At 42.6% G+C, this 288,358-nt stretch overlaps 6 protein-coding genes and 1 long non-coding RNA gene across 14 annotated transcripts; 4 read left to right on the top strand and 3 right to left on the bottom strand.

The window, feature by feature from the left end:
• Positions 1 to 1,632: 1,632 nt before the first annotated feature.
• On the bottom strand, positions 1,633 to 8,489 carry LOC121847197. The gene is made up of 2 exons (XR_006084140.1): positions 7,751 to 8,489; positions 1,633 to 3,983 (listed from the first exon to the last, which is right to left on the bottom strand). It is a non-coding gene; the product is annotated as an uncharacterized LOC121847197 (long non-coding RNA).
• A 42,105-nt stretch (positions 8,490 to 50,594) lies between these two features.
• LOC112258436 (homeobox protein Dlx4a) lies at positions 50,595 to 65,393 on the top strand. Its single transcript, XM_024432799.2, has 3 exons — positions 50,595 to 51,184; positions 54,803 to 54,999; positions 63,472 to 65,393. The coding sequence occupies exons 1-3, from the start codon at positions 50,848 to 50,850 to the stop codon at positions 63,721 to 63,723; spliced, it is 786 nt and encodes a 261-aa protein (XP_024288567.1). The 5' UTR covers positions 50,595 to 50,847; the 3' UTR covers positions 63,724 to 65,393.
• Positions 65,394 to 74,065: 8,672 nt separating this feature from the next.
• LOC112258434 (homeobox protein Dlx3b) lies at positions 74,066 to 81,899 on the bottom strand. Its single transcript, XM_024432798.2, has 3 exons — positions 81,255 to 81,899; positions 76,906 to 77,090; positions 74,066 to 75,381 (listed from the first exon to the last, which is right to left on the bottom strand). The coding sequence occupies exons 1-3, from the start codon at positions 81,580 to 81,582 to the stop codon at positions 75,061 to 75,063; spliced, it is 834 nt and encodes a 277-aa protein (XP_024288566.1). The 5' UTR covers positions 81,583 to 81,899; the 3' UTR covers positions 74,066 to 75,060.
• Positions 81,900 to 88,862: 6,963 nt separating this feature from the next.
• On the bottom strand, positions 88,863 to 106,822 carry LOC112258433 (26S proteasome non-ATPase regulatory subunit 11). Of its 5 annotated transcripts, XM_024432797.2 has the most exons (13): positions 106,675 to 106,819; positions 105,869 to 105,978; positions 97,851 to 97,952; positions 95,199 to 95,395; positions 94,809 to 94,866; positions 94,374 to 94,568; positions 93,803 to 93,947; positions 93,474 to 93,597; positions 93,121 to 93,246; positions 92,358 to 92,393; positions 92,116 to 92,167; positions 91,693 to 91,835; positions 88,863 to 90,602 (listed from the first exon to the last, which is right to left on the bottom strand). In XM_024432797.2, the coding sequence occupies exons 2-12, from the start codon at positions 105,912 to 105,914 to the stop codon at positions 91,693 to 91,695; spliced, it is 1,224 nt and encodes a 407-aa protein (XP_024288565.1). In that variant the 5' UTR covers positions 105,915 to 105,978; positions 106,675 to 106,819; the 3' UTR covers positions 88,863 to 90,602. The 5 variants fall into 5 exon arrangements, 4 of the variants coding, with proteins under 4 accessions (XP_024288565.1, XP_024288564.1, XP_024288563.1 ...); XR_002954752.2 differs by lacking the exons at positions 105,869 to 105,978; positions 106,675 to 106,819 and adding an exon at positions 103,995 to 104,136 and having other exon boundaries at positions 91,641 to 91,835; XM_024432796.2 differs by lacking the exon at positions 105,869 to 105,978 and having other exon boundaries at positions 106,675 to 106,822.
• Positions 106,823 to 118,257: 11,435 nt separating this feature from the next.
• LOC112258432 (cyclin-dependent kinase 5 activator 1) lies at positions 118,258 to 121,880 on the top strand. The gene is made up of 2 exons (XM_024432793.2): positions 118,258 to 119,015; positions 120,154 to 121,880. Exon 2 carries the CDS (start codon positions 120,274 to 120,276, stop codon positions 121,213 to 121,215), a length of 942 nt encoding a protein of 313 aa, XP_024288561.1. The 5' UTR covers positions 118,258 to 119,015; positions 120,154 to 120,273; the 3' UTR covers positions 121,216 to 121,880.
• Positions 121,881 to 125,436: 3,556 nt separating this feature from the next.
• On the top strand, positions 125,437 to 154,074 carry LOC112258431 (vesicle-fusing ATPase). 2 transcript variants are annotated; one of them, XM_042327274.1, is made up of 22 exons: positions 125,437 to 125,697; positions 137,386 to 137,471; positions 143,110 to 143,209; positions 143,445 to 143,484; positions 143,720 to 143,886; positions 144,097 to 144,204; positions 144,520 to 144,595; positions 147,189 to 147,344; positions 147,596 to 147,795; positions 148,460 to 148,625; positions 148,804 to 148,878; positions 149,014 to 149,201; positions 149,393 to 149,488; positions 149,642 to 149,798; positions 150,002 to 150,135; positions 150,531 to 150,597; positions 150,843 to 150,922; positions 151,083 to 151,217; positions 151,348 to 151,461; positions 151,676 to 151,731; positions 152,214 to 152,257; positions 152,958 to 154,074. In XM_042327274.1, the coding sequence occupies exons 1-21, from the start codon at positions 125,686 to 125,688 to the stop codon at positions 152,242 to 152,244; spliced, it is 2,244 nt and encodes a 747-aa protein (XP_042183208.1). In that variant the 5' UTR covers positions 125,437 to 125,685; the 3' UTR covers positions 152,245 to 152,257; positions 152,958 to 154,074. The 2 variants fall into 2 exon arrangements, with proteins under 2 accessions (XP_042183208.1, XP_042183207.1); XM_042327273.1 differs by lacking the exon at positions 152,214 to 152,257 and having other exon boundaries at positions 125,439 to 125,697.
• A 9,531-nt stretch (positions 154,075 to 163,605) lies between these two features.
• Positions 163,606 to 272,789, top strand: LOC112258427 (thyroid hormone receptor alpha). Of its 3 annotated transcripts, XM_024432790.2 has the most exons (11): positions 163,606 to 163,946; positions 223,790 to 224,209; positions 230,145 to 230,293; positions 248,420 to 248,702; positions 254,712 to 254,773; positions 256,890 to 257,011; positions 257,475 to 257,622; positions 257,773 to 257,978; positions 266,952 to 267,098; positions 267,594 to 267,852; positions 268,169 to 272,789. In XM_024432790.2, exons 4-11 carry the CDS (start codon positions 248,647 to 248,649, stop codon positions 268,417 to 268,419), a joined length of 1,251 nt encoding a protein of 416 aa, XP_024288558.1. In that variant the 5' UTR covers positions 163,606 to 163,946; positions 223,790 to 224,209; positions 230,145 to 230,293; positions 248,420 to 248,646; the 3' UTR covers positions 268,420 to 272,789. The 3 variants fall into 3 exon arrangements, with proteins under 3 accessions (XP_024288558.1, XP_024288557.1, XP_042183205.1); XM_024432789.2 differs by lacking the exon at positions 230,145 to 230,293; XM_042327271.1 differs by lacking the exons at positions 163,606 to 163,946; positions 223,790 to 224,209; positions 230,145 to 230,293; positions 248,420 to 248,702 and adding an exon at positions 252,721 to 252,943.
• Positions 272,790 to 288,358: the final 15,569 nt, after the last annotated feature.

The following is a 288,358-nucleotide window of genomic DNA, read 5'->3' as shown; positions in this document are numbered from 1 at the left end:
TTACAGTAAGACTTGCTGCCACTCCAATCTGTCCCCTGCACAACTGGATTAGGGACCATCCCCACATACAAGTTCAATAGGTACAGCCTTCTCACTCATGGGAGCAACAAATATGTTTGCTTACAAGGCATGCCTCAAAATATGTTAATGAGCCATTAACAACAATACCTTGCACCATTGGTGTTCATAAGGTTCGTGGGGTGGAATTACAGTACCATTCAAAATGCAGCAATTATTTGCTCCGACCACAACATTTTCCCACAATGCTTCAGACTTTACAGTATGCTGCAGTAAAAAAAAAATATTTGACTGTTGATAACACCCCAAATTACCCACCTGGAAGTCCACATGCCCCCAAAATTTGAAGGATTTCAAATATTATTTGAACCCAGGTCTGCTGGCTATTGCACCTCCCACCTCTTTTACTTCGTGGGCACCTAGCCACACGCTTCAGTGAATTTGTCCTTTCCATCGCTGTGAAAATGTGTTTTACAGGAATATTCCTTTCATTTAGAAGAACTCTGTTAGCTCTGGTGTGAAGTGGTACTGACTGAGGACTTTAGTGGAACTGTAGCCGAGTTAGCTAAATACTATTTTGGTAATGTTGTCAGAATATTTGTTTTCCTATGGCTGTGTGTGTGTGTGCGTGTGGTGTGTGTGTGTGTGTGCATGTGCGTGTGTAACGAACGGGCCTGGTTCGGGCTCCACGCTCCCTTGCCCACTGATCCCTATCAGGGAAATGGACGGCTGGCGCTTAGTAGCTGGGCTTCCGTGGCAATTACCAGATCCCAGGAGAGGCTCCAAACCTGGCTCCCAAACAAGTCACAGCCTATGTGTTGCACTGAATAAAAACCCAAACGCCCATGTAGGCTAGAAAATTGCCCCTCAAAAAAACTAAAAATTGGACTAGCAATAATCCCCCGCGCAGTGTTGCGTGAGGTATTTGGTTTCCCTGAAATATGTGCTCATCTGACGACTGAAATGGGATACGCTCAGGGTTAAGCCACTGAAACGGCAACCCATGTCAGAAAAATATAATTATCTTTTTTTTTCTTCCTAGCCAAATGAACTGCCAATGATTGGGGGATCAAACCAAAATTTCCCAGTCTAAGAATGTTCAATCCATTTCAGGCTAGGACTAGAGTACAGGCAGCTGGTGCATGAAACAAGTTACATGTTAAAATGTTCAGTGCACCTTGAAAGTCCAAGGAGAAGAAGGAGGAGAGGAAGGAGAAAATGAATGAGAGAAAGAGAAGGAGAAGGAGAAAGAGAGATAGAGAAGGAGAAGGAGAGAAAGAGGAGGAAGAGAAAGAGAAGGAGAAGGAGAAGGAGAAGGAGAGAGAAAGAGAAGGAGAAGGAGAAAGAGAAGGAGAAAATGAAAAAGGAGAAAGGAGAAAGAAAGAAAAGGAGAAAAATGAAAAATGAGAAAGAAAGAAAGAAAGAAAGAAAGAAAGAAAGAAAGAAAGAAAGAAAGAAAGAAAGAAAGAAAGAAAGAAAGAAAGAAAGAAAGAAAGAAAGAAAGAAAGAAAGAAAGAAAGGGAAAAGATCAGTCCCGTATTGGTTTAGCTGAACATAGTGGATGACACCATAAATCATTGTTGATTAATTGCTTGTAGCAGTGTGGTGTGTATATATATATATATATATTTTATTTTAATCTGAGAAATCTTGAAGGAAAGCAAAGCTCAAGGATAAGATAAAAGCATCTGGTAACACTTCACAATAATTGCTGTGAAACCCTGAAGATCTGAGAAGAAATTCCAATGTTTTTTTCCCCTCGTTACTTCTTCTCTGCTTTCCTTGTGTTTGAATGTAACTACATTTATTTTCTTTTATCCCCATTGGTATGTACATTATCAGATCGTCAAGTCTTACTTCACAATTGGTGGCTCCAATGTACAGACGTGTTGAACAACACAAAACTATATGCTTCATGAGGTATTGACTGCACCTAGAAGCTGGATAACCCATCAGTGTGTGACAAATCAGAGATGACAGAGATGACATCAAACTTGAATGCTAAACACACATTCATGCAACAGGGATGACTTACTGTACCCCCATCCAGTATCATGTGTCGCAGACATCTTTAAGGAAGTGGACCACCCTAACTTCAAGTTGAACTTAGGCCGACATCTTTTTTTAAGTCACAGTGCCACCATGCAGGGTGGCAGACTGGGTGGCATCCCCCGCTGCTGGGGTGAGATCGGTGTTGAGCATCCCAGGGTGTGTGTGTGTGTGTGTCTGCTTAGCGCCCACCACCTTCATGGTTGCCAGGGGGAAAATGCCCCCAAAGGAACCAGAAATACTGGGCTGGTACCATCCTGTGGTGGGGTGGGTGTCCCGGGATGGGTGTTCCTGTCTGGTGCCCACCACCTGTCATGGCAGCCAGCGGGCACAACATGCCCTCAAAGGCACCAGACAGACAGACAGACACCCACAGGGCTCTAATTACACAGGCTAATTAACCACATCTCAGCCGCGGAGCCGCCTCCCGCCTCTGCCCTCCTCAGGAAGGGGCACCGCCAACCGGACCACCAGGACCGCCACCAGGCACACCAGGGGACCACTAGGCCATGTGTGCCCCAAGCCCTGTGCGACCTCCGGGGGAAACCACAAGGCAGCATGGGGTAGAGACTGGAGAGAGACGGGAGGGAGGATAAATACAGCTTAGCCTCAGACTGATAGGCATCTCCAGATTGTGGGGGCATGGGAAGATTGTAGAGGAAGAGGGGACAGGGACAAGGTCGCGGACAGGAGATGGTACAGGGCTGGTGAAGGAAAGACGGGCTATAGTAATGTCTGGAATAGAGTGAAAGGAAGGGTATCAAACAAACTGATACTGTTCCATTCATTCTGTTCCAGCCTTTACAATGAGGTGAGATTTAAAAGTGACACCAGCCTCCACTGTTCTCTAACCAGGCACTGTTCCAGAGGAGCACCAGACATTATTTATCCCCCTCTTGTTTAACTTGTTGCCACAGTGACGGAGCTGGGAAAGCAGGATCACCCCGGTGATGCCTCGCTAGTGGCCTGGTTTTCACAGCTGAAGGCCAGAGAGCAAAACACATCACCATGACTCACTTTTAATTGCTGGCACTACTCAGTGTATGATAACACTAAGAGAAGAAACACAACTGAACGATCGAAGGTTGAGTGCTGTTGAGTGCCCCAGACCAGAATATTGGCCATTTTCTGATGATTGAAATTACCAAAAACATCCACGGTTTGCCAGCAGGTGGTCGCTATAACACACTGCGACAGCAGCAAGCAATAGGATGGCCAGCCGCTGCATTTAGCAATTCGTTGTCGCGGTGTGTCCGAAGATTAACAGGCAGCTCTAGTTCTTAACAGGAGCAGCACTCATACCAAAAGGTAATAGGAAATATCCCAACAGTCCACAAATCCCATTGAACATGACTTATCAATGTGATCATTTAACCCTTGTGTGGGGTTCGGATCTATGGGACCCATTTTCAATGTTTATTAAAAGAAAAATGATACAATTAATAATTTTTCAACCTGAGACTAATTGGCCTTGGCTCATTTTCTGTGACGAACATGTAAAATAACACATTTTCATTGAGTGCACCCCCACACATTTCTATTACATATGTGGTGTACGTTATTTTGATATATTGTAAAAAAAAATAAAAAAATAAAAAAGTATTTATCCACACTCTCCCCCAGTCAGGTGGAAATTGGGAGAGGGACACACACACAAAAAAAGTTTTGCATGTGTGGCCCCTAACCACAATCAGTATGGCAAAAGGAATCTTTGCTCATAGGGCCTTGGAAATAATTTTTGCAGAGGAGAAGCTAGTGTGGAAGGAGCGTCTTCCATTTTGAAAGATGAAGAACTTTCCAGAATATGAGGATCATGTCTCTGTCAATTTGGAGTCTGACAGTGAGTTGGAAGAAGAGGATCAGATTGACCCTCCGCCAGCCCCAGGACCAGCCAGTCAGCAATCAGCTAGGGCAGCCTGCAGGAGGAGAAACATGGATGTCAAAAAGAGGAAAATCATTCTGGACTGCCCTAATTTGGAGGGAAGGCATGTTTTTGGAGAGCGATGGAAAGAGATGGACCAAACTCATATACATGTATACTTTGGGGTTCTTATCCTTGCTGGTGTTTTCAGATTTTCAGAGTCCACAGAATCCCTGTGGGATGCAGAAACTGGCAGAGAACTTTTCCGTGCAACATTGTCTCTGGAAAACTTTTTCAGGATTATCCTCTTCGATAACCGAGACACCAGACCAACTCGGCGGCAGGGAGACAAGCTAGCTGAAATCAGGATAGTGTGGGACAGGTGGGTGGACCGCCTTCCCCTGTTTTACAACCCTGGTGTCACGCCCTGGTCGAAGTATTTTGTGTTTATCTTTATTTATTTGGTCAGGCCAGGGTGTGGCATGGGTTTTTGTATGTGGTGTGTATATATGGGGGATTGTAGCTAGTGGGGTGTTCTAGATAAGTCTATGGCTGTCTGAAGTGGTTCTCAATCAGAGGCAGGTGTTTATCATTGTCTCTGATTGGGAACCATATTTAGGCAGCCATATGCTTTGAGTTTGGTGTGGGTGATTGTCCTTAGTGTCTTTGTTCCTGTCGCTGTGTTAGTTGACACAAGTATAGGCTGTTTCGGTTTTCGTTACGTTTATTGTTTTGAAGTGTTTTGTGTGTATTCGTGTTACGTTTGTTTGATTAAACATGGATCGCAATCTACACGCTGCATTTTGGTCCGACTCTCCTTCACCACACCAAGAGAACCGTTACACCTGGGCCCAACGTTGCTGTTCATGAGCAGCTTATGCCATTTAGGGGCCGCTGCCCCTTCAGGCAGTACATACCGTCTAAACCCACAAAATATGGAATCAAGATCTGGGCTGCCTGTGATGTCGCTTCATCATATGCGTTGAACTTGCAAGTGTGTACAGGGAAGACAGAAGGAGGAGCTCTTGACAAGAACCAAGGAATGCAGGTTCTGGACATGTCACTGGGACTCTGTGACCACAACATCACATGCGATAACTTTTTTACTTCGCACAAGCTGAGACAGGATCTCCTCAAGAGGAAGCTGACGATGGTAGGAACAGTACAAAAAAAACAAGCCAGAGCTCCCATCTCAGCTGTTGAATACACGGAACAGGCCTATCAATTCCTCTAAGTTTGTGTTCACGGCCCACACGTACCTAGTGTCCTACGTGCCAAAGAAAGGCAAAAATGTGGTACTCATGAATATTCTTCAACGTCTCGGACACCTCGGTGTACAACGAGTTTGTCATCTGGCTGGCGTTGAACCCAGATTGGAACAGAGGGAAGCACCAGAGGAGACGGCTCTTTCTCGAGGAGCTGGGAAAGGCATTTGCAAGACCTCAAATCCAGAGGAAGCAACATATCCCAAGGACCCCAGCTTCTACAGCCATCGTAAGGAGAATTCAGGAGGAGGAGGATGCTTGTGCCCCATTCGCCCGACCCACAGAACCAACAACTCCGATACTGGAAGTAAGTGTGAGTGATGTTGTTGCATGTATGTGTGTCTGACTAACCTACCTTGGCCTACTGTAACTAAACTCAGCAGAAAAAGGTTCAGCCCTTTTCCAGGACCCTGTCTTTCAAAGATAATTCATAAAAATCCAAATAACTTCACAGATCTTCACTGTAAAGGGTTTAAACACGGTTTCCCATGCTTGTTCAATGAACCATAAACAATTAATGAACATGCACCTGTGGAACGGTCATTAAGACACTAATAGCTTACAGAGGGTAGGCAATTAAGGTCACAGTTATGAAAACTTAGGACACTAAAGAGGCCTTTCTACTGACTCTGAAAAACACCAAAAGAAAGATGCCCAGGATCCCTGCTCATCTGCGTGAACGTACCTTAGGCATGCTGCAAGAAGGCATGAGGACTGCAGATGTCGCCAGGGCAATAAATTGCAATGTCTGTACTGGGAGATGCCTAAGACAGCGCTACAGGCAGACAGGATGGACAGCTGATCGTCCCTGCAGTGGCAGACCACGTGTAACAACACCTGCACAGGATCGGTACATCCGAACATCACACCTGTGGGACAGGTACAGGATGGCAACAACAACTGGCCGAGTTACAACAGGAATGTACAATCCCTCCATTAGTGCTCAGACTATCCGCAATAGACTGAGAGAGGCTGGACAGAGGGGTTGTAGGCCTGTTGTAAGGCAGGTACTCACCAGACATCACCGGCAACAACGTTGCCTATGGGCACAAACCCACCGTCGCTGGACCAGACAGGACAGGCAAAAAGTGCTCTTCACTGACGAGATGCAGTTTTGTCTCACCAGGGGTGATGGTCGGATACACGTTTATCGTCTAAGGAATGAGCATTACACCGAGGACTGTGCTCTGGAGCGGGATCGATTTGGAGGTGGAGGGTCCGTCATGGTCTGGGGCGGTGTGACACAGCATCATTGGACTGAGCTTGTTGTCATTGCAGGCAATCTCAATGCTGTGCGTTACAAGGAAGACATTCTCCTCCCTCATGTGGTACCCTTCCTGCAGGCTCATCCTGAAATGACCCTCCAGCATGACAATGCCACCAGCCATACTGCTCATTCTATGCGTGATTTCCTGCAAGACAGGAATGTCAGTGTTCTGCTATGGCCAGCAAATAGCCCGGATCTCAATCCCACTGAGCATGTCTGGGATCTGTTGGATCGGAGGGTGAGGGCTAGGGCCATTCCCCCCAGAAACGTCCGGGAATTTGCAGGTGCCTGAGTGGAAGAGTGGGGTAACTTCTCACAGCAAAAACTGGCAAATCTGGTGCAGTCCATTAGGAGGAGATGCACTGCAGTACTTTATGCAGCTGGTGGCCACACCAGATACAGACTGTTACTTTTGATTTGGACCCCCCTGATTTGGTTCAGGGACACATTATTCCATTTCTGTTAGTCTGCGTAAATTTTCAGTTTATGTCTCAGTTGATGAATCTTGTTATGGTCATACAAATATGTACACGTTAAGTTTGCTGAAAATAAACGCAGTTGACAATGAGAGGACGTTTCTTTTTTTGCTGAGTTTGTGAGTGACTGAGTGAGATGTTAGTAAAAATTCCTCAACTAAGTATTTTCATCATTCTGGATTGCAGCCGTTAGCAACAAGAAGAAGCACTGCGATGTGTGTGGACCGGAAGACACAGTACACATGCATCAAGTGTAAGAAAAACATTTCAAACACACACACAGTAAAACTCTGTCCCTCATGTGGTGTGTAGACAGGCCTTAATTGGGGCTCATTTATCATTTCCATAACATACTGTACATAAACTTTGTCCTTCCAATTTGTTCATTTCAAAGCAATAAACATCAATAGTGATGAAAACCTTGTTTCATTTATATTTGTTCAAGATAAACATGATTTATTCCACCCATGTCTTGATTATAATGAACAAAAATCACATAAAAAAAAAAATGAACAGCGCTTTTATTGATAAACGTGACATAGCAGAGGTAAATGGCAAACATTAACCATGTATGCCTTCTACATTGCTTGTAGTTGATATAAGTCAAAGTCTAAGTATTAAGTATTTTTACAGTATTTTCTTTTAACCCAATAATGTTGTGGGTCCATCAGACCAGCGAACATTGGGTGAATAACAAAAACATAAACACCACAAGGTTTAAAATGACCTGTAATAGACATGATGGAACCAGGGTCAAAAAGCTACAAAAGACAGCTCAGCTTGAAGAAAAACGAGAAATCAAATTCTCACTCACCTTTTGCCAAGAACGAGCGTCGCGGTCTTCCAGGTTTTACAGCCATTTTAACGACATGGAAGTGTCAGACTTTCCCCGCAGCTCTTTCCACTGGCCTCCGACACACAAGACGAAAACAGACCGCAAACCCCCTCGGCAGACACCTCCGCTGGTCCGACTTCTATTTTCCTCGGTTTGTTGTACTCCTCCCAACAACTGTTGTTGATTTGTCAGTATGATATAGTTGTCCTGCTGTGTATTTATGAGCGTGGCCCTTTGGGCCTAGCTGGATTGGTAACAGGCAGCGTGTAGCGTTTCAGTAGTGTGAGCGAGGTTGGCAAGGTGGCCTAGGTTAGTTACCTCACAAGGTAGCAGTACGAACAAGAATAAATAACAGGAGTCTTCTTCTGGAGTCCTGTGCGGGAGATATCTATCTTAGATATAGATGTTAACTATGGAGGTGTTATTCCCTGCACCACAAAAGAGAAAAATGGTGATGTGCGTTTTAAAATGTAACTTTTGTCAGCCAATCCATCAGAATGGTTACAGCTGGTAGTAGATGATTCCTTAATAGTACCACTATATAGTATATTAGTTTCAATTATGTTTGCCCATCCTGTCAAAGCCAATTGGCCATACCAATTGCAAAGGGAATTTTGCAATTGGTACAGCCAGCAAGAGAGAATCTGTTGAAAAGTAAAGTTAGATCAATGTCTGATCCTCATCATAGTTAACTTCTTCATTGTTTTTCGGTCTAGTGAGTACGAGTGGATCCAGTGGGTTTTCATACCATGATGCTGTGTTAGTGGAGCGTATTGGGTGGGTGGGTGGTCACTATATTTTCAAGCCGTTGACGTATACAACATCTCCTAATGAGGCGCAGTAGCTGAGCGGTTGTTTATTTACGGACGACACGCACCGTTTGAAGGTACTCTTCATGAAATGGTGGTCTTTGAATAAACTGCCATATAGAGCAATGAAAGGTATCCGTTCAATTGAGCATTTTTTACTACTCTATGATATGGGTTTAGTATTTCTGCCCAGTTCTTGATAGATTCTTCCTTCTATCATCTCTATACAAAAGAGATGGAGAATCATTTTGGGGTCCAGGACTAGGTTTAATCTGTGTTTGGGAAGCAGACCCATAATCTCTACCTCAATCGCATTGTGTGTCCTGTTCCCATGGGATTTAGGCTAGTACTCTTTTACTGCTTTGTTTGCAAATCACCCTGAGAATTCAGGCTGTGTGTGTGTGTGTGTGTGTGAGAGAGTGTGCGTGCGTGCGCGTGTGTGCATATGTGCATGCAAGTGTATTAATCTTCATTCTAAAATCCACAGGGGGTCCACTGCCTTCTCAGGTGCCGTCCTCTCCAGGCCGGCGTGTCGGAAGAACTGTGGAGGGAGGGTGGTGAGAAGGTAGGGGGGCTGGGATCTAGTCAGGACTGGGGAGGGAGGGTGGTGAGAAGGTAGGGGGGCTGGGATCTAGTCAGGACTGGGGAGGGAGGTTGGTGAGTAAGTAGCACTCAGGTGGGGGCTGGGGTGTAGTCAGGACTGGAGAGGGAGGGTGGTGAGTAAGTAGGGGGTCTTGGGTGTAGGTTAGACAGGAGAGGGAGAAAGGCAGTGAGGAGGTAGACACTCGGCAGGAGTTGCACGTGGAAAGAGGGATTGGATGTGGCCATTGTTGTCGAGGCGCTTGACAGACAGACATCCCTTCCCTGAGGGAAGAGAGGATGTAGCCTGTGAGAGACTGGGGAGGACAGATCTGTTGGACTAAGTGCGTTCTCTGTGCCGCCTTGGCCTGAGGACAAGCCTAAAAGTGTGTGACAACAACCAGCCTTGTACGCAGCATGAGAGGGAACCTATACAGTGGGAATGCACTGTGCTGGAATGCACCCTTAAAACCCTGGGATCTTAAACACATGACTAAGTAAGAATGTAGAATGTTAGAGGGTCGTTCTTGAATTGTGCTGGCATTTTGGCGTGACATTTCTATTCTTCCGATTCTAAAGAAACTATTAGTGCAGCTTAATGACCATTATGATTACATTGTGCCACTAGTAGGAGTATTAACACCAATGACAGTAACACCAATGACACATTTCAGGGAATTCAGGATGTTCTTAAATGGAGGCCACATATGCTAAGGTCATTAACCCTTTAAAAATGATTTACTGAAGTGATATGATTATTCATTTTGAACACAACGTAATTTCCCTCAATTTAAAGGTATACTCAGAGATTGGACGTAGATGCAAAAAGTGAACAACATAGCGGGTAAATTTCTGCAAAAACTAAGAGCAATGAAGGGCGAGACGCAAGTTCTCCACCATTTTAGTCCCGTGGCTACCACGCTGAGACAGCATGCATTCGCTCATCTCAACATCTGCAGTGCAGCTTGCGACAATGTCACTAGACTGAGTCTACCTTTAAAGGGCAACTGGATGCAAGAAACAACTTCTCTGGTTGAAAATGGCCTATATGGTATTTATATTAGTCAAAAACATATATTCAGTGCCAAAATTGACCAAAACACGTAAAGTACCAGTCAAAAGTTTGGATACACCTACTCATTCAAGGGGTTTTCTTTATTTTGACTATTTTCTACATTGTAGCATAATTGTGAAGACATCAAAACTATGAAATAACACATGAAATCATGTAGTAACCAAAAAAGTGTTAACAATATCAAAATATATTTGAGATTTGAGATTCTTCAAAGTAGCCACCCTTTGCTGTGATGACAGCTTTGCACACTCTTGGCATTCTCTCAACCAGCTTCACCTGGAATGCTTTTCCAACAGTCTTGAAGGAGTTCCCACATATGCTGAGCACTTGTTGGGTGCTTTTCCTTCACTCTGCGGTCCTACTCATCCCAAACCATCTCAATTTGGTTGAGGTCGGGTGATTGAGGAGGCCAGGTCATCTGATGCAACACTCCACCGCTCTCCTTCTTTGTCAAATAGCCCTTACACAGCCTGGAGGGGTGTTGGGTCATTGTCCTGTTGAAAAACAAATGATAGTCCCACTAAGTGCAAACCAGATGGGATGGCGTATTGCTGAAGAATGCTGTGGTAAATCACTGACAGTCTCACCAGCAAAGCACTCCTCCCCCCACCCCCAGTAACCCCACTGACATAACATTTAAGGACACATATTATATTTGTAATAATAGGTATTTTAATAGGTAGGTATTACCTATTAAAATAGGTATTTTGATAGCCCTCTTTGTTTTAATTTGTCTATACAACATATGAAATACTTTTGTTAACTTTCTAGCTTTCAAAATAATATATATGTCTAAATCCACAAAAAAATGTCACTATGCTACTCATCACTACTGGGACAAGCCAATATGCTTGCCCTAAGTAATTTAAACAATCCATAAAAAAAAGTTTTTCAGTTTAAATTACTTTGTGTTTTATCATTGATACACAGTTCAATATAAACAAAAACCTGTATGATGTGTAACTATTTCTAATTTTAAAGTGTATTTCATGATTTCATAGGCAAGGAAAAGGAAAAAAATTCTAATGGAACCGCAATTTAAAAATGACCCCAAAATATCTGCCACATCAGTTACGTTACATGCCAATTTTTTCTTTTGCATGTCCAAATTTGATTCCTTTACTATCAATAAAAATACATTGTATTTTTGACATCCTGTATTACAGCCTAATTAACCCTCAGCTCTCTTCTGCATGCCCATTAATCCTGGGAGAGAGATAAACCTCTCTCTGTAATCCCTAAAGCTGACCTTTTTGCTAACAGTGTTTAACTCAAGTGCCTGTGGTGTGAGCATGGGTTTCTCAGAGTGGGTTTGTGCGAGGGTAGAACTAAACTACAGCCTTAAAGGGGCAATCTGCCATTGCTACATCCATTTTGGGATTTATAAATGAATGATATGTACACATTGATTTTTGGAGAATATAACTTAGAAATGACATATGAGCTCAGTTAAATTGTCACACCCCATCAGAACCCAAAATATAAGATTGTTTTACTCAGTGCATTCGGAAATTACTCAGTCCCCTTAACATTTCCCACCTTATGTTACGTTACAGCCTTTTGTTACATTACAGCCTAAAATTGATTAAATGTAATATATATATATACAATACCTCATGATGGCAAAGCGAAAACAGGTTTTTTGAAATTTTTGCAAATACCTTATTTACATAAGTATTCAGACCCTTCACTATTAGACTCGATGTTGAGCTCCAAATGTATTTGTCACATGCGCTGAATACAACAGGTGCAGACCTTACCGTGAAATGCTTACTTACAACAATGCAGTTCAAGAAATAGAGTTAAGACAATGTTGACTAAATAAACTAAAGTAAAAATGTTTCATAATAAGTAACACAACAAAATAACAATAACGAGGCTATATAGAGGGGGTACTGGTACCAAGTCAATGTGCGGGGTAAAAAAAAAAGGCAAATTTTTTTTTAAAATCGTTTTTGCTTTGTCATTATGGGGTATTGTGTGTAGATTGATGAGGAAATAAAACAATTTAATCCATTTTAGAATAAGGCTGTAACATACCAAAATGTGGAAAAAGTCAAGAGGTCTGAATACTTTCCGATTGCACTGTAAATGTAAACAAACACTATATAGCTTCAAAACGTGGTTAAAACTATAATTTGATGAATGGTCAGACCTTGAAACCATAGGTCTGTCTATGAATTTGAGAGTGGTTACATTTCCAGCCCCATCCCTCGGCTTTTTACAGAAACCTGGGTGAGAAAAAACGCTGTGTTATTGTTTCAACTGCTGATTTCTCCTTTAACTGTTGCAGTAAAAGTAATGAATAATCCAGGTTAGGCAACTGACTCAACCAATTTTGATTCTAGCCCCACGTTCCATTATGTAATTCACATGATGGTGATGAGATGTCATTCAGGTGTTGATAAATCTACATTTCTGACAGCTCATTTATGTTGCAGTCAGCGCTTGTGAATTGCATGCCAATGAATAGGCATCAAACCTGATAGGTCGATTGGTCATTCAAGTTATATTGAGGAGCTCTCTGATTCAGAGGGGTTGGGTTAGATGCAGAAGACACATTTCAGTAGAATGCATTCAGTTGTGCAACTGACTATGTATCCCCCTTTCACTTCCCTTCCCTGTCAGTCACGTTACCTTGGGAGATGATATTGTTTGGAAGTCTGGCTTCAGAGCCTCAACCTACAGGATCTTCAAGATGCAGTCTGGGACTTCTCTCAGTGGCTTTTACACGGATTTAAAGGGTGATTGCTTTCATAAATGCTATGAATTTCCCCTGAAGCTGCTGCCACCACAATATTAATAATTTGAGCGCGTTAGTCAGTACATGGCATATATTGTATACACACACACACACACCACACACAAAGCAAGATTAGTCAGATTGCCATCAGCCCAGGTTTGGGGTCAATTCCACAAATTCAATTCTAATTACATTCTCTCTCCCTGTAAATTCCATTTAATTCAATTCAAATTCCAGGTCAGTCTTTGAAATTAGAGACAATTAAATTCCTCTGAATTCCAATGTTTGGTCAATTCCAATAATGAAATTCCCAATTCAGTATTATCCCCAACAATTCAACAAATTCCAACTTGAATTCCCTCAGGCTTTCAGGCTGATCAAAAGCCTGCCTTAATGAATTGGACCTGAAGTTCCTATCACTGCTTAAAACAATTGTTCTAATGTCTTTTTTTTAAACCATCTTTATTAAGAGCTGCCATTTCATTGTGAGGAACTGCAGTCTTGTTAGATTTGTTTTCTGTTTTGTCTTCTGTTATGGGAGTTGTCCAATTCATTAAGGCACGGATCAGACAGCCTATCTATACTGGAAATATAGGACTACAGGTTGACATGATTAAAAACAAATACTACAGTAAATGTTTGATACTATGGGCATCAATTCCATTAACTGGTAAATATATTGATATTGAATTCCAATTCAATTCCGAAGATTAAATGTTTTTCCAATTGCAATTCAATTCCTATTCTAAAAGTCCAAACAGTCTAATTCCAATTAAATTCCTATTCCATAACTTGAAGATTTTTTTAATATTTTTTTTACATTTAATTCAACGTAAATTCTCTACTTCATGAGTGAATTCAAAAATAGAAATGTCTAATTAAATTGGAATTGACCCCAACCCTGCATCAGGCTATCCTCCAATTGCAAATGCTGATGCTGACATTTTCGACTTGATAATTGGTTGTAGTTATACACATGCTGTGTTCAACCAGTTCGCAAGTTGGAAATGTACAAGTTTCCTAGTTTGATTGAATTTTTATACATTTTATTAAAGATAAATTAACAAGGGTGCTCCAGCTGGTGAAGTCTCCACATACAATTTAAGAAAATAATCAAGGATAACAAAATAAAGCTTAGAAGCTTATTTCCATTGTGGTCCTTTTGGAGGGGGGGGGGATTGTGCAGCAAGATTAGGCAGCAATGGTAGTGGCAACAAACAGTGACAGACAAAATTGTTGTTTGTTTCATAAAATGAGCTAATTAGTTCTGACTAGCACATGAACGCGGCAATAGAGCGGTGTGCAGCAGCATCGACCAATGAAATTAAAGAAACTGAACATCTCAAACCATCCTCAGCCCCATCACAGATCCCGAATTAGATCAATGTTCACCAGCCACAGTCGGTCCAGAACTTTTTTTTAACTTCCTTGATTTACAATTAATTTAAAAACATATATTGTATTTTACAATGAGTATGCATTGTGAGTTGTATTAGACTGGAAATCATGATGTAACTAAAATCCTGATGTAACTGTCTAAATACTATACACCTGTTATTGCCATTTGCCCTGATCAAGTTTGAAGGGGAACAAATGCACCAAATTATTTTTCAATCATCAACATAGAAATGCTACCAACATTTTTTTAACTGAAACTTGATACAAATAATGGAGTCACTCATGAGTCACTGAACAATATTTTGAAAGAGGAAGTAAAGTACTTTAAGAATATGTTCTCATTTCAGTCTCCTCTATCTCCACTAACCGAAGCTAATTGTATGGATTTTTTCCCTATTAATAATGTAAAATTAACATCTGTTCAAAAAGACACATGTGAAGGCCAAATTACAGAGGAGGAACATATTGATGCAATTAAAGCCTTTAAGTCAACTCCAAGGCTGGATGGCATACCAGTGGAAGTATACCAGTCTCTATGGGCGTACCACAGGGTTCAATTCTCGGGACGACTCTGTTCTCTGTATATATCAACGATGTCGCTCTTGCTGTGGGTGATTCCTTGATCCACCTCTATGAAGACGACACCATTCTGTATACATCTGGCCCTTATTTGGGCACTGTGTTAACAAACCTCCAAACGAGCTTCAATACCATCCAACACTCCTTCCGTGGCCTCCAACTGCTCTTAAACGCTAGTATAATTAAATGCATGCTTTTCAACCGATCGCTGCCCGCACCCGCCCGCCTGACTAGCATCACTAATCTGGACGGTTCTGACTTAGGTATTTGTAGTTGTCCACGTATTCTAAATGTCTGGCTGGACTGTAACCTCTCCTTCCAAACTCACATTAAGCATCGCCATTTCAAAATTAAATCTAGAATCGGCTTCCTATTTCGCAACAAAGACTCCCTCACTCACGCTGCCAAACATACCCTTGAAACACTGACTATCCTACCGATCCTTGACTTCGGCGATGTCATTTACAAAATAGCCTCCAAAACTCTACTCAGCAAACTGGATGCAGTCTATCACAGTGCCATCCCTTTTGTCACCAAAGCCCCATATACCACCCACCACTGCGACCTGTATGCTCTCGTCGGCTGGTCCTCGCTACATATTCGTCGCCAGACCCACTGGCTCCAGGTCAGCTATAAGTCTTTGCTAGGTAAAGCTCCACCTTATCTCAGCTCACTGGTCACCATAACAACATCGACCCGTAGCACGCGCTCCAGCAGGTTTATCTCACTGGTCATCCCCAAAGCCAACACCACCATTGGCCGCCTTTCCTTCCAGTTCTCTGCTGCCAATGACTGGAACAAATAGCAAAAATCACTGAAGTTGGAGACTTATGTCTCCCTCACTAACTTTAAGCATCAGCTATCTGAGCAGCTTACCAATCGCTGCAGCTGTACACAGCCCATCTGTAAATAGCCCATCCAACTACCTAACTCATCCTCATATTGTTTTTATTGACTTTTTTTTGCTCTTTTGTATTTCTACTTGCACATCATCATCTGACATCTATCACTCCAGTGTTAATTTGCTATATTGTAATTACTTCGCTACTATGGCCTATTTATTGCCTTAGCTCCTTACTCCATTTGCATACACTGTATATAGATTTTTCTATTGTGTTATTGACTGTACTTTTGTTTATCCCACGTGTAACTCTGTGTTGTTGTTTTTTGTAGCACTGCTTTGCTTTATCTTGATCAGGTCACAGTTGTAAATGAAAACTTGTTCTCAACTGGCCCACCTGGATAAATAAAGGTGATTTTTTTGTTGTTGTTGTTGTAAATAACAAACTTTTTTGATATACTCAGAGGACCATTACTAGAATGTTTTAACTCCCCCTATATAAATGGTAGATTATCGGACACTCAACAATAAAGTCTGATTTCATTATAACTGAAACAGGATCCAAGTGGTATATATAAAGATCCAGTCCATTTAAAAAATCGGAGGCCTCTTATACTTCAGTGTTGTGATGCAAAAATTCTAGCTAAATGCTTAGTGCATATAATTAAAAAGGTTTTGTCAGATAAAGTACGACTGGAGTTTATATATAACTGCCTGGAATATTTCCATTTTGGAGAATCCCTTATAAAATGGGTAAAAGTTATGTATAGTAACCCGAGGTGTAAAATAGTAAATAATGGCTACATCTCAGAAAATATTAAACTGTCAAGAGGAGTAAAACAAGGTTGTCCACTATTGGCATATCTATTTATTATTGCTATCAAAATGTTAGCTGTTAAAATCAGACCCAACAATAAAATTCAAGGAATTAGAAATTCGTGGTTTAAGAACAAAAGTGTCATTGTACGCTGATGATTCATGTTTTCTTTTAAATCCACAATAAGAATCCCTCCACAGCCTCATAGAGGATGTAGATACTTTTTCTAACCTCTCTGGATTAAAACCAAGTGTACTATATTGGATTACGTATTGGATTACAAAATAATTAAACCTTTACAATATCGTGTAGTTAACCAATAAAAGGGTCTGACGGGGATGTGGACATACTCTGTATACATATCCCGAAAGAAAGAAACGATCTCACTCCAATACATTTTTATAGAAAGTTGGCAAAAATAGATGAGATCTTGTTTCCATGGAAAGGAAAATAACTGTCTATTTGGGGAAAAATCACCCTGATTAACTCTTTAGACATATCACAGTTTACCTATTTGCTTATGGTTTTGCCTACACCTAGCAACCTGCTTTTTAAATTTACGAGCAAAACATATTACATTTTAGTTGGAATGGCAAGCAAGACAAAATTAACAGGGCCTATTTATATAATGAATATGAATTTGGAGGGCAGCAATTATTACGTATTAAAGCATTAGACCTCTCACTAAAGGCATCAGTCATAAAAAAGTTATACTTACATTTCAGAACGGTTCTCTAGTAAATTAGTAAGAATGTCTCATCCCATGTTCAAGAATGGTCTTTACATCCACTCACTTTTGGTGATTTGAAAATGAAATCTCCAAAATATCGTACTTTTTAAATTAAAAAAGCCATAGAAGTTGTTTGCAATTTCAGTGGCACGTGGTTTTCAGTGCCACTGAAATTGGCACGATTCCAGTGGCACGATTCCATGGCACATGGTCTATGAATTGACACGCAAAACAACGGCAGATTCAAAACTTTGAATTTTTCAATTAAAATGTGTATACAAAATTCTTGCAACCAATAGAATGTTATATGAATGTGGGATACAATCCTCCCAGCTCTGCAGATTTTGCTGTGAGGAGGCAGTCATTAGTTCATTTATTTAGGTTATTATATGTAGCTCGTTTTTGGTCACAAGTCCAGGAATGTCTGAAGAATTGCAACATTTGCCTAGAGCTAACGCTTGCAGATAGCAATACTGGGTGGTTTGAAAAGTCATAGTCAATCAATCAATAATATAATCATTATTTTAGCAAAAATGTTCATCTTTAATTTACAATCTGTAGAAACTGAGAATAGTAAGGTTCAGTACTTTTGTGAAGCATCACTGCACAGTTGAAAAAGATATGTTAAATAGAAATCCAAAATGGATGGTGTTAAGAGATAGATGGGAGGGGTCGAATGGACCTGAAGGGTGGGACTAAAATGTATATAGGTTCAGAACTTTTATAAAATAGCACAGTTACAAATATATGACAAATAGAAATCAAACTGGATGGACATCAGAAATAAAGGAAGGCCAGGACTAAAAACAAACTAAATATAACTATTGTAAAAAAAGATTGTGTATGTAAAATGCGTATATAATGTATAAGCTGGAAGTAGAAGCCTAAGTGTTATTGTTGATTAGTTTACCCAATTAGGGAGGGGTGGTAGGGTTTGGGGAATAATAAAGGAAGGTATATTGAAAAAAAGTGGATATGTGTATATACAGTATATGTGTGTATATATATATATATATATATATATATATATATATATATATATATATATATATATATATATATATATATATATATATATATGTGTTTATGTGTGTATATATATATATATATATATATATAATGTGTGTTTATGTATGTATGTGTATATATATGAAAGTTTTTTTATATATATATGTGTGTGTGTGGGTATGTGTTTGTATGTATATATATATATATCTATAAATATATATATTTACCCAATAAATATATGGGGGATTGGAGAAATGATGCAGACAATTACATTGATGGAAGCAACAATCTATCCGCAACACTAAAGCTGATCCACCCCCCCAAAAAAAAATTTTTCTTAGGATCCTCCTCTACCGATATGATGCATGCCCTTGGAGAGCATAAAACCTCATCACCAATTATAGTTCAACCAAGCTTTACCAGCCAAGGTGTTATGGTGATGTTGTCTCTGCTCTGTGTCAATTAGTCACCATGACAAGCAATGATTTGTTTAGTGCTTGTGTTAAATGGTGAAAGTGACACCATTCATGGGAAGAGCATCTAAAACCGTCACCAGTCATTGTGTGTTAAATGCTGCTGCCCTTGTGACCCCGTTCCCCTGTTCAGGTGTTCTGGCTGTAGGCTTCATCAAAGGGCTTATACCCTGTGAGTGTGTGTGTGCGTGTGTGTGCGCCTGTACAAGTGTGTCTGTGTGTGTGTGTGGTGGGGTTAGGCTGTGTTAAAATCAGCTCTAGGGAGTTAGTTGGTGAGTTGGGTGGGGGCAGGTTTGGGCCCTGCCTGCCTGGGGATTGGCCAGGTTGGTCGGCTGACTAGACCGACAGACAGATTGTCTCCTGCTCTCTGACGACTACCAAGCCTAGCAACTTCAAAGACAAACAAGTAATTTGGGCTCGACTCATCTTTGAACCTCACCTGATTGAGGCGTTCCCTTACAACCTTCCCCTAACCTCCCCTCCAACTCCCTCCCCCCAACATCCCAGTCTCCTGGGCTGACATCTGGGAGCAGGCACTGGCAAGCCTGGGTTATGCCTGGCGGTTGGTAATGACAAGAGGAGTGGTGGCGGGCAATACCCAACAACCAGGCGGAATCTTGGGAGCTCAAGACCAGTTAACCCTTGAGAACAGACTCATTTTCAGTAGAGGCAGGCACACAACATCAAAACATTTTTCAAACAAAAACAACCGTTTCTTATTGAACAATATGAAGGTCCCCTGTTCAGACCGAGGGCGTCAGACCATTTTGTGTCTACTGAACATGACCCAGGCTGTTCGATTGGCAGTGAGGGATGATGGGAAATTCCCTGTTGCTTTAAAAGCTGAGTGGATACGGACAGCGTGTTGAATATCATTGTGTCATATTTCTTGCTTTTACATAAAGTGCTATGTGAGAACTGACACAAGAGTGGTAGAGTTTGACAACATAGTGGCGTGTAAGGTCACTGAAAGTCACTGCTCAGCTCAGTTTTCTCAAAATTAAGTTTCAGTGCTGTGTGCTCACATTAGATATCCTAACGTTATTCGTCAAAGAAGCAATAATGTTATTGGCTATAGAAGATATCCTAATGTTATTGGTCATAGAAACTCTTCTAATGTTATTGGATCTAGCCGGCCACAAGTATAGACACATTTCTTTAAAAAAAATTCTGCTGTGAATTGCTGACTTTTACGACTGAAACATTTCCTAAAGACTGGAATATGAACATGATTATTTAAATCTGGACCTGATTTCCTTGGTTTAATAATCATATGTGGAGGAGGCAATAATGTTCAGACATACACTACCGGTCAAACGTTTTAGAACACCTACTCATTCAAGGGTTTTCTTTATTTTTACAATTTTCTACATTGTAGAATAATAGTGAAGACATCAAAACTATGAAATAACACATATGGAATCATGTAGTAACCAAAAAAGTGTTTAACAAATCAAAATATATTTGAGATTTGAGATTTTTCAAATAGCCACCCTTTGCCTTGATGACAGCTTTGCACACTCTTGGCATTCTCTCAACCAGCTTCATGAGGTAGTCACCTAGAATGCATTTTAATTAACAGGTGTGCCTGCTTAATAAAAGTGACATTGTGGAATTGATTTCCTTCTTAATGCATTTGACCCAATCAATTGTGTTATGACAAGGTGGGGGGCATACAAAAGATAGCCCTATTTGGTAAAAGACCAAGTCCATGTTCCTAGCATACTCCACCCAGACCAGTTGCTGGCTCCAGGTTGCGGGGTTACTAGAGACGAGACACCTAAGTGTCGTTTCCATGTCTTGATTGGCTCGCTCCGACTGGCCGTTGGATTGGGGATAAAACCTGGAGGAAAGGCTGGCCGACGACCTGATAAAGGTGCAGAACGCCTCCAGAATTGGGACGATAACTGAGGACCCCAATCAGAGACAATGTCAACCGGGAGTCCATGGATTCAGAAGACGTGCTGCACCATGAGCTGGGTTGTTTCCTTGGCTGATGGGAAGAGGGATGAAATGGGCTGCTTTAGAGAACCTATCCACCACCATCAGGATGGTTGTGTTGCCATCTGACGGCGGAAGCCCTGTGACAAAATCCAGGGAAATATGAGACCAGGGGTGATGAGGAACAGGGAGTGGCTGAAGGAGGCTTGCCGCAGAGCCGTATTTTGAGCACACACCATGCACGCGGTGACGAAGCCCGAGATATCAGGAGCCATGGTGGGCCACCAGAAGTGTTGTCGGAGGAAAGCCAGGATATGACGTGCACCAGGATGACATGTAAGCCTGGAGGAGTGAGCCCATTCCAGGACTTGAGGCTGGGCCGAATCAAGGACGAACATCCGGTTAGCTGGGCCCCCCCAGGGTCCTGCTGGGAATGTTGTGCCTTGCGGGCCAGGGCCTCTATACCCCAGACAACCGAAGCCGCCAGACATGAGGCAGGGTGGATGGTCTCAGATTCAAAGGATGTGGCAGCGGAACTGTACAGGCGAGAGAGGGCGTCGGGCTACACATTTTTGGACCCTGGGCGGTAGGAGATGGTGAAATTGAACCTAGTGAATAATAGGGCCCAATGGACTTGCCTGGAATTAAGACGCTTGGAAGTATTCTAAATTCTTACGGTCAGTCCACACCAAAAATGTATGTTCCGCCCCTTCCAGCCAGTGCCTCCACTCCTACAGGGCCATCTTAACCTCCAGGAGTTCCCGGTTCACAAAGTCATAGGTCCTTTCCGCAGAGTTGAGATGATGGGACATGAAGGCACAAGGACAAAGCTTCTGGTCCTAGACGGATCACTGGGAAAGGACGGCCCCTGCTCCCCTGCTCCCACATCGGAAGCGTCAACCTCAACCACAGACTGACAGTTCGGGTCTGAATGGATGAGGATGGGGCAGTAGTAAATCACTGCTTCAAATCCTCAAAAGGCCTGTCTGCTGCTGGGGACCATGTGAACTGTACGTTGCGAGTGGTGAGTGCAGAGAGGGGAGCCGCCCGAGTGCTGTAGCCCTGAATGTAACGGCGGTAGAAATGTACAAACCCCAGAAACAGTTGGGGTTGGGGCCAATCCACCACCGCTCTCACCTTTTCCGGATCTATCTGGACATTCGCTTCAGCGATGACGTATCCCAGAAAGGAGAAAGTGGAGCGGTGAAACTTGAATTTCTCAGCTTTTACAAACAACTAATTCTCCAGGAGGCGCTGAAGGACTTGTCAAACATGGAGAACGTGTCGTACAGGCAGAATGAGAATGAAAACCAGGATGTCGTTGAGGTAGACAAATACAAAATGATTGAACATGTCCCGGAACACATCGTTGACCAGAGCCTGGAATACAGTGGGAGCTTTGGTGAGTCTAAACGGCATGACCAGGTACTCATAGTGTCCACTGGCAGTGTTGAAGGCCATCTTCCACTTGTTTCCTTCACGTATCCGAACAAGGTGGTAGGCATTCCGATGGTCCAGTTTGGAAAAGATGGTAGCCCCATGGAGATGTTCGAAAGCCGAGGAGAGGAGGGCTAGAGGATAACGATTCTTGATCATGATGTCATTGATGCCCCGGTAATCGAATAATCGAATAACCCTGCGCCGGCAGGGGAGGCAGAAGTGTGTTGCTCCCAGCAGCCAGAGAGTCCTTAATGTACTCCTCCATGCCCTTGGTCTCAGGACCAGACAGGGAATATAGCCAGCCTCAAGGCGGTGTGGTGCCCTGGAGGAGATCAATTGCACAATCGTAATGACAATGTGGAGGAAGAGAGGTAGCATGAGCCTGGCTGAAAACCTCCAGGAGGTCATGGTACTCTACGGGAATGGCAGAGAAATCCGAGGCCATACTTAACCCTGGGGGCGGACGTTCCGAGGGAGGCTGCGCCGCCTTCAGGCAATGTGAATGACAGAACGGGCTCCAACAAAGGATTGAACCCGTGGTCCAGTCAATATCAGGGTTGTGCTTCTGGAGCTAAGAAAATCCCAAAATGTTCAGACTCAATGAGGAGAAGCTGTATTGACTCGCTGCCATTTCCAGATACCCACAGATTAATGGGAACTGTGCTGTGCGTGACTCTTCCAATGGAGTGGCCGTCCATTGCCCTGGTGTCCATGGGAACGGAGAGGAGTTGAGTGGGGATACCTAGTTCCGATACGAGGGTAGCGTCCATAAAACTCTCATCAGCCCCAGAGTCAATGAGCACCCGGAGAGACTTAGACTGGTCTCCCCACAGCAATATCACAAAAAAAGGAGTTTGGGTAATGGGAATTAGAGAATTCTCAGTCTGGCTCACCAGTGTACTTGCACCTACTAATGAGTTTGGTCTCTTCACTGGACAGGTGACTAGGTAATGCCCCGCAGCACCACAATACAGACAACTGTTGGATCTTAGCCTGCATGAACGTTCCCTAGGCGATAATCTAACTCTGCCCAGTTGCATAGGTTCCAGTGTATCCGACTCACCCTTCGCCGATGATTCTTGAGGGAACTCGGGTGGCTTCGGATCTTCTCGAAAATTCAGCCTTCGAGGACTTACGGATTCCTTCAGAGGTGAGCAAGCAGCAGTGGATGAACGAGTGTGACCTAGACCAGACCTCCTCTCACTCTTGCGTTCCCGCCAAACTACGGGAGTCTTGATGTAAGGAGTTTTCGGTTCGCCTCTCTCCCGGATACTGGAGAATCAAACACCTTCCTCACCTCTGCCATAAAATCTTCCAGATGACGACAAATGGCAGATTGTTGCTCCCAAAATGCCGTAGCCCAGGAGAGCGCTCTTCCGAAGGGAACGAAGATACTCTGCAGCTCAAAAATTGTACGCTGGGATGATTAGGTTCCAGGATCCCCAAAATATCGCTCCGGAGGAGGTAAGCAGGGTTTTTGGGTAGCCGGGGTAGGCTGTACAAACCCACCACTGGTTGGGGAGCTACTGAGCAACTGGGAGGGCTCTGTGGTGGAATGCTGCCTTTGAGATAACCCACAGAATTGCTCCAGTAACGTCTTGAACCCCTGGTCGTGACGTTCCGTCAGCGAATGGAGCCTTTGAATGGTGGCTCCTTGCTGGGAGACACCATGACGGAGCCGGTCTGTGTCTGCTGGGTCAGTCATGGCCAATTCATACTATAACGATGCAGAGCAAGACCCAGATGCAGATACAGGGGGCAGATGGTTTGAGTCTCTGATATTTATTATAAAACAAGAGGCAGGCAAGATACAAGTCATGGACAGGCAAACGATCATAAACTAGGTCATAGTCCATGTAGTACAGAGTAGCAGGCAGGCTTGAGATCAGGGCAGGCTGAATGGTCAGGCAGACGGGCTCAGACTCAGGGCAGGCAAAGGTCAGAACCAGGAGGACTAGAACAACAGAGAATAGGAAAAAGCAGGAGCACGGGAGAAACACGCTGGTTGACTTGACAAGACAAGACGAACTGGCAACAGACAGACAGAGAACACAAGAATAAATACCTTGGCAATAATGGGGAAAACTGGTGACTCTTGGAGGTGGGTGTAGACAATCACAAAGACAGGTGAAACAGATCAGGGCGTGACACCAACAAGTGCTCAGCATATGTGGGAACTCCTTCAAGACTTCTGGGTGGCAGCATAGCCTAGTGGTTAGAGCGTTGGACTAGTAACCGGAAGGTTGCAAGATAGAATCCCCGAGCTGACAAGGTACAAATCTGTCGTTCTGCCCCTGAACAAGGCAGTTAACCCACTGTTCCTAGGCCGTCATTGAAAATAAGAATTTGTTCTTAACCTCTCTGGGATATGTGGGACGCAGCGTCCCACCTGGCCAAAAGCCAGTGAAAATGCAGAGCGCCAAATTCAAATAAATTACTATAAAAATCTAACTTTCATGAAATCACACATCTAAGATACCAAATTAAAGCTACACTTGTTGTGAATCCAGCCAACATATCAGATTTCAAAAAGGCTTTTCGGCGAAAGCAAACGATGCTATTATCTGAGTGTAGCACCTCCGTAAACAAAGAGAGAAAGCTTATTTCAACCCTGCAGGCGCTACACAAAACGCAGAAATAAAAATATAAATCATGCCTTACCTTTGATGAGCTTCTTTTGTTGGCACTCCAATATGTCCTATAAACATCACAAGTGGTCATTTTGTTCAATTAATTCCGTCAATATATATCCAAAATGTCAATTTATTTGGCACGTTTGATCCAGAAAAACACTTGGTTCCAACTTGCGCAACTACAAAATATCTCAAAAGTTACCTGTAAACTTTGCCAAAACATTTCAAACTACTTTTGTAATACAACTTTAGGTATTTTTTAACGTAAATAATCAATCAAATTGAAGACGGGATGATCTGTGATCAATACAGGAGGAAAACAAACTGTAGCTAGCTTTCTGGTCAGGCACCTCTATCTAACAGTACACTTGAAGTGACCCTCGTTTTGAACAGGGCTACTTCTTCATTACACAAAGGAAAAACCTCACCCAAATTTCTAAAGACTGGTGACATCCAGTGAAAGCGGTAGGAACTGCAAGAAGGTCCCTTAGAAATCTAGATTCCCAATGAAAAACTATTGAAAAGAGAGTGACCTAAGAAAAATTATCTGAATGGTTTGTCCTCGGGGTTTCGCCTGCTAAATATGTTCTGTTATAATCACAGACATGATTCAAACAGTTTTAGAAACTTCAGAGTGATTTCTATCCAAATATACTAATGATATGCATATATCATCTTTTGGGGATGAGTAGCAGGCAGATGAATTTGGGCATGCATTTCATCCGGACGTGAAAATACTGCCCCCTGTCACCAAGAAGTTAACTGACTTGCCGAGTAAAATAAAGGTAAAAAATAATAATACTAATAATAAACTGTTGAAAAAGCATTCCAGGTAAAGCTGGTTGAGAGAATGCCAAGAGTGTACAAAGCTGTCATCAAGGCAAAGGGTGGCTATTTGAAGAATCTCAAATATAAAATATTTTTTGATTTGTTTAACACTTTTTTGGTTACTACATGATTCCATATGTGTTATTTCATAATTGAGATGTCTTCACTATTATTCTACAATGTAGAAAATAGTAAAATAAAGAAAAACCTTGCATGAGTAGGTGTTCTAAAACTTGACCGGTAGTGTTTATTTATTTGCTCTTAAAGGGGCAATCTGCAGTTCAAACAATAATAAACAATAGCAAAGCAAATACCCCACCACTATGTTGGTAAACAACTGGGGGATGTGGTTGGAGAAATTGAACCACTCTCAAAGTCATTGACCAAGCTATGGATGGAAGGAATGACCATCCATGATTTCAACATTCTACTTTTATGTAGTGTTTGTTTCCGATTACATTGTTTACAAACAGTTGAGAAAAACAAGCTTATTGTGGGTTCTGATGCGGTAGGACAGTTAAACTAAGCTCGTTATTTATTAGTTATATTCTTCAAAAATCAATGGGTTTATATAATTTATTTTACATTGGCCCTGAGTGATTGATGACAGCGATTAGTCGTTCTTCATTGGCTGAGCCCAAATACGGAATTCATCATCTCCCACCAGGAACAGAGAGAAGGAAAGAGAGACAGAGAAAGAAAGACAGAAAAAATAGGATCTATCCTCCCTCGCTTTACTCTGTACTGTTGCTTTTGACTGAAAGTCTTTGACTCTGGCTGATTGAGCCAGCAGCATACCACCCTGCATCCCACTGCTGGCTTGCTTCTGAAGCGAAGCAGGGTTGGAGGGCCAGTAGGGTTGGAGGGCCTGTAAGAGGCACTCTTTTCTCTGGTCTAAAAAAATATCCCAATATCCCAGGGCAGTGATTGGGGACATTGCCCTGTGTAGGGTGCTGTCTTTTGGATGGGACGTTAAACGGGTCTCCTGACTCTCTGTGGTCACTAAAGATACCATGGCACTTATTGTTAGAGTAGGGCTGTTAACCCTGGTGTCCTGGCTAAATTCCCAAACTGGCCCTCATACCATCACGGTCACCTAATCATCCCCAGCTTACAATTGGCTCATTCATCCCCCCTCCTCTCCCCTGCAACTATTCCCCAGGTTGTTGCTGTAAATGAGAATGTGTTCTCAGTCAACTTACCTGGTAAAATAAGGGTTAAAACTAAAAAAGGAGTGATTTGTATTTTTTTCTCCTGCTTAAAGTAAAGGGGAGGGACTACCGTTTAGACACAAAAAGAGGGTTGGGGGAAGAAAAAGAGGAAGGACATTTATCATTAGACTCTCTCTGTGTTGGAATAAGTAGGTTACACACACATACACAGACCTCTCCCTGTCCTGTATCTTACACACTGTGTGTATTTTGTCTGTGGACTGTATTGTTATGATTAGCTGCCCAGTAAAGGCAAGGATAGTTTTTTTTCGATGGTTGACAAACATAGGACGTTGTGTGACTGCAGGTTGACGTCATCCCCTACATACTGGGAGAAGTGAACAACACACACGCACACGCACAAACACACACGTTCGCTCAGCTCAGGAATGTTTTCAAGCTCTCCAGACCAATTAGGTCAAAGTGGGTGCGTCCGCACCCTTCAGGCTGCCAAGAGGAGGCTTAGTCCCGATGAGGCGTCCCTTTGCACCCAAATACTCAGAGATTAGCTTTGACAAAAGACTAAGGTGCTTCTCCACACCTGTGCCGTAGGGGAACCTAATCCTTCAGCCTTTACAGCACTCTTAAGATACCTAGTAAACACATAGACACGCACACACACACACACACACACACACACACACACGCACACTCACACACTCACACACACACACACGCACACTCACACACACACACACACAAGCACACACACACAGTCACACGCAAGCACACACACACACACACCACTTTTAACAACCCACACCAGCTAACTGATAATACTACTCGACTGATCAGATCTCTGAGTTTCTCTGTCCGTTCTCCCACCAAACCTCATGTCATCAATCATTTACAGTGCCTTTAGAAAGTATTTACACCCCTTGACATTTTACACATTTTGTAAAATGTCACTGGCCTACATTTTGTCACTGGCCTACACACATTACCCTAAAATGTCAAAGCGGAATAATGTTTTTAGAAAAGTTTGCAAATTAATTAAAACTGGAAAGCTGATATGTTTTGAGTCAATAAGTAGTTAACCCCTATGTTATGGCAAGCCTAAATAACTATGCTTAACAAGTCACATAATAAGTTGTAGGGTCTCTCTCTGTGCAATAATAAGGTTTAACATGATTTTTGAATGACTACCTCGTCTCTGTATCCCATACATACAATCATCTGTAAGGTCCCTCAGTCGAGCAATGAATTTCAAACACAGCTTCGACCCCAAAGACCAGGGAGATTTTCCAATGACTCGCAAAGAAGGGCATCTATTGGTAGTTGGGAGAGAAGAAAAAGCACACAATGAATATACTTTTGAGCATGATGAAGTTATTAATTACACTTTAGATGGTGTATCAATACACCCAGTCACTGCAAAGATACAGACATTCTTCCTTACTCAGTTGGCGGTTGAAGGAAACTCCTCAGGGATTTTACCATGTGGCCAATGTTGACTTTAAAACGTTTACAGAGTTTAATGGCTGTGATAGGAGAAAACTGAGAAGGAATCAACAATATTGTAGTTACTCCACAATACTAACCTCAATGACAGAGTGAAAGAAGGAACCCAATAAAAATATTCAATAATATGCATCCTGTTCGGGATAAGGCACTAACTTTATCTCTTGAATACAAAGTGTTATTATTTGGGCAAATCCAACACAGCACATTACTGTGTACCATTCTTCATATTTTCAAGGATGGTGGTGACTGCATCATGTTATGGGTATGCTTGTCATCGGCAAGGACTAGGGGGTTTTCCTCTAGGAAAAAATCTAGATGAAAACCTGGTTCAGTCTGCTTTCCAACAGAAAAATTCACCTTTCAGCAGGACAATAACCAAAAACACAAGGAAAAATATACGCTGGAGTTGCTTACCAAGATGACACTGAATGTTAGTTACAGTTTTGACTTAAATCGTCTTGAAAATCTATGGATAGACTGAAAAACGGATGTCTAGCAATGATCAACAACCAACTTTACAGAGCTTGAAGAATTTTAGAAAGAATAATGTGCAAATTTTGTGTGCAGGTGTGCATTGCACACATCAATGATGTCGCTCTTGCTGCTGGTGATTCTCTGATCCACCTCTACGCAGACGACACCATTCGGTATACTTTTGGCCCTTCTTTGTGTTAACTAACCTCCAGATGACCTTCAATGCCATACAACTCTCCTTCTGTGGCCTCCAACTTCTCTTAAATGCAAGTCAAATTAAATGCATGCTCTTCAACAGATCGCTGCCCACACCTGCCCGCATCAGTACTCTGGACGTTTCTGACTTAGAATATGTGGCAACTACAAATACCTAGGTGTCTGGTTAGACTGTAGACTGTAAACTCTCCTTCCAGACTCATATTAAGCATCTCCAATCCAAAATTAAATCTAGAATCGGCTTCCTATTTCGCAACAAAGCATCCTTCACTCATGATGCCAAACATAACCTCGTAAAATTGACTATCCTACCAATCCTTGACTTCGGCGATGTCATTTACAAAATAGCCTCCAACACTCTACTCAGCAAATTGGATGCAGTCTATCACAGTGCCATCTGTTATGTCACCAAAGCCCCATATACCATCCACCACTGCGTGAAGCTGGTTGATAGAATGCCAAGAGTGTGCAATGCTGTCATCAAGGCAAAGGGTGGCTACTTTGAAGAATATAAAATCTAAAATATATTTTGATTTGTTTAACATTTTTTGTTTACTACATCATTCCATATGTGTTATTTCATAGTTGTGATGTCTTCACTATTATTCTTTTTAGGTTAACCTTTATTTAACTAGGCAAGTCAGTTAAGAACAAATTCTTATTTATAATGACTGCCTAACCCGGCCGATGCTGGGCCAATTATGCGCCACCCAATGGTGGCGCATAATTGTCCAATCACAGACGGATGTGATAATTGTCCAATCACGGACGGATGTGATTCTGCCTGGATTCGTACCAGGGACTGTAGTGACGCTTCTTGCACCAAGATGTAGTGCATTAGACTACCGCGCCACCCGGGAGCCCCATTCTACAGTACAATGTAGAAAATAGTAAACAATTAAGAAAACCCCTTGAATGAGTAGGTGTGTCCAAACTTTTGACTGGTAGTGCGTTTGTAAATCAAATATTTATTTATTTAATTTTCAATAAATTTGCTAATATCTCTAAAAACTTGTTCACTGTTATTATGGGGTATTATGTGTAGATGGGTGAGAAGAAAAAAAATATTCAATCCATTTCGAATTCAGGCTGTAACACAACTAAATGTGTAATAAGTCAATGGGTATGAAGGGGAATGAATACTTTCATACCCATTGAATACAACTAGGGCCAAGTGTCAAAACAGGAATTGTACTCATGTGAAGGCGACATAACATCAAAGAGAGAGGGTGAAGAGACCAAAGCTGTTTAACGTCATTCACCCTAAGTGACCGAGCCTTGAGGGCCAGTGTAAGAAGCTCTTCTTGCCCGTAACCACAGATCTGGGGTAAGTTTACTTCAGCCCAATGCAAGTCTAAACATCTTGGAGCTAGTATGTGAAACTGACCTTAAATCAGCAAAAGTTGGCAAATTCACCCAAAACATTCTCCATTCGATTTTTAGAAAGACACCGAAACCTAATATTTCCACCAAAAGTCTTGAAAAGATGGTGCCGAAGAACATGGCTGAAGTTTTACATTCTCCCAACCAATCGTGCAATTATGATTTTTCTTCTTAATTTTGTATAACTTATTTTTTTACTTATTATGGACATAATGTTGCTAATTCCATCTCTTATTACTGAAAATACCTTCTGGAAATCAGAAAAGCGATTACTCACTGCAGACTGGAAGAAATTTTTTCTTTGAATGAGTCCGACGAGGAGGATATCCTACATTCACTGGAACAGGTCCAGATCCACGCCTTTTGCGTGAAGAAAGGACACTGGAAAAAAGGATGCAGATCGGGGATCCTTCTGAGAAGCGGGAGGCGAGCGAGTAAACTCCCAATGCCTTCCATTCTCCTTGCTAACGTGCAATCGTTAGAAAATAAAATTGATGACCTACTACTAAGATGATACAACCAATGGGACATTAAAAATGGTAAAATCTTATGTTTCACCGAGACGTGGCTGAATGAAGGTACGGACAATATAGAGCTTGCGGGGTTTTCCATGCACCGGCAGAACAGAGACGCTACCTCTGGTAAGACGGGGAGTGGGGGTGTGTGTCTTTTTGTCAATAACAGCTGGTGCACGATGTCTAATATTAAAGAAGTCTCGAGGTATTGCTCGCCTGAGGTAGAGTACCTTATGATAAGCTGTCAACCACACTATCTACCAAGAGAGTTCTCATTTGTATTATTCGTAGCCATCTATTTACCACCACAAAGCGAAGCTGGCACTAATACCGCTCTCAACCAACTCTATAAGGCCATAAAGCAAAGAAGAAAATGCTCACCCAGAAGTGGCGCTCCAAGTGGCTGGGGCCTTTAATGCAGGCAAACTTAAATCAGTTTTACCAAATTTTTACCAGCATGTCACATTTATAAATAAATAAATGATTACCTTTATTTAACCAGGCAAGTCAGTTAATTAAGAACTAATTCTTTTTTTCAATGATAGCCTAGGAACAGTGGGTTAACTGCCTTGTTCAGGGGCAGAACAACAGATTTCTAACTTGTCAGCTCGGGAATTCGATCTTGCAACCTTTCAGTTACTAGTCCAACGACTTAACCATTAGGCTACCTGCCGCCCCACATGTGCAACCAGGGGGAAAAAATCCTAGACTACCTTTACTCCACACACAGAGATGCATACAAAGCCCTCCTCGCCCTACATTGGGCAAATCTGACCACAATTCTATCCTCCTGATTTCTGCTTCCCAGCAAAAACTAAAGCAGAAAGTACCAGTGTCTCACTCAATATGGAAGTGGTCAGATGACGCGGATGCTACACTACAGGACAGGCTGGAATATGTTCCGGGATTCATGCAATGGCATTGAGGAATACACCACCTCAGTCATCGGCATCATCAATAAGTACATCGATGAAATCATCACCACAGTGACTGTGCGTACATATCCCAACCAGAAACCATGGATTACAGGCAACATCTACATTGAGCTAAAGGCTAAAGCTGCCGCTTTCAAGGAGCAGGAGACTAATCCGGATGCTTATAATAAATCCCGCTATGCCCTCAGATGAACCATCAAACAAGCAAAGCGTCAAAACAGGATTAAGATTTAATCCTACTACACCGGCTCTGACGTTCGTTGGACGTGGCAGGGCTTGAAAACTATTACGGACCACAAAGGGAATCCCAGACGCAAGCTGCACAGTGACGCGAGCCTACCAGATGAGCTAAATACCTTTTGTGCTCACTTCGAGGCAAGCAACACTGAAGCATGTACGAGAGCACCAGCTATTCTGGATGACTGTGTGGTAACGCTCTCGGTAGCCGATGCGGTACCGGAGCACCAAGTCTCTAGGACCAAAAGTCTCCTCAACAGCTTCTACCCCCAAGCCATTAGACTGCTGAACAATTCCTAAAAATCGCCACCAGACTATTTACATTGACCCCCCGCCCCCCTCTTGTACACTGTTCCTACTCGCTGTTTGTTTGTTACCTATGCATAGTCACTTCACCCCCGCCTACATGTACAGATTGCCTCAACTAGCCTGTACCACTGCACACTGACTCGGTACCGGTGCCCTCTGTATATAGCCCTGCTATTGTTATTCTTATTGTGTTACTTTTTATAATTACTTTTTATTTTAGGCTACTTGGTAAATATGTCCTTCTTCTTGACTGTTGGTTAAGGGCTTGTAAGTACGCATTTCATGGTAAAGTTTACACTTGTTGTATTCGGCGCATGTGGCAAATAACATTTTATTTTATTTTATTTGAAAAGTCATGGGCTATACAGTGGGCTCTGAAACCTTTGACAAAGATGAGCAATTGTGACTGTATAAAATATATAATAATAATAATATAAAATATATAATTCAAATACTGAGCTATATTGAATGCCACATTTTTTGGGATATTATATTATTTTATCCTAATACAATTGCTCCAAGAAAGAGATTGTTTTTAATTAGTGTTTTTACGGTACTGTCACATTCTGACCTTAGTTCTGTTGTTATGTCTTTGTTTTAGGTAGGTCAGGGCGTGGGGTGGGTTGTCTATGTTAGTTTTTCTATGTTGTGTTTTCAGTTTGGCCTGGTATGGTTCGCAATCAGAGGCAGGTGTCGTTAGTTGTCTCTGATTGAGAATCATACTTAGGTAGCCTTTTCCCATCTGTGTTTCGTGGGTGATTATTTTCTGTATCTGTGTGTTCCACACGGAACTGTTTCAGTTTTTGTTATTTCACGTTGTCATTTTGTATTTTCCAGTGTTCTATTAAAAGAATCACGAACACGTACCACGCTGCGCATTGGTCCTCCAATCCTTCCTACTACTCCTCGTCAGAGGAGGAAGAAGACCGTTACACTTAGCTTTTTCATTAATGTCTTAATCGAAATTACGGATTGCCTCTTTTCCGCTTATCATTCCCTCATGCCATAGTTTGCGCATCTCAATTGTCAGTAAAAACCACATTTGTTTAAGTAAGTCAGCCATATCAGCTATGTTTTTTAAAAAGGCAGTACATGAAGCTGAATTAACTGTTTCACTGCCAGACAAGGCTCCGCTGATAGCCAGGTGTAGCAGTAGTAAGGATTCACTCCATTGTGCTGAAAAGATAGCTCTGCTGTTGGGACAACCTTATGTGGGCACCGTTTGTCACCGTTATAGTGCAATCAATGTATAGTTTAGCGTTGTGTTGTGTAGTGGCTTTTCTGGCATGCATCTCAATTTTGTTTTGCTTTTGTTTTCCCCACCTTGATTTAGATGTTAAAATTGCCACTGGAATAGTTCCCGTGTTGGATAGACATAGCCAGCAAGCTAATGTAGCATCCCTCTCTGTTTGAGCCAGGTGGTTAAGTACAGTCTTGACCAAATGTTTTGAGAATGACACAAATATACATTTTCACAAAGTCTGCTGCCTCAGTTTGTATGATGGCAATTTGCATATACTCCTGAATGTTTTGAAGAGTGATCAGATGAATTGCAATTAATTGCAAAGTCCCTCTTTGCCATGCAAATTAACTGAATCCCTCCCAAAAACATTTCCACTGAATTTCAGCCCTGCCACAAAAGGACCAGCTGACATCATGTCAGTGATTCTCTCATTAACACAGGTGTGAGTGTTGACGAGGACAAGGCTGGAGATCACTCTGTCATGCTGAATGAGGAGGGTGGTGCTTGGAATCATTGTTCTTCCTCAGTCAACCATGGTTACCTGCTAGGAAACACGTGCGGTCAACATTGCGTTGCACAAAAAGGGCTTCACAGGCAAGGATATTTCTGACAGTAAGATTGCACCTAATAAATCAACCATTTATCGGATCATCAAGAACTTCAAAGAGAGCGGTTCAATTGTTGTGAAGAAGGCTTCAGGGTGCCCAAGAAAGTCCAGCAAGCTCCAAGGTCATCTCCTAAAGTTGATTCACCTGGGGAATTGGGGCACCACCAGTACAGAGCCAGCTCAGGAATGGCAGCAGGCAGGTGTGAGTGCATCTGCATGCACAGTGAAGCGAAGACTTTTGGAGAATGGCCTGGTGTCAAGAAGGGCAGCAAAGAAGCCACTTCTCTCCAGGAAAAAAAACAGGGTGAGACTGATATTCTGCAAAAGGTACAGGGATTGGACTGCTGAGGACTGGGGTAAAGTCATTTTCTCTGATGGATCCCCTTTCCGATTGTTTGGGACATCCGGAAAACAGCTTGACCAGAGAAGAGCTCTACCATCGGTCCTGTGTCATGCCAACAGTAAATAATCCTGAGACCATTCATGTGTGGGGTTGATTCTTCTGCCAAGGGAGTGGGCTCACTCACAATTTTGCCTAAGAACACAGGCATGAATAAAGAATGCTACCAACACATCCTCTCACATCCAACTTCTCTCAACCATCCAGGAACAGTTTGGTGATGAACAATGCCTTTTCCAGCATGATGGAGCACCTTGCAATAAGGCAAAAGTGATAACTAAGTGGCGCGGGTAACAAAACATCAATATTTTGGGTCCATGGCCAGGAAACTCACCAGACCTGAATCCCATTGAGAATCCCATTGTCCCATTGTGGTCAATTCTCAAGAGGCGGGTGGACAAACAAAAACCCACTAATTCTGACAAACTCCAAGCATTGATTATGCAAGAATGGGCTGCCATCAGTCAGGATTTGGCCCAGAAGTTAATTGACAGCATGCCAGGGTGGATTGCAGAGGTCTTGAAAAAGAAGGGTCAACACTGCAAATATTGACTCTTTGCATCAACTTCATATAAGTGTCAATAAAAGCCTTTGATTCTTGTGAAATGCTTGTATTATACTTCAGTATTCCATAGTAACATCTGACAAAAATATCTAAAGACACTGAAGCAGCAAACTTTGTGGGAATTAATATTTGTGTCATTCTCAAAACTTTTGGCCACGACTGTAGACTTCACTAGCTAGCTGCATTTGAAGCTAGCTAAGTAAGTGAAAGTGAAAAGTAATATACTAGGACATATAGCTAGCTCTCTCTCTCTCGCTTATCCTTAATTTAGGAAGAAATTAATTTGTTAATAACTTCTCAACTATTGTCTTTTTCTCTCTTTGAGTCAACTACTCACCACATGTTATGCACTGCAATGCTAGCTAGCTGTAGCGTCTTCTTTCAGTACTAGGGAACACCCCCATCCACATCGATGGAACAGTAGTGGAGAGGGTAGCAAGTTTTAAGTTCCTCGGCATACACATCACAGACAAACTGAATTGGTCCACTCACACAGACAGCATCGTGAGGAAGGCGCAGCAGCGCCTCTTCAACCTCAGGAGGCTGAAGAAATTCGGCTTGTCACCAAAAGCACTCACAAACTTCTACAGATGCACAATCGAGAGCATCCTGGCGGGCTGTATCACCGCCTGGTATGGCAACTGCACCGCCCTCAACCGTAAGGCTCTCCAGAGGGTAGTGAGGTCTGCACAACGCATCACCGGGGGCAAACTACCTGCCCTCCAGGACACCTACACCACCCGATGCTACAGGAAGGCCATAAAGATCATCAAGGACATCAACCACCGAGCCACTGCCTGTTCACCCCGCTGTCATCCAGAAGGCGAGGTCAGTACAGGTGCATCAAAGCTGGGACCGAGAGACTGAAAAACAGCTTCTATCTCAAGGCCATCAGACTGTTAAACAGCCACCACTAACATTGAGTGGCTACTGCCAACACACTGTCAATGACACTGACTCTACTCCAGCCACTTTAATCATGGGAATTGATGGGAAATGATGTAAATATATCACTAGCCACTTTAAACAATGCTACCTTATATAATGTTACTTACCCTACATTGTTCATCTCATATGCATACGTTGATACTGTACTCTATATCATCGACTGCATCCTTATGTAATACATGTATCACTAGCCACTTTAACTATGCCACTTGGTTTACATACTTATCTCATATGTATATACTGTACTCGATATCATCTACTGTATCTTGCCTATGCTGCTCTGTACCATCACTCATTCATATATCCTTATGTACATATTCTTTATCCCCTTACACTGTGTATAAGACAGTAGTTTTTTTGGAATTGTTAGTTAGATTACTTGCTCGTTATTACTGCATTGTCGGAACTAGAAGCACAAGCATTTCGCTACACTCGCATTAACATCTGCTAACCATGTGTATGTGACAAATAAAATTTGATTTGATTTTGATTTGATTTGATTTGATTAATTCTCTGAACCTTTAATTGGTGGACAACATGGAAGGGGGTGAGAACCATGAGCCGCCTAGGTTATGTTTTGAAGTCAATGTACCCATAGGAGGACAGAAGCTAGCTGTCTTACAGCTACACCATGGTGCTAACCTACAGAGTTCTGCTGAGGCTAGTGTAGATCTTCATTGCAAGACAGTATGTTTTAATCAATTATTTGGTGACATTAATATATTTGGTCTAGTTTTTTCTTAAATTAACTGAGGAGGATGGTCCTACCCTTCCTCCTCTGAGGAGCCTCCACTGGTGGTGTAACTGTTGCCAAATAATGACATTAACATATTGTTAAAAATGTGGCAGTAGGGTGACTCTTCTAGCAGGTCTCAAACCCAGGCCACTAGAACCAATGACAAACACCCTAACCATTGTGCCAATAAGGGATATCTCTAAGGCATGTGCTTATTGGGCCAGTATAGTTAGGCCCTGTACAGAAGAAACCCTAACCCCTCCTCCATAGGCACTTGTGTAGATCTGAAAATTGATAGGTGTAGGCAATAGGATGAACGCACTCTATAGTACTGTACATCTCAGCTCTGTTAGAAGTACACTCAAGAAAATATTTTATTGATCATAGTGATTCAGGAGTATCATTAAAACAGGTTACTATTCCACCAACATTTTGTTTTGTGTATGTTTGGTGGGACATTGGTGGAATATTCTCCTACCCCACAGAAAACTGGACACAAGAATGTTTTTGCCACATTCCCAGCATACGTGTCTAGAACATTAATATTTTATGTTCTGAGAACATGGCAACCATGTTCTGTGTATGTTGTGTGGGACGTTGTTGCAATGTTTTCCTAACCCACAGAAAACTGGAGACAAATGTTTTTGCAAACATTCCCATGAAACATGTCTAGAACATTAATATCTTAAGTTCTGAGAACATGGTACCCATGGTACCCAAATTACATTTGACATTAAAGGAATGTTCTCTTGGAAACATTAGTTAATGACCTAATGAGACTATTAAGGGAAAGTTGTGGGAACGTTTGCTTTCGAGTAGGATTATCATTTGGCCGACACTAATTGTGGGTGTTTGACATTGATTAAGGACTGTTAAGGACTGGGGCAAGGCCAGCAGGAGATTTACAGAATCTGTGAGGGTGACCTCAGGTTACTTAGAAGTTAGTTAGAGTGTAGCTAGGTCATATGACTAAGAAGAGTTGGTGTCACACCCTGATCTGTTTCACCTGTCTTTGTGCTTGCCTCCACCCCCCTCCAGGTGTCACCCATCTTCCCCATTATCCCCAGTGTATTTATACATGTGTTCTCTGTTTGTCTGTTGCCAGTTTGTTTTGTCTGTCAAGCCTACCAGTGTTTTTCCCCTTGCGCCTGTCTTTTTTCTATAGTTCCTGTTTTCTCAGTTTTGCCTGCCTGCCCTGACCCTGAGCCTGCCTGCCATTCTGTACCTTGTCACACCGCCCTGGATTATTGACCTCTGCCTGCCCTGACCCTGAGACTGCCTGCAGTTGTCACGTTCTGACCTTAGTTCTTTTGTTATGTCTTTGTTTTAGTATGGTCAGGGTGTGATTTGGCTGGGTAGTCTATGTTATTTTTTCTATGTTGTTGTTTTGTGTTTGGCCTGGTATGGTATGGTTCTCAATCAGAGGCAGGTGTCGTTCGTTGTCTCTGATTGAGAATCATACTTAGGTAGCCTTTTCCCTCCTGTGTTTTGTGGGTGATTGTTTTCTGTAATGTGCATGTCACCTTACAGAACTGTTACGTTTCGTTCTCCTTTGTTATTTTGTTTAGTGTTTTCTGTTTAATAAATATAATGATGAACACTTACCACGCTGCGCTTTGGTCCTCACCTCATTCCAACGACGAGCGTTACAGCAGTTCTGTACCTTTTGACTCTGATCTGGATTACTGACCTCTGCCTGCCCTTGACCTGTTGTTTTGCCTGCCCTCTGTTCTAGTAATAAACTTTTGTTACTTCGACATGGTCTGCATCTGGGTCTTCCATAAAATGTGATAGTTGGTTGTGAGGGACATAGCATAGCTCCACACACGTATACATTTAAAGACGATCCCTGGGCTATTGATGGATAGTAAAAGGGTTGCAGAGGAAGTGGAGCGGAAAGGGTTGCAGAGGAAGTGGAGCGGAAAGGGTTGCAGAGGAAGTGGTGCACAAAGCCCAATATCTTACGGTCAATCCCCAGCCACCATAAGCGATCACAAACAGCAAGTTTTACTGTCCTATGGTGCCTCTTGTTTGCCTAATAGAGATGTTGGGATTAGTGCACAGTTTCCCAGACCAATGCATGAGTCACCCCAGCATGAGAGCTCATTCTTCATTTCAGGGCTGGCCAGCCATGGTTGTTAGTAAAATAAATGCATATTAGAGCAATTCACGCCAGCAATTTCCAGATAGTCCTAGTCAGTATTAGATAGAATGCTGCGGACCTGTGGGGAAAACAACCTTTGGTTATTTCAGTTACCCCATTGGCTAACATTAAATAATTTTACCTTTTTTCGAACACAATTTTCTTGTTGTCTGCCTGTTTTAGTCAATTACGAAACTACATTTAAGTACAACATGTCTAAAGATTACTTTTCAACATTGCCTGCTCCAGGGCATTGTCACTACTTAGAAAAACAAACTATTGTCAAGCTTCCCCAGCAGCTTTTTGACATGTTTTGTTCTTTCTTTATGACTCAAAATTGACAATGAAGTTGGCTGTTTTAAAATGGGGGTCGATAGAAAGTAATAATTGTTTACCACAATTTGTGAGCGTGGTCAAGGGGAATTCCTTATTATGTTGATATTGACTCTGGGTATGGCATTTTGGCTGTTGAATGGCCTTCTGACATGTGACAGTCCAGTTCCAGGGTTTCTCTGTCTCTAGTAACTTCCCGAGGGGAGGACTGATGGTGGAGTGGGCATATCGAGGACAGTTCTGGGAGATTTAGGATTGCATTGACATTGGTGAGGTGCAATTCCTATGACGTGAAGAAGGCCAACTAAATTGATGGCATTTCTTGTCAATGAGCAACAGGTTGGGTTGGTTCATACTAGCCTTATGCGCTTGTCATGTATGGTTGCATCCTTCCCATACACCTTAATGTCACCAAATCAACATATAAGGCAACTCCATTGCAGACAGCCAGAATAGTGGACATGATTTCTCTGTAAGAAGCAATGTGCCAGCTCAACCCGAACAGGAGCTCAGAAGATCCCAATGTGCTTCACAAATGCAGTGAGCCAGCGAAAGTGTGTGTTGGATTCAAGCAGCCGTATTGGACAAGCAATGAATCAAAGTTTACTTCTAAATGATAAGGAGGTGACATAAGATTCCAATCTTGGATGCACAGTTATACCACAGTGGGGAAAAGCTGTAGAGATATGGAGTGGATTTGAGAGTCCAGGGTTGGATTCTCTTTCCTCTCGTTGGAGCCTCCCAGTTGCCTCATTGATCCTCAGAGAGGCTTGTGACTTGGTGTTGCCATGACAAACAGCCTACTTCCTTTTCCTAATCCAGACAAAGGTCTTTGAGTGTATATGCTGGGCATATTGGATTCCTAACATAGTTGAAGTACACAAAAATTGTCTTGAGTACAGGTCATACAGTACAGGTACATAAATCTTAAAAATGTCTCTCATTAAAACGTGCTCATAAACAGGTGATTAAACCACTATTAAACGGTATGGTGGCAGCCATATTTAATTTTGGACGCTATATTGGATTTGGAGAAAAGTCTAGGGGGGCCCCCTAATGTAATTGCAAGAATAGGGGCTGAACATATAACATTCACAGAGGAACTTTTGGCTGGAAAGAATGACAGTTTTCGGTCTCAGCCTACTTGCCTTAGAGGCAATTACAATAGCCACAACATCAAAAAACATGTGCAGGCCTAATTGTATGCATTTTGTCAGGCAGGACCATACAGCACTGAATGAGAGCAAATTTGACTTGAACTGTTGTCTATTGAACAGCTACCAAAAAGTGAAGTTCACATTCATCATACATTTGAATTGTTGATATTCTCAGCATATTGTATCTGTGTGTTTACAGGTCTATATTTCCAAGATGCATTCATATGTCCTAATGCTGTTTGTTTGTGTATGTAGGGCAGATAACCGTCTACGTGTATTCCACATTTTTAGCAATATCTGAGCTTGAATTTTGGGTTAGATGTGGCCCACCCCTCTAGCCAGGCATTACTCTGCACTTTGGTAGCTTTTTTTTGATAGTTTGATAAAAAGCCTGTTGGTTATGCTGTTTAGATGTGATGACATGTATGCCATTTTTTGGCTCTCGCCATGCATTATTCTGCACTTTTTGAGTTTAGGTTGTGTGTCACCATATCTATACATTTAAACACTTTTGCGATAAAATATTTTTACACAACCATCCATTTCATATCTGAGAGACCTTAGAGATATGCTTTGTTATACCTCTGCTAGTATCTCTCTCTTTTTGAGGATTGGACACTTGTCTAGCCTAACGAAGGACTCTCTCATTCTGGAACTCTTAAAACTCTTATAAGCAGCTGGTTTCTGCTGTGGGAAAATCCCATGCTACTGATGCCTTCATTCAGGCTTCTGCTGTTTTGGTGAAAGTAATGTCTCCCCATTTCTGTCGCTTCCTAATGGAACTATCCTGAATAGCCTAACATATAACTGTTGCTGAAGTAATGCATCTGGCCTTGTATATTTCAGTGTTGTTGTAACCAACACTCAGACAGACAAACAGACATTTTTCAACCATTTAGAATTTTTCACAATTATAAATAAAGGTTCAATAAATACATACATTTCCTATGCAGTTAACGGATAAAAAAGTATTGGGTCGGGAGGCGGTGCATGAGTCCTCTGTAATGACAGGTGGTAACCGTGTATCTGGTGGAGTAAAGTACTTACGTAAAAATACTTTAAAGTACTACTTAAGCAGTTTTTGGAGTATGTGTACTTTACTTTACTATTTATATTTTTGACAACTTTTATATTTACTTCACTAAATTCCTAAAGAAACGTATGCACTTTTTACTCCAATACATTTTCCCTGACACCCAAAAGTACTCGTTACATTTTGAATGCTTAGCATGACAGAAAATGGTCCAATTCGCACACTTATCAAGAGAACATCCCTGGTAATCTACTGCCTCTGATTTGGTGGACTCACTAAACACAAATGCTTTGTTTGTAAATGATGTCTGAGTGTTGGAGTGTGACCCTGGCCATACATAAACTAAAAAAAAACTAAAAATTGTACCGTCTGGTATGCTTAATATAAGGAATTTTTAATTATTCGTACTTTTGATACTTAAGTATATTTGAAACCGAATACTTTTAGACTTTTACTCAAGTAGCATTTCACTGTGTGACGTTCACTTTTACTCGAGTCATTTTCGTATCTTTACTTTTACTCAAGTATGACAATTTAGTACTTTTTCCACCACTGATGTCTTCTGTGAAGCTTTAGGTTTAAGTTCAGACAATGGTCAAGGTTATGGGGAGGAGAGCGGAGATAAACATAAATTAACAATAGTGAATTGTATTGTCCTTTCAATATATTCTATTCTGATAGCGAAAGCCTTGTCTTTTGCCTAATAAAATGAACAATATCGAGACAACTGTTCAGCCAAGGCTAGATAGGATAATATTTTTTCGTCATAAAAACTATTGTTCTTTAAATTTGTGTAGTCCTAACAGTCACCCTGACTCAACCAATAAAATAATTTATTTCGTTAAAAGCCTTTCTAATATATATTCAGAAGGGTAACAACGAACGTCATCCGCAATCCATCAACATAAAATAAGACAAAATATGTCATAATACAACAGGCTACACATGACAATTCGTGCGAATTGCCTACATCTTAGAAATAATCAAATCAATAGTCTTGCATAAATAGCATACTGCTGAATTAATAAATTATCCTATTGACCTCTTCGAAATTATATGGTCGGCATTGCCAAGTTTGATGAAATGGCACTATTTCTACAGGCCACATAAGCCCATTTAACTTATCTTTTCGATTCAGCTGCATGCACTTCATTTAGGAAACGACCCAAAAATGTAATTATAAACAACGATTTTGTTTTTATAATATCCGTAAATTCTAAACATGGACCTCAAATTTAATTTGATATTCGTGTCAGAATGTTTCTGTTTGTTGAGGCAAATAGGTAGTTTGACCATGGTTAGGAAAGGTTTATAGCTACGCGAAATCGTGAATGCGTCTGTTATTAATAATCAGAATGAGCAACGTCTAATTTCTTGTCCACTATTTTACAAAAATGTTTACTGGACATGTATACTTGTATTTACAGATATTAAATGTTGATTAATATGTGCAAAATTTGTAATTTGCATAAGCCTATACAATACAATGCCTAAACTAAATAAAAACCATCATTATTTACAGAACACATGGGCTATCTTTTGATTTTCCTCTGTAGGCATACTTCAAATGTGGGCAACCTATATACTACTTTACAGCGACCTGCAATGATTTCATTTGATCAAAATCTGATCTGAGAAAATACTAAAAGGTAGCCTACCCACTGTCCACATACTTCAACTCAACGTCTATTCCACGTTGGTTCAACATCATTTCATTGAAATGAGGTGGTAACAACTCTGATTCAACCAGTGTGTGCACAGTGGGTAGGCTAATGTGCTCACTCTCAGATTATTCCTCAATAAGTATGGGTGCTGTATCCCGATGAATAAAGTCCACAATGAATGAGATGGACAGACAGCACACCAAAAGCATGGCTTAAATAGGCAAATCCATAGATTATTGAAGACTAATTGTTGGTGCCTGTGGTGTGATGCATGCTCCTCAGTCACTCTCACTGATGCACACACACTTTTGATGTTCTTATTTTGCCCACATGATCTGTTGGCATGAGGTTTAAAAAACACACACAACAAAAAAATGTTTATGCAGAGTAGAAACTGCATGAGAAAAAAATGTATATTTGTGGTCCCTACAGGTGTAGCCATCATAAGACATAATCTGTCCCAGGGGGCCTCATTCTGTAACACTATTGTGGTCATGGCCAGGCTGTGGCTGATTACTCTATATGGCACAAGTATTAGTCTCATGTTACATTTGCCTTGGTAGAGAGGAGCCCCGAGGAGCTCCAATGTTTCATCTATTTTATTCAACTTCATTATCAATTGCGTCAAACAAAGCTTATAATTGGCCACTTGTGGCTAAACCATGTTGGAGATCACACATTTTAAAACAGCGATTAATTCCATCCCAGAATAGACCTGAGATTGGGTCAAAACCTTAAACCGAACGGAAATGATATCCAGGTCTAAATTTATAATGCAATGTAATCCAACCTCTTTCTCTCAGACTGACTCCAATTGTGTATGAAGACTGTATACTGTAAAGTGTAGCGCTTTCTTTGCAACATATGTGCTCCGGACACACACACACACACACACACACACACACACACACACACACACACACACACACACACACACACACACACACACACACACACACACACACACACACACACACACACACACACACACACACACACACACACACGTGGGAGGGGAGACGCCAAGCAGTCTGGGCTGAGTTGAGAAGTATTGTTATTAACTTTTTTCCCCCAGTGTGAATAAAAGCCACAGTAAGGGCACATCCCTGCTCCATGGCTGCAGGGCCTGGCTTTGTTCTCCTCCATAATGCACACATAATTACAGTCTTAAAGAGAGGCTGAGCCTCCCTTGCTCGCTCTCTCTCATCTGTCCCTCACCTTGCACAGCTATGACAAGCGTCCACAACTCCACCTAGCTACCTATGCATACCCCAAAACAATTGCTTGGTGCCATGTCACCAGTTTGGTAACCCTGCTATCACTGGATTCCCAGCAACGTCCATCCCTCCATCATTAGAACATTTTTCCTTTTCATCCCTCAATCTGTAGCCTTTCATTGGACATACAGTACCAGTCAAAAGTTTGGACACACGTACTCATTCAAGGGATTTTCTTTATTTTTACTATTTTCTACATTGTATAATAATAGTGAAGACATCAAAACTATGAAATAACACACATGGAATCATGTAGTAACCAAAAAAAAGTGTTAAACAAATAAAAATATATTTGACATTCTTCAAAGTTGCCACCCGTTGCCTTGATGACAGCTTTGCACACACTTGGCATTCTCTCAACCAGCTGCATTAGGTATTCACCTGGAATGCATTTCAATTAACAGGTGTGCCTTGTTAAAAGTTAATTTGTGGAATTGCTTTACTTCTTTATGTGTTTGAGCCAATCAGTTGTGTTGTGACAAGGTAGGGGTAGTATACAGAGGATAGCTTTATTTGGTAAAAGACCGAATCCATATTATGGCAAGAACAGCTCAAATAAGCAAATAGAAACAACAGTCCATCATTATTTTAAGTCATGAAGGTCAGTCAATCCGGGAACATTTCAAGAACTTTTACATTTTCTTCAAGTGCAGTCGTAAAAACCATCAAGCCCTATGATGAAACTGGCTCTCTTGAGGACCGTCACAAGAAAGGAAGACCCAGAGTTATCTCTGCTGCAGAGGATAAGTTCATTAGAGTTACCAGCTTCAGAAATTGCAGCCCAAATAAATACTTCACAGAGTTCAAGTAACAGAGATATTTCAACATCAACTGTTCAGAGGAGACTACATGAATCAGGACTTCATGGTTGAATTGCTGTAAAGAAACCACTATGAAAGGATATCAATAATAAGAAGAGACTTGCTTGGGCCAAGAAACGGGCAATGGACATAAGACCGGTGGAAATCTGTCCTTTGGTCTGATGAGTCCAAATTTGAGATTTTTGGTTCCAGCCAGCATGTTTTTGTGAGACGCAGAGTAGGTGAACAGATTATCTTTGCATGTGTGGTTCCCACCGTGAAGCATGGATGTGGAGGTGTGATAGTGTGCATGTGCTTTACTGTTGACATTACCAGTGATTTAATTAGAATTAAAGGAACAATTAACCAGCATGGCTACTACAGCATTCTGCATCAATATCCCATCCCATCTGGTTTGCACTTAGTGGGACTATCATTTGCTTTACAACAGGACAATGACCCAACACAACTCCAGGTTGTGTAAGGGCTATTTGACCAAGGAGAGTGATGGAGTGGTGTACCAGATGGCCTCCACAATCACCCAACCTCAACCCAGTTGAGATAGTTTGGGATGATTTGCACCGCATAGTGAAGGAAAAGCAGCCAACAGGTGCTCAGCATATGTGGGAACTCCTACAAGATTGTTGGAAAAGCATTAAAGGTGAAGCTGGTTAAGAGAATGCCAGGAGTGTCCAAAGCTGTCATCAAGGCAAAGGGTGGCTACTTTGAAGAACTTAAAATATAAAATACATTTGAATTTGTTTAACACTTTTTTGGTTACTACATGATTCCATATGTGTTATTTCATAGTGTTGATGTCTTCACTATTATTATACAATGTAGAAAATAGTAAAAACTTGATTGAGTAAGTGTGTCCAAACTACTTTTGACTGGTACTGTACCTCTCAATTTAATCTCACTCTCATCAATTCCTCCAATCCTCATCACTACCTCTGTTAGGTAATTGAACTAACTGTAAATCGTTCTGGATTAGAGCGTCTGCTAAATGACTGAAATGTAAATCCATATAGGAAAGAACAGTTTTCATACTGTTGAGTTGAGGAACATTGGTAGTATCTTTCATCCCTGAGTCAAGGAGATTTGTGCATCATCAGCAACATTCGAATAGAGATATTATATACCAGCTAATGACATGACCCTGGGGGAACAGCTAAACAGAAAATAGGCCTAGAACTGAACCCTGTGGGACACTACAGTCTTGAATCTACAACCTGAACTCTACTTACAAGTCAGTGGTTTGCCTGTCAACCAAAGAGTGATATCTATTCCATGCTCTTAGGTTGTACAAGACACCTTTAATACATTTAGTTTGTTACCCTGTGGCAAATTACATTCTAACTTTCACAATGCCAGTGAATAGCATATGCTGTTAAATTCTTGAGGTTGTGCATGGTGATTGATGACCTGTGGTTGATGTATACTGTGCCACACGGAGACAAGTGGGGTGGTATGCTAATTCAGAGCCATGGCCTTACAGAATCTGTGGAGGCCATGCCAAACAAAATAAGAATACTGTTTTAATGAGTAGATATGAAGACAGCTTTGTGACAAAATGTCAGTGTAGATTCAGTCTATCCCCAATGGCCTTAAGTTTGAGGCTGATGAACAGACTGACACACAAGATGTGTCACAATGTGTGAACCCATGATTTCAACTCAAACTCATAGGAGACTAATATATCATGACTCAAGACATTTCTATTTTATATTGTGCATCTATCCATGCTAGACTTCAAGATTAGCATGATGTGGTGATGGAAATGTTACTAAGGGGGGGTTCAAGGTTTAGGGGTGACATACACATCAACACATTGAACCCCCCAAAATGACATTTTACAGCCAAACATTGTATTATAAATTTGACAAGAATTACTACGTATTTTTTCAACGCTATTGACAAGGTGAGCATGGTCCCAGTGTAGTTCAATTAACCTTCCGGCCCGTCTTGGATAAGAACCCAAGAGCTGGCAACATAGAGGTAAAATGACATGGTTCATGCGAGGGGGAGGGCGTTCCGGACGATTACAGAGGTGAAATCAGAGCGCCGAAGAATGTTGGCGCGAGATGAAAGCGCAGGAATCTATCATTCTCGACACGTCATTCTTTTGGCGTAATAAGAAGGGTCATTCGGCAGAAGACAACAAACACGTACTTCTAAAGTCGAGAGAGACAATACTGTGTTTTTTCTTGGCACTCAGCACAGGGATAAAAGTACAGTGTGAATGTCTCAATGGAACCTGTTACGTTTTACCTTCAGAAGATAAATATGTATGTTCAGACTGTAATTATTTTCAGTAGGCTATATAGACCTAGCTTTTTTTTGCAATAGCCTATACAAAGACTGCATCCCAACTGATAGAATCAATTAGCCTAAATTTGGCCTATGCAATTTACAACAGGACATCGTGTCTATAGACCAAACATATTCTTGATTTGTGCAGTAATCCAAGTAAACACTAAAGGACAGTACTTTAAGGTCTAAAACTTCATAAAAGCTGTTTAAATATTCTACTGATAATGGAAGGGATTTTGTCGATTTAAAGTTACAACAAGACATGCACTCTACAGGTCTAAATTCTACTTGGGGACTGCACAGTGCATTCTTGCTGAATATTCCAAGATCGAGTTGGCGCTGTGGCTCCCTTCAAAAGACAGCGACAGGCGTTCAAAGAGCAAGATTAACAACAGGGTAGGGCGAACTGCCGCCGGCAAATAATAAAATACCCTTGTTGTTCATATTTTTTCTTTATTTGCACTAAATTGACACGTTTGGGGATTGTAAAACTGTATGTAGCCTATCGAGTTATGCTTTCCCTTGGGTTCCAATTCTAATATAGGCTACAAATGGACATTTGGTGAAACTAAATGTGAAAACGTGTTGGCTCATTGCATGGTAACGTGGTTGCATTGTTGGCCCCTTGCCAGCCAAGTGGAAATTTTGATTTGTTTTCACTTCAAAGTGTTTTAGTTCGTTGCTTTTTTTCTGTTGTGTGACTTAATTTAACCTCTGTAATTATTTTGCCATCACGCACCTTAAGCCTACACTGCATTTGTATCCTCCTAAAACAGGTAGGCACCTGACGTGTTATCATACAATACTGTTGTTGCCTTTTTGCATTTTCAAAACTTGATGATTGTGTTACACAAATATGAATATGGTGAACCAAGTAATATGCCGACATTTGGCTAGATGTTCTTTACCATTCGGCCATCAGATTTGTCACCAATGCTCCAATGCACCAATGTGCCAATGCACCAATGTGCCACCAGGACACATCACTGCACTCTATACTCCTCTGTAAACTGGTAATCTCTATATACCCGTCGCAAGACCCACTGGTTGATGCTTATTTAACCCTCAGGCTTCACTCCCCCCTATCTGAGATATCTACCGCAGCCCTCATATTCCACATACAACACCCGTTCTGCCAGTCACATTCTGTTAATTGTCCCCAAAGCACACACATCCCTGGGTCACTCGTCTTTTTGAGTTCGCTGCAGCTAGCGACTGGGACGAGCTGCAACAAACGCTCAAACTGGACAGTTTTATCTCAATCTCTTAATTCAAAGACTCAATCACGGACACTCTTACTGACAGATGAGGCTGCTTTGCGTGATGTATTGTTGTCTCTACCTTCTTGCCCTTTGTGCTGTTGTCTGTGCCCAATAATGTTTGTACCATGTTTTGTGCTGCTACCATGTTGTGTTGCTACCAAGTTGTTGTCATGTTAAGTTGCTTCCATGCTGTGTTGTCATGTGTTGCTGCCATGCTATGTTGTCTTCGGTCTATCTTTATGTAGTGTTGTGTTGTCTCTCTTGTCGTGATGTGTGTTTGTCCTATATAACTTTTTAAATGTATTTTCTTAATACCAGCCCTGTCCCCGCAGGAGGCCTTTTGTAAATAAGAATTTGTTCTGACTTGCCAAGTTAATAATTTTTTTATTAAAAACAAAAATGAAATACAATTCGTTATAGAATAAATGTTTTCAATATTATTTGAAATAAATATAAGCCATTATTATGGGATAGGCCAATTTAATTCCACCGAATAGCAGGCGTTGGAACATGATTACATGGCCTACTATATGAGGATGAATGTTTCACCATAACGACAACAGTATTATTTTTGTTTTAGTATTACTGTGTAGACTAGTGTGTAGACCTAATAGTTAGGCTATCATAATTATTCAGGGAGTCTCAGTCCTGAAACGTTATCTTCCGCGCGTTGCTCAATTGTTACCAAAGTGGCATCGGCTAGAGCTCTGGCATAGGCTCTATGCCTACAGGTTAACAGCAACCTGTGACATTTAGACTTGTGACTGAATTACATAAAGTGACGACTCTAAATGTGCCATTTAGGCCTAATGATTTCGAGCGTCTTCGGCGCCACATCTGTCATGCGCTGGGCCCGGGCCGGCGTGCATTCAAGTTGATATTTATTGTCACCCATCTGTCTGCAACCTACAGACATAGATTACACATGACCGACTATGTAATGGTTTGCAGTTGAATGTGAACGTCTTCTTTCATCACGGACAAGATTGATAGCTAGGGGCAGCCTCCCCTCCTTCTCCAGAAACTATCAGTAATTACAACTCGTCCTCTCACCAAGTAGAAAGTCCTAAAGAAGAGTTTCCCATTTGTTGCATTTTTTTTTGGGGGGGTGCATGTGTGTGCGTGCGTGTTCTGTTTTATCTTGATGCATCTGAGCGTTTTGATAAAGTCAAATTTACAACAGTATAATAGCCACTATGTTGGGCTTCTGTGCCCTCGCTTGAATCTAGTCATGCGTAGGTTAAATCACGCATTTGCGCCAGATGGAAATGTAATGTATGTCTTGTAATGTAGCTATGTGTATCACGTATTAATTAGGCCTGTGTACATATATAATAATTGATTATCCTATGGCATAACTTGTGCGCAAAAGATTTGTCCTCACGTAAAAACATCACTGGCAAGTTGTCAAGTTTGTTGACCATCTTTGCAAACGCTAAAAGGCTACATAACAAAATCTAAACATGCTTGACATTAAATTAGCCTAGTTAATATCTGTTACAGTAGGCCTATCTTCTCATTTAGCATAAATGGTTTCCAAATTCTGCTGCATTGACATGTCACTGCTGCCCAAACTGGAAGACCGACTACATGTAGCTTGTATTAATCAAGTTAAATATGGTTTGGCCTCGAGGCAGGATGACATGATTAGCCACCGCAACCAATGAGCAGGCGCGCTTGTGTATGCCAAGCGAGGTAGCAACAAGTCTAAACCATATGCACAAAGTGATCTGAGAAACAGTGCAGGTTTTCCTGTTCTCTTTTTAGAGACGATAAAATAAAGGGACTGCGTAATTTAGAATTTGGAGACAAACGGAAGGATTTAGGAAATAACCTATTCGCTTCGTGCTATTAGTATTGGTTTTGTTTTTTTAGGTAGCATAACTTGCCTACTCAGTGGATATGCATCGGTCCCATCTGTAGCACTCTATGGTGCCCTTAACTGCGCCTCGAGTTTATGGACCCCCGCTCAATGATGACTATGAGTTCATTGTCGGACAGTCTGGTTGCTTCTGATCCCTCCAAATCGGCATTTCTGGAGTTCGGACACGGCTATCCCGGCCACCAGCAGCACTCCCCCAGCTTGTCCCACAACCACTATCCAGTGCACGGCTTGCATCCCGTCGGACCCTCGCAGCACGATAGTCCCTTTTCTTCGAGTGCGTCATCTTATGGCCGCCCGCTAGCCTATCCTTACCACAGCACCGTAAGCGCACACCACCCAAGTGCCTACCTGCCATACCAGCACAGTAGCCACAACAACGGTCTGGGACACACGAGAATAGAGGAAACAGGTACGTTTTTAAAAACATCCGTGTTGACATTTTGGAGTTAGTTCAATGTTTGTTGCCATTTTCAAAATGTGGTTACAGTGACGAAGGCTATACGAACGCGATTGACTTCTAAAATTAGAATCGGGCACTTATATAGCCTACCTAAACCCAATCATAAACCTGCAAATAAACCACTAATGAAATATAGGGAATTCCTAACATATAGCAAGCAGCATTACGCAAACAGTGCTCGGACCTAAAGGTGTTATCAATAAATAGGATGTTCCCATGTCACATATGTAGTCTATAACACCTGAGCACGATTGAATATAATACATATTTTTAACGTTCAATAGTTGACAGGCTACTGAACCTCGAGATGTATGCACGGATAAAGCAAGGTACTGTTGTCGTCTCAAATTGATATGAGAATCTATTTTCATACGATTTCACAATACCTAGGGCTATATGTAGCCTATTTCGCCATTGCAATTATTAGTCTAATCCGATATTAGGACGGATGATTAGACCTAAGGCTAGACTACTTACTACTGGTCAATTTGCATTTATATTATTGGGCCGCGAGACAGGTAGGTTGATTAGCACAGTAATTAGCCTAGCTTACTCTCTATGATGATACACATGCAGCCGACATGGGAGGGAAAAAAACCGAGCCACTTTACATTTTGTCCTGTGGTCTCCCACAAAGCACAGGGTCCAGACAAAACATGTAATCTGAAAACCATTTGTCTTTGATGACGTTATTGCTTTTGTGATCCTACATTACTTCATTGATATTTTAGCATACAGATACCCGCATAGGACTACACGAAAGAGCCACATCGTTATACCTCGTAATTTTGATTAAAACGTAAAACAAAATGCATACAGTATTAATTCCACGTAGCCTACTGTCAATGACCAAAATAACCCGGTCTCTAGGTTTTTACTTAAAATCAAATTGTTTATAATGGCTAGTCCTATTTGGAGTGTGAATCTGTTTGGGACTAAAAGCTCGAAGACATTCAGATAGGAATACCAACCAATAGGCCTACTCCTCTCCCCCAAAAAATGCAATTATGATGAGTGAGTTCGCTTAGGGGTTTAGCAGTCTATTTATATTTACACAACATCAAAAACCTGATGATCGGCAGGGAATGTCATCCATCTATCGTTGACTGACTGTGATATCTCCACTGCACGGTTGGCAATTGCCAAGTTTATCAACTCTCTCCAGACATTGAAAAGTAAAACTTTTCACCCGCGTATTAGGAAAGGGTTTGTGTGGCTATCTTACAGGCATTTCGTGTGATGGGCATGTTGGAAAGTCAAGAAGTATTTAAGGCCCTTGATAATATAAACATTGCAGTACTCTTGAGCATTAACAGATTCATTATGTTATTCTTAGTTCTCATTAAAAACCGGTCTTAGCTCTGAACAATGTATTATTATTATTATGATAATATAACCATGAAATTATGATTTTAATTCCTACCAATAACAAGATAATGGCCTAATAATAATAACGGAAACAATAGCAACAAATGTTATATCATCAATGATGACCATTTGTATGTTGCAATTATTTTTGGAACGCTATTAGCAGGCCAATATTAGTTTTAGTGGTTTTAAAGGTGCTATTTTTTTTTTTTTCGCATTGTAATTTCAGAAAATGTCCATAATATATCTGTCGCTAATAGTGGAATAATATTGTTTCACAGCATTACTTATGTTGTGATTGTCTGTGATATTCACCTATTGATTTCTCACCTGGAGTGGCATCTGTTGTCAAACTGAAATATATTTTCAAGAACAAAAAATACAGTTTTACAGCTGTTTGAAGCTGGTGGACCAAAACAAAATAACAGTTTCTGCACAGTCACACAGCAAATTGGCCAGTGTTACCTATAGTGTTGATTTTTCAGTATAACATTTCTAGTGTTGATTCAGGTGTTAAATCAACACTCATTGGTGTAAAAGTGTTGGAGTTAATAACCACTGTTAAACCAAAACCACACCCATCAGTGTTATATTTCCCAGCATGCTGTATTGCAGGTAGATTTTTTTTAGAATAGTTTGTTTTAATATCTATGTGTTTGCATGTACATTGATTGATGAATTAATCTTATGCTACTGAAATATAAATACAACATTCCAAAACGAATCAAATCTGTTACTTGGACTTTTTTCACCAGTTACTGAAATGGTTGTTCCAGTTTATATGGTTTAGGTAGTCTTATATCTTCTTCTACCTGACCTAGCAGTCATCATTCTAAATGCAGGTTGCGGGTTAATAAAAAAAAAAAATGATGGCTATCCCCACTCTGGTTCGATTACAATAGGAATTACACATCACTTTGCAAGCCATTATAAAGTGACTCGCAGGCCTGCAAACCACGAGTTTCAGGCCACTGTAATAAGGCAAAATTAAGCCCCCAAAATAAGTCCTTATTAAATACTTGTATTTAGTTGAAGAATGACATTTGAATCATATTCGCTTCGGATCTTCTTTGGTGAAGGCCACAGAACAAAAACAAAAAGACTGCAACAACAACCATGTCTCTGTCACTAACAAATACAGTTGTTAATTTTTCACTGAAAAGTGTGGGCCTGTATAGACACTAGACCAGTGTTGATTTAACACTGGAGAATTGGCTGTGCAGTAGCATATGATGTAAGGCCTATGAGTTTGTTTATTATTCGCTATTTGAATGGCAGGCTTAGAATAGAAAAGGGACAATCAAGATTCAACATTTCCAGTGCAACTTATTTAACTCAACAATACAATACAACTTTATTTCCCATTAGTTACAGCAAACAGCAGAAATATGTCTTCTGCTCATTCTCAACTGCCCCAGACAGCACAAATCACACATACAGTTGAGACAAGCACCGGACAAATCACACATACAGTTGAGACGAGTACCGGGTCACCCCTGTATGTTGTGGGGTTAAGGGCCTTGTTCAAGGGCCCAAGCCACTCAACAATAGGGAAATGTCTTAAGGATGTGAACCCAGCAGCACTCCACTTGCCAGATACATTTTTCCAACGCCTGGCCCGGGATTCAAACCGGCCGTCTTTCGGCCACAGGTCCAACTCCCTTAGCCGCTGGACTACCTACCACCTACCGAAATTCTCTGCAATTATTGTTCAACTTAGCAAATCAAATCTAAATCTTATGCCCCTGTAAAACAAAAAGTAAAGTAGATGAAAGATCAATCTCCTAACGCTATTACACTGGTTGTATTATAAGGATGGATTCATACAGTGTCATGTTACTATGAACACCTTGTGGGGCCTAACGCAGCTGTTTCCCTAAGCACTAGTTGGTATGTGCAATCTTCATAACAATGGGGATAATGGGGAGCACTATGCAGTCATTATATTCCTCATGCTCAATGACCTCTTTTGCAACATGAGGTAGAAAAGAAAAGTTGAGCTCTTGCCCTTTGAGGGCAAATTAAATGGCTTAAATTAAACATGTATTATTCAGTAAATGTATGATTATTATGATGATCATTATTATTATTATTGATGGTGTTGTTGTTAATATTGTTATTATTTTTCCAACATTTCTGACCTCAATTGGACTTCCCAGTGAAATGAAATACAACTTTTTCTTCTTCATCCCTTTGAAGAGCTTGAGAAGCCGACCACGGTGATCGAGAATGGAGAAATTCGACTGAACGGAAAAGGGAAGAAGATCCGAAAACCTCGGACCATCTACTCAAGCTTACAACTGCAGGCGCTCAACCAGAGATTCCAGCAAACCCAATACCTCGCGCTCCCTGAGCGTGCCGATTTGGCGGCAAAATTGGGACTAACTCAAACACAGGTACATATTTCTCTATTTTGGGCCCATTTTAATAGTCTATTTCAGTTATTTTTACTGATATAATTGTTCAATAAGGTGTTTATTACAAGAGACTCTTCAACACAACAATTTTGGTGGAAGTATTTTTTTATTTTTATGTGGTCTGTATAGGTCTCAATAGTTTGACTGGAATACATGTGCACGCATTACGCAAAGGGTTCACAAAGTGAACAATTCCTATAGCCTCTTGTTTACTTGAGTCGGGCAACATGTCCCTCTTTTGTAAGCGTCTCATCTCACAAGGTGGTGAGAAGTTTAGTCAAAATGCTGTGCGTACCCATTCTCAAAGGCACACCTATTCTTTGCATCTGGGCTACAACACTATATGCATAAGTGCCATGTTAGATACTGTTAATAAAGGCCAAATGTCTCATCAAAAATGACACTGGAGCCTAATGTTATGGAGGTATGTAAATTTAAGGCTTTGAGAATTCCCACTCAAAGTAGTTGAAGTGTTGACGCTTTCGATGCTTTATTATTTAGCAAAGAGGAGAAAACACTGGAACATTAGGTTCCGAGGTCAAATCAAATCCATTTTTATTTGTCACATGCGCTTGAATACAACAGGTGTAGTAGACCTTACAGTGAAATACTTACTTACAAGCCATTAACCAACAATGCAGTTTTAAGAAGATCCCATAAAAAAAGTAAGAGATAAGAATAACAAATAATTAAAGAGCAGCAGTAAATAACTATAACTATAGCAGGGCTATATACAGGGGGTAGCGGTACAGAGTCAATGTGTCAATGTGCGGGGGTATTAACTTGCTTTAGTGTGATGTCCTGCCATGTTCATGGAGGTGTTAGTCAACTCTAACGGCCTGTAACTGATATTGTTTCCCCTCATCAGTGTGTGGCACACACACTTTCATGAATATTTGAATGCAACATGAATGCCCTTGGCTTCAGCTGGCATGGCAGTTCCCTGTTGGCAGGGAGGCGAGGCAGCAGAAGAGCAGGGTGTATCACCGTCCTGTATTACTTGTCTTACTACTGTGTTATCCATCTCCTACTATTACTTACTTACTCATCTGGGCCTGTATTCACTATGGGCCGGTTTCCTGGACACATGTTAAGCGTTGTCCTGGACTAAAAGAAAAAATAGTTTCAATGGTGATTCTCAATTGAGCATGCTTTTTAGTCCAGGTCTAGGCTTACTGGCCCGAGTCTCAGAGTAGGAGTGCTGATCTAGGATACATTTAGCCTTTTAGATCATAATAAATACGATTATGGACAGGGGGGGAACCTGATTCTAGATCAGCACTCCTGTACTCTGAGACGCTTAATAATGAATACGGGCCCTGAGCTCAGTGGTCTCCTTTAGCCTATATAGCTCTTGCTTCAGTATTAAGGCCTCAGTCTCTCAGCCAATGGGTTCCTTTTGCAACTAACTCCTCGCTTCTCACCAATCTCTGTCTGGCAAGGGAAGAAGAAGGGAGAGGGGTGGAACGACCGCAGCCATTTTGTCTGTCAGTAGGAATAGAGGAAGAGAGCTTAGCGAGTTATCGCGCCACGTTTTATATAAATATTGTGAGTCCCATGAAGTTTTGGGGTTCCCAAAACGAGAGAAAAATAACTGCAGAGAAAGTACAGACTTTGGTAGGACTATGTCATTTTTTATTTGGGAGAGCTTATTGCTTTCAGCCAGGTAATCATTCTATATTTCTTTAAATCTAGAGATCTCCCTCACTACGTTTGCCTGGGGACTTAAAAAAAGACATACTGGCGAATCCAAAAGGGAATATGTACTCTCAATGCTGCTATACATCAATTGGAGTATAGTTTTTGGCGTATGGACGGATATGAAATGCATTCATTGATCCTCTGTGGTAAGAGACCATTCTGAACCTGTAGAGGCCGTGATGCGCTGTTAAGAGAGGAGGGCCTTAGTAATCCCATGTAAGTGTTACACGACAGATATCTGAGAAAGCGTCAACAGGGGACTTTCTGCAAGATGAGCCCTTTATACATATGACATCAGCAGCTGACATCTTTGTAACTGAGGGTGTCAGATAACTAATGTCCTCCAGAGCCTTTTCAAGTGGATGGCATTACACTGTGGCTTTTTGTTTTTGTGGAGCTAATTTCTGCTGGGTTATGCCAGATGTGCTATTACATTAATTGGTTTAATGTGCAATCCTTAAATGGATGAAATCACCCTCAACTATAGAGTTTACTGACATATAGAACTACAGTATTGTGACCTTCCCATTCACAGACACTTGTCTTTACGGTTTCAAAGACATATAGAACTACAGTATTGTGACCCTCCCCTTCACAGACACTTGACTTTACGGTTTCAAAGACATATAGAACTACAGTATTGTGACCCTCCCATTCACAGACACTTGACTTTACGGTTTCAAAGACATATAGAACTACAGTATTGTGACCCTCCCATTCACAGACACTTGACTTTACGGTTTCAAAGACATATAGAACTACAGTATTGTGACCCTCCCATTCACAGACACTTGACTTTACGGTTTCAAAGACATATAGAACTACAGTATTGTGACCCTCCCATTCACAGACACTTGACTTTACAGTTTCAAAGACATATAGAACTACAGTATTGTGAACTACCCTTCACAGACACTTGACTTTACGGTTTCAAAGACATATAGAACTACAGTATTGTGACCCTCCCATTCACAGACACTTGACTTTACGGTTTCAACGACATATAGATCACATCAAGCCAGGAATTTTTTTCTTGAAAACAATACTTTTCCAAATATAGTTGGAGAGATTATTGTGTATACATGCATCTGAATGTTGCATCAATTTAGAGACATGATATTTCTAGTATATAAAGGACACCTTTATACACTGAGTATACAAAACATTAAGAAAACCTGTTCTGTGTATCAAGAATGGTCCACCACCCAAAGGACATACAGCAAACTTGACACTGAGGAAAGCATTGGTGTCAACATAGGCCAACGTCCCTGTCGAATGCTTTCGACACCTTGTAGAGTCCATGCCCCGACGAATTGAGGCTGTTCTGAGGGCAAAAGGAGGGCAATTCAATATTAGGAAGGGGTTCTTAATGTTTGGTATACTCAGTGTATGTATATGCTAAATATGAAGAAGCACTTCTCGGAACCTCTCTGATATTATGTTACCTGGGCAGAAGCAGGAATTATTGATTAGGGAGCTATTGATAAGGTCATATTGATAAGGTCATATTGATAAGGTCATATTGATGAGGGTCATATTGATAAGGGTCATATTGATACGGGTCATATTGATAAGGGAGCTAAGTATAGATAATTGGGATCGAACATTGCTTTGTTGGAATCACTCGTGTCTTCTGGCCTTCTATGAGCAGCAACCACCTGGCAGATTAGACAGATTAGACCTTTTTGCACCAGAAACACTGACCACCGCTCGCCAGTCACCACACATTTAACTAAGGGGAGTGGTTTCCCCAAGTTGTACGGTACACACACTGAGATTTAGTTAGATATGTGGGACAGGATTTTCTGGCGTGATTTCTTGAACTACCTAGTTACCAAACATTTCAGACTGAAAGCTCTTGTCAGCGTCAGTGTTGCTGTTGAAATCTAAAACCAATACTTCCAATTATCATAGGAACAGCTACTTACATTAGCATGCTGTTGATTGACGTTAGGGTGAAATTCATTCATACTTAAAGTTCAATCCAATTCGGCATTAAAGGGGTAATCAGCAATCGCTATATCACTTTTGGATTTATAAATTCATGATATGTACCTATTGATTCTTCAAGAATATAACTCATAAATTCTTCATGAACTTAGTTAAACAGTCATACCCCATAAGAACCCAAAATATAAGCTTGTTTTACTCCAATGGTTGTAAACAAAGTAAATGTAACTAACACTATTTAGCCTCAGAACATGGTTCAAATGTTGATATCATGATTGGTCAATCTTTGCGCCCATTGCACTGTCTATGAATTTGATAGAGGTTGCATTTCTCCAGCCCCATCCTTCAGCTTTTCAACAAAACGGGTGGGGAAATCACTTTGTTATAGTTTCAACAGCTAATTTAAGGATGTCCCCCTTTTGAATATCAGTGTTTTTGGTTCTTGTGTTTTTTTTTCTTCTTCTATTATTACATTATTATTGACTATTCCATTGTTGGGTTTTGAGTTTGCAAGTGAGGCGTTTCACTGTACTTGTGCATGTGACATTAAGACTTGAAAGACAATATTAGCATTCTGTCATTGAAAATGATTTATGTGAGACTTGGTTTTTGTGACATCTGCATGAACTGTTAATTCCCTTGCTGGCATTGAATGTGACTCACAATTATTATTAATATACCCATTTGAACACTTCTAGGTGTGCCCACATTATTATGTTTAGGCCTATGGGAGTTTATGGGAGTGAAATATGTTGGTTATTCACCATGGCCCTACTCTTTTTTTTCATGTTCATCAGAACTGAGCATGTGTAGGCTAAAGGCAGAGAAAACAACGTAAAAGTTAGCAGAGTTGTGGACTTCAGTTACATGACTTGGACTACTCGAGTCACATGACTTGAACTACTCGAGTCACATAACTTGGAGTCGAGTCTGACTTGAGTCACAAATTTGATGGCTTGAGACTTGACTTGAAAGAAAATTAAATAACTTGAGACTTGACTTGGACTTGGAGCCTCAAGACTCGGGACTAGACTTTGACTTGAGACTGATGACTTGAAATTATCTGGACAGGTTTTGTAATGTTTTGCCACTCACTTTGTGGCACAGATTCTACGTGGATTACGCTACATGTAGCCAGAGAAAATAGCCGCAGCATCGCCCTTGCAAAAAAAAACTGCAAAAGATTGGCTAGTGAAACGCACACTCGGCACTCTGATTGGACTAGAAAACTGTCAATCAACACAGGCAAGGTGTGCAAGCGAACAGATTGATGATTTGATGTACAGCTATAGGATCGGGTGCAGTGCAAACGTGAAATTGTACGAAGAGAGGATTGAAATCAGGCCAGCAGGCAGTAGGGAACCCCAGCAATCACTGGGGAAGCCAACCCCCCCAACTTGAAAAACATGTTGACTCACCCTACTTGTAAAGAAACGCCAATGCCATCCTCCTCTCTTTCATGTTGAGGGAACAGTCTATTGTCCTAGGCTACCTGGCTAAAATGCATGCTCGCTAGCCTAACACCCATTCATGGGCATCGTTAGCTAGTTAACATTAGCCTTCTACATCTAGCTACATATTGAATTTTCATCCTCTCAGGCCAGGGGCACAACAATGTATGAATTAATGGTCGGATCAGAATCGACCATTATAATGATTGGCCAGTACGGAGAATTAAGTAAAACCACAAGTCCAAATCCATATCTCCATCCATAGCTAATTTAGGAAAGGGACCATTTTAGCTAGCCGGCCACCGAAGGACAACAACACAACAATTCAAGTTTTTCTGTCAATGACATATGCTCTCAATGGGATTTGATAGCTGTCTTCCCTTGACACTTTCTTTTGGTGCGCCAGGACCATTCACAGTTGAACTCGCTCAGTTTAGCTCACCGCTGATTGGCCAGATGCTCACTGGCTTCCCTTGCCTTCAATGCTGCGGGCGGCAACAATGTCATACTCGTTTGGACCAGACAGACATCAGATAGATGGCCTACATGTAAGAGAGACAGAGGGGTGCTGTTTCGCTTGCTCGGATGCTTTCCCCCTCGAGATACATTCAGCCTCTTGCCAATTGGGTAGGCTAATTGTATGGTCCTGGGGGCTAAGTGTTTATATTAGGTAGGCCTACTCCTGTTAGACAGATTTGATTTGTTTCTCAAGGGGTGTCTATTCAGATAGGACAGGTTAAGCCTGATACAGAGGCTATTTCTTTTGGGCTGTTGCCTGTGTATATTTGATAAATCTACTTGTATATTTTATACGATATGGCACTTTCACCATTGGATCACCAAGACCTAATAAATCTACACTCTGAGCACATCAACCTGCCATGCCATCAGCTGATTTCATGCCCTTACCACAGCTACAAGGTCCATATTTTACAATTACATATGCTAATAAAAATATGTTGTAGACAAAATAATGAAAAAAGCTGTCTGGTAGCCTCAATAAATAGACAAAGATTTGTAGTTGAACAGGTTGTGGCATGTATATATATATTTTACTTGACTTTAAAACTTGTGACTCATCTCGACTTGTTTTGGTCTTAGAATGCCCGACTTGGACTCGAGTCTTGACCACATTCTACTTGGGACTTGACTTGAGACTCAAACATTATGACTTGAGACTTGCTTGTGACTCGTATAGTAGTGACTTGGTCCCATCTCTGAAAGTTAGTGAAAACCTGCAGGTCCCCCTTAATAATAGTGCATTTGGAAAGTATTCAGATCCCTTGACTTTTTCCACATTTTGTTACGTTACAGCCTTATTCTAAAATGGATTCAATTGTTTTTCCCCTCTCATGAATCTACACACAGTACCCCATAATGACAAAGCAAAAACAGGTTTTTAGAAATTTTGCAAATGTATTCCAAATATCACATTTTCATAAGTATTCAGACCCTTTACTCAGTACTTTTTGAAGCACCTTTGGCAGTGATTACAGCCTTGAGTATTCTTGTGTATACGCTACAAGCTTGGCGCACCTGTATTTGGGCATTTTCTCCCATTCTTCTATGCAGATCCTCTCAAGATCTGTCAGCTATTTTCAGGTCTCTCCAGAGATTTTCGATTAGGTTCAATCCGGGCTCTGGCTGGACCACTCAAAGACATTCAGAGACTTGCCCCGAAGCCACTCCTGCGTTGTCTTGGCTGTGTGCTTAGGGTCATTGTCCTGTTGGAAGGTGAACCACCGTCCCAGTCTGAGGTCCTGAACGCTCTGGAGCAGATTTTCATCAGGGATCTCTCTGTACTTTGCTCCGTTCATGTTTCCCTTGATCCTGACTAGTCTCCCAGTCCCTGCCACATGATGCTGCTACCTCCATGCTGGTGGTGGTGCCAGGTTTTCTCCAGATGTGACGCTTGGCATTCAGGCCAAAGAGTTTAATCTTGGTTTAATCAGACCAGAGAATCTTGTTTCTCATGGTCTGAGAGATCTTTAGGTGTCTTTTGAAAAATTCCAAGCAGGCTGTCATATGTGTTTTACTAAGGAATTGCTTCCATCTGGCCACTCTACCATAAAGGCCTGATTGGTGGAGTGCTGCAGAGATGGTTGTCCTTCTGGAAGGTTCTCTCATCTCCACAGAGGAACTCTGGAGCTCTGTCAGAGTGACCGTCGGGTTCTTGGTCACCTCCCTGACGAAGGCCCTTCTCCCCAGATTGCTCAGTGTGGCCATGCGACCAGCTCTAGGAAGAGTCTTGGTGGTTCCAAACTTCCATTTAACATTGATGGAGGTCACTGTGTTCTGAGACTTTCAATGCTGCAGACATTTTCTTGTACCCTTCCCCAGATCTGTGCCTTGACACAATCCAGTCTTGGAGCTCTACTGACAATTACTTCGACCTCATGGCTTGGTTTTTGCTCTGACATGCATTGTCAACTGTGGGACCTTATGTAGACAGGTGTGTGTCTTTCCAAATTATTATGGGGTGTCGTGTATAGATTGATGAGGAAAAAAACAATTCAAACAATTTTAGAATAAGGCTGTAAAGTAACAACATGTGGAAAAGGGAAGGGGCCTGAATACTTTCCGAATGAACTGTAAATGTAATTAATTCAAGACATCACAACAACAATAATTCTGTCATCAGCGTGTTTGGGGTGACACTCTTGGGCAGATCTCTTATTTTGGTCCATTTACGAGCCTTTGTGAAATGTGGGCTATCTGAGCCGCGTTTTCCACTCATCTCCACAATCAATTGTAATTCATAATTAGATTTTACTAGAGCTGCTTTTACCACGCTGTGGGTGTTGCGGTTACATAAACGTCTCAACAGGCTCTCTCCATATCAAAATATCTCTGTAAATTCCCTGTATTGTTCGTATAATGGGGAAAAGCCTGCAATGAAGGAATGCCAAACGTATTGCTTGAGTGATCTGTAGTGGGGTTTACAATTAATTCTCCTGGCAACCTGAACCCACCCACCAGCTTTATTTTGACTTTCTTGTGAATGTTCTGTTTTTAGTCCAACGTATTGTTCTCATATGGAAAATATTTGTGTTATTCCTTGGCGCTAACAATGCAGTCATATAGCCTACAGTTATAATTTTAATAATTTAACGCTCAATTTGCCAGCATGCTGGCAACAGGCAAAGGTGCATAACAATATTATCCAAAAACAATTATATTGACAATAACAACAATGAGGCCATGGATATTATAATTTATTATTATTATTATTATTATAGTGAGTACTGAGTAGACTAATAGTAATAATAATAGCTTATCAATGATGGTAACGATTACAATAATAGCCTAATTGCAGGCTTAATATACTAAATTGTATTTATTGTTGCAGGTTAAGATATGGTTCCAGAACAAACGCTCCAAGTACAAGAAGATCATGAAGCATGGCACGGGCGGACCGGAGGGAGAGCATCTGCACGCTGGGTCATCCGGGTCTCCGTGTTCCCCGGGGATGCCGCCACTTTGGGACGTTTCCATGGCAAATAAGGGGACGCCTGCGCACTCCGGTGGATACATGAACAATTTCGGACACTGGTACCCAAGCCATCACCAGGAATCTACGCCGAGAACTCAAATGATGTGATAGGATATGGGACAATGGAATGGAATTCTGTACGCTCTCCTCTTGTACATGAACCGCGTAGCCTATCCCTTTTAAATATAGCTCCAAGCCCCAGCTATCACATTAGAGACTTTTCAGTTTTTGAAATGGCCGTTTAAAGGTCTTTTGTTTGGATTTCATCCGAGGTTTTGCCTTACAATTTATTGGACAAATGACTACATGGATTTTGCTTGGAGGCCTATGTGGATCTGTATTTTGTATGCAGTTCAGTTCCAAATAAATCCTCAGTGGTCAACTATGCACTGCAATAATATCTATTTTTACGAAATGAGTTTGAGCATGCCTATGAAAATGCCTAAGCCCGTCCCCATGAGTTACAAAGCAATCTAAGTTAAATTCAAACGTTTACATTTCACCTGATAAGTAATAATTATAAACTCGTGCATTACTGAAATTATGTCTTTGCATCAAATATTTCAACCACACATACACACACACATATTAGATATATATATATATAAATATGTGTGTGTGTGTGATTTAAATATTTGATGCAAAGACATAATTTCGGTTAGGCATGAGTTTATAATTATTACTATTATTAATATTATTATTATTAGTAGTAGTAGTAGTAGTAGTAGGCTATTATTATTATTATTATTAAAGTTAATATCAAAATATGCCAAAAGTGTAAAAAAAAAGGGACTTCTACGCCGCAATAATAAAACTAACATCTCACATAAGAAAGGGTCATGTATTTTACCCTAAAACATCTGGAAAAGCAATAGAGGGTACTATTTTAACATTGACAATGATTTTATAAAATGGCCATGTCAATTAAAGGTAATTTGGGACGTAGCTTGTTAAATAAAGCTTTCATTCCAACAGTATAATTACCAGCAATTTGCAGGCAACAAAATATCCCTCTCCAAAACTGAAAGTCCAAAGGAACTAATAGGAAAAGGACAAGGAGCATCCATCGGCTGTTGCGGCTCTACAAGGCAACGGAATCGTCATTAACCGAAATGACTTGCAGGTGTAAGCTAATTGTAGCCTATCAGCAGTCTGACACAAATAGCTGAAAAACGAGAGGCAAAAGACATGACAGCGCTCGAGTCAAAACCAACTGTGGAGATTTAAAAAAAAGTTTAGGACTAACTATTGAGCACAGAGGTGGCACCACAGGTACAGAGTGGTGTGGCGAAAAAAACAATTATGGGGCCGGTAGTTTTTCTTGATCTGGTAACCTAACCACGTAAAGTGCAATGCCTTATGCGGTAGGACATGATTCATCTCTTGTAAAAAAAAGAAAAAAAAGTTTAATATGGGCAGTGATGGAAATGTTTAATATGGGCTGTGATGGAAATGTTTAATATGGGCTGTGATGGAAATGTTTAATATGGGCTGTGATGGGACCAGAGTTTTTTAATCAGGTCACATGGGTTAGAATAAAAAAAAAACTGGGAAAAGTCCTGGCTTTGGGGAGGATGAAAACCCAGTCAAACTGCAGCAACATTGTACGTGTTCATATCTGAATTGTATTTTAAAGGACTAGTGGGGGTCCTATACACGTACACAGAGAAAGCAACATGATTGGACAATAAAACACAAGGAGCTTTCCTTATGCTGATTTGCATCGTGTAGTCCTACCCTATGCAACTGTAGGCCTAATAAAACATTTACTCACAGTCTGTCAGCTATTGTGTTTATTGATTCATTCCAGTTAATCATTTTGGACAGAAAAAGCTTAATTGCCTAGTCAGCCCAAGTTTGAATTATAAACCAAATTTGATCCATTCTGATTTTCTCACAAACAAATGGGTTATAAGTAAGCATACACAACGTTACAGCTTAATTTACTCAGGCCAGAAGGACAGGGCGCATAGAAGGCTAGACTTTGCAGCTGCTAGCCTACAGTTGATTAGACTGAAATATTGTCTCGCTTCCACGCAATACATGTAAGGTCGCTAATGTTTAGGTGTATAGGCTGCTACATTTATGTAATAGCCTTTGCTTGTGTCTGTAGGGAGTATTGTGTTATCATGCTTGCTAAATAAATACCAGAGGAAAGTGAAGAGCGCGCCTTGATCTTTGTCCAGCGGGTGCGACGTGTTATTTCCGTGAATCTGATTTGGTCAAAACATCAAAGAGCCTGCTGCAGCACTCGGTTGCGAAGGACAGAAATTGTGCGTAAATGGACAAATGTGGCAAATCGGTCCAAGTAACAGCTCTTAGCCCCTCTTTATAAAGCTTTCCGTCGATATATTTTATTAAACTAAATCAAAAGTGGTGTGAATTGAAAAGTGGTGTGGAACTTTTTTTATATATCCCGGCCATTGTCAATGTGCGGTTGGATTATTTTCCACAAGTGGACACTCAGGGCTAAATATGCTAACAAAATCATATTGTGTTGACCACAATGTTACCACTACGACCTACCTTGGTCTGAAGGTAGGCTAGGCTTTTGCACATGCTACCGGAGTTATCGTTTGCATCTATAGTTCCAAGTGGGAAATTTCACTTGAAGGCAGTAGTGGTGCGTGGGTAAAATCACTTGGGAAGCCAGGGAAAAAGCCACATTACAACCTATGTGTTTTGATAATTGCGTTGTTTTCTGTATAACCTATCAGTTAATTCATATGCATTACGACCGTGAAACATAGGCCTGAAGGCCGAGACAATAAGAAGACACAGTGGCAGAATAAATTCAACTACACCTTTATTTAATCAGAAAACCGGAGAGCAACCTCTGTCTAAATACGCGAAGTCCATAAAGCATATTGCATGTAACGAACAGTTATGACCTACAGCATGGAAAAGCAAGTTAATGTTTCCAACATTTTCAGACCACTAAACAACTACTGATTTACAATGAACGAAAAGATTAATGCAACATGCAACATTTTCAAAGATTTCACTGAGTTACAGTTCATATAAGGAAATCAGTGAATTTAAATATATTTATTAGGCCCTAATCTATGCATTTCACTTGACTAGGAATACAGATATACATCTGTTGGTCACAGATACCCAGAAAAGGTAGGGGCATGGATCAGACACATCTCCTTCGCATAGAGTTGATCAGGCTGTTGATCGTGGCCTGTGCGAAGTTGCTGGATATTGTTGGGAACTGAAACACACTGTTGTATACTTTGATCCAGAGCATCCTAAACATGATCAATGGGTGACATGTCTGGTATGTATGAAGGTCATGGAAGAACTCTGACATTTTCAGCTTCCAGGAATTGTGTACAGATCCTTGCGACATGGGGCTGTGCATTATCATGCTGAAACATGAGGTGATGGCGGCAGATGAATGGCAAGAGCATTCAAATTGACATTGATAAAATGCTATTGTGTTTGTTGTCCTTAGCTTATACCTGCCCGTACCATAACCCTACTGCTACCGTGGGGCACTCTGTTCACAACCTTGACATCAGCAAAACGCTGATATGACACCATACACGTAGTCTGTGTTTGTGAGGCCGGTTGGACATACTGCCAAATTCTCTAAAATGACGTTAGAGGCGGCTTGTGGTAGAGAAATGAATGTTCAATTATCTGCCAACAGCTCTGGTGGACATTCCTGCAGTCAGCATGCCAATTGCATGCTCCCTCAAAACTTTAGACATCTGTAGCATTGTGTTGTGTGACAAAACTGCACATTTTAGAGTGACCTTTTATTTTCCCCAGCACAAGGTGCAGCTGTGTAATAATCATGCTGTTTAATCAGCTTCTTGATATGCCACACATGTCAGGTGCATGAATTATCTTGGCAAAGGAGAAATGCTCACGAACAGGGATGTAAACAAATTTGTGCACAACATTTTAAAGAAATAAACTTTTAGTGCTTATGGAACATTTCTGGGATCTTTTATTTCAGCTCATGAAACATGGGACCAACACTTTACATGTTGCATTTATTTTTTTGTTCAGTATAGAACCACGGAGAGTTACCGCAATTCACAAAGAAAACAACTGCCTCCACTATTCCAGCAGAATTTCATCTTCAACATCATCAAATCACCTATGCTTAGACTTATACAGTGACTAAAAACTAAACAATACCAAAAACAATTTAGTCCAATCAACGTCAGCTAAATATGATGTGGGTGTCCGTGTTTCTGATTTCTGTGTGCGTGTGCGTGCAAGTTCATGCAAGTAGACAAAACATATTGACTCACCCTACTTGTAGAGAAACTCCAATGCCATCCTCCTCTCTTTCATGTTGACGAAACAGACTATCACTCTGTCATACAGTACACGCTTTTGTTTTTAGTTTTCTTAAGTTTCCTGGCTAAAATACATGCTCGCTAGCCTAAATTCCTTTCATGGGCAATGTTAGCAAGTTAACATTAGCCTTTCTCATCTAGCTACATATTGAACTTCCATCCTCTCAGGCCAGGGGCATAACAAAGTATGAATTAATGGTCGAATCAAAATCACCGTTATAATGATTGGCCAGTATGGAGAATTAAGTAAAACCACAAGTCCAAATCCCTATCTCCATCCATGGCTAATTTAGGAAAGGGACAATTTTAGCTAGCTGGCCAATGGAGGACAACAACACAACGAGATGCAACAATTCAAGTTGTTTCTGTCAATGACGCATGCTCTCGATGTGATGATGGGAGTGACACCAAATCCAAACTTGCTTCCCTTGAGACTTTTTTTGTTTGTTGGTCTGCCAGAACCATTCACAGTTGAGCTCACTCAGTTTAGCTCAACGCTGATTGGCTATTATTTTATACTTTTTTTTATCAAAGAGGCCAAATGCTTGCTGGCTTTTTTTGCATTCAATGCTATGGTCGGCAACAATGTCATCCTCTTTTGGACCAGTCAGCCTCAAATAGATGGCCTACACATACAGAGACAGAGGGGCACTGTTTCGCATGCTCGGATGCTTCCACCAAATTGAATTGAAGGAAAATTATGAGAGAGACAGAGAGACGAAAGATACATTATTTTCTATGTTTTTACTTTTTTTCCTGTTTTTTTGTTGTTGGGGGAAGCCTTGCTTCCCTTGGCATCCATGAATACTGCTTGAACAACTCACCAAGTTGAAATTACAAGTGGAAAACTTTTTGTTATCCGAGTTGCGACGTTTCACCACTGACCTTTTACCTTTTCAACCAAAAGATGACAAATCTGTTTTTGACAATTACAACATTATCAATAAGGAAAACACAGCTAGTTTGACCATTATGTCAATATTAAGCACATTAGCTAACTTTGTTATATAAGCAATGTTAGCTAGCTTATCAAGTTCAAATCTTATTGGATGAAGAATTGTTACGACTTCAATGGCACGTGAACACATTCATGTGGACTTAGCTACCACTTCCCAGTGTACCATTTCCCACGAGCACATAAAGCAACCCTTTGTCCATAATCGGTAGACAGTTTAGGCCTATATTAATTCTGCGTCATTTACCGAGCAGTGCACAAGAAAGAAACCTATTCAAACCATTTTTTAAGAATTTATCCCCCCTTCCCAAATCAATCATAGGTGCTAATGTTGTGTCCTCGTTTTGCATGCACATGCTTACATTACTTCCTGTCTGTTGCAGCCAATCATTGGTGGCAGCATGACATGCCAATTTTACAGGGCTCATTAGCTAATGGTGGGGATACCTAGTCAGCTGCACAACTGAATGCATTCAACCGAAATGTGTCTTCCACATTTAACCCAACCCCTCACAATCAACATCCACATTATCAGCACCTGGGGAGTAGTTCTCGGGGGTTAACTGCCTTTCTCAAGGGCAGAACAACAGACTTTTCCACCTTGCCTCCTCGGGGATTTGAACCAGCAACCTTTCAGTTACTGGCCCAATGTTCTTAACCGCTACAGATACAGGTGTGTGAACCACAGACAGGCGTGCAGCAAAGCGGCAAAAAATTATGTCTTAATTTTTTGGGAGATTTCTACGATTATGGCTAGACCTATACCTTCCGACCTGGGAAAAGTGTCCTAAACAGGTAAGCCTACACCACAGATACAGTCATTTCAGCATGACTTATCTCAACCTTGTCTATAATTAAAACCTAACCTTAGGTGCAATACATCCCCGTCTACGATTAGTAGCACCCCAAGCAAATGGCAGAAAAGTGTCCCTGCTGCAAACATCAACACTGAGAATAAATATTCCAGGGCCAGTGAAAAGCCCACAGCTGTCTCTCATGCCTCTTCCATCCCATCTTTGTTTGTGTTTTTTTTCCCCCATATGAAAATGACAGTGGTGAGTGATGTTTGTGGTAGGAGTGAAACCATATCCCTTCCCTGCCTTGAGAGGCAGTATGACGTCTGCAAGCTGGGATGCTGTCCTCCTCAGCTGTGCTTCTCAGTTCTCGCCCAACCACCCAATCCACCTCCAGATAACCCCCGCACCCCATCCATAGGTTTGCTTGTGAGAATATGAGTGGGAATATGGATTCTTGTTTGACTAGATATGGACCGTGGCTGAACCTACTGCACTGAGAATACAAAACATTAAGGACACCTGCTCTTTCCATGACATATAGACTGACCAGGTGAATCCAGGTGAAAGCTATGATCTCTTATTTATGTCACTTGTTAATAAATCCACTTCAATCAGTGTAGATGAAGGGGAGGAGACAGGTTATTGAAGGATTTTTAGCCTTGAGACAATTGAGACATGGATCGTGTATGTGTGCCATTCAGAGGGTGAATGGGCAAGACAATAGATTTAAGTGCCTTTGAACGGGGTATGGTAGTAGGTGCCAGGCGTACCAGTTTGTGTCAAGAACTGCAACGCTGCTGGGCTTTTCACACTCAACAGTTTCCCATGTTTATCAAGAAAGGTCCACCACCCAAAGGTCACCCAGACAACTTTACACAACTGTGGGAAGCATTGGAGTCAACATGGGCCAGCATCCCTGTGTGACGCTTTCAACACCTTGTAGAGTCCACGCCCCGACGAATTGAGGCTGTTCTGAGAGAAAAAGGGGGTGCAACTCAATATTAGGAAGGTGTTCCTAATGTTTGGTAAACTTTGTTTGTTTTTCAAGTGTGGTTGATTCTGATCAATCATGTCCAACTTCGCTAACGATTCAGTTACCATGACAATGTTGAATGTGCTAAGTTGTTTGGTGGGCTAAAATCTCAATGCTACCCCCTCAGCCCACACACCAGACATATAATCAACTCCTATCTCCTAAGGCTTAAGGCGTCCAGACAGCCTGCTGAGTGAGGCATGAGAGACCAGAGGCCCACACACAGAGCCAGGGGGCACTCCTCCTGCTAACTACAACATTTATATTGTTTGTCCCATAGAGTCATAAGATAAACTTCACAGAACTTGACCGTTTCAAGCTTCCATAGCTTCCCATCAACTCAAATAAGACATGATTGTGTTTTCATGTTTATTACTGCAGAATGATGCCACTTGTTAGTGAGAGTAAGGGGTTTCTTTGTGTCTCTGTCTTTGCGTTTTGAATTCTAACAAAGATATTTTGAGCTACTACTTTCAAATCCAATATCCCAGATATCTAAACGTGCTTGCCATAGGACGACACCTCCTCACTACATATTTTTGGACCGGAGGAGGAGAAGGAGAAGATAGGAAAAGAAAATGAATACGTTTCAAATCAGACCAGCAGGGGCTGTTATTAAGGAACCTGTTATAGATGGGGTATGAAAGGGTTTCCATGCTCTGTGCTCCGTCCTCCAGGCCAGTACAGCAGCCTCTACCTATAGATGTAAGATCTTAATTTGGTCACACAACTTGTAATCTATTTGAGGTTGAAAAAGGCTTCGGAAGTTTATAATTTTCACTTTGAAATGTCAAGACTTGATTTTCCCGTACAACAAAATGTTTTTCCACGCTACAAAAATGTCTATAAATTATAATCCACATTTCCTGCAGGATTATTTTTCTGCTGTAGCAAACTGGCTCAATTTAAGAGCCTACATCTGTAGGATCCCCTTCCCATGATGTCCTGTTGTCCCTCTATCCATCCCTGATGACACATTCTGTCACTCTATAGCTCTGCAAACAGACCAGCCAGGTAAACTGTTGGTACTCTTGGTCGGTATGCGAGCGCCTGAAGCAAGCAAGGATTCTGGGAGATGGACAGTTATTTCGTCACAGTCTCCTTTCCCTTCCAACTGTCTCTCTCCCATTCCTTAACTGAGTCTCTCTCTCTCTCTCTCTCTCTCTCAGTAGTGTGCTATTAAAATCCAGAGACTCCAGTGTGTCTGCCCGCCTGTCACCTCCCACAGCTTCTTCACACGCAGGCTGGCAGCTCTTCCCAAATCCAGGGCATGTTCACCTCACTGACTCAGACAGACAGGCAAACGGTCTGCCTCACACACTTAATTAACCCATGAGCCACCAAATATAGTTGGTCCTTCCTTAACAACTTTAACTACAGTTGTTTCTATCGCGTTAGTGCCTTTTTTACAAGTATGTGGTACATTTTAACAACTGTTATTCTCCTCACGTGTGAAAAGGTGGTGTGAACTCTAAATTATGTGAACTCTAAATGAAATACATGTGAACGTGTGGTTTTGCATGTGAACAACTGACCTCGTGTGTCTCTCAGCTCAATGTGAAAACAGCTATTTCACATGAGTTTGTTTGTAAGGGAAGTAATGAAATGGTATGGGGGTTTTAAGGTAAGTGGTACACTGTTCAGCTAAAATAGTGTAAATATCTTTAATCAACATGATTACATTTGACATGATCCCTTAGTACTGACTTTTAAAAACTCACAACCTCTGGATTTAGGGTACGCTGATCTTTCTGCTGTGCCAGAAAGTCTGTAGCATTCTCAGAAGTCCCCTACAGATTCATGACCTATAATACATGCACTTAGCAAAATAGTGTCATCTGCACTGCTAGTTTAGTCATCAGTTCATCTGACTATTCTCTCATGATTGATTTAAATGACTTATTTCAGTAATTTGAAGGTTTTCTGTATAGTTGTCTAATGTTGGTGAGACATATTATTCTGTTTCAATGTTACTCCTGAATAACTAGGATAAATATAATCACTTTTTTGTGTGTATTTGTAACATTGCTGAGCTTTACTTTGAAGTCCAGTGTAGGAATACAGATGAAATCAGTCATTGACATGGTGATGTAGCAGGAAGATCTGAATGCTATGAACCAAGAGGTTGTGAGTTCAAATCCCACGTCAGGACATGTTGAATAATTATTGTATAAATAAACATACACAATGTAATCATGTGTGTCTAATATATCAGTTGAAAACACTGCGACATCCTAACAACACATTTTTGTTTGCAGGGAATAACCTGTGAAAAATATCCAGTGTTCCAAAACCACATGGTTTCACATTATTTCACAAATTTCAGATGTGAAATAAAATGCGCAAAATGTGAAATCATGTGATTTTCTATGTGAAATCATGTCATTTTCCCATAAGCGAGTACTGTAATATATGCCATTTACGCAGCAGACACGGTCCACACATTTTGGTATGTGACCCTGGTGAGAATCCAACACACAATTCTGGTGTTGCTAGTGCCATACTTTTATGAACTGAGCCACATACAGGACCACTACAATATATAAGTACAATACTGCAAAATACAATACATGATTACCATACAGGCGGAAGATGTATGATTACCATCCCCGTGAGCGTACCACCCTCCTTCAGGCCATGGAGGAGGCATAAAATGATTTCAATCCAGACCTATTTAGACCAAAAGGTTTTTCCCAAGGTACATGAACAATGAAGATATTTACTGCCATTTCGATCAAAACCTATGGCCAAATGCTCAAGACAGGCTTGATTGAAAACTAGTGCCTGCTAAAGATTGTTTCTTTAATTTCTTTAATTAGATTTTATTGTGAAAGATGTCTTCAATGATCAGACCTTTGATCGCACATTGGTGGCACAGTGGTATAAGGTACTGTGCCACCAGAGACTCTGGGTTTGAGCCCAGGCTCTGTCGCAGCCGGCCGCGACCGGGAGGTCCACGGGGAGACGCACAATTGGCCTAGCGTCGCCTGGGTTAGGGAGGGTTTGGCTGGTAGGGATATCCTTGTCTCATCTCGCACTAGCGACTCCTGTGGCGGGCCGGGCGCAGTGCATGCTGACCAGGTTGCTAGGTGTACGGTGTTTCCCCTGACACATTGGTGCGGCTGGCTTCCGGGTTGGATGCGCGCTGTGTTAAGAAGCAGTGCGGCTTGGTTGGGTTGTGTTTCGGAGGACGCGTGGCTCTCGACCTTCGTCTCTCCCGAGCCCGGACAGGAGTTGTAGCGATGAGACAAGACAGTAACCACTAACAATTGGGGAGAAAAAGGGGGTAAAAAAAGAAGTGACGTCAGTACAGTACTGAAGGACAATATTGAAACATGTACAATCATTATATTTCACAGTAAACTTTATTCCATTTTGTCCTTACAACTGTTTCAATGGATCATTTGTATAAAGAAGTTTATGGAAACAAGATTTGAATGTTATCTCAAGGGTCATTTACACTTTTGTGTGTGCGTGTGTGTGTGTGTGTGTGTGTGTGTGTGTGCGTGTGTGTGTGTGTGTGTGCGTAAATATGACATAATTTGAAATGGTGTAAATAGAATTAATAAAAACAAAAACTTTATTATTCACTCCAAAGACTACCTATAAAATGTGTTTTTCTCAGGCACAAAACTGTCACATTGACTTTCTACTAACAGATCAATAGAGTATAAAATAGGCTACATTATAAATAACCTGAGTTTATGGCTTTTACCAAAAAATCGATTGCAAACGCAAAGAGTACCAAATACACATTTCTTTCCCCATGTTTCCCCCAGATGTTTTGTTTTGAACCATTGTGAAATAAAATGTTGAATTGAGCCTTGATGACATCCATATAAATGCCACAAATGGCAAGTATAAATAACAAATGTATGAAAATGGTACACGCTTACTTCTGTGTATCTGTGAGTGTTTCATATTGTGAAGAAACAAATGGCGTTGAATGCACTGACGGTATATATTTGCATAGCTGTAGATCAAAGAATCTGAAAGGACCTCAGTGGGCCACCGTAAAGTAAAGTACCACCAAATAGGCTGCCATTCTATCCATTCTCATATCAAATCTCTCCAACAGATTGAAATGAGCCACTGATAACATTAGCATCTCATCACTCTATCTAAACAGAATATGGACTTGGATGTGTGCGTTCTTTTTGTATACAATTTGTATACAATTTGTATACAACAGAGACAACAAGTCCTTGTGCATGTTTCCCAAATTGTCCGTGAAGTTCAGCCCTCTTTATTGGCACACAAATCCCATCACAGCCCTCTAGGCTTTATTTCCAATGAGCCGCCATGTTGTTAACACACAGTTTGTAACCGGTACATTTTGTGTTAGTACACCGCCTCCATATTCTTAGGTGGTGTTGTGTGCTGATGAACCAGTCCTGAGTGCTGTGAGCGTGACTGTGAGGTCTGTTGATACCAGTGATGAGTGTAGTTCTCCACATAACACAGAGTGGAGCCGAGGGAGGGCTGGGGAGCCTGCTCTCTAGTGGCGGGGTCTGTGGGTACAATACGGTCCCAAATGGCCGGGGACAGGGGTGAATTGCAGGACATAGAGTCACTGGCTCCTGGGCTGTTGTCCAGTAGAACTTCTCCGTTCATGTACAGCTTCTTGAATTTGGAACGGCGATTCTGGAACCAGATCTTGACCTGGAAGAAAAAATATTTGAGCTACAGGTTTATATAGAAGGTCGGGATGTTTGTACCAGAAAATGTGAAGGTATGGGTTAAAAATGTATTATCTAGCGAAGGGTTGTAATTTCATATTGACACCCTAGGCCTTATTAGAATAGAATATAGCTAATTATGTTGCATTGAAATTTGGAATCCAGATGCAAACTTAGATCAATTAATGAAGCTATCAATTATCAGATATGAAAACGACAGGAAGAGGTTAATAACTCCGGTGGTTTGACATATAATATAAACAATAACGCTTTTTTTTATCGCTTTGGTACTATTTTTACAAGTATTTGGTGAATTGTAAGATACATGTTTCCAAACTGTCCTTTGAATGTAGTATGCTACAGTCTGTACATTACAGTACATTACACTGTTTTACATTAGGCTATACACCTGCACTACCCATTCAAATTGATGGAACATCAAATTTCCATCATTTCTATCCCACGTGGGATCAAAGGCGTGATCATTGAAGACATCTTTCGCAATGTAATCAAATTAAAGAAACATACATTTTAGCAGGCACTAGTTTGCATTAAGCCTGTCTTGAGCATTTGGCCATAGATTCTCATCGAATTTGCTGTAAATATCCTCATTGTTCATGCACCTGGGGGAAAACATTTTGTCATGGCAAACTTCATTTTGGATACATATGTATTGTGTAGGGGATGCATTTCTTTCTTGTTTTGGACTTTCTGGATTATGTGTGTATTGGTATTGTATTACTGCACTGTAGGAGCTAGAAACACAAGCATTTCGCTGCACCTGCTGTAACATTTGCTCATCTGTGTACGCGACCGATTAACTTTGATTTGTTACATACAGAACATCTCTGATCAGATTTGTATTTTTTTACTTACTGTGAAGTAAAATCATAATAGTCATCATCATAGCAGTACATTCGAGTTTATATCATATCTTTTTTATGTTTCTACTTTACAGACATACTTTTTCATTATGCAATTCTCAAAATCTGTTGTAGACAAACACGTTTACGTGTACCATCTATAGGTTTACCAAACGTTTAAGTGATCATCAATTAAGAACAGTCGGATGAAGTAATAGTAACAAGTCTTGTGAGTATTACATTGTGAAAGGCAATTACTTTACATGAACATGTTTCGCAATGTGAAATATGTCTTTCTAGATGAAACACTGATTCAGTTTGGTGAAAAAGTGACTGTATGATTTTGTGTGTTGTACTAAGTCAGTTGAACATGTGCTTAGAGTTTTAAAACAACTGCCTTTTTGTTGATCTGTTTTGAGTTTTCTACTAAGAGTTGTGCAAATGTACCACATACTTGTGAATGTAAGAAACGATAAAGAATCTATAACATCTCAGATGATTCATTAGATGTAGAATTACAGTATGCAAAAAGATGCCAGTGTAGTTCATGGTTTTATTAGACAAATGAACATAAATCATAGAGATACAAATCTCTCAACAGCGTGTCATAACAGTGGTATGTGTGGGCCTGTTGGCTTCCTCACCTGTGTTTGTGTCACGTCGAGTTGAGCCGCTAGTTCGGTTCTCTCAGGAAGAGACAAATACTGAGTTCCCTGGAAGCGATGTTGCAACGCAGCGAGCTGGTAACTAGAATATATGGTGCGAGGTTTTCTGATTTTTCTAGGCTTTCCGTTGACCATTCTCACCTCAGGCTCTGGTTCCTCTTTCACTGAAAAATGACAGAGCATTAGTAGGCTAAAGGACTGGAGAGGCTCATACATTTACACTAGGCCTACAGAGGGCTTCAACAGTAGGCTATAGGCCTATGCCTACAGAAATAAAATATTATGATAACAGATTAATGAAAACTATTATGATAAAATATGAATGATGATGTATTTCATTAGTCAACATCAATTAAAAAAAATATAATTCTGTCTTACATTTTTTTTTTTACCAGTTCTGAAATATGCTCTACTCCATAGCATAAACAGGGTTTGGTGCACAAAATGTCTTTATCCAAGAGATTTCAATGCCCCTCACATTATTATGGGATATGCCCATTAATGAGACAGGATGATTGATGCATTGAGTATATAGGCTGTTGGGGTGTTTTCACATGCAGTGATCAAGTCAAAACTCTAAGTCAGGCTATTGAGCCATAAAGCAATGTGTGCCAGACTGGCATGATGTGACACCTGATGTTGATGCGCTTGGCTTCGGGCCAGTTCGAAGATAAATATTATTTCTGGATAAAACGATAAATGGTATGTTATAGGGCCTAGATCCCTAAACATTGTTAACAACACTACAATTACCATTGACAACACAAACACAATAGCAGTTCTCTCTCAAATGTGAAGGTTTCAGCTGCTTTGCAAAACCAATTTTGGATAAAATAAGGAAACGTTTTGCATTTACAGAATAGGCTGCATTTTAATTTGCATTCTAGGCCATATGAACAATTTATATTATTTAAGAGCTTAATAGCATAGTGTGTTATTGCAAAAAGATCAAAGTAGGCTAGGCCTAATGGGTCATTTGAATTGTATGAGATAATGCACTATTCCCTGGGAGCTCATCTTAAAGGCCACGAACAGTCAAAATCATGTTGTTCGTGAAATTGGATGATATTTGGATGAAACCAGATCAAAGTATGATCACCAATGTATGAAATGTATGACTGTTGCTTCCACTTTGATAAAGTTTTATCATAAGGTTATTGGTCCCCTCCCCGTGTCAAACACTTGGATTCAGGAGGCGGGATTATTAAAACTAGGTCTTCATCTGTGTCTGGTGTTAGCTAGCTACTGGTTAGCTAGGTCCTAATTTGTGTCTGGTGTTAGCTAGCTACGGGTTAGCTAGGTCTTCATCTGTGTCTGGTGTTAGCTAGCTACTGGTTAGCTAGGTCCTCATCTGTGTCTGGTGTTAGCTAGCTACTGGTTAGCTAGGTCCTCATCTGTGTCTGGTGTTAGCTAGCTACTGGTTAGCTAGGTCCTCATCTGTGTCTGGTGTTAGCTAGCTACTGGTTAGCTAGATCTTTATCTGTGTCTGGTGTTAGCTAGCTACTGGTTAGCTAGGTCTTCATCTGTGTCTGGTGTTAGCTGGCTACTGGTTAGCTAGGTCTTCATCTGTGTCTGGTGTTAGCTAGCTACGGGTTAGTTAGGTCTTCATCTGTGTCTGGTGTTAGCTAGCTACTGGTTAGCTAGATCTTCATCTGTGTCTGGTGTTAGCTAGCCACTGGTTAGCTAGGTCTTCATCTGTGTTTGGTGTTAGCTAGCTACTGGTTAGCTAGGTCTTCATCTGTGTCTGGTGTTAGCTGGCTACTGGTTAGTTAGGTCTTCATCTGTGTCTGGTGTTAGCTAGCTACTGGTTAGCTAGATCTTCATCTGTGTCTGGTGTTAGCTAGCTACTGGTTAGCTAGGTCTTCATCTGTGTCTGGTGTTAGCTGGCTACTGGTTAGTTAGGTCTTCAACCAGCATGGAACAAAAGGTGGGGAAAAGGGTTCAATACTCTGACGAAGTTGTCAAATCAACACATCACAAGAGACATGCCAAACGGGAGATGTATAAAACATTTGACATTATTGATGCAATTTCAATGTTGTTTGAGATGCTTTAGTGAACCACCAAATTAGCTTGAGAGGATTTTACTGCAACACTGCTCACTGAAACCAAGTTGCTTGACATAAGCGTTTCAAAGAGCTGTCAGTCAAGAGGTCATGAATATTAGCTCCCGCTCACTCAAGCCTGTCTTTTCAAACTTCCTGCTGGTTAGCCACCAGCGCAAAAAAAAAATGTTTCTCATATTCTGAGCATTTCTATTCAAAACGAATATTATGGGTGATATTTTATTAACTCAAAAGGCTATTTTACATAGGAATCAGAATGACTGTTTGGAACCTTTCAGAATTTTGACGAAAATACAAATGAGGTAGGCTTTAGCTGATTTTATTTTAATTAAAAGTTGTCACATATCACATGTTGGCTTTGCAGCCTAGAATGCAGAATAGCAAAAAATATATTCTTGACATACTGTCTACAGGCCTAGTCCTACTCAATTTGTATAGTATATCCATAAGGATTTTAAAAAAAATAACATGTGAAACATGTAAAAGAAACACGTGATAACATGAAAGTACACGTGAAATCATCTCAGCACATATGAAAACATCTCAAATGAAATAAATGTGACAACATGGGGATGCAAAATTTCAACACTTTATACCATGAAACTACATGTGACAACATTTGAACATTTTTCCAAATAAGGATTCCGGATTTAAAATCGCCATACCATTTCATTACTTCCCTTACAAAAAAGCATGTGACATTTACAGTTTCACATGTGAAATAGCTGAAATAGCTGAGGTCAGATGTTCAAATGTATTCAATTTAGAGTTCACATGTTAACACCCCCTTTATACATGTGAGGAGGATAATGTTTTCACTTCACATATGAATTGCAGATTCAGATGTGAGAAATGTACATACATTTTGGACTTTAATGATCAATTAATGAGCAATTATCGATATATGCCCATTGATACTTGAATAATACAACTTATAAATGCCTCACAAGCTTAGATCAACTGCCCTACCGCAGCAGAACCCAAAATGCAAGCTTGTTTTACTCCAATGTTTGTAAACAATGTAAATGTAAACAAACACTGTATAGCCTCAAAACATAATGTAAACTATAATTGTGACATATCATGGATCAATTGCTCTGTCTATGAATTTGAGAATGGTTACATTTCTCCAGGCCCATCTCTCAGCTTTTTACCAAAACAAAGGCGGGATGCCCACTTTATTATTGTTTCAATTAAGGATTCTAGCTTTAATGTAAGGCAAACATTGTTGAGATAAAATGTGTAATAAAAAAAGTGCATAAATCTTTAATCAATATGGTTATTTTGATCACTTAGTACTGACTTTTCAACATGACCCAACCTGGGATTTGAACTCACAACCTCTGGATTTGGGTTGTGCTGCTCTTTCTGCTGCGCCACAAAGTCTAAAAGACTGCCCATTTGCACTGCTATTTTAGTCATCAGTTAATCTGACTATTCTCTCATTATTGATTTAGTTGACTTATCTCAGCATTTTAAGGGTTTTCTGTATAGTTGTCTAAAGTCAGTGTGGCATAAAATTCTGTTTTAATGTTACTCCTGAATCACTATGACAGATATAATCGCTTTTCTTGAGTGTATTATACAAAACTGAGATTTATTTTGAAGTCCAGTGTAGGAATAGTGGTGAAATCAGTCATTGACACAGACATGGTGGCATAGCAGGAAGTGTTGAGTGCCATGAACCAAGGTTGTGAGTTCAAATCCCACATGAGGACATGTTGAATAATAATTACTGTATAAATAAACATACACAATGTAATCATGTATGTAAATTACTGTATCTGCTGAGTGGAAAAACACTGTGTATAGTTTGTGACTTTCTGAGGACATCCTAATTTCAATTGCAGGGCATCATCTAAAGAAATATCATCACATGTAAAGTGTTCCAAAACCATGTGATTTGACATGTGAAATTTTTACATGTGTAATCATGTTTTTTTTCCATAAAGGTAGGCCAAATTTAGTTGATAAATTACTCCAAATCAAAAGTACGCTAACTTACACTATTTTCAAAAACGTTTAACACCCAAGACATCCAACAACCAAATTAATTCCTAACACCAATTAGGCTGACCAAATGTAAATTCGATTTATAGAATTTTAAGTAGGCACATTTAAATTCTGTGGCATAAACGTTGGTCCTCGTTGTCAATAAGCCTTTTGGATAGTTGATTTAACATCGGCCACGTGTCAAAATAGTAATAAACATAACTTCGAGATTCACCAAAAATGGCAACGTGCCTCATGCGTAAATCTTACCGGTATCTTGGAGATGTGACTGTATGTCCCGGGTATAATGAGGGTATTGCGTATGAGGATACGGGTTTTCCGATTTGGCAATGTAGGCCCCATGGAGATTGTAGTGGTGATGATACGAGTATGGCTTCATTGGTTGCAAGCAGGACTGACCGTGGCTGGGGTAGTAGTCGTGGTGGCTGTGCGTCGTCTGGCCGCTGTAGAACCCCATGTCCATGGGAGAGGACTTTGGCAGTATCGGCAAATCATTGGCGCCCGGGTGACAGCTCACTGTGGAGTGGAGATCAGACGACAGGCTCGATGCCGCCTTCTCAGAAGTAGTTCCATTCATCCTGCACGGCCCTCCTTCACCCCCCCTAATAAAAACCTCCAGAAATAGAGGAGACTCGTAAGAAAGGCCCTAGTAAGTTGAAATTCAAGTTTGAAAAGTAAACATCAACTCCCCAAAATAAAACCAAAACAATAGGCCTATTGTGAAGCGTTGAACTCTTCAGAGTGTATCCAAAGTCCCTCTGCGAGACTGCACTGCACTGTGAAGGCACCCAACCCAACTGAACTCAAAATTACAGAGAGCGAGGGGAGTGAATGCTTCATTCCCAGTTTACCCTGAGGGCTAAACTGTGTCGCCAGCCAGGCTACACTCCTCTCGCCACGAAAACCTCCAGAACCTCCCCCGGCCTGAACCACAGTCCCACAACATTTCTGAAAGTAGAAGAGACATTTTCTGCTGGATGTGTTTATTAGGCAGTTAAGAATACAGTTAAGAAAAAATTCACAGATTATGCAATCTCTATTGCACTCCACACTGCCCTTTCCCACCTGGACCAAAGGAACACCTATGTGAGAATGCTGTTCATTGACTACAGCTCAGCTTTCAACACCATAGAGCCCTCAAAGCTCATCACTAAGCTAAGGACCCTGGGACTAAACACTTCCCTCTGCACCTGGATCCTGGACTTCCTGACGGGCCGCCCCCAGGTGTTAAGGATAGGTAACCCTTAACCCGTTTACTCCATGTGTAACTCTGTGTTGTCTGTTCACACTGCTATGCTTTATCTTGGCCAGGTCGCAGTTGCAAATGAGAACTTGTTCTCAACTAGCCTACCTGGTAAAATAAAGGTGAAATAAAAATCAATTAAAAAAACAACATATCTGCCACACTGATCCTCAACATGGGACCCCTCAGGGGTATGTGCTCAGTCCCCTCCTGTACTCCCTGTTCACCCATGACTGCATGGCCAAGTACGACTCCAACGCCATCATTAAGTTTGCCGATGACACAACAGTGGTATGCCTGATCACTGACAACGATGAGACAGCCTATAGGGAGGAGGTCAGAGACCTGGCAGTGTGGTGTCAGGATAACAACCTCTCCCTCAACGTGATCAAGACAAAGGAGATGATAATGGACTGCAGGAAAAGGAGGGCCGAGCACACTCCCATTCTCATCAACGGGGCTGTAGTGGAGCAGGTTGAGAGCTTCAAGTTCCTTGGTGTCCACATCACCAACAAACTATCATGGTCCAAACACACCAACACCTATTCCCCCTCAGGAGACTGAAAATATTTGGCATGGGTCCTCAGATCCTCAAAAAGTTATACAACTGCACCATCGAGAGCATCCTGACTGGTTGCATCACCACCTGGTATGGCAACTGCTCAGCCTCCAACCGCAATGCACCTCAGAGGGTTGTGCGTACGGCCCAGTACATCACTGGGGCCAAGCTTCCTGCCATCCAGGACCTCTATACCAGGCGGTGTCAGAGGAAGGCCCTAAAAATTGCCAAAGACTCCAGCCACCCTAGTCATAGACTGTTCTCTCTGCTACCGCACGTCAAGCGGCAAGTTTCGGTCCAAAAAGCTCTTACTAGCTTCTACCCCCAAGCCATAAGACTCCTGAACAGCTAATCAAAAGGCTACCCAGACTATTTGCATTTTTACGCTGCTGTGTATAGTCACTTTACCTACATGTACAAAATACCTTAATTACCTTGACTAACCTGTGCCCCCGCACATTGACTCTGTACCGGTACCCCCTGTATATAGCCTCGTTACTGTTATTTTATTGTGGGCTCTTTAATTATTTGTTATTTTTCCATTTTCTTCTTTTTTATTTGTATTTTTTATTTATTTTTTTACTTCAGTTTATTTTAGTAAATACTTTCTTAATACTTATTTTTCTTAAAACTGCATTGTTGGTTAAGGGCTTGTAGGTAAGCAAATCACTGTAAGGTCTACATCTGTTGTATTCGGTGTTGTATTCGGACCTAATTAAGACATATTTAGTCCGCATTTAACTGTCTGCAACAAGGATAGGCACCATTTTTCACTGTAGTTGTGCATTTAAAAAATGTAGCCTATATGCATGGGTTTGGGACTAGATCAATTTGATAGGCTAATTCCTCTTTAGGTCGGCTTGTGACTTGCCCTAAGGACTTTCCGTAGGAGTGGCAGCCCTAGAATTGGGTCGTCACTAGTTACCATAATCACAAAGTCATAAACCCCGCCTATTTCTACCATTTATCTTTTTAAAATCTGACTTAAAACCTAACCTCAACCGCAACCCTAACCATACTGCTAACCTTATGCATAACCCTTTTTGTTTTCATACATTTTTACAATAGCCTGTAGCCAACTTTTACTTTGTGGCTGTGGTAACTAGTGGAGACTCTAGACGTGGCCATTCCATTCACATCCTCCAAAACGACCCAAAAACTGTGTTAATGGCACCAAGGTTTGGAGAAGTCTAGGTAAATTGTGTGTAATTCGATTGTCGTTGATTATCAGATATGCAGCAAATGATGGCCTATCAGCCAAACAAAACGCAATTAACTCATATAGACTATAGATAGTGGCAAGTGAAACCAAGTGAACCTCTCAAGGAGTGTCAAAAAAGATACATCAACTTTCGCTTTCCTCTTTTAACTTCCATGGTTGAATGTTTGTAATCTTTGTCTATTAGCAGTGGACCAGGTTCTACGGAGCCCCTTAGGGGTCATGATGGGGGGTTAAAACAGCCAGGCTGTTTTGGGCTTTAGGGCTAATAGAACATCCCCTTAACCTCAGACCTTATTTTCTGCGTTTATTCCAAATCCCCATTCTTTCCCATACATTCTCCCATTGGGATGGATTGCTCAACGAACAACAGGTAATTTATTTCCGGGGTTTAGGACTAAAAACTGGCGAGCTCTATTAGGCTACAGATGAAATAGCCGGCATGTTTATGAACTTCACAGGGTGGTAAAATTTAAATTCAAGGTGATGAGCACGATGATCCTTTCCAATAAATGTAGAGGGTTTTATTCTCGTGACATGATCATCGATGCTTGACTGCCATTTGACAAATAAAAATAATTTCGCTATATTGTCCATAATAGCCTAATCTCATGTAGTTTATCTGCAAAGTGTTGGCTAGAGCACACGTGCCAATACTAGAGTGGGAACAATCGCTAATGCAAAACATTTGTGTCAGAAATACAACAGAGTTTAAAATGCAATGGAAACCCATATAACTTGTTTTTTTTCGGTACATGGGAATTTAAGCGCAAAATTAAACATCTCTGGTGGTAAAATGCGCATAGGTCCTATAGTTTTTATGCGGATTTCGGATTTGAGAAAATTGGCATTAAAATCTGGCGCCAACCTACCTAGTAACCTTGTTTACATCCACCGTTTTTATGTGAGTAAAGTCATACTGTAGCCTATAAATGTTTTTCTAAACAGCTTTGATGGAAACAGGAAGTTTCTGTACAATTATATAAATGCCAACAGCTAATTTGTTTGTTAGACATGGTGAGATCTTTTTGTGTAGGTAAAATGTATTATGCGCGAAATGGCGATGGAAAAGCCTTTCTGCGCAGATATTGATATAGATTTATAACAATCACATCGACGTAAACTTGGGAGTCACGATTATATGGTGTGTGTTGTCATCCCACGATGACTCGTGAAACCATGCAGTTTTAGGATACATATTCAATAATTTCTGATTAAGTTCACAGGGTGGTGAACGTGCACGACGAGTTTGATACCGCTTTCCAATACATATCTAGGGTCTTATTCTGGTAACATGATGATCGATGCGTGACTGCCGTTTGACAAATACAAATATTCTCGCTATTATCCATAATTATCTCATCATGCAGACTAGCCTACCCGCACAGGCTACCTGCACCGTATCTGCAAGCTGTTGGCTAGAGCGCACGTGCCAGGATGGGTAGCCACATTTTCTATTTAACGCAATTGTTTGTGCCAAAAAAAAAACATAAATGTGCATATTTTCTTTGAGATTTGAAGAGTATACCCCTGAAAATCTGTCACCAATTGGATGGAAACCTAGCTACTGATAACTATTTGCTGTGTTACAATGACAATATGTTCACCTGGAAATTTGTCAGGCTATGGTATATGTACAGTCGTGGCCAAAGGTTTTGAGAATGACGCAAATATTAATTTCCACAAAGTTTGCTGCTTCAGTGTCTTTAGATATTTTTGTCAGATGTTACTATGGGATACTGAAGTACACTGCTCAAAAAATAAAGGGAACACTAAAATAACACATCCTAGATCTGAATGAATGAAATATTCTTATTAAATACTTTTTTCTTTACATAGTTGAATGTGCTGACAACAAAATCACACACAAATTTCAATGGAAATCAAATTTATCAACCCATGGAGGTCTGGATTTGGAGTCACACTCAAAATTAAAGTGGAAAACCACACTACAGGCTGATCCAACTTTGTTGTAATGTCCTTAAAACAAGTCAAAATGAGGCTCAGTAGTGTGTGTGGCTTCCACGTGCCTGTATGACCTCCCTACAATGCCTGGGCATGCTCCTGATGAGGTGGCGGATGGTTTCCTGAGGGATCTCCTCCCCAGACCTGGACTAAAGCATCCGCCAACTCCTGGACAGTCTGTGGTGCAACGTGGCGTTGGTGGATGGAGTGAGACATGATGTCCCAGATGTGCTCAATTGGATTCAGGTCTGGGGAACGGGCAGGTCAGTCCATAGCATCAATGCCTTCCTCTTGCAGGAACTGCTGACACACTCCAGCCATATGAGGTCTAGCATTGTCTTGCATTAGGAGGAACCCAGGGCCAACCGCACCAGCATATGGTCTCACAAGGGGTCTGAGGATCTCATCTCGGTACCTAATGGCAGTCAGGCTAGCTCTGGCGAGCACATGGAGGGCTGTGCGGCCCCCCAAAGAAATGCCACCCCACGCCATGACTGACCCACCACCAAACCGGTCATGCTGGAGGATGTTGCAGGCAGCAGAACGTTCTCCACGGCGTCTCCAGACTCTGTCACGTCTGTCACATGTGCTCAGTGTGAACCTGCTTTCATCTGTGAAGAGCACAGGGCGCCAGTGGCGAATTTGCCAATCTTGGTGTTCTCTGGAAAATGCCAAACGTCATGCACGGTGTTGGGCTGTAAGCACAACCCCCACCTGTGGACGTCGGGCCCTCATACCACCCTCATGGAGTCTGTTTCTGACCGTTTGAGCAGACACATGCACATTTCTGGCCTGCTGGAGGTCATTTTGCAGGGCTCTGGCAGTGCTCCTCCTGCTCCTCCTTGCACAAAGGCGGAGGTAGCGGTCCTGCTGCTGGGTTGTTGCCCTCCTACGGCCTCCTCCACGTCTTCTGATGTACTGGCCTGTCTCCTGGTAGCGCCTCCATGCTCTGGACACTACGCTGACAGACACAGCAAACCTTCTTGCCACAGCTCGCATTGATGTGCCATCCTGGATGAGCTGCACTACCTGAGCCACTTGTGGGTTGTAGACTCCGTCTCATGCTACCACTAGAGTGAAAGCACCGCCAGCATTCAAAAGTGACCAAAACATCAGCCAGGAAGCATAGGAACTGAGAAGTGGTCTGGTCACCACCTGCAGAACCACTCCTTTATTGGGGGTGTCTTGCTAAATGCCTATAATTTCCACCTGTTGTCTATTCCATTTGCACAACAGCATGTGAAATTTGTCAATCAGTGTTGCTTCCTAAGTGGACAGTTTGATTTCACAGAAGTGTGATTGACTTGGAGTTACATTGTGTTGTTTAAAAGTGTTCCCTTAATCAGAATTTGTGGGTTTTGTTTGTCCACCCACCTTTTGAGGATTGACCACAAATTCTCAATGGGATTAATGTCTGGGGAGTTTCCTGGCCATGGAACCAAAATATCGATGTTGTGTTCCCTTGAGACACTTAGTTATCACTTTTGCCTTATGGCAAGGTGCTCCATCATGCTGGAAAAGGCATTGTTTGTCACTAAACTGTTCCTGGATGGTTGGGAGAAGTTGCTCTCGGAGGATGTGTTAGTACCATTCTTTTTCATGGCTGTGTTCTTAGGCAAGATTGTGAGTGAGCCCACTCCATTGGCTGAGAAGCAACCCCACACATGAATGGTCTCAGGATGCTTTACTGTTGGCATGACACAGGACTGATGGTAGCGCTCACCTTGTCTTCTCCAGACAAGCTTTTTTTCCCCGGATGCCCCAAACAACCAGAAAGGGGATTCATCAGAGAAAATGACATTACCCCAGTCCTCAGCAGTCCAATCCCTGTACCTTTTGCAGATGTTTTCCCTGATGTTTTCCCTGGAGAGAAGTGGCTTCTTTGCTGCCCTTCTTGACACCAGACCATCCTCCAAAAGTCTTCACCTCACTGTGTGTGCCGATACACTCACACCTGCCTATTGCCATTCCTGAGCAAGCTCTGTACTGGTGGTGCCCGATCCCACAGCTGAATCAACTTTAGGAGATGGTCCTGGTGCTTGCTGGACTTTCTTGGGTGCCATGAAGCCTTCTCACAACAATTGAACCTCTCTCCTTGAAGTTCTTGATGATCCGATAAATGGTTGATTTAGTTGCAATCTTACTGGCAACAATATCCTTGCCTGTGAAGCCCTTTTTGTGCAAAGCAATAAGGACGGCACGTGTTTCTTTGCACGCAGCCATGATTGACAGAGGGAAAACAATGATTCCAAGCACCACCCTCCTTTTGAAGCTTCCAGTCTGTCATTCGAACTCAATCAGCATGACAGAGTGATCTCGAGCCTTGTCAAATCTCACACCTGTGTTAACGAGAGAATCACTGACATGTCAGCTGGTCCTTTTGTGGCAGGGCTGAAATGCAGTGGAATTTTTTTTGGGGGGGGGAGGGATTCAATTCATTTGCATGGCAAAGAGGGACTTTGCAATTAATTGCAATTCATCTGATCACTCTTCATAACATTCTGGAGTATATGCAAATTGCCATCATACAAACTGAGGCAGCAGACTTTGTGAAAATTAATATTTGTGTCATTCTCAAAACTTTTGGCCACGAATGTAGCTAAAGATTTCCTCCAAAGTACAGATCTATAACATTTAAGGTCATGAAGCAGAGCCAGACGGAATTCCTGCCTAGGGATGAAAGTGTGTAATTTTACCCTATTTGCACCTTTAATGATTTTGCATGCCCGTTACTATCATTTGCCCTTATTCAGAGGCATATGAAAACACTATGGAGGGAGGGAACTAATAAAACATATGGATTAACCTGGCGGTTCATTTTTCTCCACCATGACCCCTAAGTGGCTCCATAAATGTTAATTAGGTGAGATATGAAATGCAGTCTTATTTATTAGGTTAAACCACTTTTGAAGTCTGAAAACATGACAAACTTTGATTTGAGGGAAATGTTCCTTGAATATTAGCATGTAGCCTATTATTCCATAGTACTTTTGTCAGACAGTAGGTGCATCAATTAAAATACAAACATGGCTCAACCAAAGCGTGAAGGATTTATAAACAGACATATTTGAACAAATTAGTCAACCTAAAGAGATTATTTCCCCCCCCCTCCCCATGTGACCAACCAAAATAATTTCACTTGTGAAAAATCACAATCCAATAGCGCTCCCTGGTGTCTGATATGTGTAGGTACATTATGACATTCATTAGAAATGTGCCATGTGAGACCCCATTGGGCTATGTCAAGATGCCCTAGCTGGATAAAAATGGTTTGGTGAACAGACACCAGACTCGATGTAGCGCAGACTGTCCAAACACCTTTTGCTTATGTTAGAGTTGTCTGAAATGGAACAATTCATTTATCCTGATAAATGCAGCAAATATGTTGAATCTGATGACATATGCAAGATAAAAATCTATATACAGAGACCTGATAGATTTGAAGAAAAATCCAGGTATTTCTTGATTATTGTAATAGGCAATGAGCAAAAACAGAGGGTCAAGATAATAATAGTTAAGTTCCTCCAAACAGAAAATTAAGCTGTGACATTCAACATTTATTAGCACTTGTCTTTTATCTATATCATATGGGAAATGGTAGACTAGTAGTCCTTGCAAAAAGTAGTCCCCAAACCTTACAGCTTTTATATTTTTCAGCAAATGATCCACAGTTGTTTGAATACATGAGGAATAAACAACCAACTCACTTTCCCTGCCAGTCACAATCCATACAACCAGGTCAATCATTTCCACCACCTCTCACAAAAGCACACTGGGGGCTTAATTTATTCTCATTTAGTGTTATCTATATATATATATATATTTTTTTTTTTAAATGGGGGTGGGTTGGGCGAAGTGTTAGCATGACAGGTATGACAGAGACACCTGGCAACATTATGTACAAACTGGAATTAGAGGCAGGGAGGGAAACAATTAGACCTGGATTCAAATAGTATAAGAGATCATATCAGGTACTTAATCTGTTCTCGATTGAGCTGGAACCAATAGAAAAGTCCCAAAAGGGAAAACCACACCCTCATGGTACCCCAGGCAGGATAAAAACAAACAATATATTGACCTAGCTCTGGGAACTATGAAACGGTGTGGCGATGACGGTGTCCTTTTCCTGTGGCGTGTTCGCAGGGACAGTAGTCCGTTCTCTGTCCACTCTGGCCCAAAGCCAGCAGACTCAGACTGCTGTCTGTGTGTGTTGGGGGGGATGAAGGCAAGAACACAGAGGTTGTTTGGCAATAGAACTGAACCTTTAGGTAGTGTGAGCCCACCAATTACACTCTTTCAGAGACCTATATGTATCATACATGTTATGTAGATGTTTCTTTACAAGATTCCCTGATGGTCAGCAAGGAGGGGGATGCCGAGGAACATAGAAACCTGTGATGGAGATGCCAGTAGTTGAAATGTTCGTTTTTTGGGGGGGGGGACAGTTTTTAAAAAATGTACCCAGTCTGAATTGAAGAGGGGTGGGAGACAGCCTAGCCATGTCAGTTTGTGGGTTGGTCAGTTGGTTTATTTGAGTCCGAACCCCCCCCATCCCGGAGTGCTTCACAAACTGTCTGGACACGCTCGGTGCTGGGTTATAGGTGGTCTCCTCTGTGGAAAGAGAAAATGGAAATGTGATTAACTGGCTGGCTGGAGCGGCAGATTTAGGGACAGAGATCAAGCTAGTCATGGACTAAATAGCACTCAATATTAAAGCGGTTAATCTGTGTTCGGGAAACCGTCCCAGGGCTGTCATACATAACTAGTACACATATTCAACATAGAGCACCAGTCAAAAGTTTGGACACCTACTTATTCCTGGGTTTTTCTTTATTTTTTCCATTTCTACATTGTAGAATAATAGTGAAGACAAACTATGAACTAATACAAATGGAACCATGAAGTAACAAAAAAAAAAAGAAGTGTTAAATCAAAATATATTTTAGATTCTTCAAAGTAGCCACCATTTGTCTCGACAGGTTTGCTTTCTCGCAACCAGCTTAATGTGCAATTTCTTTCCTTCTTAATGCTTTAAAAAAAAAATATATATTTTTATTTTACCCCCCTTTCTCCCCAATTTCGTGGTATCCAATTGTTTTAGTAGCTACTATCTTGTCATCGCTACAACTCCCGTACGGGCTCGGTAGAGACGAAGGTTGAAAGTCATGCGTCCTCCGATACACAACCCAACCAAGCCGCACTGCTTCTTAACACAGCGCGCATCCAACCCGTTTTTCAACAGGACAATGACCCAACACACCTCCAGGCTGTGTAAGTGCTATTTGACCAAGGAGAGTGATGGGAGTGCTGTATCTGATGACCTGGCCTTCACAATCTCCCGACCTCAACCAATTGAGATGGTTTGGGATGAGTTGGACCGCAGAGTGAAGGAAAATCAGCCAACAAGTGCTCAGCATTTGTGGGAACTCCTTCAAGATGGATGGAAAAACATTCCTGGTGAAGCTGGTTGAGAGAATGCCAAGAGTGTCCAAAGCAGTCATCAAGGCAAAGGGTGGCTACTTGTTACTACACGAGTCCATATGTGTTATTTAACAGTTTTGATGTCTTCCCTATTATTCTACAATGTAGAAAATAGTCTAAATCAAGAAAAACCCTTGAATGAGTAGGTGTCTTGTACTGGTACTGTACATTAATTCTATATCACTCCAATTCTGCTAGCGGGCTCACGGGACGGACTGACTTATGTGAGCTTCTTGGCTTTGTTGTAGAGTGAGTCCACCACTTTGCTCATGTTCTGAATGGTCTCCAGGGCCGCCTCATACGTAGTATCTACTACTGGCTCATCGAAGATGATCAGCACACCCTCGCCTTGGTCCAAAATACCTAGAGAGAGAGGTGGAGGGATGGTTTCAAGTAGGTACATAAAAGGCAAAAAAAAAAGACCTAAAAAATGTTTTGTCTTTAACTTGAAGTTAATTATTACATTTTACCAACAACTATGGGACTAATATGACGGGAGGAGGAAATCTGGATTTAAACTCCCTCATGTATTAATTTGAAAAGTAAAGCTAAATCTTTTAGTTTGGTCGGCAAGTTAAGCTTCACTGTCCAAATAACTACATTGTAAAAAATGTGAACACATACACTTCTAGCAGACCCCTACCGTGAAATTTTGTGTCCAGAATCATCTGTGACAACTTCCTCTCAACATCTCCCTGTGTAGAAGTGAAGAAACCAAATCGACACACAGATAAACACACACACCATGAATGGAGTAAAAAGAACACCAATGCTTGATTTATATAGGTTTTCTTCTACATTACTGCTTCAGTCAACAGAGCAACATTTTAAGAAAGGAAACAGACAAGGCAACATTTCAGAAATATGTAATAAGCGATGACTTACCTTGGAGAGTTTTATGAGGGTGGAAATGTGTTCTATCTGTGGGGAGACAGAACCACACTTGTCAGTGTTCTGGAACACAAGCTCAACAATGCAAAACGAATAGACAATTATAAAAATATTACTTTTAGAAACAGAGCCATTTGAACTTCAGACTTTAAGGATTTGTAAAGAATTTTACAAGACGAAAAATCCAAGCTGAACAAAGCCAAACAAATACTAGCCTTTTACAAATAGCCTTGTTATGAATTCCCAGCCAGTGACTTATCAGCATCTCACATCCCTTTCAAGCTGCACACTCCACTCCCCAACCCTAGGAGTAGAATAAACTGGCCTGTCAAACACGTGACCTGGGTTGCTAAGGGGTACATTGTTAGGGGGCAGGACACCTGACGGCTCCTCTGGCTGTACAGGCCAGTGTCTGTTCACTCCTTTGAGTGGACTTGTGGGATGGAGTGCGGGTAGAACTGAGTTGTTGTTATTGTTGTAACGCGTGCGTGTTTACTATTTACTCTTGGTGGTAAGTTAATGATAATTGTTTGCTTATATAGCCTTGACCTATACAGTCCTTTATATTTATACAGTCCTTACCAGTGCTTTTGCTGTGCTAATGTATTGGATTCATGCTACTTTTAAAAACACAGAAATTCAGGTTTTTACAGACTTCACAAATTCTTTTGTGAAGGAATTTTACAAGAACAAAAGCCTAGACCTGGACTGAACAGCATGCCCCCACCCTCCACAAAATGCTCAGCTGTAAGCTCACCTGTACCCTGGAGAAAGGCTCGATGACACGGATGAGGTTCTGTTCAAGCAGGTTGTCATAGAGCGTGGTCAAGTGTGTGCTTATGATGGGGTCATCTCTCAACTCACCTCTGTACTCGGTCAGGGCCTGGAGAGAGGGGGAGGTAGAGGTGAGAAATGGGTCAAATAGAAGGATATAGATGGGAGGGGAGAAAGTAAAGATTTACAAAAGAGGGGGATATAAATAGAGGAAGAGTAAAACAGGTGTTGAGGAATAGGGGCTAGACAAGGCAAGGGATAAAAACAGCAAACTAAAAAATGCATCTGTTCATCGATGTTATTCCGTGCTATTCAGTTCACTCAACATGTCCTTACCTTTTCAAAATCCTCCAGCGACCGGTTCTTGCTGGCTTGTGCCACGCATTTCAGAGAGTCCGTCTGTCTCCCGGCGTGCCGCAGGGCTAGCTTTCCACTGACAAGACCTTGGACCTCCTCAGGACTACAACAAGACAACAGGTTACTCATCCAAGACATCACCTTTCCTCTAAAGCTCTTGTTATCTACACATAACCAACTCCATAACTAACTGTGGGGCTGCATATTTACTCAAATTCCAAAGTTATATATCGCGCAAGTATAATATAGTGATTACACATCGATCACGATAACACACAACATGTAGAGTTGAGCGCTCAGCTGCTTACAGGTTGAGCATGATTTTGCAGAGCAGCATGTATTTGAGAGCGGTGATCGCTCTGGGGTGGTCGATGGAGTCGTAGCCTTCGAAGGCCTCGTAGAAGTAAGAGTAGGCCGTCTTCCAGTCCTTCTCCTCTGCTGCGTGGATGATCCCTGTAGGAGGTTGAGGTTATCAACCAGGGATACTCAAACCTGGACCTCAAATCCTGTTGCAATGCTGATTGTCATTCTTGCTCTCTAATCAGGGACTGATTTAGACCCAGGGCACCAGATGAGTACAATGAGGTCAAAATGAAAATCAGATGTACAACTGGCTCAACAACAGATCAACAATACAGCATGGCCACCTCTGAGCGACCAGAAAATCCCAACCTACAACTACGTCGAATTAGGATCCAGGCCTTTATGCTTGGTGGATGTGGAAGAGCTGGCTGATGATGCCCTCCCACTGTAAAATGCTTTAAAATGACAGATAAAATGTTCAAAAACTGAAAAACGGCAGAGGTCACGCCTACTCAGTGGACATAAGACTGAACTAGTGGTGGGTGTTGTAGGGGAAGAGGATGGAGGGTAGCAGACCTGACTGCATGTCCAGGGCGGCCTGTAGCTTGGGCGGGCAGTAGATGCCGTTGGCGGTGGTGCGTGCAGAGGTGAGGGCGGCACGGGCCTTGGGCAGGTTGCTGAGGCCGTGGTACGTCTTACTCTCCAGCAGCTGCACCTCCACCAGCAGGGCCTTGTCATCCATCTTCTTCAGCTCCTGGAGTAGCTGGGTGCCTGTGGGAGAGAGGGATGGATGGAGGGAGGGAGACATGAATGAGTACACCAAGCCAAAGTTGGCAGATATGCAGGGAATGTTTTAAGTACTTTAATTGGGAGTAGTCAACTGAAGTGTATAAAACGGAGTTAACATGTATCTGATGTGCACTTATTAGGAATGCCAACTGTAATCATATTCAGCTCTTTCTGTTGTGATTAATATTTCCAGTTTATTTTCAAACAAGAAACTCAACGCACCTAGATGAAGCGCCTCCTGATACCGCTTTGTGTCAAAATACAGAGAGATGAGACGAGCCTGGAGAGAGAGAGAAGACAAAGTCAAGGATACCACCACCTCTGGAACCATCTTTAACATACAATGAGCCTCTAGTGGTGATGACTAAGAAAAATATCAAAATTGTTCAATTGGAATTTCAACTTAATTCCCGAATTGAAATGCATCATCAAGATCCACCAATGGCCCTTGCAGCAAAGGCTGCAGCGCTACATACAGCGAAATAGACTCAAGAACCCTAAGACGTGCTTGATCTCCATCCACTGTAAACCATCTAGTGAGGCAAACCAAACCCTGTGTCAGTGCTCCCGCTCAGCTCCCTTCCAGTAGGGTTCCCCTCTCCCACTCCTCACCTCCAGGGCCTGTCTGAGGAATGTTCTCTTCTCAGCCTTGGCCCACTCGATGCACTCCAGACACAGCTCCACCTCCTGGCCTGTAGCTGCCTCCATGTCCAGAAACAGGTCCAGCAGCGAGCGCACCAGCCGCGCCGCCTTGGCCTTGCTGATGGAATTGAGGAACGGCCGTACATACTTCAGGAGACCGCCCAGCTCTGAGGGACACAGACAGCAGGTTGGAGGGGGATCAGTTTAAGCAGGCCAAGGTGAGGAGCAGAAAACCTAATGTTGATCACAACGACTAGGTATTTGGGACGCAAGGCGATTTGTAGATCAGGAATTCTGGGCAGTCCGCATGCAATGCAATCAATCAATCGCAAACTTGCGCACAGTCAAGGAGAGACTTGTCACTCTCACCAACATTATAGAATAAGTTAATTGCCACAGCATTTGTCAGCAATTTAGTCCGATTCGTGTTTTGTTTCCTAGCCATACTGAAGATCATGACAACACTAGTCAGTATTAGTGTTGCACAGTATACCGGTACCATGGTAGTATCATGGTACCAAAACGTCATGATACCAACCTTTTAGAATACCGTAGTACAGTTTCATATGATACTATTCACCTGCTTCTCTCCGCCCGCTTTTCACTCACATCTATTCCTCCAGTTTTTTTGTTTGTTATAAAATTATGTCGTAGAATTTTGTCATGATAGAGACAAACCCAGACGAGTCTTCTGTTAGATCTGTACATTTATTACATTGGAGCAGCGCGCAAAGCGAGCAATGTTGATATAATTTCATCGCCTGTTGTAAACCAAGAGCACAGACCAGTCGGAGTAGACTTTGCAAGTTCACTGTCATGCAGCCTCAGTGTCAGAGGGAAATGGAGCACCGCTTCGCAACAGGCATGCTTGCAGCTTCACAGCAAAGAAAAGGCTCGTCTCGAGCCTAAACAGTTCAAAAAAATACGACCCATATTACTGGAGATGCCTTTTTCTTTTCTAACGGGATTTTCAGGGATTTTATATAATTTCACAAACCATGTCACGGGCCGTTCTAATCTAATCTCAGGTCGCAAATTATTGATTTGATAAACAACGTTCAGTAATGTTACCTAGATAGCTAACAACCTGGTAACTTGACAGTAGGTTTAGGCAAATTGGATTGTCACAGGAAGAAAAAGGGTCTGCCACTCATGAAATGTGCGCCAAAAAGGTAGGACACATAGGCCTAATGTAAGCCTAAACTATATCACAAATCTATTTATTTTTGGTGCTCCTAAAAATCGGTTTGGTACCTAATGTTTTAAGTTGGGAGTAGTGTGTGTGTGCTTGTGAGTGAAGGAGACAGTGTGTGAGGAAGGGAAGGATTGTGTGTGTCAACCTCTACTCTTAACTGAAGAGTAGAGGTTTCATGCAGTTTTCTACAGGTCGACCGATTATGATTTTTCAACGCCGATACCAATTATTGGAGGACCATAAACAGCCGATACCGATTTAAATCGTCCGATTTAGATTTTAAAACATTTGTAATAATGACAATTACAACAATACTGAATGAACACTTATTTTAACTTAATATAATATTTCAATAAAATCAATTTAGCCTCAAATAAATAATGAGACATGTTCAATTTGGTTTAAATAATGCAAAAACAAAGTGTTGGAGAAGAAAGTAAAAGTGCAATATGTGCCATGTAAAAAAGCTAATGTTTAAGTAACTTGCTCAGAACATGAGAACATATGAAAGCTGGTGGTTCCTTTTAACAGGAGTCTTCAATATTCCCAGGTAAGAAGTTTTAGGTTGTAGTTATTATAGGACAAATTCTCTCTATACGATTTGTATTTCATATACCTTTGACTATTTTGACAGTATAACTTCCGTCCCTCTCCTCGCACCTACCTGGGCTTGAACCAAAAACACATCGACAACAGCCACCCTCGAAGCAGCGTTACCCATCGCTCCACAAAAGCTGCGGCCCTTGCAGAGCAAGGGGAACAACCACTCCAAGTCTCAAGAGCGAGTGACACCAAATCGGTGTCCAAAAATACCGATTTCCGATTGTTATGAAAACTTGAAAATCGGCCCTAATCAATCGGTCGACCTCTAGTGTTTTCCCCTTACTGACACGCAGATCATTATGCATGTATATCCCAGGAGGTTGGTGGCACCTTAATTGGGGAGGCTGGGCTCGTGAAAATGGCTGGAGCGGAATGGTATCAAACACATGGTTTCAGTGTGTTTGTTTGATGCCATTCCATTTGCGACTTTCCAGCCATCATTATGAGCCATCCTCCCTTCAGCAGCCTCCACTGATGTATATTCCTTCCTCCCATTCCTCCAGCCAAATCACAGGTAGGCCTTTGCAAATCAGCCATTCTATCCAGTATTATATTATACACTGAACAGTGTGAAGTTAAATTCAAATGTGTTGTACTGAGTAGAAGTGTGAATTTCAGTGACAGGTTTTTGGGGGACGGGGCGAACAGGATTTTCTTCCACCACGGTATTGCGATACTACTCGGTATCGTGATACTTGGTATTGTATTGTTTGCAAAATGTTGGTATCGTGACAAGCCTAGTAAGCATCATTTTCTAGTAGAGGTGATGTGTCTACTCTGAAATGTGCACTTATCCAGCTGAAATCGGAGGAAGGATGTGTCACCTGCAGCCTGGCCCGTCTTAGCCAGCAGACCACCCAGCTCCAGGATGCTCTGCTCTTTGACACGCACTGCCTCCTCATCGCTCTCCTGGATGTCCCGCTTTACTGAAACAAAAAAAAAAATGGAAGAAAACTTGTTGACATTGTCAACACAACCTTTTACACGTATACCTAGCTTCATAGATGGCAACATCTAGGCTATATGTGAGACAAAAATTCATCAGTTGTCAAATCACAGTGGGGATGCTAATCTATAAGGTCACTGCTTTCAGTTGACAGCTAGCTGGGGAAATCATCCCTGGGTCCAACATTGGACCTAGTTCGCTAGCAGTCAATGTAACAAAAGGCTCAGCCACTATCTGTTGAGCTTCTGCTGTCAATCTGATTTAGCTGGCTCTATTTACCAACAAAAATGTGTAGTTAGCTAGCGAACATTACTGAAATTACTAACCATCTGGCTAACTTCAGCTAGCTATAATAAGGTTAGAAAAAGGCATTTGTCAGATAGCCATCACATTCGCTAACATTTAGCTAGATGTTTTTATTTTACCATTATTTATACAGGTTTTTCCTCATTGAGATAATATCTCTTTTCCAAGAGAGACCTGGTCCAATAGCAGCAGGGGGAACAACGTTTCAGACAAAACAACTTACATACATTAAACAAAACCATAAACACACACAGTACAACAAAAACATTTCACATTAAAAACACAAAAGTCTTGACTAAAAACAGCTGTCCTAAAGACAATTATACTCTATGATATATACATCGATCAAGTGTTTAAACTCCAACAAAACTAGATTACATTTAAAAAATGTGTAAATCAAAAGAAACTTAAGAAAAACAAACATTTAGCTAGCTAGATGATTCAAATTTTATACATTCCGCTAGAGTAAAAGGTTGGAAATGCCTTTTACTTAGATTAACACAGCTGAGCCGGCGTGAGATATGGCTTGGAAAACGTACCTCAATCTAGGGATATAAATGGCATGGTACTCAGAATTGTCCCAACTACTAGATAAGACTTAACGACTGCTAATTTGAAGTCAACTGACGTATTTGTCCTCATGCTAATTAACAGGAGCCACAAAATAATGCATTTTAGCCTATTCTTTAATTTAAATACCAGTCAATGTAGTGCGAGAGCTTCTGATACCGCTCAATCAGCTTTAATAAGCCCAATCAATTTGCAACAATTCTAAAGACAATTTGCGTCAACTAAATATATATAATTTAAAGAACGTTTAAAAAAATCTGGCCACGATTAAACGTTTTTTTTTTCTTACATTTTTTTTTCTCTCAACTGGTAATTGAAGTAATTGAAAATCCAACCAAATGTGCAGGCAATCATTTTATAAAAAGACTTCCATATGCCATTGAAACCAATAGCCTTTATCTTTTATGTTCTATTAGTTTTCAAATCAAATCCTTGTCCAGTAGCCAAAGGCCAGTGGTATAAAGTACTTGTGTAAAAATACTTTAAAGTACTACTTAAGTAGTTTTGTGGGGCATTTAACTTTCAATAAACTTCATTCCTAAAGAAAAAGGTATCTATACAAAAGTACAACTGCGTATTTTTTTCACCACTGCCAAAGACACCCTCCTAGTCATGAACTCAGCAAAAAAAGAAACGTATTCTCACTGTCGACTGGTTTATTTTCAGCAAACTTAACATGTGAAAATATCTGTATGAACATAACAAGATTCAACAGGCATAAACTGAACAAGTTCCACAGACATGTGACTAACAGAAATGTAATAATGTGTCCCTGAACAAAGGGGGGGGGGGACAAAAATCAAAAGTAACAGTCAATGCAGCTGGTGGCCACATCAGATACTAAGTACTGCAGTGCATCTCCTGCTCATGGACTGCACCAGATTTGCCAGGTCTTGCTGTGAGATGTTACCCCACTCTTCCACCAAGGCAGCTGCAAGTTCCCAGACATTTCTGGCCCTAGCCCTCACCCTGTGATCCAACAGGTCCCAGACGTGCTCAATACAATTGAGAGCCGAGCTCTTCACTGGCCATAGCAGAACACTGACATTCCTGTCTTGCAGGAAATCACACACAGAACAAGCAGTATGTCTGGTGGCATTGTCATGCTGGAGGGTCATGTCAGGATGAGCCTGCAGGAAGGGTACCACATGAGGGAGGAGGATGTCTTCCTTGTAAACGCATAGCATTGATAAAAAGCTAAGTCCGATGATGCTGTGACACACCGCCCCAGACCATGACGGACCCTCCACCTCCAAATTGATCCTGCTCCAGAGTACAGGCCTCGGTGTACCGCTCATTCCTTTGACAATAAATGTTAATCCGACCATCACCCCTGGTGAAACAAAACCGCGACTCATCAGTGAAGAGCACTTTTTGCGAGTCCTGTCTGGTCCAGCAACGGTGGGTTTGTGCCCATAGGCAACGTTGTTGCCGGTGATGTCTGGTGAGTACCTGCCTTACAACAGGCCTACAAGCCCTCAGTCCAGCCTCTTTCAGCCTATTGGGGACAGTCTAAGCACTGAAGGGATTGTGCGTTCCTGGTGTAACTCGGGCAGTTGTTGTTGCCGCCATCCTGTACCTGTCCTGCAGGTGTTGTGTTCGGATGTACCGATCCTGTGCAGGTGTTGTTAGACGTGGTATGCCACTGCGAGGACAATCAGTTGTCCGTCCTGTCTCCCTGTAGCGCTGTCTTAGGCGTCTCACAGTATGGACAATGCAATTTATTGCCCTGGCCACATCTGCTGTCCTCATGCCTCCTTGCAGCATGGCCTAAGGCACATTGACGCAGATGAGCAAGGACCCTGGGTATCTTTCTTTTGGTGTTTTTCAGAGTCAGTAGAAAGGCCTCTTTAGCACCCTAAGTTTTCATAACAGCGACCTTAAATTGCCTACCGTCTGTAAGCTGTTAGGGTCTTAACGATCGTTCCACAGGTGCATGCTCATTAATTGTTTATGGTTCATTGACCAAGCATGGGAAACAGTGTTTAAACCCTTTACAATGATGATCTGTGAAGTTATTTGGATTTTTACGAATAATCTTTGAAAGACAGCAAAAAAAGAACCAACCCTGAGTTTATTAGCCACCAATGCTAGTTGTTGCATAGGCCTATTTAGAGGATATCTACAAATCTGTCAAATGAAACCACACACAATGCTATTTTCCCGCTAATTGCATTATGGAACATACTGTTCAATGCAGTGTCTTAGAGAAGGCCTAGACTATAGGATATATCAGAGCCTACATTTCTTCACAAAGGAAAAAGTAGGCCCTTTATAAACATTTCATGCAATTCTACTACCCTTTTTAATGGGAAAAATTTGCAATATGACGTCCACCCAACTTGGAGAAAATTACTGTCCGAAAACAAACAAATGGCACTGACTCAATAATAAAGAATATGGCTTATGTTCTCCGCTGGTGCATTTACATAAGTTTAGAATTTTAGTAACTAAGACTGATTGGAGACCTTGACTTTCCACATTTTGCTACATTACAGCCTTATTCTAAAATTGATTAAATTATTTCCCCCCCCCTCAGTCTACACACAATACCCCATAATGACAAAGCAAAAATAGGTTTTTAGAAATGTCTGAAAAAACAAAAATGAAATATCACATTTACATAAGTATTCAGACCCTTTACTCAGTAAAGAAGCATCTTTGGCAGCGATTAGAGCCTCATGTATGACACTACAAGCTTGGCACAACTGTATTTGGGGAGTTTCTCCCATGGTCTCCCGAGTGGTGCTGAGGTCTAAGGCAATAAATGTCAGTGCTAGAGGTGTCACTACAGACCCTGGTTCAATTCCAGGCTGTATCACAACCGGCAGTGATTGGGAGTCCCATAGGGCGGCACACAATTGGCCCAGCGTCGTCCGGGTTAGGGTTTGGCCAGGGAAAGCAGTTTTTGTAAATAATAATTTGTTCTTAACTGATTTGCCTAGTTAAATAAAGGTTAAAAAAAAAAAAAGAAGTTGGATGGGGCGCATCACTGCACAGCCATTTCCAGGTCTCTCCAGAGATGTTCGATCGGGATCAAGTCCGGGCTCTGTGGTCCCTCTGGAAGCTTCTCCCATCTCCACAGAAGAACTATGGAGCTCTGTCATTGTATTCTTGGTCACTTCCCTGACCAAGGCCCTTCTCCCCCGATTGCTCAGTTTGGCCGGGTGGCCAGCTCTAGGAAGTCTGTCGTTCCAAACTTATTCCATTTAAGAATGACGGAGGCCACTATGTTCTTGGGGACATCCAATGCTGCAGACATTTTTTGGTACCCTTCCCCATATTGTGCCTCGACACAATCCTGTCTTGGAGCTCTGCGGACAATTCCTTCGACCTCAAGGCTTGGTTTTTGCTGACATGCACTGTCAACTGTGGTTGAATTTACCACAGGTGGACTCCAATCAAGTTGTAGAAACATCATGGATGATCAATGGAAACAGGATGCACCTAAGCTCAATTTCGAGTCTCAATTGCAATGGGTCTGAATACTTATGTAAATAAGTTTTTATTTTTTAATTTGCTATAAATTTGCAAAAATGTATAAAAACCTGTTTTCTTTTTGTGATTATGGGGTATTGTGTATAGTCATTTAATGTATTGTGTGTACATTGATTTAATCCATTTTATAATATGGCTTTAACGTAACAAAATGTGGAAAAAGGGGTCTGAATACACTGTGCATGGCTGTCTCTGGGAATATTGGCCTCATTGACCCTAAAAACTCTGTATATCGGTCATTCTCCAGTCCATAGGTACAAACTGCCTTCTTGGCAGGTCGGGTGGGAGCAAATCAAGTGCCCTATAGGCCTACCACTGGCCAATCGGATGGCTCAGATTACCGTGTTTGCAGTAACTTAGCAGGCGTAAAATAAAGCTACAACAAAGTTGATACTGTGAGATTTCAAAACCATGACTAGAGAGACTCAACAAATACAACAAAGATTGAGTTCATGTTTAAAAGTTGACTGACACTTTCTATTCAACACTTTTATAAGCAATAAAATGTGCATTCTCCCTACTTCCATTCACACTACAACCAGCACTGCAGTTGCAATGAATGAGTAGGAAACTGTATCGATAGGCTTGCATTATTATTAGGGGCGTAAGTATTTTTTTAATATCAAGGAACATTTCACTTTCTCTGGTCATAGGAGTAACAGCATGAATGTGTGCGGTGCAACTCAAGTTTAGCCATCAGCAGGAAGACAGTGACCCTTTTTGGTCAGTGACAGTGGAGAGTGGAGGGATGTTGAGGCAGACCCTCACTCTGTTGCCTTCTCACTCCTGAGACTGACCACCAGAAACAGGCACCATCAGCCCAGTAAAATAGAAAAGGTAATTCTTTAAATGTATGCTCACTCAGCTGTGCTTCAGGAGTAATACAACTGATATATTACCAGTGTGAACATATAGCCTCTCGATTTTTAAAATATATTTTTAAATAACTGGTCTGAGAAGAACAGTGTATTGGCAGGGCAATTCAAGTAAAGCCAAATGCCGTGATAATGTTTGTCCTATAGCCTACTGCAAATAGTTAAAAACAAAAAACATTGGGAAGATGTGTATATTTATAAAAAAATATATTTAATAGGTTAACATTCATAGGTAAATTTAGCATAGGCTACCTTTTTTTAAAGTCATGTAACAAAAGAACCTAAGCGGTAGATCTCGGCTTGAATTTTGACTCAAAAAAGGTTGTTGACCACTACTATAGTCCACACGGGACAGTGTAGCAGTCCCTATTCTCACACCCAAAATCCCGGTCTGGTCTGTCGAGTCTGCTTCGGAAGCGTTCCCGAAAGTCCCGCGATGTTGTGTCGATGGGTATAAGGTTGGAATAACTTCTGCCTGTGTCCGAATATTCTACCATTTAGCTAGCTAGCTAGTTATTAGTGCAATGCGCAAGCAAAGGGGTAGCTAACTAACGTTACCTAGCTAATTGCACATAGCATACTGGCTACCGGTCTCCCTGCTGCTGACTCACTGTGACCAATGGGGATAGGCCGATAGCCCGGTACGGTCATTGAGCTAGAGTACGGTAGCTAGCAAGCTACTACTAGCTAAATTAGACAGGAACTGTTTTAGCGATAATCTACACGTCCGAGACACTTGGATACTACAAGTTAAGTTGCAGCTATATACTTACCTATTGAATGTAAAATATCGATAGATGCATTCCGGTCTGAACTGAGAAGAGACTGGGCTCTTTGAAACTCAGCCACTGCCGCGGCTGCCATCTTGCCTCCTCTCAATGACAGCTTGTTTCCGGTCTGTCAATCAACGTGTCTCTTCTTTTCCTTTGAAGTTAAATGGCGGTTGCCGCCACCTACTGGACTGGAATATGTATCCTCTGTTTCACAGAAAAGTGAAGGACCCTTGCCTAGTACCCACTGATGTTGTCTCCTAGGCTAGCAGACTGGTTTCACGAGGCTAGTTATCGCCCTAAAATAAAAATAAAACAAAATGTAAACCTCCTAACACAGGTTCTCATTGGTCTGGGCTATGGACATCTCCCTGTATGTGTAAAGGATAGGAATCGCCCGTTTCCCAGTGGACCCTTAGTGAGATTTCTTTTATTGAGAATTTTGGTTGAGAGGTTTACATCTTTATTTTTTTTACTCTCACAAGTAATTGGTGAGAGAGTGGTCTCAAATATTACATGTATTTGTATCCATTGCATGAATCATGGCCAAGTTCATGTTTCTTCTTCTTCTTTGGTATTATAGCAATCTGTAAACAAAATGTTATAGATGCATGCTGCCACCTACTATTTTGGCTGGGTATCAGCCTGCTATTCTGTAGTATGAATTCATTACAAAAATTGCCCTACCAACTAACCCTGCACCCATTAAAACCTCACCATTATTCCACTACTTTGTCCCCATTTGATCCTACTCCAGGCCAGCAGCCTGGGAGGACGGGACACCATCGTTCAAAACATCTTGTAACTCTTCTGCTGTAAAATCTTGTACACCCAAGTACTTCTCTGCTGCTGCCACCACAACATCTATCCTCTGTGATTTACATTCCATTCCTACGGTACAATTCACAACCATGGCCATAAATGCCAAAAAAAACAACCTTACTGAAGCAAGTTATCACTCTATTGGTCTCAGCCCATTCACAGGGATCCTCTTAGGATACCTCAACCTGGACCCATCTTCCTCTACTACTCTCTAAACTGCCTCAGCATACGACACCTTCTGCACTACTCTGATCCTGGCAACCTCAACCTGCCTTTCCCTCACCGGACACTTCTGATCTCCAGCCCCATGGGTACCCTACATTTTACACACAACAACTTTCTACCAATACTACACATTCCTTTGTCTCATGTCCTCCTGCACACTTCTCACGTTTAGGTATATCCCTACTACATACTGCTGCCACATGACCATAAGCATGACACATAACACGCTAATGGATTCGGGATAAAAGCTCTCACGGGATAACTGACACATCCTAACTTGACCTTATCTGGTAAAGACTCTTCATCAAACCTCAATAATACAGTGTCTTCTCTGTTTTACCACGCTCTCCACTGGGTCTGCATCTCACCAAACAGCGGGTGTCACAGACTTCAGTTGATCCTCTTCAACACTTAATGCCACTCCCGCTATCACTCCTTTCAACGGTGCCCTGCTCCGGAGAGGAAAGCAAGTCACAGTTCTTGTACCCAGTCGCGTAATGCGGCGCACATGCTCCCACTGGACGGCAGAAACTTCCACTGACCCAACATTCTCCAACCTCTTCTGACACCACATATCAGCCAGAAGGCAAGGTTTCATTCTCTCCCAAAATCTTTATCACCATCAGGACAAGGCTCAAACTCGGCAGTCTTCACCACATCTGCCACCACATTTAATTCATCCGCACTCTCATCATGTTCAATTTCCTTCTGCAGCACTCCATATTTATATGTTCCACTTTCTTCCCTTTTCCATGCCCACCTTCTTTACTGACCTCTATGGGTTCCCCTGACTCTATCTCCAAATCCGACAACCATTCGGGTGTACTCACCATGGTACCTAGAAGTTGGAGAGGCCAGGAAACTAATGGTTGCCATCTAAAATCATAGATCAGATGGGAGAACTCTAGAAGAGATGAGAGCTGGCACCTCTGTGTGGATACTGCATTGAATAAAATGTCATTGAAATTAATATTTTATTTATAATTTTTTTATTTCACCTTATTTAACTAGGCAAGTCAGTTAAGAACAAATTATTATTTACAATGATGGCCTACCAAAAGACAAAAGGCCTCCTGCAGGGATGGGGACTGGGATTAAATAATTAATGGATTCAATTAAAACGTTTATAATCATTTTAAACTTTTAAATAGTTCAAAATTGAATTGTATTGGTTTATTAAAAACAGAACTCTTAAATTAAGGCCAATTAATATAATATGAAAGTGACAAGTCAATTTCACTTCCTTTTATTTGTTTAGTAGGCCAAGAATGAGACTAAAATGTGCATCATCAGTCATGAAACTGCGGTAAGATTTAAACTTCGGTAAGGTTAAAGATGTACACATGTCTCCGGGTGAATTTACTTACCATCTGCCGATTTTCTACATATTTGATGGCCAAGAAGAAGCACGAAGCTGAAAGGCTACAACCGTTGCTTTCTAACTACACACATTCACTATAACTCCCACAAGCTGTAGCCTACAATGTCTCTCTTTCGACAGCATACTGGATGAATTTGTTTTATTTTTTGCATTTAAAAAAAAGTATTCTACTGGTTGGCAACGTTCAGTAAAAAAACAACAACACGCGTAATCTAATATAAAACACAGAAAACGGCCTGTATAGTGGGTTCTTACCATCCTGTATCCCCAACCACTGGCTCTGGGCCCCTCTCTCCCCAGATTGCATATGAACACGTAATAAATCATGTCAAAAAGGTTTAGAATTAGAAGAAACTGCGGTGCGCCACTGTCCTCTGCTCGAGCAGGCACTCTCCAGTAATTCTAACAAAAACTGTGGGGGTTGTAGTTCAAATTAGACTTTTCTAACTTTCGGTGGTGTCTTCTTGAGTGTCAACTATTTTGATTAAAGACATCGGGTATGAGTAAATGAATTCACAAATACGAATATAATTGATATATGTCTTAAATTAGCGCTTTTTCAAGAATTTGATTATATAATCTTGAAGCCCATTCAAGAGATTATGGGACATGATACGGAAGTAAAGCGGACGGGGCGGTTACTTTCACGGGGTATTCATTTCACCCCTTTTTATGAAGTTAATGCACTACAAATAGATGTGACACTATTTCATCAAATCAATTGGCCTTTTATCGTTTTATTGAGGGTATTCAGTGTTGCCAGATCCAGTTTAAATTTCTAACCCAATGACCCCTGAAAACCCGCCCACAAGGCCTGAAACCTAGACAAAACATTTTTTTATTGGCAGCAAGAGAGGAGTTGCCAGATTTATCCATGAAACCCCTTTTCCATGAAACCCTTTTTCCATAATGTTATCGAGCGAATTAAGAAGGAATATCTAGTCATTTTAAATGAAGAAAGCTAAGAAGCAAAATTCAGTTTTCCATCAAAATAATAATTCTTGGAAGTTATTGCAAGAGACAAGGTCATTTGCCCTTATTAAACTCTCCAGATAATTTTCCATCACTGGATGTCGATTTAACTTGTTCTGACTGCAATGATTGAACAATAAGACCCTAGGAGGTGTGGTATTTGGCCAACATACCACAGCTATGGGCTGTTCTTTTGGACATAATCTGGTTAACAATGTGATTAGAATAGTAAAAAGTGAGAAAAAAATGGTAATTCCCATGGTACACAGTCTGGTATAAAATGGCTTTCAACCAATCAGGCTCACACCACCCAGGTTACACTACCGTTCAAAAGTTTGGGGTCACTTGTTTTTGAAAGAAAAGCACATTTTGCGTCTATTAAAATAACACCAAATTGATCAGAAATACAGTGTAGACATTGTTAGTCTCAATGTCAACAGTGAAGAGGCGACTCCGGGATGCTGGCCTTCTAGGCAGTGTTACATAGAAAAAGCCATATCTCAGACTGGCCAATAAAAAGAAAATATAAAGATGGGCAAAAGAACACAGACACTGGACAGAGGAACTCTGCCTTGAAGGCCAGAATCCCAGAGTCGCCCCTTCACTGTTGACGGTGAGACTGGTGTTTTGCGGGTACTATTTAATGTTTAGCACTTGTGAGGCGTCTGTTTCTCAAACTAGACACTAATGTACTTGTCCTCTTGCTCATTTGTGCACCGGAACCTCCCACTCTTTCTATTCTGGTTAGAGCCTGTTTGTGCTGTCCTGTGAAGCGTGTAGTACACAGCGTTGTACGAGATCTTCAGTTTCTTGGCAATTTCTCGCATGGAATAGCATTAATTTCTCAGAACAAGAATAGACTGATGAGTTTCAGAAAAAGTTATTTGTTTCTGGCCATTTTGAGCCTGTAATCAAACCCACAAATGCTGATGCTCCAGATACTCAACTGGTCTTAAAGAAGGCCAGTTTTATTACTTCTTTAATCAGCACAACAGTTTTCAGCTGTGCTAACATCATTGCAAAAAAGGTTTTTTAATGATCAATTAGCCTTTTAAAATTATAAACTTGGATTAGCTAACACAACATGCCATTGGAACACAGGAGTGATGGTTTCTGATAATGGGCCTCTGTGCGCCTATGTAGATATTCCATAAAAATAAAAAAAATCTGCTGTTTCCAGCTACAGTAGTAATTTACAACATTAGCAATGTCTACACTGTATTTCTGATCAATTTGATGTTATTTTAATGGACAAAAAATGTGGATTGGGAACCATATTAGGTAGCCTGTTTTGTATTGTGGGGTGTGGGTGATAATTCCTGTTTCCTGTGTTTGTGTTCACGTTACGGGACTGTTTCGTCTTCGTTCATTTTGTCGGTTTATTGTTTTTGTTCGTTGTTAAAGTATTCTATTGAAATGGATAATCATCACACTGCATTTAGGTCCTCCTCTCTTTCGCCCGACGAAGAACGTTACAGAATCACCCACCACCAAAGGACCAAGCAGCTTGGTAACGGGCAGCAGCAGCGGCGGCAGCGATACTTGGAGAACTGGACTTGGGAGGAGATTTTGGACGGCAAGGGACCATGGGCACAGGCTGGAGAATATCGCCGCCCCAAGGCTGAGCTGGAGGCAGCGAAAGCGGAGAGGCGGCGGTATGAGGAGGCAGCACGGCAGCGCGGCTGGAAGCCCGAGAGGCAGCCCCAAAAAATTATTGGGAGGGGGCACACGGGCAGTGTGGCGAAGGCAGGTAGGAGACCGGCACCAACTTCCCGTTCTTACCAGAGAGAGAGAGGGACCGGGCAGGCACCGTGTTATGCCGTTAGGTGCATGTGCATAGCCCGGTGCGGCACATTGCAGCGCCTCGTATCGGCTGGGCTAGAGTGGGCATCGAGCCAGGTGCCATGAAGCCGGCTCAGCTCATCTGGTCTCCAGTGCGTCTCCTCGGGCTGGTGTACATGGCACCAGCCTTACGCATGGTGTCACCGTTTCGCCAGCACAGCCCAGTGCGGGCTATTCCACCTCACCGCACTGGTCTGGCTACGGGGAGCATTCAACCAGGTAAGGTTGGGCAGGCTCGGTGCTCGAGACCTCCTGTGCGCTTTCACGGTCCGGTCTATCCGGTGCCACCTCCACGTACCAGCCCTCCGATGGCAGCCCCCCGCACCAGACTGTCTCTCCGTCTACTCCCTACAGGTGCTCCCGTCTGTCCAGTGCTGTCAGAGCCTTCCTCCTCTCCAGCGCTGCCAGAGCCTCCCGTCTGTCCTGAGCTGGCAGAGCCTCCCGTCTGTCCTGAGCTGCCAGAGCCGCCAGTCTGTCCTGGGCTGCCAGAGCCGCCAGTCTGTCCTGAGCTGCCAGAGCCGCCAGTCTGTCCTGAGCTGCCAGAGCCGCCAGTCTGTCCTGAGCCGTCAGTCAGCCGGGAGCTGCCAGAGCCGTCAGTCAGCCGGGAGCTGCCAGAGCCGTCAGTCAGCCGGGAGCTGCCAGAGCCGTCAGTCAGCCGGGAGCTGCCAGAGCCGTCAGTCAGCCGGGAGCTGCCAGAGCCGTCCGTCATGTCGGCGCTGCCAGAATCGCCCTTTCAGTCCGGAGCTGCCCTTCGGTCCGGAGCTGCCCCTCGGTCCTGAGCTGCCCCTCGGTCCTGAGCTGCCCCTCGGTCCTGAGCTGCCCCTCGGTCCTGAGCTGCCCCTTGGTCCGGAGCTGCCCCTTGGTCCGGAGCTGCCCCTCAGTCCAGGCGTCCCTCAGTCCAGACATTAAATGTGGAGAATGATACATTTATGGTTGAGCACAAATCAAGTCTAAGTGTAAAATTTGAAGACGTAATAGAGACATATTTTAAGAATGAGGAACATACACAGCTCCCGGAGAACTGGCAGAGCAACACTGACATAACAGTCCAAAACCTGAAGGAGGAACTTATTGATGATACACAGAAGCAATGTGAGGAATTGCTAAACATTATACAACAGGTGGGTCTAATCCTAAATGCTGATTGGTTAAAAACGCATTCCAGCCGGTGTCTATTCCACAAGTTACCACAGGCTAAATCTATGACATTAAAATGCCTATTTACTCTGTTCCATCTGACTGCGCAATCCACTGTCTCATCAGCCCAGCCAAGCAATTGATCAACTTGATCTCCACTATAAAAAGCATCTAGACATTATCTCACATTTCTTTTAAACAAACATTTTGTTAACAGCAGAGATTTGAATAAACCTTGCTGTCTGTCTGAAACATTTGTTTTAATATTTAAATTCAACATCAAATCCATTTTTATTTGTCACATGCGCTGAATACAGCAGTTGTAGAGCTTACAGTGAAATGCTTACTTACTAGCCCTTAACCAACAATGCAGTTTTAAGAAAAATACCTCAAAAATCAAAGTAACAAATAATTAAAGAGCAGCAGTAAAATAACAATAGCGTAGGTAGAGTTATTAAAGTGACTGTGCATAGATATTAACAGAGAGTAGCAGCAGCGTAAAAGGGGGGCATTGCAAATAGTCTGGGTAGCCAGTTGATTAGATGTTCAGGAGTCTTATGGCTTGGGGGTAGAAGCTGTTTCAAAGCCTCTTGGACCTAAACTTGGCGCTCCAGTACCGCTTGCCATGCGGTAGAAGAGTGAACAGTCTATGACTAGGGTGGCTGGAGTCTTTGACAATTTTTAGGGCCTTCCTCTGACACCTCCTGGTATAGAGGTCCTGGATGGCAGGAAGCTTGGCCCAGTGATGTACTGGGCCGTATGCACTATCCTCTGTAGTGCCTTGTGGTCAGAGGCCGAGCAGTTGCCATACCAGGCAGTGATGCAACCCGTCAGGATGCTCTCGATGGTGCAGCTGTAGAACCTTTTGAGGATCTAGGGACCCATGCCAAATCTTTTCAGTCTCCTTAGAAGAATAGGTTTTGTCGTGCTGTGTGCTTGGACCATGTTAGTTTGTTGGTGATGTGGACACCAAGGAACATGAAGCTCTAAACCTGCTCCATTACAGCCCCGTCGGTGAGCATGGGGGTGTTCTCAGTCCTCCTTTTCTTGTAGTCCACAATCATCTCTTTTGTCTTAATCACGTTGAGGGAGAGGTTGTTGTCGTGGCACAATACAACCAGGTCTCTGACCTCTTCCCTATAGTCTGCCTCGTCGTTGTCGGTGATCAGGCCTACCACTGTTGTGTCATCTGCAAACTTAATGTCACGACTTCCATCGAAGTTGTTCCCTTTCCTTGTTCGGGCGTAGTTCGGTGGTTGACGTCACCGGCTTTCTAGCCGCCACAGATCCATGTTTAATTTTTCCTTTTGTTTTGTCTGTTTACACACCTGGTTCTCATCTCATAATTATGTTCCTTATTTAACCCTCTGGTTTCCCTTTCTGTTCTGTGCGTGATTGTATTTTGTGTATTCCGGTGTGTTGTATTTTGAGTCCTGTTTTGTCCTTGTTTGGAACGGGATTTTGTTACATTTTGGATTGAGTAAATCAGTGATTGTTACTCTTATCTGTGTCCTGCGCCTGACTCCCTCGCTATCTTTTAGATAGACTCTGACAGAATCACGCACCATATACATGGAGTCAGCAGGTGCAGCCATCCCTCCGCTTCAAATGGAGGAGCGCGTTCTGCAGCACGTGCTGCAAACCATGGACCGATGGGAGAGAGGGGGTTTTCCGTGAACCCTGTGTCGTCTCCTCAGGTTCCACCACTACCTACCGTGATGTCCACCTCTCCGTCATCAGGATCCGGTGGGATTCAGCTCTCGCTCCTGAGGGCGTATGATGGGACAGCTGCCGGGTGTCAGGGGTTCCAACTCCAGCTGTAGCTTTACCTGGCATCTGTCCAGCCAGCCCCTTCGGGATGCGAGAGAGTGAGCGCCCTCATCTCCTGTCTGACCGGTAAAGCCCTGGAATGGGCCAACGCCATCTAGGCAGGGAACGTCAGACGTTGGATGATTATGAGGAGTTCGCCCGCCATTTCCAGGCGGTATTCGATCATCCCCCGGAGGGGAGAGCAGCGGGGGAACGCCTATTTCATCTACGTCAGGGGATGAGGAGCCCTCAAGATTTTGCGCTGGACTTTAGAACTCTGGCGGCCAGCGCGGGATGGAATGAGCGGGCCCTGATCGATCACTACACGTGTAGCTTATGAGAGGACGTTCGTCAGGAGCTAGCCTGCAGGGACACCACCCTTACACTGGACCAGCTGGTGGACCTATCGATCCGGTTGGATAACCTGTTGGCCTCCCGCCGACGTCCTGATCGGAGTCCGTCAGTTCCATCCCCCAGCGCTCCTGATCCAACGCCTATGGAGTTGGGAGGTGCTGCAATGAGGGGGGCCGGAGGGGGGACCATTCCCTGCACCAACTGTGGCCGCAGAGGGCACACTGCTGGTCGGTGCTGGGGGGGTTCCACAGGAGGTAGAGGTAGCAGGCGGAGTGCTGGTGGGTCATCCCAGGTGAGTAGGCACACCACTCACCCAGAGCTCCCTGTTGCACACATGTGGCCCACGTTAGCCAAGGACGTGAGGGTTAATGTGTCCTCCTGTTCGGTGTGCGCACAGTGCAAGGCACCTAGACACCTGTCCAGAGGGAAATTACAACCCCTTCCGGTTCCACACTGACCGTGGTCACACCTCTCGGTGGATTTCCTGACGGATCTTCCACCCTCGCGGAGTAACACCACGATCCTAGTCGTTGTGGATCGGTTTTCTAAGTCCTGCCGTCTCCTTCCTTTTCCCGGTCTCCCTATGGCTCTACAGACTGCGGAGGCCCTGTTCACCCACGTATTCTGGCACTACGGGGTGCCTGAGGATATAGTTTCTGATCGGGGTCCCCAATTCATGTCTAAAGTCTGAATGTCTGAATGTCCACAGTGCAAGGTGTTCTACATTGGACGGACAAAGAGACGCCTTCAAGACCGCTTAGTGGAACACAAGTACGCTGTACGGGTAGGCAACGAAGACTACCCCATGGCAAAGTACTACAAATCCGTACTCCATGGCAACGGTGCCTCCCTACTAGCTCTGGGTATTGATCATATTCCGGCCTCTATTAGAAAAGGGTACCTTCTTAAACAGTTAAACCAAAGGGAAAGTTTTTGGATTTACAAACTACAGGCCACTAAATACCCTGGTTTAAATGAAGATATGGATTTCTCACCCTTCCTGTAGGGTCGTGATAGGTCCATTTGCTGCCATCTAGTGGACATTTTGATCAATTGCCCTTAGACTGTTGTTGTTCATGTTTTGCTGTGTACTAGTGTACTATGGAATATATTGCTTTCTTATTCTTGACACTTCTCCCCAGTCATATTAAAGGTTAGAACTACCTTTCTAAGTGTCCTGATACTTCTAGCTTGGAGCTGTATTTTTATGATAACATAGCTACAGTATTTCACTTTTTGATGTGTATAGTATTGCTTACTAGGTGTGTCCAATCAATTTTGTAACCACTCCCTCTTCTAATTAGGGCAAAGCTGTCCACTAAGCTGGTTGTTTGGAAAAGCTGTTCAAAAGAGGACATTGTATTCTTTTTTTGTACTCCCTGACGAAGGCCATGCAGCTGAAACACGTCAGATTTGTAAAACTTTTTTTCTATTGAACATGCCATACTAATAAAGGCATTTTAATTAATTATATGAAGAGTGCCTTGGTCCTCCTTTCTTTTTGATGACCAATTTACCAAAGAGCACCTTCTGTCTATCAAAATGTACTATTGTGTACCTTAGTAGCGCTTCCCTTCCTCCTCTTTCTGCTACCAAATACTAATTGAGTGTATGTAAACTTCTGACCCACTGGGAATGTGATGAAAGAAATGCTGAAATAAATAATTCTCTTCTATTATTCTGACATTTCACATTCTTAAAATAAAATGATGATCCTAACTGACCTAAGACAGGGAATATTTTACTAGGATTAAATGTCAGGAATTGTGAAAAACGGAGTTTAAATGTATTAGCTGAGGTGTATGTAAACTTCCGACTTCAACTGTATATCTGCCTTGTTAGGGAGATTAAGTATCATACATAATGTGTTATGTAGTCAAAAAAGTGTGTTATTGCTGAAAATACTGTGTTTACGTGATGACACATCTTCACTATTTACTTTAAAGTGACAGAATAAGGGCCATAAATATTCAAGTGTACTTCATCAGAAACATTCTACTCCCATTCCAGTTTACTACATAATGATATTACATGTCCTTAGACTTGGCTAGGTGCACATCTAATGTACTTCTATGTTCATCCTTAATACTGTATGAATCTTTTTACACTATGTTTAGAATTGGGATTTTTTTTTAAAGCTTATTGTCATGTTATGACTCATATTTATTACCTCACCCACAAGCATTTGTGGGGCTGCAGAGTTTTAAACTTTGAATGTTGGAGAAGGAACGAGGACTTTTTGTCTGTTGACCTCACAACAGCAACCACCACCTCACAATTGTTTCTTCGCCACAGAGCTGTGACCTGCAATATGCAAATGTTACACATTTAGAAGAGTCATTGTCCTCTTAAATATGAACTGAAAACAAACTATCACAATCCTTTAACATTTGAAAAAAAAAACATTGTCACTTTTTGCTTGTATGTTATCTTTCCTGTCCTCTAGAGTCTCTGCCTCACCTTCTGTCTCTGGAGTAATGATCTAGTTGGTGTTGACTGAATTTCTGGCCATCATCAATATTTCCCTTCCCCATTGTCATCTTTATTTGGGCAAATTAGCTGTGGCGCATGTATATTGTCAAGGCTTAAATACTATGGACTAAAATAGCCAATAAAAATATGTGAAAAAGCTTTTGTTGTTGTCAATAGGTAGGTAAAGGCGCAGCAGGGTTAAACGGTTGCCATGTTAGCACCCACTATCTAGTTCTAGTTGCTTATTACAATATATTAAAATATGAAAACAGATAATCACGATATGAAAAATCCACCCTGCACAAAAGCACTTATTTGTAAGAAATTACTATTAATACTTTTTCATTTTTCAACAATTTTTTTTACGGGACAGTAAATGAATTACAATGTGGTCTTTGAAATAAAGGCTGTGAAAGGCAGACTGGACTCTTGAGGCAGAGAGCTGGGTGACAAATGCAAACATTAAACAAACTTAGTGGACAACATGGAAACTAATGTCACAGTAGCACATGCAGCGGTATGCCAATGACAAATGACAGTTATACGCATTTCCAAACAAATGTGGACCAAAACATGACATCAACTATTACAAACAGCAAGTATTGCATGGAGTACATAAGGACGACCAGTGTACAAGCAAACATAACTTTATTTACTGTTTTAGAGGCCAATGAGTCTGGTACATCTGGCCCAGAACCAGGTTATTCTCCAGTGCTGTGACCCTCATCAAAAGAAAAGTCCTGAAAATAGTGATGACTCTACTGTCACTACAACATCATCCCCCTCGACTGTCCATGTCCCACAGCTGACTTAACATTCATTGCACTGAGCTGTAGTATTTCTTTATTAACATACAGCTGTGAAAGTATTCTTCAGCTCCAGAAAATATTTTTATGCTGCAAAGTCTAAATAAACAGAACTAGTTAGTAGTATACATTTATGTACCAGGGAAAACAAGGCTTTGACTTGAAATGACTTACCAGAGTCACAAAAAAAAGCTTAGTCTTTGATATTTCAACATAGCAAGGATAAAAAAACGCTTTTAGACCTGCAAGCTACAAGCTAAGGCGGCTGTGGATATGGGAATCTCAGTTGTCATGGATCTGGGGGCGTCTACAGCTAGAGGGCTCTCATGGTTCTTGAAGTGTAGACAAATGGTAGAAGGTGAGAGGGTGTTATGACCCCCGATTGGGGTGGCGTGGTGCTTATAACATAACGACAACTGTCTGGAGCTAGACTGAAAAGGCATCAATACCGTCCACTCAGAAGGATCTGAGAAAGAAAGAAACCAAAGACAACATTTTATGCCCGACCATAAGACTTACCAAAATGATACCATTGACTCTGAATTTCAACAGTTACACAGTCATTGACTATCCTATTGAAGCTTGAGGACTGTTAGAAATGAGCCTAGGGACCATGGAATATCCTGCGTTGTGAGATTGTCATGTCTTGGAAGGGTTTGAGGGTACAAGGGGGTCAGACAAATAATAGTAATCACTGTTAACTGCTCTGTCAGTCAGATACTCTCTTTTTTCTCCAAATGACTTCTGAGTGTGGGTGTCCACTGTACAGCAATGTCCACACCTACTGGGTCTCAGGCTTACAGATTTAAGTCTAATAGCATGAGGTGAAAGTAGACAAACATCAGAGTGTGTGATATGAAGGCTTAGTCAGTGGACATTCTGAACCTTGTTTGAAGTCATTCAGTCACATGACCAAGGAGCTATTGAAATTTTACATTTGGAAAAATTAATGTAACATCATGTGAGATGAAAATGGGCAAACTAAAGAGAGTGCAATGTGTAGTTCCACTGATTAGACATTCTGAACCTTGTTTGAAGTCATTAGGTCACATGACCAAGGAGCTATTGAAATTTTATATTTGGAAAAATTCATGTAAAATCATGTGAGATGAAAATGGACAAACTAAAGAGTTTGCGTAAAGAAGGGTAGTCAGTGGACATTCTGAACCTTGTTTGAAGTCAGTCGGTCATATGACCAATGAGCTATTGAAATTCAAATATGTAAATAAATAATTTAAAATAGTGCGAGATGTAAATCAACAAAAACAAGTATGTACAATGTGTGTCTATGCCATCGGGTTTGAAAGTTTGAGGAGTAATGGTTAAAGAGCTATTGAAATTTGAACATTTTGATTTGTCACTCTGTTTACGTCCCTAACTGCTGTTGGTAGACATAAGGAAAACTACAGGCGAATATCCGTCGAATTTCCAACTTGAATCTGCCTTTACCTCGATGTTCACAACTCGGCAAAAAAATGTCAATCTCAGAAGAAGATGTAAAAACCATTGAGAAAGAATCTTGAAGAAATGAGACGAGGAAATGAAAAGAAAGACAGAAGCCAAGTTTCCATCCAGTTTTTATGTGAGTAAATTCTTACCGTCTAAAATAAATACCGAAACCACGTTTCCATCGACCGTTTTTATGTGAGTAAATTCATGCAGTCTAAAATAAAATCAAGACAGCTGTGATGGAAACAGGAAGTTTCAGAACAATTTTATAAATGCCAACAGATCATTTGTTCGTTCGACATGGTGGGATCTTTTTGTGTCTGTATAATGTATTATGCAAGAAATGGCAGTAGAAACGCCTTTATACGCAATTATTTATATAACAGCAAACATATTGAAGCAAACTTGGACTCATAACAATCTCACCAAGTAGACTAGCCTACCTGGCCTCACAGCCTACCCGCACTGTACCTGCAAGCTGTTGGCCAGTGCACACGTGCCAAGACCAGAGTAGGTACATTTGCTATTTAACGCAACAGTTTTTGTAACAAAGCTATCCGTAGAGTCCTCCCACTACGACTCGTCAGGAAAGCATGCAGTTTATTAGGCTACAGATGAAATAAATGATGAACTTCACAGGATGATGAAAGTGCAAGGTGATGAGCTTGATGTTACTTTCCAATACATATTGAGGGTATTTTTCTGGTGACATGGAAAGGATAATGGCCTAAATTTCTAAATTATCATTTTGATTAAGGATTTCAAGTGTAGGCTATTCCGAATTGTTAAAAAACCCTGTCCATCGGAAATGCACGATGCAGAATTTCAGAATAAGTTACAAATGCATGTTTATCTAAAAGATATAGGCCTACGGAGAACCCGGATCTGCCAATGGGGTTTGAGTTTACATGAGGGTATCCAACTAGTTTGTATGGCATAACTGTATTGGTTGTCAGTGGAGTGAAGGGCACCTCTGGATACAGCGGATTCAGCACCATGGACCGAACACCCAGCGGTTGGCTACCCACACATCCACAGACAATACAGTCTCTAGCGCTACGATTGCGAGAGCGACATAGCAGAAACAGCAGCCTACAGCGTGGACCAATAGGATGGCTGCACATCAGGTTCACAGTCAACCCGAGTATCCGCAGATGCCTGCATCAAAGCGTCGAGATTTTTGCTGGGTTGCTTAAGGATAAGCCCTCTATTTTTAGAATCTGTAGTATACATTTTATCGTTTTATTTTCAATGTTTAAATCTTCATTTTCTTCTTTCTCGACTTTCCCTACGGCGTGTTTGAGAGAAACACCGCCCTCTGTCTGCTTCATCGCGAGGACTGCGATAACAGCCGTGCTAGTGATTTTTGCTCTTCAATGGAATACATTTTTACTCTAATAGCGAGTGTTGGCAATACATTTCGCATCTGCTGTGTGCCGGTATTGCCCTCTATGAGAAAGAGACTATTCCATTACTCTTAGCTGAAGATTGAGACACCACACATAGACACAACAAGAACCGGGAAACGTTCATCCATAGAGCGTTCAGTTCCATAGCGCCTTGTCTTGCTCCCCCCTAGATACCCCAGGACCGTGGACAGCGCTTGTGCCAGTGGCCGCAGCTCGGTGTGAAAAACAACTATTAGGCCTATCGGTTAATCACAATCATAACATGATACTCAAGAATTGACTACAAGTAAAGATTACAAGCCGTGGTTCTATATAGATTAAACCAGAAGACTCTACTGATTTGAAGGTAAGACATTGTGGCTTTATGAGCAGTTGTTATTCTGCAGCTTGTGTCAGCATCATTATCAAGTGTTTTAATCAACATGCTATAAACAATACAGTATATACGGTGTCTTTATCATTGCACTGCATTTGTCTTTATTGGGTACAATTAAGCAACCATTTTAAAATTACAGTGCGATTTGGTTGCTTGCATTCCATATCTTGGTAACTGAGAGAGAACATGTCTTCAATAATGGGTCATGTGTCATCAATAAACAATATTTTTCAATATCCCAAATAAAAAAATAAGTAACATCAACAACTGTAACATCTATATCTATATCAAAGCTGTCTTGTGCTAAAGTGGATGGTGTTTTCATTCAAGGCTTCCATTTTGAAGCTAAGATGGATGCTTGCGCACATTTCTTTATCATGCTTCGGTGGCCTTATCCTGCTCCTTACATAAAATTCATAGTAATGATGTAATGTTTTGCCTGGAAATATTCATTCAAATTCGCATTCGAAATTAGAGATATGGAACATAATCCATTTTATAAATGATATTAACATCACGATTGATATGAATATTAAACAAATACTAATTTCAAAATTGTATAGTGAATGCTGCGAGATTTGGCCGTTATGAATGAACTGTCTCTGGGATGTTTTATATAGTCCAAGGTCTATTCATTCATCTGTGACTAACACACACAAAAAAACATGCAACTATGAATCTCCTGTAAACACAGGCTATTTAAGAAACGGGATAATTATTCATAGGCCAATTAACACACACACAAGGAACTGATTGATTAATCTAAACCAAGCTGTAAAGGAATTTGATTTGGTTATAAATTGGACATTTTGATTTCTTCAGATTTAAAGATAGGAAGTCAGAGTTGCGTCTGATGTATGTCAACCGAACAAACTAAAAACTATGTGTTTGAAATAAACACGAAATATGAATACTATTCAAATGTAATATCTAATATATCTAATGCCTTCCAATGAATACAAATAATACAAAATACTTGACCTCCTGCATTTTCCAAGATCAACAGTTGTTGTTTTAATAACTGTTGAAAATGCATTGATTGTTTACGATGCACAAAACGCTGTAGCATACTACTTTGTAATGCACGTTCTCTTCTGTTTATTGACAGGTACCATTTCCCCTCTCAGAGAACAAGCATCTTTGGTTCTTCCCATTAAAATCACTTTTGTCAGATCCCTCAGAGAAGAGAACCAACACTCCATCCATAGCTCTCTACCCCAGAGGAACCATGGGTACTGTACTGTCCCTCTCCCCCAGCTACCGGAAGGCGGCCCTGTTCGAGGATGGCCCGGCCACTGTGGGCCATTACACGGCCGTCCAGAACAGCAAGAACTCCAAGGACGCCAAGAGCCTCAAGCGCCAGTCCCTCATCAGCGTGTTGCCATGGAAACGCATTGTGGCGGTATCGGCCAAACGGAAAGGTTCCAAAAAGCTCCCACCCGACGACGGGCAGAAGGTCAGCACTGAGCACACCATCACCAACAGCCAGAAGCTGAAGAAGTCCCAGTCCTGCGCCAACTTGTCCTCTTTCACCACGCAGGAACCCACCATAGCTGCCACCATCCCCACCTCCAAGACCGTCTCCAACGTGGCCGCAGCCACCAAGAAGAACTCGCTGACCGGTTCCACTGGGGGCCAGGCAACAAACGCGGGCACGCCCAAGCGGGTGATCGTCCAGGCCTCCACCAGCGAGCTAATGCGTAGTTTGGGTGAGTTCCTGTGCCGGCGCTGCTACCGGCTGAAGCGCCTGTCGCCCACCGACCCGGTGCTGTGGCTGCGAAGCGTGGACCGCTCCCTCCTCCTCCAGGGCTGGCAGGACCAGGGCTTCATCACCCCGGCCAACGTGGTCTTCCTCTACATGCTGTGCCGCGATGTGGTCTCCTCCGAGGTGGCCAGCGAGAGGGAGCTGCAAGCCTCTCTGCTCACCTGCCTCTACCTGTCCTACTCCTATATGGGCAACGAGATCTCCTACCCACTCAAGCCCTTCCTGGTGGAGGCTGAGAAGGAGGCCTTTTGGGACCGCTGCCTGGAAATCATCAACCGCATGAGTGGCAAGATGCTGCAGATCAACTCTGACCCGCACTACTTCACCCAGGTGTTCGCCGACCTCAAAAATGAGAGCAAGAAGGAGGAAGAGAAGACAAGGTTGTTGATAGGCCTCGACCGATAAGAGGAACCGTGGGAAGATGGTAAAGGGAGGATCAGGGGAGAAGTGGGACGGGTGGGATGTGGATAGGGTCAGGGTGGCACGCACGACTACAAAAAGAACACAAGTGTTGTCTGGTGTTCCCATCTTGTATTAGTAGGAAATTGATATAGCTGGAGGCCCATAATGGCCAATCAGGAGGCTCTGGTGTCATATATCATGTTAACAAGGCCAATGTTTGGGCATTATAGTACTTACAGACAATCACACAGATAAAATTACTGATAACCTTTATGTTGAGTGAACAGTAAAACACTGCCTTCAGGACATTTGATAACAGAGATGCAGCTTGGTCTAGGGCTGGACACATATTACATATTACTTCAACAGCAGCCAAACCTGACAAGATTACATTGATAGAAAATGATGACCCCTCACAAACCCAAAACAGGTAATCAAATGTCAGTGACTTGAGTAAAAAGAAGAATGGCTGAGTAAAAGACAGATACATTTTATGTGTCCAGATTCAGAGTCAAGAGAATCACTTCAGAAAGCTGTGAGGCCACTGCATCTCTTTCCCCCTCTCGAAGCTGCATCGGCATCCTTACTGACCCTAAATATTAACACAGGCAGTGGAAACACCAGACAACTTCACTGTAGTAGTCTGCTCGTGTACTGTACATACTTGGGGGGGGCGACGAATAAACTATAAGAGAGTCATTAAAGCAACCAAAAGCAGAGCTAAGGAGAGGATCCGTGTGGTTTCACCAAGGCAATGTGGGGGCACAAGAAACATCATGATTCCATTACGCATGTGATCACGTCCCATGTCATCACGTGTCCCCTCAAGACCTCACGTCTTCACACGTCCTCTCAAGTCTTCTCACGTCCTCATTTCCTAATGTCCTCCAAACAATCACCAATTGCCAATGCCCCCTACCTCACCACCAACAATAGCCTGCCCAAGTCTACCCCCACAACATTTCACTTCTTCCCACAACAAGCATGCCTGGTTTTATTTCACCATTTACAGATAAGAGTGGAACATTGTCAAACCTCATCCCCCCACCACAGTCCTGATTTGTGTTTTGGTGTGGAGAGGAGACTAGAAAGTGATATGGAATGCCAGTAGAACATGCTGCTGAGTTGATTGACTTACAAAACAACACTAGTCGAGAACTACAGGAGGCTATTATTGTGGCACTTCATGTGATGTGTCCACCTGCTTGGTTTCCATTGAGGACAGAACAAAATGGATTCTCCATTCAGTCATCACCCTTAAAGAGACGCTTCCCTCCCCACTGATGGTTATTTATGTAACGACTTGTGTTGACATGCATGTGTGCTTCTATGGGTTCCTAGCATGCTGCCTTGTGTTCGCACACCACGGCTACGTCCTAAGTGGCGCCTTATTTCCTATGTAATGGGCTTCTCTGGCCAAAAGTAGTGCACTACATAGGGAATTGCATGCCATTTGGGACATACCCCCACATTATTTTAGACTGAGAGCAGTATGCTGCAATGCTGCCCTTACCTTAAATAATGATGATATTATGATTACTGATTAAGTCTTCGTTTTGATGAAAACCCACCTCCTGCAAGGTTGGGATTTCGAGAGTCCTGTGTCATATCGTTCTGAAGATTAGGATTTATAAAAACAACAACCCAAGTCTTGGATCATCATGCAGAACAAGAAAGACTTCTTCATGCAATCATCCTATACATTTCATTAGTTACTATTATATTATTGTGTATGTATGTTGGAGTTGACAGAGCCAGTGACTTGTGTTCTACCAATGTAACTCAGTGGCCACATGTAACAAGAGAAATAGGAATTATCTGTCCATTTCAGAATCTCCACTGACTTGGCTATGTAGCTCTCAATTTAAACTGCCATTGATATTATCAACGGTCTCAAACCTAATGAAAAATCTGCATATGAAAATCAGATTGCAGAGTCAGCATACTTGTTCATCCTCTATGATATGTTTGGGATGGATTGGACGGAAGGTAGCTGATGTATAACTTTCAGATAAAATTGGAATTATAATTATCAAGACATTTTCTTTGCTGTTGCTGTTCAACTCAGCGAATGGCAAGTTGCAAAGAACAGAGGGAAGGAAACAAATGTTTGGAATGGAACACCCAGCCTGTTTGGAATGGAACACCCAGCCTGTTTGGAATGGAACACCCAGCCTGTTTGGAATAGAACATCCGTCCTGTATGGAATGGAACACTCAGCCTGTTTGGAATGGAACACCCAGCCTGTTTGGAATAGAACATCCGTCCTGTATGGAATGGAACACTCAGCCTGTTTGGAATGGAACACCCAGCCTGTTTGGAATGGAACACCCAGCCTGTTTGGAATGGAACACCCAGCCTGTTTGGAATGGAACACCCAGCCTGTTTGGAATAGAACATCCGTCCTGTATGGAATGGAACACTCAGCCTGTTTGGAATGGAACACAGCCTGGGACTCTATGGAACTCTATGGAGAGGGGTGAAGTTCACCCTGTATCCTCTTCTTTGACTAAGTCATAACTATGTGCCATGTTTTCACTTGCAACACAAACAAGACAACACATTTGTACAATACAAAGTTAATGGGGTTATTTAATTTTCTTTCCCCTTTTCATTTGTGAATCATATTGTGTGCAACTTTGTTGAACAATTAAAGTCAAAATAGTGTTATTGGAGTAAAGATGAGGCAATCTGTGACTAATGTATGTGGATGTATGACTATGTATGTGAGTGAAGACTTTATATTAAAAAAAATACATTTGCAAGCCTTTTGAAATGTTCTGTTTCTGTGTGACTTGATCTTGTGAATGAATGTTGAACATTGAGGCAATAGAAACTCCATCTTACACAGATAGACTTGGTGGAATTTTCATCTTATTGGATAGACCAATCCTGTCCCAGGGACCTCACACTATAAATCCATAATGCAGACAGGCCAAATACTTTCCACCTCCTAGCCATATAAAGCACTGTATAAACAATATGAGAGGAAATCCCTTCATCTGTAGGCCTGTTGTTCTGCCCCTGAGCAAGGTAGTTAACCCACTGTTCCCCAGGGCCCCGAAGACGTGGATGTTGATTTTGGTAGCCCCCCGCACCTCTCTGATTCAAAGGGGTTGGGTTAAATGCGGAAGACACATTTCAGTTGAATGCATTCAGTTGTACAACTGACTAGGTATCTCCTTCCCCTTTCCATGGATACCCCCCCCGTAAAAAGAACTTCACTTCCCATGAGCCTGCGCTACCCAGTCTGGCCACAACGAGGCAGTAGAGAGTTGCTGCTCGTCATAAGGAATGCTGAGCAACCTGCAGCTTGGAGATTTGAGAGGATAGATACTGTATCTAATTACGATCATGGACATTGCTTCACATTTCCATATGATAGGCTGGGTGGAATTTTGAATAAGAGAGGATTAGGTTGCTTAATATGTCTGCCAAACTATAACCTATGTCTGCTGTGAGGCTGCTGAGGTAGCCTCTACTATCCATGGCAGGCCGACTTGAGATGACTACATTGCAGTCGAACTGCGGAGAATCACAGATCTACAAATAACCTTGCCTTCCAAATAACTACTCACTATGTGATTAAGATTAGCAATGTTGCACCTTGTCTCGCTCAAAGGGAACCCCCTTAAAAACAATGAGAGCGCTTTGCCTTGCTCAAACGCTAATCTGCAGCGGGGTGGACAACTGCAGTGCCGTATGGCCTCGGAAGTGGTGGAGTGTTAAGGGTGAGCTGTCCACGGTTGGTGGTGCTGAACGGGCAGCTAGCTGTTTGTACGTGTGAGGACCGCTGTCCCTGGTCCTGACCAATGTAGTGGCGCTGCCTGCAGAGCTGAAATTACCGCCTTCGCAAGATACCACCCACCCAGCACAGTTTAGAATCAGGATTCTAGCTGCTTATTCACAATTGCAGATCATAATATCAATGTATAAACTACATTGTGTCAATCTATAAACTACATCTATAAACTCCAATAGCTACATTGTGTGCGTAATTCGTTAGCACATATTATTTACTGGTAAACTAGGCTACATACAATGTCACGTTAAGGCCATAGTTTGGTTTAATAAAATAATTTTATTGAGAATCCTCAACATTAAACAGAGAATAGGCTACATGGATAATAGTGTGTGAGAGTGGGAGGGGACACACACATGGGATCAGGAGGAAGCCATTCCCTAAGATTGCCAGCCTATCCATCAATCGTGCAACGTGAGGGACGTTCATTGCAACGAGATCATTGACGAGGAAGAAGAACGTTAATCTAGGGCTTCCTCTGAATTCGGCCAATCAAAATCGAATGCGTTGTTCTCGTCTGTGTAGTGCGTGAAGCGTTGGTTCCTCCTGCGCAGCTAGATAGGTAGGATACAGTCCATCTGCCTCTGCCGTCTCCGTCCGCTTTCAGTGCTGCCGACTGCCATATTAATTACCATTCAGAGCTGCACCTCTGAACATCACCAAACTCGAAGATGGCGGCCCGGGTAAGATATTTTCTCGGTTTTTCAATATCTCTTTGTCGAAATAAACATTTTCTTTCGTTGTAAATAGAATACAATTCAGAGTGTGATGTATGGCTTCCAGATACGCGAAGGAAGGAGGTCGCCAGCGTTCAAATGGCAAGAATTTAGCTGCAGCAACGTCGCGCCTGAATGTCAAGTTCGACGTCCGCTCTGCTATTTCAATGCAGAATGTTTTTTTACGCCCTGGCATTCAGCTTGATAGGCACCCGCACAATCTGGTTTTGACGGGTCGCAGAAATAATCTATCTGTCTTGTAGAATCATCCTACAGTCAGCGCTAGGAAGCTATGGGCCTCTACAGCTAGCCACTGCATTAGCTGAGTGAATCGGTTGAAGCTATAATCCTGGATTTTACATGTCCTTTAGCCGACAGAATGCTTAAATGGGCAATTAAAACCTTTTATAGGATATCTGTGCAAAAAGTGCTTGTAATAATTTGGTGGAAAGCATATCACAGCAGCGCACGCATGCGTCCTTGTCCATAGCACGACCTCCTTGTCCATAGCACGACCTCCTTGTCCACAGCACGACCTATATACAGTAGCCTATGGCAGTTTTGTGAGTCCGTAGTATAATCTATGCTTTCTTGCATTGGAAAGCTATTTTTGTGCTATCTAGATCATGGTTGGGCAAACGCCCTTTTGTATGCCCACGGATCAATTTCCAAAAACAATTTTTAAAAAAATAGGGGGGACTCAGTCAGGGTCAACTTACTGTTGAGAGTTAGAATGGTAGAAGAAACGAAGTGTAATTTCAACACGGGGTTGTGGATCATCAGTTGTTCCCTTGTTAGGCCTATGTCAGTCACTGACAGTCACTTCATTAGCCCGTGTCAGCTTGCATTTGTTTGGTAAATTAGTCTTGCCAGCTATCTAAACGTGTAGTAATCATGGGCGAATTACCGACATGGTCTCCCCATTGATTTTGTTAGTCACTCTCACTCAGATATCATATTAAAAACTGCAAACATTTCCCTCCACTCTATGGCAAAATGTGTAGAATTGCACGAAATTAACTCTAAAACAAAAAAGGCCCCCACAAAAATAACCTATGGCCACCAAATGTATTCGAGGCCTCCACCCCCATCAATGTTGCCTGTCCCTAATTAAGACGAAGCAATGCATGACAAGCAACAACCTGTTGCCGATAGAGATGCATTCCAGCCAGGCAGCCACAACCTATAACAGGGGTAAACAACCCTGTTCCTGGAGTGCCGCAGGTATATATGCTATGCTCAACTTGAACAGACAGCACCTGGCTGATGCATTTCGTAGGTCAGCTTTGCCCTGCCTGGCCTGCTGATATGGAGTGATGCCAGTGTGCTGCCAAATTCCTATTGGAAATATCTTATATCACTGGATTTTAATCACAGGATGGAGCACAGTTTAGAGCTGGTCGACTGTCAATTTATGCACCGTACCTTGTATGAATGTAGGCCCATCACTATTGCTGATTGAAGCTCTTCTCCTGTCTCTCCCAGTTTAAAACCATTACATGTCGTGGAGATCTAAGCTTGACCATTGAATTTACATAGCTCAAGGCAAAATTGTAATATAGGCGTGGCATAATAGCATGAGGTTTTCAAATCAAGGCCTATTCCATTGGTTGATGTTGTTGCCCGCCTGCATTATCCAAACTTGTATCCAGAAGACATCATTGGCAATACCCCTCAGTGGTTTGAGAATAAGGACTGAAAACCACGAGGATCACCTTTCCATTCTCAGTGGATTCTCTGTTGAAATATAGGCCTGTCTACAACAAGACAGCTTTGATTTGTCAGCAGGGTTTGCATCCAGCCAGGGCACCGTGGGCACACAGACAAGACCAGAGGTGCAATTTGTCAAAGTCTGACTAGCGCTGTTGTGTTCTTTTTAAACATATCCGCCAGAGGTGTCTGTTACAAATTCCAGGGCCCTATGCACTGCTGAGTTACATGACAAGGCATTTTTTGGGTGAACCAAACATTTCCCCCTCCAGTGCTCTAGTGTAATGGCACGAATGAAATTACAAGACAGTATTGAACATGCAATCTTTACACTATGAAAATAACAGAAATTACATTCTTTAATGATAGTATTGTACTCCTTCTTGCCGTTAAGTGTCAAGGCAATGATTAGCTGTTGTACATTAGTTTACTGGACTCGGCAGTTCGTTTCAGTCGACAGACTTGTTTAAGGCAGCTGATGATACATTTTTAGTCAGTCGCAAGGCATGAGTCAACTGTGTCCACTGGCATTGGTCTCCCTCCTTCCCTCGCCCTTGCAGAGTGCACTGCACATTGTTGCTGGGCCTAGAGTGTCAGAGCTGCTGAGAGGGACATAGATGGTATCACAGACTGACAGCACACAGCGGACATTTTACAACAGAGGGAAATAGCCTACATGAATACCCCTTACAAAATGTTCTTACTAAGAGTGAAACATAAGAAAGGATGCAGAGTCACTATGAAGAGTAGACCTAGGGAATGTATACCATAGATGGCTGTCAGAGAATAACCTTAGTTTGTGTACAGAACCAGTCAAAAGTTTGGACACACTACTTCAAGGGTTTTTCTTCTTTATTTTTACTGTTTTCTACATTTTAGATAAATAGTAAAGACATCAAAACTATGAAATAACATATATGGAATCATGTAGTAAACAGAAAAGTGTTAAACAAATCAAAATACATTTTATATTTGAGATTCTTCAAAGTAGCCACCCTTTGCCTTAATGACAGCTTTGAACACTCTTGGGATTCTCTCAACCAGCTTCATAAGGTAGTCAGCTTGTCACGCCCGACCTGAGTATTCTTTGTTTTCTTTATATATTTTGGTTAGGTCAGGGTGTGACATGGGTGATGTATGTGTTTTTGTACTGTCTAGGGTTTTTTGTAGGTTTATGGGGTTGTTTACCATCTAGGTGTTTATGTATGTCTGTGGTTGCCTAGATTGGTTATCAATTAGAGGCAGCTGTTCATCGTTGTCTCTAATTGGGAACCATATTTAGGCAGCCATCTTCTTTGGGTATTTCGTGGGTTATTGTCTGTCTAGTTGCCTGTGTCTGCACTAGTATTATTATAGCGTTCGGTTTGTTGTTTTGTATAGTTTGTTAAGTGTCTATCTTTATTAAAAGTATAATGTATGCTAATCACGCTGCGTTTTGGTCTCCTCCATGCGACAAACGTGACACAGCTGTAATACATGTGTGCCTTGTTAAAAGTTCATTTGTGGAATTTCTTTCCTTCCTTAATGCGTTTGAGCCAATCAGTTGTTTTGTGATAAGGTATACAAAAGATAGCCATATATGGTAAAATACCAAGTCCATATTATGGCAAAAACAGCTAAAATAAGCAAAGACCCAGAGTTACCTCTGCTGCAGAGGATAAGTTCAATAGAGTTACCAGCCTCAGAAATTGCAGCCCAAATAAATGCTTCCGAGTTCAAGTAACAGACACATCTCAACATCAACTGTTCAGAGGAGACTGCGTGACTCAGGCCTTCATGGTCGAATTGCTGCAAAGAAACCACTACTAAAGGACACCAATAAAAAGAAGAGACTTGCTTGGGCCAAGAAACAGGAGCAATGGACATTAGACTGGTAGAAATCTGTCCTTTGATCTGAGATTGTCCAAATGTGAGATTTTTGGTTCTGAAAACACATATATTGTACACCAAAGAGTTGCAGGGCAGAGGAGAAGAATGTGCCTATTTGAAAGTTATAACAAAATAAGTAGCTCACGACATGTTTCATTTTTGGAAAGTAGCTCTAACCACGGGTTCGATGCACACAGACCGCATAGACCACATGAGGAATGTGCACAGCACAACGACAAGAGAGAGGGATAGACTGTTTGGGGAAGTATGCCTAATCTGCGTTGAAGAACTAGTAAAATGCTAACTCTGCAGCATACTTAGGCAGGCTAGCTTAGCTTAGCTAAATAGGATGACTAAGGACAGTAGAGTATGGAGAGAACAGAGATAATGTTGGCTGGCTGCTAGTGCCTGAGCAGAGATGAGATGATGACTTTAAGGAATACAAATAATAAAGTCATCAAATAAAAGCTAAGTCATATACACAATTAAAATATTTTATTATTTCATAGTAAATTCCTATTTTGTCTACCCAATGTCTACCCAATGTGGACCTGACGGAGACACTGGGATATTTAAAATATTTTGGCAATCCCCATAAAAAATCTCAAATGATTTTAATGTCATAATTGTTTGTGCATTTAATGTGAAAAAAGAAAACGGAAATCATAAAACCGGGATAATGTTTTTCATAATCGAACCGAAACCAAACCGAACTCGAAAATCACTAATCGCTCAGCACTAACATGATGAGACCAAGACCAGTTTAAACATAACAAGAACATGAACCAGAGGAGGGTTTAATGATGAGAGCATTTTAGCTCTTCACAATTCATTTAGCTAGGCTTCTGGTAAACTAATTATCTCATAACAGCATAGTGTCAAACATCAAACATCTCCCTCGCTGTTAGTCACGTGTTCAGTAATACACAGCACTGTTGTATCTGACATATACAATTGGTCTCATTTAATTATTCAGTCTGCAGCCATGTTTTTTAACCTCAGATATGTTGTGTGACTTTATAGCCATATCTCCGCGATGCGTCGTGCCTAAGAACAGCCCTTAGCCGTGGTATATTGGCCATATACCACCCCCCCCATGCCTTATTGCTGAATTATAGCCACATCTCTATATGTATATGTTATGTGCCTATATACACATATACATGTGTATGAGTGTACAGTGTGTGTGTGTGGGTGTCTGTGTAATATGTCATCCCTGTGTTGGTGTAGGGCCTTCATCTGTGTGAGTGTTGAGCTGCAGCTATATTTAGAGAGAGTGCCACTATGTGCCGTGGGGTCATTGCAGTGGACCAGGCTTGAACAGTTCAGACACTCTTTTCATCAGACACACAATTCATCTGACAGTTGTGATGTGATTATGCTTAGACTGTACAAAACAAGAAGACCTTGTAGTGGAGTTGAGGTATTCTCTCGGATTCTGAGCTGGGTGATGAGCAGGGTGTTTTGTCTAGGACAAGAGTAACCTTCAGATGTGTCCTCTTGCCCCGCTGTGATGCGTTCACTCGCTAAGCAGTGGTGCGTTCCTCTATCTCTGCCGGAGGCATCAAACAAAGAGCTTGCAGCAGAATCAGCTAATGAGGACAAAGCAAAAAAAGAACTCATGTGAGTTTAATTGTATTGGAATGGAACCAGGAGGCATAGACATCCTTGGTAGCCAAATCTGCCTGATATATTTTGAAAAGCTTGAAGCTTCATTGCCCGGCTGGACAAATGCAAAAAAGTATATTAAAAAGTATAATAATCATGTTGCAGTTATCTCTCATCTTTCACATTTGTCAGCTAAATTGTCACTCAAATATAGGATGGGAAATTCCCTACTGCACAACGAAGCCAAATTGCACAGAACAAATACAAGCACATGATCTTTTTGAATCTTCCTCTACAAAACATGACATGCCCTGCAGGTTTGATGTGTCTGCATGGTGTCTCCCTGCCATTAAATCTCTCCAACTTCAATGTAATTACTTTCCAGTAGGGGAAGACAGCCAAGAACTAACTTAATGTAATTTATCTGAAATTGAAAAAGGAATTGGCTTTCAAACCTACCGTATTAGCTCAATGTCTTTAGCTGCTTCTGAATTCATAACACATACAGTTGAAGTCGGAAGTTTACATACTCCAGGTTGGAGTCATTAAAACTCGTTTTTCAACCACTCCACAAATTTCTTGTTAACAAACTATAGTTTTGGCAAGTCGGTTAGGACATCTGCTTTGTGCACGACACAAGTAATTTTTCCAGCAATTGTTTACAGACAGATTATTTAACTTATAATTCACTGTATCACAATTCCAATGGGTCAGAAGTTTACATACACTAAGTTGACTGTGCGTTTAAACCAGCTTGGAAAATTCCAGAAAATGATGTCATTGCTTTAGAAGCTTCTGATAGGCTAATTGACATCATTTGAGTCAATTGGAAGTGTACCTGTGGATGTATTTCAAGGCCTACCTTCAAACTCAGTGCCTCTTTTGCTTGACATCATGGGAAAATGAAATCAGCCAAGACCTCAGAAACAATATTGTAGACTTCCACATGTCTGGTTCATCCTTGGGAGCATTTCCCAACACATGAAGGTACCACGTTCATCTGTACAAACAATAGTACGCAAGTATAAACACCATGGGACCACGCAGCCATCATACCTCTCAGGAAGGAGAGATGAACGTACTTTGGTGCGAAAAGTGCAAATCAATCCCAGAACAACACCAAAGGACCTTGTGAAGATGCTGGAGGAAACGGGTACAAAAGTATCTATATCCACAGTAAAAATAGTCCTATGTTGACATAACCTGAAAGGCCGCTCAGCAAGGAAGAAGCTACTGTTCCAAAACCAACATAAAAAAGCCAGACTATGGTTTGCAACTGCACATGGGGACAATGATCGTACTTTTTGGCAAAATGTCCTCTGGTCTGATGAAACAACAATAGAACTGTTTGGCACTTCACGAAATAGATGGCATCATGAGGCAGGACAATTATGTGGATATATTGAAGCAACATCTCAAGACATCAGGAAGTTAAAGCTTAGTCGCAAATGGGTCTTCCAAATGGACAATGACCCCAAGCATACTTCCAAGGTTGTGGCAAAATGACTTAAGGACAACAAAGTCAAGCTATTTGAGTGGTAATCACAAAGCCTTGATCTCAATCCTATAGAAAATTCCTGGGCAGAACTGAAAAAGCATGTGCGAGCAAGGATGCCTACAAATCTGACTCAGTTACACCAGCTCTGTCAGGAGGAATGGGCCAAAATTCATCCAACTTATTGTGGGAAGCTTGTGGAAGGCTGCCCGAAACGTTTGACCCAAGTTAAACACTTTAAAGGCAATGCTACCAAATACTAATTGGGGTATGTTAACTTCTGACCCACTGGGAATGTGATGAAAGAAATAAAAGCTGAAATAAATCATTCTCTCAACTATTATTCTTACATTTCACATTCTTAAAATCAAGTGGTGATCCTAACTGACCTAAGACAGGGAATTTAAAGTTTAAATGTATTTGGCTAAGGTGTATGTAAACTTCTGACTTCAACTGTACCCTGTGCTGACTCTAAATGCCCTTCAAAATCTGACCTGTTGACTCGCTTACAATGGTTTCAAGTAAAGATTGGTGTAGGGAGAACTGATCCCAAATCAGTTTGTGAAATAGATTGTGTATGCACTTTTTCTGGTGCCATTATGAGAATAACTGATTTGTAGACATAATATATGTGATAACATGCGTCTTGGTGAGAGGTGTAGGAGTCAGGCGCAGGAGAGCAGGGATGTCTGAGAAGCGTGTTTAATAATATAGTCCACCAATACAAACGGCACAGAAAAAAATCCCAAAACTACGCTCTCGAATAATCAGAAACTCGTGCAAACACACGGAGGAACAAACACAGTTCCGACACTTTACATACACGTGCGTAATAGCGAAAAAACAACAAACATCAAATACAATCGAGCGCAATACACACAAATCTAATCCTGCACGAATTACGGCAGGTAACCGGTGCCCTATATACCCACAGAAATCAAAGCAATTGAAAACCAGGTGTGAAAAGGAACACAGACAAAACAACCAGAAAAAGAAAGAGCTCGGTAGTGGCTAGTAGACCGGCGACGCCGAGCGCCGCCCGAAAAGGGAGAGGAGTTACCTTCGGTAGAAGTCGTGACAATATACTGGTAAGATTGCCAAACTACCATAGAAAAAGTAACGCCTCATTTGAAATTATTGCATAAATATTGTGGTTTTGTAAACATAAAATATTGGCCCGTAGGCATATATAGTATATTCATATACACTGAGAATACCAAACGTTAGGAACACATTCCTAATATTGAGTTGCCCCCCCTTTTTGTCCTCAGAACAGCCTCAATTCGTCAGGGCATGGACTCTACAAGGTGTTGAAAGTGTTCCACAGGGATGCTGGCCCACGTTGACTCCAATGCTTCCCACAGTTGTGTCAAGTTGTCTTGATGCCCTTTGGGTGGTAGACCATTCTTGATACAAATGGAAAACTGCGTGACAAACCCAGCAACTTCACAGATCTTGACATAAACCGGAGCGCCTGGCACCTACTACCATACCCCGTTCAAAGGCACTTATATCTTTCATCTGGCTCATTCAACCTATGAATGGCACACATACACGATCCATGTCTCAATTGTCTCAAGGCTTAAAAAAATATATTTAACCTTTCTCCTCCCACTCGTCGACACTGATTGTAGTGGGTTTAACAAGTGACATCAGTAAGGGATCTTAGCTTTCATACTGGATTCACCTGGTCAGTCTATGTCATGGAAAGAGCAGGTTTCCTTAATGTGTTCTATATTCAGTTTAATTCTGTTTCTACTATATACATCATTGGGTGAACCTGATTCACTAGCTGGCTAGAGGCATAGGTGAATGGCTCCTCCTACTGGTTACATCCATGCATATCAATCTCCAGCACAGACATCTGAATGGATACCTCCCCCAGGACTCCAGCTGATGGAATATTGAAAAGGGATTCCTGAAATAAGGCAGGAGAAAAAGCCCGGAGTGTTCTGTCCTACAAGACTGCAGGGCTGGGCGGGGCATCAAGATTTAGGATTGTGCGGTGTGTGTGTGTTTATACCGCAATCATAAGACGGATCAGTGAACACCCTCTATTCTTAGTCCTGACTGCATGAGACTCCTGTCTCATTAAATGCATTGAATTATGTTATGAATGAAGGTGTTTATGTTAAGGGTTTTATTCTTACTACATATTCAAAACCATGTCATGTCTTGCTTGTTTGTGCATAATACAGCTCCTATTACCATTTTAATTAGCCATACATGACAGTAACCCTGGGGTTCCATCCATTCATCACATAAACTCACCAAAAATACGAAAGATTTCTGTTCTCATGGAAATTCATATTAGTTCAATTTATTTGGGCAGTGTAAATTCACTGACGTCAAAATGTCCACATGCTTTGGTGCAGTTCAGGGTGGGAACAAAACTAAAGTGAGTGAAATAAATGATAAGAATGACCCCAACTCTGCCCCGCTCTGCATGCGCTTGCCACTGTCAAAGTGGTATTCCTTCGATTGTGAACCAATGCACCCGATGCTGCTTTAGCCCTTTGACAGACAGTGGTCCTGGCTGTCTCAATTCTCTGTCTTATGTCCTCCTCTTCCCTTCCCTCTTTGCTTGCGTACGTTGGCCCCCAGGTCGTAATATTTTTCAAGGTATGTATGTAAGTCATTTCCTCATGTATGAACTCCCACGCCACCCGCTGTACGTCTAACAGCTTAATTGGACAGTCAGTCGGCTTCACTGGAAGTAGCTTTATCCGCCCCCCAGATCCATTGACGGAGTTGGAAATGCAGAGGGAAGATATTTGATTGAGTGCACAAGCAATTCATTATCATCCATTACTCCTCCACTGCAGTTTCACTAAGAGTGTACAGACCTACGCTTGAACCCGGGGGTCAAGCGGAAAAGCTTAAGCCTATTTATTTGTCTTCTGGCTGAGCGAGCGCTGGCGGTATGGTAGATGAAGGGCTAGGCTAGACTGCATGTGGTGATTTTAGAAATGGGGCAGGGCAGTGTGCCAGCACTGCAGTGCAATACGCACCTCTCTATAACTTACCACAACCCAAGCATTCCCTTTGCTCCCAAACATTGCGACTCCCGACACCCTCTGCCCTTTCTCCTCGCTCCCCAGCCGCCAGCGCTCAAATGTCAGACAAGCAAGCGTACATGGCAGGCCTGTGTCTAACTATGAGTAAGCTAAATCAGAGATGGCTATGGCAAAGCACATCTTCACAGGGTACGTTCACAACCAACGTATAGGATTGTATAAAATTGAACTGAAATGAATGGCGATTCGTCTCCTTGTAATGTCATTAATTAAATATTAAAGACCCAGACTAAGACCACAATTTATGACACCCAGACGAAGATGCAACCTATTTAGACCCAGACCAAACCAGTTGTTATTTTAGTCCAACTTGGCTCTGACGAGTGATGGACTTGCGTGTTATTTCACTCATACATGGCCATATATAGTAACTGACAAGATGGTATTCAAAGATGCATCTTGACATCATGAGTTGAAAATAAACAAAGACCGCAGCCATCAGCCCAGACCAAGACTGTTTTTAAATGGTCTAGACAATTCTTGAGATAGAGGGTTCTCAATCTCCCCTGATTTGTCTTAAAAGCTGGAGTAATATATTGCATCATTATCCAGATCACGTTCTGTCTTTTTATTTGACTGGGCTAGTCAGTTAAGAACAAATTCTTATTTTCAACAATGGCCTGTCCAGGGGCAAAATGACAGATTTGTACATTGTCAGCCCGGGGATTTGAACATCCAACCTTACGGTTACTAATCCAATGCTCTAACCACTAGGCTACCCCGCCGCCCTGTAAAGTGTATTTTGTCGTCACTACAACCTTTTTGTAACATGGCCTTCTCTGGGATTTTTAATTGGAACAATATGTTCTTTCTTTTTCTCATCTTTTCTCTTTTAACTGAAAGTGTTCAGAGGTTTGTCTTGTGTACCAAAGGGAAGGCTCTGTACTGCATAGTGTCCTTGGTATGTTATGACTTATGACAGTTCTCAGGCGGTCTGGAAGCTGTGCTCTTAGCAGCAAACAAAGATCGGCGAGATTCATTTTCACTCTGTAACCTTTTCCCTCCGTGAATTGTGCGAACAGAGCTACGGAAGAGAATGTCAATGCCGTGGATCCGTGCAATAGTCTGACATAAGAGTGTAGAAACTCGCCAACAAGAATTGTGTTTCGATAAGTTACCGGCGACTAAGAAAGAAGTGTTCTTTTGTTTTTTTATATCTTGCCTTTTGAATTTGCCTTTGGTTCCATTGTATGTTGTATGTCATCTGTCCATTCGTTCATTCACAGTCTTGTAACGACTGTAACAGATCCCAACAAATGAACTAACTAGCTAACTGTATCGGCTGCTTGTTGCTGCTCTCTGGCGTTGTCTGTTTCAAGGCTGGTTTTATATATGCATTTGACTGTCTTGTGATGTTGGACAAACATTGCTGTTGCCTAATGAGTTGAGATATGTTGAATATGGAGAGAAACTAAACATGATCAATGTTCCACCCAAAGACATTCTGTGACATATCTACAGGATACTGTTGCATTGCAACAAAGTTGAATGGTTCATTATATACCCAAACACCATAGTGTGAACTACCAGAATTGAACTGGATGTTTCTTCATGATTTTTGATGAAAGTCAAAGTGTCTCCTGGTTGTTTCTTAGCCTCAGTCTCAACAAGGAAACCCAAGTTGCTTGATGATGCTACTAAATGTCAAACGAGTTTTCCTTTGGGAAATGGAAAGGAAATGCTGTGTCACCACTCAACTACTGGAGTAATATCTCCCCTTCAACTTATCCCACTTCCTTCTTCCCTCCTTCTCTTCTCTCTGTTTATCTACCTTTTCCTCTCTCTCTCTTCTCTCTTTCTCTTTCTCTTTCTCTTTCTCTTTCTCTCTCTCTCTCTCTTTCTCTCTCTTCTCTTTCTTTCTTTCTCTCTCTTCTTTCTTTCTGTTCTCCACTGCAGACGATGCAAGCGGCACGATGCCCGACAGATGACCTGTCGTTGACAAACTGTGCTGTGGTGAGCGAGAAGGATCTGCAGTCTGGACAGTGAGTAATCACACTATACAGTGTAGCTCTCTGTAGTCTGGACAGTGAGTAATCACACTATACAGTGTAGCTCTCTGTAGTCTGGACAGTGAGTAATCACACTATACAGTGTAGCTGTCTGTAGTCTGGAAAATCACACTACATCAGGGTTCCCCAACTGGCAGTTTTCTGAGCTTTTTTAAAGATCATTTTTTTCATTGTTGGACATAAAAAGACTGTAAAAAACACCAGACAACCAGCTCCAAGTGATTTTCAATTTGGAAAGCTGTTCCCAAGTATTGCTACGCATAATAGAGAGACACGTGAATGGATACAAACGTAAGCAACGTTTGAAATGATAATATTTTTTGTCAAATATGATTCTTCTTGCGGTCAATTTACAGTCTACAAATTGTAATGTTCCGGGCCCCCAAACAATCCACTCAAGATAAAATCAGCCCCTGGCTGAATCTAGTTGATGATCCCTGGTCAACGTGCTATAGTCTGGTGTAGCGTTTACCACTTGGGACCTCACATGCCTTACAATAATGTATGTACGAGCCCTGTTTGAGCACAGTTTTGGCCACTCTGCCTTTGCTTCTCTGCACTGTCACACTATCTTCCCAATGTACCGTCAATATATATATATATTTTGAAATATCAAAGGAGATCAGGTGTTTCAAAATGTTGAAGATTGTGCCTTAGCATTTATTTCAGTGTTCTCCCTAGATTTATTCTTACTTTAGGTGGAGTCCAGGGAGCAGATGGGTGTGGCTAATGTTTCCTAAGTAACAACAGGAGAAACGCTGTTCACATCGACTCTGTCTCTATAAGGGCATTTACAAATAAGCCATTGAAAAAAAGAGCACAGGTCCTTGCGGTGTATTGGTGTGACGTACTGAGATAGGACGTCACCATGTCAGTAAAGGAATGTGAGGGATTACACGGTCAGTGATGGAGTAAAGACAATGAGTCTGGTTGATTTAATTCAGTATAATGTCTTAATTTAGCACGAGTTGTAAGTATACGATTGAACAGTTGCGACAAGGATAACGTTGGAAAACGACAGTTAAATCTGAAAAGTGAGTTAGTGTTGTCGAGATGGAAAACACTGTGCCAAAGTTTTGACAGCTACAGTGAGCCTGCTACGCTTGGTCCACGCTGGACCAGGTGGTTGATGGCGGATGGTAAAGGATTAATACTGTCCTGTGACGTTGATCCGGTTACAAAACAACGGAGGAGAGCTTTGCTTCTACGTCAGGCTGGGACAGATGTGCAGGACATTTTCTTCACACCCGCAGACACCGGAGAACCAACGGACAACGTCATGCCTCGAACACACCGACAGTGATTGCGCAAAATAGGACGCAGCATCATCTAGATATGTATGCAACAAAAGTTCCACATTCATCACCTGCCACCATTTCTGTCAAGCCGTCCACGCTTACAGTTTGAAGCATACGTTCGGTAAATCCAAGTTATGCACCACATCGAACGTACTGCAACTGCCTCTGCAACGCAATGCTGCAAGGCGAACGCAGAGTTTCATTGGAAATGAATGTAATTCTGGCGTACCAAAATGCAAAACACTGCCGGTGTGTTCTAAGCGTCAGGGCTGTGGTTGTGTTAAACGCATACTTCGTGCCACAGGTGAACACAGCGTTCGCGAGACCAGACATTTTATCAACTGACACAGAACACTGGTGAGACAGTTCAGCAATGTGTTACTCGTCTTAGACAAGCAGCTAAAGACTTTGCTGGAGATAAGGACAATCAGATTAGAGATGCCATACTTAGCAAGTGTAATACTGAATATGTGCGACGAAAACTACTGGAGGAGGGCCCTGGGCTAACATTAGCACAATGTGAAAGAATTCAAGTGCAAATGGCCGCCATGCATGCGAGTACAGATGCTAAAGTTAATGAGACCGTGCAGCATGTTTTCAAAAAGGAGAGGAAAACGGATGAGTCCAGGATGAAAAAGGAAAAGACCAGTACAATGAGAACTGTAACTCTGTAACTGACCCCATTCTCAGTGGGAGGGAACAGTTTTTATTATAAAAAATATTGAAAATAAGGCGCCGTTCATCACGGACTGATAAAAAGCTATATGCATACTCATCAGGCCGTGCCATTATCAGTAAAAGGGGTTTTCACGTGCCAAACAAAGACAGGAAAGCGCAGCACACAGCCTGAGTTCATTGTAATATTTGGACGCGGGAGTACCGTTGCTAGGTAAAGAGACATTCAATTGGGTGTGCTAGAAGTGGGTGTTGACATAGCAGCAGTGACAGATGTAAGAACTCCGATAAAACTGAAATACCCCAGGTTGTTTGACGGGGTGGGTAAGCTAAACACAAGATCAGATCAACCTACATGTTGATCAAATGGGACACCGGCAGCACAGGCCGTTCGGTGTGTACCATTCCACCTGAGAGAAGCTGTGGAGAAAAGAGAGAGGAACTACAAAGCATGGACTTAATGGAGAGAGTGAAAGGTGCATGGGTGAATCCGGTAGTGGCGGTGCCACACCATGGGTGAATCCGGTAGTGGCGGTGCCACACCATGGGTGAATCCGGTAGTGGCGGTGCCACACCATGGGTGAATCCGGTAGTGGTGGTGCCACACCATGGGTGAATCCGGTAGTGGCGGTGCCACACCATGGGTGAATCCGGTAGTGGCGGTGCCACACCATGGGTGAGTCCGGTAGTGGCGGTGCCACACCATGGGTGAATCTGGTAGTGGTGGTTCCAAAACCGGTCGGTGACGTAAGACTGTGTCTAAACATGAGACAAGCAAACACAGCAATCATTTGTGACAGGTACCCAATCTCCACAGTAGGTGAACTTTTGCAAGGAATGAATGGGCCTGTCATGTTCAGTAAACTGGATCTTAAATGGGTCTATCATCAATTGGAGTCGAGAGGCATAGCGACGTTTGCAGTGCATAACGGGATGGAAAACGGTGGAAAACGTATCGGATGATATCATCGTCCAGTCCCCAGACAAGGATATCATCGTCCAGGCCCCAGACAAGGTGACCCATGACCAGCGGCTACATGCTGTCCTCAACAGTCTGGGGAACTGTGGGCTGACTCTCAACTCAGAGAAATGTCAGGTCAACATGGACAAATTGGTGTTTATGGGCCATGTTACACTCATAGAAAGGCGTAAGGCCCAGAGCTGAACGAGTGAGAGTAGTGGTCGAGGCCAGGGAGCCTGAGACGGCATCAGAGGTTCCTTGCTTTCTAAGTTCAGTGGGCTGCAGCAGTAGGTTTATTGCCCAGTTCTCTACACTCTCAGAACCTCTGCGGAAGTCGACCAAGAAGGAAACAACATTCCACTTCGGACCGGAAACAGGAGAAGGCATTTCGGACATTAAAAGAGTAACTGGCTGAAGCCGCGACACTCGCATACTTTGACAAAGACGCGCCCACGAAAGTAATAGCAGATGCAGGACCAGTGGGCCTAGGAGCTGTTCGTGTGCAAGAACAACAAGGATACATTGTTCCAGTCTGTTATGTGAGCAAGTGTCTGTCAGAGTGTGAACGTAGATCTTCACACACTGAACGTGAGGCCCTTGCATTGGTTTGGGCTTGTGAAAGGCTTCACCAGTGTGTACACGGCAGGGAATTTGATCTAGTGACTGACCACGAGGCTTTAGAGGCTATTTACAGTCCTCGCTCAAAGCCATGCACTCGCATCGAACGGTGGGTGCTGAGACTCCGACCCTATGACTTTCGAGTTGTCCACATGCCAGGGAAAAACAACATTGCTGACCCTCTGTCTCGTCTAATTGGGAAGAGTGCAGTGAAAGACTCACACACACACAGAACAGAGGACTATGTAAGATTTGCGGCTGTGAACGCGACTCCAAATGCAATGACCACAAGGGAAGTGGAGGAAGCATCAGCTGCAGATGAAGAGCTAAGAGAGGTGAGAAATGCTTCAGAATGGGTGTTATGAGACACGCCAGGCATTTGCACCCGTAGCAAATGAACTGTGTGTAATCGGACAATTAGTCCCAAGGGGAAAGCTTCCAGATATAGCAGAGTGACCTGGAGGCACGGGGCAATAATGTCGAGCAGAAAGGGAAATCCAAGATCTATGCCGACAGCCGTCGCAGAGCCAAACCCTCCGACGTGGACGTCGGATATCAGGTTCTCCTAAAACAGGAGAAAACAGACGAGTTCACAACAACTTTCAACAAGATACCACACACTGTGGTCAATAAAGAGGGAAACAATGTGGTTGTTCAATCTCCAACTGGAGCCAGGTATTCAAGGAATACAACATTCGCTGAAGAGGTATATATTTGAGGAGCCGGATCCACAATCAAAGGACCACACACAACTGAAAGAGACTGTGGAGCAGAGACGGCACATAGAATCCAAACCAGAGACCACCTGTGAGGGATCACCACAAAGATCACAGACACCCGAGCAAGTCAGGCCTCACCGACAAATTAAACTGCCACAGGAGTTATCAGACTTTGTAATTAAATAATGATCTGGTACTGAAAGGGGTAAAGAGAACCTGTATAAACTGAAAAATGACCAATATAAAAGGACTAATGCGAAGACTCTGAATGTTTTGAGTTACGTTGTGAAGGAAAAAAAAGTGCAGAATGTTTTGTTACGGACGAAAATAAAGAAAAGTCCATGAGGAGAACAGAAATAATAAGACATTGAACAGATTTCAGTTGTTTATTAAAAACATAAAGGTTGCTATACAGATAAAGGATAAGTGCTGTTGTGTATGTCAGGTTGACATTGAAGTTCATATCCAAGTAAAGGGGGGGATGTTGTGTATAGGACGTCACCACGTCAGTGAAGGAATGTGAGGGATTACACGGACAGTGATGGAGCAAAGACATGTTGAAGTTTCCCTCGGAGTCTGGTTGATTTAATTCAGTAGAATATCTTAATTTAGCATGAGTTGAAAGTATACAACTGAACAGTCCTAGCATTGAACCTTGTGGTACTCCATATTATAACCAGTTGTTAAATAATAAATAGGAATCAATAAATAGTTGAATTCAATAGCAGCTTTTCCCACCTGATTTCTCTTTGTCTCTTTTCTGCTCATTGGTAGGGACCACACAGAGTATAATCTCTTGCTAATTTGAGATTAGTCCTCCAGCCGTGGAATCCTCTTGGTTCTCAAAGGGGGAAGGGAGGGAGTGTTTAGGATCATGTTGTTGATTTGGACATATAGCCCTGCCACCTACCCTCTCCTCTATTCCTGGGAAATGTTGGATTCATTTTTCTTCCTACATGGCTGTTCTACCCACAATGAAATTATATTTTCAAATATAAATATGTTGTTTTGAACACTATAGTCACTCCATTACAGTGGGGTTTTGACTGAGATTGGCATCTCCTCTGTTTCCTCTCTGCAGAACTAGTACACAGCGGTCTAAATATGTGTATTAATTTTTCTATTGTCATATAATTAGTGCACCGTTTTTGCTGTGAAGGTACTGTCTTTTTCTGATTTCATACTACAAACTATACTCTATAATCATCATTCTAAAAAATTGTTAGCAGAATAGCTGTTAGGTGGGGGGAGTATTTGTAAATATGATATTCTATTGAGGTCATGCCGTTGCCTGCATATATGGAACAGATGTCCACGAGTCTCTAACCCTCTCTCTACAGACATGTGACTGTGAAGACTACGCCAACTCACAAGTTTGTGTTCACCACAAAAACCCACCACGCCATAGTCCCTGGCACTATCGCTTTCAGTCTGCCACAGGTAATAAAAAAACACACACATTCCAGATCTGTATATTATACTGAATGTTCAATCTATTGTACAGTATACCCATAGATCTATTTATACTCTTAACAAATTTTCTGCAAAACTACCATTCTAATTTTTGATAGCATACAGGTCCCTCTTCTCTCTGCTTCCCTGCAATTCTTGGCTGACTTATCTCTCTTCTCTCTCTCTGTCTCTCTCTCTCTCTGTCTCTCTCTCTCTCTCTCAGAGGAAATGGGCCGGTCTGTCCATTGGACAGGAGGTGGAAGGTAATTCACTCCATTTCATGAATGAGTCTGAGGAAAAGAAAGCTATGACCACAGCGCTGCCTCATTTACACTGCACCCTGCACAGTCCCTAATATACTGTACCTTCACACCTTGACCACAGCCCATAGCTCACCTTAACATACAGCACCTATTTCATTTGACAGTACAGTATTTCTGTGAGTACAAATTATACGGTACTAGAAACATATCTGACACCAGTCCTCTCCCCTCATAGTGGCCAACTACAACTTTGACAAGTCCCAGCAGTGCATCGGTGCCATGACTATAGAGATTGACTTCCTCCAGAAGAAGAGCACGGACACCAGCCCCTACGACTCAGACAAGATGGCCAGCGAGTTCATTCAGCAGTTCAACAACCAGGGCTTCTCTGTCACCCAGCAGGTCAGTCAGAACAACAAACACTCCAGCCGGTCACAACTCTTCACACTTTTCCTGCACACTTCCCTTCCCTGGAGCTACAAGGAAAAAGACTGGTGGGTAGGAGTGCAAACTTGGGAGGATTGGGATGCAACCTCACACAGCCTTCCTCTCTCCTCTCATCCTCTCTCTTCCTTTCATCTATTATTCTTCCTGTCCCCATCCACCCCACAGATGGTGTTTAGTTTCTGCGACAAGCTCTTTGGGCTGGTGATCAAAGACATTGAAGCCATGGACGCCAGCATCCTCAAGGGAGAGCCAGCATCAGGCAAGAAGCAGAAGGTACCCAGAGTTACCATTGACCTACTGCTGTAACAACTCAACCCTTCATGATATGGGCCCCCGTCGGAATTATCCCCCTTCCTTGTAGTAATCCATGATTAGAAATGACTGGACAGATGAATGCCAAGGGGTGGAGCCCTTGCTTTCACCTGCCCCTTCATTTCGAACGGGGTCTCTATTTGACGAGGGAACGTGCTGCTAGGGAGCTGGTCGAAGTCCAAAAGGAACTCTGCAGAATTGTACAAGTTTATTTGGAACAGTTATATGTAATAACCAGTAGTTGGTAATAATTCCAACAATTCCTGTTTCACTTAGATTGACATTGGCCTGCTGGTGGGGAACAGCCAGGTGGTTTTCGAGAAAGCAGAGAGCTCCTCCCTCACGTTAGTTGGTAAGTTACAGAGGAGTACATACAGAATACAGGTAGATTATGTAGGAGCTACAGTACCAGTCAAAAGTTTGGACACACCTACTCATTCAAGGGTTTTTCTTTATTTGTACTATTTTCTACATTGTAGAATAATAGTGAAGACTTCAAAACTAGATGTCCTAACCGACTTGCCAAAACTATAGTTTGTTAACTCTCTGTGTCCATGGGACAGCCCATCTTCTGCACCATTAACTACCTCGAACTACACTGGACTATGTACAAACTGGAAAAAACATATCCATTTATTGTAGTAGGAGACTTTAATAAAGGAAATCTGAGGAAAACGCTTCTGGAATTCTATCGACACATCTGTGCTTCAAACACAACACCGACCCCTGGATCATTGCTACTGGCTAGAAGTCCCTCCCCTGCCCTCCCTTCGGCCAATCAGATCACAACTCCATTCTGCTCCTCCCCACCTATCGGCAGGAACCTAAATAGGAAGCTCCCCATGGGACTGTTCAACATTGGTCTGACCAATCGGAATCTATGCTTCAAGATTGTTTTGATCATGAGGACTCTGAAATGTTCCGGGTCGCCTCTGAGAATAGTATCAATGTATACACTGACTCGGTGACGGGGTTCATCAGGAAGTGCATAGAGGATGTTGTTCCTACTGTGACGATTAGAACTTATCCCAAAAACGTGGATAGGCGGAAGTATTCTTGCAAAACTGAAAGCGTGAACCATCGCTTTTAACCATGGCAAGGTGACTGGGAACATGGACGTGTACAAACAGACCAACTACTACCTCCGTAAGCAATCACCGAGGCAAAACAATAGTACAGCCACATAGTGGAGTCGCAATTCAAAGGCTCAGACACGAGACAAATGTGTCAGGGACTCCAGACAATCATGGATTATGAAGGGACACCGAAACCTCACTCTCAGACGAGCTAAACACCTTCTTCGCCCGTTTGGAGGAAAACAACATCGAGCTGCCGATGCGGGCACCTCTGTACCCAAGAAAGCAAAGCTAACTGAACTAAAGGACTTTGAGAGGCTAGTTCAGGACCATGTCACCTCCACCTTACTATAGAATCACTATAATTTACATATCGCCGCAACAGATCCACGGACAATGTAATCGCCATTGCATTGCACTGCACACTGCCCTATCTCACCTGGACAAGAGATACCTATGTAATGATGCTGTTCATCAACTACAACTCAGCCTTCAACACCGTAGGGCCCTACAAGCTCATCATTAAGGTTACGGCCGTGTTTCTGTACTTCCTGAAGGGGCCGACCCCAAATGGTGAAGGTAGGCAACAACACCTCTGCCACGCTGCAATCCTCAACACGGGGTCCCAACAGGCGTGCATGCTCAGCCCCTCCTGTACTCCCTGTTCACCCATTACTGCGTGGCCACACACGCCTCCAACCCAGTTATCAAATCTCATGATGACACAACATTGGTGGGCCTGATTACCAACAACGATGAGACAGCCTACAGGGAGGAGTTGAGCGCCCTGGCAGAGTGGTGCCAGGAAAAAAACCTGTCCCTTAACGTCAAGAAAATGAAGTAGCTGATTGTGGATTACAGAAGACAGCAGAGAGAGCACAGCCCCATCCACACCGACAGGGTTGCAGTAGATACTGTAAAAAGCTTCAAGATTCTCAACGTGCACATCACTGAAAACCTGAAATGGTACATTCACACAGACATCGTGGTGATGAATGCAAACAGCGCCTCTTCAACCTCAGGAGGCTGAAGAAATGAGGATTCGCCCCTAAGACCCTCTCAAATTTCTATAGATGCACCATTGAGAGCATTCTGTCAGGCTGTATCACCGCCTGGAAGGGCAATTGCACTGTCCGCAACGTACCGGGCACACTGCCTGCCCTCCAGGACATCTACAGCACCCGGTGTCACAGGGAGGCCAGCCACCCTAGCCACGGCTTGTTCACCTCGCTACCATCTAGAAGGCGGAGACAGTACAGCTGCATCAAATTTGGGACTGAGAAACAGCTCCTATCTCTAGGCCATCAGCCTGTTTATCAGTCACCACTAGCCTTAGTCACTGTTCTAGCCAACTACCACCCGGTACCCTACTCTGCACCTTAGAGGCTTCCGCCCTATATACATACAGTAGATAGTCATTGGACAACTGATCCCTTTAATAATGTTTACATACTGTTTTACCCACTTTATATCTATATACTGTATTGTAGTCATGTCTCATTCTATATAACTACTGCTGTACACACTATTTCCATTCATATATATTCCGGTCTCTGACTTTGCTCTTTCTGATATTTCTTTATTTCTCTGGATTATGTGTGTTGTTCTTTTTTTTCATTGTCATTGCTAGGTACTACCGCACTGTTGGAGCTAGTAACCCGAGCATTTACCTGCACCTGCTATAACATCTACAAATGTGTCTACGCAATTAATAAACTTTGATTTGATTTAGACCAAGATTGATCGAATCCTTCAACCATGGGAAAATGAACCCGTCTTTATCCATTGTTACACTTTTTTCATTGTAAAGTCTATTTGTTTTTAATGCATTTTAAAGAAAGTTGTGTTTGATTCCTCTCTGCCCACCAGGCAAGGCCAAGACCAAAGAGCAGCGTCAGTCCATCATCAACCCGGACTGGAACTTTGAGCGCATGGGCATTGGTGGTCTGGACAAGGAGTTCTCCGACATCTTCCGCCGAGCCTTCGCCTCTCGTGTCTTCCCTCCTGACATCGTGGAACAGATGGGTAAGGCTCCCCACTCCTTGGTCTTCGTTAGATCGTGCAGGTACTACCCACAGTGACGGGCACAAAAAAAGTACGGTCGAGCCGCGGTATTGGCAGAACAATTGCCGCATTGCATGTGCAACATTGCGCCTCTCGGTGCCTCCTAGTGATTAATTTGTCACAAACTAAATTGTCTGTGTACACAACTGGAGCATGCTGTGCTTTCAAATATTCAGAGGTCTATAGACAGTCGTTGTTCCATTGCCCCCCAGGTTGTAAGCACGTGAAGGGAATCCTTCTCTTCGGGCCTCCTGGTTGTGGAAAGACTCTGATGGCCAGGCAGATTGGCAAGATGCTCAACTCCCGCGAGCCCAAGATCGTCAACGGCCCTGAGATCCTCAACAAGTTTGTTGGAGAGTCTGAGGCCAACATCCGCAAGCTTTTCGCAGATGCAGAAGAGGAGCAGAAGAGGGTGAGTGGCCAACCATCTTTTTTTTGATGACCAGAAGTAATTAATCGAACTAAAAAAATCCATCCACGGCCTCCTGAGTGGCGCAGCCGTCTAAGGCACTGCATTACAGTGCTCGAGGCGTCACTACAGATCTGGGTTTGATCCCAGGCTGTGTTACAGCTGGCCGTGACTGGGAGACCGATGAGGTGGCGCACAGTTGGCCCAGCGCCGTCCGGGTTAGGGGAGGGCTTGGCAGGCCAGGATGTCCTTGTCCCATCGTGCTCTAGCGACTACTTGTGGCAGGCAGGGCGCCTGCAAGCTGACCTCGGTCACCAGTTGTACAGTGTTTCCTCCGATACATTGGTGCGGCTGGCTTACTGGTTAAGCGAGCAGTGTGTCAAGAAGCAGTGCTGCTTGGCAGGGTCGTGTTTCGGAGGATGCATGGCTCTCGACCTTCGTCTCTCCCGAGTCCTTACGGAAGTTGCAGCGATGGGACAAGATTGTAACTACCAAATTGAATATCACAAAATTGAGGAGAAAAAGGGGTAAAAATGTTTGTTTTTTAAAAATCCATCCAAGAGGATAAGATCACAAACAAATGTTATACGTACATGCATGACTGACTGTCTCCCTCTCTTTCTCTTCATCCACTCTTCCTACTCACCCCTCTCTCCTCTCGTCCTAGCTGGGTGCTAACAGTGGTCTGCACATAATCATCTTTGATGAGCTGGATGCCATCTGTAAGCAGAGAGGTACTGGGCAGGGCAGTACAGGAGTCCACGACACGGTGGTCAACCAGCTGCTGTCCAAGATAGACGGAGTAGAGCAGCTCAACAACATCTTGGTCATAGGTAGGTAGTAGGTACACTCTTCTATAACATACTGGTCATAGATGGTTAGATTTGAGGTATAGATACCAATCTTACCCTAAGCCTCACATAGCACTAGAGATGAATGCAAGACTCTGGTTTAACTAGTAACTCCATCTTTAACTTTGCATCCCCCTTTCTCTCGTTCTCTTCCCCACAGGGATGACCAACAGGCCTGACCTGATAGATGATGCCCTGATGAGGCCTGGCAGGTTTGAGGTCAAGATGGAGATCGGTAAGAATCCCACATCTTCTCTTATTTCCTGGCTTGTTTCTTTTCATGTGTTCCGCCACCCTTTATTGTGTTATTGTAGTGACCTCTCTCCCTCCCTGAATGCATTTTTACCTTCCCTCCCTCCCTCCCTCCCAGGTCTTCCGGATGAAAAGGGGCGTGTTCAGATTCTCAACATTCACACTAATAAGATGCGTGACTTCGGCCTGCTGGCTCCTGATGTGGACGTGAAGGAGCTGGCTGCCGGAACCAAGAACTACAGTGGTGCTGAACTGGAGGGGCTGGTCAGAGCTGCCCAATCAACAGCCATGAACCGCCACATTAAGGTTAGAGTCCAGCCAATCAACAAACATGAACATCCATGATACGGTTAGACTATCCAATTGGCACCTTTGAACACCCATGACATGGTTAGACTCCACCCCTTAGCAAGGTGCTTTGAGGTGCTAACGCTGTCCTTTTAAGTCTACTGTATACCACAGTCAGATCAGACTGCTAATTCTTTCTGTGTGTCCAGGCCACAGCCACAGTGGAGGTGGACACAGAGAGAGCCGAGAAGCTGCAGGTCACCAGAAGCGACTTCATGGGCTCCCTGAACAACGACATTAAACCAGTAGGCATCTCTATATGTGTATTTTTATGAAGGACAGGCTGCAAAGTGAACAGGGTGTCATTTGAGATGGACCCTTAAGACTGTCATTCCAATCCTGAAAAGTTCTGCCCACTCCCCTTCCTCTTTATCCTCCTCTCTCTCTTCCTCCCCCAGGCATTTGGTTCCAACCAGGAGGACTACGCCAGCTACATCATGAACGGCATCATCAAGTGGGGCGACCCGGTGACCTGTGTGCTGGATGACGGGGAGCTGCTGGTGCAGCAGACCAAGAACAGCGACCGCACACCGCTGGTGGCCGTGCTACTGGAGGGTAGGCCTGACACACACACACACACACACACACGTGTGAGCGAACACACACGTGTGAGCGAACACACGTACACACACGCAAGTGAGCGTAGGCACATGCAGGTGGAGCTCACAAACTTAAGCGCACACACACAGTTGATTAACAGCCCCCCCACACACACACTCTCTCTCTAACAGTCTTTATTTGTCCATCTGTCCTCTTAGGACCCCCTCACAGTGGAAAGACGGCCCTGGCTGCCCAAATCTCGGAGAGCTCAGAGTTCCCCTTCATCAAGATCTGTTCCCCGGACAAGATGATCGGTTTCTCCGAAAACTCCAAGTGCCTGGCTATCAAGAAGGTGGGTGTGAAGCCTGGCACCATGACAGAAAGATGGATACCTGCACACTGTTGAATTTCTCCTGTAGTTTTATTAAGTGTTTTGACCCCGATGTCTTTGTAAAGCTGGCACCATGCCCATAGAAAGAGATGTCCACTGTGCCAGAATCTGGTCGAATGGTAGACTAGATATGGCACTGCTGACTCTGGACCACGCATTTCCCCACAGAGTTAGGGGTTCGATCCCTGGGTCCACCGCTCTCTTTACTAGCGACTTCTCCTTCCCTTTTCCTATCTGACGTAACAATAATAACTGAGAGCAGAAGAAAGAGATTATTACCAGTACTTCCTGTATGGCATTATTATGCAGTCCTGTTGCGTCATTTAACTCTGTATCCCCTGCCTTCCTTCCCTCAGATCTTCGAGGACGCCTACAAGTCTCAGCTGAGCTGTGTGGTGGTGGACGACATTGAGCGTCTCCTAGGTGATTGTCTACCTCCTCGTTCCTCTGAAACCTCCTTCTAGTCTAGCGGGCCTCCCCGATCCGTCTCTAGTGGAGCAACAAACTGGTATCTCTCTTTTTAAAACTTTCCAGTGGTGCCGCGGACTAGCTAAGCGCTGTGTCTAAAAGCCAAGGCCTGGTTCTTCCACGCTAAGGAAGTCGGCGGCAACACTAGTGGTTCCGGTCCGAAGTACCGTTCTGATTACTTTGTGCTCTGCTCCTTTTAGACTACGTCCCCATTGGACCTCGCTTCTCCAACATGGTTCTCCAGGCCCTGCTGGTGCTGCTGAAGAAGACTCCTCCGAAAGTGAGTGTTCACTGTTCAGTACAACACGGGCATGGCTGCATTACTGAATGTATGTGTTGCGTTATGCTAATGTGTTTAGTTACACTGGCCTGTGCGTGTGCGTGTGTGCGTGTGCATGTAACGTGTGTGTAACTCTGTCCGTCCTTTACTCTGCCTACAGGGCCGTAAGCTGTTGATCATCGGAACCACCAGCCGTAAGGAGGTGCTGCGGGAGATGGAGATGCTGGACGCCTTCAGTACCACCATCCACGTCCCCAACATCTCTACTGGAGAACACCTGGTGGAAGCCTTAGAGGTACGCACACTCCCGCAAACAAACAAGTGAACACACACAATATACATATTGACGAAGAGTTTCAGTAGTTAATGCTGCTGTCCTGTCTCGTGTGCCATGTGTTTACTCATTGACGTGGTATCCATTGCAGCTACTGGGAAGCTTCACGGACGCAGAGCGGGTGACCATCGGCCAGCACGTCAAGGGGAAGAGGGTCTGGATTGGCATCAAGAAGCTCCTGATGCTCATCGAAATGTCCCTGCAGGTCAGTGGCAGTCAGCGCTCCTCCTCATCGTTCAGCTGCAGAACAGTCGACCACAATCGTCGCCTCGTAGCTATGGTCGCTAGAAAGGTTTCATGCCTCAAGTTGCAAATGGCTTTCTATGGTAGAGCCTGCATGATGCCACATATGTACTGTCAAAGTGTGTGTCTTCTTCTTCTGTAGTGTTAATCTTTGGTTTCCTGCTTCCTTCCTCCAGATGGATGTGGAGTACAGAGTCACTAAGTTCCTGCAGCTTCTTAGAGACGAGGGGGCGTGAGTACTCCCCGGCCCCTCCCCCCTTTCCCGCCCACGCAATCACCCTCACCCTGCCTGCATGCGACTCAATCACGGCCTCCCAACCTCTTCCTTTCTTTGACTTTAAAACCCTGCCTTCCTCTCCTGCGTATCCTTTATTCCATTTCTATCTCTGTGAATATTACGACAATGATACTCAACAACAGGCACCAGACTAAAGTTTAAAAAGAACATGACTTACTTGTAGTATAACTAGTATAGTAGTATAACTAGTATAGTAGTATAACTAGTATAGTAGTAATACTAGTATATCAGTGTTACTTAACTGACACACCGACACAAATGGGATCCTATGAACATGAAACCCTGTGACACGCTTGTTTATGTTCTTGAAGAGGGGTATGAATAAAGTTGTCACACTCACTTTACCTGCCCGCTGGCTGCCAATGCGGTCAGAGTATCAGTCGTTGACCGGTGTGATCTCATCTTGTCATCACCAGGTTGGATGACGCCAACCACATCCGAATTTAAGCTGTCGCCGAGGGTAAGGGCACCAGTAGAAGCTACGAGGCTAGCTACCCAGATATTTAACTAGCTTCCCTAGCTACCTCCTCTAGCTTTAGGGAATAGCTTCCCTCATTCAGCTTCATTACAATGATGCCAACGTTTTAGAGCTCTAGAAGCCCCTGCTAGCACTTCTGAGATCGTTCCTGTGTCTTATATACCTTTACAAGAAATACCCTCTGGCCAACTTGTGCTGTGAGCGACCAAATTCTACTTTACAATGATCACATTATCACCCAATGACACATCTATTGTTTAGGTAAACTGACATCAGCTGTCCAGACATTTTATGCATGAACGTACCTGCCACTCCTGTTCCTCAATCATGTCTATGCAATAGAAACATTACATACGACAACCTTATCATCATTCCCTCCCTGTGTCATGACCTACCGTGACGTATTGTCCAGATTGTCATTCAGAGGCTGCTTTGACCCTACTGTGATAGTCTCTGACAATTTTTCTTCTTGTTTTATAGCATATTATTATTATTATTATTATTATTAAGTCCTGTTCAACATTTGTTTCTGACATTTTGTTGTTGTTGTGTGAGTACATGCTGTAGTACAGTCGAATGTGGTTGTACGATATGTCATGCGTTTAAGATGGGGGGGACACTGGTAAATCATTGTCACCTGAATCCATTTTATCGTCATCTCTCTACACGTCTGTCTCTCCAGTGAACGCACCGACCGCAATGACCGCAGCTACAAGTTCGACTAGAGCTGAAGGAGCGTCTGACCAAGAGACAAGAGGAGGAGAGGACGACGCCCTCTGTTCGCCATCCATTCTCATCCACCAATCCGAGAGGGAGAAGAAGTCACCCCGCCCCCTCTCACCCACGCATGTTTCAGAGGCAACTGGCGTCATCATCCATCCACCCGACACTTATCGACATATCACCTCACAGAAACCTATTGAAAATCGTACTGTTCCAATATGTTATCCGTATGAAACGCAATATGGATTGCAAAAGTGCTGTCTTGTGCATTGTGCGTATATTTAGCCACGTATGTTTTAGCTTCCTGTATTTACAGTGCTGCGTATCTGTCTTGCTATCTATATTTATGCAGACCAGTAAGATATATCAGTCTTGAAAACATGATATCTGTATTCTATATACACATAGATTCATATGAAGCGCAAGTCATCGCAACTATTTGAATATTCCGATGATAACATAGACAGTGTGGTGGAAGTGAGAAGTGTCGTTTCAGGTGTAAATGTATTCCCCCCCCACCCCTGTGTTATTTATTTTCTGTACATAGTATATATAAGATACAGTATATCATGATTGATTTCAAATCATTCTATTGACTATTATTGAGTAATATATCAGTATTGTTGTTGATCTCACTCCAAACTTGAAGATTGTGGTGTTGGATTATAACTTGGTTGTAGTCTGTCTAATATAGATACCGTGTTTGTGCTCGAGACCAGTGTTAAACGATTCAACACTTTTGGAAATGGTATATGTTACAAAGAAACTTTTATTACTTATCAAATCAGCTCTATGTGTGACTGTGATTTCAATATTTTGTGTGTGTATGAACACGCATTGCTTCTGTGTATGCCTGTAAGAGTGAGCGTGTTTGTGTCTGTGCGCAAGTACAGTATGTGTGTAATTTCATCCAAATTTGACCAGTCTGTTGTTGCGATGCGTTTGTTCATTTATTGCTTTATGTGAACAGTGCTTGTTGTCAAAAGCAATTTTTATGTTCTGTGAATTGACCGTGTGTGTCGACATGCCGATGTGTTATTGCAATAAAAGCACAGATACACAAGGTTAGAACAACACCTACCTCTTAAGTCTCCATTTTTGGTTTAGCTGTTTGTGTGAAGAAGGTCAATTGTCAAAACCAGCTCGAGCTGTACAGTGCTGTTAGCAGTTGATGTCACTCTTCAATAACGTAGACCCCAAAGCAAATCAGGGGGAGGAAAATAGGTTTATTCAAAGAGGACAAATCTATATTGGAAGTAGATGGTCATTTCTACCCTGTCCTCTGTGATTCTCCAGTGATTCTCTCCAGTGGTTCTGACCGTTTGCCGGTAGTGAGGAATTCTTCTTCCGTTCCACCTGGTTGAAAAGGACTTCTCTAATGAACACTGCACAGGTGATCTTGTACCATTTCAAGTACAGTCCTTGGATCAAGGGATATCGCTTCAGCTTCAGACGGTAGACTCTCATGACCTGTCAGGAAACAAAAAAAAACTAAAAAAGTGAAAGTAACATGTCTTGGTTTCAAGACAAATGGATATTTAACATAGTAAGCATAAGTAAGCATGTCCCAATTTTCAGGAAAACATTGGACATTTCCCCCGAGATATCCCTAATACGATGACTGAAGTGTACAACATAGAAGCTTATCAGGTTCTGATCATCTTACTGTGCCTCTTCCCCCGAGACTGGCCCCCGATGGCTAAACAATCCGTTCTTTATGCTCCAGGCTCTGCTTTGTCATCAAAAAGGGCAACCTTGCAATGAGTGACATGTATCCATTGTGATTTTTCCCTGGACCTTTACTGCTGCCCTCGTTATGAGCAAAACTCGATAAGGACCTTCCTGTTTTGGCCCTAATGTGTCTGTGACATGTTTTTTTTTACCATCACCCACTGTCCTGATAGTACGTCATGTCTCCCCTCGGGAGTTATTCCCCACTGGCAACGGCGTCACTGGCAACGATAAATCCTGCAATAATGACATAGACCAGGTTTCTCTTCTGCTGAATGAGTAATGTTATTGGTTTCACTCTGAAACATTCACAACTCTTGATAACAGCGAGTTGATTATGTTGTTTGGTGTCTCTGTCCAGCCGTGACAACCTGTCGATGATGTCGCCATAGTTTTGTCTCTCCCAGTCATTAGTTGTGGAAACAAACGTTTTTTTTTTGCAAATCATCATTTGGAATTGAGTGCGTCTTCATCTTCCATGTCGGGTAACCCACTGTCTAACTTCCTCTGTTCTAAACCTTTCTTCAAATTCAACAAACGGTCCTTTCAGTTTTTGAACACATTTGGTTATCTCTCCCCAATTGGTGGTTGCATTGGTCAAACCCAAGGGATAAGCGTCTCGTTAGCGGGACACCAGCCGACAACATCCGGTGCAAAAATTGGAGGGCGCGCAATTCAGATAAATATTAAACATTCATGAACATAATTCATGATCTTAAATCATTTCAAAGCTTCAATTCTTGTTAATCTAACTGCGTTCTCCGGTTTCAAAATATTTTTCAACCAGCACAGGCTTCATAAAATCACAAATAGCGATTAAATAAATCATTTACTTTTGAAGATCTTCCTCTGTTTGCAATCCCAAGGGTCACAGCTACAACTTGAATGGTCGTTTTGTTAGATAAAATCCTTTATATCCCAAAAAGTATGTTTAGTTGGCGCCATCGATTTCAGTAATCCCCTCATTCAACATGCAGACAAAGGAGCACAAAAAGATACCGCTAAACTTCATCGAAACAAGTCAAACAACGTTTCTATTTAATTTGCAGGTACTCTAAAATGTAAATAAACTATATTATTTCATAGGGGAAGTAGTATGTTCAATAGGAAAGCAAAATTAGTAAGCGCACGCCCTCTCCCTCGCGCGCCGCAAGACTGATATTGTTCCGGTGCTCTTCTCACCAAAACTCCAATTACTTGTTCGTTTTTCAAAAAACAAGCTTGAAACCTTGAATAAAGACTGTTGCCATATAGTGGAGGCCATAGGAATTGCAATCTGGGAGACAGATTTACATAGAAACGATACGTTTCCATAATTAGAGCCTGGGACCTCAAAAATAAAATTCTGGTTGGATTTTCTTTGGATTTTCACCTGCCATATCAATTATGTTATAGACTCAGACATTATGTTAACAGTTTTAGAAACTTCAATGTGTTTTCTATCCAATACTACTAAGTATATACATATCCTGGCTTCTGGGCCTGAGTAACAGTCAGTTTACTTTGGTCACATCAGTCAGGCAGAAATTCAGGAAACTAGACCCTATCCCTAATTAAGGAAAACATGTATGGCTCTCCATCCATCGGCCATATCTTGCACTTCACCACCCACAGCTCTATAAACTTTTTCTTCAAGTACGCCATGTTCACGGTTGTTCAAAACAAAGGCTAATAATTGGAACCCATTATAAGGATGTAGATTGTAGAGCTTCTTATAACGCTTCAAATGGTCTCATGTTTTCATACCCACTTCCCGTGGATGTTTCAACATTTTTGACCATTCATCCTACTGTTCTGGAGATGCTGATTTATGTGTGATTACTGTCACTGGAGGTTTGTCTTTGCTTCATTTTACAACCTGTGTTCTGGTTGGCCTAAGACATTGTCATTCACTGCTATCAGTATCTGTTGACTCAAAGCCAGGCAGTGCTGACTAGATGCTTGAAACCCGATCATCTTGCGCAACTCAGCCTGAAGGTAGATTGGGGGAACAAAGCGTCCACAGGTGAGGGTCAAGTCTTCCACCCTTGCCTCCTGTAATTGTTGGATTTTGCCTTTCAATGTTTTTATCTGTTCACCAAGATCTTTCCAACTATCTTTATCTCACTGCAATGTCCTATCACGGTTATCAAGACAGATTTTCTCATCCCCCTTCCTTACTTCGGCTAATACCGTTAAAGACCGTCTTGTTTTTGTCAACGAGTTAGACGCTCTCTGTATTTTCCCCCAAGCTTTTTGTATATCAGACAGATTCCATATTCCATCTTTGTCAACAATGATGGAATATTTCTTTATCTCTTGCCTACACTTCTCTGTGAAATGGTTCTTTATATCACTAGACAGTGAATTTAAAATCTATTTCATGCTCACATCCGGAGGAGCTGTTACTCCCTTCTCCAGAGTGGTTTTCTCACTTAACAATGGCATTACATTAACTTAAAAAGTTATATAATAAATATCTATATGTTTATTTATTTATTTAACCCCAAAAGACAACCCCTTGAGGACTCAAACCTCCTATCTATAGAATACAAATGGTTTCTGTAGGGCCTGGTGACCCATAAAACTTGTGTTCACTTCAAAAGCTTGTTGAAGGCTTACATTACCCACACCTGTACAAATTGCTACTCATCTAGCAACTCACTTCTATGCAACAAGAAGGTTTCACAAAAATGACTCTGACCTTTTAATAGAGGACTTGAACCCCTATAATAGAGATTTAACAAACAGAAAAAAGGACTTGAACCTTATACAGCACAGATATGTATCACTCATTGCACACACTAATTTTAACCTGATTTGCTTATTTTCAAATGATATTGACTCACTCAGCACTTACATCAATCAGGAGATTAAGAGTTGACTCCCAAAGTGGGCTGCGCTCAGCCTTCTCTCTTTCTTCTGGATCAACACAGTTGATGAGTTTTCTTGTTGTTGTTCATGACCAATTCATCCAGGTTATGGAACCAAGTGTTAGCAGTTGATGTCACTCTACAATAACACAGACCCCAAAGCAAATCAGGGGGAGGAAAATAGGTTTATTCAAAGGGTATAAATCATGCTTGGAAGTGGATGGTAGATGGTGATTCTCTCTGGTGATTCTCTCTGGTGATTCTCTCTGGTGATTCTCTCTGGTGATTCTCTCTGGTGATTCTCTCGATTCTCTCCGGTGATTCTCTCCACAGAGCAAAGGGACAGGATGTAGTTTTATAACCCAGCCCTAGCCTGTGGTTGACCAATTAGAATTCCTTGCAATAAAACTGGGCAAATGGCCAAATAACAAGTATCCTATTTCAGGTTCAATGTATAAACAATTTGGACCAATGAGAACTTGCCATGTAGCTATGAGTCCTTGACTGAAATTCCTCCCATGTCTCTGACCCATTGATCAATAATTCCCTATTACAGAAAAAACACTATTTCCATTGATTGTTAGTACTGTATTGACCCCTCATCCTCTGCGTTGTGTATTTATCTTCAAAATATTCTTACAGTGCCTTCAGAAAGTATTCACACTTCTTGACTTTTTCCACATTTTGTTGTGTTACAGCCTGAATTTAAAATGGATTAAATTGAGATGTTGTGTCACTGACCTACACAAACTACCCCATAATGCCATAATGTCAAAGTGGAATTACTTTTTTACAAATGAATAAAAAATTAAAAGCTTGAGTCAATAAGTATTCAATACCTTTATTATGGCAAACCTAAATAAGTTCAGGAGTCATTTTGTTTCTTAACAAGTCACATAATAATTTGGATAGAATAAAACTGTGCACAATAATAGTGTTTAACAAGTAATCTATTGGCAGAAGGCTAAAAAAACAGACATTGATTATCCATTTGAGCATGGTGAAAATATAAATTACACTTTGGATGGTGTAACAATGCACCCAGTCACTACAGAGATACAGGTGTCCCTCCTAACTCAGTTGCCGGAGAGGAAGGAAACCACTCAGGAATTTCACCATGAGGCCAATGGTGACTTTAAAACAGTTACAGGGTTTAATGGCATTGATAAGAGAAAACTGATGGCTCAACAACATTGTAGTTACTCCACAATACTAACCTAAATGACAGAGTGAAAAGAAGGAAGCCTGTACAGAATAAAAATATTACAAAACATGAGTCCTGTTTGCAACAAGGCACTAAAGTAATACTGTAAAGAAATGTGGCAATGAAATTAACTTTATGTCCTAAATACAAAGTATTATGTTTAGGGAAAATCCAATACAACACTGAGTACCACTCTCCATATTTTCAAGCTACATAATGTTATGCGTATGCTTGTTAACATTAAGGACTAGGGAGTTTTTCAGGATAAAAAATAAACTGAATAAAGCTAAGCACAGGTAAAACCTTAGAGGAAAACTTGGTTCAGTCTGCTTTCCACAAGACACTGGGAGAGCAATTCACCTTTCAGCAGGACAATAACCTAAACACAAAGCCAAATCTACGCTGGAGTTGCTTACAAAGAAACCAGTGAATTGTCCTGAGTGACCGAGTTACAGTTTTGACTTAAATCTGCTTGAAAATCTGAGGCAAGGCCTGAAAATGGTTGTCTAACAATGATCAACAATCAATTTGACCAAGCTAGAAGAATTTTGAAAAGAATAATGGGCAAATGTTGTACAATGAAGGTGTGGAAAGCTCTTAGAGACTTACCCAGAAAGACTCTCAGCTGTAATTGCTGCCAACTACCAGTTCTCAGAACATACCTTCCAGCTGGGCAGTATGTAAATTAAATCATGCTATAGGCATTTGTTTGTGTAATAACTGGGTATTTGTGATAGGTTCTTCAATGTTTCATAGTTCTCTCACTACATACTACACAACAAATCAAATCAAATTTATTTGTCACATACACATGGTTAGCAGATGTTAATGCGAGTGTAGCGAAATGCTTGTGCTTCTAGTTCCGACAATGCAGTAATAACCAACGCGTAATCTAACCTAACAATTCCAAAACTACTACCTTATACACACAAGTGTAAAGGGATAAAGAATTTGTACATAAAGATACATGAATGAGTGATGGTACAGAACGGCATAGGCAAGATGCAGTAGATGGTATCGAGTACAGTATATACATATGATATGAGTAATGTAGGGTATGTAAACATTATTAAGTAGCATTGTTTAAAGTGGCTAGTGATATATTTTCCATCAATTTCCATCAATTCCCATTATTAAAGTGGCTGGAGTTGAGTCAGTGTGTTGGCAGCAGCCACTCAATATTAGTGGAGGCTGTTTAACAGTCTGATGGCCTTGAGATAGAAGCTGTTTTTCAGTCTCTCGGTCCCTGCTTTGATGCACCTATACTGACCTCGCCTTCTGGATGATAGCGGGGTGAACAGGCAGTGGCTCGGGTGGTTGTTGTCCTTGATGATCTTTATAGCCTTCCTGTGACATTGGATGGTGTAGGTGTCCTGGAGGGCAGATAATTTGCCCCCGGTGATGCATTGTGCAGACCTCACTACCCTCTGGAGAGCCTTACGGTTGTGGGCGGAGCAGTTGCCGTACCAGGCGGTGATGCAGCCCGACAGGATGCTCTCGATTGTGCATCTGTAGAAGTTTGTGAGTGCTTTTGGTGACAAGACAAATTTCTTCAGCCTCCTGAGGTTGAAGAGGCACTGCTGTGCCTTCTTCACGATGTTGTCTGTGTGGGTGGACCAATTCAGTTTGTCCGTGATGTGTACGCCGAGGAACTTAAAACTTACTACTCTTTCCACTATTGTCCCATCGATGTTGATAGGGGGGTGCTCCCTCTACTGTTTCCAGAAGTCCACAATCATCTCCTTTGTTTTGTTGACGTTGAGTGTGAGGTTATTGGGGAGGCAGGGTAGCCTAGTGGTTAGAGCGTTGGACTAGTAACCGGAAGGTTGCAAGTTCAAATCCCCGAGCTGACAAGGTACAAATCTGTTGGTCTGCCCCTGAACAGGCAGTTAACCCACTGTTCCTAGGCTGTCATTGAAAATAAGAATTTGTTCTTAAATAAAGGTACAACATTTAAAATAAAAATCCTGACACCACACTCCGATGGCCCTCACCTCATCTCTGTAGGCCGTCTCGTTGTTGTTGTTGTTGGTAATCAAGCCTACCACGGTAGTGTTGTCCGCAAACTTGATGATTGAGTTGGAGGCGTGCATGGCCACGCAGTCGTGGGAGTACAGGAGAGGGCTCAGAATGCACCCTTGTGGGGCCCCAGTATTGAGGATCAGCGGGGTGGAGATGTTGTTACCTATTACCGTCAGGAAGTCCAGTACCCAGTTGCACAGGGCAGGGTCTCGAGCTTGATGACGAGTTTGGAGGGTGTTAAATGCTGAGCTGTAGTCGATGAACAGCATTCTCACATAGGTATTCCTCTTGTCCAGATGGGTTAGGGCAGTGTGCAGTGTGCAGTGTGGTTGAGATTGCGTCGTCTGTGGACCTATTTGGGTGGTAAGCAAATTGGAGTGGGTCTAGGGTGTCAGGTAGGGTGGAGGTGATATGGTCCTTGACTAGTCTCTCAAAGCACTTAATGAGGACGGAAGTGAGTGCTACGGGGCGGTAGTCGTTTAGCTCAGTTACCTTAGCTTTCTTGGGAACAGGGACAAAGGTGGCCCTCTTGAAGCATGTGGGAACAGCAGACTGGGATAAGGATTGATTGAATATGTCCGTAAACACATCAGCCCGCTGGTCTGCGCATGCTCTGAGGACGCGGCTGGGGATGCCGTCTGGGCCTGCAGCCTTGCGAGGGTTAACACGTTTAAATGTTTTACTCACGTCAGCTTGTCAGTGGTACTGTATTGTCCTTCAAAGCGGGCAAAAAAGTTATTTAGTCTGCCTGGGAGCAAGACATCCTGGTCTGTGACGGGGCTGGTTTTCTTTTTGTAATCCGTGATTGACTGTAGATCCTGCCACATACCTCTTGTGTCTGAGCCGTTGAATTGTGACTCTACTTTGTCTCTATACTGATGCTTAGCTTGTTTAATTGCCTTGCGGAGGGAATAGCTACACTGTTTGTATTCGGTCATGTTTCCGGTCACATTTGCCCTGGTTAAAAGCAGTGGTTCGTGCTTTCAGTTTCGCTCGAATGCTGCCATCAATCCACGGTTTCTGGTTTGAGAATGTTTTAATCATTGCTTTGGGAACGACATCGTCAATGCACTTTCTAATGAACTCGCTCACCGAATCAGCGTATTCGGCAATGTTGTTGTTGGAAGCAATGCGGAACATATCCCAATCCACGTGATCGAAGCAGTCTTGAAGCGTGGAATCAGATTGGTCGGACCAGTGTTGAACAGATCTGAGCGTGGGAGCTTCTTGTTTTAGTTTCTGTCTGTAGGCAGGGAGCAACAAAATGGAGTCGTGGTCAGCTTTTCCGAAAGGAGGGCGGGGAGGGCCTTATATGCGTCGCGGAAGTTAGAATAGCAATGATCCAAGGTTTTACCAGCCCTGGTTGCACAATCGATATGCTGATACAATTTAGGGAGTCTTGTTTTCAGATTAGCCTTGTTAAAATCCCCAGCTACAATGAATGCAGCCTCAGGATATGTGGTTTCCAGTTTGCAAAGAGTAAAATAAAGTTTGTTCAGGGCCATCGATGTGTCTGCTTGGGGGGGAATATATACGGCTGTGATTATAATCGAAGAGAATTCCCTTGGTAGATAATGCGGTCGACATTTGTTTGTGAGGAATTCTAAGTCAGGTGAACAGAAGGACTTGAGTTCCTGTATGTTGTTGTGATCACACCACGTCTCGTTAATCATAAGGCATACGCCCCGCCCCTCTTCTTGCCAGTAAGATGTTTGTTTCTGTCGGCGCGACGTGTGAAGAAACCAGCTGGCTGCACCGATTCCGTTAGCGTCTCTCGAGTGAGCCATGTTTCCATGAAGCAAAGAACGTTACAGTCTCTGATGTCCCTCTGGAATGCTACCCTTGCTCGCATATGTCGGCTCAATCGAAAATTGCCTTTAAAAACCGCATTGTCAACAACCTGCAGTCGATTGCTACAATGTTTAAATTGTTGTACTGTACAATATACATTGTCCCAAATGTTTGTGTGAAGGTAATCTCTTCCCAATACCCGTAACTGAGATTAAACAAACATTTGGATATTGTCAAATTTAAACAAAGTACTGACACAAATAAACACCCCAAACTTTCACAGCACAGTTTAGCCTACACATGACCTTCAGGGACAAAGCGCTGATCTGGAGAGGTGTACACTGTAAGGGCATGATTTTATACCATTTTAAATGTTCCCTGCTAATAAAGGTCTATTTGGAAACACTGGCCAATTTTTTCTTTCCTACCCTGTCACACTATTGTTTAAAGGCAGTCAAAAACGTGATATTCCTGTGTTTTATATATATTTCCACAATTGTGAAAATTATGATAATACCCTTTTAGTGTAAGAGCTGTTTGGAAAGGCCACCTGAAATTGCAGCCTGTTTTGGTGGGATGGAATTTTGGCCCACCCTGGTGACATCGCCAGGCAATTAATTAAGACAGTCCTAGCAAAATTATTGCTTGAAACTAAAACTCTTTGCTATTTTTGTTTCTTGTTGATTAGTTTAATACATTTTCTTTTACAGTAATGTACTTAATTGTTACCAAGAAATGATTCGATTTTGAGATAAAACGACTGCAGGGTTTCTGAACTCTGTCCTAGGGCCCCCCTGGGTGCACATTTCAAATAGCCAACTCATCACCAAACTTAGATTATTTTAATTAGCTGTGTAGCGCTAGGGCAAAAACCAGAACGTGCACCCAGGGGGGGCAGGACTGAGTTTGGGAAACCCTGCTCTATAGGGTTGAACTGCAGCTTTAACATTGCCCTATAGAGAGCAGTAGACATTTCGATAAAACTCTTGGCTGCACACTGCACGCACCCATACTTTAAAGGGGAGGGACCTATGTATTATTGCTGTCTGTTACATTTCCCAGTCGTGGCAGTGGAACGTGAACGGTGCTAATATATCCAGAGTGGAAAAGTCGAGTATTAAGCGCTCATTTACTCCTTTTCTGAAATGGTCTGCCAAACGCAGCATGTTTACAGATGGCTGGTTAACGTTTAACGTCTGATAAGTTCTAAACTGCGCTGTGGGTTAAATTCCTAACGGTGAGCTATCGTACGACTACCACCGGTAGCCAGGAAACTGGTTGGATTTGACACTTGTATCCGTCCGTGACTGTCACCGAGAAAGCACCTTACCTATTCGTCTGCGGCAAGGTGAGTGCTGCTATCCTCATGTCAACTCGAGCTGTAAAGCCCATACGAATGGTGTCCGTTCATTTACTATTACCCCAATTCTTAGCAGCAAGGTCAGTCTGTGCAGTCAGACATAATCTGGAATGCGAGGCAACACTTTGCTATCACAGTTTGGCCTCGTTTTGTAGCCATGTGAATTGAGCTCTTAATCGCTTGGTAGCAATGCAACTTGCGTAGCTACTGTAACATTGTGAAACTGTTTTGTCACAGGGGGCGTGTGATCTTGCCATAGTCGTAATGAGAGTTTTTAGAAGCCTAGTTATTTTTGATGCAGTACTTTTCATATGAATGTCTTCCCAGTGAAATGTGTTTCTGGTTTGCGCGGTCAAAGTAAACATTCCTTTGGAATGACATCCACAGTTTTGTTATTTTATTAGGATCCCCATAAGCTGCTTTACTCTTCCTGGGGTCCACATGAAACAACATATTACAGATCATTAATAGACAAGAACAGCTCAAGGATAGAACTCCATAAAAAATACAAAAAACGTTCACAACAGCCATTGGGGTTGTTCTGAACGTGAAAAGCCCAGGTACTCATAGAAGAACAATGTTAGCCTAAACGAACTGCCCCCCTCCAAAAATAAATAACACTTATATTATTCACTTGTGTCTATTAGCGTAACTAGAAGCCTATAATAGCTTACAAAAAGGCCTATGTGGAACGATAGGCATATAGCCTAAATTAGCCTAAATCTCTCCCCAGCCTACATTTAAGTTAATTTAGCCACGTTGATTGTCACATGGTTCCTTTCAGTGAAGGCTCCTCAGAGGAGTGGGAGGACTATCCTCAGTGAATTTCATAAATATTGGGAACATTTAAAAAGAGGGATGTTATGTTAGCTAGCAGGCTATGTCTATCCAACACTTGAACTCTTCCAAGTCAAGGTAAGCTTTTGGTTTTATATATATATTTTTGCCAACGGGGCCTGCACAAACTGTACACTATACTGCATGATTGTAATGGGTTTACTAGCGTTAGTTTCAATAGATATGTTGACTATGAGGTGACCACGATGTAGGCTGTGCCTATAGGTTAGCAGTCATGATAGTTTGGCTTAGAAAGCTTTTTTTTGCCTGGTCACAGACAGCTGATGTGTTTTGCACTGAAGTCCACAAGTGAAGGGAAAAGGTGAGAGGAGGAGAGCATGTAGATAGTTGCCAGAAGGAATTATATGTGTATATACAAGGAGCAAAGTGATAATGCTGTTTTTACATGACTGCTATGAAAGTGAACTGTGTTTGACTAATGTTGTAAACTTTAATTCATGGACTAGGTTGTAGCAACCCCATGATGGGTACAAGGAAAATTCAATATTCATATATTATTCATGCAGTAGCCTAAACCTATCGACGTTACAATGAGCTGGGTGAATGGAAAATGAATGACAGTCATCCAATATGCTGTAATAGAAGCAAGGCCATGCTCATTTGAAAAGTACATCCTCCTCCAACATCTTAAATGGCACCGACCGCCACTGGTTCCTTTGGATATTTGCTAGTTCCCCCAACACTGAATTAGCCAGCCCACTGTTGTAGATCTGCAAAAACACTGTTCAAAGGTAAATTACACTGGCAATAAGTAAGGCTGAATTCACCTGGTAGGGTTATAGTTTGTACAGCTTATAAAACATCTAAGAAATTACTGTCCATTGGAACTTTTCCAAGTAGCCTATATAGGTCTACTATCATAAAAAAAAAAAAAATTCTGATAAAATATTATCCTACTCTTTAAGAAAAAATAAATAATTTTCTTTGAATTGAAAGAATATGACTGAATGAGTATCCTATTACTTAAATGAATTAGTTTTTATTGGACTAACCAGTGGGAAATGAAAGACTTCAGTTGTTGTCCCAATAGTCTGAATTCATTGCACCAGTTATGTCAGAAGCTACAAGGCAGCAGGTTAACCCTGTCTACTCAGGTCAACACTGCACCACCAATGCATACATTTAGCCCGATATGTCGCGCATGGCAGTTCAACTGAGAAATAAAAATATATATTTACACAATAGTGTGAGATTGAAGCCCACAATTTAGAACGCCCCCACACACCCCTCAAACATCCCATTGGTTCCTGCATGAATGCCTCACCCATCGAGCATGCCATCTTCATGCTGGTGTGACAGTTTAGATTTTTTGGTTTCCCCCTGATTGTCTATTGTGGTTAAAATGGGTGTCAAAAGGGAAATAATAGTATTTTCAGAGTTTTTCGGGGAGGACATTGTCCTAGCTAGCTACCTATCCCGCCTGCTGTGTACCAGAGTTCTAGCTAGCTAGCTAACATAATGTCCTTTGTTCCCGCCTGGCGAACACCTGCTGTTAACAGAATTGTGGGAAAGCAGTGCCCAACAGGCAGGGGTAAAAGACAGCTAGCTAGCTACCTTTGTCGCCCCCCGCCTCATCTTCTGTGGGGTTTATCGGCGGTTGGCATTAGAGATCGACCGATTGTGATTTTTCAACGTCGATACGGATTATTGGAGGACCAAAAAAAGCCGATACTGATTAATCGGCCGATTTTTTATTTATTTATTTGTATTAATGACAATTACAACAATAGTGAATGAACACTTATTTTAACTTAATATAATACATCAATAAAATCTAGCCTCAAATAAATAATGAAATATGTTCAATTTGGTTTAAATAATGCAAAAACAAAGTGTTGGAGAAGAAAGTAAAAGTGCAATATGTGCCATGTAAGAAAGCTAACGTTTCAGTTCCTTGCTCAGAACATGAGAACATATGAAAGCTGGTGGTTCCTTTTAACATGAGTCTTCAATATTCCCAGGTAAGAAGTTTTAGGTTATAGGAATTATAGGATTATTTCTCTCTATACCATTTGTATTTCATTAACCTTTGACTATTGGATGTTCTTATAGGCACTTTAGTATTGCCAGTGTAACAGTATAGCTTCCGTCCCTCTTCTTGCTCCTACCTGGGCTCAAACCAGGAACACAATGACCACAGCCACCCTCGAAGCAGCATTACCCAACGAGAGCAAGGGGAACAACCACTCCAAGTCTCAGAGCGAGTGATGTTTGAAACTCTATTAGCGCGCACCCTGCTAACTAGCTAGCCATTTCACATCGGTTACACGAGCCTAATCTCAGGAGTTGATAGGCTTGAAGTCATAAACAGCTGCTGGCAAACGCATGAAAGTGCTGTTTGAATGAATGCTTACGAGCCAGCTGGTGCCTACCATCGCTCAGTCAGACTGCTCTATCAAATCATAGACTTAGTTATAACATGATAACACACAGAAATACGAGCCTTGGGTCATTAATATGGTCGAATCCGGAAACTATAATCTCGAAAACAAGACGTTTATTCTTTCAGTGAAATACGGAACCGTTCCGTATTTTATCTAACCGGTGGAATCCATAAGTCTAAATATTCCTGTTACATTGCACAACCTTCAATGTTATGTCATAATTACGTACAATTCTGGCAAATTAGGCAGCACAAATTGTTGCATATACACTGACTCTGCGTGCAATGAATGCAAAAGAAGTGACACAATTTCACCTGGTTAATATTGCCTGCTAACCTGGATTTCTTTTAGCTAAATATGCAGGTTTAAAAATATATACTTCTGTGTATTGATTTTAAGAAAGGCATTGATGTTTATGGTTAGGTACACATTGGAGCAACGTTACGCAGCACATTGATTATATGCAACGCAGGACACGCTAGATAAACTAGTAATATCATCAACCATGTGTAGGTAACTAGTGATTATGATTGTTTTTTTATAAGATAAGTTTAATGCTAGCTAGCAACTTACCTTGGCTTACTGCATTCGGGTAACAGGCAGTCTCCTTGTGGATGGCAATGTAATCATGTGGTTAGTGTTGGACTAGTTAACTGTAAGGTTGCAAGATTGATTCGCCCGAGCTGACAAGGTAAAAATCTGTTGTTCTGCCCCTGAACGAGACGGTTAACCCACCGTTCCTAGGCCGTCATTGAAAATAAGAATGTGTTCTTAACTGACTTGCCTAGTTTAAATAAAGGTGGTAAAAACAATTTGGGGGCCAAATCGGCCTTAATTAATTGGCCATTCCGATTAATCGGTCGACCACTAGTTGGCATCCAACGTTATAGTGCATTACCACCACCTACTATACTGGAGTGCCCTGCCTCCCACCTGTGTACTGGAGTACCTTGCTTAAAAATGGACCAATAGAAGTATAATTTGCCCACATGCAGGAGTAGGCCATAATTACACCCTTCTCAGTTTATATGCATGGTATAGCCGCTATAGACAGGGAACAAGGTGTAATAAACGGTAATGACTTCATATAGAGGTTAGTGCCTATGTTGTAAATAGTAGTGGTTTCAAATCTATTTTTAAGTTACAATAAAAAACATTCTCATAGTCGTCCATTTGGGAGCGATTTGACAGTTAAATCATCATATTAACCCGACCCTTAACAGGGACATTGACCTATTTCAAATTTGTTACCATGGTGATCTTATAAATAAGCCTTTCTGGCTGTTTTAAAGGCAATGCCCCATTTTTAGACCTAGACTTTCAGAGATGATTGCAAACACAAGCCTTTGACAAAGTTCTAGTATGCTAGGTGTTCCTGTAGACCTCTGGTAATTGTGTTAGCGCTAGCTAGCATTTCCTTGTGAAACTACCTCTTAACTTACATCATACTGGACGCAGATACAAGATATTAGATATTAAAAGACGTGGTCAGCCGCTCCACCACTAGTGGTGCTATAGGAGCTGAGGGCCAATTCTCTAGCTCTCTTTCTCCCCTGAAGGATACACTTGATCGCTCCACTCCTCCTCATGGATTTACAATTGAATAACTGGCGAAAATAAATTCTCATCATCATGCTTACACTGATCCAATGCTGTCCAGCTTCTCATATACAGGGTGAACACGGACAACTGATCCCAAATCTGTTGTTTTGCATGGAGAGTAATTGGAGTGGAGGAAATCTCTTGATTGGGTAAACCCTGTTTTCCCCGCTCTGCTGGGCTTGCCCAGCTTATATAGATTCAAGCCAGGTCATCAGAGTTAAAGGAGTAGTTCACTATTTTACAACTTGTTAGATGGTTCCTCACTCTGAAAGTAGTCTATGGGCCAGGGGAAACGGAAATCCATAGTTCGGTTCTCTTTAAACAGTCATAACAAACTTCAGCTAACTTTAGCCACCTCTAGATAAAAATCTATGGAAGTGAGGTAAGCATGTTTAAAAAGAATAAAAATAATAATAATGTCCAAATCACCTGAAATCAACTTTATATTTGGTTTGATGTTACTTAATTAAAGCTGCAATATGTTACTTTTTCGGCATCTCGACCAAATTCCCCATTTGAGTTTTCTTATGAGAGTGATGTCAGAATTCGCTCACTGTTCCAAAATGTGTTGTTATGCAACAGGACAGTTTATTTTATTTTTAATATAACTAGTCAAGTCAGTTAAGAACAGATTCTTATTTACAATGACGGCCTAACGGGGCACAGTGGGTTAACTGCCTTGTTCAGAGGCAGAACGACAGATTTTTACCTTGTCAGCTCGTGGATTCGTTAACCTGGGCCGCCCTCAAATCAAGGCACTGCCTGCTAATATATCTATATATATATATATATTATGTATCAACTTGTACATTTTATGATTTTCAAAAAACCGTTTGAAATTGGGTGCATTCCGCCTCACTAATTCACATAGAAGTAGCCTATTTCACTGTGGTGGACAATTTACATTTGAGGCATGCTATGCTAATGTAAGGCAAGGATTAGCTAGATGAGCCGGACAAACTTCTCTCTTCGATGAGAGCTCAAGCACTCCCCCAGTGTTCCCTCAGGCCAAGTTTGCAGACATTTGCACATCTCCAGTTAGGACAGAACCTGGCCGCATTTTCCGGCTGGCGCCTGCGTTGTCTTCATTGTTGTTTCCCTTACAAATATTTACTGTGTGTGTTCTTATTAAAGTAAGTGCCTTATTACCTTTATCGTAATACAGTTTATGTATATCGTGTTATGTCTTTTTCTATTGTAGCCCCCCCTGTATTTATGTATGCTGCATAATGTATTCTGCGTGTTTTCCTTCATAACCGTGGACACGCTAGGTACTGATTTTCATAATGGTGTTATGCTCAATTGTGCTTATCTAGTTAAATTTTTCTATAACTTCTGTAAAACATTGCTAATTGTGTCAAAGAAGTATTTAGCTTGTCGTATCCATTTGAAGCTGCCCTGGCCTTAGCATGACCATTGCATTGCCCTGTGTATTAATTGAGCTTCTTTAGCATAGCTCTGCCCTGCCCCCCTTGTGGAGCTCTTCAGTCATGTTACTTCATTGTAACAGTGTATTATTGCTGTATCCTGATTTTATTCTGACTACTAAATCCTCTTTATTCTGTACTTTCAGAAACCACACACACACACGCACAGTATTGAATATAACTTGCCAACCTAATTGGAATTGGACGTCTTTCTTCCCAGAGATTGATGATTGCTTTTGCGTGCTAGCAACATGCTGTTTGGAGAGGAGAGGCTAAATACGATTGCTTGTGTTGGCTCCGTCTCCTCCGTTAGCGCTAGGACTAATGTAGCCTATGTTTCCCGGGTTTGGATGAGAATAGTGTTATGCTGTTGCTACTTCTGTGAATGTGTGAACGTTGCATCCAAAAGTAAGCTGACTCCCATTGAGGACATAACTTTGTACATGTTGCACAACACTTGTGGGGGGGGGGGAGTGGCCAGCTCAAATGCCGACTGTTGCGTCGATTGTAACTAGACGTTCTAATCACGGCAGGGACCACAGTAGAATGAGCACACTTGTGTGTTCATACGCGTTAAAGTGGAAATGACCAACATTTTAGAAGCCTTTTTATGACCTTCAACAAACTACAAGTTTGCATTTTCTGTTGCGCAGGAAACTCCCTAAAACTCCAGGATGATCACATTTTAAGATGCGGCATCTGTAGCTGTGCCTCTGTTCTCCACGGCGCTTGGTACAGCTGAGCCTGACTGTCACTGTGCTAGAGTGCTCAGTGGTGTAACTGCATGGCTCTTCTCTCCTCTCCTTGTGGAGGATTAGTGGGGCCCGTCTGTCGCAGATGGCTGACTTAGTATCAGCCTCCTCCTGGAGCTGTTCCCACAAACGGGCCCTCGGCTCTCTCTGCCTTGCTGCGGTCACTGTGATGTAACTCCGAGATGCACATATCCATCATGCGGCACACACACAAATTATCTTTATCATGTTTGGGTCTTTTTGATTGTTGATTTAAAAAAAAAAAGTGTTCTGGTTACGTTTTCTGAAGCTGAGCAAACAAGACCTAATCCTTCAAATGATCTCTATGCAGCGTATAGCCTAGTAGATGGATGATTTGGTGGATGTTGATGTGATTAATGGTAAAAGGATATTCCCAATCAGCAGATGCAGGACCAACAGTACTGTGTCCCTGGACACCGACAATGAAGGGGCAAACCTTCACTAATGTAAAGGCTTCACTTCCTGTTTAAGGTGGGGTTAACACCTGATTGGTCAGCGGCAGGGCTGTACATTTCTCAACGCTTTAAATTAATGCATAGCAGTAAAATGTGCACAAGAGCCAAGCAAACCAGGCTGCCACTCTTGACTCCATTCCAAGGAATAAGGTGACTTTTTTTTTTCATTTTTTTTTTCATGGCGCCTCTGCAGCTGACAAATTATTATTCTGAAGCTGTAGCCTATTGTTTTGTTTAAATGTGTATGGATCTTTAAGTTTCTGCACACAGGGGTGTTGGCTATGCATTGAGTTTTAAAATCTTTTACCTTAGATTTACTACCCAAAGACGGGGAGGGGTAACTGTTTTGGTGTGTGTGTGTGTTCAAGCTCAGTTGTGTGTGGAAATATGTTTACCGCAGTAAGCTACATTCCATCCTGAATTATGTTCTATTTAAGAGCCTGTTCTGGCAATGTACAAGATGTTGGACCCTGGGAAATGACAGCATGCTCCCTCACACATGACATGTACAGTACCAGTCAAAAGGTTGGACACACCTACTCATTCAATGGTTTCTTTATTTGACCTTTTTCTATGTTGTAGAATAATAGTGAAGACATCAAAACTATGAAATAACACATGTAATCATGAAGTAACCAAAATTGATTTATTTGTTTAGCAATTTTATATTTGAGATAATTCAAAGTAGGCACCCTTTGTCTTGACAGCTTTGCACACTTGTGGCATTCTCTCGACCAGCTTAACTTGAAAAGCTTTAACAACAGTCATGAAGGAGTTCCCACATATGCTGAGCACTTGTTGGCTGTTTTTCCTTCACTCTGCATTCCAACTCATCCCAAACCGTCTCAATTGGGTTGAGGCCAGGTGATCTAATGCAGCACTCCATCACTCTCCTTCTTGCTCAAATAGCCCTCACACAGCCTGTAGGTGTGTTGGGTCATTGTCCTGTTGGAAAGCAAATGATAGTCCCACTAAGCGCAAACCAGATGGGATGGCGTATCTATCGCTGCAGAATGCTGTGGTAGCCATGCTGTTTAAGTGTGCCTTGAATTCTAAATGAATCACTGACAGTGTCACCAGCAAAGCACCATCACAGCTCCTCCAACATGCTTCACGGTGGGAACCATAAATGCGGAGATCATCCGTTCACCTTCTTTGCATCTCACAAAGACACAGCGGTTGGAACCAAAAATCTCAAATTTGCAAATCGGTCCAAAGGACAGATTTCCACCGGTCAAATGTGCATTGCTTGTGTTTCTTGACCCAAGCAAGTCCATTGGATCTTTTCTTCTTATTGGTGTCCTTTTAGTAGTGGTTTCTTTGCAGCAATTTGACCATGAAGCCCTGATTCACACAGTTTCCTCTGAACAGTTGATGTTGATGTGTCTGTTACTTGAACCCAATTAAGCATTTATTTGGACTGCAATTTCTGAGGCTGGTAACGTGTGTGTGTGTGTGTGTGTGTGTGTCAGATGTGTACATACATCTTAGCCAAATACATTTAAACTCAGTTTTTCACAATTCCTGACATTTAATCCTAGTAAAAATTCCCTGTTTTAGGTCAGTTAGGATCACCACTTTATTTTAAGAAGGATTTGAAATGTCAGAACAATAGTAGAGAATTATTTATTTCAGCTTTTGTTTCTTTCATCACATTCCCAGTGGGTCAGAAGTGTACATGCACTCAATTAGTATTTGTTAGCATTGCCTTTAAATTGTTTAACTTGGTTCAAACGTTTCGGGCAATAAGTTTCTGAGCGGCCTTTCAGGTTATGTCGCTTATAGGACTAGTTTTACTCTGGATATAGACACTTTTGTACCTGTTTCCTCCAGCCTCTTCACATGGTCCTTTGCTGTTCTGGGCTTGATTTTCACTTTTCGCATGAAAGTATGTTCATCTCGGTGTCTCCTTCCTGAGTGGTATGACGGCTGCGTGGTCCCATGGTGTTCATACTTGCGTACTATTGTTTGTACAGATGAACGTGGTACCTTCATGTGTTTGGAAATGTCTTCCAAGGATGAACCAGACTTGTGGAGGTCTAATTTTGTTTGAGGTCTTGGCTGATTGCTTTTGATTTTCCCATGATGTCAAGCAAAGAGGCACTGAGTTTGAAGGTAGGCCTTGAAATACATCCACAGATACACCTCCAATTGACTCTAATTATGCTAATTAGCCTATCAGAAGCTTCTAAACCCATGACATAATTTTCGGGAATGTTCCAAGCTGTTTAAAACCTGGCTAGGACACACGTTCCGCTAATGGACCCCCCAACATTCCGCTGAAAAGGCAGCGCGGTAAATTATATTTTTAAAGTATTTAACTTTCACACATTAACAAGTCCATACAGTCCAATACAGCACATTAAAGATAAGCGTCTTGTTAATCTACCCATCGTGTCTGATTTTTAAAATGTTTTCCAGTGGAAACACAACATATATTTATGTTAGACCACCACCAAATCCAAAAAAACACACAGCCATCTCTCCCAGCCAAAGATGGTCACAAAAGCAGAATTGGAGATAAAATTAATCACTAACCTTTGATAATCTTCATCAGATGACACTCATATGACGACATGTTACACAATACATTTATGTTTTGTTCGATAATATGCATATTTATATCCACAAATCTCGGTTTACGTTGACGCCATGTTCAGAAATGCCTCCAAAATATCCGGAGGAATTATAGAAAGCTACGCCAGATACTCAGGCCCAGAAGCTAGGATATGCATATAATTGGTAGATCTGGATAGAAAACACTCAAGTCTCAAACTGTTAAAATAATGTATGTGAGTATAATGGAACTGATATGGCAGGTGAAAATCTGAGGACAAACCATCCCCACCAAAAGAAATTCAGCCTACCACTGTTTCCAATGGCTGTCATTTTTAATATTAGGCTAAACCTCCCAGATTGCAGTTCCTAGGGCTTCCACTAGTCAACAGCCTTTAGAAAGAGTTTCAGGCTTGTTTTTGGAAAAATGAGCTAGAATTTGTAGTTTTCCTAAGTGGCTCTCATTTTGGCTGTAGTGTTTTCATGCGAGTGGATGAGAGCTCGTGCTTTGGTTTATCTCCGGGAAAGACAATAACGGATAACGAATAACTACATTAGCTCAATGGTGGTGATATTTGCTATCAAGCCATAACTGTGCATAACATCTAACAACTTCTTCCTACCTTCGCTCTCCTAGTTAGATATTGCACATTCCTGGCTTGTTGAAAATGAACACTTCAATAAAACAACGTCAATAGTAATTGTTGATACATACCGTAGTCTTATTGGGCAGCAACATAAACTGTTGGAACCATGTCCCCCTCCTGCAACCTGTGAATGGTGTACACCTGGCTGAACAAAGGAGGGGTTGTCTTGAATGTTTCATCTACAAACCATTCCCTTTGAGTCGCACAGGTACTCCAATTTGCTTGTAGTTGTGAAGATCAGAATTATGTCTCGCCCGAGTTCAGAGAGGGATGTAGGTACAGGGGGTGCCGTGTTCTTTTGTCGATGCTTCTGCAACAACATCTTCCTTTTCTTCAGAGGACATATCTCCCCAAATAGACACAGGAGGCCATGTGTACCACAGTCAGCAAACTTGGTTGGTTTCTTCCTGGGTCTCCAGGCTTCTCTCTTTCAGGTCATTCATCACCTTTTGGATCAGAATCAGAGCATTGTCCGAGGTATGGTTGTGTTCTCCAGTGAGGGTTCTGCGACCTCATCATTCGAAAGCATCATATCCGGTGCGCTTCCAGAAGGATTTATTTGTGAACTGTCCTTCCCGTCTGTCGGTGTAGCCTTCATGCGCCAGAATATTTTTTTCCATGCACAGAGAGCAGCGTACATTTGCATTCATTCTGTTAAATCTCTTAAAATGGCCTACAGTATACTCTTCTTGTGCAATGTATAGCATACTGTACTGTTTGTCTGCCTGTCTTGGTGAGAATCTTAAGTTAATCAAATATTAAAATAGTCTGTCTTAGTTTGTGTGCCTAATTATTTTACATTTTAAGAATGACCGAAAACTAGAACAGTCTCCCGGGCATCATGGGAAAGTAAAATGTTAATACTTTTGAATAATATTTGACTTATCATATGAAATAAAACACTGTTCGATCCTTGTATTAATGGCAGTGTTTGCCTATCAATATAATTAGCATTTATCTGTGAAATTAGACATTGACCTTGAACCGTTTCAACAATCCTCAATGGCTTCAACTGAGTGTCCTCTCCAGCCAGGGTTGGGCAGAACTTTGAAACATTCCAATGTTATAGTCTTGTGAATCTCTTATGCACATTTTTTTTATTGAAAGTGGGGACAAATGGGAGAGATGGAGTGACACTGATAAAAAAAGAAAAAAAGAAAAAATACATTTATATTCTCATTCATATTATAAAGACACGAGGTAAGTGTCAAAATAGTTTTAAAAGATGCCCTTGCCTTAAAGTTGCTCCTCGGATAGAAACCAATGTTATTCTGTTCTTTTGAAATAGCCAGAATATTCCACATCATAATGAGACTAAATAAAACGACATGGGCAGAGTTGCAAAGAAAAAGCCAAGTCTCAGACTGGCCAATAAAAAAGAAAAGATTTAAAACGGGCAGAAGAACAGACACCGGACAGAGGAACTGTCGCCTCTTCACTGTTGACGTTGAGACTGGCGAAAATGCACAGCCAGTTGAGGACTTGTGAGGCGTCTGTTTCTCAAACTAGACACACTACTGCGCTTGTCCTCTTGCTCAGTTGTGCACTGGGGCCTCCTACTCTTTCCATTCTGGTTCGAGCCAGTTTGTGCTGTTCTGTGAAGGGAGTAGTTCACAGCGTTGTACAAGATCTTCAGTTTCTAGGCAATTTGTGGCATGGAATAGCCTTAATTTCTCAGAACAAGAATAGACAGATTCAGAAGAAAATGCTTTGTTTCTGGACATTTTGAGCCTGTAATTGAACCCACAAATGCTGGTGCTCCAGATACTCAACTAGTCTAAAGGACAGTTTTATTGCTAATTTAATCAGGGCAACAGTTTTCAGCTATGGTAACATTGCAAAATAGTTTTCTAATGATGAATTATCCTTTTTAAAATGATAAACTTGGATTAGCTAACACAACGTGCCATTGGACCACAGGAGTGATGGGTGCTGATAATGGGCCTCTGTAAGCCAATGTCATTTCCAGCAACAATAGTCATTTACAACATTAACAATGTCTACAGTGTATTTCTGATCAATTTGATGTTATTTTAATGGACAATTTTTTTTGCTTTTCTTTTAAACAATTACATTTCTAAATGACCCCAAACGTTTGAATGGTAGTGTACATGTCAGCTGTTTTGCTCTAGGACGAGCACAAGTATACTGAGCAAACATAATGAACTCAACATGTACAATTTCAATGATTTTACTGTTAGTTCATATAAGGAAATCAGTCATTTAAAATAAAATGGCCTTAATCTATGGCCCACCCACTGGGTAGCCAGGCCCAGCCAATCAAAATGTTTTTTTTTTCCCCCGCAAAGGGGTTGTATTACAGAAATACACCTCAGTTTCATCAGCTGTCTGGGTGGCTGGTCTCAGATGATTGCTCAGGTGAAGAATCCAGATGTGGAGGTCCTGGGCTGGTGTGGTTGTGAGACCGGTTGGACGTACTGTCAAATTCTCTAAAATGACAATGGAGGTGGCTTATGGTAGGGAAATTAACATTCAATTATCTGGTAACAGCTCTGGTGGACATTCCTGTGGTCAACATGTTTACTTGAGACATCTGTGGCATTTTGTTGTGACAAAACTGCACTTTTTAGAGTGCTTTTATTGTACCCAGCACAAGGTGCACGTGTGTAATGATCATGCTGTTTAATCTGCCAGGGAGTGGATTATCTTGGCAAAGGAGAAATGCTCACTAACAGGGATGTAAACAAATTGTGCCCAACATTTGAGAGAAATAAGCTTTTTGTGAAGATGGAAAATGTCTGGGCTCGTTTTTATTTCAGCTCATGCGACATGGAAACCACATGTTGCATTTTGTTTTTGTTTAGTGTATATACAGTGCATTCGGAAAGTATTCATTCCCTTTCTCCACGTTATGCTACGTTTCTGCTTTATTCTAAAATGGATTTAAATACATGTTTTTCCTCATCAATCTATACACAATACCCCATAATGGCAAAGCGAAAACATGTTTTTAGGAGTTGTGCACATTTTTAAATAAACATATATATGAAATATCACATTTACATACAGACCCTTTACTCTGTACTTTATTGACGCACCTCGGAAGGCTAGTGCAATGACTCGTGGCACAATGGCGACTTCATGAAACTCATAATCTAAGCATTAGCTGGTAGCAGTAGCTTACTATCTAGATTTTGTTGAAAGAGTCTGTGTGTGGGCAGCAACATTTCAGTGACTAGCTCACTGGCAAGTTAATGGACAAGTTTATGCTAGCTTTCATACCTATAGTCAAACTTCAGAAATACTGTTTATTGAAGCGCGGTAATCCTTAGCTAGGTGTAAAATGGGGGGGAAAATAAGACTTCCTCATCAACAAAACAATACACAGGCTGTCAGTCATGTTTTATCTTAGATTCATGTCAACTCATTTTAGGGAGCATACTAAGTCACCTAGGTAAACATTTCAAATGTTAGACTGCGCATTTGTAGCCGAACCAGGGATACTTTAAGGAATCTGTGGCTGAACTTCTTCTTTTGCTCTAGCCCATTACTCTTTGCAAGATACGAGACCGATCAGTGCAAGCAATCTTTTCACTATTTGACGAAAGACAATGTAATATAAATGTGGCACAGCAGGTGGCGAGTGGCTCCCGGTCTAATGCGTCACATCTCAGTGCTGGAGGCGTCACTACAGACCCTGGTTCGATCCCGGGCTGTATCACAGCCAGCAATGATCGGGTGTCCCATAGGGCGGCGCACAATTTGGCCCAGCATCGTCTGGTTTAGGGGAGGGTTTGGCCGGGGTAGGCTGTCATTGTAAAATAAGAATTTGTTCTTATCTGACTTTCCTAGTTAAATTAAAATAATGATATAAATACACGAAGTGTACTAACATTAAGAGCACCTGCTCTTTCCATGACAGACTGACCAGATGAATCCAGGTGAAATCTATGATCCCTTATTGATGTCACTTGTTAAATCCACTTCAATCAGTGTAGATGAATGGGGGGAGACAGGTGAAAGGATTTTTCAGCCTTGAGAGAATTGAGACATGGATTGTGTATGTGTGCCATTCAGAGGGTGAATGGGAATGACAATGTAAGTGCCTTTGAACTAGAGGTCGACCAATACATTTTTCATAAATATTGGTAATCGGCATTTTTGGATGCCGATTACATTGCACTCCACGAGGAGACTGCTTGGCAGGCTGACTATCTATTAGGTGAGTGCAGCAAGGAGCGAAGGTAAGTTGCTAGCCAGCATTAAACTTATCTTATAAAAAATAATCAATCTTAACATAATCGCTAGTTAACTACACATGGTTGATGTTAGTAGTTTATCTAGCTTGTCCTGCTTTGCATATAATTGATGCGGTGCCTGTTAATTTATCATCGAATCACAGCCTACTTCGCCAAACAGGTGATTTAATGCGCATTTGTGAAAAAAGCACTGTCGTTGCACCAATGTGTACCTAACCATGAACATCAATGCCTAAAATCAATACACAAGTGTATTTTTAAACCTGTATATTTAGTTGATATTGCCTGCTAACATGAATTTCTTTGAACTAGGGAAATTGTCACTTTGCTTATGCAGCAGTTTGGGCCGTCTGGCTCTTTGCGAACTGTGTGAAGGCCATTTCTTCCTAACAAAGACTAATTTATTTGCCAGAATTTTACATAATTATGACATAGCATTGAAGGTTGTGCAATGTGACAGTAATATTTAGACTTAGGGATGCCACCCTTTCGATAAAATATGGAACGGTTCCGTATTTCACTGACAGAATAAACATTTTGTTTTCAAAATGATGGTTTCCGGATTTGACCATATTAATGACCTAACGCTCGTATTTCTGTGTTTTTTATTATATTATGATTAAGTCTGATTTGATAGAGCAGTTTGACTGCGCAGTGGTAGGCCGCAGCAGGCTCGTAAGCATTCATTCAAACAGCACTTTACTGCATTTTGCCAGCAACTCTTAGCAATGCTTTAACCACAGCACTGTTTATGACTTCAAGCCTATCAACTCCCGAGATTAGGCTGGCAAAACTATAGTGCCTGTAAGACATCCAATAGTCAAAGGTATATGAAATACAAATGGTATAGAGAGAAATAGTTGTATAATAACTACAACCTAAAACTTCTTAACTGGGAATATTGAAGACTCATGTTAAAAGGAACCACCAGCTTGCATATGTTCTCATGTTCTGAGCAAGGAACTTAAACGTTAGCTTTTTTACATGGCACATATTTCGCTTTTACTTTCTTCTCCAACACTTTGTTTTTGCATTATTTAAACCAAATTGAACATTTATTTGAGACTAAATCAATTTAATTTATTTATTATATTAAGTTAAAATAAGTGTCCATTCAGTATTGTTGTAATTGTCATTATTATACACTGCTCAAAAAAATAAAGGGAACACTTAAACAACACAATGTAACTCCAAGTCAATCACACTTCTGTGAAATCAAACTGTCCACTTAGGAAGCAACACTGATTGACAAATTTCACATGCTGTTGTGCAAATGGAATAGACAACAGGTGGAAATTATAGGCAATTAGCAAGACACCCCCAATAAAGGAGTGGTTCTGCAGGTGGGGACCACAGACCACTTCTCAGTTCCTATGCTTCCTGGCTGATGTTTTGGTCACTTTTGAATGCTGGCGGTGCTTTCACTCTAGTGGTAGCATGAGACTGAGTCTACAACCCACAAGTGGCTCAGGTAGTGCAGCTCATCCAGGATGGTACATCAATGCGAGCTGTGGCAAGAAGGTTTGCCGTGTCTGTCAGCGTAGTGTCCAGAGCATGGAGGCGCTACCAGGAGACAGGCCAGTACATCAGGAGACGTGGAGGAGGCCGTAGGAGGGCAACAACCCAGCAGCAGGACCGCTACCTCCGCCTTTGTGCAAGGAGGAGCAGGAGGAGCACTGCCAGAGCCCTGCAAAATGACCTCCAGCAGGCCAGAAATGTGCATGTGTCTGCTCAAACGGTCAGAAACAGACTCCATGAGGGTGGTATGAGTGCCCGATGTCCACAGGTGGGGGTTGTGCTTACAGCCCAACACCGTGCATGACGTTTGGCATTTTCCAGAGAACACCAAGATTGGCAAATTCGCCACTGGCGCCTTGTGCTCTTCACAGATGAAAGCAGGTTCACACTGAGCACATGTGACAGAGTCTGGAGACGCCGTGGAGAACGTTCTGCTGCCTGCAACATCCTCCAGCATGACCGGTTTGGTGGTGGGTCAGTCATGGCGTGGGGTGGCATTTCTTTGGTGGGGCTGCACAGCCCTCCATGTGCTCGCCAGAGGTAGCCTGACTGCCATTAGGTACCGAGATGAGATCCTCAGACCCCTTTGTGAGACCATATGCTGGTGCGGTTGGCCCTGGGTTCCTCCTAATGCAAGACAATGCTAGACCTCATGTGGCTGGAGTGTGTCAGCAGTTCCTGCAAGAGGAAGGCATTGATGCTATGGACTGGCCCGCCCGTTCCCCAGACCTGAATCCAATTGAGCACATCTGGGACGTCATGTCTCGCTCCATCCACCAACGCCATGTTGCACCACAGACTGTCCAGGAGTTGGTGGCTGCTTTAGTCCAGGTCTGGGAGGAGATCCCTCAGGAGACCATCCGCCCCCTCATCAGGAGCGTGCCCAGCCATTGTAGGGAGGTCATACACACTACTGAGCCTCATTTTGACTTGTTTTAAGGACATTACATCAAAGTTGGATCAGCCTGTAGTGTGGTTTTCCACTTTAATTATGAGTGTGACTCCAAATCCAGACCTCCATGGGTTGATACATTTGATTTCCATTGATAATTTTTGTGTGATTTTGTTGTCAGCACATTAAACTATGTAAAGAAAAAAGTATTTAAGAATATTTCATTCAGATCTAGGATGTGTTATTTTAGAGTTCCCTTTATGTTTTTGAGCAGTGTGCGTACCTATCTATCTCGGCCGATTTTAATCGGTATCGGCTGTTTTTGGTCCTCCAATAGGTATCGGCGTTGAAAAATCATAATCGGTCGACCTCTACTAAAAATGTGGGTATGCAGATCCACGAGCAACTGTGGCCCCCCATGATCAGTTTGCGCTTGAGTGCAGGTGGGTGTTCCCAAGTTTGTGTGCATGTGTACTGTATGTGTGTCGTTGTTCACAAACTGCAGAGGAGGAACTTGGTTTGTTCAAACCCCCAACATCATTACAACATTCCTGCTGGTCATTTTGAATCCCAGTTACACAGTAATATGGTATTCCATTATGCACTCATATGGCTTGAATTACAGCATAGAGATTTGCCTTGAATTACAACGTGTTCTTGGTCTATTTTGTACTAGTAACAGCCAATGTGTACACATATCACTCATAAAGACAGACATGATAATGATGGTACCAGCATACTAATGATCAACTCAGTCTAATGTGTTCTTGAACCAACCGATTTTAAGCCTTTTTTTTAGGGAATATTTTCCTTTTTGGAAGGTGTGTGTTAATTGGTTGTTGATGTGGTGGTTAGTTTCCCCCATAGACAACAACTGTCACTCTTGAACCGAATGAAAAAGCACCATCTGAAAATAAATGATCCATCAATGTGATTGCAAAAATCACTGGTGTGTAAAGTTGCCCTAAAAGCCACAAACCATAACTTTTCCTGACATTTTTAATGGTCACTTCAATTGATTCTGAGGAGTGGGTCTATAAACTAGCCTATGCTTTATGGGCTTAGTAGGAATGTCTTACCCTATCATAACACCAAATCTTTAGCTTGTAGGATATTATGCCGTTGTTTTGAGTCTTTTGCAAGCGAATAATGTAGAGGCCTTTTTCAAATACGGTTTCAAAATAGCATGCCGATCTAATGTCAGTCCTTGCATCACTCGCTCAGAACTACCCTCAAATTTGTAGACTATTTCCCAGCAATGTAGCCTAGCTCATTTTGTTTCAAACCAAGTGGAGGGGGCTGCTGGCTGCATTTGGACTGAAACACAGATTCCAGATTGGAGCTTTAAATATTGACACAATAATGAGGGTACATCCATAGTCCTGTCCCTGTGAATTTTCGCTGAATTCGAGAGTAGGTCTACGTTATGTTTAACCTTTGCCCAATGCTTTGACAATCAGATCATATGGGGAGACCACTAAACAAGAGACTTTTTTCAACACCCTCCATTCTCTGTTTTCTTTATCAAACTGCATGATTGACAGGTCAGTGTCTATTACTACACAGAAGGCAAACCCACATTCCTTGCCCACAATTCCTTGTCACAAGGAGCAAGCATTGGCAGAGAAAGGAAATGTCCATCACCGACATGCCCATGGTCTTACATCAGATATTGCACGGATCTGTCTCGTATCTCACAAAGGTTAATGGGATTGATCAAAAGTTGTCCAGCTACAATGGGCTGCCATAACATTCGAACATATTACCTAGGTGACATTGTCTGCTGAACGCCAGTTCTGCCTCAACTGCCTGAATGAATCCATGCTAAAACTAAGTCAATGTCGAGGGTTTTTTGGGGGAGGACGTTTTAGTCGCCACCTTTTTCCATCCATCTAATCAAGGATTCTTCTTCATTGAGCAGCGTTTCTGAAATTTGACTAGCTGAGCCAGTCACTGAAATCATCTTTGACTGAACAATGCTGCTAACGAACCAGCTACCTATTTAGTGCTGCACACTCAATGTTGAATCTTCCAACAAAAGCTAGCTAGCAAGCTACTGTAGTTAGTAGTGCTAATGCTTACATTTATTATGCGGTTTCATGAAGCTGCTGTTCTTCTGCCACAAGTCATTGCAGTAGTCTCCCAAGTCAACTGCTTTGCTCAGCTGACCCAATGATATGATCACGAAGCAACATGCTGATCTACGGACTGAATTCTGTTAACAGTTAGTTCCTCTTAATTGTATCTACAACTTCAGGGTAATTTTAAACAAGCTAAGCAAGCTTTTCATGTCATTGTTGGAGGAGCTAGCTGACTATCTCCTCCAGCTAGCTATAAAAAAAGCATCTGAAAAGATTTGGCATGTGCCATCACATCTTCATAACGTTCTACAGTTGTATTACAGACCATCCTGACTGGTTGCGTCAGGGCTTGGTACATCACGAGGGCCAAGCTCCCTGCCATCCAGAATCTCTATACCAGGCGGTGTCAGAGGAAGGCCCTAAACATTTTTGAAGACTCCAGCCCCCCAAGTCACTGCTACCGCATGGCAAGCGGTACGATGCACCAAGTCTAGAACCAACAGGCCCTGGACAGCTTCTACACGTAAGCCATAAGACTGCCAAATAGTTATAGCTACCCGGACTATCTGCATTGACCTCTTTGCAAACCCCCTCCCCCCACATACGCTATTGTTTTACTATGTCAGTTCTTTATTCCTAGTTATATGTACATATCTACCTCAATTATCTTGTACCCCTCTGCACATCAACTCTGTACTGGTACACTTATATAGCCAAGTTATCATCACTCATTGTGTCATGTAGTTCGATTGGTTAAAAACTAGTGGTCGACCGATTAATCGGAATGGGCAATTTTAAATTCGGGCAGATTTCAAGTTTTCGTAACAATCTGCATTTTTGGACACAGATTATGGCCGATTACATTGCACTCCACAAGGAGACTGCGTGGCAGGCTGACTACTTGTTATGCGAGTGCAGCAAGGAGCCAAGGTAAGGTGCTAGCTAGCATTAAACGTATCTTATAAAAACAATCAATCTTAACATAATTACTAGTTTACTACACATGGTTGATGATATTACTAGTTTATCTAGCTTGTCCTGCGTTGCATATAATCGATGCGGTGTCTGTTAATTTATCATTGAATCATAGCCTACTTCACCAAACGGTTATTTAACAAGTGCATTCACGAAAAAAGCACTGTCGTTGCACCAATGTGTACCTAACCATAAAACATCAATGCCTTTCTTAAAATCAATACACAGAGGTATATTTTTTTAAACCTGCATAATATTTAGTTAAAAGAAATCGAGGTTAACAGGCAATATTAAACTAGGGAAATTGTCACTTCGCTTGCGTTAATTGCACGCAGAGTCAGGGTATATGCAACAGTTTGGGCCACCTGGCTCATTTGCAAACTAATTTGCCAGAATTTGACGTATTGTTGTAATTGTCACTATTTTATATATATATATATATATTTATATATTTATATATTTATTTATTTATTTATTTTATTTATTTATTTAATAAATCGGCGTCGGCTTTTTTGGTCCTTCAATCGGTATCGGCGTTGAAAAATCATAATCGGTCAACCTCTTGTAAAACCATAGCCAAATTGATTGTTTGAGACTGGGTATAACTGATTTTAAATGCATACATTTGCTGTCTCGAAAAAATGTCTAATGGAATGATATTGAATTCAAAAGATGCCCAACGATTGAACCGAGCAGTAGCGGAGTTTCTGTTGGATCAAGTGCCATTCTGTGACTTTGGCTAATACGCCTTCTTTTTTTGCCGTGGTATTGTTTTCGGTATCGAGTATCGGGATACTAAACGTGATATCGAAGTAAAAATGCTGGTATCATGACAGCACTACTCCTATGAACTTCACGTTGGCGCTCATGGGTCCTTTTTAGATGGAAATGCCCTTATCCAGTTTTCACCCCCCAGCTCAGTGCACATGAAGGTGATATGAGGTGAGGAGGCTACTTTAGGCAATTAAAATGCAGCCGTGGTACCACCATCAGTGTTGTGTGCTCTACGGTGGGATAGGACAACCCCGTAATAAGATGCAGTTACACAGTGCAAGGTTTTCCTCTGGGCTGGCTGGTGAAGTGGGTCAACTTCCCCATCTTTATAGCTACTGCTCTATATCTGAGTAGTTACATTTAGGGACTCACCAGATGGACTGAACTCACCTCTGCCGCCAAGTGAGTGGCGTTTTGAGGTTGTTATTGCGTCATAAAGGGTCGGATGACCTCGTGCAAACCCAGGACATGTTTAACGTAAGCTTGTACATCGCCTTGGTCCGTATAAATACTTCCAGATCAACTGTAATGTCAATACCATTGTAAAGCACAATTTCTCCCATTTCCAACAAAATCAATTACATGACCTAAATGCTGCCCGTTTCTGCGTAATTCAAGCAGGCAATGAGCCCCATCAGGTCTTTTTAAAAATGACGCGTGGGGATGCGAAACTAATGCGTGATAGTGAGAAGGAGAGATTTTGTGTGGGAACACTTTTTTTTTCACTCGATCTGTCCAACTTATCACCTTATCGCCTCTAAAATGTAAATAAAACACTATAAAGAGTTTATATAATGTGTCATTACATACCTATTTGAAGGTTTGTGTCAAATTTTAATCAGGTTTTTAGGGCGGTGTTGAAGTGATCTTAGAAGTAAACAGCGGCTTTGAGAATGATGATCGCATGCAATGATGATGCAAAAAATGACTTATCTCCCTCTTACCCCGTCTCTTACTGTCCATTTCTTGTTTTTAAAGGATGAGAGAAGTGGAGAGAGATTGTAAGACAGAAATGGTTGCTTTATGCGTGCTGTACCTTATGACATGACACGATGTAAAGGAGGGTCCTTTTTTCCCCAACTTTTCTCCAATACTATAGAGCCATTACCAGGTCGATCAACGCTTGAATAGAAACCTAGTTCACACCCCTGATTTTGAAGTCAACACAGTCGCTACAGTCCCATTTAGTTTACTTTGTAGCCTTGTTTGAATGTCGCGGTTACGCACATTTGTACGGAATGTGGTGCGTTTACGTTACCGCTGTCCCAGCAGGACTCGTTGTCTGGATTAGTTTTTCTGTTAGCTAAATAGGCCTATAGATTCTCTGTTTGACAGAAGTGTCATTTGCCTAAAGTACTGGATGCTGCTGAGAACCGATAGCTTAAGATGTGATGTGAGATTCTGATGGCTTTAGTTATTGTACTTTCTGCATGGCGCCACTGGTAACGTCTGTCTGGTTTCGAGAACAAGTTGAGCGGTCAGTTGACGAATCTTCTGCATGAGCCACTTTTGTAAATGTTTTGTTCGGAATAAGATCTTCCATAGTATTTTCTGGGAGGTTTAGCAAATTGACAGAAATGAAATGATAGTTGGCACGTGACATGTTTCTGGAAAACTATGTATCTCCACTGAAAATGCTTCCTTGCTCTTTTCCCTTCCCTCCCGGCAATGGCAGCCAAAATTGGATCCGCATGTCTTCCTGCCTACACACAAAGAAGGGACAAATACTCCAATATCCTGGTGAACTAAACTCCCCCCCCCTTCCCTCGGGCTAGAGGAGATGAGCCATTACTCTTTGTGAAGCTAAAATGTATCCTAGATCATAAGGAGGTTTTAAATACAAGAACGTTTTGTTGAAGCTAATCAAAGAAATCGTGGTCTGGCCATCTGGAGATAGCCCCTTGCTGATTGGGCTATTTTGATCTATGCTTTCAGGCATAGATGCACTTAATTTAACTGTATTTTCTTCTGGACAGAAGTAATTTGTCATTTATGGAGGCATGTGGCGTTTCTCATATACGTTTATTTGGTCAGTGTGATGGGGTCAGTAAAATGGTGCTCCATGTAGTTGGGTGACAGAAAGTTGGTAGGTTAGGCTATTTGTTGTTGCAGGCTGCATGTGTAGCTACGTTGTTTGGCTTTGTGCTTTTCAGACTTGAGACACGTCAAACCGACTCACATGTGGCACTGCCTTTTGGAACGAATATACAAATGTTTTACGCTGTTCAGTTACAAATGGATAGGGCCTAAATCTAACCTAGAACAAATTTGTACTTTTGAACATTCACAAACGCGTCTTTACAGTCTGATACCATGCAGTGTCCATATGAATTTGACATGGGCTTTAATGGTTTTAAGTCATCTGGTTTGAGACTGATTTCTTTGTCCCGTTCCTGCCTGCACCCTCAGCTTTTCATTCCGCACCCGCTCCTGCTGGCTTTTTCTCTCCGACTCCCACCTGCTCCTTCAAGAACTGTTCCCGAAACCAACCGCAGTTCCGCAATGTTATTTTAGGCATATGTGACACAGCTCACTTCGGCCATGTCCATGGTCACAGCAATTTTGCACCCTTATAGGCAAAATCAAAATGCGCAAAAATAACCTAAGAAATGGGTTCAATTACCAGAGATTCTCAAGTGGCCCATTATATTAGGCGTGGCTATATCAGTATTACTGGACTATGTCAGCCAATAGGCTAGATATACAGTAGTTTGAATAGAGTACAGTTGGAGAGAGTGGACGGACACTTCTTTTGGGCTACCTTTTTGCATAGAGTCTACCATTTTTAAGGAGCGTGGCGATTTTCAGACGGAGACAAATATTGGTGATCAATATTTATTTCTATGCAATGTAGTCTATAGCCTAATCATATTTAGGAAGTTAATTTAATTGAAAACGATAACTGCCCCGTGCTTCTCCGCCCATGCGTAGCTATAGCCTACTCTATTTAATTGAGACCACATGCGCACCTGATCTCGCGCGCCAAACTAGGAGAGGAGAGGTATGGCTACTGAATTTAAAGCAGCATGAATGATGAGGGCAGACACTTGCACTTTTTCTTGAGCTATGTCTTTCATATAGGATATAGCCTAATTCTTAGGAGCAGGACGATTTGCAGGCAGAGGCATACATGGGTTTATTGAACAGGAATAGGCGCAACACTTGCTCACCAATGTATGCGCGTTGCACATTTTCCTTTTCAATGATCACTTTTTTTTGTTTGTTGTGCACCTCCACTCATGTTGGTTCAGCGCCCTCCACTTCTTTCCGTTATCGCTATTCACTTGAGTGTCTGTAAATAAACTATAGCCTAATCATATTGAAGTTAATTTCCGTGGAAAGCTAGCTGCCACTTGATTCTCTGCCCATGCATAGGCAGCCTACTCGATTTCATTGAGACCACAAATTTGACCTCGCACATCCAATTCGGAGAGAAGACAAGGTCAGGATCCACTTCTGTTGCCACCGAGACCGGTACTGTGGTGAGGAGCAGGGTAGGTGCACAGAGGGAGGGACAGACTCCAACGCGTTTGCGTGCGCACACACACACACACACACACACACCAACCCATCTACTTCTGTCTGAAGCAGGAAACTGTAAGCAGGATTCTGTCTCACTCCTCGCTTAGGAACGGGGACACTGCATGGCATCACCTTTCATTAGCCCCCCCCACTACGCACACATTCCACCACAACCAATAGTAACAAAATAACAGACTCCTCCCATGTGCTCAACTCAGTTTGTTCTCATTCGGGAATGTGCAATAGTAGATTGTGAAATATATGTCCGTGGCCTTCGTGTGTTTTGGTACAAACGGTCATCAAAGTTGTCAAAAGGTTCTAAAAACAATTCTAAGAAATGTAACTGTTGGACAATGGATGAATACACTCCAAACCTTTTTAGAAATGGTTTATTCGATCAGATATTGACTGAAATATAGCACATGCAACATTTTTACTGGCATGGACAAATAATGAATGGACTTCAAGTATTCAATTTATTGCCAAGTTGCACTTTTTTATGCACATATTTTCTAATGGGATTTAAAATATATATATATTTTGTGTTATAATTTTTTTATTTTATGTGCCTTATTTGCATAAATACACTGGGTGTATTTTCATATACAGTGGGGCAAAAAAGTATTTAGTCAGCCACCAATTGTGCAAGTTCTCCCACTTAAAAAGATGAGAGGCCTGTAATTTACATCATAGGTACACTTCAACTATGACAGACAAAATGATAAAAAAATCCAGAAAGTCACATTGTACGATTTTTAATGAATTTATTTGCAAATTATGGTGGAAAATAAGTATTTGGTCAATAACAAAAGTTTATCTCAATACTTAGTCATTGCCAACAAAGGGTATATAACAAAGGTCAAATGTTTTCTGTAAGTCTTCACACGGTTTTCACACACTGTTGCTGGTATTTTGTCCCATTCCTCCATGCAGATCTCCTCTAGAGCAGTGATGTTTTGGGGCTGTTGCTGGGCAACACTGACTTTCAACTCCCTCCAAAGATTTTCTATGGGGTTGAGATCCGGAGACTGGCTAGGCCACTCCAGGACCTTGAAATGCTTCTTACGAAGCCACTCCTTTGTTGCCAAGGGGGGTGTGTCTGGGATCATTATCATGCTGAAAGACCCAGCCATGTTTCACCTTCAATGCCCTTGCTGATGGAAGGAGGTTTTCACTCAAAATCTCACGATACATGGCCCCATTCATTCTTTCCTTTACACGGATCAGTTGTTCTGGTCCCTTTGCAGGAAAAACAGCCCCAAAGCATGATGTTTCCACCCCCATGCTTCACAGTAGGTATGGTGTTCTTTGGATGGAACTCAGCATTCTTTGTCCTCCAAACACGACGAGTTGAGTTTTTACCAAAGAGTTATATTTTGGTTTCATCTGACCATATGACTTTCTCCCAATCTTCTTCTGGATCATCCAAATGTTCTCTAGCAAACTTCAGACGGGCCTGGACATGTACTGGCTTAAACAGGGAGACACGTCTGGCACTGCAGGATTTGAGTCCCTGGCGGCATAGTGTGTTACTGATGGTAGGCTTTGTTACTTTGGTCTCAGCTCTCTGCAGATCATTCACTAGGTCCCCCCGTGTGGTTCTGGGATTTTTGCTCACCGTTCTTGTGATCATATTGACCCCACGGGGTGAGATCTTGCGTGGAGCCCCAGATCGAGGGAGATTATCAGTGGTCTTGTATGTCTTCCATTTCCTAATAATTGCTCCCACAGTTGATTTCTTCAAACCAAGCTGCTTATCTATTGCAGATTGTCTTCCCAGCCTGGTGCAGGTCTACAATTTTGTTTCTGGTGTCCTCTGACAGCTCTTTGGTCTTGGCCATAGTGGAGTTTGTAGTGTGACTGAGGTTGTGGACAGGTGTCTTTTATACTGATAACAAGATCAAACAGGTGCCATTAATACAGGTAACGAGTGGAGGACAGAGGAGCCTCTCAAAGAAGAAGTTACAGGTCTGTGAAAGACAAATCTTACTTGTTTGTAGGTGACCAAATACTTATTTTCCACCATAATTTCCAAATAAATTCATTAAAAATCCTACAATGTGATTTTTCTGGATGTTTTCTTCTCATTTTGTCTGTCATAGTTGAAGTGTACCTATGATGAAAATTACAGGCCTCATCTTTTTAAGTGGGAGAACTTGCACAATTGGTGGCTGACAAAATACTTTTTTGCCCCACTGTATGAATAGATTAACATAAAGGGGTGTTACAAGGCTGCAAACACCAAAAACTTGCTCTGTCTAGGCCTACCTGCACTCACCTGCACTGTCTAGACTGACTCAAAAATTACTGTTATTGTCACGTTCTGTTCCATAATTTGATTGTTAATCCAAAGGTATCCTGCTATTTACACAATCAATATGCTTGGCTCTAGATTACACCTATCTATACATACGTTACATTGTTTGTGAGTTCAGACATAATATCACTATAATCTGAGTGTTCATTTTTGGAATTTGCTTTCGTATCTAATTTGTAAATATATTCATTGTATTAAATTGGCAATTTTTTTCAATTCCACAAAAAATGAGCACCCAACAAAACAAAGTGATTTTTTTTTCTCTTTTTATTATGATGCAATTCTCGATGAGGCATTAAATCACAGACGAGGCGTTCTTATCGATTCAACGGAAAGACAATGTATTCCATTGAGCCCGTTTCAGCCATTACCTGGATGTGTTTGACAGGTCATTAAAAACCATTCCCCAGTCGTAACATTAACTGGGGGGAAAAATAATGGGTACATGCAAGAGTATGAAAGGGTCGCAGGAGTAAAATGAAAGCAATCAATCGAGTGAGATGTAAGTGACAAGGTTTAGCGCCCCTCAAACAAGATGGAGGCTGAAAAATACATTCTCAGTTGAGAAGGGGGCATGCATGCATGTTACTGATGTTGGTGAATATGTCCTAATGTGTAAGCTGTTATCTTTACTTGCTGATAACTATACTTTTACATCATAGCCTCAGAAGAACCCCTATTGGCTGATTAAATGATGGATGTAGCAGGGTATAGGCCTGCTATCGGGCAACTGCAGAGGTAGTGCATAATTCACAAATTATTTGTTACAAGTTTACGCTTTTCTTTCTTCATTCGTCATCTTGCAGACACTCTTATCCAGAGCGACATTACAGGAACAATTAGGGTTGTGTCTTGCTCGAGGACACGTCAACAAATTTTTCAAACTAGTTTGCTCGGGGATTTGAACCATCGACCTTCCATTTACTGACCCAATTCTCTTAATGGTGGCTACCATCAAGGAGCCATTCAAGCTGTTGGTTGGTTGGGTAACGATAAACCAGCGAGCTCATTGGATCCTGGGTATTAACATCGAGGTGCTGGTTGGCTGAATGCTCCACAAGGGTCAACAGTATTTCTGTTCCTGTCAGGTCATCCCAGGCGAGGTGTCGCTCATCTCTCCGGCTATCTGACTCACAGCGGCCATGTCGCTGGCGTTGGGAGACGTTGAGGTTCATTCCGTTGCCGTTGAACATGGTTTCACCCATCGTTGGTCTGTTGCTGCTGCGTGAACTTGGTACTGAACATATTCCCCTGCGGCAGTCAGCCGTTACTGTCAGGCGAGGCCTGGAAGGCGGCTTTGCCCTGGCCCTGCTGTTGCATCATGGGAGACTGGGTGTGGGCCATCCTGGGGGACAGCAGGGGACTCTTGGGCATGGCCTGACTCACAAACCCACAGTCAGGCTTGCTTGAGTTTACCTGAGTTTGGGAACTGAAAGGTACTGTTCTGCTGTATATAATGTGGGCTGACTACAGCCACAAACTGTCCTGTGCCCCTCATCTCCCCCAGCATCATCTGGGAGGAGGAGGTAGACCCATGCAGGGCATGGTGGGGGGAGAGAGGGCAGGCTGGGGGAGAAGGGGCTGGTAGTAAGTCAATGTAAGGCTGAAATTGCACCCTCTATAATGCACTACCTTTTGAAACAGGCTCTGGTCAAAAGTAGTGCACTATATAGGGAATAGGATGCCATTTCGGACTCATTAAGTAACTCCCTGGGCCCGGTTTCCCAAAAGTGATGAAACTTAGGCTTACGAGTGTTTTTAATGATGTATTGTTCCTACAACGGCCGAAGACGTACTGATATGCCTTTCCAAAAACAAGACGACGAGAGAATGTTCTATATGTCCGGCGTTGGAGCATGTGTTGATTTCCAGGGCTGTCAAATGATAAAAATAATGGACCGCAATTAATCACATTATTTTCTGTAGTTAATGCAATGTAATTAGCTCATATTTGGTCCTAAATAAATATTCTAGCATTTAAATAAAGAAGTGCATTGAGTTACAGGGTTACTTTGATTGTAGTGGACAGAAACACAACATAGTATATCAATGTTTTTTCACAACACAAAATCACTGTAACATACAGCTATTAACACTCCCAATGTTTAAGTAGGCCTACTCCCTCTTATGGATGTTCTTAAAGTTTAACACACACGTGCTCAAGTACTGTTAAAGCTTCAGGCATTATAAATGAGTGTTCTCCCAATGTATGATTGGAGTGTTGACTATTGGAAAAAATGACTGAATCTATCGATACAAAGAGCTTTTAAACCTATCCAACAATGTTATGAATTCCACAATTCCACATAAGATCCGCCAGGTGTGAGTTCATGTAAAATATCGTACAGTTATTAGATCTAGCCTACTTATCCATGTTCTTCAACATGAACTAGTCATAAGCTGCTACTAGAATTGGGATAATCTACTTAAATCTTTTTACCTGAGATCTACAGCAAAAACCGTAGCTAAATGGAATGGATATCCTGTTCTGCTTTTCAAAATCATTGTGGGAAATTTGAGATGAATCGAGTCATTTAGACATGGCATTGCAAACCATTTTCATTTTGGTTAGCTAGTTAGCACAACTACCTAGCTACTTCTGTGCAAATTACATGTTTGCTGTTACTAAAGAAAGGTCTAGGAATGTGTTTGGTTGAACTTTCTGCAAGGTTTCTTTCAAATGTGTTGTGGAAACCTGTGCGCATAGTGTCGAGAGACCGTGTTACAGGAGCACTGAGCTACAGTACCAGTCAAAAGTTTGGACACTTACTCATTCAAGTGTTTTTCTTTATTTTTACTATTTTCTTCATTGTAGAATAATAGTGAAGACATCAGAACTATGAGATAACACATATGGAATCATGTAGTAAATCCCAAAAAATGTTAAACATATCAAAATATATTTAAGATTCTTCAAAGTAGCCACCCTTTGCCTTGACAGCTTTGCACACTCTTGGCATTCTCATTCTGACTGGTACTGTATATACCCGGTATGAACGGTCAGCCAAGTGTGTTGTCACCTTAACAGAATTTTAACTTCGATACCAGGTTTAGTATCACGATTCTCAATACCATCACGATACTTAATACCAAAACGATACCACAGCAAACAAACAAGCCATGTTAATCAAAGTCACAGAATGGTACTTGATCCAGACCGAAACCTCGCGACTGCTCTGTTCAATTATTGGGCTTATTTTGAGTTCAATATCATTACATTACATTTTTTTACATTAACATTTTTCAGGTGGCCATGTGTGCATTATTAACAAATCAATTGTACCGTCATACAATCAATTTGATGTTTTTACCAAACTAACTACATAACATACTTGTAAGCATTTATTTGAATGGTACATCTCTATCAATTAAACTGGCTAAATGAAGATGTAGCCTAGGTCATTTCACAATACAGTTGAACGCATATTCAATAGGGGTGTTTGCATGCATTGAGTTATTGATCTTGTTTTGACTGATTTGATGGGGCTACAGATGACATTCTGTTTCCCTTCCATTTGGGACTTATTTTATTGTACTGAACAACAATATTTGCATAGGAGTTACTTATTTTGTAAAAGTGCGGACTGTCTCTTTAACCTGTAATGATGTCATTCACGAGGCAAAAGGGGGGCGGCCCATCAAAGCACTATTTACAGACCGTCGGTTCGCTGAGGCAATAGAACATCTTTGGGAGAAACGTGAGAGCGAGACCAAAATGGTTGCTGGTTCGAAACCCTGAGCTGACTAGGTAAAATATCTCCTTCTACCCTTATTGCGCCTGTAAATCACTCTGGATTTTAAAAAAATGATATATAAAAAAAGTCACACAGGATAAGAGGGTCTGCCAAATGGCTTAAATGTAATCAGCATTTTTGCATTATGGTTGGTTATCACAAACAAAACACTATGAAAAATCTGGGAAACCAGGCCTGCTATTCATGGTGGACTTTGAAAAGGCTTTTGATAAAGTACGACTGGAGTTTATATATAAATGCTTGGAACATTTCAATTTTGGAGAATCTCTTTATAAAAATGGGTTAAAATCATGTAAAGTAACCCTAGGTGTGAAGTAGTAAATAATGGCTACTTTTAAATTGTCAAGAAGAGCAAAACAAGGTTGTCCACTATCGGCATATCTACAGTTGAAGTCAGAAGTTTACGTACACCTAGGTTGTAGTCATAAACTCATTTTTAAACACTACACAAATTTCTTGTTAACCTCTCTGGTATAACAGCCAGTGAAATTGCAGGGTGCCAAATTCAACAATAAATCCCATAATTAAAATTCCTCAAACATACAAGTATTTTACACCATTTTAAAGGTAAACGTCTTGTAAATCCAGCCAGTGTCCAATTTCAAATAGCCTTTATGGCGAAAACACAATTTGCGATTGTTAGGTCAGCTCCTTGCCAAAGAAACACATACAGCCATTTTCCAAACAAGGAGAGTGCCATCTTCATCAGATGGCACTCACAGGACTTCATGTTACACAACAAATGTGTTTTGTTTGATAAAGTTAATATTTATGTCCGAAAAACTAATTTTGAAATGGGTGTGTTATGTTCAGAAATGCATTGTCTCAAACAAACATCCAGTGAGATTGCAAAGCGCCAAATGCAAATACAGAAATACTCATCATAATAATTCAGAAAATATACAACTATTTTACATAGGTTAAGATTACCTTCTTGTGAATCCAACCACGGTGTCAGATTTAAAAAAATGCTTTACATAAAAGCATACCGTACGATTATAGCCAGCAGACAAATCATTACAAACAGTAACCAGCCAAGTAGAAGAGTTACACAAGTCAGAAATAGACAGAAAATTAATTACTTACCTTTGATGATCTTCATATGGTTGCACTCACATTCATTTATTCAATAAATGTTCCTTTTGTTTCGATAGTCTCTTTATATCCAAAAACCTCAGTTTTAGTTTGTTCAGTAATCCACAGGCTCAAACGCAGTCACAACAGGCAGACAAAAAATACAAATAATATCCGTAAAGTTCGTAGAAACTTTTCAAACTTTTCAATCCTCAACAATAACATTGTCAATATAAAAGGTAAACAAGAAAGGGGGCAGTATTTTGATGTTTGGATGAAAAACGAACGAAAAATGTGGGTACGTTTTTCATCCATAATTCCGAATGCTGCCCCCTACCCTAGTGAAGTTAACAAACTATGGTTTTGGCAAGTCTGTTAGGACATCTACTTTGTGCATGACAACAATTGTTTACAGACAGATTATTTCACTTCTAATTCACTATATCACAATTCCAGTGGGTCAGAAGTTTCATACACTAAGTTGACTGTGCTTTAAACAGCTTAGAAAATTCCAGAAAATTATGTCATGGCTTTAGAAGCTTCTGATAGGCTAATTGACATAATTTGAGTCAATTGGAGGTGTACCTGTGGATGTATTTCAAGGCCATACATACCTTAAAACTCAGTGCTTCTTTGCTTGACATCATGGGAAAAGCAAAAGGAATCAGCAAAGACCTCAGACAAATTGTAAACCTCCACATGTCTGGTTCATCCTTGGAAGAAATTTCCAAACCCCTGAAGGTATCACGTTCATCTGCACAAACAATAGTACGCAAGTATAAACACCATGGGACCACGCAGCCGTCATACCGCTCAGGAAGGAGAAGCGTTCTGTCTCCTAGAGATGAACATACTTTCATGCGAAAAGTGAAAATCAAACTCAGAACAACCGCAAAGGACCTTGTGAAGAGGCTGGAGTAAACGGGTATCTATATCCACAGTAAAACGAGTCCTATATCGACATAACCTGGAAGGCCTCTCAGCAAGGAACCTCCATATAAAAGCCAGACTACGATTTGCAACTGCATATGGGGACAAAGATCGTACTTTTTGGAGAAATGTCCTCTGGTCTGATGAAACAAAAATATAACTGTTTGGCCATAATGACCATCGTTATGTTTGGAGGAAAAAGGTGGAGGCTTGCAAGCCGAAGAACATCATCCCAACCGTGAAGCACGGGGGAGGCAGCATCATGTTGTGGGGGTGCTTTGCTGCAGGAGGGACTGATGCACTTCACAAAATAGATGGCTTCATGAGGAAAGAACATTTGTGGATATATTGAAGCAACATGTCAAGACATCAGTCAGGAAGTTAAAGCTTGGTCGCAAATGGGTCTTCCAAATGGACAATGACCTCAAGCATACTTCCAAAGTTGTGGCAAAATGGCTTAAGGACAACAAAGTCAAGGTATTGGAGTGGCCATCACAAAGCCCTGACCTCAATCCCATAGAAAATTTGTGGGCAGAACTGAAAAAGCCTGTGCGAGCGAGGAGGCCTACAAACCTGACTCAGTTACACCAGCTCTGTCAGGGGGAATAGGCCAAAATTCTCCCTAATTGTGGGAAGCTTGTGGACGGCTACCCGACACGGTTGACCCAAGTGAAACAATTTAAAGGCAATGCTACCAAATACTAATTGAGTGTATGTAAACTTCTGACCCACTGGGAATGTGAAGAAATAAATAAAAGCTGAAATAAATCATTCTTATTATTTCACATTCTTAAAATCAAGTGGTGATCATAACTGACCTAAGACAGGGAATTTTTACTAGGATTCAATGTCAGGAATTGTGAAACTGAGTTTAAATGTATTTGGCTAAGGTGTATGTACACTTCCGACTTCAACTGTAGGTTACGAAAAGTTTTGACATACCAATTCAATGGCACATGGTTTATGAACTGATACACAAAACGACGCCGGATTCAAAACAAATTTTTCAGTTTAAATTATATAGAGTTCTTCCAACCAACAATGTTATTTGTATGGAGGATACAACCTTCCCAGCTATGCAGATTTTGGTGTGAAGAGGCAGACTAATTAGATACTTTTTTTTGGTACTTTTCTTGCAGCTTGTTTTCGGTCACAGGTCCAGGAATGGCTGAATAATTGCAATACTTACCTGGAGCTAACCCTGCAAATGATAAACTTGGATTCGCTAACAGTGTGCCATTGGATCACGGGAGTGATGGTTGCTGATAATGGGCCTCTGTACGCCTATGTAGATATTCCATAAAAAATCTTCAGTTTCCAGCTACAGTAGTCATTTACAACATAAACAATTTATACACTGTATTTCTGATCAATTTGTTATTTTAATGGGCAAAATAATTTGCTTCTCTTTCAAAAAAAAGGACATTTCTAAATGACCCCAAACTTTTGAATGTTTGTGTGATGGGGGATTGGAAGTGATGCAGACAATTACATTGATGGAAGCTACAATATATCTACAATATTAAACTACCCCCTAAAAAATACAAAGTACTATGGTAGTGAATTGATGTTAGTTTTAGCTGTAAGCTACCAAGTAAAATTAGCCTACAAAGCTGTAAGATACTGTTTTCTTCTTGCAGGGTTGTGTTCTAGCCTAATATGCACATTGTTTTGCGAACAGTAATGAACCGTTTCAAAATATCTACGCGCCGTGTTGCATTATTCTAGTGTGTTAACTTCTGTGAGGCATGAGTGTGGAGCTAACGTGATACAGCTCAGACTCCCAGTGGGGGCTAAGTGGAGCAGGAACGGTGCTTTCGCGCCATACGGGGTGCATCGGCTGCGCTGTGCCAAAGTTTTTATTTCATTTTTAAAATCTAGTTCCAAACCATGTTTTCGGTATACCATGTTGCGCTTAAAAGGGTCAGTAAGGTGAAAAGATGATTGATGGCAATTTTGTTTATGCCGTTAGATTTTTAAGCATTATTAACACGTTAACTTTGACAGTTCTTGTTGATACTGATTGTTTCTATCCTAAGGCAGTGCTGTACTCGGATCAGCTTTTTCTATTCAATTCTTTAACATTAGAAATAGCTTTTTTTATCAAGTAGGCCTAGTCTTGAAGGATCTCGTCTCCCTCACCTTCAATCATCGGTCTATTTCATCCCTCCATGTTGCTCCCTTATGGGATTAACCTTAGTTAATCCCATAAGGACATGAACCCAACCAGACCTGTTGACTGAACTCTTAACCAGGAAAAATCTCTTAACTCCCTCCAGTCCTTGCAATGCAGCTGAAGTAACAACGCTAGCTAACTATTTACTTGCTTATTGTGTAGTGGAGGATAAAATTAACTATGTCTATGGATGTGTAGCTAGCTACAGTATGTAGCCGATCTGTGTATGGACCCTAAAATGTTAGGTTCTGAACTAATATTCATACCAATCTATGAACCTCCGCTATCATAGTTGTTGCATCAACTTCAAGTCTGAATGGCATTAATGAAGCCTATGGATAGAGTAGAATATAATAACTTTATTGTGCCATGGATGGAAGTCCTATCTATATACATATACTTTAGTTATTACCACGCATGAGATTTCCACATTGTAGCCTGTTCATTGAATATGTTAATTGATCATGTACTCTTCCTTGGCAAATAAAGGTGCGGTGCAGGTATGAATCTCTGAGACGTTCTTTTTCAGCCATATTGAACTCCATTATTTGAATGATGCTGTGCCTGCATGTAAACTCAGCAAAAAAATAAATGTCCTCTCACTCAACTGCGTTTATTTTCAGCAAATTTAACATGTGTAAATATTGGTATGACTGTCAACAACTGAGTTATATTTTCAGCAAATTTAACATGTGTAAATATTGGTATGATATAGTCAACAACTGAGATATATATATATATATATATATATATAAACTGAACAAGTTCCACAGACATGTGACTAACAGAAATCGAATGTGTCCCTGAACAAAGGAGGGGGGGGTCAAAAGTAACAGACATTATCTGGTCTGGCCACCAGCTGCATTAAATACTGCAGTGCATCTCCTCCTCATGGACGGCACCAGATTTGCCAGTTCTTGCTGTGAGATGTTACCCCACTCTTCCACCAAGGCACCTGCAAGTTCCCAGCCATTTCTAGAGGGAATGGCCCTAGCCCTCACCCTCCGATTCAACAGGTCCCAGGCGTGCTCAATGGGATTGAGATCCGGGCTCTTTGCTGGCCATGGCAGAACATTGACATTCCTGTCTTGCAGGAAATCACACACAGAACGAGCAGTAAGGCTGGTGGCATTGTCATGCTGGAAGGTCATGTCAGGATGAGCCTGCAGGAAGGGTATCACATGAGGGAGGAGGATGTCTTCCTTGTAACGCACAGCATTGAGATTGCCTGCAATGACAACAAGCTCAGTCCGATGATGCTGCGACACACCGCCACAGACCATGACGGACCCTCCACCTCCAAATCGATCCCGCTCCAGAGTACAGGCCCCAGTGTAACGCTCATTCCTTTCTACGATAAATGCGAATCTGACCATCACTCCTGGTGAGACACAACCCTGACTAGTCAGTGAAGAGCACTTTTTGCCTGTCCTGTCTGGTCCAGCGATGGTAGGTTTGTGCCCATAGGCAATGTTGTTGCCAGTGATGTCTGGTGAGGACCTGCCTTACAACTGTCATACAATCCCTCTGTCCAACCACTCTCTGCCTATTGCGGACAGTTTGAGCACTGATGGAGGGATTGTGCGTTCCTGGTGTAACTCGGGCAGTTGTTGCTATCCTGCAGGTGGGATGTTTGGATGTACCGATCCTGTGCAGGTGTTGTTACACGTGGTCTGCCACTGCGAGGACGATCAGCTGTCCGTCCTGTCTCCCTGTAGCGCTGTCTTAGGCGTCTCACAGTACGGACAATGCAATTTCTTTCCTTGGCCACATCTGCAGTCCTCATGCCCCCTCATAGCAGGCCTAAGGCACATTCACGCAGATGAGTAGGGTTCCTGGGCATCTTTCTTTTGGTGTTGTTCAGAGTCAGTAGAAAGGCCTCTTTTAGTGTCCAAAGTTTTCATAACTGTGACCTTAATTGCCTACTGTCTGTAAGCTGTTAGTGTCTTAACGACCGTTCCACAGGTGCATGTTCATTAATTGTTTATGGTTCATTGAACAAGCATGGGAAACAGTGTTTAAACCCTTTACAATGAAGATCTGTGAAGTTATTTGGATTTTTACGAATTATCTTTGAAAGAGGGTCCTGAAAAAGGGAAGTCTCTTTTTTTTATGCTGATTTTATGCATTATAATTATACACTTCAACAGTGTTTATCACTCCTGCTCCTGGCAGGAGTTGGAAGAACCAGCTTCAGTGGGGGATTTACACCTTGGCACTGGGGGCTCCCATTCGGAGTCAGTGTCACTGTGAAAGAAAATGTTCAGTTAGAATAGTTTCACATGAGCCCTGTATCAACTGGTATAATAAACAGATATATATAGAGTACAGGGAACATAAGGTTGAATATATTATTATAGACCTGCTAGATCTACTGTCTCATTTATATTATGACATTTCAGCTAGATCTACTGCCTCATATTATAACATTTCAGCTAGATCTACTGTCTTTATTATATTACAATGGACCAGCTGTATCTACAGTCTCCATTTCACTTTGACCATTGTTGTGGGCCTGCCCTCCCCTCAACAGCCTCAAATAGGCTATTTTATTTCACAAATAATATTTTATATTATTAATTTCAAACAACGGCATTAGCATGAGAAGATCTTACCAGTCCAAAACGATGTCCTCTCCGTTCAAAAAATATTCCTCCATTTGGGAATCGCTAATTGAACTGTCCTCGATCAATTTCCTCTAAAATTGTGTGTACATCTGTATACCTAGACTTAGATTTAGCTTTCCCTGACTTAGTCGCCATACTGATTGATATATAAACCGCTGAAATGCGCTTTACCAAAACGACGCTGTGCGCAACAAGCGTTGCTCTTTCCGGTATGAAACTTCAATGGCGATTGACCCTCTTTACGCTGGAGTTTACTACATGGGTTGGTCTTCCAACACAAACATTACATATTGCCGTTTACCTCAGCTCATTGGCTTTCTACCCAGCTAGATTTCAAAACGATCAGTGGTCATTGGGTTAAAATACAGTCAATCAACGAAACAGCCGGAAATCATTGGTGCACAATGATATCATTACTTGTTGTCTTCAAATCGGTATCTTTCAGTCAATACGTCCCGCGAAATGACCCATCAGGTTAGGTTGTGTTACATACAAACCAGTTGACTGCAATGAAACCAAACATGATGGGAAAAGTCACGTTCTGTGTGTATTTACATCGAGTGTGTCGTCAAATGGAATGAGACGGAATTAACGACACAAGCGGTTCACAAAATGTTTTGTGTTAGGCTATAAAAATGGATTTGATCAAACAATAGACCATTCATTGTGTAACAATGAGCATTGGGATTGCAAACAGAGGAAGATCGTCAAAGGTAAACAATTTATTTTATTGGAGTTTGATTTTGTTACGCTTGTGCTGGTTGAAATAGTTTTTTATGGGGCTCTATCCTCAGATAATCGTATTCTTTCGCAGTAAATCCTTGTTTAAATCTGACAACGCAGTTGGATTAGCAAGATTCTAGGCTTTCGAAACATGTGAGACACTTGTATTTTCATGAATGTTTAATATGACTATTTATGTAGCGATCACCGTATGCTGTCGAATTTCATCCCGCTACCGGGTTCCGTGCACAGATGTTAAAGTGACTAGTGATCCATTTATTCAAGTGGCAGTGATTGCGTCTCAATGTAGGCAGCAGCCTCTGAGTTAGTGATACCTCTTTGTGATACAACCCAACAGGATGTTCTCAATTGTGCATCTGTAAAAGTTTCAGGGTTTTGGGTGACAAGACAAATTTCTTCAGCCTCCTGAGGTTGAAGAGGCACTGTTGCGCTTTCTTCACTACACGGTCTGTGTGGGTGGACCATTTCAGTTTGTCTGTGATGTGTATGCCGAGGAACAAAGCTTTCCACCTTCTTCACTGCTGTACATTCAATGTGGATTGGGGGGGGGGGTTTCTTCCCCTGCTGTCCACGATCATCTCCTTTGTTTTGTTGATGTTGAGTGAGAGGTTGTTTTCTTGACACTGCACTCAGAGTGCCCTCACCTCCTCCCTGTAGGCTGTCTCGTCGTTGTTGTTAATCAAGCCCACGACTGTTGTCGTCTGCAAACTTAATGATTGAGTTGGAGGCGTGCATGGCCACGCAGTCATGGGGGAACAGGGAGTGCAGGAGGGGGTTGAGGACACACCCTTGTGGGGCCCCAGTGTTGAGGATCAGCGGAGTGGAGTTGTTGTTTCCTACCTTCACCACCTGGGGAAGGTCCGTCAACGTCCAGGACCCAATTGCACAGGGCGGGGTTGAGACCCAGGGCCTCCAGCTTGATGATGAGCTTGGAGGGTACTATGGTGTTGAATGCTGAGCTGTAGTCAATGAACAGCATTTTTACATAGGTATTCCTCTTGTCCAGATGAGATGGGGCAGTGTGATGGCGATTGGGTTGGGGTGGTATGCAAACTGAAGTGGGTAAGGTGGCGGTGTTATGATCCTTAACTAGCCTCACAAAGCACTTCATGATGACAGAGGTGAGTGCTACGGGGTGGTAGTCATTTAGTTCAGTAATCTTTGCCTTCTTGGGTACAGGAACAATGGTGGCCATCTTGAAGCATGTGGGGACAGCAGACTGGGATAGGGAGCATTTGAATAGGTCTGTAAACACACCAGTCAGCTGGTCTGCGCATGCTCTGACGATGCAGCTAGGGATGCCGCCTGGGCCAGCAGCCTGGGGTTAACACTTTTAAATGTTTTACTCACGTCAACCACAAAGGGGGGGGGGGGCGCAGTCCTTGTTAGCGGGCCTTGACGGTGGCGCTGTATTATCCTCAAAGCGGGCAAAGGTGTTTAGTTTGTCTTGAACCGTGATGTCGGTGTCCGTGACGTGGCTGGTTTTCATTTTGCAGTCCGTGATTTCCTGTAGACCCTGCCACATACATCTCGTGTCTGAGCCATTGAATTACGACTCCACTTTGTCCCTGTAATTTAATCTCTGAGAAATTTAGATTGCACTCAAATTGGCCATTTTTAAATGATAGGATTCATATAATACAGTACCTAACATTCAATTTGGACAACTCCAACCACGGATACTCTGCGTCAATCCCACCCCAACAACAAGTATATATTATCAGTTCTCTGTCTGACAAGTAGTATTGAGCTGTGACTCGGAGTATTGTTTCTTCACCCTATGTATTGTATTCTCAGTGAATTTATTTTCCTTTTTTTCCCCCTCCCCTGTTCAGATAAAAAAAAAAGGTTTTGAAGTTGATAGGTTCATGTTACATCCAACATGCTGATATTACCAGGTTTTAATATGATAACTGGTGATAAATGGGCTCCACCCCAGTTGGTAATTTGACCATGCTTACTACAAGTTTACTGTAGATAGCTGGCAGCTAGACTAATTTACCAATCTAAAAAAAATGGGCTAATTATGTGACTGCTGATGCAAAATGTGGCAAAGCAAGAAACTTTTTTTTCCTGACTACAGTGTTATATTTGGGGGGGTGTTATTCCATTTAGAATTCTGGCTATAACAAAACAAAATGTGTAATAAGTCGAGGGGTACCAATACTTTCTGAAGGAACTCTAATTGCACGTGTAGGGTACAGAGATAAGAATCAAAGTCAGGTTAAACACTTATTGCACACAGAATCCTTGGAATTTATTACGTGAGTTATACTTATTTGCCATAACAAAGGGGTTGAATACTTATTGACTCAAGACATTTCTGCTTTTTATTTTAAAAGTGTATATATAATTTAAAGAAAAAATAAATAATTTGTCTTTGACATAGGGTATTGTGTGTTGGTCAGTGACACCAAATCTGTTTAATCCCTTTTTAATTCAGTCTGTAACACAACAAAATGTGGAAAAAGTCACGGGGTGTGAATACTTTCTGAGGGCACTGTATGTCGCTTATGCCTGGAACTGGCCCTGACCATGGAAACGAAGTCATGTCACCTCAGCAAAAGTGTTTATCATTTCCGGTCATAGACGATTCAACGAGTCACACTGGGTATATAGGTTGTCTTACTCTTTTTGGGCTTGTTTATTTTAATTAATGACACCAAGCAGGAATGTTTTTCTTTGTTACTAGTCAGTCAGTGTGTGAGATGTGGCTAAAGGGACTGTAGCCCAGCTAACATATATTTTGGTTCCCAGAACTTTCTGGGAATGTAATTTTTTTTGGGGGTGGGTTGTGGGAATGTTCCCTGAATGGTTTCTAGTGATCTGGAGGTAGATTACCTCCACTTAAGCGACGAGTGCTGCGTTAGATCACAGGTTAAATGTCAAAAGGGTATTTTTACCCTGGAGACCAAGCCATCTGTAACTTTCCTCAACCTACTGTAGAAAAAAAAAAAAAAAAAGATTTTGCCTTTATTTAATTAGGCAAGATGCCAGAGTCAAAGGTAAGGAAGAGTCAGGTAGCTCGTTTTGTCTGGCCCGTACGATTAAAATGTAATGCATATGGCTATGAAATCTACTTTGTTGCGGTTTCTCTATTTTTCAATTGAAAGTTGAGCAACACGGGTCAGTTGGGTTCAATGGAAAGGAGTCAGTGAATCTGTGAGAAAAGAGTTATCCTGATCATAAACCTTATCATTAGGTTATAATACAATGCTTATAAAACAGGCATACCAGGGTAACATTAAAATGTGTAGTGCACATTGCACAGTAAGTTGCAGGATCGGCAAACTACATTTACTTTTAGGAGTAGGCTTAAGATGCACTTAGAGGGAGAAGAACTGAGGTTAGATCACCTGAGGGATAAAGTGAGGAATTTAGTGAGTGTAATCTGATCCTAGATCTGAGCCTACTACTAGCCTAAATCCATCTTCTGCCAGGACAAGTGTAGAATGTATGACATAGCAGAGTATGATTTAATGAGAAGGTGGTCTATAAAAACGGTTAACCTCTAAAAGTCTAAACCGTGCGCGGGGGGGGTACACAAAACTGGGGAATAAACTGTTTTAAGATGATCATACCATGAATCATTTAGCTATTTGATTTAGTATTTTAGGACCCCTTTAGGGGTGCATGGTCAGCTGTGTGTTCCGACCGCAATTGCTAATAACCCAACTGCAACTGCCTGATGTATATGTGATAAATTAAAGATGATCTAATATAGTCAAAGATGGAGTATTTTTTGTTGTTGTTGACAGGCCTTTTAGATACCAGAATGTCACAAAAACACAAGCATTTCTCTACATCTGCAATATCATCTGCTAAATATGGTTATGTGACCAATAACATTTAATTTAATTTGCTAAATCGATAGAATGAATTCTTCAATCTGGTTGACATCGGTAAGGTTTGTTTTCTTTCATCTCTGCTTCTCTCATGCAGCAAAGACGTTTAGGGACTGGGGAGAAAATGCAATAACTCAACCAAAACTAAAAAAACAGGAAAGATTTTCAGTGTAAAATCACCAAATAGCATCAGTTTCACCGGTTTGAAGGAAATTAAAATCGATCAAACGACACTATTTTTAATAAACGATTTCAGTTCGGTTTGGATGCTTATTTTGAATGTTTTGAAATACTACTATCAGCTGTTAAGATGCTGACAGAGCAGCAGCACCGCACATTAATTTTCTCAAGATTCTGAAAGAAACCAATCATATTTCTCTACACCTGTTCCTGAGTCAGAATTTACATTTGGTGTATCATTTTACTGCAAGAAATGCTTAAATCTGCAGGGGTTAATATTATATTAGGCTATGTGAGAGGTTCTAGACCTACAGTTCAGATTTCAGTTAGGCTACTATTCCATTTAACCCATCTGAACAGTACAGTTCCCTTGACGTGCTATTTTGAAGTCCCCAGTGCTGGCACTGCTATCATCCTCTTTTGCCACCTCACCAAATATTTTCCAGATAATAGCCTACTCTTCTGGCCTTCCCTTCTATTTATTTTCAACTCTCCATTTCGCAGCTTTTTTCTTATTGAATTAAACTCCGACATTGTCCATTTTGCCTCGGTTGGATCAGTGTTAATTTTTTCCATCGAAGTTCCCAAAAGCATTTAGCAATTGGTGTGTATTTGGTGCGCTACAGTTAGTGCATAGCCTAAGCTTTAGAGCCTAGCGCCAGATAAATGTAGCCTACAGATATGAATTGCACAAGAAGTGTACTTTTGGTGTATTTAAAAAAATAAAATTAAAAAAATGTATGCATTTTTTTTCTATTTATTCAACCCACCCGCCCTTCATCCACACAATATTTCATGGCCCTAAAACCCACCCACCCCGTGGATATAGTGCACACACACTAGTACACACTCACACACATGCTCCTTCTCCTCCTTTTTCTTGTCCTCAGCTGGGCTTTTGGTTATGGGTTAAGGGTTGCCGAAAATGACAACATCCCTCCCTCTTCCTGCGGTTGTTTTTGCCTGGTGCCCACTTGGACTATCGCCACAGCAGCCAAGGTCAATCACACATACCAGGCCCCTCGATGTGCCATCTGGGGCGACGTGTGTGTGTGTGTGTGTGTGTGTGTACGCGGTGATGCTCTGTATTGACCATGGAGAAGCTTTGAAGCCACTGATTGGCAGTCGTCCAATCCTACAGTTTTTCAAAATTCCAAGTATTTGTTTTGTGGTGGTAGGGGACACTAACATTTAGTAATCTAAAAAAAAATAGATTTTCAGGAATTAAACAAATAAGTATTTTATATAATTTTAAAGTATTAAGGCAGGGATTATCAACTACATTTAGCCACGAGACAATTTTTTTCTTGAATGGTTGGTCGGGGAGCCGAAACATAATTACAAATAGTTTGTAGATCGCAAAGTGACTGCAAGAAGTCCAAACACATATTTGACAAACATAATCATTTCAAACAGTGTTTACATTTGTATACGATCACAGCTCTCTATATTATGTTTGGAAATACTTGAACAGATTGCCTAAATTAAAATAACTTGCAGCTGGTGCTTTTATAGTCTATGGCGAATAATAATAATACACACAAATAATATATCAGTCAAAATTTGACACCTACTCATTCAAGGGTTTTTCTTTATTTTTACTATTTTCTACATTGTAGAATAGTAGTGAAGCTGTCAAAACTATGAAATAAGACCTATGGAATCATGTAGTAACCAAAAATGTGTTTAACAAATATATTTGAGATTCTTCAAAGTAGCCACCCTTTGCCTTGATGACATCTCTGCACATTAAGGTGTCTGTAATATAATAAATGGGGAAACTAATGTAGACATTAATAAATGCATTTCTATTGGTAAAAAAAAGTACAATGGTGTGGTGGTGTCAAGATGGAGGCACAGTGGCTTTACAGTACCCCCCCCCTCCCTGTTAGTCATCTAGTGTATATATAAATCATTGGTGTGTCTCTCTCTCTTTGTGTGTGTGTCTTCTTTCCTCGTTTGCATAACACACCCGAGGCCACCCCCATTGAACTCCCTTATCGCCTCACCCATCTGCAAAGGCTTCGCACTGAGCAAACACTTTTATCAGTGACCTCTAATCCACTCGCTGAGTTAGTGTGTGTACACGCTGTCTGCATCTCTTAGTGCCTCGGAAAGGACATTATGTACTCGTGTTCACCCCTCATACATGTCAACCACTTCACTCGCTGTTGTGTAAATTGAGTGTAATTGTCTTTTTCTCTCTTTACACTACATCAAGGGTTCCCAAACTATATTGCTTTGACACACCAATTGAGGTGTCTTTTAATCCGCGACCCACCATAATGGTTGAGTGGCGAAAGAAATATACACAGACCAAAAATAAGTAGAAAATATCATCTTGGCAGCGAAGAGAATGTTGTAGTTTCAGAAGTAATTTCCTGAAATTCCACACATCCTGCCATGGAGCTGAAAGAGAATTGTGCAGTTAAGCTTCATTCCCTAAAATGTAACACATTTTGACCGAGGCTAATGCTGTGTTCTTAGGCTCAAATATAAATGGGGGCCTGATTTTTGTCTAGCTTTTATTTTGTTTGTAAATTCTCAAAGGTTATAGGCTATTATTGAGAAATATATATACTGTAGGTATGTCTTCTACATACTTGGTTTAAGTTTACACTGAAAGTGTTTTCCCATACTGAAAGTTAAGTAAATAATAATTTGCTCTTCACAAACTGTCATCCCGCAACCCACCTACACCCCTGGCTGGGTTGAAACCCACAGTTTTGGAACCACTGCACTACACAACATTTGGTTAATTGTTCAGTAGTCTTATGGCTTGGGGTTAGAAGCTGTTAAAGGAGCCTTTTGGTCCTAGACTTGGTACTCTGGTACCGCTTTCCGTGTGGTAGCAGAGAACTGTCTATGACTTGGGTGACTGGAGTCTTTGACACTGCCTAGTATATAGGTCCTGGATGGCTGGAAGCTTGCCCCCAGTGATGTACTGGGCTGTACGCACTACCCTCTAGTGCTTACGGTCAGATGCCGAGCAGTTACCAAACCAGGTGTTGTCGTGCCCTTTTCACGACTGTCTTTGTGTGTTTGGGCCATGATATTTTATTGGTGATGTGGACACCAGGAACTTGAAACTCTCGACCCACTCCACTACGGCCCCGATGTTAATGGGTCCTTTTCCTGTTGTCCACGATCAGCTCCTTTTGTCTTGCTCACATTGAGGGAGAGGTTGTTGTCCTGGCACCTCACTGCCAGGTCTCTGTTCTCCTCCCTATATGCTGTCTCATCATTGTCGGTGATCAGACCTACCACTGTTGTGTCGTCAGCAAACTTATTGATAGTGTTGGAGTCGTGTTTGGCGACAGTCATGGGTGAACAGGGAGTACAGGAGGGGACTAAGCATACACCACTGAGGGGCCCCCAGTGTTGAGGATCACCGTAACAGACGTGTTGTTGCCTGGGGGTGTCCCGTCAAGAAGTCCAGGATCCAGTTGGAGAGGGAGGTGTTTAGCCGCAGGGTCCTTAGCTTAGTGATGAGCTTTATGGTGTTGAACGCTGAATGTAGTCAATGAACAGCATTCTCACATAGGTGTTCCTTTTTGTCCAGGTGGGAAAGGGCTTTGGATCTATTGGGGCAGTATGTGAATTGGAGTAAAGGTGGTCCAGAGTAAAAAAAAAAATTTTTTAAGTATTTTATTTGTAATTTTTTTCCCCCCGCTGGTTGAACGTGACATGCTGGTAAAAATTTGCTAAAACTGATTTAAGTTTGTCTGAAGTCCCCGGGCCACTAGGACCGCCGATTCTGGATGAGCATTTTCTTGTTTGCTTATGGCCTTATCGAGTTGGTTGAGAGCGGTCTTAGTGCCAGCATCGGTTTGTGGTGGTAACTCGACGGCTGCAAATAATATAGATGAGTACTCTCTTGGTAGATAGTGTGGTCTACAGCTTATTATAAGGTACTCTACCTCAGGCGAGCATTACCTCGAGACTTCTTTAATATTAGACAACGCGCACCAGCTGTTATTGACAAATAGACACGTAGCTTCTCTGTCCTGCCAGTGCATGGAAACTCCCGCCAGCTCTATATTATCCGTGTCGTCGTTCAGCCACGACTCGGTGAGGCATAAGATATTCATTTTTAATGTCCCTTTGGTATAATCTTGATCATAGGTCATCCATTTTTATTTTCCTATAATTGCATGTTGGCCAATAGAATGGATGGCAGCCTGCGAATTCTCAGAAGGCAGCCTGTTTCCTCTGCTATGCTCTCCTCTACTCTGCTCGCTTCTTTGTTCTACTCTGCTCGCTTCTTTGTTCTACTCTGTTCTCCACTCCTCTGCTCAGCTCTCCATGCTCTCCTCTACTCTGCTGGCTCAACGTGTGTTTTTTGTCCATCAGTCCTGCTCACTATGTTCCCATCTCAGGAATGTTTGGAGACATTCTAAGGGACATAAATCAGGCCTGGAGCAGCCCCTCGCCATCCTCAATCTCCCCTTATCTTTGACCACCTTATCAGTTGTAGATGGGGGAGAGGGGGTATAATATAAGTTATGTATGGAGAGCGTGCCTTTTTAGACAGAGGGTGGGGAACGGAGGTGGATGGAGGGGGGGGGGGTTGAGAGGGAAGATGTATACCGTGTAGGTTATATGCAGAGTTCCACCCTAGTTGTTGCTCAGGCAGGCCTCTGTGCTTTGACTGGCTGACTGGGTTAGGTTTAGTACTGACCTCTCCTTTCCTCATATACCCTCAGCTAACCAATGAAGCAAGGGGCCCCTCAGGGGTGCTGCTTGCTGCACAGAATGCATAGTCACTCACTCTGCCTTAGGCTCCCTCTCACTTCCTTTCTCCTCCCTTTCAGCCTGTCTTACACTTTCTTTCTTTCACTCTCTCACACTAACTTTCTCTTCCTCTCTCTGAAATTCTCTCTCACTTCTCTCTCTGTTCCTGCTATTTCTCTCCATCTAATCTATTTTCAATGTCTCATGTCTGGTGCCTTTCTCTTCCTCTTCCTCTTTCTTTCCTTCTTTCTTTCTTGGCTCACTAGTTGTTCCTGGCCTCCTCCCTTCTCTTTCAGCGGTAAAGGAAGCTCAGTAACTACTGACCAATATCTGATGTGACATCACAGCAGTGGATGTGCTGTTATTTTACTGATAGGGTACATTTGGTCTGTACACTGTACATGTGGCTGTTGAGTTTAAACCTGTATCACTAATCTCTAGGCTACACAATCAATGCACCATCGCTGTGATAGTAAAGTAAAGCCACAATCAAATGGGCCCATCAACAAATGTAAACAATGGAGCAATATTGTAAGTTGCAAAATCCACCCCCACACACTTGCCTGTGTAATGATTATGCTGTTGAAGCACCTTTGGCAGCGATTGCAGCCTCGAATCTTCTTGGGTATGACACTACAAGCTTGGTACACCTGTATTTGGTGAGTTTCTCTCATTCTTCTCTGCAGATCCGCTCAAACTCCGTCTGATTGAATGGGGAGCGTCACTGCACAGCTATTTTCAGGTCTCTCCAGAGATGTTCGAATGGGTTCATGTCCGGACTCTGACTGGGCCACTCAAGGACATTCGGAGACTTTGGAGCCACTCCTGCATTGTCTTTTCAAGGTTGTTGTCCTGTTCGAAGGTGAACCGTCACCCCAGTCTGAGTGCTCTGGAACAGGTTTTTATCAAGGATCTCTCTGTACTTTGCTCCTTTCATCTTTCACTCTTTCCTGACTAGTCTCGCAGTCCCTGCCGCTGAAAAAAATCTCCACAGCATGATGCTGCCACCATGATTCACCGTAGGAATGGTGCCAGGTTTCCTACAGACGTGACACCAAAAGGCACTTAACTTGTTATGGCTGCAATCCCACTAACGGGATAACTGTCATCAACAACCGCTGAATAGCATAGCGCTACATTCAATAAATATTACTATAAATATTTATATTCATGAAATCACAAGTGCAATATAGGAAAACACAGTTTAGCCTTCTGTTAATCCACCTGTCGTGTCAGATTTTGAAATTGTGCTTTACAGCAAAAGCAATCCAAGCGTTTGTTTATCGATCGCACGACAAAACATTAAGTACACTTAGCATCAGGTAGCTTGGTCACAAATCAGAAAAGCAATCAAATACATTTTTACCTTCGGATGTTTTCACTCACGAGACTCCCAGTTACACAACAAATGTTCCTTTTGTTCCATAAAGATTATTTTTATATCCAAAATACCTCTGTTTCAATAATCAACCCTCAGGTTGTTTTTAAAATATATAATCGATAATATATCAACCGCAAATGTCTTTCACAGTAGGAGAGGGAAAAGTAATACCTTTTCAAACTCATGTGACCACTTGACGCAATGTTATCATTCTGGCTCATTTTTCAAAATAAAAGCCTGAAACTCCAGTGGGGAGAACAAGTATTTGATACACTACCGATTTTGCAGGTTTTCCTACTTACAAAGCATGTAGAGGTCTAATTTTTATCATAGGTACACTTCAACTGTGAGAGATGGAATCTAAAACAAAAATCCAGAAAATCACATTATGATTTTTAAGTAATTAATTTGCATTTTATTGCATGACATAACTATTTCAAAACCTACCAACCAGTAAGAATTCCGGCTCTCACAGACCTGTTAGCTTTTCCCTCCTGTTCTCCACTCATTACCTGTATTAACTACACCTGTTTGAACTCATTACCTGTATAAAAGACACCTGTCCACACACTCAATCAAACAGACTCCAACCTCTCCACAATGGCCAAGACCCAAGAGTTGTGTAAGGACATCAGGGATAAAATTGTAGACCTGCACAAGGCTGTGATGGGCTACAGGACAATAGGCAAGCAGCTTGGTAAGAAGGCAACAACTGTTGGCGCAATTATTTGAAAATGGAAGAAGTTCAAGATGACGGTCAATCACCCTCGGTCTGGGGCTCCATGCAAGATCTCACCTCGTGGGGCATCAATGATCATGAGGAAGGTGAGGGATCAGCCCAGAACTACACGGCAGGACCTGGTCAATGACCTGAAGAGAGCTGGGACCACAGTCTCAAAGAAAACCATTAGTAACACACTACGCCATCATGGATTAAGATCCCCCTGCTCAAGCCAGCGCATGTTCAGGCCCATCTGAAGTTTGCCAATGACCATCTGGATGATCCAGAGGAGGAATGGGAGAAGGTCATGTGGTCTGATGAGACAAAAATAGAGCCTTTTGATCTAAACTCCACTCGCCGTGTTTGGAGGAAGAAGGATTAGTACAACCCCAAGAACACCATCCCACCGTGAAGCATGGAGGTGGAAACATTCTTTGGGGATGTTTTTCTGCAAAGGGGACAGGACGACTGCACCGTATTGAGGGTCGGATGGATCGGGCCATGTATCGCGAGATCTTGGCCAACAACCTCCTTCCCTCAGTAAGAGCATTGAAGATGGGTCGTGGCTGGGTGTTCCCGCATGACAACGATCCGAAACACACAGCCAGGGCAACTAAGGACTAGCTCCGTAAGAAGCATCTCAAGGTCGTGGAGTGGCCTAGCCAGTCTCCAGACCTGAACCCAATATAACATTTTTGGAGGGAGCTGAAAGTCCGTATTTCCGAGCGACAGCCCTGAAACCTGAAGGATCTGGAGAAGGTCTGTATTGAGGAGTAGGTCAAAATCCCTGCTGCTGTGTGTGCAAACCTGGTCAAGAACTACAGGAAACGTATGATCTCTGTAATTGCAAACACAGGTTTCTGTACCAAATAATTAAGTTCTGCTTTTCTGATGTATCAAATACTTATGTCAGGCAATAAAATGCAAATTAATTACTTAAAAATCATACAATGTGATTTCTGGATGTTTGTTTTAGATTCCGTCTCTCACAGTTGAAGTGTACCTATGATAAAAATTACAGACCTCTACATGCTTTCTTAGTAGGAAAACCTGCAAAATCGGCAGTGTATCAAATACTTGTTCTCCCCACTGTATGTCTGAAGACTGACACCTTGAGGAAGCGATAGGAATCTGGTTAATATCCCTTTAAATCCAGCAAATTGAGGCTATGGAACATGGAGTTTTCAAAATAGAAGCCACTTCCTGTTTTGATTTTCCTAAGGGTTTCACCTGCAAAATCAGTTCTGTTATACTCACAATATTTTGACAGTTTTGGAAACTTTAGAGTTTTCTATCCATTACTTGTAATAATATGCATATATTAGCAACTGAGACTGAGGAGCTAACTGTTTACAATGGTGTGCACCTTTTCATCCAAGCTACTCAATACTGCCCCTGCAGCCATAAAAAGTTAAAGGACTCTGACCATGAGAAACAAGATTCTCTGGTCTGATGAAACCAAGATTGACCTCATGCAGGCCAAAGAGTTTCATCTGACCAGAGAATCTTGTTTCTCATGGTCTGAGAGTCCTTTTATAGGTGCCTTTTATTTAACCAGGCAAGTCCGTTAATTAAAAACAAATTCTTATTTTCAATGACGGCCTAGAAACAGCAGGTTAACTGCCTTGTTCAGGGGCAGAACGACATATGTTGTACATTGTCAGCTTGGGGATTTGAACTTGCAACCTTTCGGTTACTAGTCCAACACTCTAACCACTAGGCTACACTGCTGCCATTTTTGGCAAACTCCAAGCGGGCTGTTGTGCCATTTACTGAGGAGTGGCTTCTGTCTGGCCTCTCTATGGTCACTCTACCATAAAGGCCTGATTGGTGGAGTGCTGCAGAGATGGTTGTCCTTCTGGAAGGTTCTCCCATCTCCCCAGAGGAACTCTGAAGCTCTGTCAGAGTGACCATCGGGTTCTTGGTCACCTCCCTGACCAATGTTCTTTCCCCCCAATTGCTCAGTTTGGCCAGGCAGCCAGCTCTAGGAAGAGTCTTGGTGGTTCCAAACTTCTTCCATTTAAGAATGATGGAGCCCACTGTGTTCTTGAGGACCTTTAATGCTGCAGACATTTTTTGGTACCCTTCCCCAGATCTGTACCTCGACACAATCCTGTCTCTGAGCTCTACTGACAATTCATTCGACCTCATGGCTGGGTCTTTGCTCTGACATGCACTGTCAACTGTGGGACCTTATATAGACAGGTGTGTGCCTTTCCAAATCATGCCCAATCAATTGAATTTAGCACAGGTGGACTCCAAGTTGTAGAAACATCTCAAGGATGTTAAATTAAAACAGGATGCACCTGAGCTCAATTTTGAGTCTCATATCAAAGTGTCTGAATGCTTATGTAAATAAGGTATTTCTGTTATTTTTAATACTTTTGCAAAACATTCTAAACCTGTTTTGGCTTTGCCATTATGGGTTATTGTGCGTAGATGGATGAGAAAAAAAATATTTACTCTATTTTAACACATTTAGGAAAAAGTCAAGGGGTCTGAATACTTTCCAAGTGCACTATATTACCATCAGTATATTGCCACAAGTATTTCTATATCTATATCCTGCTACATGTCACTTTTCAGCCCTGTTTACGTTGCTGTATTGTTTACTATTATTATTATTATTATTATTATTATTATTATTATTATTTATCCGCTGAGAGAGCGAGAAGGGGGTACAAAAAGAAAGAGGGGGGGTAGGGTGGGGAAAAGAATGGAAAGGGAGAGTTGTGTGTGTCATGACAGCTGCAACTCTTAACTACACTACTTGTTTGCCAAAAAGGCATATCAATAGAAGGCCAAGGGCACGGAATATTCTCACTTACTCTGAACTCATACCAGTTCAGCTCGCTAAATAGTGACACACAGATGAGTCCAAGGGAACACGCAATGTCACGTCTTAGCCTGTGGATGAACCTATCATTACCATGGGGATTGTCATTGGTCATTACACCCATTATTTTGCAACGCATTAACAGTGCCTTCAGAAACTATTCACCTCCCTTGACTTTTTGTTACAGCTAAATTTAAAATAGATTACATTTTAGATTTTTACACACAATACCCCATAATGTCAAAGTGGAATTTTTGTCTTTTTGAAATTTTGAATAAATAAAAATGAAAAGCTGAAATGTCTTGATATGGCAAGCCTAAAGTTCAGGAGTAAAAATGTCCTTAAGTCACATAATAAGTTGCATTTGCTCAGTCCGTGTGCAATAATAGTGTTTAAAATGATTTTTGGATGACTACCTCATCTCTGTACCCCACACATACGATTATCTGTAAGGTCCCTCGATCGAGCAGTGAATTTCAAACACAGATTCGACCACAAAGACCAGGGAAGCTTTTGAATGCTGTACAAATAAGGCCACCTATTGGTAGATGAGTGAAAATATTGAGTACAATCCAGGTGTGGATAGCAGGAGGGGATCTTTTAAAGGGGCCATCAGCAATTGCTACATCTACTTTTGGACTTATAAATTCATTACGTACGCATTTGAAGAATAAAACTTTTTATAAATGTCTTATGAGCTTTGTTCAACTGTTGTACCCCATTAGAACCCAGAATATAAGCTTGTGGCCACCAGCTGCATTAAGTACTGCAGTGCATCTCCTCCTCATGGAATGCACCAGATTTGCCAGTTCTTGCTGTGAGATGTTACCCTACTCTTCCACCAAGGCACCTGCAAGTTCCCGGACATTTCTGGGGGGAATGGCCCTAGCCCTCACTCTCCGATCCAACAGGTCCCAGACGTGCTCAATGGGATTGAGATCCGGGCTCTTCGCTGGCCATTGCACAACACTGACATTCCTGTCTTGCAGGAAATCACGCACAGAACGCGCAGTATGGCTGGTGGCATTGTCATGTCAGGATGAGCCTGCAGGGAGGGTACCACATGAGGGAGGACGATGTCTTCCCTGTAACGCACAGCGTTGAGATTTCCTGCAATGACAACAAGCTCAGTCCCATGATGCTGTGACACACCACCCCAGACCATGACGGACCCTCCACCTCCAAATTGATCCCGCTCCAGAGTACAGGCTCCGGTGTAATGCTCATTCCTTTGACAATTAATGTGAATCCGACCATCACCCCTGGTGAGACAAAACCGCAACTCGTCAGTGAAGAGCACTTTTTGCCAGTCCTGTCTGGTCCAGCGACGGTGGGTTTGTGCCCATAGGCAACATTGTTGCCCGTGATGTCTGGTGAGGACCTGCCTTACAACAGTCCTACAAGCCCTCAGTCCAGCCTCTCTCAGCCTATTGCAGACAGTCTGAGCACTGATGGATGGATTGTGCGTTCCTGGTGTAACTCGGGCAGTTGTTGCCATCCTGTACCTGTCCCCGCAGGTGTGATGTTCGGATGTACCGATCCTGTGCAGGTAATTTATCGAACAATATTTACATGTGTTTTGTGGAAGGTGCGTGTGTGCATGCGTGTCCCACCCCATGATGTTCTTTCCTAACATCCTTAAGGGACTCTTCATTTAATATGATAGGTCAATACTTTGTTGAAGCACCATTGGCGGCCATTACAGCTGTGAGTCTTTTTGGGTTTGTCTCGAAGAGCTTTGCACACCTGGATTGTACAATATTTACCCATTATTCTTTAATCAATTCTTCAAGCTCTGTCAAAAATGGATTGTTGACCATTGCTAGACAGCCATTTACATTTTTAAAAATGCATTTTCAAGCCGATTTCAGTGAAAACTAACTGGGCCACTCAGGAACATTCAATGTCGTCTTGGTAAGCAACTCCAGTGTAGATTTGGCCTTGTGTTTTAGGTTATTGTCCTGCTGAAAGGTGATTTTTGTCTCCTAGTATATGTTGGAAAGCAGACTAAACCAAGGTGTTTCTCTAGGAGTTTGCCTGTGCTTTTCTCCATTCGGGTAATTTTTTTTATCCTGAAACTCCGTAGTCCTTTAACAATTACAAGCATACCTGTAACATGATACACCCACCACTACACTTGTAAATATAGAGTGGTAATGTGTTGAATTGGATTAACTCCAAACATAACACTTTGTATTCAGAACAAAGTGAATTTCTTTGGCACATTTTTTGCAGTATTACTTTTGTGCCTTGTTGCAAACAGAATGCATGTTTTTGAATATTTTTATTCTGTACAGGCTTCCTTTTCACTGTCATTTATGTTATAATTGTGGAGTACCTACATTGTTGATCCATTCTCAGTTTTCTCATATCACAACCATTAAACTCTGTAACTGTTTTAAAATCACCATTGGCCTCATGGTGAAATGCCCTGAACAGTTTCCTTACTCTCCGGCAACTGAGTTAGGAAGGACACCTGTATCTTTGTAGTGACTGGTTGTATTGATACACCTTCCAAAGCCTAATGAATAACTTCACCATACTCTAAGGGATATTTGCATCTGCCAATCGATGCCCATCTTTGCGAGGCATTGAAAAACCTTACTGGTCTTTGTGCTTGAATCTGTGCTTGAAAATCACTACTCGATTGTGGGACCTTACAATTATTGTCACGATGTTCTTCCTGGGAAGGAGAGGCGGACCAAAATGCAGCGTAGTTGAAGTTCATGGTTCTTTTAATAAGAAAACTCAAAACATGAACAAACTACAAAACAATAAACGTGAAAACCGTAACAGTCCTAACTGGTGCATAAAAGACAAACAATCACCCACAAAATACCCAAAGAATATGGCTGCCTAAATATGGTTCCCAATCAGAGACAACGATAAACACCTGCCTCTGAGAACCACTCTAGGCAATCATAGACTTACCTAGACAACAAAACTGAACACAACCCCATATTCTAATAAACCCCTAGGCAAGACGAACACAATAAATCACCCATGTCACACCCTGGCCTAAACCGAAATAATAAAGAAAACAAAGATAACTAAGGCCAGGGCATGACAATTATCTGTATGTGTGGGGTACAGAGATGAGGTAGTCATAAAAACACAATGAGTCCATGCAACTTATTATGTGAGTTGTGAAGGCCATTTTCACACCTTAACTTATTTAGGCTTGCCATAAAGAGGTTGAATACTTATTGACTCGAGACATTTCAGGTTTACATTTTATATTAATCTCAAAAATGTTCTACAAACAAACCCACTTTCACATTGAGGTATTGTGTGTGGATCAGTGACACAATCTAAATGTCATCAATTTAAATTCTGGCTGTAACACAACAAAATGTGGAAAAAGGAAAGGAGGGAAGGCAGTCTCTGACAGAAGTCTTGCCAATACCATATGTTATTTTCATCCCTCCTTGTCAGTGTGTCCTTGGCAGATAGTCACTGATAGTTAATTTAATTAATGTTAGCAAACTAATTGATGTTTTGTTTGTGATTGCGCTCCCTCTGTCACTCTTTCAAGCGCCAGGGAGTCGATCTGAGTCACCCTCCTTGTTTGTTCAATGGCTAAAAATCACAAGGCCGTTACCAAAGTAACACAGTGAAAATATGTCCTTGCCTTAAACAGTTTTGAGTAGGCCTTCCGGGCTGGGCTGTAAGAGTACTGGAAATGAGTTCATGCTGTTCATAATGTCTCACAAAGGAGCTGGGTACTGGGGGTTTTGATGCTTGCTAGCTGACGCTGGAACTGGAGTCCTGTAATTCACAAATAATGATAGAGCATGAAGTAGTCTTGAATGGCACATTTTCCCCCCAGAGTACTTATTTTCTTTATTTTACAATATCTGTATCCTCAATTCCACAGTAGAGGTGTTAGCGCTGCCGGTGGCCACTACTTACAGCTAGGGTTGCACATTTTGGGGAATATTCAGAGGTGGAAACTTTCCGTGGGAATTAATGGGAATATATGGGAATTAATGGAAATATATGCACATTAATATTAGTACCATTTAAATGTAGGTGTTTTTTGCATTGGATATATTTACCTTACCATATGGAGACTGAATCATAAACATCTTACCTGATCATAAGTAGACATAATTGCAAATGATTAAATCCTTCCAATAGAAAAAAACAACTATTTAGTCAACTAATTTTAATTAAAGTTAAATATGTGACTCTTCACACGGGATGATTTCACTGAACAACAAAAGGGAATATTGAATGATCCCCAATGATCCATCGCTTCTCCCAAAAACGTTTTCAACATACATCTGTAAAATGATAGTCCAGAAACTAAAGGGGAAAGAGCCTCAGATCCACAAAGTCCCTTCCACCAGGTTGCTGATGAGATATATTGGCACGACTGCCACATTGCATCTACATCCTAAAGCCCTTGCTTGGAAGTGTACTTCGATAGACTGCCAAGAACTTTGCCCTCACCCAGGCCAAGGTGGCGAGACATGGTAGCGATGACACCATAGGCCTTGTTGTTCTCTGCACCAGACAGGATGCTCTTGCCAGCATACTTGGGGTCCAACATGTATACTGTGACATGTATGGGCTTCAGGCAGAAGTCTTCATGCTTTTTGATGTATTTCAGAACTGCAGTTTACTCTGCTTGGAGCAACAGTGAAGTGGGCAGAGCAGTATGAATTTACTCTTACATCTGCAAGCAGAGTCTGAACATCAGACCGGATGGCATTGTCTCCCTCAATCCGTGCAATGGCTATTGCTATAGGTTTAAGGAGTTTCAGGCTGCTTACCACTCTCTCCCAAAATACATCATCCAGGAGGATCCTCTTGATGGGGAAGTCCATATTGGCAGACTGTTGATGGGTGGAGATAATGTAGTTAATTATTCCTTGTCCACGAACGTTCAACGACCCATCAGAGATGATTGCTTTCTCTATGATTTGCTTGACCTTCACTTGAACTCTGCATCCAGCAAATTAGTAGATAAAGCATGTCTGGTTGGAGGGGTATATGCTGGGCGAAGGACATTCAGAAATCTCTTATAATACACATTTCCTGTGAGCATCAGAGATGAACCAGTTGCATACACAGCTCGAGCAAGACATTCATCAAAATTTCTCTGACTACGTTCCTCCATTGAGTAAAAAAACAACTTCTGATTCCAGGAGGACCATGAGCTGTTGCTATCAATAAGGTGTCTGATAATTTTCACCTCGAATAGAACTTTTGTCAGAGGTTGCTTGTTGTGAGCGCTGAGGGAACTTTATGCACTTGGCCAGATTCTGCATCTTTTGCATTTTTCACATATGATTTAGCATTAGTTGCTGTGTACATTTGCAAATGTACACAGCTTTTCCTTCTACATTAGTTGCTGTGAAATGTCTCCACGTGTCAGATGGTGCCCGTGGCATTTTCCTGTAAAGATAAGAAAACAAATTAGTAAAAAAATAATAATACAATTCCATGTACAGACAAATAGTTAAGGAGTTAGATTAAACAACTCATTTGTAAGATAAATGTTTTAAAATGAAATGAATGGAAACCGGTTAATTAACACTCCAATTAGCAGGCTCAAGCAAGCTAAAACCCACATGGTAGCAAAAACTAACTAGCAGAAATTGTTAACAAGTTAGAAATGATTTAAACACACTTTGCTGTAGGCTACTATTTACTAGTTAACAAAAAATATTGTATGTCGTATAAAATATATTCACCCCACCCAGTGTTGTAATCAAAACATACCAGAAAGCATGTAGTCCTTGGCTCAGACAGTGTAGTAGTGTGGGCTCAATAGCATCTCATTCCTGTGCAAGATCTTGAGAATCAGCTGTACATGTGATGGAGGAGTGCACTGTGCATGCAAAGGGTTGCAATTCCATTGAATTGGGGATAGTTTAACCATGACATGCCATAAGACCTAGAACTGCCTTAGGTGTATCCCACAAAAAAAGGTTGACTGATATAAACTAACATTTTTGATGAATTTAAGCAAAATTCCCAGGCTTAACCTCCCCATGAAAAATGTCCTGAGATTTCCCGGAAGGTTTCCGAGTCTTTGCAGCCCTACTTAGTGACTATAGAACGTCTGCCTTGGATTTCTTCACATTTTGTGTTCCAAACTGGGATTCAAATGGATTTCATTGTCATTTTCTGTCAATGATCTACACAAAATACTGTCAAACTGTAAGAAAAATTCAATTAAAAAAAAGATGAATACAAAATAACTGTGTACCTTGATTTAGATAAGAATTCACCCCCGAGTCAATACATGTTAGAAATGCCTGATTTATAGATGTGAGTCTTCTTGGGTAAGTCTCTTAAGAGCTTTGCACACCTGTATTGTGCAATATTTGCCCATTTTTCTTTAAAAAATTATTCAAGCTCTGTCAAGGTGTTGGATCATGGCTAAACAGCAATTATACAGTATTTGTTTTTTATTCTGTGCCTTGTGTACTTTTGAATGTTTCGGAATATTTTTATTCTGTATATTTGTGTTCTTTTCACTCTGTCATTTAGGTCATTATTATGGAGTCACTGCAATGTTGTCGATCCATCTTAAGTTTTCTCCCATCACAGCTATTGAACTCTAGCTATTTTAAAATCACCAAAGGCCTCGTGACATCCCTAAGCCGGTTTCCTTCCTGTCCTGCAGCTCAGTTCAGAGGGATGACTGCATCTTTTATGTGGCTGGGTGGTTTAATGCATCATCCACAACATAACTATTAACTTGACCATGCTTAAAGATACAGTGCATTCAGAACGTTTTCAGACCCCTTGACATTTTCCATATTTTGTTACTTTACAGCCTTATTCTAAAATTGATAGTTTTTTCCCTCATCAATCTACACACAATTCCCCATAATGACAAAGCAAAAATAGGTTTTTAGAAATGTTGGCAAATGTATTAAAAATAAATAACTATCACATTTACATAAGTATTCAGACCCTTTACTCAGTACTTTGTTGAAGCCCCTTTGACCGGCGACTACAGCCTCAAGTCTTCTTGGGTATGACGCTACAAGCTTGGCACACCTGTATTTGGGGAGTTTCTCCCATTCTTCTCTGCAGATCCTCTCAAGCTCTGTCAGGTTGGATGAGGAGCGTCGCTGCACAGCTATTTACAGGTCTCTCCAGAGATATTTAATTGGGTTCAAGTCCGGGCTCTGGCTGGGCCACTCAAGGATGTTCAGAGTCTTGTCCCGAGCCACTCCTGCATTGTCTTGGCTGTGTGCTTAGGTTTGTTGTCCTGCTGGAAGATGAACCTTCGCCCCAGTCTGAGGTCCTGAGCACTCTGGAGCAGGTTTTCATCAAGGATCTCTCTGTACTGTGCTCCGTACATCTTTCCCTCGATCTTGACTAGTTTCCCAGTCCCTGCTTTATCAGACCAGAGAATCTTGTTTCTCATGGTCAGTCATTTAGGTGCCTTTTGACAAACTCCACTTGCATTGGGCCATAGTAGGCTATTTCCTACTTACAGAATAGGCCATTTCCTACTTGCAGTGTATGTGAAACAGTCTCTTGAGTTAGCAATTTATAGATTTTCTAAAATGCTATTCTCCCTACTTGAACTTGTCCTCAAGTAATACCTCTCTAAAATAATGTTGACCTCAACTCCACAATACCACAACAGCAAGGCAGACCAAACTCAGACACACCAGTAAAATCAAGGCTTTGACTGTTTTTACAGTATCTACCCTGTCAGTTTGTCTAGGTGTAATCTGTGTTCCGAAAACCAGTCCTCTGATAATCTACCCGGTGAGTTTGAAGGTTTTTTTGTACTCCGTTAGTTGGCTTCTCTGTGTTTATGTCGAACCCTTCTGTTCTGTGTGTGTCTTACAGGTGCAGGCTGACTGATCCACTGGAGACCACCTTTTTGGGAGGTAGACAAGGAACAAGCAGTGGAGCACGTCTGAGGCTTTCAGACCCAGGGCTAGCCGAGCTAGCGAGTTGCTGCCAAAAAAAGCACGGAGAGAGCCTGAAAACAGTTTGCCTGGGTGGCAGCATCACATCTGGAAAATGGCCCACCTGGGAGGCAGTCAAAACCAGAAGGCTGCATGCTTGGGGGTCAGTCACTTACATTAAACAGCACAGCGGCAAGTCTGAATGGTTTGGGGACCCTGAGAGCAGCGCGCTGCCTTAGGGGCTGAGAGGGACTGAAAGGGGAGCCTATTATCAGCCGATAATAGCCCGCCAGGTGGCAAAGGCTGTAAGAAGAACAGTAAGACCCAGCAGAGCGAGGGTGAGAAGAACAATCCACAGGTGAGTTCTCTGGTTCCTTCCCACTCGGCCCCTTCTCTCCGTCCTTATGATGCAGTGGGTGAAACAACAGGAGTAGTAAGGCTGGGGCCTGATTGGATAGCTCAGAGCTTCAGCTCTTTTATATCCATATCTGCACATTGAATTTGAGAAGGCGAGGCAAGGTTATCTCAAGGCTTAAGGTATAGATTTAGGGTGCTCTTAAGGTGTTCTTGAGTCAAGGAATTGTTCTAAACGCGGTCGACTAACTTATTTCCCAACATGAGTAACCTGAGTAAACCAGTACACTGCCTCTCGTGTGTTGTCTGGCTGTGGCGTTAATCCACTGGAAGCTCCGTGTACCTCTGACCCTTTTGATTGGCTAATCCTCCGTGACCCGCCAGGTGGCGTGAGGGTTTCTGGGGGAGAGAGTCGAAGTGGAGGAGGGAGCTAGACTGTCAGAGATCGAAGTGACTGATCCAACTGAACAGGGCCCATGTTAAAAAAGCATCTCGGCGTAGGAGTGCTGATGGAGGATCAGGTCCTCCTTCGGCCGAGCCCTTTTCTGTATGCCTTTTTAACACGACTGTGCTAGTGCACTCCGGATTGTTTGACTGTGGGGCTATGGCTATATCCCACTGCTGACACCAATGTGGCACATTTGGTGTGGACACACCTCGGAGTTGATGTTTGACTGTTGTGCTTCATAGTCTAAGATGAGGATCTCCCTCCCTGTGTGTTTAGCTCAAATAATTCTGGATCAAACAGTTCTCATGTCCCCTTTTGATCCCCTTGATCTAATGTCTTCCATTATGATGCCTGAGGGGTAAAGTCAGGATTGAACCAGTCCCTGTGTTTCAATGGGATTCTGGGTTAGGAACGTAGCTCAATACCGAAAGTGCTGATATTTGTTCTGTTTCACACATGTACAGGTGTGTAACAAGTGTGTTTTGTTGCACACCCCCCCTAAAATCCCAGCGGACAGCGGGGTCACGGGCCAGGGACACTGTAGCAATTAAGGTTTTAGGCCTTTGCTCACTGGCAGATGGACAGATGTTTTTCACCTAGTCAGCTCGGGAATTCGAACCAGCAACCTTCTAACCGCTAGGCTACCTGCCGCTCCCAAGGCTCCATTCTTTATCTGACATAAACAATGCTATTTCCATATTCCTCATCGTGTGACAAAACACTCGTATCTTTGACCCCGTCCTCAGGGACCCCCCCTTTTTTTTCTCTCAGCATTCCCTACTCCCTCTGCTGTGAAAATGTCACTTGTAATAACTTCTATTGATAATCGTCTCACGCATCATACTAGCACCAGAACACCTTCCCCTTTCCTGCACTTTGTGTTGCCATGGTAATGTCCTCCCTTCCCTGCACATGCTGCACGGGAACAGCTGAGCAACAGGTTGATGTATAGAAACCAGAACCCCAGGCCGACCAATCAGAGGCTCCTGCCGTGGAGTGCTCTCCTTACTGAACTTGTGGAAGCTATGCGTTTGTGTGAGTGTTGGTGTGCGTGCTAGCATGCGTGCGTTTGTGTGTGCTCTGTACGATACTTGTTCGTATCGTGGCAAGGAAACAAAACACCATTATGTTGTCATCCAGAGTCACATGTATTTATTTTCCAAGCTATAGCACACTATTTTACAGGCAGCAGGTTTTTAAAGGACCAAGAGAGCTTCGTGTTTACATTTTTGCCATGGAAAAAAAATATTGTAACACTGGTATTGTCAAAACCGGTGTGTGTGCCTGCGTGCCTCCCCCCCTCCCTGCCTACTGAAGCTCAGCGTGTGTTCAGACTGCAGAGTGCAAACAGAGTTGAAGGTAGATGCTTTCATCATGCAGATCAATATGTTACCAGTCAGAGACGACGCGCAAGGTCTGCTGGAGAATCTATGACTCTTGCCTATAGCCCTATAACTAGTGTTGCCACGATACCAGCATTTTGACTTGAATACCGATACCAGGTTTATTATCTCAATACCAAAACGAGACCACACAAAAAAAGAAGGCTCATTAGCCAAAGCCAGAATGGCACTTGATCCAAGCAGATAAACTCAGCTACTGCTCTGTCATTACATTTGAAACAAAATGTTTGTGCATTATTTGAATCAATTCTACAATAAATGTTACTTAGGTAAAAATCTATCAAACTACAAAACAGCATAATGTTAATCATTTATTTGACTAAATACCTTTTTGCCCCACTGTAGCTATGTGTCATAATGTAAAATAACCCTAATTTATAAGGCAGTTCTTATTTGATTAATAGTGGACTTTGCGATTAGCCTTCAAAATAAAAGTAAGGCATAATTCTACTATTTGCTAATACTTACAAGGATTCCTAAACCATTGCTAAGAATAATGAAAATGACTGCAGTTTTTACTGGTAATTGTTTTCAGGCTGGTTGTATTGGTGCTAGCTAGGTACCAAGCTAAAGTTAGCTACCCCAGGAGTAGCGGTCTGATGATGCTTTATTACCAACGCGGTATTGTAAACACACAGGTGTTTGCTGACATTTTTATACATATTTGACAGTGCTACTGTGTCTTTTTTTTGACACGCATAGACCCAAACGGTGGCTCCATAGTGTATGTCGTGAAGCTAATAGCAGTGAAGCAATTACTATGTAACTCTGGTAAGGCAACATCTGAAAATTGGCTCACTTTGTGTTAACAGGTGCTCGACCAGTCGGCGATAGCCAACATCACCCACGACAGAGAACGGTTGATTGTCAAGGGCAATGAGTTTCATTATCCTGGCTTTAATGGATTTCACCTTTGTTGTCTCGCTGAAATTTTGCTACTCTTTCAAATGACTGCTCAACTTGTTGACTGCTCGATCCACACAGCAGACATTGTGGGCTTGCTTAGGAATTCTGTGTTGCACGTGTAGCGCAAAATTTTACGTGGTGTCGTTATATCATGTACCTTATTTATATAGGTATGCACATCAGCTTTGAAATTGGTTTTGCACATCAAGCGTTAAACTAGATATCGGCCTATAACGATGTTGGCATTTTTAGCTAATATCGGCCGATTCCGATATGTTCACTGACTATATCGTGCAGTATGTACGTACAGTCACTGTGGAGACGATGTCACCGATGCACTTATTGATGAATCCAGTGACTGATGTGGTGTACTCCTCAATGCCATTGGAAGAATCCCAGAGCATATTCCAGTCTGTTCTAGCAAAACAGTCCTGTGGCTTAGCATCTGCTTCATCTGGCCACTTTTTTTATTGACCGAGTCACTGGTGCTTCCTGCTTTAATTTTTGCCTGTACGTAGGAATCAGAAGGATAGAATTATAGTGAAATTTGTCGAATGGAGGGAGAGGGAGAGCTTTGTACGTGTCTCTGTGTGTGGAGTAAAGGTGGTCTAGAGTTTATTTTTATTTTTTTCTCTCTGGTTGCACATTAAACTTGCTGGGAGAAATTAGGTAAAACTGATTTGTTTCCCTGCATTAAAGTCCCTGGCAACTAGGAGCGCCACCTGGATGAGCGTTTTCCTGTTTGCTTATGGCGGTATACAGCTCATTGAGTGCGGTCTTAGTGCCAGCATCGGTCTGTGGTGGTATGGATCATCTTGCATTGAATAGTGTTCTAGCCTGTATGGACATTGTTTTGCGAACAGTAATGAACAGTGTCAACATTTCTACATGCTGTGTTGCATTATTCAAGTGTGTAAACTTCTGTGAAGCATGCATGGGGTCTTGGGAGCAATTGCAGCTCAGACAGCTCTAGAAATGAATGAGTAAGTGGATGCTTTTGCTCTTCACCCTATAAAAGGGTTGTGCTGATAGACTTAATCCGCTCAATCACTTGAGACACATTTGTCAGCAGTACTGAATGTATCAGCCCAGTCCATATTTGGTCGAGTTGGGTAGGGTGTTCTGGGGAAGGAATGTGACAGCCTGCCTTGTGCCAGATGGAGATGGATGTTGGGGTTGTGGGGGCCTTGTGGTTTGGGAAAAGAGGGCATGGTCTCCAACTTTTTAACTCTCCTACCCTACCCAGGCTACCTCCCTGTATATTAGATACATTGAGTGTTTTCTGTAGGGGGAGTGGGTGGATGGAGGACGAGGCATCATGGAGGCGCCAGTGAGGTGTAGACTGCTCGCAGATGGCCTGCATCAGGTTTTGAGATCAAAACATTCTTAACACTTCATAAATCCCACCTGGGGCCTACTGCCCTGCTGCTGGTGGGGAGTTCCAGGCCAGACGCACTCTGTAACACTCCGGAACCCTGCGGAACGTTCCGCCCACCACACCACTGCTCTGGAATAATACTGACTAGCCCTGGTCGTGGCCGCGGCCACGAGAACTGGGTTGTTCCACAGGTAGACCTACAGTATTGATAAAGTATACCTTCATGCTCCATCACAACCTTTGCCCTGTTGTCAGTCAGATTCTGGATTTAAAGGAACAATTCACACACAAATGAATGTATTTTTTAAATTTATTGATGTTGTTGCTTCAGGCCCTGAAAGTGGTCAAATGTTTGAAATGACTCTGTGGCATGACCCATGCCATCTGTTGTATAGATGTAGCTGGATGTCTTATGTCATCATTTCGGGTGGTGCCTTTCTTTCCCATTTATTTGGGATTGAGGCTTATAGCTGGATATACACAACAGATGGTCTGGGACTCATCTCGACATTTTGACCATATTTGAGATCCTAAAACGCCTGAAAAACACGTTGATTTTGGAGGTGTACTATCCTTTTAAGGAGCCATAAAGGGACTTGAGATACTCTCGGGGAAGTCCAGCGAATGTAAGTCTCACGTGGCAGGCTTCAATGCTCTGTCGACTTGTCAGACAGACGGCTGGATGCATGGAGAACAAGAATTCACACCTGCACAGTATATGAAGTCAGAAAGCAGCATGTACAGTATATCAAGTCTGAAAGCAGCCCATATTTTAATAACAGGCCTGGTCTGCTTAGCACCAGCCAACAGGTCTGCCTTACTATTCCCTCCAAGCTCCAGTTCCATACACATCACACATGATAAACTTCAGCTTCAAGTTAGGAAGTCTGCAGTTGATGTCCAGTTGTTGTGTCCACAGAACTAGAACTATTCCACAATTGTAATGACATGCAGAACCCCCCAAACATACAAAATTGGCAATGCCTTTCCTGAAGTCAAAGCTAAACAATCAACACTGTTTTACTACAGTCTTTTCTGTTATGTCACTGGATGCTCAACACCTCTTTAAAAAAAAATACAAATAGAACAACAAATGCGCCTGGGGCGACCAGTGACTGTTTTTTGTGTGTGTGTTTTTTAACTTTCACGGATCTCCGCTTTTAAATGCCTTTTTTAGTAATGTCTCAGCTTTATACAGTAAATAAAGTTTGATTGATTGATGCAGATACAAAGGCCTGTCTACTAACCTGTCCTTAATTCTCACTGATAAATACTGATAGAAATTAATATATTGTCTGTTCTTTAACCCATTTGGAATGCCTTAACCTTTTTTAATAAACTAACACAAGTTGAGTACTCAACTACAATGTGTATATATAATATATATTATACATACACACACACATTCCACCTCTGCCAATCTGTGTGGATGAGATATGGAAGGCAGACCAAGTGCAGTAGAGAATCTTAGACATGGTTAGGCTCACGTCAACACTCTATGACTGGACCTGGGTGTTAGAGGTGTGTATGGGTCAAGTTTGAGTGTTGTGGTTCTGGTTTTTTTTCTCCTCCAAAGACGTGAGAGAGACCATGGTTTAAAAAAAAAATTTTCACTGTTAAAGGGTTTCTTTCACATGCAAGGTTAGCTCCGAGGTCTGGTGTGCTTTCTGCTTCCCATACTGGAACTTGGGTGTCTCCGCACACACCTATCCCCATATTCCTGCCGTTATTGCTTTTGCAATCACTGTGTACCCTTAGGGTCTTTCATGTTCATTGATATTGTAGGGGGGGCTTGGTTTTACAGGGGCCCTAAAGAAGGCCAGTGCCGTCTCACCTTTTGAAGTACATTGTTCGCAGTCACGCAAGATTATGGCTAAAAGGAAACCAGAGACCCTCCACCACCCCACCTCTGCCCCTTCTCTCCCAGTCACCTCTCCCTGGAGAACAATACAGGTATCTACCGTAGACCTTGTCTGCATCCTAAATGGCACCCAAGTTCCTATATAGTGCACTACTTTTGACTAAAGCTCTATGGGCCCTGATCAAAAGAAGTGCACTATAAAGGGATTAGGGTGCCATTTAGGACCCATGCCCATCTGTCACTCTCCATAGGTATGCTCTGTGTTGCTATTTTAACACTGCGGCCTTTCTGAAGCATTCATTACAGTAACAACCGTATCTTATGCGATTTCGCAGCACGTTCAACAGTCCAGCTTCCTTTTTCACGAGAGAGGGAGGGAGAGGTTTCTTTTCCCTTCTCAGCAGCAACATTGATCTCCATCGCTGTTTCATATACACCAACCAATCAAATTTTTTGATGGTTTACTGTGAACACTGGAATGCAAATTCAGTCAGCCTCACTGCAAAGGGAAGTGTGCACGCGCATCTGTGTGTAGCACTCTCACCTTGGGCTCCTGCTCTTACCTGAGTGCTTGTGGCTCAGGGCCCGCTTTTGTCACACAGTCTCAAACAAACACAGTACACACAGACACTCTGGTTGCAGCTAGGAGAAGAGGATTCCCTGTGCTGTGTGTTTTGGGTGGTGACGCAGCCAGGCAGGGGTTTTTGGGCATGCCCGTTCATAAAAGCTGCCAGGCATGCAGGCTGAGTGGACTGACTACCCGCCAAACCAACCCCTTGGCCAGGGCAGCTGCCTGGGAAGTCATTGCTCCTGTTCTGGAGGTATTAGTGTGACGAGTATGCTTCATCAGAATTAACACGACTTCCCACTTGTGGCTCAACGCACGCATGCAGGAATGTGCACACACATTCGATCACACACACAAACGTGTACCTGTGAGGAAGCACCTGGTAGAAGTAGCTAGGTCTTTATGTCCTATGATTTAGATTGAATCGAGCCCCTGTTTTTAGGCAGACCAGCAAAACACAGGGCCAAAAACAGCACCTACACGCGATGTACAGTAGATGTAACGTGAGACCGTTAGTATGAAGATAGCTGGTGCTTAAGCCACAGACTTCCCACCATGAGCAGATGGCTGCACCACATAAGGCTTTGCATTACCATTCTACACCCCCCCCCCCACACACACACACACACACACACACACACACACACACTCTAATATAGCTCGACATATAGAACATGACTGCCTTCTGGTTATAGAGAAGAAAGAGAGAGGGGGGGTTATGATGAAAGTAGAACTTCCATCTTTTATAGAGTGTTGATGTGAGTGGTTCCACTCCCTCTAACCCCCCCTCGATCCTCGCTTAGGAGGCCATGCATCTGCCGCTTTTACAATCAAGACCCCTTCTTCTGCTTCTCATCCACCCTGCCGCCTCCTTATCTCATGTAACATTTACATTTGAGTCATTTGACAGACTCTCTTATCCAGGGCGACTTATCTCCTTTTCTTTTCCTTTCCGCACCGGGGAACAAATCCTCCGTGTTTCTATTAGATGGTTTTGGACAAAGAGTTCCTCTCGGAGCTGAGCAACCAGCGACAGTTAATAGGATAACGTATATCATTTGAGTCGGCTCACATCCATGACTATTCACTTGTACATATCCATTTTACATGTTTGAAGATAAAATACTGCAGTTATTGATCGTACATCTTTAGAAATCAGTGATTCTGACAGTTTTTTTTGGGCACATTCTTACAGTTCTGTGAATAATCTTTATTTGCACAGCCGGCTCATTTGGTAGTGTGTTCTACGTCACTATGAACATGTTATGATATTGGGCATGCTACAATTATATTTCATACAGGTATGATAATGCAAAATTGATCTTATAAAGACCCTATTGAGTTACATAACATTCAAAAAAGGTTATTTAACTAGGCAAGTCAGCTAGCTAGCATTAAACTTATCTTATGAAAAAACAATCAATCATAATCACTGGTTAACTACACATGGTTGATATTACTAGATATTATCTAGCGTGTCCTGTGTTGCATATAATCTGACTGAGCATACAAGTATCTGACTGAGCGGTGGTAGGCAGAATTAAGCACGTAAACATGAATTCAAACAGCACTTTCATGCGTTTTGCGAGCAGCTCTAAATTGTGCGTCAAGCATTGCGCTTTTTATGACTTAAAGCCTATCAACTCCCGAGATGAGCCTGGTGTAACCGAAGTGAAATAGCTAGCTAATAGCGTTTCAAACATCCCTCGCTCTGAGCCTTCTAGGAGTTTTTCCCCTTGCTCTGCATGGGTAACACTGTTTCAATGGTGGCTGTTGTCGTTGTGTTGCTGGTTCGAGCCCAGAGAGGAGAGGGACGGAAGCTATACTGTTACACTGGCAATACTAAAGTGCCTATAAGAACATCCAATAGTCAAAGGTTAATGAAATACAAATGGTATAGAGGGAAATGGTCCTATAATGCCTATAATAACTACAACTTAAAACTTCTTACCTGGGAATATTGAAGACTCATGTTAAAAGGAACCACCAGCTTTCATATGTTCTAATGTTCTGAGCAAGGAACTGAAACGTTAGCTTTCTTACATGGCACATATTGCACTTTTACTTTCTTCTCCAACACTTTGTTTTTGCATTATTTAAACCAAATTGAACATGTTTCACTATTTATTTAAGGCTAAATTGATTTTATTGATGTATTGTATTAAGTTAAAATAAGTGTTCATTCAGTATTGTTGTAATTGTCATTATGACAAACAAAAATAAAAAATCTGCCGATTTTTAATAGGTATCAGCTTTTTTGGTCCTCCAATCTGTATCGGCGTTGAAAAATCATAATCGGTCGACCTCTAGTATGCAGTACATTCGGAAAATAGACAGACTTCAATGTTTGCAAATTTATAAATAATGATTTACAGAAGAATTTAGACCCTTTCCTATGAGACTTGAAATTGAGTTCAGATGCATCTGGTTTCCATTGATCATCCTTGATTGGAGTCCATCTGTGGTAAAGTCAATTGATTTGGAAAGGCACACACCTATCTATATAAGGTCCCACAGTTGACAGTGCATGTCAGAGCAAAAACCAAGCCATGAGGTTGAAGGAATTGTCCGCAGAGCTTCGAGACAGGATTGTGGTGAGGCACAGATCTGGGGAACGGTACCAAAAAAATGTCTGCAGCATTGAAGGTCCCCAAGAACACAATGGCCTCCATCATAAATGGAAGACGTTTGGAACCACCAAGACTCTTCCTAAAGCTGGTCGTCCGGCCAAACAGAGCAATCGGGAGAGAAGGGCCTTGGTCAGGGAAGTGACCATGAACCCGATTGTCACTCTGACAGAGCTCCAGAGTTCCTCTGTGGAGATGGTGGGGGGGGGCACCTTCCAGAAGGACAACCATCTCTGCAGCATTCCACCAATCAGACACTTATGGTAAAGTGACCAGATGGAATCCACTACTCAGAAAAAGGCACATGACGGCCTGCTTGGAGTTTGCAAAAAGGCACCTAAAGGACTCTCAGGTCATGAGAAACAAGATTATCTGGTCTGATGAAACCAAGATTGAACTCTTTGGCCTGAATGCAATGTTAAAAAAATATATTAGAATTGGATTTGATTTTTTACTTTTTTGGACTTGGAAAACTTGTGACCTTTTTTTTCCCTTTTTTGTTTTTCACCTTTTATTTAACCAGGTAGGCTAGTTGAGAACAAGTTTTCATTTACAACTGCGACCTGGCCAAGATAAAGCATAGCAGTGTGAACAGACAACAACACAGTTACACATGGAGTAAACAATAAACAAGTCAATAACACAGTAGAAAAGAGTCTATATACATTGTGTGCAAAAGGCATGAGGAGGTAGGCAAATATTTACAATTTAGCAGATTTACACTGGAGTGATAAATGATCAGATGGTCATGTACAGGTAGAGATATTGGTGTGCAAAAGAGCAGAAAAGTAAATAAATATAAACAGTATGTGGATGAGGTAGGTAAAATTGGGTAGGCTATTTACCGATAGACTATGTACAGCTGCAGCGATCGGTTAGCTGCTCAGATAGCAGATGTTTAAAGATGGTGATGGAGATCAAAGTCCCCAACTTCAGCGATTTTTGCAATTTGTTCCAGTCACAGGCAGCAGAGAACTGGAAGGAAAGGTGGCCAAATGAGGTGTTGGCTTTAGGGATGATCAGTGAGATACACCTGCTGGAGCGTGTGCTACGGATGGGTGTTGCCATCGTGACCAGTGGCACCCCCATAGAGACTGCCAGAGGACCGGACAACATGCCCTCCGATTTGACACACTGAACTCTGTCTGTAAAGTAGTTGGTGAACCAGGCAAGGCAGTCATTAGAAAAACCGAGGCTATTGAGTCTGCCGATAAGAATATGGTGATTGACAGAATCGAAAGCCTTGGCCAGGTTGATGAAGACGGCTGCACAGTACTGTCTTTTATCGATGGCGGTTATGATATTGTTTAGTACCTTGAGCGTGGCTGATGTGCACCTGTGACCGGCTCGGAATCCAGATTGCACAGCGGAGAAGTTACGGTGGGATTTGAGATGGTCAGTGATCTGTTTGTTGACTTGGCTTTCGAAGACCTTAGATAGGCAGGGCAGGATGGATATAGGTCTGTAACAGTTTGGGTCCAGGGTGTCTCCCCCTTTGAAGAGGGGGATGACTGCGGCAGCTTTCCAATCCTTGGGATCTCAGACGATATGAAAGAGAGGTTGAACAGGCTGGTAATAGGGGTTGCGACAATGGCGGCGGATAGTTTCAGAAATAGAGGGTCCAGATTGTCAAGCCCAGCTGATTTGGGTTGGCTGAGGTTGGAGTAGCCAGGAGGAAGGCATAGCCAGCAGTTGAGAAATGCTTGTTGACGTTTTCGATTATCATGGATTTATTGGTGGTGACCGTGTTACCTAGCCTCAGTGCAGTGGGCAGCTCGGAGGAGGTGCTCTTGTTCTCAATGGACTTTAGTGTCCCAGAACTTTTTGGAGTTAGAGCTACAGGATGCAAATTTCTGCTTGAAAAAGCTGGCCTTTGCTTTCCTGACTGACTGCGTATATTGGTTCCTGACTTCCCTGAACAGTTGCATATCGCGGGAACTATTTGATGCTATTGCCGTCCGCCACAGGATGTTTTTGTCCTGGTCGAGGGCAGTCGGTTCTGGAGTGAACCAAGGGCTATATCTGTTCTTAGTTCTGCATTTTTTGAATGGAGCATGCTCATCTAAGATGGTGAGGAAGTTACTTTTAAATAATGACCAGGCATCCTCAACTGACAGCATGAGGTCAATATCCTTCCAGGGTACCCGGGCCAGGTCGATTAGAAAAGCCTGCTCGCAGAAGTGTTTTAGGGAGAGTTTGACAGCGATGAGGGGTGGTCGTTTGACTGCGGACCCGTAGCGGATACAGGCAATGAGGCAGTGATTGCTGAGATCCTGGTTGAAGACAGCGGAGGTGTATTTGGAGGGCCAGTTGGTCAGGATAACATCTATGAGGGTGCCCTTGTTTACGGAGTTTGGGTTGTACCTGGTGGGTTCCTTGATGATTTGTGTGAGATTGAGGGCACTAGCTTAGATTGTAGGACTGCCGGGGTGTTAAGCATATCCCAGTTTAGGTCACCTAACAGAACAAACTCTGAAGCTAGATGGGGGGGCGATCAATTCACAAATGGTGTCCAGGGCACAGCTGGGAGCTGAGGGGGGTCGGTAGCAGGCGGCAACAGTGAGAGACTTATTTCTGGAGAGAGTCATTTTTAAAATTAGTAGTTCAAACTGTTTGGGTATGGACCTGGAAAGTATGACATTACTTTGCAGGCTATCTCTGCAGTAGACTGCAACTCCTCCCCCTTTGACAGTTCTATCTTGACGGAAAATGTTATAGTTGGGTATGGAAATCTCAGAATTTTTGGTGGCCTTCCTAAGCCAGGATTCAGACACTGCAAGGACATCAGGGTTGGCAGAGTGTGGTAAAGCAGTGAGTAAAACAAACTTAGGGAGGAGGCTTCTGATGTTGACATGCATGAAACCAAGGCTTTTTTGATCACAGAAGTGAAAAAATGAGGGTGCCTGGGGACATGCAGGACCTGGGTTTACCTCCACATCACCCGTGGAACAGAGGAGGAGTAGTATGAGGGTGCGGCTAAAGGCTATCAAAACTGGTTGCCAAGAGCGTTGGGGACAAAGAATTAAAGGAGCAGATTTCTGGGCATGGTTGAATATATTCAGGGCATAATGCGCAGACAGGGGTATGGTGGGGTGCGGGTACAGCGGAGGTAAGCCCAGGCACTGGGGGGATGATAAGAGAGGTTGTATCTCTGGACATGCTGGTTGTAATGGGTGAGGTCACCACATGTGTGGGAGGTGGGACAAAGGAGGTATCAGAGGTATAAAGAGTGGAACTAGGGGCTCCATTGTAAACTAAAACAATGATAACTAACCTGAACAACAGTATACAAGGCATATTGACATTTGAGAGAGACCTGCAGCGAGGCATAAAGTAATCACAGGTGTTGATTGGGAGAGCTAGCTAAAACAACAGGTGAGATGACAACAGCAGGTAAAATGGTGATGACTAGGCAGAGAGGGTCGGATTAACTACACACAGAGCCCGAGTTCGCGGATGGGGCCGACAGATAAAAAATAAATAAACAGAATGGAATACCGTGATTTAATGGACAGTCCAGCAGGCATCAGCTATGTAGCCAAGTGATCATAGTGTCCAGGGGGCAGCTGTAGATGGAACAGGGAACCCGCCACTACGTTAGCAGGCGACAAGGCGTTTAAAGTTAGTGGCCCTCCGACGGAGGCCGGTTGAAGGCACAGCGGATGGAGTATTTGTCGGCAGACAAGTCGTGGTGGCGGGGCGCCATGTCGACAGGGAATCCAACCAGATGGCGAAAGAGGTATTGTAGAATTTAGTTTGCTGGCCGGGAGATGCGCCTGGCTCGCGGCTAACTGGATACTAGCTTCACGGCAGTGGCGTTAGCCACTATAGCCAATCGGTAGCAGCGGTGATCCGGTGCCAAGGTCCAGAGTTTACAGCAAGGATCCGGTGGAGTATCGGGCTCTAGCTGTGTATGAGTGGGGTTCGGGTGAACAGCTGAGTAGGCTTGGGAGGTGGGCCTTGGGGATAGCTTCGGTACTGGGTGTCACGGTGAGCTAGCTAGCTGCGAGATAGCGGCAAGCTAGCTGTGAAGATCAGAATTAGTGGTCCAGGGATTACGGCAGGAATCCGGCGTTGTTGTGGAGAGACAGTCCGATACTAGTAGACTGGCGAGTATTATCCAGGCTAAGAACAGGGCTGGTATCTGTGCAGAAGACAAAAGCCGCTAGCAGTGGCTAACAATGACTGAATAGCTAATTAGCTGGTTAGCTTCTGGAGGTTCTTGAATGTGTTCTAAAATGAAAAAGAATAGCGATACCGTATCACATTGGGTGAGGCAGGTTACCGGAAGGTATAATCGAATTAAAAATCGAAAAGAGATTGAAATATATATACGAAAAGTACATGACACGAACAAAACACGTCTTCACTGCTACGCCATCTTGGTTTTACTTCTTGTTTACGCCTTGTCGCCTGCTAATGTAGTGGCGGGTTCCCTGTTCCATCTACTGCTGCCCCCTGGACACTATGATCACTTGGCTACATAGCTGATGCCTGCCGAACTGTTTTACTTATTTGTGGTACAATGTATAATATCTAATCAAATAGTAGTCATTCTGAAATGGATAAGTACAGATCCTAATCTCAGCGATCCAAGGGGAAATTTCTTGAAAAATTAACCTTGACAATGTTTGGGTCAAATGTCAGTTTTGTGAGAATGACCCACGTACATTAGAGGGAGGCCTAGGTGCCCTGTTCAAAGACCATTCCATTAAGCAACAACCAAAGATCGAGAGCGCTACACGGTAAAACAGAGTACAATATTAGAGCGAGAGAAATATAGAGCTACACAATCAAGAGAGATATAATATATATATATATACACACACACACACACACACACACACACACACACACACACACACACACACACACACACACAGTGGGGCAAAAAAGTATTTAGTCAGCCACCAATTGTGCAAGTTCTCCCACTTAAAAAGATGAGAGGCCTGTAATTTTCATCATAGGTACACTTCAACTATGACAGACAAAATGAGGAGAAAAACCCCCAGAAAATCACATTGTAGGATTTTTAATGAATTTATTTGCAAATTATGGTGGAAAATAAGTATTTGGTCAATAACAAAAGTTTATCTCAATACTTTGTTATATACCCTTTGTTGGCAATGACAGAGGTCAAACGTTTTCTGTAAGTCTTCACAAGTTTTTCAAACACTGTTGCTGGTATTTTGGCCCATTCCTCCATGCAGATCTCCTCTAGAGCAGTGATGTTTTGAGGCTGTTGCTGGGCAACACAGACTTAACTCCCTCCAAAGATTTTCTATGGTGTTGAGATCTGGAGACTGGCTAGGCCGCTCCAGGACCTTGAAATGCTTCTTACGAAGCCACTCCTTTGTTGCCGGGGCGGTGTGTTTGGGACCATTGTCATGCTGAAAGACCCAGCCACGTTTCATCTTCAATGCCCTTGCTGATGGAAGAAGGTTTTCACTCAATCTCACGATACATGGCCCCATTCATTCTGTCTTTTACACGGATCAGTCGTCCTGGTCCATTTGCAGAAAAACAGCCCCAAAGCATGATGTTTCCACCCCCATGCTTCACAGTAGGTATGGTGTTCTTTGGATGCAACTCAGCATTCTTTGTCCTCCAAACATGACGAGTTGAGTTTTTACCAAAAAGTTATATTTTGGTTTCATCTGACCACATGACATTCCCCCAATCTTCTTCTGTATCATCCAAATGCTCTCTAGCAAACTTCAGTTGGGCCTGGACATGTACTGGCTTAAGCAGGGGGACACGTCTGGCATTGCAGGATTTGAGTCCCTGGCGGCATAGCGTGTTACTGATGGTAGGCTTTGTTACTTTGGTCCCAGCTCTCTGTAGGTCATTCACTAGGTCCCCCCGTGTGGTTCTGGGATTTTTGCTCACCATTCTTGTGATCATTTTGACCCCACGGGGTGAGATCTTGCGTGGAGCCCCAGATCGAGGGCGATTATCAATGGTCTTGTATGTCTTCCATTTCCTAATAATTGCTCCCACAGTTGATTTCTTCAAACCAAGCTGCTTACCTTTTGCAGATTCAGTCTTCCCAGCCTGGTGCAGGTCTACAATTTTGTTTCTGGTGTCCTTTGACAGCTCTTTGGTCTTGGCCATAGTGGAGTTTGGAGTGTGACTGTTTGAGGTTGTGGACAGGTGTCTTTTATACTGATAACAAGTTCAACCAGGTGCCATTAATACAGGTAACAAGTGGAGGACAGAGGAGCCTCTTAAAGAAGTTGTTACAGGTCTGTGAGAGCCAGAAATCTTGCTTTTTTGTAGGTGACCAAATACTTATTTTCTACCATCATTTGCAAATTCATTCATTAAAAATCCTACAATGTCATTTTCTGGATTTTTTTTTTCTCGTTTTGTCTGTCATAGTTGAAGTGTACCTACAGTGCCTTGCGAAAGTATTCGGCCCCCTTGAACTTTGCGACCTTTTGCCACATTTCAGGCTTCAAACATAAAGATATAAAACTGTATTTTATTGTGAAGAATCAACAACAAGTGGGACACAATCATGAAGTGGAACGACATTTATTGTATATTTCAAACTTTTTTAACAAATCAAAAACTGAAAAATTGGGCGTGCAAAATTATTCAGCCCCTTTACTTTCAGTGCAGCAAACTCTCTCCAGAAGTTCAGTGAGGATCTCTGAATGATCCAATGTTGACCTAAATGACTGATGATAAATACAATCCACCTGTGTGTAATCAAGTCTCCGTATAAATGCACCTGCACTGTGATAGTCTCAGAGGTCCGTTAAAAGCGCAGAGAGCCTCATGAAGAACAAGGAACACACCAGGCAGGTCCGAGATACTGTTGTGAAGAAGTTTAAAGCCGGATTTGGATACAAAAAGATTTCCCAAGCTTTAAACATCCCAAGGAGCACTGTGCAAGCGATAATATTGAAATGGAAGGAGTATCAGACCACTGCAAATCTACCAAGACCTGGCCGTCCCTCTAAACTTTCAGCTCATACAAGGAGAAGACTGATCAGAGATGCAGCCAAGAGGCCCATGATCACTCTGGATGAACTGCAGAGATCTACAGCTGAGGTGGGAGACTCTGTCCATAGGACAACAATCAGTCGTATATTGCACAAATCTGGCCTTTATGGAAGAGTGGCAAGAAGAAAGCCATTTCTTAAAGATATCCATAAAAAGTGTTGTTTAAAGTTTGCCACAAGCCACCTGGGAGACACACCAAACATGTGGAAGAAGGTGCTCTGGTCAGATGAAACCAAAATGGAACTTTTTGGCAACAATGCAAAACGCTATGTTTGGCGTAAAAAGCAACACAGCTCATCACCCTGAACACAACATCCCCACTGTCAAACATGGTGGTGGCAGCATCATGGTTTGGGCCTGCTTTTCTTCAGCAGGGACAGGGAAGATGGTTAAAATTGATGGGAAGATGGATGGAGCCAAATACAGGACCATTCTGGAAGAAACCCTGATGGAGTCTGCAAAAGACCTGAGACTGGGACGGAGATTTGTCTTCCAACAAGACAATGATCCAAAACATAAAGCAAAATCTACAATGGAATGGTTCAAAAATAAACATATCCAGGTGTTAGAATGGCCAAGTCAAAGTCCAGACCTGAATCCAATCAAGAATCTGTGGAAAGAACCGAAAACTGCTGTTCACAAATGCTCTCCATCCAACCTCACTGAGCTCGAGCTGTTTTGCAAGGAGGAATGGGAAAAAATTTCAGTCTCTCGATGTGCAAAACTGATAGAGACATACCCCAAGCGACTTACAGCTGTAATCGCAGCAAAAGGTGGCGCTACAAAGTATTAACTTAAGGGGGCTGAATAATTTTGCACGCCCAATTTTTCAGTTTTGGATTTGTTAAAAAAGTTTGAAATATCCAATAAATGTCGTTCCACTTCATGATTGTGTCCCACTTGTTGTTGATTCTTCACAAAAAAATACAGTTTTATATCTTTATGTTTGAAGCCTGAAATGTGGCAAAAGATCGCAAAGTTCAAGGGGGCCGAATACTTTCGCAAGGCACTGTATGATGAAAATTACAGGCCTCATCTTTTTAAGTGGGAGAACTTGCACAATTGGTGGCTGACTAAATACTCTTTTGTGTGTGTGTGTGTGTGTGTGAGCAGTAGAGTAAGACACACAGAGAGAATGCAATTAAGCAGGAGAGAAAAGAGAAAAACGAGTTATTAATCAAGTCAGAAAGATCAGCAGCCAGAAAATGTATGACATTTCTGCCTTGGTAATACTCAGTAGACTAAATTTCCCTGCCCCGAGGCATGTACACCGAAAGATTAGTAATTCTCTCAGCAATAAATCACAGCATAGTAATTGAGAGGAGCAAGAAATGTGAACAGAAGAGACATGTAAAGGCTAGGGATTAGTAAAAAGAATATAAAATAATTGAGAAACAATAGCTAGAAAGACTAGTGTTGGAAGATAAATTGTCGAGTTTATTATTTTAATCATGCCCACAGCTGGCAGCATCCAAGTAATCATCAATTCGGAGCGCAGCTCCTTGCAACCAGATCTTAATTCCCATGGTCAATTTGGATAGATATTCGATATCCCTATGGGGCTATTTAGGACCATCAGTATTACCCAACGTACATGGGACAAGGTCAATATCGCGATTTCTGTGACTTAAAAACTCAAACCAACTATAAAGTGTATGAATACATATAAAACATATAGAAATAATTTAATGAGGCAACTTAAAGATGTGCAACATAAAAACATTGTTCCATTTACAGGCTAGCTAGCGAGGCAGGCTAGCTAACGTTTTAGCTACCGCATTGCAACTTAAGTCGTAGCTCATACAAGTTTATTGTGTATTGTCTAGATACTGCTAGCTAGCTACAGGCTAGGTCATGTTGGCTAGATAGCTAACATTACCCTACAAGTTGGATTTGCAAGTTAATTTGGAGCTTATACAATTTGTATTGCCTAGGGCAAAACAAAATAATGGTGTCCGTTAACTCAGGTTTGAGTCTGACTAATACAGTGATCTAGGAACAACAATCAGGCGCTAGAGTCAGTCTACATCTGTAACGCATAGAATTATGGTATCCACTAGTTACCACACCCACATAGTGGCTATATCGTAAACATTTGTGAAAACAAAAAGGAGCTTTTTGGTATTAATTTAAGGTTAGGCATCAGGTTAAAGGTTAGTAGTGTGGTTAAGGTTTAAAAGCTAATTGTAGAAATGGGTGCCCTGTATGACTTTGTGGCTGTGGTATGAAGTGATGACCTAGATTTAGCTTGGACCGAGTTACTGCTCTGATGACTGAGGCGGTGCTGCCAACTCTCATGCATTGGGTGTGAGACATGCAATTTGACCCTCTTCTCACACTCATAAGCCACACCTTATTCATCACGCATTGAAAAAATGACTGCAATCATTTTCTAATTAATCCAGTGCGTTACCTTTTCAACTGTGCCTCCAAATCGTAATCATAACCACCATTTATTAAGGAAATCAGTGCTCTGTGTTTCTGTGGGACCGACCAGTATCACCAACGGTCGTCGATGGGGAGACCAGAATTAGGTAGGTTTAGTCTGAACTGTTGAAACTGTTTGTTTGTCAGATATCACCTATCCTAACTGCCATTGGTAATAGAACAGTGACAGTGTATGTGTTCACAGATGCATCTATGGAGCCAGCACATGGAGACTTTGTAAGATGATGTGATGAAGTCCAGACTGACAGATGGGTTTGATACTGATGTTTGTAAATGGAGAGACTCCTGCACTCGGCATTAAACTTTTACTAGACACAACTTACTTGTATTGTCTTTTACTTCTTTTTGAACTGCCCGTGGTTCCCAAAAGCATCTGGCAATTACACTGCTACAGTTAGTACGTAGCCTAAGCTTTAGGGCCTAACGCCAGATAAAGAAGAATGAAAGAAAAAACTCAATGTAGCCTACAGATATGAATTGCACAAGACTAATACATTTCTGGGTTTTTAAATTTGATTTTTACTTTTATTCATCCTGCCCGCCAACCACCCGTCCTTCATCCACACAATATTTCATGACTTAAACCCGCCCGCCACGCGGACATTGAGTCAAACCCGCGCATCGCTTGTGTGTGTCAGTGTTTCCGTTGGTAAATGGCAGCTTTTGGCCAGAAAAAAAATTATGAAAAGCTAATAAATAAAATTGTTACCATCCACATTAAATGGGAGAGAAACTTTTCATTCGCTGATGGAAATACATTTGATGGTCATACTTATCGGTCTATAGGTTCATTTGCATAATTTAGTGGAATTAAATTGTCACTTGTGTATTTTCATTACTCTTCATGTAGTAAAACATTCAGGTTTCAAACAATTATGTCTTTGTTTTCAAAATGCATAGCCTTCTGCCTCCAGCCCACATTGTAATGTGGGAGACACGCTGATAGCCTGACTTCTGTTAAAATGAATTACCATAATCTCTAAATGTGATTGATGACATTCCGAGCATCGTGGGTAGACGGCCCTAATGGGTTACGCACCCAACGAATATGGGTCTGGTAAATTTCTCAAATTAACGGTCAATTCAAATCTTCCATGTCTCTCTCCCGGCAGTGATGTTCTATAGAGAGTGAGCAAGGCCTGACCTGAAATCACACATGCGCCATCTACTGTCAAAGCAACAGAAGTGAAGTGATTACTGGGGAAACGGTCTGTTTTCTGTCTCTGTTTAGTAGAGCTGTCCTGACCAGTAATCTCATTGCAACATTGATACAGTAGAGATCTACTATATCTATATCAATCAGTCGTGGCCAAAAGTTATGAGAATGACACACATTAATTTCTAGAGTTTGCTGCTTCAGTGTCTTTTAGATATTTTTGTCAGATGTTACTATGGAATACTGAAGTATAATTACAAGCATTTCAGAAGTGTTTCAAAAGCTTTTATTGACAATTACATGAAGTTGATGCAATATTTGAGAGTCAAGAACTCTGCAATTTTTTCAAGAACTCTGCAATCCGCCCTGGCATGCTGTCAATTAACTTCTGGGCCACATCCTGACTGATGGCAGCCCATTCTTGCATAATCAATGCTTTGAGTTTGTCAGAATTTGTGGGTTTTTATTTGTCCACCCGCCTCTTGAGGATTGACCACAAGTTCTCAATGGGATTAAGGTCTGGGGGGTTTCCTGGCCATGGACTCAAAATATCGATATTTTTGCCTTTTGGCAAGGTGCTCCATCATGCTGGATAAGGCATTGTTCATCACTAAACTATTCCTGGATGGTTGGGAGAAGTTGCTCTCGGAGGATGTGTTGGTACCATTCTTTATTCATGGCTGTGTTCTTAGGCAAAATTGTGAGTGAGCCCACTCCCTTGGCTGAGAAGAAACCCCACACATGAATGGTCTCAGGATGATTTACTGTTGGCATGACACAGGACTGATGGTAGCGCTCACCTTGTCTTCTTCGTACAAGATTTTTTTCCGGATGCCCCAAACAATCGGAAAGGGGATTCATCAGAAAATATGACTTTACCCCAGTCCTCAGCAGTCCAATCCCTGTACCTTTTGCAGAATATCAGTCTGTCCCTGATCTTTTTCCTGGAGGGAAGTGGCTTCTTTGCTGCCCTTCTTTGACACCAGGCCATCCTCAAAGTCTTTGCCTCACTGTGCGTGCAGATGCACTCACACCTGCCTGTTGCCATTCCTAAGCAAGCTCTGTACTGGTGGTGCCCCGATGCCACAGCTGAATCAACTTTAGGAGACCGTCCTGGCGCTTGCTGGACTTTCTTGGGTGCCCTGAAGCTTTATTCACAACAATTGAACCGCTCTCCTTGAAGTTCTTGATGATCCGATAAATGGTTGATTTAGATGCAATCTTACTGGCAGCAATATCCTTGCCTGTGAAGCCCATTTTGTGCAAAGCAATGATGACGGCACGTTTCCTTGCAGGTAGCCATGACTGACAGAGGAAGAACAATGATTCCAAGCACCACCCTCCTTTTGAAGCTACCAAAATGTTATTTGAACTCAATCAGCATGACGGAGTGATCTCCAGCCTTGTCCTCGTCAACACTCACACCTGTGTTGACGAGAGAATCACTGACATGTCAGCTGGGCCTTTTGTGGCAGGGCTGAAATGCAGTGGAAATGTTTTGGGGGGATTCAGTTCATTTGCAAGGCAAAGAGGGACTTTGCAATTCATCTGATCACTCTTCATAACATTCTGGAGTATATGCAAATTGCCATCATACAAACTGAGGCAGCAGACTTTGAAAATTAATATTTGTGTCATTCAAAACTTTTGGCCACGACTGTTCGCACATGCATGCATGCATGCATGCATGCATGCATGCATGCATGCATATATTTAGTCCAGTGTTCTCAATGAACCTGTCTTGGTTTCAAAGCATTGATTAAATAAGGTATAGGTCACTAAACATTAGCTTGTTCAGTGTTTGACTAATGCATTGATCAGCAATGGAGCCATTGGATATTGAGTCGACGTGTGATGTTGCACAATACCTTGATCCTAGATGACACAAGTCTGACCGTGACCCTGTATGCAGGCAAACCAGTTTACACACACAACACAGGCAGGACACACACTTAACATAGGTTAAAGGGGCAATCTGGGATATTTACTGCTGCTCATGGTCATTTCAGTTGAAGATACAAACCCATCGATTCTTGAAGAATATAACTTATTAAAGTCACATGAGCTTAGTTCAACTGTCTTACACTATCATAAACCAAAATATCAGCTTGTTCTACTCTTTGTCATTTGATTTTGTGTAGAAACTATGTATAGCTTTTAAAATATTTGTATTATCATATTGATTTCATGAGCTATCAGTCCTTGGATCCATAGCTCCATCTATGAAAGTTAACCAAGTTGAGGGACTGCAGTTGGGCTGCAACACAAACTCAGAATTGTGGCTTTTTGAGGCTAAGCATTGTAAATCTGTTAGCCATGGACTAGCCGCTCACTCAGGACGCTGTTTCTAGAAAAGCTCAAAGGAAAAGTTTCCTAGACACATGGTTTCTAGAACATTCTTATACACACAAGACCTGCACTGTCACCAGCTTTTAGTCATACCTCCTGTAACTGAGTTGTAGCTATACTGAACAAAAATAGAAACGCAACAATTTCAAAGATTTTACCAAAATTAAATCTAGAATCGGCTTCCTATATCGCAACAAAGCATCCTTCACTCAAACATACCCTCTTAAAACGGACCATCCTACCGATCCTCGACTTCGGTGGTGTCATCTATAAAATAGCCTCCAACACTCTACTCAACAAACTGGATACAGTGCCATCCGTTTTGTCACCAAAGCCCCATACACTACCCACCATTGCAACCTGTACGCTCTCGTTGGTTGGCCCTCGCTTCATACCTGTCGCCAAACCCACTGGCTACAGGGTATCTACAAGTCTCTGCTAGGTAAAGCCCCACCTTATCTCAGCTCACTGGTCACCCACTCGTAGCACGTGCTCCAGCAGGTATATCTCACTGGTCACCCCCAAAGCCAATTCCTCATTTGGTCGTCTTTCCTTCCAGTTCTCTGCTGCCCATGACTGGAACGAATTGCAAAAATCTCTGAAGCTGGAGACTCACATCTCCCTCATTAGCTTTAAGCACCAGCTGTCAGAGCAGTTTACAGATCACTGCACCTGTACATAGCCTATCTGTAAACAGCCCATCTATCTACCTACCTCATCCCCATACTGGTATTTATTTATTTTGCTCCTTTGCACCCCAGTATCTCTACCTGCACATTCATCTTCTGCCGATCTACCATTCCAGTGTTTAATTGCTATATTGTAATTACTTCGCCACCATGGCCCATTTATTTCCTTAACTTACCTCATTTACACTCACTGTATATAGACTTTTTGTTTTCTTTTGTCCTACTGTATTATTGACTGTTTTGTTTATTCCATGTGTAACACAGTGTTGTATGTGTCGAATTGCCACGCTTTATCTTGGCCAGGTCGCAGTTGCAAATGAGATCTTGTTCTCAACTAGCCTACCTGGTTAAATAAAGGTGAAATAAATAAATTAAAAATTAAAAAAGATTTTACTGAGTTACAGTTCATATAAGGAAATCAGTCAATTGAAATAAATTCACAAAAAGCCCTAATCTATGGATGTCACAAGACTGGGAAGGGGCATAGCGAAGGGTGGGCCTGAGAGGGCATAGGCCCACCAGCAGCCGGGCCCAGCCAGTCAGAATGAGTTTTTCCACACAAAATGGCTTCAGAGACAGAAATGCTCCCCAGTTTCATCAGTTGTCCGGGTGGCTGTTCTCAGACGATCACACCGGTGAAGAAGCCAGATGTGGAGGTCCTGGGCTGGCCTGGTTAAACGTGGTATGTGGTTACGAGGCCGGTTGGACGCACTGCCAAATTCTCTAAAACGATGTTGGAGGTGGCTTATGGTAGAAAAACTACATTATATTATCTGGGGGACAGTCCTACAGTCAGCATTCCAATTGCATGTTCCCTAAACTTGAGACATCTGTGGCATTGTGTTGTCTGACAAAACTGCACATTTAGTGGCCTTTTTTGCCCCCAGCACAAGGTGCACCTGTGTAATAATGATCATGCTGTTTAATCAGCTTCTTGATGTGCCACCTGTCAGGTGGATGGATTATCTTGGCAAATGAGAAATGTTCACTAACAGGGATATAGACAAATCTGTGCACAAAATGTGAGAAATGAGCTTTTTGTGAGTATGGAAACATTTTGATATTTTATTTCAGCTCCTGGAACATGGGAACAACACTTTACATGTTGCGTTTTATATTTTTGTTCAGTGTATTTAACTAGAGGGGATGACAACTGCCATGAATTATTTATTGCTCTCCAAAACATTTTAAAAGCCATACTTTCAGTTGAATGGTTTCAGTAGAATTGATCAACAGCTATTAATAAACCTTTTAGATATAACAGCTATTATAAATTCATAAATGGTTACCAGTGATCTCATAATGCATTTGTTCCCTACTATATGTTGTATATTTTATGTCTCTAATTTCTCTGTTTTGTCCCCTCACAGGTTTCAGCTGGGTCTCCTCTTCTCAGCACATCACGTGTTAGCCTCTAGAACCAGGGGTGGGCCTGCCCCGCCGATGTTCCACACAACCATCTCCGGGGAACGCTTCACCGCTGCCGTCCATCGATGGCCGTCGTTTGACGGGGCCAACTGCGAATGCTGAGCAGGCTAGTGAGGTTGGGGCCCGCCCTCAGTCTCCGCTCATTGGCTGCTGGATGGAATTAAGGTGAATGGAGCCCATTTCCAACGTCGAGGACCCCAACTCATCAGAGGGAGATGAGAAACGGTCAGTCCATGTTCCTCCCTGTTCCCTGGTGTGTACGAGCGGGATTTCTGTGTGTGGGTTTGTAACTAACAACGTCCGTAACATTTCAGATACAGAATACACCACTTAGTTCATCCCAAATTATTTTTTAACACTGCCTCTGGGGATTGCATACCAGTGTGTCATATGTTCAGAGGACGAGTTAGACGTTACATAATGCAATTTCATGTATAAATCTAGAGACGAATCAAATGTCTCACCATTGTTGTTGTAAAGAGATGTTCTACACACAAACACTGGCATGGACGCACCCACACCATGGATCTACCGCAAACACAATGTAGAGGGAGTTGTAGGGAAGCGCTGCCTCCTGCCCAACACGTGCGCTCACATGCGCGGCGCCTTCCTTCTCATTAAATGTGAAGATGCTGAATTTATCCCGCGAATTGGAGCCCCGTTTTTAAATGAGCACAGACGGCGGTAGAGAAATGCACACGTTAGATGTTAAATCTGTGTGTGTCGAATGTAGTGTATTTTATATGTTAGTGAAGGGATGTATTGGTTATAGGCCTATACTACAGAGGATGTGGTGAAGGTGTATGGTGTTTATGTGTGCATGTCCACTGTGCAGGGATTAACAGAACAGAGTGTAGGATTAGGAGTGTGGGGGCAGATGGAATGGCAGGAAAGCAAACTCAGGACAACTCGGGACACATCAATATGTGACGCCAGCAGGGGATTGTCTCTGGCGTGTCGCTATTTATGTCTCTGAGTATGTTTGTGTGTATGTTTGTGTGTGTGAGTTGCTGTTTTGTTTGTGTGCAATTGTGTGTGTGTGTGTGTCTGTGCACGTGTCCTTGTGTGAGCTGCCTCATGCATCCCCCTGTGATCTGAGTCACTCAGCTCTTTGGTCTCACACACACACACACACACACAAGAGCCCTGGGGCAATCACAGTGACGCCGCTACTGTGTGTGCCCATGCGTGTGTGCACATTAGGATTAACTCTAGAGAGCAGCAGTCTAGAGTTCTCTTCTCAGGGAGGTTTGGCGCCCACCACATAAATTCACTTACCAGCTTTAATTTAATAAGGAGTGTGAAAAAGAATGAAGCGGTGATGAATTAAAATCTATTCAGGGGCCTTGCTTATCCACTCTGAAGATCAACAACGGAACCAGAGTCCTCAAGCTGTTTCAAATTCAAACCTTTGTTATTCGTTAACTTCAGGTACAAGTGGACATTGATTTTAGGGTCGGTATCTACAGTAACTTCATGCATTGATCAGTATACTCTTTCAGTATCACTTTAAATCAGGGCTGTCCAACCATGTTCTTGGAGAGCTACCTTCCTGTCTGTTTTCGCTCCAATCCCAGTTGTAACTATCCTGATTTCAGTTTATCAACCAGCTAATTATTAGTCATGTGCGCTAGATTAGGGTTGGAGCAAATACCTGCAAGACGGTAGCTCTCCAGGAACAGGGTTGGAGAGCCCTGCTTTAGATAATGCATTATTGAATATTCATATCTATTATCTAGATAAGTAAAATAATTACATTTCTCAATATTCTACTTGCCTTCCTAGACTATGACCTCATGTGTCCTGTAAAATGGGGTCAGTGTTTTAACTTGATGCCCACAATGCTCTGAGACCAGGTTGTCTTCCCTTCAGACTCTGTCCTCAAACACTATGTTCTGAATTGCAACAACAAGCCTGTTTACTATTCACAAGCTTTTTCCTGCAAGGGTGACGTCCTAGCACCGTGTCCGTGTGGGTACACGTGCGTGCGCCTTTATTGACAAATGTTTGACCTGATGGGCTGGTCAGTGACCGAGAGAATATTGTAATGTTTACGCATGTTAGTTTACTAAATGTTTAACAGAGTTTACTTTATCGCAGAGCACATCACAGCCACATAGTGACATCAGCTACTAGTCATATCAGTGATGCCAGTGTGTCATCACAGCCTTGATTACCGAAAGCTGTGCAGTCCAATAACCCAGCCTAGTTAATAGGCAGACACACACACTGGACTTATGAGTGAATAGGTAGCTCAGGGACAGGACTAGATGCATAAGGTAAAGAGGATCTGTGAAAAGGAACCAGCCAGCTGACCGTTAACCTGATCTTAATGTAATGAAAGGTACAGTGACGAAACAAATGTTTGGCCAGTCAGTCGGTTGTCAAGACGTTTCAAACATCTTAAGCCTTGACTAGACCCACTACATATAAAGGTATCTAAGCAACTGTAAGGCCTTAAAAATGATGTCCTGTTCCCTGATGTGGTTTATATCTACACTACATGACCAAAAGTATGTGGACACCTGCTCGTCAAACATCTCATTCCAAAATCATGGGCGTCAATATGGTGTTGGTCCCCCCACCTTTGCTGCTATAAAAAAGCCTCCACTCTTCTGGGAGACTTTCCACTAGATGTTGGAACATTGCTGCAGGGAGTTGCTTCCATTAAGCAACAAGAGCGTTAGTGAGGTCGGGCATTGATGCCTGGCTCGCATTCAGCGTTACAATTCATCCCAAAGATATTCGATGGTGTTGCTTTCAGGCCAGTCAAGTTCTTCCACACTGATCTCGACAACCCATTTCTGTATGGAACTCGCTTTGTGCACAGGGGCATTGTCATGCTGAAAAAAGAAAGGGCCTTCCACAAACTGTTGCCACAAAATTGGAAGTACAGAATCATCTAGAATGTCATTGTATGCTGTAGCGTTAAGATTGCCCTTCACTGGAACTAAGGGACCTAGCTCAAACCATGAAAAATAGCCCCAGATCATTATTCCTCCTCCACCAAACTTTAAAGTCAGCACTGTGCATTCAGGCGGGTAGCGTTCTCCTGGCATCTGCCAAACCTAGATTCATCCAGATGGTGAAGCGTGATTCCTCACTTCAGAGAACGCATTTATGCTGCTCCAGAGTCCAATGGCGGCGAGCTTTACACCACTCCAGCGACACTTGTCATTGCGAATGGTGATCTTAGGCTTGTGGGCGCCTGCTTGGCCATGGAAACCCATTTCACGAAGCTCCTGAAAAACAGTTATTTTGCTGACGTTGCTTCCAGAGGCAGTTTGGAATCCGGTAGTGATTGTTGCAACCGAGGACAGAATTTATTTTATGCGCTTCAGCACTCGGCGGTCCCATTCTGTGAGCTTGTGTGGCCTACCACTTCGCATCTGAGCCGTTGTTGCACAGAGAGAACCTAACAAGATCCTGAGGCCCATTGTCATGCCATTGATCCGCCTCATCACCTCATGTTTCAGCATAATGCACGTCTCCATGTCGCTAACTAACTCTATGCAAAGGAGACGTGTTGTTGCGCTGCAGGAGGCAAATAGTGGTCACTGGTTTTCGGATCTACGTCCCTTCCTTTTTTTTAAGGTATCTGTGACGTATCTGTAATGGATGCATATCTTTATTCCTAGTTGTGTGAAATAGATAGATTAGGCCCTCATTAATTCATTTCAATTGACTGATTTCCTTATATGATCTGTAACTCTGTAAAATCTTAAATTGTCACGTTGCGAAATATTTTTGTTCAGTGTGTGTATATACAAATCTGCTTGTGTTTCAGTTTGTGGTTTCTCTAAATTCAACCCGGCAGTGAGCTTCAAAACACTGAAAACGAAGAGCCATTGATTAAACCCATTGATATTATTGATCAATCAAACACATTTACTTGTCTTTATTTTCCTTTGTAACACCATTAAAAGACAACCAGTCATTTAGATAAAGCTCACTGGAATACTTACCAGGTGTTCCATAATAAAGTCACAACATGTTAGCTGTGGGTCCCATTGTATTCTACAATCTCCATGATTATATAAGCAAAGCCTCTGTGACTTGGGATTGAAGATCAAGTCATTCTGAGGAGGAGGACTGAGGGATGGAACAGGGAGAGGTGTCTTCTAAAGCTCTGTCACATGAGGTGATAGTTATCACTAATTGGCTGTCATCGGGGGGGGGGTGTTGTCGTCAACAGATGAAAGCATGAGCGAGAGAGGGGGGAAGCATCGAGCGAGAGATGGAAAGAGGGAGAGGGGTTGGTAAGTGAAAGCAAAGTAACGTACTCCCTGCCAGAAAAGGAGGGAGTGAGAGAGAGAGAGTACTGAGGGCTGAAGCACCCAGCGAACATCACAGCATCCCAGATACTGTACCGAGAGGATCGCTCTGGAAAGATATACTATACAGATCTCTCAGGGGGATATACAGACGACAGCCATGCATATTCTGCAGCCCTATTGCATCAACAGGTGTGTCTCTGTGTGTGTCTCTGTGTGTGTCTCTGTGTGTGTCTCTGTGTGTGTCTCTGTGTGTGTCTCTGTGTGTGTCTCTGTGTGTGTCTCTGTGTGTGTGAGCTTATGACAGCAAAAGCCAAGTTGACCACAGTGTATTTGAAATGTAGTTGAACGTTCTTGCTTTAAGCGCACCTTTACTGTGAAAGAAATGGGAAAACAATCTAGCTTGCATCATTACATTTCAAAAGGAGGAGAGACCATTTTGGGATTAACATATCTCTGATGGAGAAGGGGAGCGGGAACCGGGAGAGGGAGAGATTGAATGGAGAAAAGGGATAGAGAGGGGACAAGTAGAGGTGTATAGAGGAGAGAGGACGTAGAATCTCTTATCACTGAACTCACATTGAAGGCAATGTGCTAAGCCAATCATAATGACTCACTTCAACTGTAACTTGATGTTATATAATGATAGACCAGTCATTTAGATGAAGCACAATTTAAGAGGATGCTTGACGGAAGTTGATCTGTAAAACTGTCATACATGGACGAATGATGGTGTCAAGGGAATTAGTCTCTTGTGACGCCTGTACGTGCGTGTGTGTACGTGCGTGTGTGCACGAGTGTGGTTAAATGAATGCCCTGGCGCTGTACCCTCCACAGAACCCTTGAGGCTGGGCGAATGAGAGGCAAAAACAAATGGTGGTGTTAGGGAGTGACCGTATCACATTGACCATGTCAGAGAGGATATGCATAGAGAAAGACGCAGAGACTTCGTCCAGCACAGTGAAAGAGCTCTCTGATTCCAAGCAAACATGTCCTTATGAAAGCAGCCTGATTCTGTGATTAGCTTCTCTTGTGAAAGGAAGCGTGAGTACAGTGGTCAGCCTGCTTGACCAGGCTAAAGACAACCGCTCCTCCTAAGGGGAGCAGCAGCACACGTCAATGACTTTGTTAAAATAAAACCGAAATACCCAAATAGATGTGTTGTAACATTGGGTATCAACTGATGGTAATGTGTGTAGCGTGTGCTAGGAAAAACCTCAGTTTTCTAAGTGGAAGTGACCTTTGGTGAGTTTTGTGCTCCAGTTGCACACCTTTCTCTTTCTAGCTCTCCCCTCTGTTTCTATGGTCTCTCTCTAACACTCTCGCTCTCCCTCAGTACCTCTCCCTCAGTACCTCTCCCTCAGTACCTCTCCCTCAGTACCTCTCCCTCAGTACCTCTCCCTCAGTACCTCTCCCTCAGTACCTCTCCCTCAGTACCTCTCCCTCAGTACCTCTACCTCAGTACCTCTACCTCAGTACCTCTACCTCAGTACCTCTACCTCATGTCTTTTCAGGCAGTAGTCCAGATGTTGTATGCCTGGTGTATGTTTTGTGAGGTCACTAAAATGGTCATGTCATGTGGATTACATATAGGAACCAGGTTACTGTGAGCCTAGTAACTGAATAACATTAGGCAATTTTCAGAATAATATGTTGTTCGGGGGATGGGAGGTAGTTTGTCCTGTCAATGAAATGGTAATCGGCTTGTGAAGAGATTTGAATGCCTGCCCTGCTTTGTAGTAGTCTTGTTTTGGTGGTGGGATTTTTAGTTACAGGGCAGATTGGTTGGTGGAATGTTATTTAAAGGTGTGCTGGTTGTGTGTTCGAATGGAAAAAGTTACATTCTCCATTTCTCTCTCTCTATCCTCTTTCTCTGTCTCTCTCTTTATCTATCCTCCTCCTCTCTCCCTCCCCTTCTGTCTGTCTGTTTCTGTCTTTCTCTCTCCCTCCCTCTCTCCAGGTGGCCTGATGGCCCAAAAAGGAAGAGAAAGAACAGCACATGTTCGGTGAAGAGCATGTCTGGTAAGTTTGTGTACAAGCCATTGGCCACCATTCCTCAGTTAAGGACAAATCGATGCTCATTTACAAATGGTTGTATCATGTAGCTGTTCTAAGCACTTACACTCTAGCCACTCAGCCACATACTTTGGATACCCTTCTATAAAGCATTTTCTTTTTTGAGGGCGGGACAGCATTCCTAGGTGGTCAGATGGTTAGTATTTATTTTCTCTACTTAAACCATATGGTGTATTACAGTATGTGGAGTATCTGCCAAATTGCTTTCAGTGTTTTAGACAAAGACGCGGGCACGCGTTTCAGGAGATGAATTGGAGAACCATTTTAATTTAACTAGGTCGTTTGCAAAGAGGGGACTCCAAAGTTAGAATTGTCAGGAATAAATATGTTTCAGCTGTGTAGTCTTGGCACCGCCATGTGGTAAATGTGGTTCTCTGCTCTGAAGACTTGAGGTGGTGAGTGACTTTAGGATTTCCCCTGGAGTGATATTAGGTCAGAGTGGTGTGTGTGTGTGTGTGTGTGTGTGTGTGTGTATACTGTACAGTTGAAGTCAGAAATTTACATAAACTCATTTTAATCACTCCAACCTAAGTGTTTCAGCCACTCAACACATTTCTTGTTATACAAGTCTGGTTCAACCTTGGGAACAATTTCCAAACACCTGAAGGTACCACGTTCATCTGTACAAACAATAGTACGCAAGTATAAACACCATGGGACCACGTAGCCTTTATACTGCTCAGGAAGGAGACGCGTTCTGTCTCCTAGAGATGAAGTGCAAATCAATCCCAGAACAACACCAAAAGGACCTTGTGAAGATGCTGGAGGAAACGGGTACAAAAGTATCTATATCCACAGTAAAACGAGTCGTCTATCGACAACCTGAAAGGCCTCAGCAAGGAAGAAGCCACTGCTCCAAAATCACCATAAAAAAGCTCGACTATGGTTTGCAACTGCACATGGGGACAAAGATTGTACTTTTTTGAGAAATGTACTCTGGTCTGATGAAACAAAAATAAAACTGTTTGGCCATAATGACCATTGTTATGTTTGGGGGGAAAGGGGGGGGGAGCTTGCAAGCAAGCCAAAAATCAATGTCCCAACCGTGAAGCACGGGGGTGGCAGCATCATGTTGTGCGGGTGATTTGATGCAGGAGGGACTGGTGCACTTCACAAAATGGATGGCAGCAGGAAAATGATGTGGATATGTTGAAGCAACATCTCAATACATCAATCAGGAAGTTAAAGCTTGGTCGCAAATGGGTCTTCCAAATGGACAATGACCCCAAGCATACTTCCAAAGTTGTGGCAAAATGGCTTAAGGACAACAAAGTCAAGGTATTGGAGTAGATATCACAAAGCCCTGACCTCAATCCTATAGAAAATTTGTAGGCAAAACTGAAAAAGTGTGTGCAATCAAGGAGGCCTATGAACCTGACACAGTTATACCAGCTTTGTCAGGAGGAATTGGCCAAAATTCACCCAACTTATTGTGGGAAGCTTGTGGAAGGCTACCCAAAACAATTGACCCAAGTTAAACAATTTAAAGGCAATGCTACCAAATACTGAGTGTATGTAAACTTCTGCCCCACTGGGAATGTGATGAAAGAAATAAAAGCTGAAATAAATAATTCTCTACTATTATTCTGACATTTCACATTCTTAAAATAGTGGTGATCCTAACTGACCTAAAACAGGGAATTTTTACTAGGATTAAATGTCAGGAATTGTGAAACTGAGTTTAAATGTATTTGGCTAAGGTGTATGTAAACTTCCGACTTCAACTGTGTGTGTGCCCACACAGGAAACACACAGACCTAATCAAACACACACACACACACACACACACACTACATGTGCTTTTGTTGCTCCTGTGTTAACACTTCTCCTCCTCTTCTTCCGCTCTCTCTCCTTCTCTACTCCCTCCTCCTCTTCTTCCTCCTTCTCTTCCTCCTCGTGTACTCCCTCTTCCTCCCTCCTCCTCTTCATTTCTCTTCCACTGTCTTTCCTCCTCCTTTGCTTCCCCTCCTCCTCCTGTACTCTCTCTACCTCCTCTACTCTTCCTCTTTCCTCCTCTTCCTTCCTCCTCCTCTCCTTTTCCTCCTCTCCATCTCTCCTTCAGCACTGAGTCTCTCTGTCCAAGGATACATCCCCAGCTACCTGGAGAAGGATGAACCGTGTGTGGTATGTGGAGACAAGGCCACCGGCTACCATTACCGCTGCATCACCTGCGAGGGCTGCAAGGTGAGAGACATGGCCCATGACTGGCCTGTGGGACTTTAAGGACTGGTTTGGTCAAATGTTAAATGACCTAGGCATTCCACAGTAACTACTAGGGAATAACCTGATTTTCCTTCGTATATGCATTAAATAAGTTAGTGTTATTTCTGATTTAACTATCGAATTATTGCAAAATTTTTGACACATTATACTAGTGACATTTAAAAAATGTATACAATTGTGTCCAAATAGCACATATTGTCACCCTTGCACTTTTCTTAAAGAAAAAAGTTCCCTAATTCTTCTAAAATAAATTGAAATTGAAAAAAAAACTTTGGTCTCCACACATCGGATTTTCAACATTGCAGAACCAATTGTATTTTTGTAAACTTAGTCTCTAAGCTAAAAAACTACCAACATGGTTGATACGTCATTAAGTTGATAACGTACTTTGACATAACTAAGTTGATGCTACCAATGTCCACAGGGTTTCTTCAGGCGCACCATCCAGAAGAACCTTCACCCGGCTTACTCCTGTAAGTACGATGGCTGCTGTATCATCGACAAGATCACAAGGAACCAGTGCCAACTGTGTCGCTTCAGGAAGTGCATCGCAGTTGGCATGGCCATGGACTGTGAGTGACACACACACACTCCATGAGTGTGTAACCATGAGTGTCAATCATACATATATCACACCTACCTTCTCACTGCTTTACACTCCCTTTACCTCTATATTTAGTACTGAAATACAGTAGGTTCACAAAACAACTCTGTGTACTTAGTGGTGCTGGACGACTCTAAGCGGGTTGCCAAGCGGCGTCTGATTGAGGAGAACCGGGAGAAGAGGAAGAAAGACGAGATTGTGAAGACACTGCAGACCCGTCCGGAGCCCGACAGCTCGGAGTGGGAGCTGATTCGCCATGTGACAGAGGCCCACCACCACACCAACGCGCAGGGCTCCCACTGGAAACAGAAACGCAAGTTCCTGGTGAGATGCTAGGCTAATCTAAAGTTGGCTAGGCTAGGGCTAAGTGAGACTAAGTTGTTGCCAGGCAACCAGGCAAATGAGACGCAGTATGAAGAGTTCTATTGTTGAAAGTAAAGTTGATGTGGATCTGCTCAGAATGGATTGATCCAGTGCATGTCTGAGGTGTTGATAACCACAGCCTCAAACAGGCATAACAGAAGGAGTACTGGTACAATCTGTCTCTCTTACTCACACTCAGTACATCCCCTTACTCACTCACTCGGCACATCCCCTTACTCACTCACTCGGCACATCCCCTTACTCACTCACTCGGCACATCCCCTTACTCACTCACTCGGCACATCCCCTTACTCACTCACTCGGCACATCCCCTTACTCACTCACTCGGCACATCCCCTTACTCACTCACTCGGCACATCCCCTTACTCACTCACTCGGCACATCCCCTTACTCACTCACTCGGCACATCCCCTTACTCACTCACTCGGCACATCCCCTTACTCACTCACTCGGCACATCCCCTTACTCACTCACTCGGCACATCCCCTTACTCACTCACTCGGCACATCCCCTTACTCACTCACTCGGCACATCCCCTTACTCACTCACTCGGCACATCCCCTTACTCACTCACTCGGCACATCCCCTTACTCACTCACTCGGCACATCCCCTTACTCACTCACTCGGCACATCCCCTTACTCACTCACTCGGCACATCCCCTTACTCACTCACTCGGCACATCCCCTTACTCACTCACTCGGCACATCCCCTTACTCACTCACTCGGCACATCCCCTTACTCACAGTGAGTGCGGTGATGCACAGAGTGGTGAGTGAGTCGGTGATGCACAGAGTGGTGGTGTGCGGTGATGCACAGAGTGAGTGAGTGAGTGCGGTGATGCACAGAGGAGTGAGTGCGGTGCATCCCCTCGGTCGGTGCATCCCTCGGTCGGTCGGTCGGTCAGTGCATCCCCTCGGTCGGTGCATCGGTCGGTCGGTCGGTGCATCGGTCGGTCGGTCGGTGCATCACCTCGGTCGTCTCGGGCCGCCGGTCGGTGCATCACCTCGGTCGCTCGGGCCGCCGGTCGGTGCATCACCTCGGTCGCTCGGGGGCCGGTCGGTGCATCACCTCGGTCGCTCGGGCATCCGTCGGTCGGTGCATCACCTCGGTCGGTCGGTGCATCACCTCGGTCGCTCGGGTCGGTCGGTCGGTCGGTGCATCACCTCGGTCGCTCGGGCCGGTCGGTCGGTCGGTGCATCACCTCGGTCGGTGCATCACCGCACTAACTCACTCACTCTGTGCATCACCGCACTCACTCACTCACTCTGTGCATCACCGCACTCACTCACTCACTCTGTGCATCACCACACTCACTCACTCACTCTGTGCATCACCACACTCACTCACTCTGTGCATCACCACACTCACTCACTCACTCTGTGCATCACAGCACTCACTCACTCACTCTGTGCATCACCGCACTCACTCACTCACTCTGTGCATCACCGCACTCACTCACTCACTCTCTGTGCATCACCGCACTCACTCACTCACTCACTCTGTGCATCACCGCACTCACTCACTCACTCACTCTGTGCATCACCGCACTCACTCACTCACTCTGTGCATCACCGCACTCACTCACTCACTCTGTGCATCACCGCACTCACTCACTCACTCTGTGCATGCACTCACTGCACTCACTCACTCACTCACTCTGTGCATCACCGCACTCACTCACTCACTCTGTGCATCACCGCACTCACTCACACACTCTGTGCATCACCACACTCACTCACTCACTCTGTGCATCACCACACTCACTCACTCACTCTGTGCATCACCACACTCACTCACTCACTCACTCTGTGCATCACCACACTCACTCACTCACTCACTCTGTGCATCACCACACTCACTCACTCACTCTCACTCACTCTGTGCATCACCACTCACTCACTCACTCACTCTGTGCATCACCACACTCACTCACTCACTCTGCATCACCACTCACTCACTCACTCAGTGCATCACCACACTCACTCACTCACTCACTCACTCACTCACTCGGTGCATCACCGCACTCACTCACTCACTCGGTGCATCACTGCACTCACTCTGTGCTCACGCACTCACTCGGTGCATCACTGCACTCACTCACACACTCGGGGCATCACTGCACTCACTCACGCACTCACTCACTCGGGGCATCACCGCACTCACGCACTCACTCACTCGGTGCATCACCGCACTCACTCACGCTCTCACTCACTCGGTGCATCACCTCACTCACTCACTCACTCACTCACTCGGTGCATCACTGCACTCACGCACTCACTCACTCGGTGCATCACTCACTCACTCACTCACTCGGTGCATCACCTCACTCACTCACTCACTCGGTGCATCACTCACTCACTCACTCACTCGGTGCATCACCCTTCACTCACTCACTCACTCGGTGCATCACCGCACTCACTCACTCACTCACTCGGTGCATCACCACACTCACTCACTCACTCTGTGCACACACGGTGCATCACCGGTGCACTCACTCACTCGGTGCATCACCGCACTCACTCACTCGGTGCATCACCGCACTCACTCACTCGGTGCATCACCGCACTCACTCACTCGGTGCATCACCGCACTCACTCACTCGGTGCATCACCTCACTCACTCACTCGGTGCATCACTCCGCACTCACTCACTCGGTGCATCACCGCACTCACTCACTCGGTGCATCACCGCACTCACTCACTCGGTGCATCACCGCACTCACTCACTCGGTGCATCACCGCACTCACTCACTCACTCGGTGCATCACCGCACTCACTCACTCACTCGGTGCATCACCGCACTCACTCACTCACTCGGTGCATCACCGCACTCACTCACTCACTCACTCGGTGCATCACTCGCACTCACTCACTCACTCTCGGTGCATCACCGCACTCACTCACTCGGTGCATCTCACTCACTCACTCACTCGGTGCATCACTCACTCACTCACTCACTCTGTGCATCACACTCGCACTCACTCACTCACTCACTCACTCACTCACTCACTCGGTGCACTCACTCACTCACTCACTCACTCGGTGCATCACCGCACTCACTCACTCACTCACTCGGTGCATCACCGCACTCACTCACTCACTCGGTGCATCACCGCACTCACTCACTCACTCACTCGGTGCATCACCGCACTCACTCACTCACTCACTCGGTGCATCACCGCACTCACTCACTCACTCACTCGGTGCATCACCGCACTCACTCACTCACTCACTCGGTGCATCACCGCACTCACTCACTCCGCACTCACTCACTCGGTGCATCACCGCACTCACTCACTCACTCACTCGGTGCATCACCGCACTCACTCACTGTGCACTCACTCACTCTGTGCATCAACACACTCACTCACTCACTCACTCTGTGCATCACCTCACTCACTCACTGTGCATCACCACTCACTCACTCACTCTGTGCATCACCGCACTCACTCACTCACTCACTCGGTGCATCACCGCACTCACTCACTCACTCACTCGGTGCATCACTCACTCACTCACTCACTCGGTGCATCACCACACTCACTCACTCACTCACTCGGTGCATCACCGCACTCACTCACGGTGCATCACTCACTCACTCACTCGGTGCATCACCACACTCACTCACTCACTCTGTGCATCACACTCACTCACTCACTCTGTGCATCACCACTCACTCACTCACTCGGTGCATCACCACTCACTCACTCACTCACTCGGTGCATCACACGCACTCACTCACTCGGTGCATCACCTCACTCACTCACTCACTCGGTGCATCACCTCACTCACTCACTCGGTGCATCACCACTCACTCACTCGGTGCTCACCGCACTCACTCACTCGGTGCATCACCGCACTCACTCACTCTGTGCATCACCACTCACTCACTCTGTGCATCACCGCACTCACTCACTCGGTGCATCACCGCACTCACTCACTCGGTGCACTCACTCACTCACTCACTCGGTGCATCACCGCACTCACTCACTCACTCTGTGCATCACCGCACTCACTCACTCACTCTGTGCATCACCGCACTCACTCACTCTGTGCATCACCGCACTCACTCACTCACTCGGTGCATCACACTCACTCACTCACTCTGTGCATCACCACACTCACTCACTCACTCTGTGCATCACCGCACTCACTCTGCATCACTCACTCACTCACTCGGTGCATCACCGCACTCACTCACTCACTCACTCTGTGCATCACCTCACTCACTCACTCTGTGCATCACCACACTCACTCACTCACTCGGTGCATCACCTCACTCACTCTCTGCATCACCTCACTCACTCACTCGGTGCATCACCACACTCACTCACTCACTCACTCGGTGCATCACCACACTCACTCACTCACTCACTCTGTGCATCACCACACTCACTCACTCACTCTGTGCATCACCATCACTCACTCACTCACTCACTCGGTGCATCACACTCACTCACTCTCATCACTCACTCACTCACTCTGTGCATCACCACACTCACTCACTCACTCACTGTGCATCACCACACTCACTCACTCACTCACTGTGCATCACCACACTCACTCACTCACTCACTCTGTGCATCACTCACACTCACTCACTGTGCATCACCTCACTCACTCACTCGGTGCATCACCACACTCACTCACTCACTCACTCGGTGCATCACCGCACTCACTCACTCACTCACTCACTCACTCACTCACTCGGTGCATCACCCACTCACTCACTCACTCACTCGGTGCATCACACTCACTCACTCACTCGGTGCATCACCGCACTCACTCACTCGGTGCATCACCGCACTCACTCACTCACTCACTCGGTGCATCACCGCACTCACTCACTCGGTGCATCACCGCACGGTCACTCACTCGGTGCATCACCACTCACTCACTCGGTGCATCACCGCACTCACTCACTCGGTGCATCACCGCACTCACTCACTCGGTGCATCACCACCACTCACTCGGTGCATCACGCACTCACTCACTCACTCGGTGCATCACCGCACTCACTCACTCACTCACTCGGTGCATCACCGCACTCACTCACTCACTCGGTCACTCACTCACTCACTCACTCGGTGCACTCACCGCACTCACTCACTCACTCACTCGGTGCATCACCTCACTCACTCACTCACTCGGTGCATCACCGCACTCACTCACTCACTCGGTGCATCACCGCACTCACTCACTCACTCACTCGGTGCACTCACTCGGTGCACTCACTCACTCACTCTGTGCATCACCGCACTCACTCACTCACTCACTCGGTGCATCACCACACTCACTCACTCACTCTGTGCATCACCACACTCACTCACTCGGTGCATCACCACACTCACTCACTCGGTGCATCACCTCACTCACTCACTCGGTGCATCACCACACTCACTCACTCTCACTCACTCGGTGCATCACTCGGTGCATCACCATCACTCACTCACTCGGTGCATCACACTCGCACTCACTCACTCACTCACTCACTCGGTGCATCACCGCACTCACTCACTCACTCGGTGCATCACTCACTCACTCATCTCACTCACTCACTCACCATCACCACACTCACTCACTCTCTCTGTGCATCACCACACTCACTCACTCACTCACTCGGTGCATCACCACACTCACTCACTCTGTGCATCACCACACTCACTCACTCGGTGCATCTCACTCTGTGCATCACCACACTCACTCACTCTGTGCATCACCGCACTCTCACTCACTCGGTGCATCACCGCACTCACTCACTCACTCGGTGCATCACCGCACTCACTCACTCACTCTGTGCATCACACACTCACTCACTCACTCGGTGCATCACCGCACTCACTCACTCACTCACTCTGTGCATCACCACACTCACTCACTCACTCACTCTGTGCATCACCACACACTCACATCACTCACTCTGTGCATCACCACACTCACTCACTCACTCTGTGCATCACCACACTCACTCACTGTGCATCACCACACTCACTCACTCACTGTGCATCACCTCACTCACTCACTCTGTGCATCACCACACTCACTCACTCACTCACTCTGTGCATCACCACACTCACTCACTCTGTGCATCACTCACTCACTCACTCTGTGCATCACCACACTCACTCACTCACTCTGTGCATCACCTCACTCACTCACTCACTCTGTGCATCACCTCACTCACTCACTCACTCTGTGCATCACCACACTCACTCACTCACATCACACACACTCACTCTGTGCATCACCACACTCACTCACTCACCACACTCACTCACTCTGTGCATCACCACACTCACTCACTCACTCACTCTGTGCATCACACTCACTCACTCACTCACTCTGTGCATCACCACACTCACTCACTCACTCACTCTGTGCATCACACACACTCACTCACTCACTCTGTGCATCACCACACTCACTCACTCACTCACTCTGTGCATCACCACACTCACTCACTCTGTCATCACTCACTCACTCTGTGCATCACCACTCACTCACTCACTCACTCTGTGCATCACCTCACTCACTCACTCACTCACTCTGTGCATCACCACACTCACTCACTCACTCACTCTGTGCATCACCACACTCACTCACTCACTCTGTGCATCACCACTCACTCACTCACTCACTCTGTGCATCACCACACTCACTCACTCACTCACTCTGTGCATCACCACACTCACTCACTCACTCACTCTGTGCATCACCTCACTCACTCACTCACTCACTCTGTGCATCACCACACTCACTCACTCACTCTGTGCATCACCACACTCACTCACTCACTCACTCTGTGCATCACCACACTCACTCACTCACCTGTGCATCACTCACTCACTCTGTGCATCACCACACTCACTCACTCACTCTGTGCATCACCTCACTCACTCACTCACTCACTCACTCAGTGCATCACCTCACTCACTCACTCACTCTGTGCATCACCTCACTCACTCACTCACTCGGTGCATCACCTCACTCACTCACTCAGTGCATGACCTTAACCCCTAAGTACATCACCTTAACCACACGGACACACACACACAGACAAAACAGTCTGCACTTGAATACATACAGTACCTGTCAAAAGTTTAGACATACCTTCTCACTTCTCACCTTCTTTATTTTTACTATTTTCTACATTGTAGAATATTAGTGAAGACATCAAACTATGAAATAACACATGGAATCATGCAGTCACAAAAAGTGTTAAACAAATCAAAATAGATTTGAGATTCTTCAAAGTAGCCGCCTTTTGCCTTGGTGACAGTTTTGCACACTCTTGGCTTTTATTGAGGCAGTCAGTTGTTGTGACAAGGTAGGGGTGGTATACAGAAGATAGCCCTATTTGGTAAAAGACCATGTCCATATTATGGCAAGAACAGCTCAAATAAGCAAATAGAAACAACCGTCCATCATTACTTGAAGACATGAAGGTCAGTCAATGCGGGAAATTTCTAGAACTTTGAAAGTTTCTTCAAGTGGAGTCACAAAAACCATCAGGCACTATGATGAAACTACCTCTCATGAGGACCGCCACAGGAAAGGAAGACCCAGAGTTACCTCTGCTACAGAGGATAAGTTCATTAGAGTTACCAGCCTCTGAAATTACAGCCCAAATAAATGCTTCAGTGTTCAAGTACCAGACACATCTCAACATCAACTGTTCAGAGGAGAATGCGTGAATCAGGCCTTCATGGTCAAATTTCTGCGATGAAATCACTACTAAAGGAAACCAATAGGAAAATGACTGGCTTGGGCCAAGAAACACGAGCAATGGATATTTGACAGCAATGGATATCTGTCATTTGGTCTGGAGTCCAAATCTGAATCATGGAGATGGTGTGGGAGTGCTTTGCTGTTGACACTGATTTATTTAGAATTCAAGGCACACTTAACCAGCATGGCTACCACATCATTCTGCAGTGATACGCCATCCCATCTGGTTTGGGCCTTAGAGGGACTATCATTTGTTTTTCAACAGGACAATGACCCAACTTACCTCCAGGCTGTGTAAGGGCTATTTGAGCAAGAAAGAGAGTGATGGAGTGCTGCATCAGATGACCTGGCATCCACAATCAATCGACCTCAACCCAATTGAGATGGTTTGGGATGAGTTGGAACGCAGAGTGAAAAGCAGCCAACAAGTGCTCAGCATATGTGGGAACTCCTTCAAGACTGTTGGAAAAGCATTCCAGGTGAACCTGTTTGAGAGAATGCCAAGAGTGTGCAAAGCTGTCATCAAGGCAAAGGGTGGCTACTTTGAAGAATGTAAAAATCTAAATATATTTTGATTTGTTAAACACTTTTTTTGGTTACAACATGATTCCATGTGTTATTTCATAGTTTTGATGACTTCACAATTATTCTACAATGTAGAAAATAGTAAAAATAATGAAAACCCCTGAATGAGTAGGTGTTCAAACTTTTGACTTGTACTGTATATTTGAAAATACAGGTAGTGGAATATTGGAAGGTATTTGGAAATACACTTGGAAAGTATTGACATGTATTTGAAAGTACTCGTATACATTTATTTTCTAGTACAAATAATGAAATACTCCATGCATTTGAACCCAGGTCTGTTTGGTCCTAGGTTTTTCTGAAAAAAATGTATTTGGAAACAAGTATTTAAAAATTATTTAATGATTTCCTATAAATAGCTTACTAATTAAAAATAGTTTCATACTTCAAATAGAAGTAGTTTATTTCTGCCACATTATTTGAAAATGCTCAAATGCACAGAAAATAAGTATATAAATACAAAATACTTAAATGCACATACATTTGAACCCAGGTCTGGTGAACAACCGAAATGAAATATCAAACCAGATGTGGATGTTGGTTGATCTGACTGTTTGCCCGGTGGGACTATTCATTAGACACCATCTTTGTTTCCCCAGCCTGAGGACATAGGTCAGTCCCCCGGGGTTCCCACCCCAGACGGAGACAAGGTAGACCTGGAGGCCTTCAGCGAGTTCACCAAGATCATCACCCCTGCCATCACACGCGTCGTCGACTTTGCCAAAAAACTGCCCATGTTCTCAGAGGTGGGTTTAAAGGACTGTGCATGTAAGTTCCTGTGTGTCTCTGTCCTGTGTCCTCATTTGTCCCTGTGAGTCTCTAATGGGGCTCATCAACACACACTTGACTGTGATTACCTCCTCTTTCTCCTCCTTCAGCAGAACTTATTGTCATGGTGTCTGTCTGTTCATTCCTGCGTGCGTGCTTGTTATACTGTATATTCACCACTGCCTCCTGCATATGACTCAGTCTGCTATAAAATGAGGACATAATGCTGCTGTTTCACACTCACTCACTTTCTCTCACACACGCGTGCGCATGCACACGGTACTCAGACTAGGATGCACAGAACTCACCTTCATCCACGGTCCCCGACAGACAGTCCTGAAAGATTGTGATTTACCAGTTATGTAATCTGTAGCTGGACTATCATTACAAAAAAACATCACTGCCATGGGATGACATCATTGTGTTTATTTGGTGTACACTCTAACAGTCTCCCTCTCCTATCCTCCCTCCAGCTGCCTTGTGAGGACCAGATCATCCTATTGAAAGGCTGCTGTATGGAGATCATGTCGCTGCGTGCCGCCGTGCGCTATGACCCAGAGAGCGAGACGCTTACCCTGAGCGGCGAGATGGCGGTGAAGAGGGAGCAGCTGAAGAATGGCGGGCTGGGCGTGGTGTCGGACGCCATCTTTGATTTGGGCAAGAGTCTGGCACAGTTTAACCTGGACGACTCCGAGGTGGCCCTGCTGCAGGCTGTGCTCCTCATGAGCTCAGGTGAGGGGCCAGGAGGCTGTGGAAAGGTTATAACAACTCTATGAGCAGACATAATATCTTAATGAACAGACACAGCTGCTCTATGAACAAACAAAACAGTCAATCAATGGAAGGACATCAGGATCATAACCACTTTAAGAACAGACATAACCACTTTATGAACAGACAGAACATCTTTATGAACAAAGAACAGCTGTATGAACACACTGAAGGTCTCCCTATGTTGGTAACATTTTATGAACAAGCTTCAATATCTACCATTTCTCTAGTATTATTATTGGTCTTTAAAAGGTATGTATTTGTGCGTTCCTCTCAGATCGCTCGGGCCTGACGTCGGTAGATAAGATCGAGAAGTGCCAGGAGACGTACCTGCTTGCCTTCGAGCACTACATCAACCACCGCAAGCACAACATTCCCCACTTCTGGCCCAAGTTGCTGATGAAGGTGACGGACCTGAGGATGATCGGGGCGTGCCACGCCAGCCGCTTCCTCCACATGAAGGTGGAGTGTCCCAACGAACTCTTCCCTCCGCTCTTCCTGGAGGTCTTCGAGGACCAGGAAGTATGAACTGACTTCTGACCTGGAAGAGATGGAAGAGAGAGGGGGGAATTATTAGGGGAAAAGAAAAGGGGTAAAGAAATTGGCCGCTTTCTTTGTTTTGTGAAACACAATATCACCAGCAACACAGATAGTCACTAAGAAAAAAGTCTCAGAAAACCAAAGGCTTTCTTTTGCGTAGCATTTTTGATGATTCGTTTCTGGCCGCACTTGGGGCTCTTGTGGCTGCTGGGCCCCACTTTGAGTTGGGGTGTGGGGCCCCCCTCTAAAGTGTGGTTCTCTGACTGCGCTGTGCGTCTATCTAACAGAGAGGCTAGCAGCCCTGAGCGGTGTTCTGCTCCTGTGTTGTTATACACCAGGTGCACATGTATGCAAACCCAAACCCCCGAGGTCTGGTTGGGGTAGCGGTACTGGTGGGGAGCTCTGTGTTAGTGGAAGGCAATCGCTCTGAGAGGCAGACAAACATATACATGCGTACATTCACAGACAATCACTTTACAAAATCAAACCACACACATAAAGCCACTGATGTACATCTACATTCACCTAACACAAACACACACACATATTCATACATGGGACTGACGTAGCTTTTCCGAGCCGCCCGTCACTCGAGCAGGCCAGATAGCTGCTGTTTTTTGTCCCACAATCGAGCTTCCATCAGAGCCTCCACCCTTCAACCTGCTCCCCTCTTCGGCCTCCTCACCGTCCTCCACTGGGACAGTCACCAAGTGTTCCCCCACACTTCTCCCTTTTGAACTCTTCACCTTCCACCCCCTGATGTGCAGCCCAAACTCCTCCTAGCCAAGGCGTGTACTTGTGAACCTACCTCCCTGTACCTTACATACCTCCCTTACTCAGTGACACATAAACCTCCCTTTATGACAATGGATACAAACGATATCCAATTTGTTGTGCAAAGGTGCAAGTGTACCGTCATGTATATACACAACCCTTTACCCTCATACATAAAAGTACTGTATACCTATCTTACTGCATGTATACAGTACACCGGTCTACCTGCATGCACATATACCTCTGTACCTGCATTATATACCCACTGGTTTACCTCCATGTACTTCTCATCCTATACATACCTGTCTACCTGAATACAGCCATACCTCTTTAACCATATATATATATACATACAGTAAACATAACTTTCTGCCTGTGTATATGGGTACCTCTCATCTATACATACCTCTCTCTGTGTGTACACACACAAAACAATAGTTTGCTGTTCTTTTACCTCGTATGACAGTTGAGGTGAGTTGATCCTCACTTAGGTTGTGTCATTCTACCTGTCCCAAACCCTCCACCTGTCCCAAACCTCCACTACATCTCCTGTTTGGACTGCACTGCACTTCCTGGTTGCAGACCTGTGTGTGTCTCCTATGTTGCCCTGCCCATCACACAGGACTCCCGCCCCCTCTGATGTGGGATTGGTTGAGGGACGGGGAGAGGTGTCACTTACCTCGCCGGTGGTTACACCACAGGCCCCACCTCCAAACTGACAGATTCTACCTCGACTCTCATGTCAGTGTAGATGCCCCTCTGAGTGCAAAACACATATACTTCCACAGTTGCCAATATGGACCTGTTTGGTCCCCCTTACTACCCTGTTCAGTAAGACCCCATGAAATGGGAGAGGCTGCAGATCAACATGCATAGCAGTCTTTATCTTTTACACTTTTCTTTTTGAAGTATTTTTACCACACAAGACCAAGTCTCATAATGGATTCCCCCATCTATCTATGTTCAAGACAAACAACAAACCCACTGGCGGGAATAAAGATTCTGTGTCTGACAAACTCAAAGGAAACTTTCTTTCTTAGGAAAAGACAGACCGTACACCTTGGAAGCCAACTGAGCTCGATGGATGGGCCAAAGCATTGTTATTGTAGACGTTGTTATTGTGGTAAACAAACATACTCTAATCTCTAACTCAATTCAGTAGTATTCACCTGTGGATGGATACCCTGGTTCTCAATGTGGCAGGTCCAGAGACGAGACAAGAATGAGAGGCCCAGCCAATGCAACCTGCCACATAATGTACTTTTTACAGCACCGTTCACAGTAGCAACCCTCTTTCTCCTAAAGTATGGAAAAAGGATTGCCCCAGAGAGCCACAAAGCCTTTGAGATGATTCTCTGACTGTCCTCTCCACACATCCAATCCTACACCCAGCCAGCTCTGCGCTTTCTCTACATGTCCCAATCCTCTCCTTCAAAGCCATTGACAGTTGTTTGTTTTGCACTAAAGGGATGTCTCCCCCTGTATTTTCCCTATATATGCGCCGTGTTGCGATACAATCCAGATCACCACCGCTCCTAATACAATACCTCCCCTCTCCTGCAGTCTTACCCTAATCCCTAGCTTCAGCCCGGTGCCTAACATTCTGTCACAACACACACACACTCTCTCAGTATTACCACAAGGGGATTTAAAGGAACCTAGAAGCTCTTAACTGTATGGAAAATAGGATGTCATACAAACACGTGCACGGCGATTGAAAAAGAGATGCCGATCTCAATGTGACGTTCCTACTTAAATAAAGGATGCATAAAAATAAAAACGATATGCAGCATAATGATAATCAACTCTTTGTCACTGTGAACGAGCCAGGCTTTGACCAGACGGTTGGTTTGGATAAGGTATAGAAGAGGGTTGGCTTTTTAGCTGTGACCGACATGGAAATGTTCCCCAGAGGGGTCGTGATTAACAACATGTCGAAGAAGGGAGCTTTCCCACACAGCCAGTGGTCCCTAGACTACTGACAATCTCACACAGAATCAGACTCACCAGCATCGAAGAGCGCACTGCCTTCAGACACCATCAATCGCACCAGCACAGCAGATAGATCCTCAGGCTCTCGCTAGCCATCCTCGTGTCAGGACAGTGTGGATACAATCAACCGACAAATGTTAGCTTAGGTATGTCCTTCCACGCTACCCCCACACCTCCCATTCTCCACACTGTTCCTATTGCACCACCTTAACTAACCACACTACTAAACCAGGGATATCATGTACATTCTGGAACTCAACACATCTCTACCCTGACACCCATTCACCTCTTTAAATGGAGAATCTCCATCGAACATGCTTCTTAGTCCAGGACTAGACTTAATCTGGGTCCAGGAAACTAGCCCCAATCTCCCCCTCCCCGTTATGCCAATCTCATGCTTTGCCCTCACTCGCTTTAACCTCCCCATAACCCCTTCCTCCCCACAACATGGTTGTCTCGCTCCCCTCTGAACATCCAATCGAACCCCAACCAAAAGTAGCACTTTGAGAACTTGGAGAGGAACGGAAAGCCCAGGTACATGGATGATATGTCGTTGTGAGGATTGTAAAAAAAAAAAAAAGACTAAATGAAATGGAGAAGTCCCAGACTGAAAATGTTGTGCACTAATAAGTGTTGTTCTGCATATTTGTGATGTCATACTTCTGGGTTGAAATGCTGTTTGTCTGACAGATTGGTCTCCAATAAAGATTTTTTTTTGTTTAGAAAGAGACTCAGGACTGAAAGCCCAGAAACGGAGTGAAAGAAAAGACAACTTGGATAATTAAATTTTTTTTTTTTTTTTAATAATTATTGTTTGTTGTTTAGCATTTGATTTAATTTAAGTTAATGTCTGTGTTGTTGGCGCTTGACTGATATGATGCTTTACTGTGTAAAACAAACAGCTGTAGACACTTTCTGAACGTCTGTGCAGTGTCGGGCTGCGTCCCAAATGACCCCCTATTTCTGATGCAGACTAGGTATTCGTGAAACTTCACTTTGATCTCAGCTGGTTTGTACTGTTTGCTCCAGGTGGAAGACACCCCTAAAACACTGATCTGTGTTCTGCTTATACTCAACCCATTAGATCAAGGTTAAGATTGGGTAAAAGTAAAAAAGGACCTTTAATTGAGAGCTTGGGGGAAACGTTACCCATGAATTTGCCCGTCTGTCTGTCTTAATGTAAACAGGAATATTATGTTTTTTTAAGAAAAAAAAATCTAAAAATTACAAAACAGAAACCATTTTTTTTGTTGATTTAAACAACTGTTCATACCTCAGACAATGAAGTTGGAAACTGAATGAAAATGAGTTGTGGTTCACATGCATGGATAGCCAGCCGCCGCATCGTACGCTCACATCGTTTGTGTGAAGCTTCTTGACAGGAACAGTGTCGTTTTATATACAGTCTTAAATTCAAGCGGTATTTTAGGCTTTCGACAATCGCTCTGACATCATGCAGTTTCTCACAACCACTTAATCCAATAGGCTCAGATAGACTCACAGGATCAGGAGATGTTTAGGTGAGGTTCCCTCTACATAGTGTGTATTGGGATGTTATGTCCTGGCTCAGTATTAAATGTAGCTCAACAAGATCTGTGTCTATAACTCTTGTTTATGTCCCTCATAACTGCCTAACCAAGCCTGGTCCCAGATCAGGCTGTCTTGTAAACTCCTATGGTCATTATCACAGTTGGCAAGATGGAACAAACCGGTCTGGAGGCAGGCTATGTCAGTACCCCTGTAACGCTGGACAAATCATATAGACATTGCTGCTCTGCAGAATGCGATAGTGGCTCTTGCGCTCAGACACTCACCAATCAATTGTTTTTGGTTTCATAGGTTATGACAACAACAAAAAACATAGAGAGATGGTGGCATCCCAGAGCTCTTTATTTGTCTTGTTAAAAAGTAAGTTACTTACGTCAAAAGTTGTTAATGTCTAGTTTCTTACTTGGGTACGTTTCCCTTCCTCAACCTGCTCTTGAGCCAATTATTTTTCTGAAATTGGCCATTTAACTATGTGCTTGCTCTTCTCTCAGCTTACCTTCATGAACACTGATCTGAAAGGACCAGATAAGTGAAAGCAGTCTGGTAACTCATCCATTTCCTGTCCATTTCCAGTGGTAACCATTAGTCATGTAGGGTATATAGAATGGGAGGTTGTGGGTTAGCTGGGAGCGAACACTGTATAGGCAGAGGGAGTAGTCCATGAACTACTCCTGTGTTTCTCAATCCTGGTCTTTGGGTTGGCAAGGCAAGGGTATTGCCCCTATTATTGCTGACAAGTGAATGACCCTCTTGAGTTTTTTCAGTTGAACAGTTATCTGCTCTTCCCACCAGTTGAATGGTGTACTGTAGAGCATGTCTGATTTGGAGATGGGATGGGGAGGTTTCTATACTCAACTCAAGGACCAGGATTGGGGAAACCATTTTTATGCAGCATATTGGTTCTGATTAAAAATGAAAAACATCTGCAATTTCCAATGAGACAAACTGTGTAGATGTGTAAACAAATTCACTCAGGTCTGACTCGATGTTATGTAGAGGGGTGAACGGAGGCTACAGAATTTTGTGTTTGTGGGATGTGGTTGTGACCACTTGTTACATTGCTCCTAGACATAAATGTGATTTCACTGACTTTTTATACAACCCCCCCAGCACATTGTATTCAAACATGCCATATGTCGCGCCAAAAGGTGACAAATAGTCTAAGTATTAGCGATGATGCCTGAAATTCCCCAGGTAGATCCAAAATGGAAGTCCATTCTGAATGTCACTTTGGATACCGTAGAAGGCATGACTGAAATATGGTGACAGGGGCATTTGGAAGGTCCCATCAGCAAAGGTATCACGTATAGACACACCAGGCGATCTAAAGTATAGGCCAATTTATTTTGAGAATTTATCCTAGTAAAAGACAAGTAAAATAAGACAATTTGGAGCCTGCACACAAACCCGTGCACACTTTCACATGCAGTCATTGTGGAGTGGAAAGCAGCAGGAGGAGGTTGAACTCAGGTATATAAGAAAACAATGACCTTTTCACTTTAATAAATGATTATTTAGACTCAAACCATTGTTCCTTCACGCGTCTTTGACTGTCTGTGTTTGTGCCTTGTCTTGGGCAGATGAGAGGTAAGTGGGTGTGGCTGTGACAGTGTTGAATGCGGATCAATCTAGTGTCGCGATTGGCTCAAGCTGGGGTAAACACAACTTTTATACTCGTTTGTCATATTGACGCAGTAAACTCTGTCTCAATGCAGTATCAGATCTCCAAACCCTGGTCCATAAATGTCCAATTTTAATGGTTAAATATGCATTCAATCTGAATGTTTAAGTTAAGAATTGGTCTGGCTGTGCTAATTGAATAGCCTGCGTACATAAATCATAGTCTTGTGATTTCAGTCTACTGACAGGGTGACGAAAAAGAGGAAACCCGCACACTGCTCTTCCTGGTATCACTGCTCTTTATTAAGCTTTACTTATCGGCCTCGAGGCCTTTGTCACCTCTGACGATGGTCGATACGTAAAGCTTAATAATAAATAAAGAGCAGTGTGCGGGCTATTTTTTTTTCCCCCTCTCTCATCTTATTCAATTGTTACCATGCACCTCCAAAAAAGATAGCTCAGATATGCGAGTGCCTTTTTGAATTTGGAATCTACTGACCGGGAACAAAGGATTTTGTTTTCACCTAAGTGATCATGAAAGGCCGGGGGTTTGGGATCAGGAAATCTGCTTCATTTGACATGCTATTAGTGTAATTTATTTAGGCAGTGTGGAGTCCCATTTTGAGAACAAGGTGTCTTTTCCAAGGCAGCCTTGCATGACAAGCAATTACACAATCAAGGCAGCATAGGAAATACACAAAATACAAAGAATCAAAATATATATATTTTCAGAGGCACAAACTCCCCAATGATGAAGTTAGTGAAGCCTGGGCTTCTGGGAATAGCTTCCACTCACGGTTAATGGCAGATGCGCTCCGCTGGTCTCTCAATATTGGTAGCCTATTGTTTTTGGTAGCCTAACTACAGACCGATTTTAGAGTCTCTTCTCTTTTCAGCCATAACCATTTAATTTCAAAACTGTTCTGAAATATAAGGCCAATGTGGCGCTGCGGCTGTCAGGAAACAGCAGCTAAAAATCAGCGGTTTGATATTAAGCACACTCCTACGCTTGTGATTAAAGCAATTCACAGCTATTTAAAAAAAATATATAAGATATTGATCCTCTGTGGCTACATTATCCTCTCTGGTGTAGTATTTTGAATAATTGTATTTATTTTGGCCTATGTACAAACAGGACTATTTGTTTCATTTTGGTTAGTTGAATAATTATTTGATTTTGGAAATGTACCAGTTGATGCTGCAGCACGTTCAGCATTCCTACGTCCCACGGCTATGGTCATGTTCCTAACGAAGGCACAAAACGGGAGATGCTGTTTCAAAAAACGAGAGAACCTAATAGAATGCCTTTTCTAATTAGAGTTCTCATTTTGGTTTTCCCTTCGAAAAAGGTTTTGATAGTGAATGTGACCGTAGGTTGTCGGGTTATAGATTCAGTACCCCTCAGTTTGTTTAATTAAAGCTTATTTTCAAGCTTTATTCCAAGAGTTTTAGAAATGACAATGTGAGGCAGAGAAGGGAGGAAGTTGGAAGGGACGACTCGGGGGTTGAACCCAGGTCTCCGGCGTGCGTTGAGTGTTACTGCTACACCATATCTCCCACTTAACTGGGCTTCGATACGTGCAAGATGTCCGACAAAATCATAACGTTTGGACAGATAATCTCTTCATATGGTGTTATTGCTTGAGACGAGCATCTATTATAACTATACATGTTGATGCGCAGTAGTGGTTTTTCATCTTTTTCTCTTCCCCCTTTGAACCTGAGTAAGTACAGCCCTATGAACTCGGTGGGAGTTTGCTTTAGATTTGTTGTGGAGGAGATGACGTCATAAAGGCAGTCTTCCTCTCCACCAATCACCAGCCTGTCTTTCCCACCTCGCTCCCTGCCCTTGTTCACTGTGCAAACAGAGCTGCTCTCTCGGCTCCTCACCACGTCAGACAGATTGCAAACATCTGAGTTCACAGAGTAACGCAAACACACACACACACACACACACACACACACACACAGGCTGACAGACTCACTCAGACATCCATTACAGATTTTTCTGCTCAGGGGAGGAGAGTGCTTGCAGCGCCACAAAGGCACAAAAATAGCGTGCACACACACTTTCACTCTCACATACATCATACATCAAATTGCATTACATTAAAAAAGGACACTACTTAGTGCTCAAACACACACTTAGAAACCTTGCAGGTACTGTATGAGACTGTAGTTAAAACGAAACCAGTGTTTGGGTAAAGTGAAGTGTCCATGGCATCAGCACAGTGTTTGCGCACGTGCCCGGGCACAGGTTAATTCAAGCACGAGTTCCTTCACTCTGCAAATCTAAATAGCCTGCCGTTCACGCCTCATACAACAATACCGCCCAACCCCCTCTACACACACACACACACACACATGCAAAACCGTGTTACATAAGCAGTAGCGGGTGCGTGGATAAAATTACTGGGGAAGCCGAGGCCATGTGTGTTGTGATAATTGTGTTTGCTCTACAACATGTTAATTCATATGCCTTGTCACCGTGATATATACTGTAGGCCAACACATGACAACAACATGGTAGCAACACCAGCATGGAGCAGCACAAATCAGGGTACACACATTTGCTGGGCACGGACAACAGCAAAAGGGCAAGAAGGTAGAGGCAAAGAATACATCACGCAAAGCAGCCGCAACTGTCAGTAAGACTGTCCGTGATCGAGTCTTTGAATGAAGAGATGGAGATAAAACTGTCCAGTTTGAGTTTTTTTTTTTTTTTTTTTTTGCAGCTCGTTCCAGTCGCTAACTGCAGCAAACTGAAAAGAATCAGGGATGTGTGTGCTTTGGGGACCATTAACAGAATGTGACTGTCAGAACGGGTGTTGTATGTGGAGGATGAGGGCTGCAGTAGATATCTCAGATAGGGAGGAGTGAGGCCTAAGAGGGTTTTATAAATAAGCAACAACCAGTGGGTCTTGCGATGGGTATACAGAGATTACCAGTTTGCAGAGGAGTATAGAGTGCAGTGATGTGTCCTATAAGGAACATTGGTGGCAAATCTGATGGCCGAATGGTAAAGAACATCTAGCCGCTCGAGAGCACCCTTACCTGCCGATCTATAAATTACGTCTCCATAATCTAGCATGGGTAGGATGGTAATCTGAGTCGAGGTTAATTTGGCAGCTGGGGTGAAAGAGGAGCAATTAAGATAGAGGAAACCAAGTCTAGATTTAATTTTGTGCTGAGAGAAGGACAGTGTGTCATCTAGCCATACTCCCAAGCTCTAAACCATCAGAAGTAATAATCAAACCGGTGGGGAGAGGGGCATTCTTCTTACCAAACCAAACTTTGTTTTGTAGGTGTTCAGAGCAAGTTTAAGGGCAGAGGAAGCTTGTTGGACACTAAAAAGTTTGTTGTAGAGCGTTTAACACAACATCCGGGGAGGGGCCAGCTGAGTATAAGACTATCATCTGCATATAAATGGATGAGAGCTTCCTACTGCCTGAGCTATGCTGATGTAAAAGAAACAACAACAACAAAAAAATCACGTTTTCAAACAGTTATTTACATTTTCCAACGGGGTGATACATTTGGGTGAGTTTTTTTTTTTTCTTTCTCGCCTGTGTAGCCTCGTTTCACTGCCTAAAATAATCTAGTGTTCAGTGAAATAACACAATGTCAAAAACAGGTAGCCTAGTCAAATAATTAATATCAATCACATTAACTATTACTCTCTCGCGGGAATTTCACTAACGGTCCTTATGTAGCTAAACGTAGCTACTGCTCATTCTGTTTACTCGAAAAGGGATAAATGGTTCAAAAAAGGCTTGTGTCCATAGAGACACATACCAGCTCTACTGGTAGTACTGCTACTACCAGCAGTACTACACCTGCACCTGTCGACAACACAAGCTGTTCTGCTTCCACAAGCACATCCAATGCTAGCATCAGTAATTCTACATTTGTTGTTAGCCCAGCTAGCATGGACACTGACGGTTGTGAATTTGATGCAGCCGAAGAGCTACTGCCCCCTTACCCGGGAAAGCACCTAACAACAGACAGGGACATTGGACCATCGGAGAGGCACAAATATGATGAGAATTACATTGATTTGGGGTTCACTTATATTGGGAGTAGTGCCTTTCCGCAGCCACAGTGTGTGATAGTACTTTTGTACATATCTCACAACTCGATGAAACCTTCACCCTTGCGCAGACATTTAGAAACAAAACATGCCCATTTGAAAAATAAGCCACAGGAATATTTGGAGCGAGAATGAATTACTTTTTAGTAAGACGCTTATAAACGCAACAGATAACATTAAGAAGGGGCTAGAAGCATCTTATATGGTGAGCTACCGAGTGGCTAGGACAGGCAAGCCCCATACTATTGTGGAGGACTTAATTATTCCTGCTGCCGTGGATATGGCTGGAACAATGCTGGGGGTAAAGGCCAAAAACAGGATACAGACAATGCCTTCATCACTGTTTCATGACGCATCAGTGACATGGCAGGAGATGTTTTGAAACAATTACTGCTTCACATACAAGCCAGTGAATTCTATGCGTGAATTCTCGCTCAGTTTAGTTTAACACTGATTGGCACATTTTTTTTATACTCTTTTTATCAAGGGAGGCTAAATGCTCGCGGGCTTTCCTTGCCTTCAATGCTAGGGGTGGCAACAATGTCATACTCGTTTGGACCAGAGAGCTTCAGATAGATGGCCGACACGTGGAGAGACGGAGGGGCGCTGTTTTTGCTCGCTCGGACGCTTTCGCCTGTGAGACATTGAGTGTCTTTGCGAATTGAAGAAAGAGTGTGCAACACAGAGACGAAAGCTAAATTATTGTTTTCTTCTTCCCTTGGTATCTATGAATACATGCCACTGTACATAAGCATATTACCCTCTCATTCACTAGCCTAGATGTGTCCTCAGCTCAACTTTGAGGCTTGGGCGAGGACAGGGAGAAGGGGGGCATCTGGGAGCATGCCCACACTGACCCTGCCTGTCAGAAACACACACACACACACACACACACACACAAATATAGCTTTTCCCAGGTTTAATGAGAGACTCACTAAAGACTTTGTCAGGAAGAAGTTGGGGATTTGTAGGAAAGAGGGGGGATGATGGAGGGAGTGTGTGAAAGAAAGGAATTGGTGTGTTTTTAAAACTGAACTGAATGAGAAGCCATCAAACATTAATCTATACGTATGAAAACTGGTGCATCAAATGAGCAATAAACAATATTAACAGTGAGCGACATAGTTAAAAAGTGGATCTAACTGTGGAAGGTCATTAGGAATTTCAGTTCTCAGCAGTGGTTTGATGCTTGTTGGGGAATGAAACATCAAATCAAATAAAAAAAATTGTCACATACACATGGTTAGCAGATGATAGTGCGAGTGTAGCGAAATGCTTGTGCTTCTAGTTCCGACAATGCAGTAATAACCAACAAGTAATCTAGCTAACAATTCCAAAACTACTACCTTATAGACACAAGTGTAAGGGGATAAAGAATATGTACAGTGCCTTGCGAAAGTATTCGGCCCCCTTGAACTTTGCGACCTTTTGCCACATGTCAGGCTTCAAACATAAAGATATAAAACTGTATTTTTTTGTGAAGAATCAACAACAAGTGGGACACAATCATGAAGTGGAACGACATTTATTGGATATTTCAAACTTTTTTAACAAATCAAAAACTGAAAAATTGGGCGTGCAAAATTATTCAGCCCCCTTAAGTTAATACTTTGTAGCGCCACCTTTTGCTGCGATTACAGCTGTAAGTTGCTTGGGGTATGTCTCTATCAGTTTTGCACATCGAGAGACTGAAATGTTTTCCCATTCCTCCTTGCAAAACAGCTCGAGCTCAGTGAGGTTGGATGGAGAGCATTTGTGAACAGCAGTTTTCAGTTCTTTCCACAGATTCTCGATTGGATTCAGGTCTGGACTTTGGCTTGGCCATTCTAACACCTGGATATGTTTATTTTTGAACCATTCCATTGTAGATTTTGCTTTATGTTTTGGATCATTGTCTTGTTGGAAGACAAATCTCTGTCCCAGTCTCAGGTCTTTTGCAGACTCCATCAGGGTTTCTTCCAGAATGGTCCTGTATTTGGCTCCATCCATCTTCCCATCAATTTTAACCATCTTCCCTGTCCCTGCTGAAGAAAAGCAGGCCCAAACCATGATGCTGCCACCACCATGTTTGACAGTGGGGATGGTGTGTTCAGGGTGATGAGCTGTGTTGCTTTTACGCCAAACATAACGTTTTGCATTGTTGCCAAAAAGTTCAATTTTGGTTTCATCTGACCAGAGCACCTTCTTCCACATGTTTGGTGTGTCTCCCAGGTGGCTTGTGGCAAACAACACTTTTTATGGATATCTTTAAGAAATGGCTTTCTTCTTGCCACTCTTCCATTATGGCCAGATTTATGCAATATACGACTGATTGTTGTCCTATGGACAAAGTCTCCCACCTCAGCTGTAGATCTCTGCAGTTCATCCAGAGTGATCATGGGCCTCTTGGCTGCATCTCTGATCAGTCTTCTCCTTGTATGAGCTGAAAGTTTAGAGGGACGGCCAGGTCTTGGTAGATTTGCAGTGGTCTGATACTCCTTCCATTTCAATATTATCGCTTGCACAGTGCTCCTTGGGATGTTTAAAGCTTGGGAAATCTTTTTGTATCCAAATCCGGCTTTAAACTTCTTCACAACAGTATCTCGGACCTGCCTGGTGTGTTCCTTGTTCTTCATGATGCTCTCTGCGCTTTTAACGGACCTCTGAGACTATCACAGTGCAGGTGCATTTATACGGAGACTTGATTACACACAGGTGGATTGTATTTATCATCATTAGTCATTTAGGTCAACATTGGATCATTTAGAGATCCTCACTGAACTTCTGGAGAGAGTTTGCTGCACTGAAAGTAAAGGGGCTGAATAATTTTGCACGCCCAATTTTTCAGTTTTTGATTTGTTAAAAAAGTTTGAAATATCCAATAAATGTCGTTCCACTTCATGATTGTGTCCCACTTGTTGTTGATTCTTCACAATAAAATACAGTTTTATATCTTTATGTTTGAAGCCTGAAGTGTGGCAAAAGGTCGCAAAGTTCAAGGGGGCCGAATACTTTCGCAAGGCACTGTACATAAAGATATATGAATGAGTGATGGTACAGAGCAGCATAGGCAAGATACAGTAGATGGTATTGAGTGCAGTATATACACATGAGATGAGTATGTAAACAAAGTGGCATAGTTAAAGTGGCTAGTGATACATGTATTACATAAGGATGCAGTAGATGATATAGAGTACAATATATACGTATACATATGAGATGAATAATGTAGGGTATGTAAACATTATATTAGGTAGCATTGTTTAAAGTGGCTAGTGATATATTTTACATTTCCCATCAATTCCCATTATTAAAGTGGCTGGAGTTGAGTCAGTGTGTTGACAGCAGCCACTCAATGTTAGTGGTGGCTGTTTAACAGTCTTGAGATAGAAGCTGTTTTTCAGTCTCTCGGTCCCAGCTTTGATGCACCTGTACTGACCTCGCCTTCTGGATGATAGCGGGGTGAACAGGCAGTGGCTCGGGTGGTTGTTGTCCTTGATGATCTTTATGGCCTTCCTGTGACATCAGGTGGTGTAGGTGTCCTGGAGGGCAGGTAGTTTGCCCCCGGTGATGCGTTGTGCAGACCTCACTACCCTCTGGAGAGCCTTACGGTTGTGGGCGGAGCAGTTGCTGTACCAGGCGGTGATACAACCCGACAGGATGCTCTCGATTGTGCATCTGTAGAAGTTTGTGAGTGCTTTTGGTGACAAGCCGAATTTCTTCAGCCTCCTGAGGTTGAAGAGGCGCTGCTGCGCCTTCTTCACGATGCTGTCTGTGTGGGTGGACCAATTCAGTTTGTCTGTGATGTGTACGCCGAAGAACTTAACTTACTACCCTCTCCACTACTGTTCCATCAATGTGGATAGGGGGGTGTTCCCTCTGCTGTTTCCTGAAGTCCACAATCATCTCCTTAGTTTTGTTGACGTTGAGTGTGAGGTTATTTTCCTGACACCACACTCCGAGGGCCCTCACCTCCTCCCTGTAGGCCGTCTCGTCGTTGTTGGTAATCAAGCCTACCACTGTTGTGTCGTCCGCAAACTTGATGATTGAGTTGGAGGCGTGCGTGGCCACACAGTCATGGGTGAACAGGGAGTACAGGAGAGGGCTCAGAACGCACCCTTGTGGGGCCCCAGTGTTGAGGATCAGCGGGGTGGAGATGTTGTTGCCTACCCTCACCACCTGGGGGGCGGCCCGTCAGGAAGTCCAGTACCCAGTTGCACAGGGCGGGGTCGAGACCCAGGGTCTCGAGCTTGATGACGAGCTTGGAGGGCACTATGGTGTTAAATGCCGAGCTGTAGTCGATGAACAGCATTCTCACATAGGTATTCCTCTTGTCCAGATGGGTTAGGGCAGTGTGCAGTGTGGTTGAGATTGCATCGTCTGTGGACCTATTTGGGCGGTAAGCAAATTGGAGTGGGTCTAGGGTGTCAGGTAGGGTGGAGGTGATATGGTCCTTGACTAGTCTCTCAAAGCACCTCATGATGACGGAAGTGAGTACTACGGGGTGGTAGTCGTTTAGCTCAGTTACCTTAGCTTTCTTGGGAACAGGAACAATGGTGGCCCTCTTGAAGCATGTGGGAACATGTGGGAACAACAGACTAGGATAGGGATTGATTGAATATGTCCGTAAACACACCAGCCAGCTGGTCTGCGCATGCTCTGAGGGCGCGGCTGGGGATGCCGTCTGGGCCTGCAGCCTTGCGAGGGTTGACACGTTTAAATGTTTTCCTCACGTCGGCTGCAGTGAAGGAGAGTCTGCATGTTTTAGTTGCGGGCAGTGTCAGTGGCACTGTATTGTCCTCAAAGCCCTGCCACATACCTCTTGTGTCTGAGCCATTGAATTGAGATTCTACTTTGTCTCTATACTGACGCTTAGCTTGTTTGATTGCCTTGCGGAGGGAATAGTTACACTGTTTGTATTCGGTCATGTTTCCAGTCACCTTGCCCTGATTAAAAGCAGTGGTTCGCGCTTTCAGTTTCACGCGAATGCTGCCATCAATCCACGGTTTCTGGTTTGGGAATGTTTTAACCATTGCTATGGGAACGACATCTTCAACGCACGTTCTAATGAACTCGCACACCGAATCAGCGTATTCGTCAATGTTGTCGTCTGACGCAATACGGAACATATCCCAGTCCACGTGATGGAAGCAGTCTTGGAGTGTGGAATCAGATTGGTCGGACCAGCGTTGAACAGACCTCAGCGCGGGAGCTTCTTGTTTTAGTTTCTGTCTGTAGGCAGGGATCAACAAAATGGAGTCGTGGTCAGCTTTTCCGAAAGGAGGGCGGGGCAGGGCCTTATATGCGTCGCGGAAGTTGGAATAGCAATGATCCAAGGTTTTTCCAGCCCTGGTTGCGCAATCGATATGCTGATAAAATTTAGGGAGTCTTGTTTTCAGATTAGCCTTGTTAAAATCCCCAGCTACAATGAATGCAGCCTCCGGATAAATCGTTTCCAGTTTGCAAAGAGTCAAATAAAGTTCGTTCAGAGCCGTCGATGTGTCTGCTTGGGGGGAATATATACGGCTGTGATTATAATCGAAGAGAATTCCCTTGGTAGATAATGCGGTCTACATTTGATTGTGAGGAATTCTAAGTCAGGTGAACAGAAGGACTTGAGTTCATGTATGTTGTTGTGGCCACACCACGTCACGTTAACCATAAAGCATACGCCCCCGCCCCTCTTCTTACCAGAAAGATGTTTGTTTCTGTCGGCGCGATGCGTGGAGAAACCAGCTGGCTGCACCGTCTCCGATAGCTTCTCTCCAGTGAGCCATGTTTCCGTGAAGCAAAGAACGTTACAGTCTCTGATGTCCCTCTGGAATGCTACCCTTGCTCGGATTTCATCAACCTTGTTGTCAAGAGACTGGACATTGGCGAGGAGAATGCTAGGGAGTGGTGCACGATGTGCCCGTCTCCGGAGTCTGACCAGAAGACCGCTTCGTTTTCCCCTTTTTCAAAGTCGTTTTTTGGGGTCGCCGGCTGGGATCCATTCCATTGTCCTGGGTGAAAGGCAGATTGGTGTAGGGATAAGAGAGCACATGCACAGTAGGGGATTTTACAGGTAAGAATAACATTGAGCATGTGGTTTCAGTTGGTCTTGGATGTGATCGGGATAAGGGGGTTGTAAAGTCAACTCCAGACAGTCATTGGCTAATTTCTCTGTTTTCTGTTTCTCGTCTCTTCCCCATCTAGTAAGCTGTGAGAGAAACTTCTAGATCACAGCTCTGCTGATCTAGGATCGGTTTTGCCTTTTAAATCATGATTAATAAGACCGATCTAGGATCAGTCCCACTTTCAAGTAATCCCTTGTATCATTATTATTATCTAAAAGGCAGAACTGATCCTAGATCAGCACTCCTCCTCGTAGGCGCTTTGTGAATCAAATCAAATTTGATTAGTCAAATGCACCGAATACAACACCTTAGTGAAATGCTTACTTTGGAGCCCCTAACCAACAATGCAGTTTAAAAATGAAAAATAAATATGGATAAGAGTAACAAGTAATTAAAGAGCAGCAGTAAAATAACAATAGCGAGACTATATACAGGGGGGTACCTGTACAGAGTCAATGTGCGGGGGTACCGGTTAGGTGAGGTAATATGTGCATGTGGGTAGACTTATTAAAGTGACTATGCATAGATAACAGAGTAGCAGTGGTGTTGAAGGGGGCGGTCAATGCAAATAGTCTGGGTAGCCATTTGATTAGGTGTTCAGTAGTCTTATGGCTTGGGGGTAGAAGCTGTTTTAGAAGCCTCTTGGACCTAGACTTGGCGCTTCGGTACTGTTTGCCGGGTGGTAGCAGAGAGAACCGTCTATGACTAGGGTGGCTGGAGTCTTTGACCTGGAGTCTTAGGGCCTTCCTTTTGACACCGCCCGGTATAAAGGTCCTGGATGGCAGGGAGCTTGGCCCCAGTGATGTACTCGGCCCTAAGCACTACCCTCTGTAGTTTCTTGCAGTCGGAGGCCAAGCAGTTGCCATACCAGGCAGTGATGCAACCAGTCAGGATGCTCTCTGGTGCAGCTGTTGAACCTTTTGAGGATCTGAGGACCCATGCCAAATCTTTTCAGACTCCTAAGGGGAAATGGGTTTTGTCGTGCCCTCTTCACGACTGTCTTGGTCTGCTTGGACCATATTGGTGATGTGGACACCAAGGAACTTGAAGCTCTCAACCTGCTCCACTACAGCCCCGTCTATGAGAATGGGAGTGTGCTCGGTCCTCTTTCCTGTGGTCCACAATCATCTCCTTTGTCTTGATCACGTTGAGGGAGAGGTTGTTGTCCTGGCACCACACTGCCAGGTCTCTGACCTCCTCCCTATATGCTGTCTTGTCATTGTAGGTGTTCAGGCCTACCACTGTTGTGTCATCGGCAAACTTAATGATGGTGTTGGAGTCGTGCCTGGCCGTGCAGTCATGAGTGAACAGGGAGTACAGGAGGGGGCTGAGCACAGACCCCTGAGGGGCCCCTGTGTTTTGGATCAGCGTGGCGGGTGTGTTGTTACCTACCACTACTCTGAGATGCTTGCTGAATAAAGGTCCAGTTACCCTCTTCCTATCCCATTCCTAACGGTATGCAGGCATTACAGGAGTATCAGCAGAGCCAGCCCCAGACCAGTTGATACAGACAGAGAACACCAAATGTTGTCCAGCCTGATATTCTGCTGCTCTCATAAAGCTATAGTGGACTCCATACCCATGCTGGTCAATAGCAGAACCTCTCCACAACTGTTTCAGTATTGTCAGTGTACCTGGTATTCACTGAAGAACTACAATTTGAAAAAATAACAACCAAACTAAATAAGAAATACAATCTGTAATTTCTGGTTTCTTCTTTCAAACAAAACGCAAACTATTAAACCTGAGCTATAATATGCAGCTGCTCTTTTACAGTCTTACCACAGCACCCTCACCAGGACAAACTGATGAATGTCCCAAATGACTTAATTTACTTACTGCCCTCTGCTCGTCTCCTCCCCTTCATCTGCAATGTTTGAAAAATACGGGTGACGACAATATGATGGAAGCTCATCTTTAGGCTTGTCCCAAATGGCGCCCTATTCCGTTGACCAGAGCCCTATGGCGCTGTACCGTGAAAAGAGAGAACAATGACAGGACCTTGTTTGGGACAAAGTGCACGGACCAGTGTTTGTCAGTGAAAAGTGCACTTCTGTGCCCACAAGAACCGATATGTACACAGCACTTACTTTGCATAAAGATTCAGTAATGGAGAAAAACATGTCAATCACGTGCAGATACAAAAATAAATGCATTTCTGTTTATCTTCAATCATATTTCACTGCCTACATACAATAAGACATCAAAATTGTACATTTTAATATACAGTACATAGGTTAACTACATAAGTCTCGAACTAAAAAGTAACCAAATATCTGGTAGTGTTTACCATTCTTGCAGTGTTTACATCGTAGAACATTAAAAAAAACTGTGAATACAGTGAATTGGCTAGATCATTAATTTGGTGTTTCACATGATCTGTGTTACCGGCAATGAGAAGCTCACATATGATAGTCCTCCCAATCCCATCTGTTCTGTCTGTCATACAAACGATTGGCCAGGGGTCTTAGTTTAGTGTGTGTGTGTGTGTGTGTGTGTGTGTGTAGCATGATCTCAGTAAGACTGTAGGCCTCACTATGTTAACCCTCACACAGTTTCTCATAAATGTTCAAAAAAAATACATGCTACAACAAAATGAGAACTATTTCTCTTTTAGACACTCGATGGAACAGGAGTAAAAGTAAACCTGACAACATAACCATTCAATGGTTCGCTAGAAATCACCTTGACGAGTAGATGGAAGCTACACAGCACAGAGGCTAGACAAGCCTGGCAGTGTCACTGACTGAAGGAATTGGGTCAAGGTTGGATGGAGAGAGACGGAGGGGGAGTTGTAGGGATGGTAGCAGCATTGTTCCGGAGTGCGAGGATCCACTTGTATACAATGCCTGTCTGAATAGAAATCAAAGGACAAGTCATGCTTGAGCCAGCCTACAAAACAAGGATGGCAGTCAGTGAATGTGTGTGTCTGTGTACATCTACAGGTACATACTTTCCAGATGTCCTGAATACCTACACACTTTCACGTGTCTGTTTATTTGTATATACTTGTAAGGTACGGGTACAAGGGAAAGAAACCCCCTCCGGCCAAAACTGGAATTGGTTCTAGAACTTTCCTTCGGCCGCCAGCGTCTCATTGAGGCGACACAGCTGCCGCATGAAGCCGTCGTTAGGGTTGATCTCTCTCTTCAGTCGTACTATGGACTGGGAGGAGAGAACGTCCATCCTGTGGTGCAGCATCAGGTATGCGATGACCAGCTTCAGGGAGCGGCTGTAGCCCTCTCTGCAGTAGACATACACTTTACCTGAGGGACGGGGAGAGGGGCTAGAGGTCAGAGAGAACGGGACACAATATAGCATCAACTAATAGGATGCAATATTGCAACAAATAAGGATAAAATATTACATCACATGAATGTTGCATCAAAATGTATTTAATTAATTTCTAAGTTGAGACAATTCTGCATTTGAATTCAACTAAATGTCCAGTTTCTAAATGCAACGATGCCAAAAATCTATTAAAATAATTGATTCTTCTGAAGTCGACTCTGCAACCATCCCTGGAGTGATCGTGTTGAAATGGAGTCATCCCATTAGACCACAAAAGCCCTTCTTCATCATCTTAGCTCGATAATGTCATGTACTGTGATGTATTCTATTCCACTGATCTCATCCAGAGGCGGACGCCACAACAATACACTGTTACCTTACCCTTTCCATCTTTGTTTTATTTTAAAAGAAAGAGGCGGCTAGACACTATCGCTCGAAGTGTTTTGTTCCGTCGGCCTGCACTTCACCAACTCGTGTGCAACAAAGTACCGTAGGTGTCATAACTGTCACAAACCTG

This window comes from Oncorhynchus tshawytscha, linkage group LG09 (assembly GCF_018296145.1).
Source record: "Oncorhynchus tshawytscha isolate Ot180627B linkage group LG09, Otsh_v2.0, whole genome shotgun sequence".
NCBI classification, from domain to species: domain Eukaryota; kingdom Metazoa; phylum Chordata; class Actinopteri; order Salmoniformes; family Salmonidae; genus Oncorhynchus; species Oncorhynchus tshawytscha.
Note: the sequence above shows the minus strand (reverse complement) of the source record. Positions and strands in the feature narration are given on the sequence as shown.

Coding starts and splice junctions, on each gene's coding strand:
- LOC112258436 (XM_024432799.2), top strand. CDS start 50,848: ATGGACCCCCGCTCAATGATGACTATGAGTTCATTGTCGGACAGTCTG. Junction 51,185..54,802: donor CACGAGAATAGAGGAAACAG/GTACGTTTTTAA, acceptor ATCCCTTTGAAG/AGCTTGAGAAGCCGACCACG. Junction 55,000..63,471: donor TGGGACTAACTCAAACACAG/GTACATATTTCT, acceptor TTATTGTTGCAG/GTTAAGATATGGTTCCAGAA.
- LOC112258434 (XM_024432798.2), bottom strand. CDS start 81,582: ATGAATGGAACTACTTCTGAGAAGGCGGCATCGAGCCTGTCGTCTGAT. Junction 77,091..81,254: donor GTCACATCTCCAAGATACCG/GTAAGATTTACG, acceptor GTCATTTTTCAG/TGAAAGAGGAACCAGAGCCT. Junction 75,382..76,905: donor TCGACGTGACACAAACACAG/GTGAGGAAGCCA, acceptor TTTTTCTTCCAG/GTCAAGATCTGGTTCCAGAA.
- LOC112258433 (XM_024432795.2), bottom strand. CDS start 104,085: ATGGCAGCCGCGGCAGTGGCTGAGTTTCAAAGAGCCCAGTCTCTTCTC. Junction 97,953..103,994: donor CGATATTTTACATTCAATAG/GTAAGTATATAG, acceptor TTTTTGTTTCAG/TAAAGCGGGACATCCAGGAG. Junction 94,569..94,808: donor TCAGGAGGCGCTTCATCTAG/GTGCGTTGAGTT, acceptor TCTCTCCCACAG/GCACCCAGCTACTCCAGGAG.
- LOC112258432 (XM_024432793.2), top strand. CDS start 120,274: ATGGGTACTGTACTGTCCCTCTCCCCCAGCTACCGGAAGGCGGCCCTG.
- LOC112258431 (XM_042327273.1), top strand. Junction 144,205..144,519: donor CATCAGGCAAGAAGCAGAAG/GTACCCAGAGTT, acceptor TGTTTCACTTAG/ATTGACATTGGCCTGCTGGT. Junction 149,489..149,641: donor TGAACAACGACATTAAACCA/GTAGGCATCTCT, acceptor TTCCTCCCCCAG/GCATTTGGTTCCAACCAGGA.
- LOC112258427 (XM_024432789.2), top strand. CDS start 248,647: ATGGAGCCCATTTCCAACGTCGAGGACCCCAACTCATCAGAGGGAGAT. Junction 257,012..257,474: donor TCACCTGCGAGGGCTGCAAG/GTGAGAGACATG, acceptor CAATGTCCACAG/GGTTTCTTCAGGCGCACCAT. Junction 267,099..267,593: donor AACTGCCCATGTTCTCAGAG/GTGGGTTTAAAG, acceptor TCCTCCCTCCAG/CTGCCTTGTGAGGACCAGAT.